At 43.4% G+C, this 274,511-nt stretch overlaps 3 protein-coding genes across 4 annotated transcripts; 2 read left to right on the top strand and 1 right to left on the bottom strand.

Annotated features, from left to right (window-relative positions):
* Window positions 1-35,901: 35,901 nt before the first annotated feature.
* On the top strand, window positions 35,902-169,075 carry IGF1R (insulin like growth factor 1 receptor). Of its 2 annotated transcripts, none has more exons than XM_065734037.1 (21): window positions 35,902-36,044; window positions 54,555-55,100; window positions 132,117-132,429; window positions 134,857-135,002; window positions 136,631-136,775; window positions 141,668-141,882; window positions 143,853-143,979; window positions 144,728-144,966; window positions 145,428-145,595; window positions 145,812-146,016; window positions 150,190-150,476; window positions 151,852-151,988; window positions 152,710-152,869; window positions 153,464-153,566; window positions 154,933-155,003; window positions 155,680-155,909; window positions 156,199-156,309; window positions 157,259-157,418; window positions 159,599-159,728; window positions 163,554-163,688; window positions 168,474-169,075. In XM_065734037.1, exons 1-21 carry the CDS (start codon window positions 35,951-35,953, stop codon window positions 168,838-168,840), a joined length of 4,089 nt encoding a protein of 1,362 aa, XP_065590109.1. In that variant the 5' UTR covers window positions 35,902-35,950; the 3' UTR covers window positions 168,841-169,075. The 2 variants fall into 2 exon arrangements, with proteins under 2 accessions (XP_065590109.1, XP_065590108.1); XM_065734036.1 differs by having other exon boundaries at window positions 35,903-36,044; window positions 153,461-153,566.
* Window positions 169,076-176,627: 7,552 nt separating this feature from the next.
* On the bottom strand, window positions 176,628-186,708 carry PGPEP1L (pyroglutamyl-peptidase I like). Its single transcript, XM_065734328.1, has 5 exons — window positions 186,649-186,708; window positions 184,192-184,244; window positions 178,779-178,895; window positions 178,036-178,265; window positions 176,628-177,113 (listed from the first exon to the last, which is right to left on the bottom strand). Exons 1-5 carry the CDS (start codon window positions 186,680-186,682, stop codon window positions 176,945-176,947), a joined length of 603 nt encoding a protein of 200 aa, XP_065590400.1. The 5' UTR covers window positions 186,683-186,708; the 3' UTR covers window positions 176,628-176,944.
* Window positions 186,709-190,143: 3,435 nt separating this feature from the next.
* FAM169A (family with sequence similarity 169 member A) lies at window positions 190,144-224,752 on the top strand. Its single transcript, XM_065734327.1, has 8 exons — window positions 190,144-190,184; window positions 200,516-200,649; window positions 203,450-203,549; window positions 209,340-209,425; window positions 211,044-211,218; window positions 216,479-216,661; window positions 219,269-219,397; window positions 224,007-224,752. The coding sequence occupies exons 1-8, from the start codon at window positions 190,151-190,153 to the stop codon at window positions 224,024-224,026; spliced, it is 861 nt and encodes a 286-aa protein (XP_065590399.1). The 5' UTR covers window positions 190,144-190,150; the 3' UTR covers window positions 224,027-224,752.
* Window positions 224,753-274,511: the final 49,759 nt, after the last annotated feature.

Raw genomic sequence — 274,511 nt, 5'->3', positions numbered from 1 at the left:
CAGGAATATTCCTCTGTACCAGGTAGGGAAAGAATGTGAACTACAGTGTTTTCCATCTCCACCTTTTGGCTTTCCTGGCTACCCTGCTTTTATGATAGTGATAATAAAGCAAACACTGATCATTTACAGCTTTAACAAATTTCAGGTAATTCCAAACCACTGGAGAAAGTGGGGCTCTCTGCATCCCTTTTGCTGGGCCCCATCAAGTTTGGAAACCCTGAAAAACTGGCTAAAATATCACCAGGGGAGGTGATGTTTCTCCATGGGCTTGAGGATCCTCTCTCTGCTTCCAGACCAGGAAAATTCTTTGGCACTTCATTGTGGCATCTCCACTGTCCTCCACTGCTTCAACAGGAGTCTCACAGTGTATAGTTTCTTCTGGGACAAATGCATAGGAAAAGCAATCTGAGACACGTTGCCCCTGTCATCTTTGCACCCCTTTGGATAAAACTTTGCAGATCCATAAACTGAAAGCAAGAGCTTATCTGCAGAGGCATTTTTGATCTTCACACATGCTGTAGCCCCTGAGAGCAAGCACTTTCCTTTTGTGACCTCTGGAGCAAGCATGAGCAGTAATCTGGTTCTATTTTCAAAAGGTCTGTGAGAACAGGAGCCTTATTTGACGTGATACAGAGGTACGTTTTTTAGGAAAAGCCTTACAAATATTTACTCCAAAGACCGAGAGCACGACGTTCTGGTTTTGTTGCCTCCACAGAGCTAAGTTTTCTTCTCCTCTGCTTCAGTCAGTGCAGTTTTCTGAGGAGCACTTGCAGAAGTGGTGTTCACCTCTAGATGGTGCGTTTTACTCAGAAGAACTTTACTCCTGGGCCTCTGTATAACTTCTGCTCCCTTGTCAGACAGGTTGCACTCTCCAACCAAACAAAACACGCGTTAGTATTTCCGTGTTTCCTTATTTTGAGGACCTGGCTGCAGTGTAATGAAAAAATGATAAAAACGTACAGCTCAGATGCTTCAGAAAAAAAACTCATAACAGTGTGTGGTTGGACATTCGAGGTGTCTACCCAGTAATTGCTAGTATTGCATGTCTTCTGTTTTCATTCCTGTGCTAACTTAAAACAGAATCTAGCTTTTTATTTCTAATACACTTCCTCTGCTTTTGCTCTTGAATGCAAGGAGAGAGGGAAGTCACTTAGGTTGTTCATATCACAAAACTAAAGCTGTTGCAGTAACTAACTGTGCCCACCTTCTTTTCTCTGGACAGCATAGGGTGGGGCAGAGCTATGAAAATCTGGGGAGAAAACACAAGTTTTAGCAAGGATGTAGCTCACTGGGAGCTGCAAGCTGCGTGGGCAGAGGATTTCCCATTGCTGTAGGGTGATTTCCAATGAGGCATGCTGCCCAAAAAGCTAAAGAGCACTCTAGATATTAATCAACTAATTAAGACCTAAGAACCTTCTTGTGAGGCAGATCGAGTGATCCCAACAGACTTGTCATGTCCCAGGCCCTTTTCAGGACATCACAAGTACTCCATAAACATAGTGCAATAGTTTGATGCAGAGAATAAGCAAAATGAATGTCAGACCTATGTCACGGGGGGTGATCTCTACAGTCTGAATATGTATCTTAGCAGACACAGCTCTTACAATGACAGTGGGAGGGAAGAGAAGAACTGAGCAGTGGCACGTGCACTAAGCAGGGAGTTCATGCTACACTTGTGTAGAATTTAGCTGAGCTGTACTCTAGACTTTGTAGAATTCCTCTATGGAAATTTCTCAGAAGAATAAGAATCCAGTCTATCATTGGAACTGCAATTCTATTTCTGTACCTCCATTTTGATAGTCTGTAGAGAAAATTGTGAGGAAGTATGTGTGAGAAGAATGAGCATCACAGCTTCTGTTATCCTTCTGCTTTAGTTCGCTAATGCTTTTCAGTACTCGGGAATGCAAATAAAAGATAGACCCTGGTTAACCAAATATCCAGTGTGTAGTTTGTGTCTTAAAATACAAAGTGGTTTCCTTCTAAACGTCAGCATTTCAGTGCACTGAAGGAACAGCATGAGATAATTTAACACCCAAGTTGTGGTCACTTTGGAAAAGAAGCGGGGAGGATTTGGAGAAGAAGTTTTGGGTCAGGGATAAGAGCTACTTGGGTCTGGTTGTTCTTTTATTTGTTGGTTATTTGTTAAGAAATTATAATGCTTGCCTTTGCTGCTCTTGGACATAGGAATGGTACAGTTAAAGTAACTGGGAATAGAAACTACCCCAATCTGCTTGCACTGCCCAGCTGAAATGTGCAGAAAGTAATGAAATAAAAAGAATGATGAAAAAGAAATTAGATAAAACAATCTGCTGGTCTTTCATAAGCTAAAAAGTTCTTCGTAACACTGGTTAAGAAATTACTCGTGCTGATTTCATTGGATCCAGGATTTTCTCCATGATTTCTAACTCAAAATTGCTGCTTTCAGAAGTTAAAAAAAAAAAAAGTCTTATATGGAAGCAATGTTTCTAGTGCATTATGAATAATATCCACTGCTTTTATTTTACACCTCAGCTTAGCTTGTAAATAACAGCTATTTCCACTAAAAGGCTATTATGAAGTTATCTTTGATGCGGAGGCTACAGTCACAGTTCCCAAGCATGAAAGAACACTTTAGTGTATAAACACCTACTTAAATATCCTGTTTTCTCCCAGAGCAGCCTGGAGAGGAATGAGGGCATGCCCTGCACGGCTTCACTGCAACATGCGACATTTCACGCTCTGCTTGCAGGTCCCTGACAAAGGCCCCTCACAGGAGCTAGGCTTTCATGTGGTTATCACAAGGTGTTGCTAGACGTTTTCATTTGGCTTTTTACAGGAGATTGCTACTCCTGCTCGTGGAAAGCAATGCTGAGTGGCCTGTGAAGGCTCTCAGTTCTTCTGGCCTCCAGTTCTCTTGGCCTCATGCTGCCTTGCCTCTTGTTGATACTTGGGTTGGACATTCACTCCTGGAGACGTATGGGACCACAGTAATCACTGGTAGTTCCCTCCAGGCCTTGAAAGCTGATACTCTTTGGTTCACTGAAAGGCCTCTGGGATATTTTAGATTCTGGAAAACACACCTGAGCAGATATTGATCACATTTTTTAACAACTGCAAAATTGGTTGTTTGCAAGAACTCCTACAGGATACTGGTGACAGCATCTGCACTTGAAGTTTGACCAGGCCTGAAGCATTCAGAGAAACCTCAGCAGTAATACTCTCTTCTCTTTGCCAGTCAACCAGGCGTCTGCACAGGCTGATGTGGGGAGAAAGAATAAATCTGCTCACAGATGTATTACCTCTGGTAGTATTTAAGCACAAGCTTAAAAAGCCCTGAAAAGTGTTCCTTTTGCAAATTCAGCATCTGAGCTACTCATGCTGCTCAAAGCTTTGAGAGTTAACACCAGAAATATCGTTGAGATGGACATTACGACAATCACTTCCAAAACACAAATAATTTGATAATCTATAATAGAGCCCCACAATTAAATTTCACTGTGCAGTTTTTATTGATCTCTGTGCTTATGATGTGTGTTTCACTCATTTCTTACGAGTCTGGCAGTTTCACTCACTGGCACTCATCAGATTTAGCTCTGGTCTGGTACTGGAAAGTCAGGTTTCCCCATGCAGCAGGCTGGATCTGCCATTTTGGATATCGTTACAGTTCAGTGCAAGAAACAAATATGAACTAAGAACTAATGTTCAGCCACATTAGAATGATGATTTCTCACTGTTCAGAGACAATTATTTTGTCTTTGCAGGTGTCAGTCTCAGTCCAACTGTTGTCTTTTGCCGCTCATTTTCTCCAGTATTGAGACTACTACAGAAAGCAAAGCTTCCACCCCACATCTGTCAGCACCTTGTAGCACTGAGGATAAGAAGTACAGAAATGGAAACCCAGAACTCAGCCCTGCTCACAGCTGAGGTGAGTGCACACAGAGCTAATGGCTCTGCAGAGAGCTCTGGTAATGGAAGAGTCACAAAGATATGATTTTGGGCTGTACATCTACATCTTTAGCCACGCCTCAAAGGTGACTTGTGCAAGGAATTTTTTCCTATATTTCCCTGTGCTGGGGCTTCTGACAGGATTTCCTTGCTAAACAGTGTCAAAATGAGGCAGACGTGGGGTGAAAGTCCTTGTAGAAGCATGTGAGATGTTGCCAGATGTTTTGCAGGTGATAGTGTTGTTGTTTGCAAGCAAAAAAAGAGGTGGTGTGTGGTGAAGGGCGTGATGCTGTGCTGGCTCAGATGAGCTAGAAAAACCAGGTCATTAGGGATGCCAGACTGCTTTGTGTTCAAGCAGAGCTGTGTGGCAGCATAGGGAAGGTTTTAATGTGAAGCTGCATGCACAGCTCCACAGCCTCACCTGGACTTTCTTCTTCTTAAAGATCCGGAAGCTTCATGCAAACCATCATTTTGCAAAGGAGTCAGGTGCTAGCTCAGAAGGATCCAGTGATCTGTTTTTTAGGCATTTCTGAACAGAAAGATAGAGCTGTGCAGGTGTACTCCTCAGCATCAAGGTCTTATCTTAACTGGACTTCTTCACTCTCCCCTGTTTTCATTTCCCATCAAGCAAGCACTGCGTTCCTGCAGCATTTTGGAGGGGTGGGCTGTTCCCCGCAGCTGTTAGCTGAAAGGGCTGTGCTTCAGTCCCCATGGAAACAATTTGGAGAGTTTTTGAGCTTGTGTAGCATTACTGTACTGTATTTCTCCTCCTTTTTCACTTCCATCAGGAGTTCTGCAAAGCTTTAATTCATTAATGTTTGAAAAGCACTTTGAGGTCCTCGAAGAAGGTGCCATAGAGAAGCAAAGTGTTATTACCTCGGATTAACTGTTTCTGTTTTGCCCTGGAGTCACTGCTGTGCTTGCTCACTGTGCCTGGTGAAAGCTAGAATGAGGAGTGAAGGCGTCTTGTCAGCAATGGCCTCCTGGAGAGATCTTCTGTGCTGCAGAAAGTCACCTTGACACAGGCTGGCAGGCTAATCAAAACTTCTGCGAGGGCAGGCAGGTGTGGTATGCGTTCTGGAAAGCTCGATGCTCTTATCTTCAGGAATAAAATGGAGGGAGACTGTAAAGGAAGAGAGCATCACAGGTAGAACACGGTGCTCTGATGCATACCATCACTGAAATCACAGACAGAGCAGATGAGAGCCTGTGGTACCTGCCACAAGAGTAACTGCTGCCACCATGGATGTGAGGGTCCTCCAGCCCTGAAGTCTCCAGCACAGAAGAACATGGCCTGTCCTTGAAGAGCACACAGTCTTTCATGCTCGGCACAGTTACAGCCTCTTCCATCTGTACTGATTTTCCTGTGAGGGCAGCCACCCTTGCACCACGAAGCCAACCAGTGAAGCTGACAGGTGTCAGCGTGGCTGTGTGTGCTCGGCTGTCTCCCCTGAGCAAGGCCTGTTTGAAGATACTGATGCTACTAGAATATTCAGCTACCTCAGGGATCTACATCCACCTGAGCCAGGGGCTTTCAGGATTCTGCTGCTGATGTCAGGGGTGTGCATGCAGAGCTCTGGAGCAGGCAGCACCCCGATGCTGTGGCCAAGTGTATCCCAAGTGTTTCTAATTCAGAAAATAACATGCTACAGCCTAAAGGTTTTCACATTTCTATTCCCTGCCCAGTGTCCTACCACCTTTCAGGTAACTGGTGGTCCCCAGACTCACCCGGATGCCTGCTAAAACACTTGTCCTTGGGGATCACTGCAGACCTCTGGGTGAACATACATCTGTGAGCTGAGCTTTGGTGTCCCCATCTCTCACTGCTCCACTGCTTCAGTGTGTGGGAGCCCTGTCGGGTGGTTCCCCTGCAAAATCCTCCCCAGCCCTCTGCCGCAGTGGCTTCCCGCGTTGTAAAGAGGAGACTGCAGCTGCTGGCGAGGTTTCCTGAAGAGCCTGCCAACAGACATTGTAGCTGGGCTGCATTTTTCCTTCCCTTCTTCAATTCTGCTTTGTGTGTGTGTGTGTGTGTGTGTGTGTGTGTGTGCGTGGGGTTGTTATTTTAATAATGCTATTCTTTTCCTTATAATTAATCGTGGCTATCTAGGAAGTTACAAACAATAAGGAATAGCTAAACTTTCACTGCCTGCCTCATTAGGGATACAGTGAGTGAGGAGCACATCTCCCCATCTCTGCTCTTATATTCAACAATTACAAGAGCCAGGTTTAAAGTGTTTATTTTAACATTCAAAAGAAATGGTGTCCCAGGCATGCTTTCACCAGTTTGGCACGATCAGCTGAAAATCACCATATGAAGAAATGAAAGGATCAATGTCTATCCAGGTCAGATTCTTGCCTGAAAGGCTGCCCAAGCCCCAGGGCAGGCAGAGACAGTGGGATGCAAGTCACTGCTCACTATCACAGCAGTCTGAGTGAGCCTGAGCCTAGTGGGTGCCCCACGGCATCCTCCCCCACTCCGTGGCACCCAGCCCCTGCTCTCTTACTGTGCCCTCTCTGCAGTATGCACCATGCTCTGCTCTCTGCCTCCCTGCTTCAGGCTCCCCTTTCCCCTTCTTCATGTTCCCCCACTGTGTGATTCATTCATGGTTCAGATATCAGCTCATCAAACACTCTGTACATTTCCTAGTGACTCACAAGGCTGACCGGCTCACTCAGACACTTGCTCCCTGCCAGATAGGCTCTCCATGTCACTCCCGATGGTCGCTGCTGTTTCTTTGCTGTTTCCTGCACAACAAACCTCAGGATGCTGCAGCAACCCAATGCAGAACTCTCTCTCACTGACCCTGTCACACGGGACAAGGATTGGTGGAGAGCCCTGACTGCAGCAGCTCTGCCTTTGGGACTGCACAGCACAGCTGAGATTTCTCCTCCGGCTTCTCCAGTTTGGCTACACACAAATTACTTTGTCATTGTGGTGAAACAAATAAGGCTTCATTATCATTACCATCCTGATGGGAGTAAACAAATTTATTTACACTTGAGCACTACTGAAGAATAAAGTCATAGAGAAAAGTTCATGGTAGGTGGCCTGTCTTTGTCGTTAGGGACGGCTTTTACAAAATCACTGCCCGGCTGGGCAGGACAGGCTGCTATTCAGGCAGGCCCGTGTTAATGGAAGTACGGTGCGTGCTTGTTAAAAGGAGGACTACAACACTTGTAATCATGGGTGGTCACATTTTTATTTAATGATACGTATCTTCCCTTTCTCTGGGGTTCATTCTTAACTCTTTGCCTCCCACTTGCCAGTCGTTATGCAATGACTAATTAAGGCCTGCATGGTAAAACCTGACACAACGTCTACAACCAGTTAAACCCACTTAACAAGTCATTTCTGTTTCTAAATAATCCTTTTGTTAACAGCCCAGAGACACCAAAAGCAAAAAGACCTCAAAGTAGAAAGGGCCCCACATGTGTAATCACTGGAGCTAGAATAATAATAAAAGGACAACTGCAAACACTCTTGTGGAGGAAAAGACTGCAAAACAGAACAGCTTCCTTTCTTTCAAGGCCTTGCTTTGGTCCCAGTGATAAATCTGTTGGGACAAGGATACTTCAAAGCCAGAAGATTAACCCTGCCCTCACTTGCTTGAGTCCCAAAGCTTGTGTCAATTGAGTTATCCCCGGGCAGGAGGCTCAGCCCTGTTGTTCTTATCTACAGAAGCAAAGAAAGCTGAAGCCAGCTATGATGGGGAAAAAAAATCTATTTATCTTTGACATGACCTTGCTGAATTCCTGAGTGTATCATGCTACCCCGAATGGCCTCCCACCACTTCCAAACTCCCCTGTGACTTCTCACGACTGATCAGTCTGGAGTACTCATGCTGGATCCTGGGGAATTTCAAGCTCAGATGCCATTTTTCCATCCTTCTGCATATTACAGAGCTGCACAGGAGGATACGTACACGTGTATGCCCACACACAAAGGCAGAACACTCCATCACTCACCTGGTGTGTTAATCAGCCTGTTGCAGGCTGTTACTTGTTTCTGTGGTCATGCATGGAAGTCTGTCCACCTGCTAGCTTTTCTCTCTCCCCACAGTACTTCTTGGACTTCACTTTTGACAGAGGAGCCGAGATGTGAAAACATGTTTTTCCAAGCTCTGGAAAACCCTCAGCTGGGTGGAAAGCTGATGCTCCCGTACAGTGTGTGAATTGTTGCCTGTCACTTACGGATCTTAATCATAAACATTATCCTGTATCATTTAAGAATATAACCCAAATTACAAGCAGTTTTGGAATGGGGAAAGATCTCTACTCCCTTCTTCCTATCCTGAGTGGACAGGGGGAGAAAAATGCTTAAGGCAAAGCTCTGCTCTCCTGCTCTGCTCTCAATCCATACTCCCTGAGCCCAGCAGGGGATGAGAACTCCTGCTCCAACATACCTATCTAAGGCCTGGGACAGCAGAGCAGTAAGAGCCCACTGCTAAAGGGAGAGCATGAGGAGCATCAGTTGACATGAGCATGTCCCCACCTGCCCAGTGCTCCCAGCACTCCCTGGCCCTACTTTAACCTCTGCTTGAAAGCATATTTACTGTTCCAGAGGAAACAGTCTGCTGGCTGCACAAGCTATGCTAAGAGGGTGAATGATGGACTTCTGGTACACTGAGGCCACCATGTACAGCAGGCTGGGCTAGAAAAGTCCAGGTCACATCTCCTCTTGCCCAAATCCACAGTGCTCAACAGATGTGGGCAGTGTGTCCAGGGCACCTCACCCCCCACTTCATCTGTATAAACCTGGGGCATGAAAACATGAGTATCAGGGGGAATGGTGGCATAAATAAGGAGAGCAGGTGAAGTGTCACTGGAGTAACACTTTTTTGTGTTTGAATTGACTGCCTGTGTTTTGGCCAACTGCTGCTGAGGCTGCAGGTGGCAAATGAGGTAGCGTTGCCTCTGAGGCAGAGAATACAGATAGAGTTATTAAATAAATATGCCAAGATAATGGGCAGTGCTAACCATGTGCATAACTAATACTTGCTGCTTAAAAAATTGTTAACCCCGCTGAGTGCTTGGCACAAAGCAGCAGCCAAACTGGGAGCCCTGCTGGTCTCCCTGGCAGGAGGCAAACCAAGATCCAGGGGGCCAGGGCTCCTGCTACCAGCCAACATCCCCTGAGCCTGGGAGCTCAACTAGAAGGCATGCTTCAGAAAAAAAAAGTGAGGAAAGTGAGTCTTATTTATTTATTTGTTTATTTTAAATGATGGAAACTATTTCTGAGTATAAAGGAGGGAGATATTCAGGTGAAGAAAATTCAAAGTGAGTTCTGAACCTCTCACCTTGCTGGCTCTTCTGCTCAGAGGCAGAAACAAACCCAGCCAGGGACCCAGGAACAGCTGAGGTCTCCCATGAGCCATGCAGTTACTGACAGCAGCTCTGGGGGTTTTCCTTCACCTTTGTTTCTTTCTTTTCTGCCATTTTCCCCATCAATTAGAGAAGGCAATGAGGAGTTGCCAGCAATGTGAGGGTTAATGAATGAAAGCTTGCACCTCACTGAAGCAAGGCAAAAACCTCTGAGTCTTCATGTTGTCACAAAGGTGTTGCTGAGCTTACAGTGCATGAAATATCCCAGAACTCCTGCAAACTGCGGGATTTACATTTGCAGGCTATAATTAAAATAAGAGTCTCCAGCACCCTCCCACACTGTGCAATACTTCCACAGATGAGAGCAGCCAAACACCTGTCCCGGGCTCCCATGGGTTTGCAGGTCCCTGCTCGCACCGGGCTCAGCTGCTGCCGGATCCAGCTGCCCTTTCCTGCAGCCCTCCTGCACAGCTGAGTCACAGCAGGCAGCCAGGCTGTGATTTTGGTGTGGGACATCAGTTCCACCCCAGAGCACTGTCCATGCGGTCAGGTTTACAAACAGGTGCTCACAGACAAGTGGATCCGATGCCTCTTCATGGTCACTGTGATGACTGGCTTGAACAGTGCTAGGGGCTCCAGGCACAGAAGTTTTGAGGGTTTCACTGGGGCCAGGCAACACGTGGATTGCAGAAGCCAGGTTCCCATTGCTGTGTGCTGCAGGGTCTCCCCCAGCGCCTTGTTGTGAAGCTGGTTACAAGCTGATGTCATGGGAGGCTTTGCCTGGACTGGCACAGGCAGGTTTCTCCACAGAGGCACTTCTCTCTGCCTCCTAGGCACTTTTTGGGGAGCCCTTCCAAAGCATCCTCCCCTCCCAGCCCCCACAGCTGAGTAGCACTTCCTTCTTCCTCGCACTCTTCAGGTCATGGTAGTGCTAATGCCATATCCAGAAGAGGTGACTGGCAGGAGAGGGCAGCACCTGGCTCACTGCAGGGAGGGGAGAGCCCCCACACCCCAGGTCCACCTTGGGAATACAACTTCAGAGCTTACCCAGGAAATGCCATGTGCCAAGTGGGATAAATAAGGGGGCTGTGGCTGTCAGGGAGGACCAGAGCCACCAGTTGAAATGCAGCAGCACCAGCAGGCGGTGGTGTGTGGACAGTGACAACTCTGATGAGTAGATTCATGCCATGGAAGACCCTCAGTTCCTTACCCATGCGTGCTCCATCTTTTGCATCCCCCAGCATCAGCCTGCACAAGCATCCTCCGCATCCTGGAGGAGCAGAGGTAACCAGTGGGACACACATCGGCTCCCGACAGCAGCCCAGGTCCATCTGTCCTGCTGTGACCCCGTCTAAGCTTTCCAAGTCATGTTTGTCTTAGTGTGCCCTGCCTGGATTTGGCCTGACGTCAAACACCCCAAACATGACTCGCAGCTACTGTTACTCGTTATCGCTGTAGCTGTTACTTTATTAGCCCTCAACAGTTGGTCCTCCGGTGTTACGCTCTGAAATGACTAATGCCGAATGCAGTGAAGAGCATCTGACATTGCTGTGTGTGAGTAGCTGCCGCAGGCTTAGCAGGCTGTATGACATGTCATGTGGGCAAGTGGATATACCCCCAGTAAGTCTGGTGTGCGTCCCATAATCCTGCTCCAAGGGCACCCGTTACGTCAGCTCCCTGCGGTGGCTGCAGGGCTCCCCAGGAACATGGCATGGGAGCTCTGGCAGTTGGGGAATTCTCCTTTTGCCTCCCAAAGCACAGGGCAGCAGCTGGTGCTGATAAGATGTGCACACAGCTGGTAGAGAGGGCTTTCCTCTTGCCACTACCAGAAGAGCAAAATTGTCCCTTAGTCATCTCGTGTGCTCCCTCTTGCTTTAACTCGCTCTCTTCTATCTTTATGGCACCCAAATTGAAACTGAGGTGTGGGTGACCCAACCAATGTCCTTGGAGCAGCTGCTGGCCTCTAGAGCAGCTCTGGCCCTAAAGAACTGCCAGGTCCCCTGCTCGGCCCTTGCAAGCACCCTTGCTCTGCAAAATCCTCCCCTCTCCAGGAACAATCCTGCTTGTTCTTGGATGCCTCTTTCTGCAATTGCATGAAACCCTCATGATCATCCTGCAGTGCACATGCCATTTGCTCCCCTGCATTTTTCCCCCAGTGGATATTTATTTGAAGGGTTTCATTAAATTATCTCACCAGCATCACTTGGTACACAACTACAAATTAATTCGGTTTGCATTTTGGCTGACATAATATTCATTACATTCCAGTCAAGTGCATGTGTTTTCTATTTGACAGTTGGTTCCATGATAAGATACGTGGTCCAAAGTACTACACTTAGGAATAGGAGTAATATTTACAGGCACTCCATGCAAATACTGCAATTACCTGATTAATTACAGCCCTTACATTTGGTTCTGTAGATCGCACTCTTATCCCTCCTTTCTCCCACTCTTTCCCTGTTGCCATATCTGTTTATAGTAGACGTGAATAGTTTTCAGATCTGCATAAATGAAGCAAACCTGTCTCTATAAAACCTAAGCACTACATGGTTGCACAGAACCGCCTCCTGTTCCCCATCACTGTGCTCACCCGTGGCAGTTTGGTGTGGCTGAAGTGCTCTGAGCAGCTCCAGCACTGTGCTTCTGCAGCTTCCACAGTCCAAGGGGATGGAAATCAGAGCCCAGATATGGCCCTTAAGAAGGATGGAAACGAAGGTCAAGAGGGACTTGGAAACGTGGTTAAGCATGCAGGAGTGCTGTAACTGTGGTTCTCCTTAACCACAGAAAATAAGCAAGCTGCAGTGGCACTGACAGACAGCTGCATGAGGGAACGTTACATTTCCACACCACTTTGCACCCTGGCATCAAAAAACGCCTTTAGAAGTTCCATGCCACCAAGCCCAAAAGCAGCTATTGAAATCAGCCACCTCTATGACACATATTACTAACCACGCTTTATGTTTCTGTGTCTAAGTGAAATTAGCAGGCAGGGTTCAGGCAGAAGCATTTGGCTTTATTATTGATGCTGTCTGTGGCCCCTCTGCTGACACCAGGGAAGTCAGCCCTGGCACAGCTGCCAGCTAGAGGAAATAGTTGGGAAGCAGAGGTGGAGGACTGGAAACTGCTCCGGGCTGGATGGTGATCCTGGACAAATGGGCTTTGCTAGGGAGTCTTATCCAAAACTGCTTCATCCTTCCTCTGCCATTTTGGCCTCCTCTTGCTCACCCTCTGCTGCTTGCAGCCTGCTGCAGGTGCTGTTCTCCCCTGCCACCTCTTCCCACAGCCTCTGCCGAGCAGGGCTTCCTGACCCCCTGCCAGGAGCTTTCCTGGGGGCTTCCCTTTGTGCTTAAGCACCCTGCGGTCAGGAACCCTGCAGCAGTGCAGTTTCGTTATCTGCATGCCAAATCCATCAATGAACCGATCTCCAAGGTGAAATAAAAACATGCATTGCAAATGAAATGCTCTATTGCTCTCCTTCGCCTCCCGCGATCACCGTTCACTGGAGATCTTCGCGCTTAGTGCGAAAGACAGCTCATCCCTACCAATTAACATCTCAAAGTGTTCCTCTCTCACCCTGCCACCATGACGCAGGGGCTGCCAGAGCCCAGACTGTTTCTTGCAACAATTCAATGCTTGAGAAATACTAGGGAGCTCCCTGTAATCCCACAGAATTGTCCTCAAAGTGCTTCCGTCCTCCTGCAGCTGATGCACTGGGCTCTGCAGAGGCTGGTTCAGGTCTTTTAAACTAGATTTAATTCTCAGAAAGCACCTTTCCAAATAGAGCGTGTCTGATTTTACAGGCACAATTTTGTTTTCTTGCGACAGCAAATAGCCTGGCCAAAGAAAACACTTTGCTGTATGCGTCACCTGTGAAAAGTCACTGAACATACCAGTGCTTCCAGTTCCTTGTTGGAATCCCACATTTTCTTTGTACAGCTCATAAACAGCTGGAGACAGATACTGGCCTTGCAAATCTGCAGTGCTTGTTGCAAAAGCCTAAAGTTCTCTTCAGTTTTTCTTGTGTCCTGCAAAATCTTTACACCATAGCTCACAAGCACAGTTTTCTGTACAGGCGTGGGGCAACCTGGGGCACCAGGTGACTTGCAGAGTTCCTCAGAAGGGACTGCGTGTTCCCGCATGCATTGACACCAGGGTCAAGTTTGAGAGTCCCCATTCTGGCATCAAGCCTGCAAAATCGGGGAAATCCCATTCCCTGTAAGCTGCCTTCCCTATCCTCAGGGGAGCCCTGACCTGCCTGTGGCTGCTGGTTGATAGCTGGAGAGGAGAGCAAGTGGCAGGATGGAGATATCAAAGCCCTGAAGTAGGGCAGAACCATCCATGTGACAAGGACCAGGGAGGCCATGGGTAATTCACTGCTGGACTGCTGCAAAACTCTCCCCTGCCTGGACATTGCTGTGTGCCTTTGGCAATGGAGGAGTAGGAAGTTCTTGACTTTTGTAAATGAATATGGCTACAACACCCTCACCTGCAGCAAACACCTACCTGACTCTTGAGCACCCATCACTTTCACATCTACATGTGCTGTATAAGAACAGGAATCTGGGATCTCCCACCAAAAGTTGCCTCTGTAGCACTCAAGGCTAGCACAGACTTGCCATAACTACAAAGATGTTGCTCGTGGTCCAAGACAGGAAGAGGTAGGTCTTGGTTGTTACTGGTATCTCTGGGAACACGAGCCTTGGAGAAATAATCACAGTTTTGGGAGCAGATAATGACAGAACGGTAAATTACGTAATGTCCTGTAAACTGAGCCCATTCGTAGCCCAATTACCCGTCCCAGAAGCACCATGCAATTGATTGCAGGATTATATAAAGGGCTTTTCATTAGTCAGAGAGCCACAAAGGAAGCTTTTTCTGAGTCTTCCTTGGGATTACTTAACCATCACTCTGGACAAGATCAGCAGAGCATCACTTGGATGGCTTGGAACAATGTCTACCGTCTCTTCTCGAGCATGTCCGTGCCCTTCAGCCTCCCTGTGAGATGGCTGCTGCAGCTCCTGCACTAAGTAGGGCTGCACAGAGCCAAGCCCCAAATGGGGCAGGTTCATCCTGCTCTGCTGGGGCCAGAAACTGATGCAGAGATGCTGGGGGCCAGAGCATGGTCAGTGCATGAATGAAAAATACAATGCCCTGCAAGCATACAGCAAGACAACTGCAGCTGCAGCAAACAGCAGATATCCTTCTCTCTCTCCATCATGTTGGGGATGTGTAGGCTTGTTATCTCTCCCCAGCCCATTGTATACAGCAAAGACAACAAGTGTGTGCCAGCAATACCATAACAGCAGCAGGGCCATCGTGCTGAAGGATGTGGCCAGGGAGGCAGGGCCCACCTGCGGCCCTTCCATGGCTCAGTTGCCTGGAGGAGTGCTTCTCCACAGCACAGCTGACAGCAGCACGTGTGCCACATGGCTTCATTCATCCGACTTGCTTGTGGTATTGCAGATTATCAAAGAGCAGGCAGGAGGAAGACTATGAAAGAACAAGTTCCTATTCACTTGTCAACAGTAACCTATTTCAGATGAAATAAGAAAAAAAGTCCTGAGGTTGGTTGTTCCTTGGCTTTCACTGCCACTCATTTCCAAAGCTCCCCTGTGACTGCTGGATGCAATGCTGGCCATTTCACAGTGCACCAAGTTGGTGTCTTCCCTCCCCTGGCAGGAATGACAATGCAAACAAAAATAGATAATGCATTTAAAAAATCTACAGTGGATCGTCATGGCAATAAATAATTGTAGCATGTTGCCATAGTAACTCTAGCTGTAATAAAGAGAGGCCTATCTGCAGTTTAGCTAAATTTAGTTGTTCCAAACTATTAAATTTTTTTCAAGAACTCTGGTAACTCTTTTTAAAAATGCTTAGAGTTGAAAAAAAAGTATCGAATATCATCTTCATTCATGATTTTTTTTCTGTCTCCGTATTCCAAATGTATTTAACCACTGGTGCTATCAGTGCCACACATCCTAAAAGCTGGTAAGCTGAGGAAGTCACCGAGGATTTTGCCATTTCTTGCATGGCCAAACTGTTCCACCTGGATGTTTGGGGTCTGACAATGTGAGGTTTCTGTTATACTGAGTACGATGGGAACTTGCCACAGCCCTCTAGAGCAAGGGCTTCCCACACAACAATCAAAACCGACCAACCTCCCTCACTTTCAAACCTGGGCTTCAAATTTCCAAGCTTCTATCATGCTACAACAAGAATGTGGAACAAGACTTCTGTGGCTCCATCCTGCACATGGTCTGGTGGCTGCAGACCTCCCTCATTCTGGTGGGACTGCTGCTGTCAGTCCCAGGGATGCCTCATCTGTATTTGGCTGAGGCAGTCAGGCTGAAGGATGCACTTTTCATAAATGGCAAAACAGTTTACAAAGCATTTTCATACAGCTAGTTGTTTTGCTGTCAGCTGGTGACATGTTGCTAATGGCACAAGGAATTACAGCTGCTGCAGGATGGGGTAGCAAGGCAATAGCCCTTGTCCAGAACAAAGCTCACTTTCCAAAAGACACTTTTTAGCCCCTACATCTCACAAGAAGCAAAAGCAAGTCAGTTCTTTGTGTGCAACTGTAGCTCACAAAAAGCGTGGGGCCAAATACCCAAACTCCACAGTGCTGCATGATTAAGGAAAAGCAGGACCATGCCTTCTTGCTTCAATACAAAACCAGAGAAAAGCGTTTTGAGTGCTCTTTAACACATCACTGCCTGTAATCATGGAAGTTTTCCTCTTTATGCACCCTGAAAATCTCTTGGAGTCAACAAGAGACCAAGAAACACAGCCACAAGCACCCGGTCGGAAAGCAGCCATGTGGTTACAGCACTGAGCAGAGCCCCAGAGCTCTGCTCAACACTTACCCTGAACTTTTGGTAGGACCTTGGGGAAAATCACCTGCAAATGTTCTTCTGCTGTAGTTTCCAAGCTGCAAAACAAGACTAATGCATTTACCTCTCACCCTCTGATCTGACTGGGCAGCTCGGCACAGCAAGGGGTCATGTTTTGCTGGTACATTTGCACAGCACCCAGCGTGTCGCAGCACAAAGCCCCTTTGAGACTCACACACCCTGACAAGACATCACCAACGGTAGCTCTCTGGTGCTGCTTTTCTTCACCTTGACAGCAGCACTGAGCTAGCTAGTTGGTTTCTGCTTCCCCACAGCCCCATGCTCAGGTGTAAAGGAGCATATTTCTAAGCGCTTCTTTGGAGCTTCCCAAACTGCAAAGTTTGGTGCTGGCTGCTGGGTTACGAGTCTCCTTCTGCAGCAGATGCTGCCCGCAGTGTGGGAAGATCCCTGGCAGCATCCTCAGCTGCAGCCTCAGCTGCAGCCTCAGCTGCACTCCTCCCGGCCTGGGCTCTGTGATTGCTCCTCCAACCGTGCTGATGTGTGCTGGAGACATCCAGCCCACCACCCACCACCCTCTCAGCCCTGGCAGGAGCTCATCAAGGCTGCCCTGCAAACGCTGAGTGGCTGCAGGGAGTGGTGAGGAGCAGTGCCTTTTACATAGGGCCATAGCCAGTTTTCAAAAGCAGAATACTTAGCAAGGACAGAAAGGCTCAGCCCCAGGCAGGGAAGGGAAATTTGTTACCTTGAGAGTCATTGGGCAATGCAAAGCCTGGCATTTCCCTCCTCCATCCTCAACCCAGCAGGAATCCCAGTGCCCTCATTCACATTTTGAACTACAAAGGAGAGAGCAGGGTCCTGCATTGCTCATGGTCTGCTGTACACTTTGGATACAGCATCTAAATTAGGTTTAAAAATAGACCACTTTTTTTTTTCGCTTGTTGTAAACAGAACTTATTATCTCATGGAAACATTTAACCTCAAATGGAACCTCATCTAATTTTTGCTGTGTTTATTACAGCCTGTGAAAAATGAATGAGTGCCACTGATATAACTCTATACGATTATTGAGCTGCAATGGGCCAGCTGGAAAAGATTCAGCTGTTTGGGTAAAGAAACAAAAGTTCTAACATGGTGCTGATCTTTGCTGGACAGCCCCAAGCTCTGGGGCAGGAAGTGCTGGGACTGTCCTTTCTCACTGTGCTGTGCTGGGTTTGCCTTGGTTGTGGCTGCCTGCAGGAAACACAAGAGCTGATGGCAAAAGCACACAGTAGTCTGAACTGCCACTAACTTACGTGCAAAAAAAGTGAATTAAGAAGAAACAGTGGTTTCACACTTTTTATTTTGTCATAATCTTAAGGTTTCTGTAACGCCACATGTTAGTATTCATAGCTCATATTTTGGTGTGTTTAAATAATAGATACAATTATTCACGTAAAACTGTGAAGGGAGTTTTTGCCTGGTTCTGAAGAAAGGTGTAATTTCAGCTTAATGTCATTCGAGCTTTGCTGTCACAAAATAATAGTTTAAGCCAATATCAGCAACCCTGCAAGCAGTTCCTGGAAAGGAGTGTGTTATTTAGGATGGCAAATCCCATGGGGTTGGCTCCTTCAGGGACAGCAGCAGATCCCAACTGCCCCCAACCTTACACAGGGCTTTGCCACCAGGGACCCTCGTTAATTCTTGTAGCGCACAATCAGAGTGGCTCCACTGTTTTATTTTTTCACACCCCTGGTAACCAGTGACCCAAGTGATGGTCACAAATGTCCAGAATTTGTTCTTTTAAAAACCTATTCTCCATCACTGAGACAGCTGGCACCTTTAAAAGCAAGTCATCTTCATGTTATTTCTTTCAAACTAAAACCGAATAACAATAATTCAAATAATAATAGTAATAGTAAAGTACAAGTTCAAGGCAACTCAAGATTATTAGTTTTACAAGTTGCTTTTCTGTGAAGAGCTACTCCTGGTTTATTCTTGTAGTGCTGAGATGGAAATCAAGCTCACTGCAGCACAGAGCTTAATAATGGCCATCTTCAGTCAATTCCCATTACGCTCAATGGAAAACGTGCCTTGTGAACAGTCCAGGTGTGGGACCGTTTGTTACAAAGGCTATGCAGAAGTCTCTTGGAAAATGTAATGTGTTTAATTCCACTTACTGGCTTTTCCCTTAAAAGTCCTAAATTGGAAAAACATGTTCATTCTAAAGAGGAAACAAAGAAAGCACTGAAACGTTTTGTGAGTCCAAAAACAGAGAGTTATCTGCATGGCTCTGTGGACAGTTGATGGGTTTATCATTTGTAAAGTGGTGTAACTCTAACAATTGATGTGAGGTCTAGATAATTTCTACATTACATCTGTGCTTCAAAATAATTTAATTTTAGAAGGAAAAAATAGTTGCTAAGGAACCAGTTACAAACTCCTGACTGGTTCTTTGTGAAGTGCGCAGACAAATATTTCTATTGAAGCTGTTAGAACTATTCCAAAGAATAAATTAAATACTGTAAATAGAAGAACAGTTTTACTGTTCTCTTCTCATCCTCATACTTCTACGTAAGCTACTTTGGGGGCAGGAATAAGTCTTTCTTAATTTCAGTAACGCAATAAAAAAGTTTTTAATTTAGGATGTGGGCAAGATTCTTAGTGTGGAAATAACTAAATAACAGCCCGCTTTTGGTTTTGTTTTTTGCTTTTCCCAACAATAAAATAAAATACATGAATAATCAAAAGAGCTACATGTGATGAAAACAGAGATAGCTCTCTGCAAGACATCCTCATTATTAGTTACATTATTTAATAATTGTACTACTTTTAGGACGCCAACATTTAATTTTTGAGTGGCTAAGCTAAACAGAGATTAATCTGTATTCTGCCATAAAACACTATCTAATATCTTGGGTTCTTTTTCATTTCCAATTCCGAAACAGCCAGAAATGAGAAATGGTTTGGTGCCTCGTGCTCATTTATTTACCAAAGCATATTGTTGCAGATGCTACGCAAGTGAAGTGGGATGGGAGCCCCACTCCTGTCTGGGATGCCTCTGTTGTACTCATAAGTACAACCAAATGGGATTCTTTGAATGTGCACCTTTGATAATGTGCCACAAAGACATCCAGCAAAACCCTCAAGGTGGTTCTGGTGCCAGTGATCCAGCCCCAGCCTCCTCTCTCCCACACTAAGCCCTTTGAAAAGTGCTCTCCTCAGCTCCCTGGTACAGCACAATTCTCCTTCTGGCATCCTGAATCTTCATTGCCATCGTCTCTGTCTAGCAGCATCACCGCAGCTTCGGGTGCTCCTGCAAAGCAGAGCTGGAGCAAAAAGCTCCCAGGGGTGTGTCTGTGTCACACCTCCACAGTTCTGAGCATCCCGAGCTTCAGGGTTGAAAGGCAGAGCTAGAATAAGAGGGTGTAGAGCTGGAGCTCAGAAAAATCTCTTTGTACCCCAAATAAATTCCATTCACACTGAAAGACAGACAGAGCTGCTCTTAGCAGGCACTGTGCTTCCCAGCCTGCTCAGACACTGCCAGCATTTGTCTTGATGTCAAAAAGTGTGAGTGCTTCGTCATAAAAATAGTGTGGGAAGTGATTCAGCCAGAGCGAAATACTAAAAGAGAGGATGATTTTCAAATTTCTATTTCTTTTCCATCTGCCTAATGCAGAAAACAGCAAGAAACAACCAAACCTGGTATCATCCTGAGAACTGGCTCCAGATGAAAGAAAAGATGCGTGTGTAAAAGCAGGCAGTCTCCACCTGATGGTATCTGCACAGAAGAGGTGGAGTGAAGAGTCAGCTATTGCTCCACAGCAAATGAAAAATGTTTACTGCTGATTCCCAGAAATGAATTTAGGAGGGTCCTTTGAAGCCTGAGTGTGGTTATTGGATGCTGAGTGAACCTGCTTGTGAGCTGTGGCTGTAAAGTTGTTTGTAACACCATGCTGGTCACCCAGCATGAGGGAAGGAGCCCAGGGGGAAGCTGGGCTGCCTGGGCTTCAAGTCCTGGGCTTGTCCCTTGCTTTGCAAAGCATCAAAGCACTTGCTGACTTGGGGTTAAGGAAGGTGGAGGCACTGAGGGAGACTTCTTGACTCATGATATTTTCCAGCCTGGCTTGTTTGTTTTCATTGTGAACATGAGACCTGTTTACCCTGATCAAAGATGGCAAAATAAACAACACCATGCAGACAGGGACTTGCAAAATTCCTAGTGAAGACATGACTGTGCCCAGACCTGCAGCTCCTGCTCTTCCCCTGATCCTCTTCTGCCATTGCACAGAGTTCCTGTCTCACAGGTAGTCCTGTTCTGTCCTGGATGCAAGGGAGACTCCATCCTCTTCCTGCTTCTCTCCAGAGTGGTAAAATGGAAACCAAATTTCCCTGCATTCACTGCACTATGATCTGCCCAGCTTATGAGGGCCATGGACAACCAGGATGGTCGGGAGATTGCCTCAGCACACAGTGGGGGGGTTCCTGCACTGCCCTGAAGCACAACTGCTTCTGGTCCAACAGGAACAGCACCGTGAGATTAAGATCTTCCATCTCCTCCAGCCTCCAGAGAGCTGAGCATGCACGAGAGCTATTGCAGACACCCAGAGCGTGCCCTAACAGCAGAACTAAAGCTGTGTAGTTATGCAAAATCCATCTGCAGTTTATGGGCATGATGCAATGGTCCAACCTCAAGCAGCTCTTGCACAGGCTGCGGAGAAGCTACAGCACTGAGGACCCAACCTCAAGCAATGTAAGGGGCCTCAAGCAGCCCTGCCACCTCCCAGGAACGTGACAAAAGGCAATGCACGTTTTTCCTGGAATTTCTTCCCTCCCTCGGTCCAATTGCAATTGTTCAAATGCAAAAGGCCCACCAAGTTGCTCGTGTCCATCCGGAGCAGGTTCCCCACCTGACGACAAGGGCAAGGACACGGAAGGCTGTGAACGAAATGCTTCTCGTGCAAAGAGGAGCTAGCCAGGGGATGCCCACCCGTGCCCTCTTCCCAGCACCGCGGAGGAGCTCCTCACAAACGCGCCCTCTCTTCCAGCGCACACCTCTCATTTCCCCCTCCCTCTGCATCCCAGCCTGGAAGAGGTGATCAGACAATAGCTCCGTGTGTCAAAGCGAAACAAAGCGAGCCAGGCGCAGCACGCCGGCAGCGGAGCGGGCTGGGATTGAGGAGCCCGAAAAAGCCGCTGTGCGGCGCGGGGAGGAACGCCCGAGCAGCGGGGCCGAGCCTGCCTGCCAGCATCGCCGTTTGGGATTTTTCCTCCCTTTGTTCTGGACGAAGCAGGGTTTGCTGCGAGGCTCCGGGTTTCGAGGGGTGAGATCCAGCCCGGTTCTTGCCGCGAACGCCGAGGAGGCCCCATATGTCATGGGCAAAGTATGCGGCCCTAAAAGCCCTAAAAGCCGGCGTGGAACGGGAGTGGGTGGGAGCGGGACCCTGAGGGAGCCCGGGGTCTCGGGGTGGGCTGGGCCCGCGGGGATGCGGGAGCCACGCGTGGGCCGCCCGCGAGAAATTCCTGCGGATCTGACATGTGCAGGGACCCCGCCGTTCCCACGCCGCGCACGCTCGCCGCGCACCTCCGCTCTCGACCTGCAGGAAGAAATTGATTTCTTCCGATGGAAACATCCCTAAAATGACAAAAGGTTTTCTCGTTTCGCCGCCCCCGTACCCGCGCGGCGTGGGGCCGAGCTCCGGCTGCGCGCACAGCCGCACACGCGCATCTCTGAGTCACAGCTCTGCAGCTCCCGCATATGGTCCGCACGCTCTGCAGCTCCTGACTCACTCACTCGGCGCTGAGCGAAGGGATCGTTTCAGCCCGAGCGAGAGAACGACGCGGATTTTACCATTGCTGCCTCCCAGGGACGAGGCTGCGCAGCCCGACCCAATCCCGCGGCGTGGGTCCGCTGCCGTCCCGCGCGAGTCCTCTTCTGCTTTTCAGCATCCTAAAACTGCCGTTCGGTGTGATCTTTGCCGTGGTCAAAAAAATTAGAGCCTAAGATGACTAAAAGTGAAAGAGATAAGAGGAATCCTTCTCCCAGGATGTTTGCTCGGTTCATTCGATAGCGCTTTGTGGATGGGGTGTTTGATTTCAGTGTTTCCACTCGGCGGTCACTTGGGTAGTTTCCTTTGGTTTCTCACATGGTTTTCTTTTCGTAATGATGCAAAGAAAGAAAGAGATAAACCTTTTGAAATGTGATGGCTGAAGTCACAAGAATTGGCAGCTGGACCCACTCATGTCAGGTCCTGGAAACCAAAGCTGACCAGCTAGGTCATGAAAGGAGAATTTAGTTTGGAATTGGTTAAACTGCAAACGGGCATTCTGTTAGATGAGCTCTCAGTCGGGTCTGTGGTGTCAAGTTTGCCTGACATTTAGTTTGCATTTTAATTTTTTCAGTTCTAAAATGATTAAAGCGCTTAAAATATGAGCAGCAATAGTCCAGCTCTCCTTACAGAGAAAAAAAAACTCCACACTGTCCATAGTGCATCATGTAGAACTGTCCACCAGCAGCCCCATACGAACACTGCTCTCAGCTGAGAGCTGGGTTCCCAGCTCTTTTCTCTGTGTACATTCTGAACTCAAAGGCTGGAAATGCTTCTCCTCCGTAACTGAGCAAAGAGACTTAAAAAAATAATAATGATGGAACCTGAGAATGTATTCAAATCGCTCTCTTTAACCCCTGTACTTTTTATTTAAAATGTAATATGAAATTCAAAGCCATTTAATTAATTAGAGATTGTAACACTTAAGCATGTACAGCAGAATTATCAAAAGGGATGCTACAGCCATTAAATAATCAAATAGCAATGCCATTAAGTAAGTAATTAGTATGTGCAATAAATGGCTAGACTGTGTTAATGAGATCTCTCATGTACCCTAAGTAGGGTCTGATCCTTCACTCCGCACAGGAAAAATCACCCAGTGCTCTTGGTTCTCTGCTGAGAAATGAGCAAGCTTCATTCCCTTTCTGAGGACATCTCCTGCACACACAGCATCCTCATCCAGCCTCCGTAGCAGCACCGTGCCCTCAGCAGCCCCTTACCTAGAAAATGCTCCCAGGAAGCCCTGGGAATGCTGGCTAAGGGGGAAATCTGGATCCTTTTCCTGTAGTATTCATGGGTGAAGCACTACCACAGTCCCTGGTAGTACAGCTGGGGGCAACGGTTTCTGCCTTCAAACTGTTGATGAGTAGTGAAGCATACAGCACCAGCAGCTTGCAGCCTGCTCACTGGTGGCTCCTCCACAGCTCTATGTAGGACCTGGGAAAGCAGGGCATTGATGTAAGCAAAGGTGATAAATCAGGTGAATAAAAGAATTATTATTTTACTTTAAGTAGAAAAGCACAAGTGTACTCTGATCAGAAACACAGCGGTGTTGAGAGAAGGGTGCTGCAAGCAGCACACAGGCTATAGGTCCTGAAAGCTCCTTGGACACGTTGCAGAGGGATGGTGTCACCTCAAGCTGCAGCAGCACCTCCCTGCACCCAACACAAGTGTAGGGCCCCAGAATCAGGAGAATTAAACGTGTTGGGTGTGACACAGGGCAGAAGAAATGTCCTGGTCAACATTGCCAAGCAGATCAAGAGCAGCTTTAAGCCCAGCTGCTTGGGATCCTCTGGAGGTGCCTCCTTGGACTATGCTTTCCACAGGAGCCACTCCACAGAGAGAGGACAGGCGATGACCTTTTTTTTGTCTGAAGAGCCTGAGCCCTTTCTTACTCAGGCACAGCTGCCCTGGCATCAGGCTGAACAGCAGATCCGCTCACCAGGAGAAAAGGCAGGAAATGAGACTCAAGAACATCCCAGCTCCTTTCTCAAATGATTTCCTATCTTGACTGCATATTGTCTGCCACTTCGGCTCTGCAGAAATTAGCCCAGGCTGTGCACATTCCTGGGAGTGGATACCACCAGACAATGTAGCACTAATTAGATAGTACCAAGGCAACTGTTTGCAAGTCTCTTCCAAATGCCTCCCTTGCGTTTGCACCCTCCTACTGCCAAGGCAATATTTAGTAGAAGTGTCCTAGGTATAATTCCCCGGTGGCTTATTTAAATGTCAGTCAGCCCAACAGAAGTACACTGTGAAAAGCAATGACAACAAAAGGGAATGAGCTTCTGCCTTTCTTGGGAAGCAGCACTTTCGATGGGAGAGAGTTTTGGCCAAATAGTGATCATGCAAAGGAGAACACGCCTTGCTTTCTAAGCTGGAAGGGGAATTTTCATAGGCACGATGAAACCATTCAGTGTGAATTCAGGTGCTTTACCAGCACAGGCAAAACCTTCCCCGTCAAAACAGTGAGCAGAACTTTGTCCAGAAGTTACTTTGGTTTTCCGTGGTCACCGGAAGACAAGCAGCATGAAAGGTCACTGATATTTCTCAGCTGATAACGCTCAGTCTGAGTCAGCCGCTGGAAGCCGCGCTGCAGGATATTGTCTCAAAGTGCTCTTGTAAAGTTAATAAAAAGTTTCCTGGAATGATTTACAAATCTGAATTACACAAAGGAGTACGATGAAGGGAAGTGGGATAAGTCAGGTCACACAAAGCACCGCGGAGCGTTTGTGAAAGCAATTTTCTAGCAGTCCTGAGTTAAGGATTCGGGTCCGTGTGTTTCTGGAACTTGGTACACTGATAAGCACGTATCTGACGTAGTACCCAGCACTGCAGCTGCTGGAACAAGTACTTTAGCTATCTTTAAACACATATACATGTGTAACAGCTTTATTAAATTGCACTTTCCACCAGTTGGGCTGTTGCTCCTTCGGAAGGGGAAGAGGCTTGGCTGGGACTGCATTCTCACCTTGAGAAGAGGTTGACCCTTCAAACGATCATTTGTGGAAGTCATGGACATGAGGAGTAGATAGCTGAGGGCTGGAAGCAAAGAGCATTTGTTGCAGTCTTCAAGGAACAAGAGAATAATGATCCCAACATCTGGCATTTGACTCTAGTGCAAATCCAGCTGCTCAGTTCTTACAGAAGGATGCCCAGGAAAAGGATCAGCTGCGTGACTTCCTGGGTCTGTGATATCCGTGCCAGCTGGCTACCTCTGCTTCTTTGCAGTGCACAGGGATCATGCAGGCCATGTGGAGGCGTGGGTGATGCAGAGGAAGCCCAGCGAGGGGGATGAGCAGGGGCCAGGGCCAGCCCCCACTCACCTGCAGGAGAGCTTTGGCTGCTACCAGTGAGATGCTATTGTTGATGAGGGAGCTTTCAATTTCCTCTGGCTGAGAAGGTCTCAGAAACCCTTGTTACAGATCCGAGTCTTTGGAAAACATGCACCAGACACTGGTCATACATCTGCAGAAGAGCTGTATGTACTTCCTTCCCTTTTCTTACCACTCAAATCCAAATAGTACTCAGATAATAGCTGTAAAATACTAACTTGTCTAACATGTTCTGTAAAGTACGTCCTGGGATGAAGCTAATTTCTTCAGTGTTACATACTGGTGATAAACAATAGGTTTTAAATTAAACAGGAGAAGGACTGTGAATGGGGTGATACAGCTGGATATTCTCCTTTTTGTTCAGAAGCAGGCTAGCTACCCTCGGACTGTTCAGGATCCTGGCACTACTGTAGAGAAACCCTCATCAGTATGCATGGAAGTTTTTTTCATGGGTTTGTGGTGACAAATTTATATAAGTTTATCTGGAAGATTTCTAAAACTAATAGCATTTGTCGGATGAATATTATACAATTAATGTCTAGCTGCAATACCAGCACTCTGCTATTAATTTTAACATAAGAATGGGAACATTAACATTATCTGAATTCTAATTACTGTGGGAAGAAGCAAAATACAAGCGATGGCAAAAATGCTGTTCTTTTCTGTTCCGTTCTGTCCTGTGCCCACCACCCAGGTGCTGGAACATGTTTGCCACAGGAGACCTGCAGCAGGGCACTGGAAACCCAAAATTAAAGAGAATTTCTGGGCAAGATGTCATCAGATCGGATATGTGATGACATTTGGTGCATCACAGACTTGATCTGTGTTAGCCTTGCATATGTGACAGTTTATTGCCAGGGAGCCTACTTTTCTGAAGGGGGAACGCATTGCACAAACACTGCCACTGTTGTTCTGCACTGCCACCACTCACACACCTTTCCCTGACAGCAAATGAGGGCTGAACTGCAGACACAGTTGCTCTGTCACCTTAGGAAGAAGAAAGAATCTGATAGAAACCGCTTTTCAGAACTACAGTCATGCCCTACAGAAGTGAGTAATTCAGGCAGAATTTGGCCCGGTTTTCCACGAGTGATCTCAGAAACCTTGTCCAGCAGTTCTTTTGTTTGGTTGCTGCTTCGGTCTCCATGAGCCCTTTTACAGACATCTGCACACGGAGTCTCAGAAGAGTTGGTAGGATGAAGAGTGCTACTCTCAGCCGCAAAGGGCTGTGTAGGAGACTGCCACACCATGCTGCCCAGCGTAAGGAAAGCACACAGCCAGTGGAGAGGAGAACTCTTTTACTAGGGACCAGAAGTGCTAGAAATTATCCTCTGGTGCGCCAGAATCCAGGAGCAGCAGCGCTGCTCATTATACAATATTAATAGTGTGATTTGGAGAGGCCACTGCTGCGTTTGGGCTCAGAAGTTATGCAGCACCATAAGCTACTAAACACATAAAAACATATTACCCTTTAAGATCTTGATTGTCTTCAGTTTATTATGCCTACTCAAGAGCGTTAGGTTTTACTAGGGACAATATTACAGTACATGTGATAAAACCACTGTGTTGCAGCTGCAGCAAGAGCTGCTGGTGCTGTGTCCTGCAGGGATAGGGGTGGGTGTGCTGGGGGCTTTGCAGTTGGGTACAGAGATTAAATAACTTACGGGGCCCAGGGCAGAAGGTGACAGTGCAGGTTCTTCGTGAGCAATGGCACCTTCTAGATAGCTGATACGCTTCTCCCTTCTTGTTGATCTTTAATGTTGCAAAGCTCATATTGCACCAGAAACCTGCTCCGAGGAGTCCACCTACAGAAGGCAATCATCTGGATTAAGAGCTATTTAAAAGATGCCACAATTATGGCATGGTGTTGGTTGATTTGTGAGTAAGCTGCTGCGAGTGGAGCAAAGGGAAAGCCACCACCTACAAGGAAGGGAAAGGAGGCAATAGCTTGGATGTCCCACACTCTCACTGGCTTCCTCCCTAGGGTGGATCTCCGGGATGGAATGACATGTGCCACCTCCCCAGGAGAACCCTGCAGGGTTGGGTGCTGGAAAGAGAAAACAGCATTCAGAGACACACACACAGGCAGGCTCAAAGCAGCTAGAAGCCTGGGAGAGGGTTTTCAAAGGCGGGTCTGGCAGCTAGTGCAGTGTGGTTGAATGATCCCAGCACTTTGACAGCTCAACTTGAGCAGGTAATGACGTGGCCCTGTCTCAGTTATTTCTGCCAGGATCTGGAAGGTGGGGGAGGTAGCCAAGCACCCTTGTATCTCACTCAGCAGATTCTCTCAAATTTACATAAATGAATCTATGCCAAACTCTTGTGAGAACAGCCTTTCCTGATAAGATCCTAGCTTACAGTGATGGACATTGCCTCCAAATCTGGTCTCACTGCATGCTGATAACACACTGGAATCCCATGCCTTAGCCCACACTGTCTGTAGATTACAACAGGATTTAAATTCACTCGGCCTTACTGTAACAAAAACTACAAAATGCATCCCTCTTGTATGAAGATACACTTATGTAAGACCTCATTCAAAAGTGTCTTATTTAGGAACACGCTTAAGCACATGCTCAGCTTCACTGACACATCCTAAAGAAGGAGGGTCTCAAAAATGCATCAGACAGCTTTCCTTCCCCTCTGAGGGATTTCAGAAGAACATTGTCTAGTGCAAGTGTGCTTTTTTTTCTATGCAAGATGACTTAGCAGAAAGAGCAGTTCTGCACACAAAATCACTTTTCAAGAGGATTCTTTCTTGCATTATTTACCTTATACAGTTTCTTCAATGATGTTTAAAAATCATTGCAGAACAAATAATTATGCCACGGAAAAAAAAAGGAAAAAGGAAAGAAAAGGAGACTAAATGAGTCCTTCCCTTAAACCCCCCAAAAAGAGGGTGATTTTGGACAGGCAGTCTTTAAAGAAGGGAAAGCGATAGTCCATGAGAATGTATCAGACACTCACACCGGGGCGAAGGCAGCTCTGCAAGCCTAGCAGGTATTTTTTTTCCCTGCAGCCTCTTGAAAAGACAGATTCCTTTCCGAGGGACAGCAGAGAAGCGTGTTAAGCTTTGGTTCATTCCCAGTATTCAGTGAAGAGAGTTTTTGGGAAAGATGCCCAGATACCATGGACCAAGTTCAGCTCCAGCGTAAGCAGACAGAATTCCCACTGAAATCAATGGGAGTTGCACCTGCTGACTTTGGAGCTGAATATGGCCCAATATGTGGATACTATAAAGGTTCTGTTTCCAAAGTTTCTTCTGGCTTGTTTTATGGGAATGCAGACCTGGCGCCAGGAGCGTCAGAAGACCAATAAATTCACTATGGGAACTTCCAGGCAAATGACAACTCTCTCTCACAGCACAAACCCAGGAGCCCACACGATGCTGAGGGACAAAATCTCAGTGTTCCCTCAGCTCATTGGCACGAATACCACTTTTGGTTTAGAAACACTCAGAGAGAAGAAAATGGAGAGAGTTATCAAGGAAAACGCTTTGATTGGTTTGTCGGGGTGTTTGAACAAATGTTAATTACCCAGGATAATTGTTAACCTGCAGGAGCAGTGGTCTGTGGTGGCTGGGGGAGGTATGTTGCATGTCTCCTGGCTATTTGGTGCCTGGTATCAGCATTTGCTGTGCTCCTTCTTCCCAGTTTGGGCTGAAATTTGGCTGTGGTGGTCTCCAGGGTATGGGAGTGCAGACAGAGCTTGGGGAGTCGGTCCAGAAAAACACAGTGGCTTGAATGGATCCACGTGGCACTGAATACAGAGGAGTTAACAAAAGCATTATGTGAAGGAGACAGTTTGTCTCTGCTGGGGCTGTGAGCTGCTGTTAACTGGGATTTAAACAACTGTGATTCAAAGTCCTTCTCTTGAGTGATTTCTCTGTTACAGAGCCATCCCGGTCACACACGTATTCTTTGCAGGCTGTTTGTAGGTGCAAAAAGAGAAAACTAAGACCGCAATAAAAGATGCAATCTTGGAGCTCTCACGTTAAAAAAGAAAGAAAGTAGATGTTTAATTCTTTTAAATTTCTCAGCGACAATGAAAAGCAGCACGAGATCCAGGTGCTGCACTCGGATTGGACCTGAAACGTTTGGTGTTACGTTTGATGCCGGTTATTTGTGGCGTGAATCCCTCTCAGGCCCACACGACACTGGAGCCTGCCATCACCCTGGCTCGGTAAGGACACCAGCTCTCCAAACAACGTGCTGGGAAGGACATCTCCTCCTCGCAGCGTGGGCAGTGTGCCCGCTCCGGGCGCTGATATGTGGTGCGAAGAACGAGGGCAGGGAGTGGGACAAAGGGGCAGGACAGCATGGCGCCGGGGACAGGCGGCCCCGTAAGGAAAGCTGAAGCTTCTGGTGTTTGGCACAGCTTGGAAGTGACTGCTTAGAAATTCCTTTCCCAAGCCCCTTGCGATTATAACATCCTTCTCTCTGTCTCCTCCGTCTTCAGAGCCATATTCCTTCTGCTGCCATTGAACCTCCACGGGGCATCCATTTCGCCGCATGCGGTGCTCACGCAGTAACATGCAGGGAGCGAGTTGGGGGAAGGCTGATGTCACAGCCTGCCCGGTTTGAAGGGCCTTTTAAAACCAGCCCTCAGAATGTGCTAATATTTACACATTCCCAAACCATCTGGAAATATGTTCCAACTCCTTTAAAGCGCTTTTAGTATTATTAAATGTACATTCAGCCTTTCAGAGATGAATATTATTTTACCCTAAAATCTAACGGTGGTTTAATCATCTCAGGGAAAAAAAAAAAAAAAAAAAAGGTAGGCAGAGCCCTGTCTTTCACCAGAGGACCGAATTCCTATTCCAACAGGACATCAGGATTTTGTTTCCCTTCAGCAACTTCTGGAAAGGCTCTCTGTGCTGAGGATCCAGTTTATTCGTTGTAAGGTTTTTCCATAATCTTCTTAAAGAAAAGACACAAGAGAACAAAAACATTTTTCTTTCTTGCAAGTGCAAGAGTTTCATTAGTCTTTAAGGATGCTTGCATGTAATCAAACTAATGGAAACTTGAAGGAATGAAAACTTAGGAGCGTATCTTGTAAACATTGTGCACATGTAATATTTGGGTCGTTTTATTCTGCATAAGAGTCTATTGAAGATTTGGTACCAGTGAAGAGTTACAGCCCACACAATCCACTACTGACTTTGTTTTGGGTTCCCTTCTACATTCTGCTGAACTAGAATGAAAGCTGCCCTTCCATCTGGAGTCAAATACAAGTACACAGAGAAACAAGTTCGTTCTGAAATCTATTTCAAAGAAATAACTGTATACCTGAGGTTAAAAATGAGCCGAACCCCAGCAGCACCCGCGGTCCTCACAATTCTCCTGCAGGTAGAAGGAATGAGCTTGAGCTCCCCTGGGCCAACCTGAGCCCATTTTTCTTCCTTCCCATCACAGGGACTGCAGAATCTGTCCCCCAGTGAATGAATGGGGCACCAGGTGGGATGCACAAGGCCTGTGGTGGGAGTCTGATCCTGCTCTCCAGTGGTGGCAGAGCTCTGCCCACTCCCTGCTGCTGCCACGCTCCCCTTGTGCTGGTAATGGGACTCACTTGGTGTGTCAGGAAGCACAGCAGAGGAGGCCACTGTGAGATGTTTGGTACCAAAGTGAGAGTCCTCTCACAAAGTGCTTTTGCAGCGCACCGGCAGCCTGTTAGAATGCTGTCAGAAAGGCACAAACATCAGCATAATTTATTGGTGGCTATTTTAGGCAGGTGCATGGGAACTCTAAATATATGGCATCCAGCACTCGCTGCAGTTGCTATGGATATGATATCCCAGGCCTGTAACTAGGGTTATAAATGCTGTTGTGTGCTTATTATTGTTGTTGTTATTAAAACGTGAATTTTAGAGTTATGCCTGCTTGGCTGCTGCCCCTAAATTGTCCACATAACGGCATACCTCCTTGTTTGAAGGAGGGAGGTGTGTGGGAAAGAAGTGATAAACAACGTCCTTTCTTCCCTTCGCTTTTTATTTGCTTCAGAAGGGACCAATTTAGGGCCACTGTTTGCAGTAGTATCAGGGCCAGGAGAATCAGAAATCTCTGCTGTGTGATCTGCCCGTATCCTGCCCTGTGCTGCAGATCTGGAGTAGCAAAAGGTGACGGAGGGGCTCTACAGACACCACAGGCACTGCAGCCACACTGTTCCTGTTCCAGCCTTGTCCCCATCCCTGTCCCTGTGCAGATGGGAAGCCACATTTTCTTGCAGATGGGAACCTGTGGAGATCACTGGTGCTTGATGCAACTCACAGCAGCACAAAAAGTGATGAATAAGGAAATAAACGGGCAACACGCATTTTGCATAGCATGGAAGGGTTTCTTATCAGACTCATGCAGTTTGCAGATGGAAGTTTGGCCAGGAAAAGGAACAACGCATACATCCACACGCAGGTGCATGGCACACGCTGGGCAGAACACAAGGAGACGTTCAACCCAAAACAGGGCCTGGAAAAGATTGGACAAACGGAGGGGTGAAAAAGGTAGGGGGTGCATGCTCCGAGCAGGAGGTGAAGGGCAGTGGTAGCAAAGTGCTTGGGTGTTACAGGTTGTGACAAGCCGGCATCTGGCAGGGAGGTCAGCCTGCCCCGAGAGCGGTGTGGAAGCCAAAATAAAGTCTAGCCAGGTCTATGCCGAGCGTGAGCACTGGGGCAGGGAAAATAGCGAGGCCTCCTTCTCCCCAGTGGTGGCCCCAGAAGGCAGCAGTGAGGCTGCTGTTAAAATATGGCTGAGGATATTTGCCTTGGGCAGATACATGTTTTGAGAGACCGGGGTCAGCGGCTGATTTAACCGCATCGTTTCATCCCCACTGCCGCACTTCCTGAATTTTCCACTTAAGTGGAGTTTTAACAGGACACAGGTATGCTGGTGGCATCCTGCACCGTGCCCCAGAGGGTGCAATGTGTGTGCAGTCAGCGTTCCTTTCTCTCCATCTGACCGTCTCAAGGACCATAAAACAGCAGCGGGAGAAGGAAGCATGAAGCTCAGCACAAGCAGAGGGGGAATGAGCGTGCAAGCTGCGGGACACGGGCAGGGCGAGCTGGGAGAAGGACACTTCTGCTGCTGAAAACTATAGCGTGGTTGAGCATGGTTTGCTCTCTGCATGAGCAAAAAGAGAACAGAGGTAGATTTTGCACAAGTCTAGATGCACAATGCATCAAGCCAACCCTTAAAACAGCAAGAGGCCACTGATGTGTGCAGCAGAGTGGCTGGAGGTGGGAAGGGGTGCCCAGTCTTGGGAGGATAGCACCAGCAATGCACGTAGAGGGATGTCATCCCAGCATAGGCTGCAAATGGTGACAACTGCAATGGGAAGCGCTCTCTTAACACACTCTTGATGTACGTGGATGGACTCACAGATACTGCGACCTATGGGGGGTTTGCACATCCACCACCTTGTGAAATCTGACGGCCAAAACATTTCCTTTTTGAACTGGGGATGTTTGTATCCAGACAGACCAATTCCCTTTAGATGGAATTCCAGTAAAGCATTTTAATCACTTCTCCATCCAAAGAGCAACCTAAGCTGCTCAATCTGCACATACAATCGGTGTTGTTCAGCCTGTGACAGGATGCCAGACGTGGATTCCTGGTAACCAAACACTTCTCACCATTCACACCACGCTCCTGTGAGCAGGTCTGTAGATAAAACAGGTGCGTGCGGTGTAGACAAGAAAATAGATTTCACTGTGACGCACCACTGTGCAGTAATATAAAATGATCTGCATTTTGCACAGGTTGCAGCAGAAGGCATAATGCAGCAGAAAGCACTGTGCAGCAGACGGTAACATGCAGCAAAGGATACCATGCAGCAGAAGGCACTGTGCAGCTGCAGTGGGACAGGTGCAGGTGTCCTGGCAGCATCCAACCACACCATTCACACAGAGGAGCTACATCACACTGACACTTCACTGCATGGCTGCAGAGCACTGCCAGCTCCTCCTGACCGACCCTGTGCTGATACCATTGCTTTGGCTTTTCTTTTTTTCCTTCTAAAATAATTTGGCAGGTTCCAGAAAGAAGCTCTGTTCCAACAACTATAGGATGGTGTTTTTGAGAGACCGTAAGCACAACTTGCTGCTCTCTGCACAGCAACCAGTGCTTGTCCATGGCTTGCCCTGTTCGTCAGAGCCATGAAAGAACGGCTCTTTGACAGGAATAGAAGTTCTTTATGACAGCAGAGTGATGAATGATGGACACTCCGTTCCCACTTCAGCTCTGCCTTAACACAACAACACATTAATCTGTAAGTTACGCATTACGATGTGTGTGCATCAGTGCCATAATGCACAAAGAAGGGACACTTGTTCTGTCCACGTCCAGTGCCAGCACTGGGCACAGCTGTACACAGCAGCAGCGAAATTCACCATTCCCCATATCACGTCACTATCAGACTGCGTGCAGAGCTGGTCTCCCTCCCATTTAGAAGCCCCTCTAGGTGCTGGAAGGCCGCAGTGAGATCTCCCCAGAGCTTTCTCCTCCCCGTGCTGTGCAGCCCAGCTCTCAGCCCGTCCCCATAGGAGAGTTGCTCCAGCCTCCAAGCATCCTCACAGCCCCCTCTGCACCCACTCCAGCAGCTCCACGTCTCTCGTGCTGGGGGTGCAGGCCTGGATGCAGTCCTCCAAGAAGGTGTCGAAGCTGAAGGAGAGACTGCAGGAACACTTGTGTTAATGATGTCAGATGTGTGTGCCTGCACCCGCAGCCCTGCAGCCCTCGGTCCACGCTCCCACCATGTGCCCGACAATAACTGTGGTGTGAAAATGGAACCTGAGTGCTTCTCCTTAACTCGGCCTCTTTATTTTATTTTATTTTATTTTATTTTATTTTATTTTATTTTATTTTATTTTATTTTATTTTATCTTATCTTATCTTATCTTATCTTATCTTATCTTATCTTAATTTATCATCATATTTTATTTTATTTTATTTTTTATTTTACTTTATTGTAATTTAATTTTTTATTTCCTTTTACTTTATCATATATTTTATTTTATTTTATTTTATCTTATCTTATTTTAATTTATCATCATATTTTATTTTATTTTTTATTTTACTTTATTGTAATTTAATTTTTTATTTCATTTTACTTTTTATTTTATTTCATTTTACTTTTCATTTTATTTCATTTTATTTCATTTTATTTCATTTTACATTTTATTTTATTTTATTTTATTTTATTTTATTTTATTTTATTTTATTTTATTTTATTTTATTTTATTTTATTTTATTTTATTTTATTTTATTTTATTTATTTTATTTTATTACCATTTCACTTCCAGGAATTTCGCGCCGTTATTTATTGCATTTGGCGTACACTGTACGTTCACGGCTCCGCGTCGCCCTCTCTCCCGTTTCATTCATGCCTTTCCCCGCCCGCCCGCCCTGGCGCTCTCCCGCCCCGCCCCTCCCGGCCCCGCCCCTCCCGCTCCGCTCCGCTCCGCTCTCCGCCTTTTGCCTCGCGCCCGCTCGCGCTTCGCCGCCGCCGCCGCCGCCGCCTGGGCGAGGGGAGCGGGAAGGGGAGGGGGGGGGGGGCGTGCTGCGAGCGCGCGCACTGCGAGGCGAGGGCGCGCGCGCGCGCGGAGGCAGCAGGCAGCGGCAGGGCGGGCGCGAGCCCCGTCCCCGCGCGGCCGCAGAGGAAGAAGCGGAGCGTCGGGCGGTTGTTTACCGGCGCGGGGCGGCGGAGCGGGAGGATACCGGAGGATAGCGGAGGGGACCGCGGCTGCGAGCGGAGCGTTAAGCGCGAGGAGCGGCGGCGCGCTCCACCTCCACCCCCCCCACCCCCGAGGAACGCGGACCCTCCGAGCGCTGCGGGGCTGTGACCTTCAGCGCCCCGCGCCCCTCCCGGCGCTCCCCTCCCCCCGCTCGGCGCCGCGCGCACCCCGAGAGGAGGGGGGGAAAAAGAGCGAGAGCGAAAGGAGGCGAAGGATTTACAGAGCGGCTCCGGGAGGCTCCGCGCTGCCGTCCGGCCCCCCCCCCGCCCCCGCCATGGCTCGGCGGCTCGGAGGGATGCGCGGGGCCGGGCCGCGGGGGGAGCCGGCGGGGTGCTGAGCTGCCCCGCGTCCCCTTCGTTTGTTTTTTCTTTTTTAAATTCTCCATTTTCATCTTTTTTCGTTACTATTATTTTTTAAATTATTATTATTATTTTGAGAGAAGGCGGCGGCGGCGCCGAGAAGGATCCGTTCCCCGTCCCCGCGGCGCTGCGGTGCGGCCGCGCCTCTCGGAGGGCGGAGGGGGACCCGGCGGGGCAGCCCCGTCCCCGCGCGCAGGGCCGGGCGCGCCGCTGTTGTTGTTTTGTAATCAGATTGTCTGGGCCGCCCCCCCCCCCCCCGCCTCCCCCGCAGCCCTCCCAGTTGTGTGTGTGTGTGTGTGTGTGCGGTACTGGAAAATGGAGGCTGAGGATGCCGAGCGCCGGCCCCGCTCACGGCCCGCGGGCTCCGGGCAGCGGCGCTGAGCGGACGCGGCCGCTCCGCCCTTCGTGCACCGGGAGATCCGCGCTCCGCTCCGGAGCGGCTCCCGCTGCTGCTCGGCGCTCCCTCCGCACCTCCGTCGTTATTATCCGCAGGGGAGAGCCGTGCGGCCGCAGCCGTCCGGGACTTGCTGGTGGCTTTTGGATTCCCCCCCCTCCTTTTTTTTTTTTTTTTTTTTTTTTTTTCCGGAAAAGGGGATTTTTTCCAGCTAAAAAAAGAGGAATGAAGTCTGGCGCCGGAGGAGGGTCCCTCGCCGTCTCCTGGGGGTTGCTGCTCGCCTTCGCCGCGCTGTGTCTGTGGCCGACAAATGGGGAAAGTGAGTACGGCGCGGGGAGGGGGCGGCGGGGCCGGGGGACCCCGGGGTGCGCGGGGACACCGCGAGGGACCGCGAGGCGATGGCGACGTGCGGGTTCCCCGGGCCGTGCTCCGCAGCCGCCGCCCGCCTTTGTGTCCCGCACCTGGCGGCGTGCGGGGCAGCGCGGCCGGGGCCGGGCGGGAGCGCTCCCCGCCTCGGAGGAGCTCGAGCTTCGTCGGTGCTGAGCCGGCCGTGCGCGGTAACCTGGCGCGGAGAGCCGAGCGTTCCCGGGGAAGGGGCTGGCTGCGCTCGGGATGAGCGTGCCGCGGGTGGGCAGCGCTCGTGCGGAGCCGTGTGACGGCCGGAAGGGCCGCGTAGTAAAAGAGGGATGTCTTTTTTTTTTCTGTAGCGAGCGGCTTCCTCCGTGTGTGTAAACGTGGGGATGCCGCCGGCTGCTTGCTGGGCAGCCCGGGCCGTGTTTGGGTGCCGGCCCCACCCGCGGGGCCGTCGTAGCGCGGAGCTCCTCGTGCCGGGCTGCTCGCCCTCGCTTTCCGGAGGAGCTGTGCGGGGAGCACGACCATTTTACGGAGCGCTCCATCCCTTCTCCCCGCCCGCAGAGCCGCGGTTGTTTCCCGTGCTTTGGTGCTTCGGCTTAATCCGCTGGATGTGTTTTTCAAACGCGGGCCCCGCTTTGGGAAAGCCGCGCGCTGTCGTAGGAGGGGAAGGGGGAGATCCGTGATCCCCCGTTTGAAATGCAGTGGGCGAACTTTGGGGAGCTGTGGAGCTTCTGCGGTAGCGGCGGTTTGAGGTTGAAGGGGAAGGTCTTGGATGCGCTGCCGACGAGGCTGAAACAACCCCGGTGTTTGAGCAAGATGCGCGTAGACGGAGTGTGTAACGCGCGTTGAGTAACGCTGCGTTTCATTAGGCAGCGAGTGCCAATTAACTCCTTGCAAATGAGGCCCAGGTCGGGCCGGTGCGGGCTGGGAGCTGCAGTCCTGCTGCCCGGAGCCGTTCCCAGCGGCAAGGTTAATCCGCAGGCTTGGAAACAAAACCCCCGTGCCCTTCTTCGGGGAAGGGCTTAAACAGGATCAGCCCTCGTGGGGAAAACAGAGAACGAGGAGATGCGCTGTGCCCTGAGGTGTACTACCTTAAAGTCAAAGCGTTCACCCAGCTCCTGCAATAAAACCAGGCACAGGCGGTTGGCATACTGGCTTCCAGTCCTCACAAGCGTTTGTCGTTGCCATTTAACTAAAACGACCCATTTAAGAACCTCCCCAATGAAATATCTCCTCCCGATCTCGGTGTTTACGCGCAGGGAGATCTGTTGAACTCGTCCTGGCCGGGCGCTGCCTCTGATCGATCGCCTTTCTAGTTTGCACTTTGATGGCTTTTGTTTTCACCAGTTATTGCCGAAACAATTTTGCTGTTAGGGGGAAAAATGATCTCCAGAGCAGATGTTTTGCATCTTTTCACGTTCTTCTCTCCCTGCAATAGTGGAAGGAAGATTAATCTGAATTTTTATTTGTTTTTCATATATACTGTGTCGTAGCTAAAAGGCACTTCCATTTTCGGTCAAACAAGCACAGCATTCCTAAATAGGAATACAAAGGAGTTGCAACAGGAGGGGGGAAGCCCATCCTTTTAATGCCAGATTACATAAAGTCTGTTCATGGGTGGGTGACAGGAAACTCACAGAGATGCAGGTAGCCTCAGTGGCACATGTCTAGTTGGAGAAGAGATGCTACGAGTTTTCTGAGGCTCTCTTAGAGCAGCGTGGAAATAGCAAGGCCCGTGGTGAGGACGAAGCACCTTTGGTGCATAGGGCTGCGTTGCTCGGGGCTCTTTCACCTGAGGATTGCCTCCTGAAACCCTCCTGCCCCCGCAGTGCCAGCTTTATACACACCTGACTTCACATCCACATGGCTAGTGGATGCTGGCTGGAGCTGGGAAGCTCCCAGAACTGAGGCTGCAAGCAGAGGATGCTGGTGCTGGAGGAGGGGTGCAGATGGGTGTGGAGCAGTGGGGGTGGAAAGCTGCCGGGCAGCAGCGGTCACCGCGGCTGTGGGAGAGTGCTGGGCTCAGGTTGAGTGCTCCTTACTGGGACTGGAGCAAAGGCCTGTGAGTCAGAAACCAGGGGGGTTAGGAAATGACTTGGCCAACGTTGAGCAAAACACATCGAGAATGTGAGAAAGCAGAGGAGCGGGTGTGGAAGGATGGTGGCTGTGAGAAGTTTCAAGGCTGAGCTGGTGGTTGAGAGCAATGCTCTCAAGTTGTGCTTGGCTCTCGGTGTGTTGGTGGGAGCGGTGTGGGGAGCAGGACAGCTCGGGATGGCAGGATCCGTTCGTTGGAATTTATCAGCGTGCGTTACCTCGGGAAAAGTCATTTCCAGTCATGTTGAATTTCCTGCTCGTCTGGCGTTTGTGAGGAGGGCTGTGGAGGAGGTGCTTGTGCTGTGGGCTGCAGCACACACGTGGGGCGGTTCTGTGCTGCTGAACCTGCACAGGGATGTGTGTGTACAGGGGCTGATCTCAGCTGCTGCTGGCTTTGTGATCCTGCGCAGCGAGCAGCTCGCTGCCTCCTCGCCATCTGTGATGGTTGTGAAGTTCATAACTTACAAAGCGTGCTGTTAGGTTATTATTATTATTTTTAAATTGACTGTAGCGAAGGGAATGAATTTTATCGGTGTTGTTTTCCCTCTTTTAAAAGGTGATAACTGGGAAGCAGTGATAGCTTCCATCAAGTGTTCCTTAAACTTCAGGTTATGGTCTCGCATCAGTTCTTACGTGAATCTAGTGTGGAGCTTTCCTGCTCTTGGGGTTAGCAGCAGTTCTGTGCACACACGTGTTTGTGCACGCAGGGTGGTGAGCTGCAGGTTGCTCTTGATGACTGCTGTACATGCTAGGAAGCGTCGGAAGGCTGAGGCACGAGTGATGATCTCTGCAGTCTCACAGCTTAAGTTTCTGCAGATTGGTACCTTTAGTTTATTTCAGATCCTTCTGACATATACATGACTTTAAGGTCTTTGGGCTTAGATGGAAGTGGAGCGTGCCACGTTGGAGAGCTCTGCCTTTGGAGAGACTTCGGGAGCGCAATGATGTGTTTGAAAGGCAGAAATACTGTTTTAGTATTTGGGTATATTTGACGTGTGTAATTTTTCTATCACTGTAAATTGTATAGACAGCTTCTTTGTGTAGGATAGTTGGATTAGTTTTTATGATTTATGAAAGCTGCTTTAAGAAGAATGGCTTCAAAGTGTTGGTACTGCACAAGAGCAGGACTCGGCAAACAGCAGTCGCTGGAGACACGCTGTGGTTGTTGGCCAGCCTGGTTCTTCCTCGTAGCCAAGTCATGACAGGTACAGTCTGGGCTGGTTTCTGTAGTACTATATTTGTCTTTGTTGTGTCCAGAACTGTCTGAGACCACGTTTGAGGACAGCTGAGTGATGAGCAGCATACCACGCTCTCACATCTCTGTGCTCGCACTCAGAGCAGCGCGGTCCCCCAGACCCGAACTGTCCTTTACTCAGGAGTTGTTTTGCTGCAGGGACTTGCAGACAGTTTGGTTTATTCATTAATGAAGCAGATGCATTCCTGCAGGGACGGTGCTGGCATGGCAGTGGGTTGTGAAGGTTTAACTGTAGTTTATCAGGGAAAGCTTTCCTCTCTAACCTCTGCAAGCTCCAAATAGGAGCGGTTCCTTCAGGATTTCTTTCACGACACCGTTTACTTCTTCACTGTTGGCATAGGGGAGCGTTGCTGCTGATTTTTAAAATAAAGTTGCTTGCAGTTTGCTGAAAAGCAAATGTGAGATGCAGTATTATTACTGCAGTTTGCAGTTCAGTTTACAGCTGGCTTGCGAGGTGCACGTATGTGAAGTAGGTTCTGCTGGCTGGCTAGGTGCAGTGGCACGAGGAGCTGCCTGTGCTGCCAGCAAAGCGTGTGCTAGCACGGTGGCCGTGTGAGCGGTCAGGAGAGCGTTATCTGCGGGCTGTTATTGGGGCCATTACGCTGTAAAGATAGCGCTGTTGACTTGGCAGTGTGAGCAGAGCTCTGATGGAAGCACTTTCTCCCACAGGTGGGCTCCTGCTGCTGCTATCCCATCCCCACGGACACAGCAGTGTGTGAGCACGACGTGGGAATAGCCACAGCCCTGCAGCTCTTGTCTGGGACAGACTTTATGCGGTGCTGTTTTGGAGTTGGGTTGTTGTGGTGTTTTTTTTGGTGGTCACTAATTAGCACATTCCTCATTTAGCTGGTTGCTTAGGCAGTTGTGTTTCAGTAGCAGAGGGTGGGATTGGAGGAAGGTGAATTATTTTCCAAGTTCAGGATGCACAAAATGAATCCTCACCTGCCATCGGAGTGCCTGGATCTCGGGTACCACACCTGATGCTGACTTCAAAAGCATGGTCTATGCAGATTGTTTTCCAAATTGTGGTGCTACAAGGGTACTCAGCAGGTTGAAATAGACAGCTTGATGGGAAGAGGGAGCATGTGTAAATTAGGGCTGGGATAATACTCTTTCTGAAGTGTCTTTCGTGTGTTACAGGTGGAATGCAGCTGGGTGGGGTGCTCGGGTAAGGAGTACACCTTGGGTAGCGGTGCTCAGGGTGTGTTTAGTGACAGTTTCTTGTGAGATGTGGGGAGTATTTATGGGACAGAGCCTCTGTGAATGCCACAGGTTGCTTTGGAGTGTGACAGTCAGTCTGAGAAGGCTGCCAGGTACAGACACACAGGGAAGCTTGGTGAGAGCTGCACTGCTGCATGTGGGGAAGGTTCTTGGTGGGGGAAGAGGGTCCCAGATGTCTTAGATATGAAAATATCTTCTCCAGACAGAAAGAGACACAGTGCTGGTGTGCTGATTTGGTGGAGGAGCAGCTCGGTGTTTTCATTTTACTTCTGTAAGCTGCTTGAGGAGCTTGCTGCTTTCTGTGTGATGGAGTGGCCATCAAAAAACAGGCAGGCTTTTCTGGAAGGGGACCATCTGACAGAGACTAATGGGCATCTCCAGCCTTACACAGGTACGGTGTTTGGACTGCTGCCTGGTGACAGCTGCTCCTGGAAGCAAACTTCTCTGGGAATTGGCTCAGGCTGCAGTAGGGCTTTATTCCTGGATCTCACTGGAGTGGTTTCCTTGTTATTTGCTGGTCGTAGGGGAATGCTTGGGCTGTAGCATTAGAGATAGGGTCTTGTTGGAAGTAGTTTTTTTGTGCTGTCTGTCCCCTCTGTTCCTTCCCACTGCAGGAACTGTTGTTTTGTAGTTTGTGTGTGCAGGTTGGTGAGGTGTAATTTGATTATTACTGCTGTATTCATACTTTGTGTACAGCACTGGGGATTCAGTGTGCTCTCCAAAACACATACAGAGGTACAGGTTGTTATTGCCAGGCTGCCTCGGGTGGCTTTGCCTGCCTTTTATCCGAGGAGCAGTGTCTGGGGATGCTCACATGGCACAAACAACGTGTGCAGGGGCTGCAAAGTGCTGGGATGGACGAGGCTGTGCCTGGCTGTGTGCTGGGCTCTGTGCTGCTCCCAGGTGCCCTGCATCCAGCAGCAGTTGAGGGCATCTTCCTGGGTACTGCGGCTGAAACTTAGGCATGGATATATGTCTTATTTGTCCCTCACAAATGCTGTCCCCTGGGAAGTGCACACAGAATGCATTCTCAGGTGTGCTGTGGGATGTGCGTCACTTGCTGTTCATACATGTGTTTGTGTTCCTTTGGGGACTAAGGGCAGATGTGTTACAAAGATCCTGGAGGAGGATGCCCAAAGTCTGCAGGTCTGTGGGCACTGCTCCTCCTCCACCTGTGGTACGGAGGTCTTGTTTCACAGGTTGTGGTGGTGTTCCCATGAAGCTCTGCCAGCGGAGGCTGTCCGTGCAAGTGTGACTGCACACGCTGGCAGGGATGGGCTGGAAGAAGAGTGCTGCAGTTGTTTGGAGCTTGAGCCTTGGCTTGTTTGGCACTGTGGCTCTGCAGCCTGGGAGTGACAGAAGGTTTTGCTTTTTGTTTCATTTCTGGTGCACACTAATAAAATGCTGGGATTTCTGTCTGATTGGAGTAGGCTGGCTCTGTGCTCAAAGTCTCACTGATACTGTGCCTTAACAAAAGCTACGTTCTATGCATTTAATACATGAATTAGGTTGGGGGGCACCTTCTGTGAATTCAGGTTTCTGTGCTCAGATGGGCTGCAGTTCAGAAAAGTGGCAAAGCTTCACCAGTGAGGAGTGGGAGATCCTGCACGTCGAAACGAGGAGAGAAATGCAGCTCAGTGCAGCGTGTGCTCAGGCAGTGGTTCTGGGCTTCAGCAGAAACACATGTGAGATGGACATCTGTCCTTGCATGGTTTCTGTCTGGTGTATCTCTCCTGGTTGTTCATGGTTTAAACAAACACGTTGCCTTTGTTGTAAGGCTGTGCTGCCAAGTGCCCACAGCCCGGCAGCATTTGGGTTCTGTTGTTCCCCAGCAGCTCCAAGGACCAACAGCATCACAATTCAACGCATTCGGAGAAGATTACAAAAGGAATTTGGGGTGGATCTCAATCAGCACTTCAAAAGCCATTGCTTTGGAGCAGCTCCCCTGTAACGCAGCCCAGCACCCATGGAAAAACGCCGTCATCTTAACAGATGCAGTGTTATTTTGGAGATTCCACTGTATAAATACACGGACTGTGGTTGAATTGCGATGGCAACAGATGCAATCTCTGCTCTCAATTCTTTCATCTCTAATATTTAAAAATAACCCACGAGGTTAAAGACGCCAGGGCTGAGGATAGGCTTTCTGTGAGCTGTCCGGGCTGTACCTCCTGGGCCGGGCTGTGTTTTGGGTCTCACTGTGCCCTGTGTTCTCTAGCTGGATTTCTTTTACTGCCAGCTGTTACACACCTTGATCTATAAACATGGCCCTTATGGGCAGTGCATCCCTTTGTTTTCTTTTTCTCCTGCCAACAAAGAGCATTTGTCATTTTGATAGATTCGTGTAAATAAGTGGCAAAGATGTTTGTTCACATCCTCAGTTCTCACAGTTTGAAGAGGCAGAATAGCAGATTATGAATTTTCCGGTACATTGCTTCTCATTTGGGTTCCTTTTCTATTTGGATGGAAAACAGAATTGTCATTAAAACGTGGAAGGTAAATTCTGAGTTTTAATTAAGAGTCATTGAGGTGGACGGGCGTGATTTAAAAAAAAGAAATAATCAACAGGAGAAGTGATTTCTCCTCCTTGCGAAACGAAGAGCTCACTCGCTGTCACTGGCTGTGGGTCCCTTTGTCCCTGATGGGACGAGGTGTGGGCACGAGGAGCTGGCATTGCTGGAATGCTGCTCTCACTCCCAGCCAAGGGTCCAGGCTTCTTCTGTGCAAATTATATGCTTACTATTTTTATTTTATTCAAATTACAGTAGGCATTTACCCTAATATATGCTGTTATAATTTCACGTTTGATTTGCAGTGAAGTTTATTTTTAGAAGGATGAGTTTAAGTGGTTTATACGAAGTGATTTTCTATTTTTGTAAATGAAATAATCAGGCCTTATTGACTTTTAATTTCAAGCAAATGGCTTTTTCTTGGCTTGGTGGTTATGTAAGCAGAAAGAAACACTGTGATTTGGAAGTATTCTCTCAAGGGGAAGAGCAGGAGGGTGGATGTCCCTCGCAGTGGGGCCGAGGTGATGTGTAATTTAGGCATCTGTAGGAATGGAATGGAGTAGAATGAGTTTTATGTGACTTGATGGCTTATTTTTTCCCGGTGAAGCTCAGAAAACCCAATAGCTGCTGAGTTGAAGTGCTGGTGGGGGGAGCAGCGTGGTGCTTTGTGCAGCAGGCTGTATACAACGTGGGGTGGGCTGGAAGCAGCCAGGGCAGGTGTGTGTCTGTGTGCTGGAGCACTGCTGTGCGTGCTCAGAGATGGGTGAGCTGCATGGTGAGTCATTACGGGCTTGGTACAATCACAATTGATCTCCATTTCCTGCTGGTTCCAAAATTACTGCAGCGTGAAAGCTGAGAGTGACCGATGGCTCCTGGGGGAGTTGGAGGGTGGAATGTGGAAGTGGCTGTGTGCAGTAACTCGATGCTGCCCGGGGTGCTGCATGGAGATGTCCCTGTGAGGACAGGTGTGGGGGGGGGGTGGCAGCTTGGGGTGAGCATCACCTGGTGGGGACAGGGCTCGGGGACAGGGCTCCAGGCACACGTTGGTCTGCACAGTGACTGAGGGTGGGGTGTGCAGGCAGCAGTGCTGTGATGGAGAACGTCTGACGGTCACTTTTTGTGGTCGCCTGCTGCCAAACCCGTGACCCTTGTCACTGTGCGGCCTCCTCCTCCTCTTGCAGTGAAATGGGATTAATGCTGTTTTGAGGTAGTAATTAGTACGTTGTGGCAGTGCGGGCAGGTAAGAATTTTCATTCATTTTCTGTTAGCAAAGTATTTTTTGTTGCTAGCATAACTTACTAGTTCGTGGACTGCCTGCGTTGCATATGCAAGAGCAGGTTGTGCTGAAAGGGCATTTCTGGGAGAACCTGAAGGGAGGATTTATACTGTCCTCAGTTGGGTTTGCAACCGAGCTGTGAAGAAGCCTTGAAGTGATTCACAGAGGGGGGAAACATAGTTCAGTTACTGGAGGAGCAGGAGGTGTGAGGTGGGGTTGTCCCTTTTCTGTTTATTGCTTCCTTCACAGAATTGCATTTTTATAGACTTTTTCTGAAGTGGTAATCGGGAAGGAAAACTAGCAATCTGTGTTCGTGTTGTGGCCATTGGGTGCCTTTTAAACTGTTGAAGCTTGCCATTGATGAACACTCGGATATACTGTGCTAAAACTGACCTAGGAGGAAAAACACACTTTTTCTTGGAAAGCTTGTACAAGCTTTTTCCAATGTTGCCATACCTAGGGTTGCAGAAGGCTGAGAAGGAGGGAAAAGACATGGTTGTTCTTGCCATCTGAGGGCAGCTGGCTGTTCAAATATATAAACAAAACAGGGAAAAAAGTTCTCCCGGGTTTCTGACAAGCTAGGTGTGTGGTTTTCAGTCAGAGCAGCTAATGCAGTTGGTCTGGTTTTTGCAAGTAAACAACCAGAGGAATAAGTTACTCAGAGAGGATGTAAAGAACTTTCCTCCGGAAAGAATTTTGCAAACTCTGAACTGTATGGTTGCAATTTGATGAAGCATGGAAGGGGCAGTGGTTGGTGGAGGAGTCGGACTGCTTCTCCAGGGCACAGTGGGCTGGGAAGGATCAGCCCCATACAGCAGAGCTCTCTCTATTGAGTCCTGGGAGCTGCAGGAGGGCTGGGGTAGTGCAGGGCGTTGCAGCTGCTGGACCTGCCTTCAGCTTGGTTAAATTTCAGGAGGTAGTGCAGGATGTGTACAGCATCTGGACTTGCTTATTTACTGGTTCACCAAAGTACTGTCTGAAGATCAGACCTCTTCCTTTTCCCTTGGCCTTCCTCTCATTCCCCATTTCGTGGTCTGCATTTTCTATATTTGCAATAGGTCTCATGTTGATTCTTTATTAAAGACTTAAAAGCAGCCATAGATAAGGGATGTCTGCGTTTCCTCTCGCTCTTGCTCAGTGCTGTAGAGTAGATCTTGCAAGGCATTCGTTCAGAGCTTTCATGGGAGTTTTCTAAACATGCTTTGCTTTTGATGCAGTGAAGGAAGGACGATAACTTGCAGGGGCTGATAGCACGGCTGGGAGTTGACCTGTGTACAGACAGCACTTCTTGCTATGATCTCTAAGTTTTCTTGCTTTACTGACCAGTTCAGTTGCTCTTGTGCTCAGCTAGCACAGACGTGTTCTCTGCTGTTTCTCTTGGATAATTTTGGTACCAGTCAGTGGAAATGGGCCAAAAGGGCACCGAGTGTGAAACCCTGCCCCATTTGTCTTTCCCCACCTTGACTCCCTTTGAAGAATGTGAATTACTTTGAGAAAGTGTCTGCAGCTCCCACTGGGTCAAATAGAGGTTGAGATAAAACCACTTACCTGTGTGTGTGGTAGTATCGATTGTCCTTGGGAAATAATTCCTTGGCAGGGGGTTATCAAGTCTGACGTTTTCCACTTCACTAGTAAGTTTCTTGGTGAGCACACAGCCAGGAGCAGGACCCCAGACCTGCTAGTTGTAGGTTCCTTCTTCACTTTTTCCTCTCAATGGGCTATGCAGCCTGGCCTAGGGAGCCTGCTTTGGCAAAGGGGTTGGCCTAGATGATATCTCTAGAGGTCCCTTCCAACCCCTACGATTCTGTGATTATTCCTTTCAGATCAGATGTCATTCATCATGCTGGTCAGTGTGGTTGGAGCCTGCTGTACCTGCTGGCTGTCAGGAGTAAATCTCCTTGATGCAATATTGCAGTAGGACTCGCTCCTGTCTCTCTTACCCAGCATGGGTGGGCACGTGTTCACACCGAAGCCAAGGTCACTTGTGCATCTGTTCTTCTTAACACTTGGCTTTGATCTGTTCTGTTTTCAACTTGTTGATGCAGGGTCTGTTCTGTGCCCTGCATAGGTGTTACTTCATCTGCCTTTTTCCTTTCCTGTATGGGTTGTCTTATTTAGGATTTTCCGGATTAATTTGACTAGGAATATTAAACTATGACTTTTGTTTGGAAGTGAGGTGGTTCAGCCTTTGGCAGCATGGCTGCCAGGGGACTCTGCTTCAGCACAGAGGAGTTCTGTTCTGATTCATCTGTGCTGTCTTCTAGTTTCCTCTTCGTTTTAGCTTCGCTTTGTGTATCGGAATTGAGGCGATTTTGTGGAAGAGTGTCATTGTTTTGGACTACCTTGGTCAGAGCTACTCTGCTGTTCTGTTCTTTCAGCTGGTTGGCTTTATCTCCTTCGCTTTGTGACGATCACGAATCACTAGAATTGTGATTTGTACGTTGCTCGTGATGCTTATGGGCAGTGTTTAAAAACCTTTTATCGGGTTGGAAATGGGCAGCATATAAATACAAAGTCAGAAGCATCCAGAAAAGTGAGTTCACTTGGGAGCTCCTACTGCTGCAGCTCCGTGGGTTTGTATTACTCTCAGATTCGGTTCTGGAGCAACAGTTTGCTGTTGATAAGCTCTAGAGTCGTCACTTTGTCTCTGGTGCCAACCTGCACGTTTTACCGTGTGTTTGGAAAGGAAGGTTCTTTTTTCAGTCTAGTTAGCTCATGACTGGAAAGCCCCACAGTGCCTGCATGTATGTAATTTAATACTTGTAAGGCCCTTTTTTGGGGGTGCAAGTTGGTCATGTTTTAACTGCCTTGAAAAAACAGGTTCCAGCACGACCTGTGTGATTTCAGCTGTGTTGCTGCCATGTGAAGAGAGGGATGGGAAGGCTCCCTTCTCTCTGAAATCAAGTTTGTAGCACCGTCTTTTTCTCACGTGCAATTAGATGCTTTTACAAAAACTCTGTTCTGGTGGAGGTTTTGGTTTGGTTCGTTAAACACTGCGGAAGGTCAGAGCACATAGGATTTCTGTTTCATCAGAGAAACTAGGAGGGATGATAGTAGGGTCATGTATTACATGTTGTCGTGAATAGTGATGTCAGGGTTGCCATTTTGCTATGTAGCTGAGAACAGCTTCTAACTCTATTATTTGCTGACCATGAGGGATGGGTGCAGTTATATACTATGGCATGGTAATGTTTTGGCAAATTGCTTCTAATGAAATCTAAATGATCCAGCCTTGTTGTCTGGCCAGTTTTTGGAAAAGGGAAAGTGCTAAAATACACGGAGAAGCCAGTTCCCTCTGTGAGTGTGGGATGGCAGTGCAGGAGAGTCTCCTTAAGCACGAGCTGTGGAGCCCAGCCACGTGATGACTTCTGGTTCTGTAAGAGTTGGCTGCTTATCCCTGCATCCCAAGTGCGTGCATCCCATAGGCTCCCATCAGTCAGCTGCTGACTCACTTGGATGTGTAGACAACTGTTCTGAAAGTAAATAAAGAAAATTGTGCAGTTATTTTTTTTTTAAAGGTGGGGAAGAGCAGTCCCCAGGAGAGACGATTTCTGCTAATCCATTGTCATTGCAGATTGTGCAACATAAATTCAGTGTTATAAACAGCTTGTAATTTTAGTCTTGCATTTCTGTGTGAGCAGGAATTAGAAGCTACTGGCATAGAGTTTAAACATTATTACCACAGTTTAAAAAAGAAAACTGTTTTATGCTCGTAGTTATTGATCCGAATGTGGCACCAGCTTACTTCTCTATTGCATATTTAGTATAGAGTAGGATGTTTTTCTTTTGTGGTGCTGTCAGAGGCAGTTCAGGATCAGTCCTGTGGAGTTCAGGATTTGGTGCTGCCCTGGGCTGCCTGATAGTCAGGGGGTCAGGCATTACCATGCAGCACAGCCACTTGGATGTTACTGGCTCTGCTGTATGTCTTCCATTTTTGCCCTGTGTACCCATGAGGACAAACAGCAGTCCATGCCAACTGAGCTGCTCACGTCGTGCTATTTCAGTAGCAGGAGCTCACAGATGTGGCTTCAGAGGAACCCCTGAGGGATGTGCTGGGTCAGTGCAGCCGGAGCGAGAGGATTAATTTGGGGATGACTTTGTCATGAGGATGCTTTCATGTGAGCTCGGCTAAATCTAGAGCTACTTGCTCTGGTGAGCCATGTGGAGAAGGCATCAATCAATATTATTATAGGGATTCAGTTCGTTCTGTTGGCTCCATTTTTGCTAAGCTGCTGTTCCTGTTGACATTCAAAGTAAAATGTTGGCATGGAGAAAGCGGGTGAGATGAGGGACAGAAATGTAATTTATTCTGAAAATGTATTTGTATGCACTTAATGGGAAGTCAGAGGAAGTTCGTGGAAAGCAGTGATGCCAGAGGTACCTTCAGCCGGCGACAGCTCAAATGGCAAGCACGGAAAGGCAGAGCTGCTCTCAGCTTGTGATGTGGGTTGTAGCCCTGTGTGTTATTTCTGTGAATGTTTTGTTCTGGTCAGCTTGGAAACACAGTGGCCCTTGGGTTGGGAATATATAGTTAGTAGAGTGGTAAAGGAGAAAATTGAAATAGAATGTGTGTGTTTTTCTAGGGACTGTGGGAGAGAACAAGAACAAAATACAGAATCCAGTCCTTTTTTTTTTTTTATGTTATTGGGCCAAATCTCACGTGTGCCTTTTGATATCACTTCTTCCTTCCAAATGTAGGAGAGAGGAAACGTATAGGATGAGGAGTGGCACAGGGTAAACTGATGATAACCAATGGTATTTCCCAGAAACGACAGGTTATATTGCAATATAATCATCAGTCCCTTGAGTGTTCAGAATTTGGTTGTGATCTAGCTTTGCCCTCCAAAGCTTGACTTCTAAATAGATGAACAAAAAGCTGGGCTGAGATGTGTAAGCAAGAACACTCAAGAGTTGCGTTCACATGGGAACAGTTAGTTTTTGTTCTGGTTTGAGTTTCCCTTTCATGTTTTGCAGGCTAGAGATGGCAGTGTTGTATGAGCATTAGAAATAGAGTTTCAGTTTCAACTGTGGCCTGAAATGGTTGATGATTCCTGGGTTGGAGGGTGCATTTTGTGTCCCCCTTAGTGTAGAGAGAACCTGGTAAATCTCAGGTGGTTTGAGCAGCAAACTGAGTGAGGATGCACCCTAGGTGAATGGCTTGGAAGGCAGCTCCAAGGCTGTGATAGAGGTTTAGTTCCTTGTTACTGTTTCTGGCATCCCAGGAGGTAATAGAGGAGCTGGCTTCCCTAGGAAGAGCACAAGTGATTGATGTGACACATACAGGATAGGTGAGCTTAGAGAGTACAGAAACTTTGTGGGAGGTTGTGTAAGTACATTAAAGGCACTAAAATATATATTTCATTCACAATGTCACTACGAAGGCAAGAACCAAGAGTGTGGTGGGTGGTGGAAGACTGTTTTAATGTAAAGTGTCGTAAGAAATCGCTCCAACCACTGATTTCTGTGAACTCCGCATTTAATTTCTACTTTACATAGTATGCAATTAAAGAATCCTTAGATTTCTGCAGTAACACTTCTCCCTGCATCTGCAGATGGTGCAGCTATGCTGAATCCTTTCTGCGTGGGCTCGAAGGGGTTTGTGGCTGCCGATGAGTTCCTCCTGGGGCCATGGCTTCAGTACTGGGCTCTGTGGAGATGGCCAAGTACAGTCAGTTTGCTTTGTCAGGGCTGCATGGCAATGCTGATGGCTTTATTAAAGCAAGAATAGTGGGTATCGATAAGAACAAGGATGAAGATCAAGTTTTACCGTTCCTTGTTGGTAATCTGTATGGGCATAATGCTTTCAGACTGTTTCTTTTCTTTTTCCACTGATCCCTTGCTTCCCTTCTGAACAATTACAGTTGTGCAGAAGAGAGGCTCCCTTTCAATCTGCTGAAGGGCCTTATTGTGCCATGGTACCTTTTTGGTAACCTGACTCCAGTCGGTTTTGAGTAACCTGGAGGCTCAGGTGCTGTCATCAGCTGTACTTCTTTAACCCTCAAGTGCCCGCAAGATCTTTTTTAAGCTTTTTATTTCTTCTTTTTGTGTAAGGTGCCAGACAGCCCCTCTATTGAGTTAATGCAATATATAGTAAACATGTCAATATGCAGAGCATCATGCATTATGCAGATCTAAATCCATCCGGTACAATAAGCGCCTTCTTTGTTGTTGTGAAAGAGACTATGACACTGGAGATGTTTGCCTTGAAAAGGACACTGTATGGCGTGGAGCTGGGATGAGCACCGCTGCACTGCAGCTATGTTCAGTAGCTGCTTTGGACTTCTTTTAATTAAATAAAGACCTGCCATAGATTAAAAAACACATGATGGAAAGGAGGCGGCTCTGCAGGGAGTGAACGCCAACGCTGTTCAAAAGATGTGCTGCTCTCCCAGCAGGCCTCAGCTCAGGGCTGGCATTGCTGGACAGTGTGCCTGAGCCTCTCCTTACAGGGTATGGAGAGGACAGCAGTACCTGCCCTGCTCCTGGGGCAGGGCTGGAGTGCAGCACTACTGCACAGAGGCATTTGTGTCTGCATAAAGGATGTATTGCTGCTTGTTATTTAAATAAGTGTTTCTTTCAAGAAGTAGTTTCCCACCTAGAATCAGATTTAGTTTAGAGTAAATCTGAGATAAGGTATGTAGCTTAAGGAAAGGGTGGAAATTGTATAAACAGTGGAATGAAAACAGTGTAAATCTGACTTGGTAGTTATCCTGGGTGTTGGTAATCCACCCAAGACCCAGAGCTGTTAGGGCATGATGAATAAGATGCTGCCTTATTACCATTCTGTTAGTGGGCAAAGTAAATGCATAATAGTGAATTTCCAGTTCAGAACAGGGCACAAAGCAGGAGGTAAGCTGTTCTAGTCATATGTAAAAAGGGTGTCGGCTGCGATATCAAAAACTCTTACATGGAAAATGAGTATTCTGAAGGGCATTTGATGTGCTGTTCAGCCCGACAGGCCGGAGTGTATTGCAAGTCCACGTACACTCCTTGTAAAACAGGATCCAAAGAAAACACAGCGCTGCCAAATGGGAATTGTGGTACACTTTGAGCTCTGATTAATTTGTTATGAAAAAAATCCTTTTCAGGGCAATGAGAAAAACGTGAGAAAAGATGATGCATTGTGGTATAATTGACTTTTGAGAACAATGTGAACTTTAAACGAACTGGAAAAAAAAAAAAGTCTGCTTTGATTGGAACTGTTTCTCCCGAATATTCATATGGACCGAGGTGCTTGTCCTGCCTTGCTGTGAGCTCTCTGCAGTTCCCATTATATACATCAAGGGCTGGAAGATGTAACTTCCTAGATAAACTAATAGGTTCTTAAATGAGGAATGTCAGTGGCACGCTCATCTGTAAGCAGCTCCTAGGCTGGAGCCCACTGCACACTTTCCTCCTCTCTGTTCAGGGGATGATGTTTCATCGTTGAGGAGAGTGCGTACTTTTTCCACAAAGTTCTGGGAATCTCACTGATTTATAAAAGCATTAAATATCTAAAATTAAGTGACTTTCAAGCTGAGACAAACATGAAGCTAAAAGCAATATGCCTTGTAAAGCCTAGCTGCAGGACCAGTGCAGGAACAGACGTATAATGCTTTAGTTAATGGTTGCTGCCATTTCTCTTACAAATTGTTCTTTAGGGTATTGTAACTCAGCTGTTTTTAAACCCATCACTCTGGAACCTTGCCTACAAAATGTCAGCACAAGTGCAAATTTTACTCCTTTAACAAAATAAAGGGCTTGGAGCAGCTAAGCTTTCTAAAATTTTATGGCAGTAAAATAAATGTTGCTGCTTTGGCTTTGCCGTAACAAGAACCATACTGCTCACCTTGTCCTGCCAGAATGTGGAGGCAGAAACCAAAGCAGTTAAACTGGAGAACCGGTGTACTGTAACTTGCCTTTGTTGCACAGGGGAAGCCTGCTGCCCTGGGCAGAGGGCACTGCCTCCACGTGATTGCATTGGTGGGATCGGAGTGGTAGGGGTTGGGAGGGGTTTCTGTAGATCATCTGATGTAACCCCATTTGTTTGAAAAGATGACTTCTTCTGAAGAATATTTTGGTCTCGGTATGGCTTGTAGAGCAGCTTTACCTGGGTTGGGGCTGTCTCTGCAGGATCGGGAGTGGAGAAGCCTGTGTTTGCGACCAGTCCATCTGTTACCAGGGCTGTGGTCTTGGATCTCTTGTATGTTCCCTCTTTCCCATCTGGCTTTGAAAGCTGAGCAGTGTCGACCCATTCACCTTGCTGTTTTCCCTTCCTTGAAGTCAGAGCCTTGACACTTAGCTCCAGGCAGCAGTATGCAGTTCTTCTGTGGTCAGTATTCACTAAAATGGGGATTTCTTCCCTCACTGCTCCTGCCAGGTGTTCTGCTTGGTACGTTAGGTTTTGTTTGTTGGTTTGTATTTCTGTATTTCCAAGCTATCTTGGTGGTGGCTACTCACAGTGCAGCAGTTCCCATTAAAACAGACCATACTTTCAGCTCAGGTCTTTTCAGAAGGAAGATTTGGTGACAGCTTGCACAGAAACAGCTGTTTGTCAGCAGAGATCCTGCCCTGTTGTATTTCTTCTTTGTTTTAACATCCCTCTAACAAGAAAGCAGTGCTCTTACTTTGCCTGTAACGTATGTTATCTGCTGTAATGATTTGGTGTATCAGCTATCTTTTAATTCCTTGTTGGGTGTTATTAATTTGTTGTCAGATTTTAGAGTTGCTATGGTTTTAGCGTGTTTGTGTTCTGGATCCTTTGTTAGCTTAAGTTATTAGCTTTAGATAAGTCTTGTACTGCAGAAGGGCTGCTTTGGGTTGTCAGAGTGGTTTCTGAATCTCTGGACCATTTGTCGGGGTTAGAATTAAAATTTTTGGCTCCAGTGTTTGTGTTTAGGCTTATTCCTTGTCTGAGGAACTGATGTTAAAACAATTAAGCCTAGCATGTGTAAGAGGAGAACCTTTCCACAAAATTAAATTGCTTGGGGTTTATTTAAGTTTTGGGTTTCCCAAATAAATTGGCATTTGACTTTGTTTGCTTAAAAGCAACTAATTATCTATTCTGGGGAATCTTTATTTCCACGTTTTCTGTGGAAGACAAAGTCAGAGGGAGTCCAAGAACAACAGCTCTGTGCACACCATCGTGCTTTGTCTTACTTCAAAGTGTATTTTGTCTAATTATTACATTATTATTGCTTTTCTTCCAGTGCCTTCAAAATTCTTGTTGTGGTACATGTATTAGATGGAAGGATCTAATGCATAGACTTATTAGGGAAAAATCCTTTTGGCCATTGTTTTCTAGAGTGCGTTGAGTTCAGTCTCATGTTTTCAAGGGAAATTCCTCACTGTGATGCTGTGTGTTCTTGTAAATAAACTTATCCTGTTTCTTAGAGCTCCAGGAATTTTTTTGTGTCGATGCCAGAAATCAATGAAACTGGGTTCACTGGGGCAGTGGAGTTACAGGCCTGGGTGCTTTCCTTTCCTCCCAGCTGCGGTGCAGGGTGTGTGAGCTGCTTGCTGTGGTTCTGGTGGTGGTGCTGGTCTGTGGCCAGGGTAGCATTGAGAGTTCAGGCTCGTTTACCCTGTGACTCTGGAAGAAAGAGTGATTTGAGCAATTGTAGTTGTTTTTTTGTTTTTGTTTTTGAAAATGTTTGCCTTTATGTCCGTATGTCTTGAAGGCTGGGGAGGAAGGAGGAAGTAAATTCCATGTGTATTGAACAGTGGGTTGCTGTCTATCTTGCTTCTTTTGGAGTTGTGTGGCTGAAGCCACGTATATAGTGATTTTAACTTGTGACAGGGTGTGCAGATGCACTCAGTTTGCGTTCCTCAATCTAATGCAGCTCTTTTTCCACAGCAGTAATAAAACAAGGTTTCTTTGCTGAAGGACGTGGCTCATAGCCCTGTGCTGCTGCTGGTAGTGCTCGTAGTGATGGGTTAAATGATGTAAATATTCAGTGTAGGTGTAAACCAAACACTTGTTTCCTGTTTTGCAGCTTAATGATTATTATGTTTAAAAACAAAACAAGGAAAACCCCCCAGCAAGTGTATGGCCATGGGAATAGCCTGTGTGCATTATACCTTTAAAAGTCTTAAAAATGCTTTCTTGCTAACTTTCCATTCTTTCTTCTGCCATTTCAGTTTGTGGGCCAAACGTTGACATTCGCAATGATATCCATGAGCTGAAACGTCTGGAGAACTGTACAGTGGTTGAGGGTTTCCTTCAGATTCTGCTCATCTCTAAAGCAGAGGATTACCGCAACTTCCGCTTCCCGAAGCTGACTGTCATTACTGACTACTTGCTGCTGTTCCGTGTGGCGGGCTTGGAAAGCCTCAGCGATCTCTTCCCCAACCTCACAGTCATTCGTGGGAGGAACCTCTTCTACAACTATGCCTTGGTTATCTTTGAAATGACAAATCTTAAAGAAATTGGGCTTCACAACTTGAGAAACATAACCCGCGGGGCCATACGGATTGAGAAGAACTCTGACCTGTGTTACCTCTCCACGGTGGACTGGTCTCTCATCCTAGATGCCGTCTCTAATAACTACATTGTTGGAAATAAACCTCCAAAGGAGTGTGGGGACTTGTGTCCAGGAACCATGGAGGAGAAGCCGTTGTGCGAGAAGACCTCTATTAACAATGAGTACAACTACCGCTGCTGGACCACCAACCACTGCCAGAAAAGTAAGAATTGAATAGCTTGTGCTTTTTGTTATCTCCTTCTGAAGTAAAGGTTTAATTCTGTGGTTGTATTTTAAGCTCTTTTGCAACCTAAACTTGTATTCTGGTATGCAGTCCACATGACATGTTATCCAGTTACTAGACAGATACATTCCTACCAGCACGTAAGGGATCATCACACCCAATTAAACCAGCAACAGAGCAGAACCAGCAACAAAACAAACTCATGAACTTTCTGGGTTACTTCTTCATTAAGAAGTACCAAGCATCTACGTGTAGAATTAGAGCTATTGTAGTAAAGCTGGAGTCTGTGTCTGTTGATGACTTCGGCAGGAGATGTCGTTTAGGTACCATCTTCTTGCTGAAGTGACTTCACATGTGCCTGTATATGCCTGTCAATTCAACAGCTTCAGCACAACAATAACTTGATTTGATTTTGTTTTTTGCCTCCCCTAGTATGCACCTTGAGAAGTTTGTGATAATAAATTCTGTACATAAACTTTTTTTTTTTACTAAAATCATTTTTTTTTACAGTGCAGTTGGTGGTGTTAAAGAGTTGATGGCTATCATGACTCTCAGTGAAGTGATCCTTGCCTGTTTTCCTGTTACCTACCGTGATGGGGTTTTTGTTTTTCTGATAGCAATCAGTAGCAAAAGCACAAGCTGATCTCTTCTCACTTTTTAAAAATAGAGTAAACAAATACATAGTTTACTCAGATAACACGATTGCATGACAGGCTTTTTGAGTTCATCCTGTAACTTCAGGAAAGCTGAGCCCTGGAGTATCAGAGGGTCTTAATTACATGCAGTCGTCACTGGGAGGAACAGTTCCTAAATTCCATGTGCTGTCCTGAGTAAAGCTTCTGTAACACAGGGAGACACCGGAGTGTGGGGGAAACATGAACAGGGCTGCTCAGCCCACCTGTGTCTGGGGAAGGTGGGGTTTCTTTGTTTTTAAGTGGGTAAAGCCCTCATGTTCAGTTAGGACTGACATGAAGCACAATGTAGGGCCCTTTCAGTGAGCATATGGCAAAATATTTCCGATTGAAGTTGTCTATAGGGCTCTGATTTTTGTTAATAATTCATATAGGAGATGAAGTTTGTGTTGAGACAAGAAGGGCCCTCACATCTCACTGGTAGGCCTGTGACTTGTCTGAGGTGAGGGAAGTGAGCTGCCCCGCTTTGTTCCCATGTGCTGCTGCGAGTCGTTAGGCTTCAGCAGCCAAATTTATGTCCTCGTTACAAGAGTGCAACTCCATTCTCTGCTGAGACTGTCACAGGTGACTCCTTTGCATCCTCCTTTGCCCTTAGTGGTTTGAATGGATGTAACGAGAGTATGTTTAATGGAATACTCTTCCTGCTGTGTGCTGTAGCTGTTTGGAGTGGACTGAAACAGCGTGCAAGAAAAGCTTGTTGACTTCTAGGGGAATGTTAACATAATTTGGATCCCAAATGCATGTGAGAGGAGATCTGTTTAAATAAGATGAGATCATAGTTAAACTGTGATTACAGCACTTTTAAGGAAGTTATCTAAGTAATGTAGTTCTTTTCCTGTAGCTTCCTTTTGTGGGAGAAGGTGAAGAAGCAAGCAAGTATTGAAGAGGAGTCTTAAAAGGCTCATTCAGGGCATTACGCTGCAGAAACGGTGTAGGTCTAGGCTCCAAACTTCAGAGTATCTAAACATGCAGAGCGTAACAAAAACTACCAAGTTCTATTAAATAAATAGTGAAAAAATTGGACCCATTTAATCTCCTCGTCCTGATAAGGTGCGGTCTTTGGGAGGGAAAGGCTTTCCATTTGCCAGCTGTTGGTCTTAAAAAATAAAATAAAAGAAGCCAAAGCACGATCCAGAAGTCAGTCCCCTCACGAGGCCAACCAAGGGAGGTGTGAGTGCCCAGTTGTTCAGAAGGAAGCTTTCAGTCTGTAGTGCTGCACTGCGTGAACGTGTTGGCAATGAACTCCCGGTCTGGAGAGGACCCTGCTGTGTACAAAATTGCAAGGGCAAGAAAAAGAATAGAAGCAAGGACTTGAAGTGACTGGGTGCTGTTATCTGTGTTTTCCTACCAGCAGAGACGTGAGAGCTATGCTGTTTTCTGGGGATATTTTCTTGTGTAGTATTTAATTTAACCCTGACATTCTCCTTGTGCGTCACAGTAACGTTGAACAGAAAATGCTGTCTATCACTCAGGGTTCATTTATGCCTTTTTATTTTTCTTTGTTCTGGAGCTGTGGAGGAGTGTACATGAAATCTCTTTTGTCCTTGTGTAGGTTTTACGCTGAAAGATATCAAGTTGGTGGGTAAAACGTTGTGTGGGAACACTGAGTACTTTAAAGTAGCCTGCCTTCTTGTTTAGCACTGCCATTGAGTGGAAGTTGTTTTTTTTTCCTTCTCTTTCTTGCTCACAAACAAAGGAAAAATGCTGTGCTTCCTTCAGTGTAACTTGTGCAGGAACAATGTTGAGGGTGGAGGGAGGAGAGAGGGAAGGATATGGTGTGTTTGACTCACAATGATCCATTGACGTCTCTGTAATAGAACAAGCTGCAGAGCTGTAACTCTTCGGAATTCTTTTTTTAAGGTTCACCCTGAAGTGTCAGCAGTGTCTCTGCCCGCTGTGTTGCCCCGGTTTCTGTGCAGTATGTGTTCCTCTACCTCGGAGTGCCCCGGGGCAGCAGCCTTGTTTTGCTGGCTGCACTGGGTTTGGCATGCGGTGATCTCTGACCCGCACCTCGTTTGCTCTTGGTGTACCAGATGCTGTTTGTACTTCGTTCGTTTCTGTTGCACATCCACATAGAAACCTCTTTTGAGATAGAAGAGGACTGAAGTTGTTGGCGTGAATGGTTGGGCTTTGAGGCACAGGCAGAGATGGAAAAGGTAAAAACTGAGAGTTCAGGCGTGTAAATAAGAACCTTTTTTTTTCTTAGTGATTGTGACTGCTGGAAACAGTCAAGTAAGATACAAGCAGCTTTCCACAGCAATTGATGTGAGAACCAGAAAGACTGTTCCTGCTGTGCCCCTTGAATGAGCAGTCACTGGTGGCACGCTTGCTTGGCCTGCCCATTGACCTACTGTAAAGACAACTGCCATTGCATTCTATATTCTTCAGCTGATGGCTAAATTTGGAGGTTTGCTGCCTCAGTCACCGGGCCATTGCATAAACTAATTGTGAATTGCAGCCTTGGAAAACTTGCCTGGAAGTTTTGGATCCCTTGTGTCCCATAATGTGTTCAGTTTTGTGCACGAGTCCAGCTAATGCTTCCTGCAGAACTTCTGCCATGAGAAGCGAAGCAGGCAAGGTGTTAGTGGGAGAGCAATAGCAGAACCAGCAGCGATGAAGGTTGGTGGGATTTGGAGGGTTTTTAGGTTTTTGGGTCTCTGTATCTTAATTATTTATCTGCTCTGCATCCACCATCAGTGTCAGCTGTAAAAACCATGAAAGTGACTGAAGCGTATGAGAGACCTTTAGAATTAGATTTAAAAAAATAAATAGTAATATGGGTTTCAGTTGACTTTGTGGAGAGAATAAGGGCTGTGAGCATGTGTTTTAAGAGGTGAATTTTATATGAGAAGCAATAGCTTGTGTAGACTGCTCCAAAATACAACGGAAGAAAACTTCAGTCTTCCAAGTGTGTGAAACCAGAGACCACAGAAAAGGCATGTGAGGATTTAGAGGCTGATAAAGAAGCAGATGGCAACTGAGCACAAAATGTTTTCAATGAAAATGTATCCTTATTCCTCTCTGAATTGCTTTGACAGTGGCCTGAAAAGATGCGGTCTATGTGGGGAATGGTGAACAGGAGGGAAAGAATGACAGTGAGTGGGAAGCGTGGTCCATATGTATCTTCCACTGAAATGTTTAAACATATGGAGACAGTAACATGATGTATTCTCACAAATACTCGGAATCTGCTCCTGTTTGTTTACATGGAGCTCAGCAGATAATGCAGCTGAGTGGTATTGTTTGACATAGCTCCATTGACTCGTGCAGTGCTTACCAGCGCGCGCCATCTGGGGCTCTGCTCCCTGTTGATTCAGCAGAGTAGTGGCAAAAACCATGTGCTGGGATCTGTTTTCCCTTCCTCCTCCTTGGTTTTCCCTCTCTTTCTCTCTTCCCTGTCCTTTGGAAGGATTGGATGTATGTGAACTGTGCACGTGGGAGGAGAGGGGGCAAAAGGAAGCAGGGAGACGAGCTGGGAGCCAGAGGTGTGGGGTCACACTGCCTTTATTTTGTTTCCAATTACACACGTGCACTTCTGTTTGCTGCTTTACTCAAAGGTGTACTTCTGTGTTTCGTTTGCTTGTCAGAATCCTGAAATGTAGTAGAAATTCCCTATGTCAGCAGAAGACAGCATGCGTTTTGAGTTTTCTTTTCTAGCAAGCAGAAGTGACGTGATATAACATTAAGTGGAACTTGTGTGCGTAGCACTGATCCAGCTGCTTCTGCTGGCTTTGAGGAAAAAAAAAGGTTTGCTACAAACCTGGACGTATTTAGACAGAGACAAGTTGTTTGTCCGTGTGGTTGGTATGCAAACTGCGCTGCAAATAAACATCTGATGTGAGGAATAAACAGAAGGGTAAGCAAAAAAACTGGGAGAGACACAGTTGGTGTCACCAAGTTAGAAAAATCTGGAGCACGTTAACAATTTTTTGTTAGTGTTTTTGTGCTGAATGAAGCTTTTCCTGACTTTTGGTCCCCTCCTGAGCAGCCTGCTCTTCAGCCAAAGGTTTCCCAGAACTTTTATTATGGCTGTGAGAGCATATTTAATTAGGCAGCTGGAACGGCCGCAGAGCAGTGCAGGCCAATCTGCAGTTAATTACGGGAGCAGCAGTTTGTATTCTGAGAAAAGGGCTGGAATATAAATGTACGCTTGCTGTTTTCCTTTGTGCTGTAGCAAGGTTCTGTTACAAGTTGCCATAACCTGGGAGGAGCATCTCAAGTCCTGCAGCCAGCACTGGGCAGCAAAAACCAAGTGCTGATGTTTATTATTTATGATTTGTCTTGGCCTTCTAGCTTCCGCTGGCACAAATGTATGGCATTTTTTAGAGGACTTCCATTTTTGACTTTTGTTTTTCATTATTAAAGGCTTGATACGATGAATTATGAGCATTAATGAGACTATGCCAGTGTTGCTTTTTGGTTTTCTTTCTTTTTTTTTAATAGAGAACACTTCAGAATCGGTGCAAAAGTGGTAAATTACAAAGGCAAGAATAATCCCTTGAGTTGGCAAGGTAAAATGAACTTGTAGGATCCTGAACCTTGTGTTTTCTACTTGCACTTGCATACAGCATACCAAAGATGATATTTACCTCTACTGTGACTTGTTCCCTCTGTCAGTCCAAAGTGATAACGCTCCCTGAGGAGTGTGCAGCCACTTTGTAGGGACCATCCAGTAGAAGTCTTTTGGTATTGCTTTTGATAAAGAACGAGTGAGTCACGCACCGTGTCTTTGAGGCTTCAGGTCTTTGACGTGTGAAATTTTGGGTTCCTGAGAACAGCCTTTTTATTACTGCAATGGTATGGATTTAGTTGAACTGTCTGATGCTGAGCAACTGCTCCACTGCCAGAAAAACAACTGTTGAAGCGTAATTGGGGCTCACTTACGGCAAGTAGTCACAGATTTATGGTTTGCGTGTATGTTAATTCCTTAGCTGAGTTTCTGCTGGTATTCTGTGGTGATCTGTGAGGAAGAAGGCCAGTGGCATTTCTTACATGATACAGAAATGTCCTGATGTTGCCACACGTAATATGTGCAGTGTTTTAGCATGCAGTACTCGAAGAGAAGTCGTAGTGCGGCATCTGACTGCATTCAGGCTGCTGGGAGCAGGGCTGAGGGGCCGAGCTGGTGGGCCCTGGGTAGGAAGGGGATGTCTGCAGTTGCATTCAGGCTTTGCAAGGTGTTCCTTTTTATTCCAAAAGTTTTTTATTATTATTTATTACCCCCATTACACCCTCAGTAAGAGCATTTTTTTCTTTTGCTGCAGTGCCATTCTAGATCTATGAAGTTAAATACGTATCTCAACTTGAACCTCATCTTTGGTTACCCTGCACAGCATGGATTTCCTGGCACTGTTGATAGATGTTAGGCAAATGCTTGGTAACAGAATGGGCAGTTGTGTCGCTGATTACATGCAGTGTAAGACTTAAATTTTATGATGAATTTTCAAAACAACTGGGAATAGCTAGCAAAATGTCAGGGAAATGTCAGTTGTAAAACCAGAAGAAAGCTGTGTTTTTGCACATGTTGCAGGGACAAGGCAGGCTTGCTCTGGCTCAGCATTTTCTGCAGTTCTGTGTCTGTGCGTGTTACCTATGCATGCAGGCTGTTGGCGAAGTAGCAGTTGCTGGGGATTGCTCTTGTGACAGTGATGGCTTGTGTGGATGTCCAAGTGAAGGTGAGCTGAGCTGCATCCTTTTGGGTGGGGGCCCTGAAGAGCTCTGTCCCCCACCCAGCTCTGTCTGCATGGACTGCACAGAGCTGTATCTGCACTGATGGCTGATCTGCAGTGGAATTTGGCTGAAGGAGGTTTGGAGGTGCCCATGTGAGCAAAGTCAGTGAACTCACCAATCCACGTTTTGGTACATCTGAAGTCCAACCCAGGGTGAATTGTGCCCCGCAACGTTTTGATCAGTATATGCCATTTTTCTTTTTCCCCCTCCAAATGTGCATGAATGTAGGAACTAATTGTCCTTAAGTGATTTCATGAATTGTTTTCATGTGGCCAACAAGTTTCTCTGTGTGTAACAGTGATGAAGCAGCCTTTGTTTAGGCTTCCTTCCCACTAACGGTGCGATTTCCCTCTCAAGGCAGTTTATGGCTCTGTGAACTAACTTGTAGTAGGATGCTCAGATAATAATACGTTAATTCAGACTGTAGGATCACTTTTGTCATTTTTTTTACCTGCTCCTCTATCCCCTCTGCTTCCAGTGTGAGCTGTGCCTCAATCATTTGTTGAGTGTCTCTTCCTCTCCATTTCCAGTGAGGTTCTCAGTGTTGGCAATGGAACGTGTGCGTGCTGTCAGCTCAGCACTGAAGATGCTGTAGCCGGTGGCTTGTCCACAGTAACATGGTCAGGGCCTGAGGTGCCCACGATGTGCACGGGTGAAGCTAAAAGCCTGTGAGATCACGGTGTTCTCATCTTTTCTCATGGGCTCAATCTCCCTAGGCAGGATGAACCCATGGTTACCAGCCCACAACGTGGCTCTGTGCCCTGGCTAATCATTACAAGTGTTTGTGTGACCCTTGACGCCCTGAGTGAGAGTGAACTGGGCGTGTGAGGTGAGGATCCCTGGTCGGCATGCTGCTGCCGGGGCTTTGGCTGCTGATGTGTGTGGTCAGAGGGATGCAACTGCAGATTCTCCTGGTTCTCCTGTTTGCATCCTTCTGTGTGATGTGAGCAGTGTCCGTGCTTCTGGGTGATGATGGCTATGGTTCTGTGACGTGATGCCATTGGGGAAGCACGTTGGAAGTGTTGAGCACGCAGCGAAAGTCTTTTATATCCAAGCAGCCTTGGGAGGAGGAGATGTTTTTCCGTGTATAGAAACTAACCATATAGGATGGCGAGGGAAGGCTGCAAGGGGGTTGCCTGTCTCTTTAAGTGGGTTTATAATTGGCCAGGAATTTTTGTCAGCTTAGTCACTGCAGCATTCAGCGGATGAGGGAAAAAAACCACAGGCCCCAACCGTTACAGCCGTGGATAGGCTCTGTCATCCCAAAGGAATGCATGTGAACAAAACACTTTGTGCGGTGGTGCAACGGTTGGCCTAAACAGTATTGCATTCTTAGAGCGGGCTCTGAGTCACATGGAGCAGATGGATTGTTTCGCTGAAATGGAAGTTATGTATCACTGAGCACCGGACGGAGCTTGTAAGCGTGGTTCAAAGAGGTCATGATGTGGGTGTGGTGAAGGGGTGGAAAGGTAAAAGGAGGAAAAAAAAAAGAAAAAAAGAGAAGAAATGTCCTTGTTCTTAGGTAAAAATGTCTTCTGTGGTGTTATAGAGGCAGGAAGATGCTTTGTGCTGTTAATTACTGCGCTGGCACATGTCTGTAAAGACTCCTCCCTGGACAAGGGACAAGTATGGTGCTAGTTCCGAGGCCTTTGTGGTCCTCAAGATGTGCAGTACTGGGAAGCCTCATGTGGCATGAGCTCATCTGAAGAAGTTGCTGTTGGTGGCAGAGGGGAAAAAATGCCAGCCAACCGACTGCAAAAGCCTAGCACCAAACTGGAGCCCAGCCCTGCTGGCTCTGGTCGTGGTACTGCTGCTCTGCACCTGCCTGGCCATGCCCGTGCTCATCACAGTCCCCTCCTTTCCAGCCACCGTGGGTCAGTCAGTGAGAGGTGCCTGTCTCTTTGGGTGGCATTTCCCATCATTTGGTTTTATCTTTGCCTGTAAGAAATTAGCAGTAACCTCCCAGGAGCGTTGCTTGCCTCTATCCCTGAAGTGTGGAGAGGAGGAGCTGTGACTTCTGGCTCAACCAGTTCAGAGTGGTGAATGCTTTTCTGTTTTGTGGGGAATACTCTGAAGGAGCGCTTGTAGGGAAAGTGCATCACCTGAAGTGCTTAGGGGGGTTGGGGGGGAAGCAGTCTGTCTGTCAGAACCTGCTGCTCTGCACGAAGCACAGTGTGCAGACCTGAGGATGAGGTGACACACTGTCTGTGCCATCTTCTGCCATTGGAGAGCCTGAGGTGGAGTGGATGGTACAGATAACACCAGCGTGCAAAGCCTGAACTTCCTCACCGTGCTGCAGGTGATGTGCCCACATCTCTTCAACGGCAAATGGGAAGAGTGGTGGCAGAGGGACCATTGCATTGTCCAGGAGTCTGACTAGACAGCTCTGTAGCGTTTGAAGACTGGTTTGGGATGACATTGTTTTCAGGAGAATGCAAGTAACTGTCTTAAAGACAAAACTATCCCTATTTGTTCTATTCTACCCTGAGGAAGTTTCTTTGTATGGTAGAGATGTTGGGCCGTGGTGGTGATCTTCAGATGAGTGCAGTAGAGCTCAGAGTGTGAGGGCACTTACGGCATGGGAGCGCAGTGCTGTCCGTGTTCTGGTGCACATGCACTGGGTACAGCACCCACGTGTTTCCCAGCGAGATGAACGCACCACAGTGCGTGTAGTACTGAGAACTTCAAACTACAATTTCTTGCATTTCTCTTTAATAAAAGGTGGCTGGCTTGGGAGTGGGACATACTGAACGTGGAGCACACTGTCATTGCAGCGGTGAAGAGCACTGTGTGGATCTTCCAAGAGAAGAACTTGGTTTGCTTTAAGCATGCCAAATAAGCCAGATCTGTGCTATGCTTACTCAATGAAACTGCAGCAAGAAGTGAAGCTGTGTACTTTTCTGTATGTGCTGAGAGGTCTTCATCATCTGACCGGGATGGAGGAGTGCTGTGGGGACGAGCGTTGTCAGCAGGCAGTGGGCTTCTGTTTGCCCTGTTGTCTCTCGTTATTGTAGTATTCAGGGGAGATTGACACTGGTGTGCCCAGCTCTGTGTCTTGCCTCATTAGGCACAATGCCTTAAAGCAGTAGGGTTTTTTGTTTTGTTGCCCACCCCCCAAACCTTACTAGAAGAGGTGGAAATGAAGTGAGGCTCCTTTCTGTGTTCCAGGCAGCAGTGACCGTGGCAGTAACTTGCTGGGCTTCTTGCAGGCCGCGCTCCCGTGTTCTTTGGAAGGTCTGTGCCTGTCCTGTGCTCCCTGCAGCGTGCCCTGGGAGCTGGGAGCCTTCGTGCTGCTGGCTCGGCCCTTGTTGCCGCTTTCCGGAGCAGCACTGATGTGATCTGCCTGTCTGTTGCATTCTGCTGCTGCTTGGTAAACTAATGAGCAGAGGCGCTGCAGCTGCCAGCAGGAATTCCTTTCCAGCAGTTTTGTGAGAAAAGTCAGCAGGATTAGGGCTTGGTTAAAACTTGATGTTTCAGCAGATCTGCTATGCAAACCATTTGGATGAGGGAGAGAGCAACCAGAGTGGCAACCAACTTCGCTTGAGGCAGAAGAGAACTGTGGGAACAAGAAGGAGACGGTCTTGCTCTCAACCAACTGTAGTGCTGCTCAGATGTGAGCAGCTTGGTGTGCTTGAATATTTATGTGTATGATATGTACCTCTTTTCTGGAATAACTCTCTGAGCTGCCCCTCTGTCCTTGCTTAGAGGCAGCAATTATTTCAAAAGCCTTTCTGAGTGGCTGCTCTGATGTTTTGCTGTCAGAGGTGCCAGATCATGCACCAAATCTATCTCGCTGCTCTGCAGCACCTCCTTAGGTATCTATCTAGGGAGGGAGCACTGGGGCACCTCCCAAGTGTTTAAAAATAGAAATAAACATCTCGTGCTCTTTCTTTCTTCTTTGATTAAATTTGTAGGGTTTGTGTTGGGCTTGTTTTGGTTTGTGTGGGTAAATGGGTGTGTCTCGTGCATGATAAAAGTAATTGCAGGAACGTTAGAGTCAGAGGACTGTGTTCATGCATTAGTTTAGAAGCACAAGGTCTTTGATCGTTCTGCTTTCTGGGTCAGTTTGCTGGGTTCTGCTTTTCTAACCGCTGAGATTGTACGTGTTTGTTTTGGTTCCCAGCGGCGGGTGAAATGTGGTTGGAGGGGGGAGGTCATCTGTGGCCGTGGCATGTGGGGGTCTGGAGGGGGACCTTGGTCTGTGCCCCTGGAAAAGCCAACACAGGAGGTGGATCTCATCTCCCTCCTGGTAGAAAGACAAGCAGCAAACAGCAGCTTTCTAGGATGTAGGAATTACAAGTCTAGCAGTAACCGACAGAGGAAGAGTCACAGCTGTGATTATGGTAGCATACTTCTTAAGTAAAATTAGATGTGGGAATTGAACTTGTTTTTAATTTTCTTGTTGTCTCAAGTGCTTTTTTTGCTACTTGTTTTTTTCATTCTTGTGAGACAGGTGTGGTTTTACCTTCCTTAATGTACTGCACTAATGAATGCTTGAACTACAGTATGTAGTTGTGGAGGACGAGCTTGTCAGAAATAACAACAACACAGTTTGGTTTGTGCTGCTGTGGGAGCTGATGGGGCACCCAGAGGCAAGCAGTGAACCAGTTAAGCAGGGACCGGGCACTGGTTTAGCAAGCCAGTCCGAAGGCAGGGCATGGATGGAAGTTAGTGGTTGCAAACTTGTTTCTCCAACTGTGCGACTCCTGGGCCAAGCTGCCTTAATCACAGAATCATTAACTCTGTGAGGGAATCGTTTCTCCAAGTGATTTCCAGTTAAATCATTATCAGGGTTCAAAGTGATTTTTTTTTTGTCTGTAGCATTCCTGTCTCCAGGTGACCAAAGTATTCCCGAGGGTTGGGTCTGCATGCATGTCCTCTGGAGGACCTCTGTTGACATCTTAGTCTGTTTTCTCACTAATTGTGTAGAAAGAGGTGAAAAAATGGTAGTCATATAGAAAAATACTCATGAGTCACTGGGCCAGATGGTCTGTTTTATAACGTGCATTATAGAAGGCTGTTTAATTTGTCTTCAGTGCTGGGTTTTGTGAATTGGAGCCGTGGAAACTCTCCAAAGCCAAGTGATGGTTCAGAACCCTTGAGCCTTATAGTGTTGGATGAGTTCTAGGGGAGTTTCTTTGACAGACTTGCTGCTGCTGGTCAGACCAGAACGAATGCTAACCCCTCAGCAATGACGTCCACGGCCTTTGCAGATACTGATAGAACATGAGGAGTGCAGGTGGTCGGGGAAAGTTTGCTTCTGGACTGCTGCTTGTTTGGGCTGTGCTTTGCGTGGCTGAAGTGAAACAGGAGTGTTTCAGTGTTTTTCAGCATGATATCCTGACTTATTTGAAATCTTTTTTTTTTTCTGCTATTTTTAAAGAAATGTTCTGGTCTACAGCTTTTGGAGCTGACAGCTCCAATGTAAGGTGTCTGAAACCAGCAGTTGTATTGGAAAATCTAGGCCAGAGGATTTTTCCAACTGTAAATATTGACTCATGGTGTGAAAAACAACCAAACTTTTTTTGGTTCATTAACGTGATTTACTTGAAGGCAAGACAATGCATTTGACGTGGCTTTTTATGCCCAGGCTTTGACGCAGTTGATACATCTGCTGGATTCTGAGTTGATTGGTTTAGTTCGGCCAACTGAAGGGGACCTTTTTAATCTATAACAGTAATTCCCAGCTTGTCCAATTAGCCTTGATTTATTGGTGTCATCTTGGGTACAAACGGGCACCTTAAAAACAAACCTGTGTTCCCATTGTCTCAGCTGGAGTTGTGCTGGGCCCACTGCCTGGCTGAAGTCTGGAAGGCACGGAGGTCCCACTCAGCTCCTGCGGGGGCCATGGGGTGGGTGCACGCCTGCATTCAGTGCTTCAGGTTGGTGCAGACCCTGTTGTGTTGTCAGCTCCTCTCTCATCTTGTGGGTTTGAGGTCCTGTGTGGGTCATGGGGGAAGTACTTGGGGTTGTGGAGTCTCCCCAGCCCTGTGTTCCCCAGGGCTTGTTGTTGTCAGTCCTCATTTTACCCCCCACACCCATGAGCCTCTTTTGTTAATCTGTGAGTTTTGGGAATGCCTGAAGAGTGTTTATTGCTTTTATTGTTTGAGTGGGAAAATGGCCATGGAGCTGTGATTGTTCTATGGCAGGAGAAAGGCTATGTGGAACCCCAGGCTTTTTTTCTTTTTTAACCCCAACAAGGAGTGTGGAAAAGTAACCAGCAATTTAATTCTAAGTGAAAAATCTCTTGCTGGTTATAGCCTAGGGACGTGTTTTACTTGATTCCAAAAATCAACCAATAAATAAATTTAATTACTCTCTAACATGTCTCGTTAGAGTATAGATCAGTCAGTGCTGCAAAGGCGTTCGGGAGGGTTGAGAGAGGACTGCAGGCTTCGCTGGGCTGGGAGCTAACAGCTGGGTGGCCGTGCACACCACTGCCCTGGCACTGCTGGTTGCAGCTGCAGCGTGCCGTGGGGAGAACTCGAAACCCGTTCTGCTGAGTCTCATTGGGAAAGCTGGGATCTGTAGTATGGTTAGGTCATGGTTGGACTCGATGGGCTTTAAGGTCTTTTCCAACCTGAGTGATTCTGTGATCTGGGAAAGGGGAAACGAATGCTGCCGTGTATCTAGAACAAAAGTGCCTAATTCTGGAGCTTCTGACAGAAACTGCTTCTGTTTTTCTTTGAAGAGTGGTTCGGTTTTATCTTTCTATATCTTTCCAAAGCTCAATTTTTAGATTGTTGGTATCATAAAAATGTCAACAAATGTAAGTGATGAATGCCTTGCTGTTTTTGTTGCTCTGATGGCTTTCTGTAACACAAGGCCCGTCCTTCCAGCACATTTGACATGTATTAAATGTTTCAGAATGATGCTAAGCAGTGTTCCCTGAGCATCCTCCTGCATCTTCCCTGTGGGTAAAGAGCAAAAATATTAAGTAACCTTTTCTGTTCCCAGCAGCTTAAAAACAAATGCTTGTAGACGTTTTGTGTGTGTTCATTTACGTGCTTAACACTGCTGGTAGTGATTTGAAATGTGTCATCTTCTTTGCTGTTTCATGTTTTCTGTATTCAGAAATCTACTTCGCTCCAGCTTTAAAATTGTGGTGAATATTTCTGATAATGTAAATAAGGGAATGTATTGCTGTTGTTCTACTTAAGATAATCCCGAGGCTGCTTTTTTTTTTTTCCTTTTGTTCTCATAAGTTTTTAATTCTATCATACCTTCTAGGTGAGTGCAATCACAGATAGTTTCACGTATCTGAAGTTTGCAAGACTCTTAGCTGTGTTTTGGTTGATGCATGGCATGTGTCTGCTCTGCATACTGCTCTGTGCATGGACAGCTATTCTGAATGCTCTCGCACTTTCAGGTGGGCTCGCTATCTCTTTCTGTCCCATGCTTGCTTTACAGAAAGGTAGCTTGTAAGTTGCAGTGTCCCAGCTGTCCTATGAGGAGCATGGTGTTATTTAACACGAGTGTTGTGCGCCTTTTTGTGTTTGTGACTGGTTGCTGGTGCCTTTTAAGTGTCAGCATGAAGAACTGATGAGCATCTTGCTTGGATGCTTTGATGTTAAATGCATTTCTGTTATTTTGCAGCCCTGTATTTTTCCATTGCACTGCTATAGTGGTGTTAAAGTTGTGTAGCTTCTTGTTTCTGGAAGATCAATCTGCTTGGGTGAGCATGCTAGAGGTTTTTGAAAGCACGTGTAAAGCCTATTAAATGAAAGAGGCTGAGATTCATTGCTTCAGTACGAAAATCCATCAGGGCAACTTATGTATTTTTCTTCCAGTTTGCTATGTAGGGACCTGGAAGCATTGTAGAGGAAGAAGGAAGCATACACAAGATGAAATACCTGCTTGTCCTGTTCTTGCTGGTGTTTGTTGCTTTAATTCTGTTTTCTTCCACATATCTACTCACATTACCTAGGCAACAGCAGAATGCATGGACTTAGGAGTCAGGGGAGGAAAGTACTTACTCTTAGATAATAATTCGATTTCTAAGTCCATATTGCTTGGTTATTTTGTGAGGAAGTAAAGAACATGAGCTATCATGTGCTCTGGAAAGCCTGATCATTGCTTCAGATGTGTCTCCGAGGTTAATGGTGCAGTGCAGCATGTAGAACGAAATGCTGTATCAATCAAACTCTAGCTCTCCTTAGAAGTTGGAAGTGATGGAGACCTCTTACTGTATAATGCATGATCCAGTTATATTAGCAAGTGATTTGTTTCACTTAATGTGTCTGTATTAAAACCGCACAGATTGCAGACCCTTTGCTTGTCCCCAGGCTTCATGCAGTTATGCATGCCAAGTTGCAGGCAGTGGGAATCTACAGTGGTAGGGGCGAGGTGAGAGGGAGGGTGACATCAATTATCTGCTGTCACATTGGTGCAGGTACCTCTGTGGGAGCGTGAACTGCTGTTGTGGTATTTGCTGAGCAGCCTTCAGGGTGTGTATGTCCTGACAGCAGGGCTTCCTACTGCGTGCTGGAATAGACATTGAGAAGTGACACCCCCTGCTTCAACTGAAAAAAAAAAAAAAAGCCCAAACAAACACATGCACTTTTACTGTGTGGTTTATAGCTGAAATGTCTCTATTTTTACGTTACACTAACAATTGTACAAAAGCTGTTTGTCTCCCATTCTAGCATCTTTATTCAACCAGATTCATTTACAAAGGATCAGCGTTTATTTGGCCAAGGAAGACAGGTCAATTTTGTATGATAAAACATTTCTGCAGTGGGTGGTGTGTAGGAAGGAGAGCAGCGGGGTCTGTTTGCCCTGAGCATCCCAGCAGTGCTGCTGCTCCTGACCTGCCAGCAGTCTCTGTGCCCCAGGCACTGCAGGAGAAACAGGGAACACCAAATGTGGCTTGAATAATCGCATCTAGCCATCATTTGGGAGCGTGGTGCGAATAAGGGTTTATTGCATGCTCATTTTTCATTTTAAAGAAGAAAAACAGTGCTGATCTGTGTTGTGTTGTTGGGGTGCCCCGGTCTCCTGGTATCCAGGAGCATCTTTTCTGAGGCAGTTCTCTGAGACAATTAAGAGTTAGAAGAGTTTTTCCTGTGAGGAAGCAAGGCTGTAGCAAGAACAAGTCTTAATGTGAGGAGGATTTTTGTTTGTTCTGGGTAGCGAGTACAGAGATTGGAGCATGGTGGTGAGAGAGAGAATTTCTGAGAGTGAAGCTTATGGAGGATCTTTCTATAGGATCCTTTCTCAGAAAATAGGATGCACCGCTGACCAGGCTGGGAGAGCTCTGAAGGGAATGTGCTGGTTTCTGCTGAGTACCCTCATTCTCTCTCATTTTCTAGTCATAGCAGACCTACCATTTTATATTTTTATATATATTATTTATTTTTATTTCTTAAAATATACCAACTTAGATTACTGTGTAGTGGTTACTTGCATTGGTGTAAGATGAAATGCTTGGCATAGCATCAGCTGTGGTTGGTGTTTTTAGAAGCAGAGCTTCCAGAAGTTTTGAAGTGCAATACTGAATTATATTTGTTTGGTTGGTGTTGGAGGAAGATGCCCATCATCAATCTGCAGCACAGCTGTACAGCGTTTCTTTTTCTGTTCTTTCCCCTCACAGCAGTAAGGCTGGTTTAAGTGCCTCCTTGCCCTGTACCAACCCCTGTGCTGGTACAATTGTTTATGGACTCAAGCAGTAAGTGGGAGCAGAGAACTCCATCTGGTTTAAAAATAACTTGGTCTTAAAAACTAAACTGTATTTTTAACCTGGATCATGTTTCTTGCTTCAGAACGCAGTGCAGCCCTGGGAGTGCTCACGGTGACGCAGTGTGGAGGTGCTGCAGTGCCCTCGGGGCAGTGGGGGCTGCTCCAGAAAGATTCTGCCTTATCCACCAGGGGTAAGGGGCTAGGAAGTGAGTGTGGAAACCTAGCTCCTGCTGCTTCCTCAGCCTGCAGCAGAAGGATGTGCTTTGTGGATGTTTGGAGCCTTTGCATCTCTTCTGCTCCCTAGAAAAGGTGCTTGGGGTCATCCTTGAGCCCCAGCAGTGTTACAGCAACAGCTCATGTCTGTCACTTTTTGCAGGTAATAGTTGGCATCTTTCTGAGGTCAAAATCTCATTTTCAACTCTAAAAGAAGGAAGGATCCCAAGTACCATGTACCCAAAGAAGGAAATGAGTGTGCAGTAGCTAGTAAGTCAGAGGGCTCAGCCTTCTCATCGGTTGGATCATCAGTTCAGGCATCACTTCAGCACAGCTTCTGTCAGAGTTCGGTTTTCCACTGTGAGGAGTTGGCTAATTTTGCTTTTCTTGCACTTCACAAAATTACCTTAGTGTAATGAAGGTCCTAGGAGCGGCATACCTCGATCCCTAACACAGCAGATCCACGTGTGCTGTCAGGTGGCTGTTCAGACCTGGGCTGTGATCTGTGCAGCCCTCACAGAAACGACACTAGTTGTTTTCCAGGCTGCCACCATTGGGTCTGGGACAGCTCTATGAGCAGGGGCTGCTGGGGCTGGGGGCCATGCCATTGGGGAAGCTTGCCTGGCAGGGCTCAGCCTGGATCTCTGCTGTGTATGGGTGGAGCCCACACATGGGGACTGGATTTAGAGTGAATCATGAGAAGGCTGAATATTACAAAAGGCTTATCTGCATCACTAGCCAGTCTAGGGTGCTCCAGGTGACTTGTGAAAGGCAGCTTCTTGGTGCCAATGCCTGGGTATCATCTGGTTCCTTGGGGCTTTTTACATAATTATCTTGTTTTGGGATGTCTAATTTTTTCATCTGAGTGAAGAAATAATCTCAGTTCTCTTGTTACAGTCATAAAGCCTTGGCTGCAGCATGGTGTTAGGAGCATGTGTTGAAGTAATCACTTGCAGGAAGTGCTGGTTACCTTCTAGCCCGGGAAGTACACGTCTCTGATTTTTCCAAGATACCCTGTTTTTATGTTTCCTTTTGTTTCTTTAGTAAGAATAAATTGCAGTTCTTGAAAGTTTGGATATATATAAAGGTTCTAGCTATCGATCATGTTTCGTGTGCGTGCTGAATGCTGGGCATGTTCAAATGTTGGATAGAAACTTCAGTGGCAGTAGGGGAGGGGAGGGGAAGACTGTTTGTTTGATGATCAGTGCACCCTGGAGAAGAAGTTTATTACGTTAGCATTAGGATAAATAACATCCATCCTTAGTGTAGCTTGACTTGTCTAATTTGTATTTTCAATGAGTGAAATGAATGAATGAATATTTCAGTTTCTGCTTGAGTTTGACCCTTATAGGTTTATAACAGGGGCGGACAAGGATAGATATTTCTGTATTCTTTTTTCATCAGAGCAGGGGTTTTTTTTACAATTGATACGTAGCTCTTTGGTACAAACAACAAACAAGATTCCTTCTTAATCATTCTGATCCTACTGTGGTGGATTTAATGTTTTATTTGTGAACTGCTTAAATTCCATTTTTTCTCAGACAAATACTGGGTATCTCTGCCATCCTGCTTGCTCACGTTCCTCATTTGTCTGTAGCAGACTCTGTGTGCCCACAGTGGAAGATCCTTTCTGAGTTGTCCTCGTTGGTTTCACGATTGGGCTTGCAAACCTGTCTCAGAACTTTAGGGTTGATGTTGTGATGTGGGAGCTGCTGAGCTGTAGTATCAGGGCCATCTATGCATTGCTGTTTTCCAGAGTGTGTTACTAAATACTACAGATATGAGACTGCCCTGCCGTGAACGTTTCAAGTTAGGTGAGCAGTGCTCGGTCTCTGATCCGTTGATGAGATCTCAGCCACAAGCTGTTTGCTGACCCAATTCAGTGATGATGTTTCTGGTGGCTAGGTGAGATGGCACCCCAGTTTGGGGCTCACTTCACAGCTTTGGCACTTCTCTCATGGGGCCGGTGCACACTGCGAGCAGCTGTGAGAGGCTTTGGAATGAGGAGCGTGCCTCCCACTTGGCTCCCAAAGGTCACTGCTCTGCTGGAGGAGCTGCTGCCGGGGTGCACGGCCATTGGAGAGTCGGTCTGTGTTTTGGGGAGAAACCAGCAGGACAGCTCTGCCCACTGCTGTGCCAGATTCGAGAAGCTGGCGAGTCCCTTTAGCCCTGCTCCGTGTTATTGCTTAGGCTGGGATTGGTGGGGGTGCAGGTTGTTGTTTTGTTTTTTTACTTAGGTGAAGTTTATGGATCTTCTTGTTGGAGTTTGCTGTGTTACCAGGGAGTAGTGTGCTGTGGGGCCATCTCTACTCCTAAGAGGCAAAATGCAGTTTAATTCTGCGTTCCTCTTGCTGGACTGAGCTTGTGTACTTCAGTTCATATGGGGTTTCTCTCACACTAATTATTGGGTCTGAGAAATGATTATAGTAACTAGAAAAATAGAAATTCTGGAAGCTGTTGTGCCCCATTTGTTTGGGAATGTGGTGTCAATTTGTCTTAGAAATAAGTGCCACTTTTTCCTGTGCTTGCAGGGATGTGGGGGCAGTGAGATGGCTCCTGCTGGGTGCAGCATTTAGATCTGTGGGCTGGATTAGAGTTATGTGCTGCCATTTATAGGATTGTATTTACTTGGTTGTCATAAAGACACTGCATTGTTCAGCTGCCTTCTTTTATTCCATGTTTGTGTTAAAAAGAGAACAGATAATAAATACCACCTCCACTTCTCCTTTTGGCCATGTCTTGTCTCTTGGGTCAGCACCAGCTTGCCCTGTGGGTGAAATGGGACCAGCACTGACCTTCTCACTTTATGAGAAGCCCAGGACTTGAGCATCATCAGCATTGCAGATGCAGGCCCAGTACCATGATAAATACTGCTTTTACACTGCACTCTGTACTGCAGGTGAGCCTCTGTCTGCACTGTGCTCTATGCCTTCTCCTGCCTGAGTTCATGGGGCAACCCACGTGCCAGTTAAACTCATCAGCTGATGTGTTTTTATGAAGGATTGAGCTGGACTGCCATCCTGGTCATCCATTTACAGATACGAGAGTAGTTTTTCACTTAACGCCGTGAATTATTGATCACCGTGAGCTCCTTTTCCGTCTCAGACCCTGCTGCTCTCATCAGATGCCAACTGGAGATGTCCCTGCCATGCAGCATCGCTGGGATCGAGGTGGGGAGGGGAAGGGCCCCATCGGTCAGCACGAGGCTGGAGCTGCAGTGCAGCTGTGAGGAGCCCTGCAGGACATGCAGATAGCTCAGCACTGATAACACCGTGTTGTGTAAACACCTCTGTGGCCTCCAGCAGTAACTTGGGTCATCGTGACATCCTTACCTTGAAGGCAGTGCGGCTGTGTGGGCTCTCCCTGTCCCTTGGGTTCTGGGCTTTGGGGAGATGTGGGTCGTAGTGAGACAGTTTCCTAAAGCATCCAGTGTTTCCTGTGTGCTCTTACTGATAACAAAGGAACAGGAAAAGAAGTGTTATGACATCGGAGTCACGTACTTGGGAATGTTGCAGTTTACCTAAACAGCAGGATTTAGAGACGGGGAATGCTCGATCTTTGGGTGGATGACAGGCTTGAGCTGAGTGCTGAGAACCATTTGTCTCTGACCCGAGTGTGTTTCCCTTTTCCTTGTTTACTAAAGCGAGTGCTTTGCTTTCTCGCACGACTCCCGTGCCTGCAGCCATCAGTGCAGCAGTTGTGCTTCTGGGGCTGTTGTTTGCACCAGGCTCCAGTCCTGCTGCTTAGCACATGGCACGCTCCTGCGGCGCCTCGTTCTGTTACTGACAGCGCTGCTGGATTCTGTTACCGAGGTGCTGTAGGAATACCCCTTAATGCTGCTGCTCTGATTCTGCATTGAAAGCAAGAATGTTCGTGGAATGCTGGTCCTGTTCTTTAGGCCTTGCATTCCTTAGTAAATAACAGTATTTGACTGTAAAGTGCCATTTGGGGTTTGGGTATGCAGGAGAGGCCCAAATGCATCAGTTAGCTGCTGCTGTTCTGGGCCTCCGTGCGTTGGGAGGGGCTGTGTGAGGTGGGGCTTCAGTGCTTTGTTGTGGCAGGTGCCCTGGGAGTCCTGCAGGGAGGAAGCCCACCGCTGTCACCCCTCTTTTCCTGTCCTTTAAAACTGTCCCTCAGGAGTTCTGTGTGCCACAAATTCCCTTTTCTCATGTGCTGGCGTTGCCTAAATGACCCTTATCTGTAGGGATGTGAGTTCAGTGACTGGTGAGGAGGGTCTGGGTGGTCTCTCTTTGTGTTTTGCCACACTGGCTATTTTAAGGGTGAATTCTGTTGGTCATATATGCAAATTACCTCAGTTCTTGCTGCCTTTCTGGCTGCTTGCATTCTGCTTCAGAAGCTCAGTAGTGACTTCTAGGTAAGAATTCTGGTAGAAAAAAGAGAAGAAAAATGAGCTGGGCCTCTGGGGCATGTGCTTTTTTTGGTGGTTGAAAACAGGAGCAATAAGCATCTCTGCCATAACCATTAACGTAAATCCGAGCAGATTCAGTATCCTGTGGTCGTGGTGCTGACAAAAATTGTATGAGTCAGAGCCGAGAACACAGTGAGATGGTGCTGGCGTGGCTCAGACCATTGCTTCTGATCTCTGGGTTCATCACCTTCCCTTTCATCACGTGGAATTCCAAAGGCACAATTACTTCGTTTTGGACCCTGCCTTTGTTTCTTTTTTCTTTTTTCTCATCTTTTTCCTTGATCAGTGTAATAAAAGAAGTACAAGGTGTGTGAAGGGGTGCTGGTTTGGCTTCCTGCCCACCAGCAAAGAGCTGAGTGCATCCCAGCACACAGGAAAGGAGAGAACGCAGCAGTGCTTTCTTGTCTGAAAGTGCCACCGCTGAAGGCTCCGGTTACGACCAACTCCAGGGAGAGCAGAGCTCTGCCTGCAACTGTTTTTCTCCATGAATCCGAAGAGTTAGGAACAATCAGCCCCGCGTCACAGTGGCATGCTTGGAATCTCTCCAAGGCTCATGCTTACGTAGAAGCCCTCTTCAGTAGTTTTCCATGTCAGAAGGATCCTTCTGATTCCTGCGACTTGTTGGCCTCACACTGACAACAAGAGCTGCCTGTGCCTGGAGGCGGTGGGGCAGGCAGTTAGCGGGGAGCCACGGCTTGTACCCTGCAGCCCCATTTTTAACCCATGGTGACCAGAAGAGCTTATTGTGTGCACAGTGCTACTGGTGCCTTTGCTGGCTACATGCTGCAGCTCCGGGCCCTCGTTAGCACGTGTTGCTGGGCTGTCTTGTCGCAGTAAAACCTCCTTGAGCCAGCGCAGGCATTGCAGTACATGGCTGTGTGTATAAACCTGCATGTAACTGAGCAAAATGTTGCTGGTTCTTGCAGGGACCTCACTGGTATCATTTTTCTCTATCTTAATGAAGCATTAAAGTTAGTTTACATAGTGATAAATATAATAATTATTGTAGCTATGGCTGTGTGCCCAAGATGCCTAGAAAGCTGAACGTGAAATCTTTCTAATGGCGTCGTAATGGTCTTCTGTAAGTGCTACAGATTTCCCAGTGTTACATATAATAAATGGTGTGCCTTATTCTCCAGTGGACTCGTACAACTCAGCAGCGTGCACACAGAAAAAACTGTATCTTCCTTGCTTTGAGAAGGTAATTATTTCTTGTGATGGCTTTCTCTGGTTAGGCAGTGCTAGGCATTAGGAGTGCCCTACAACACAAGCTGAGCTGGCTCTTATTGCACTGGGCTGCATGGGGAACAAATCTGTGCGTGTGGAACAGGAAGATAAGGTGATAAACACATGCTGGGCTTTGCAGAGTATGTTGCATGCCTTCCACTCCACTAATTGATTTCAGTGCATTATTTTCTGTTTTGTAAATAATGGATTTCACAAGAATACACACAGGCTTGCCACAGGATAACTTCCTTCCTTTCTCCCTCTTAAATCTCTCAAAGGAAGCAGTCTGTAGCCCACGTGAGACTCTTGTTTGTGGGTTCTGCTTCACTTGGCAAACTGTGGCTCTTTTCACTTCGGGTTCCATTGCTGGCAAGGGTCAAACATTTAACTACAGAAATCAGCAGGAGGCCATTGGACTGAGATACATCAGGCAAGAGAAAAGCTGTTTGTGTTTTTTCTTTGCTTATTCTGGCAGATTTGAATTAAAATGATGTGGAAGAGTGTTATGCTCTTGAATTTCTAATATTAAAACTCCTTCCTTTCTCATGCTTAAAATTCGATGCCAAGAGTATCTGCACAGGAATAACTTGCTGTGAATGAGCAGTGAACTTTTCATAGTATGGAGTGCTGGGAGTCCTGTGTGGTTCCTCCTTTTCTTACGCTCAAGGGTTACAGATTTCCAGTAGCTCTCCATGTTATGATGAGCAGGTTTTGTTTCTGTTAGCATCTGACCAGAACAGAATACTGCATCCGTAGCAGCCAAGCACTAAAAACAGTGTGGTGTTTTTAAATCAAATTTTAAGACACGTATGTAGAATTCTGTGAAAAGTGAAAGAGGAACAGATAATAAGATGAGAACATATAAAGATCTTCAGTGATTTCTGCAGCTGTTATTACTTCATTACTTTGTCCAATCTATTGATCTTTGCTAGATAAAAAAAAACAACACAGTATCTCAGAAGCACTTGGAATGCTGTTTGGGTGACGACTTGGTGCAACTCAGGGACTTATTTTTCCTGTAGTTTTGTTGCTTTGTCAGAGGAGGCAGCAAAAATATGAGATGACAGGAAAACGTGGCTATGAATAAATATAGCCGTTTTCTTTAGAAACCCAGCATGAGAGACAGACCACAGACACTGGGTCTCCAGCTACTTACTGCATCTTTGGGACTGCTTGAGCAGATAAAACGATGCAAACGTACAATGAGTGGTGCTTGGAAGGCTGCAGCTAGAAGAGGAGCCTTGGCTGTGACCGGCTGGTGCCCAGTGCAGTGATGTGCTGTGGACAGCTGGCTGGGAGCTGTGCTGCATGGTGTTTCTCAGAGCATGCACTGACTGCAGCCCCAGGCCCTAAGGCTGCAGTAGCTTGCAGGAAGCCTCTGCAGTCTGTTGGTTCCAGCTCAGGACTGGAGGCTGCTGCATAGGATTGTAGAACGGTTTCAGGTGGAAAAGACCTTCAAGGTCATTGAGTCCAGCCATCAAATCGCTCCAGAGCAGCCTATACCTGGGTTTATGAGATCACTGCAGGTCACTGTCACCAGCCAGGAGCAGCGTTCGAGGAACAAAAGTGCCCGCGGGGCTGGAGGTGACTCACATGAAAGCGGATGAAGAGCTAAATCTGTCCATAGTTTGTTGCAGAAGAATAGATAGCGTATAACCATATGAACTGTGCAAATAAGAAAGAGGGAGTTGCTTCCAAAAATCATCAGACAGCCCGAGCTCCAATTGAGTCTAGACAAGGTGCTTCCTGTGACCTCAAGTCAGTCACTTAATCTGAGTAATCTTACTTGGTAGCTTGCTTTCCTGTTTAAGTTAGGAGGGTGATAGTGTTAGCCACTGCTGTGTCTCAGGTGTGTAAGGATTAGCAGGTTAAATTTAGCTAAGACGTGTCAGGCGCAAGTAGGAGATAAGTGTAATAAAAATGCTGCTGTTACTGAAATGCAGTTGAGAAGTAATCTCCTTGATAACACTTGCCAAGCACAGGCTGCAGAGAGCTGGATGTGTCTAAGTTTTAACTGTCTGAGGCAAAACTCTTATGTAGCAAGTCGTTAAACTGTGCTCGGTATGATTCTTACTGCCATGTTGTCTTGTTAGCAAACCAGTCAGCTGCTTATCAAGTGAAGCTGGAGGCCTCCTGCAACATGGGAACCCAGAGATTATGTTGCAGGGGTCACATAGGTGTGTTGGTGGGTGAGTTGGAGGGAGCTCAGGGTGTTTCTGCTCTGCAGAGGTTCTCCTGGGGCTGTGCACTGGCTTGAGTTACCTGTGTGCTGCTCCTGGACACAGATTCTGTTTCTCTGCAGTCACTGTAGAAGTGAGGGTTAACCACCAATGAATGTAATTTAGCTACTCCCTCACCTGACTCCCTTTTTTTGGGCCCACCCCAAAAAAAAGAGAGTTTTTTGGGGTGGGCAGGAGGCGGTGCAGCAGGGCAGGGAGCTTTGGTCCTCTTTGCCTTAACTGCCTGGCATTGGGAAGCCAACCAGGCAATGATATGGGCACGGTCGGGGCCAGCACTGGAAACTTGAGGAGAGCCAGAGTCGCTTCAGTAAATGCAGTTAGCTGCTGTCCATCTCCATCCCGTGCCTGGTGGGGCTTTGCTGCTTCCCAGCTGTTTCCTACTGCTCCTCTGCCAGCCACCTCCTCTCAAGAGCTGGTGGGATAGTTGGAGTGCAGGCTTGGTCCAGGCACAGCTCCTGCAGCCCTCGCTCAGCTCTGCAGCACTGTGCCATCCATCACCTGCACCTTCCACGTCCTTGGCATCCTGCATCTCTGGTTCACTTGTAAATACAGCAGGGCTTGTCTGGAGGAGGAGAGACGCGGGAGGAATGCGTTCAGCGGATTGCTCTGATTTCCTGTGGAGGCAGCGAGGGACAAGAATGTCATGGTCATGTTTAAACTGATGTGAAATAGGGCCTCTGCGTGCAGCCCGAGGAAGTGTGTCCTTATTAAATGAATGGGAGATGAAACAGCTGCTTGTCCCGGAGGGTGGGAACTTCCAGAAAACTGAAAACATCAGCTGAGGTTCCTTGCCTTCTTCGCAGCATAGGGGCACTGCAGAACAAGCGAAGGTCCTCTGTGCCCATTTGTCAGTGCCCTGTCAGGAGAGGGCTTTGTGGAGCTCAGGCTGTAATGTGAGTGGGGACTTCTGTTTGCAGATGGGTACTTGCAGGGGAAGCGCGCCACAGAATGCAACAGACTTTTGAAAAATGAGAGATGATCTACATTTCCTAGAAATCATTTTGGAGAATGGAAGCAGTTTTCAGTGCATTCATGATTGGTGAATGGGTTTCTCAAACTGGTACGGGTATACCCACGCGTTCAGGAGTTGTTCTGATTGTAACCTAAGAGCCCAGAAATGATTTTAAGTGGAGGAAGCGGTCCAACCTCGTGCTGTTGTTCACTGAATGCAGTCACTGTGCACACAGCATCGCTCTGTGTGCTGGGAACTGCAGGTTCTGCTGAGAAGGGAGCAGTCGTAGAGGTGGTATTCATCTGAGTCATAATTCTCTCAAGTTATTATTGGTGTGTGTGTGTGTGCTGTGGCCTTGTGCTTTCTCTCCCCTCGCGTGCACTGCAGCGCTGAGTTTCTGCACTTTTACACTTGTGCTGGCTGCTCAGCGGGAGTGGGAGAACTTGTGAAGTTCAGTTCTCACTTTCAAATCTCTCTGTAGTTGATACAGGGAAATAAAGCATTGCTGAGTGGCACGGGATGGTCAGCAGTGCTCAGGGCGTGCTGCGAGATGAGAAACAAGCGTGTAAGCAACTTCAGCTCTGTCCTTCTGGGGGTCTTGTTCTTGGAGCACCCTTCAGCTGTAAAAGTCTTCTTATTAAATGAAGGAGTAATTAAAAAAATAAAACCACAGTGCCCTTAAGTGTTGACTGTATAAGGGGAAAACACCGACGTTACCAGGACTTACTGCAAGAAGAGGTTTTGAGCTGAAATGGCTGCACTCATTTTTATAGATTAATAGGCTGGAATATTTTAATAGGAACAGAATAGCTCGAATTGGCAGGTGGCTGTGTGAATTGATTTCTGTCCCTGCGTACCGTTTTGTGAGCAGGGTTTGGGAACGTGGAACAAGTGATGGATGCTGTGCCTGGCAGCAGATCTGCCCACACCTTATTTGTCTTTGGGGATTGCTGCTGGGAGCCAGGCGTGCGAGGGCGGCCCTGGGGCGGGCGCAGGCACTCCTGGCCGAGCCTTATCTGCATGTGGCCCAGCTTGTGTTTCATCGAGGATTCTCAGTCAGATGATTTTTCTGAAAGCTGTTGGTGTCAGTTTGGGGATAATGAAGGGGGAAGAGGATTTGGGATTAAAATTACTCGCTGCCTGCTACGTGCTATAGATAGCTGTGAAATAGCGCAGTTTGTTCGGGGACAGCTTTGCTACCTGGAAATAGAAAATAATCCTGGAGTGAAGCTGCACTGTGTGTTTTGTGTCGGAAAGGATCCACATCTGTGTGGGGAGGAGGCAGCTGCTCCCTGCTGTGCCCACTGTGCTGGGTGCAGGGCTCTGTCTGCACCTTCAGCACTGCGTATCAGAAAAGAAACGGCCGTTGTTGGTGGATTGCTGGCGGTGAGGGGATGCTCAGGGGTGGTTTTATTCTGCAAAAGTGCTGTTTGCTTTTTCTCGTGTTTCTGATAAATGCCTGAGTTCAAACCAGAATGTTTTATTTTAATATTTCACTATAAAAATAAATTCACTTAGCTTTCTTTGAGTCAGTTGGCCAGAACCTAAGCCTTGAGCTGGCACTGGGCTGTAAACCTCATAAAGCACTGCTATTGTAACAGGGTCACTGTCCGTTTGCTTTTAGTCCTGTTTACTTAGAAAGTAAGAGAAGGAACAAGGCGGCGGAATTGCATACCCTGATCTGAACAAGAACGTTTTCTATTTGAATCAGAAAAGGTTTCTGCCCTCATCCCTGGAGGGATCAGCCCCAGCCCAGCAGCGCTCCCAGTGCTTTTGCAGCTGATGAGTGAAACACAGAAATTCATCTTCTTGGGGTGAGCATGGGGAGCCGCTTAATTTTACTAAAAAACATGGGAAAAGAAAGTGATTTGGGAGAAAGAGAAGAACAGAAACAAACTCCACATGCAGAATGCATTTTAATTTCATTTTGGTTTTGGAAAAGGAGGTGAATAATTACAAACAGTATTTATCACAACACTGCCATTCAGTACTGTGATAGCTTATAATAAGGAACGTTGCATGTCTTCTTTGTTCTTAAATGATAATGTATGAACGTGAGGTAAGAGGGAAAAAACAACCCTGAACCTAGAATGTGATTAACTCAGTGCTTGGGAATTCTCTTCGGAATAGCCCCTTGCTTTTGAAAAAGAAAACCTGGAACCTGAGGCATCACAGGTCTCTGCTGCATGCAGAAACCCATACACCTGCACAGTGAAGTGACTCAAATTTGGTCCCAGGCAAAGCTTGACATCCCAGTCTGGTGCCATAGGCAGACGTGATCCCTCTGCCACAGCCACCAACCTGCGGCCCAGGTGTGTTGTGCTGCCCTGCTGACCCCAGCTCACCTCGAATAGGAGGTGGGGAAAGCTGCACCAGCCACGATTTCAGGTTCTGTGTACTGAGTTCAAGACTCACTTCTAAAGTCCGCATAGAAGAAGTAGTACTAATTTACATTGCAGCCGTATGTTTTCCATTCACTTCTGAAGTCAGCGTAGTCTTTAAAACATCCAAGATGCTGCTACCAGAATTTTAATGTGTTGCTAGGAGTTAAGGTCAAAGGGTAAATTGTAGTTGCTATATGAACAGCCTGTAGCAGGGCTTGTGAGAAGTTAATGCATGAGATGAATATAAACCTTTTGCATTTATCTTCTTGCCTTTTTATTTTTTTATATTTTTCTCCCTGGGCATGCAGAAGATTTGCACCTCCTTCTGCCAAAAAGGTTTGTGCTGGGATGCATGGAGTGGAGGAGGTGCTGCTATGATCTTAGAGGTCCGTAGGCATCTCTGACCTTACAGGTGTCATGTGAGTGCTTTGTGGTGCAGCTGTTGGTGACACATGGAAGTGTACCTGGTGGCTTTTGTCACCTCAGCGTTGTGATTTGTCACCGTGCTGGAGGCGAGCAGCAGTTCCACGTGGCTCCTGCTGTGCAATACCTGGCTGAGGCGTTCATGTTTGCCTTAAGGCAGTAGCACTGAAATACATGCAGTGAAAAATACTCACGTTAAAGTGCTCTCTCTCTGCTTGTTGGGAATATCCAGTGTCTCTCGTTACTGAAAGATACGGGAATAGCTGTTCACCCAGTGCCTTTCTAGCTCCTGGGGTTTTGGGATTCTTTTATAACCTTGGAAGGTTCCCTGATCGTTTGTGATCGGAGCTTTCTCCTCAGTGTTGTGAAAGTGGCCCCATCTCTGGCAGTGGGATTGCTGCTGTTTGCATACTGCTGACCTGCTCAGAATATGAGGTACTCACAGGCAATGGTTTCGTTTACAGATGGAGTACATTATGATCAAGTGTGAACATGGAGGAAAGGCAGACACTTAGCTACATCCTTAACGTGACTGGCTGCAGGAAATAATTAAAAATCATAACTCTTTTCCCTTTGAATCAGAGTTATATAATAGGCTCTTTCATATTAGCAGTCACTTTGTATTGCCAAGTCTTCATTGTTCCTGTGTTGAAAGTAATTGTTTTATGGACTGTTTTGTTTTCATTATGCGATTAGAAGTCACAAAATAAAAAATCCTAAGTGTTGCCATTTTTAAAACTGAAGTTTTTTATCACCACCTGCAACACCAGAACTTCCCGGGCTCGGTTTCGGTGGCAGCAGTGTGGCACAGAGAGCCGTGCCCATCTTACAGGAGAGGAGCGTAACGCGCAGTGCCTGGCTGCACAGTGCTGTGCTGGGCAGGGATGGGGATGCACTGCTCTGGGCACTTGGTTTGGGATTGCTTCTGTTTTTCTCCTCTGTGAAGGAGGGGCGTGAGGAAGTGCTGTGTTTTTGTGTTTGTGGGGAGCTGCTGACTTGGGTTTAGTTTCATCTGAACGTTTAACTTTGGAGAAATCTGGAGACTTGATGTGTGAGGCTTTGATTTGCAGAACTGAAAGCCCTTGGTTGCTGGATTTCTTGAGTTTCAGTTACTGAGCATGAGATTTCATTTTGCACAGCCCACCTTTGCATGAGCTTGTCAGTGATCTAATATATCCTCTCTTGGAGCTCACTGGTGGTACAGAAGCAACCAACATTGTCCTTCATCTAAAGCCACTCGTGTGCCATGTCTGTGTGTTGGGTGAGGACTGGGTGTGCTTTCCCTGCCTGTTGCACTGCTCCCTGGTGCCTGCTTTGGGCACAGAAGCCCCTTGGAGAGCTGAGCTCTCTGCAGTGGCTTCTGGAAAGCTGAGCTGGAACACGTGGCTGTGCACTGTGCTGGCAGCAGCTGCTCAGAGCTCCTGTGGCACTGACTTCATTTCCTTTTCTATGTAAAATTTCATTCTGTATATAAAAATTCCCACATAACCTGTGCTTTTCTATTGCTTGGTGATGAGATCGTTCTCTCTCTCCCGGTACTCCATTCAGGTCTTCACTGTGGTAAGGGTGCAGTGAGAGTAGGAGGGCAGCGGGGATGAATCTGTCAGTTACATGAGTTCATTTTTCCTGGTAGTATTGCATTCATTTTGGGGGGAACTGAAACTGTGCTTTTATCATCCCAACATAACCCTGCAGCTGCAGGCAGCTGCACCACACATGGAGCTTGTCCTGATGGAGCTCAGCACTGTCACTGAGGTCAGATAACTCCAGCAGCTCCTCCCACCTTAAGCATACAGATCCAGGCAAACCAGGGCTGCCTCTTTCTGGGCAAAGACTTCTCAACCCTTTTGTTCCTAAAGGGATGCTTGGTACAATCCTGAAGCTTCAGGACATCCCATTACCTTTTCCATTGTGTTACTGGAGATACTTCAGCAACCCTTTCATAGCACACACAGATCTGTGCTGTGCCAGGGGTTTCCCAGGTGTAGCTGTAAAGGTTTTCCTGCTTCTGAAGCTGGGGAGAGTGGTGTACAAGCTGAGATCTGCTCCATGCAATGATGTGAAGAGGGATGAAAAAGGCTTAGAGATGCAGGGTGTTCCCTCTGGTCCTGGTGCGACTCTCTGAATTTGCAAGGTGTGATTTAGGAAAGATATTGGGGGGGAAATAAATAGCATCAGTAAATGTGGCAGCATCGATTCTGTCATTTGAAGGGAAGTACTGCTCCATTCAAAATCAGAGAGATGCTCGAGGAATGCAGAAATAAGTACTGGAAATAAAGCTACATATGGTGAGATAGACTTAGTGTGAGGATGCCCACTTGTTTCGTTTTCGATTCAGGATTGTTAAGCTACTGCATTGCTGATAACAGGCAACATTGTGTTGCTGAAACGTGGCTTGGGAGCCAGGCACCTGACCCAGAGGGCATCCTGCTGCAACCTGGCAGCGCCGTGTTGTCTCGCTAGAGCAGAATTACAGTTTGTGTGTGCACATCCTCCTCCTGTAGCTCCTGAGAAGGGGCGGTGCTGCGGGCCCTGCTCTGTACTGTGAGCTGAGTGTAGGTGTGAGCAGTGGCATTTGTCAGCAGTTCTTAGAATCCTTTTGAGAGTGGGGTTGGGATGGGTTTGCACTCGTACACATGGCAGTAACGTGCTTCTGCTGCATTTGCATTTGTTAGGTGGGTTTTAATGCTTAAAAGTGCTGGAAAGCAGGTTTCATTGACTTCCCAGAACTGTTACAGGTGGAGGTATGTCAGATTTAGGCATTCACTGAAAAATGTATGTGCCCTATACTCAGCATAGCATCAAATGCTCACCTGCACTGAGGAACAAGCACAGAGTGAAGGAGCAGCAGAGCTTGGTGAGCTGGTTTTCCTGAGTCCAATCAATGATTAAAGAAACACTTGGAGATCTGTTTTTGTACTTTGGTCCGGCGTAGTGTGGGGGGTGGGAGGGAGGGAGGGATGAGACAAAGTCTGCGGGAGCTGCCCCTCGCTTTGCTTGCTTCAGCAGCACGAGGTATGCGGTGCTGTTGCACTGCACTTCCACTTTCCCCTTCCTTAAAAGTGCTCATCTGAGGAGGATTCAGAAATGTAGTATGTGGAAACACCTCCACGGCTGCAGCCTAAATTCCTTAGAAAGTAATGTGCTCCTGGCTGAGATTCTGATGCCTGGGAGAGAGGTTCCCGTGCTGTGTTTGTGTGACTTTCACCGTTGTTGAGGCCCCAGGGAGATGTGCGGGTGCTGCTTCCCGATGCCGCGCGGTGTCTGCTCGGTGCCGCCTGGCTCCCGCTGGGCAGGATCCGCGCTCCCGCAGCCCGGCGCCGAGGTGCTGCTTCCCCTCGCGGAGGTGGAGGGTGTTCCTGTGCCACAGCTGTGTTTTCCAGCGCATGTATGCAGATCAGCCTGCGTTTATGCATGATTTTGTTTTTAATCTAGGGTGTGGTTAGAGCGAGGCTGCCTGTTCCTGTACTCCCAGTCGTGAAAACAAACAGCAGCGACAGAAGCGGGGAAGCGGACGAAATGCTGAGGAGATGGAGCGAGTGCTTTATGAGCAGCGATGGGGGCCCTGCCTCTGCTGCGAGCCGCTCCAGGCAGCGTGTCGGCATGAGGCACCTCGAGGGGGAAGGCGAGGGTGGCCTGTTTCTGCCCTTTGTATGTGTGTGGGAAGAGGAATGACACGCCGTTTGGCTTTCCATCCGGCTCCACAAACCCGTACCTCCCCGCACTTGCACTGAGGATGCTTGTTTACTGTGGGAGCAGAGATTTTGTCACCGCTCGCATCCCCGCGCGAGGTTTCTCCTGGCTCCGGTTAATGAGGAGCTGGCTGTGCCTGGAAGGAGGGAGGGAGGCAGTGCTGCTGTGCCCTCTTGTTTTTCTCTGAGCAGGAAGAAAAGCTGAGGAGCCTGTCCTCCTCCTCTGAGTCAGCTGCGGTTACGGTTTGCTGAGTAGGCGTGAGTGTTTTGAAGGGAAAAGCGGCTTCCAATTAAGGCAGCTCAACACTGCGCCCAAATGAGTTTGGGGAAGCTTCCCCTCCCTCCCTCTCTCCCTCACACACACTCTTGTTAGAGCTGACAGATTGGGGGAAAACTGGTTTATGATGATCATAAAAACTATTGTATGCATCGGGCAATTCTCCAGCCGAATGGGAAAACAGGTTTCGAGCCCTGGTGAGCTTTTCCACATTGATGGCAGTTAGCACAGCAAGCTGAGGCTCCGGGCAGGAGGGAGCAGAGCAGGTGGTACAGCTGTGGTGTCACCTCCTGTCTGAGGGGACACGCGGGTCCTGCTAGCATCACCAGTAGGAGTCCAGGAGCGTGGAAAAGTGATCTGGGAGCTGGCAGGTGAATGCATGAAGTAGCTCTTCAGCTGTACTAGAGAGTGATAGAGAGAAAGCCAATTCCTGTGGCCTTGTTTGGCCTCTCATTGTCGCATGCAGGAAAATCATTTACTTGAGAATGTCCATCCAAAGAACCTGATACGTGAATGTTTGTCTTGAACAAATGCTTCAAGAGTGCATGACGCTTGAAAGTAGTCAGTAGTTTGTTGATAGCGGTTGGGTGCTACGGGAGAGTGAGAACTGACCTCACTTGGCACTGGTTCTTTCCATAGGCAAACAAGCACAGGCTCTGTAAGGCGTCCTGCTTCTCTGTTCCAGTTTCAGCTGTGGAAAGTACGGGGACGTTTCACTGAGGTTTTTGAACTGAGCCACGCACGGGTGTTTCCACATCACGTTGCTGGTGCCCACAGTCACATTAATCAATATAAGGTCAGAATGCTGATGGTTGGTGATGAGGAGTGGACTGGTAGGAGAGTGAGAAGATGGGAGGTAGTGGAGCAGCTCTGCCCTTGCAGCTGCTCGCTGGGTGCCCTGCTGCTGGGCTGGGTGGGGGCACTCAGTCACCAGTGGGCGCTGGCTTGAGCTGCACATAAACTCAGCGCACTGTTCTGCAGAGGAGCCTGGCTCCTAATCATATGCCTTCTGATGCTGCTGTTTGCTGTCGGTACTGCTGGAAAAGTTAGTGCCTTGTTTCTGTCCTTAGTTGCCATATCTCTGCTAGCAGAAACGGTCTGTTCTTATTTTTGAGGGAGATGGGAACTGCTTTCTTCTGCTATTCTTTTTGTATCTTATCCTTTTTCCTGCCAGAACGAGCAGAATGTGATTTGTAGTGGTCACTTTTGGGTCTCCTGTTCTGTGTAATGGTATAGTTTAGGTGCATGGAAGGGAGGACATGTTCTGCCGAGCTGATCGTGCATGTTTTCTCCCTGCTTGTTGTGATGCTGCACAAGGTGCAGGTGATGCACACAGGAGTTCACAATTATGGTTCTGGTCCGAGAATCTTCTTTCTAATGCTAATGTAATGAAAACTATTTGAGAAATCTGAATGGAAACTGTGCCTACAGACGACTGGTGCTGCACTGCTCATCAAGAAATCCTCTCCTACAAAGCTCCTGGCTCCCACCATCTCTGGAGCTGGGGATCTGCCCTGGTGATCACACCTGTGGGGGACAGCAGCTCCAGATGGCTTTCAACACATGCCCGTGGGACTTCTTCCAGCAAATACACTTCAGACTTACACAAGCAATTGTTGAAATATTTTATACAGAGTTATTCTGGGAAGAGATGCCAGCTGTGGTTTGTTTGATAACGCCGTGCTTGATTTTCAGAGGGCATGCCTGCAGGGAAACGCTGTCTTCAGGGCCGTGTAATGGCAGGACTGGAACCTGAGAAGTGATGTGGGTGGGGTAGGGGCACATTTCCTTTATTTTCTGAGTATCTTTTTAATGAGATGGTGCTGATTAAGATATAAGCTTGGACTGAGCATTAATATGTTAACTGCTTCATTTTGGTAGATAGGCACATCTGGGTGGGTCAGATGTGGCAACGATTGCTTGGGAGTTTGGAAACTTGGTTTTCTCCTGAAATGCCTGAGAGCTGATGGCTTGCTGCTGAGGATCTTGCATCATCTCGTAGCCTTCTGTGGGCTTATGAACAGGCAGGATCGTGTGAAATACCACTGAATTATCCATTCCTTTAATCTGTCTGTAGGTTCCAACTCGTGTTTATTCAAGGCCTTTTTTTTTTTTCCCTTTCTCTCTGGTCTGGAGAGAAAATAGCTTCAGTGATAAGACGTCGCTGGGATGTGGGGTCAGTTCTGCAATGCACATGGGTTATTTTTCCTCTAGTGTGAATAAGATCCTTCCTTTCTTCTTAGTGTAGAATGTACAAATGAGAGCAGGGCAGGCCTTCTTTTCCTGCCTGTGAGCAGCTCTCAGTTGTGTGCTGTTGGCCGTGGGCCCCTTCGGATGTTGAAGAGAATGGAAGAGAATTATTTGTCATCTTTTGCATTGTCCAGTTATTCTAACTTGGGAATAAGGATCAGCTTTCTTATGTACGTTACTTTTCTTGGGAAGTTGGCTGTAAAATAAGTCCTTTATTAAATCGCTTTGTAAGAAGTGGATTTGAACTTCCTGATTTATTGTTTAGCTGGAGAATTGGTCACTGTTAAGCAGGAATTGAGATTTGTTTAGCAGGAGAATCAGAAATGGGGAATTCATGCTGATGGTGACAGTTGCAATCAGTTAATTCATTGTCTGATAATGAAACAAGCCCTTGGTCAGGCCTTGGCCCCTTTACCGGATATTATTGGTTACTCAATTTTTGGTCAAACACCCAAGTTTTTGACAAAGCTTATTTCAAAAAAAGACATATTTGTGGGGGAAGGGTACTTAGCACTCCTCATTCTTGCACTGCCACATCTGTGCAAACACTGAGCATGGCAGGTGGGCTCTTCACCCTCTTCCCTTTATCTTTCTTGCTCCTAAGTGTATTCTCCAGTTCAGTTTTTCCTTTTTTTTTTTTTTTTTTTTAACATTTTGGAAGTTGCTTTTGTGGGTGCAAACACCACTGCCCGGATTTATTCACACTGATATTGTTATGGCGTGCTTGAGTCTTATTCTGCCTAATTAAAATGTAGCAGAGGAAATCTGAGCTGCACATAGCATGAAAACAACTGTGGGAACCAATAGATCGAGCTATACATGCACATTAGCTGGGAAAAACTTCTCATTTAAGCAGGCGGAATCGGAGGTGCCGATTTCTTCCTGCAGTCCCACCCTGTTTGGTTCTCCTGCCCCGTGTGCCTTTCTGTGCACGCTCCATCCATAGGGTCTCCGCAGCACGCTGCCCACGGGGAGGACAAAGGCGGCCTTTGAGCAGGGCTGGCAGCAGCAGCGTGCAGCCCGGCCTGCGGAATCCTCCGGCGCTCGCGGTAAACAAGGCTGCCACCATCCCCAGCTCCAGTGTGAGCAGCAGGCGTCAGAGGGGAGAGAGAAGCGGCAGTGGCCAGCGGGTCCTGAGCCCAAGGGCAGGCCGGGCTGGTGCTTCTGGCTGTCAGTGAGGTGCTGGGGCCGCTGCAGCTGGAGCTCCTCTGCAGCCATTTGGGAGTGAGGCACCAGAAGGGGAGGAGGCGATTTCCTCTCCGAACCTACTGGGGCCGGGTTTCATTCACACCTCACCACCCTAGGGTGACTGATGCTGTATTTTAATGTCCTATGTTTTAAGAACAAAATGCATTCTCTGTAGTTCACTGTGTGATTTACTTCCCTTCCACCTTCCTGCATCCCTTCTCCTGCCCCCAGACGCCTGCCCCACACACTACAAAGGACGATGCTCCTGGTTGTGCTTGCTTACAACACAGAGACAAGTGGTGCAGCGGTCTGGGACACAGGAAGGGCTAGGCAAGGGGACTGCAGCACTTAGCTCCCCTCCATCCTCCTACCAGCTACTCTAGGTAGCCCATTATTTTGGGCACTTCAGACCCCTTTGTTGTAACTGCATTGAAGCGGGTGACAATGGCACCCTTGCTTCCTATTCACAGCAAAATGAAGAGACAGGCCATTGTCTTGAGCATAATTGAGCCTCTGTCAAAACAGGAACAGAAAGAGATGGACAACTCAGTTAAAGCTTCTTGTTTGAGCTGTGACAGTGGAGGCTGTTTAGGACTCAAAACCTAATTACCAACAGCAAGTTTCCTAAAGCTGGTGTTATATCCCCTTTTAATTTGACATGCAAGCTGAACTTTTTTGTGTGGACGTGCTTAATGTTATTTACAAGTAGTGATGCTGCTGATGGCAGCTCATAAACCACCTACCTCCCAAATTCAGTTTAAAAACCAAATAAAACCCAATCTAGGTCCATGAGAGATCACAGGTTCTGAAATCAAAGATGTCTTCTCAGTTAAGCTAGCTAAGCCAGTGATCTCGTAGAATTCTTGAGAATGAATCTGGTCAAGCACGTGCTGCCTCGTTGCAGTTCTGCACTCTTCCCTTGCCTAGCAAAGCTACAGCATTAGTAATCGTTTTTCCTGTCCAAGTCTTAAAACATAGTCACTTCTACATTTTTACTACATAAAGCACTTTTTGTTTGCTTGTTTTTAAGTAACTGCTCTCACGAGAACTGCCGTGATACAGAGACAAACCGAAAAAGCTCACCTGTAGGTTTGTTTGCCTAGCCTAGGTGGCAGTCTTTGTAAGTCATGTCCCCTGTGGTGTTGGTTTGTTGGCCATAGGACAGTGACGGTGTTGGTGGCAGATACTGGTAAGGTGGTGGTGCTGATGCACATCCTGAACAGCCCCATGCTCTGTTCTGATGATCATTGAGGCGAAGCATACTGCTCGCTGCTGTGAAAACAACAACAAAAAAATACCGGTATTGCTATTTCCAAACAAAGTTGCTGTTTTGATCATCTGAGGACTTGCCTTGATTTCATGCAGTTAAATCTGTGCTGAGTGCACGATAACTTCCTAGGTGAGTGTAATACATGTAGTCTGGGCAGGTTTTCCAGCAGGGAAGATGTCAGTGACAGTGGGATCTCAAAGCTGACTTGTGACTTCTGAAGAATGCTTTAAAAAGGCTTCTTTGGCCGGATATGGGAAACTGATGAAAAGGTTTGGAAGTATGGTGAGGGAAACTAATTTCCTGTTTTTTATGTGCTCCTTTGAGAACTGTATCTAAGGCGAATGAATTGTTGGTGCAGGGGGAGCAGATTCATCTTGCTTTTTTTCTGATTGAGAAGTATTTCAGAGTTGTGAGGATGGTGGGCGTTTTACCACGTGGAAATGAGTGCTGAGCAGCTCCCAGTGCTGGTGGCTGCTGTTGTGAAGCTGGGCAGGTAGGCTGCTCCTTGGAGCAAAATCTGGGCAGATACTTCTGACTTCTTCCAGAATGAGCAGCTGTATGTTTTGAAGATACAGAATGAAGTAATCTCATTCCCAAAGACCCAATTCCCTTTTGGAACTGTGAACTTTCGTGACTCATGCCCACTAAAGCAAACCCATGGCTCTTGGGAACGAGTAAGCTGAGAGGACTTGGGAGGTTTGTGGGCCGTGAAACAGTGGCAATGGGGAACTGGAATGTGACTTCAAGTTACTACAAAAATGTTCAGCAGGTTACATTGGTTATTTTTGATGACTAACATTGTGCAAATAATGGAACATTGCGCAGAAATCAGTTTTCATATGAGGAATTAAGTACTTGGGGCATAATGTAGGCACAGGAGTTGATAAGCTTGCAGCTTGGACAGGCAGCAAGCTCTTGGGCAATAGGATTGGACGAAGGCACATCTTCTCCAACCCATCTTGCATGTGTTTGAAGATGCTCGACTGATATACTACTTTAAATACTTCATGGTGTTGCTGGCTTATCTGTGTGAGTAGAGGAGATGGGTATTCTTGATGCTTGAACTTGAGATCTCCTTGTGTGGACCTAGCTTGGAAAAAAACAACGAAAATGCACTTTGGGAGGTGGATGTTCTGTGAGTTTTCCTCAGCAATACCACTACTTGTAAATTCTTGCCTTGCTATTTTTAATATTTGGAAATGTGCAAAGCTTGTCACTGTGCCAGTTTTATGAAACTCTTGAAGAAAGTGTAGGAAAGACCTCATCTTGCACCACATAAGTGAGCTCTTCCTGCCAAGGTTAAGTAAGCGGACGCAGAACTGCGCTGATTGCAGGTGGATGCACTTACCAGTGCAGAGCTGGAGAGAATTAGCTCCAGGCAGGGCTCTGTGGTTGCCCTCCAGTTCAGAGCCCTCTGCTAATAACACTCCTTTCTGCTTCTCTGAACTCAGCCTCATTGCACGTTAGGGACTACAATTTGAGAAGTGGGGAGGGTTGTGTTGGTTGCCTGGCAGTTTCAGACATGTTCTTTGGGGGTTTTGTAAGCTATTTAGAGAAACTGAGCTGAAACAAAACAGGAAAATACCTCTTAGTTTTTCTCATATTAATATTTTATTAGACAAACCCATAGCAATTGCTATATATTTCAGTTATGTGGAAAATGTGTACTAAATTTTGTGGTTATCTTTTCTTGACATTAAATTCATTTGTTGCCCATGGTAGTCTAAAAGGATGCTCAAAGGAGATGGGGGAAATCCCAGATTTCCTAATCTTTCTTTATGATCTAGTGTGAGCAAATCCTCTATTCTGCGCTTGCTAGGTGATTTCCATTCGAGGAACTTAAACATAACAGAAGATTGGAAATGAGCCTGTGGGGTGGGTTCGCAGCTCCGTCCGTGTCCGAGGGAGCCAGGGCTGGCTGTGAGCCGAGCCGTGTGTCCATCCATGCAACTCTGATCTCACTGCATGTTAAAAATGTGTACCAACTGCTGGCATGCATGCAGTTGTCAGTTCACCCATTTAGGAGGTAGTTACTCTTTGGTTCATCTTGCCTGCGTTTTATTTTAAAACACTGCTGTGATCTTTGTGTATTTTTTCCCCCTGCAGTATACACACTTACTGCAGTGCTTCCAGCCCAGCTTGGTTTTTTGACCATAAAGAACATTTTATTTGCATCTCCGCTCATCTCACCAACTTGCTGTATCACAAGAACCTTCCGCATGACACCTGTTTGCCCTCGCTGATGTAAGTTTGGAGCAGAAGTTTTGCCTCTGTAATTCAGCAGCATGTTTTTGAAAGTAAATTAGAATACCAAAACAAAACATGTCCCTTCTGTGTTTCTTCGTGTTAGAAGCTGTGCCTTGGAGGTAATTACAAACGTAGCTGTTCTTCTTCATGGGCTTTCTACACGGCTGTATTTTTTAGCCGGCGTTGCCTTTGTGGGTGCAACTGGTCGAACAGAACCGAAATACAAGTGAGAACTGGTTGGTGTCGTACTTAGGGGTTCCTTGTAGACAGACAGGCAGCTATCTCTATCTATAGATATATGTAGCTTGTATTACACCAGCTAATCTAGAGAGCTTTGGGAGATGACCATGGAAATACTTTAATGTTTTTATGAGTGCTCATAAGTACAATGCGGACCAGGTTGCAATTGCTGGTATGGTTCTGCTCATAAGTTCATAAGGTTGGAAAGGACCTATAAGATCATCTAGTCCAACCATCCTCCTATCATCCTCCTATGCTGTCTGTTTTTCTTGTTGTTTTGCTTGTTAGACTGCTGCAACTGTCTCGGTGCCTCCATGTTCTCCATAGAAAAAAAGGACTGAGCTTAGGCATGGGTCAGAATTGTAATTGCTCACCACTGGGAGTGACCTGTTTGGGTAAAACTGGGCCTGCCCATGATAACCTTGCAGTTTGTCCTTCTCAAATTGTTGTAGCTGGGTACTGGGGATTTGAGGTCTCATGGCCAGGGGTGAGGTGCTTATCATGATTTGAGCACCCTGACTCCACGGGAAGACTAAACTCCATGGAGTGGACTCCTGGAAAAGGCGATGCAGAGCGCTCCAGCAGCCTTGGATGGTACTGTTTGCATAGTTGTTCAGTACTGTTTAGGTTTTTGCTCCTGTAGCATGGTCTTGAAGCAGTCCTGTTTAAAAACAAATGAATTTTGTTTTCACCAATAGTTTATGGCAGTCTTGTCTCCCTTGTCTCCTTCCTCCCCAGTCCAAACACACAGATGACGTCTAACAGCTTTGCCTGTCTGTGTGTTTGTCAGTGGCCTGGTTGTTTGCATGCAAGGTATCTTCACGTTTCAACTCTCCAGATGCAGGCTGGGTGACAGGATCCTAGATATTTGCTTCTCAGTGCAGAAACAGAGGTCAGAAGATACAAAACTGAATATTATATGCTGAGCCCTTGATGATGCTGCTGTTCATAATTGGGAACCAAGCAACATGCGTGTGGAAGTTCTCTGGCTTTCTCCTAACGTATGAGAGTACTGAATGTACTGTATCAAATTATTACATGCTGTTTTCCTTCCATTGCCATCTGTTATCTCTCTTCTGGTCCTTATCTTTAACTCCGCAAATCCTTTTAGAATTTACTTGAAAATACCAAAGGGGAGAAGGTGGCTCTTAGGTAATGTTTTTATTCATGCAGTGCTTGTTTTTAAGTGCACCGCCCTCTTTATTTTATGCTCATATCTTTCTGTGTATTTTGGGTGCAAGAGCAGTGTGATCTAACTTTCTGGCTCTGTTAATATTGCGTACCTAAGATCAAAATACTGGAAAGAATAAGTTCCACGAGCTTGTCTCTTCCTCAAAATCAAAAATAGGTAATATTGAATGTGCCAGCCTTTTCCATCCGATAATGTCTAATATAAAAGCAGTCTGTTTCCATGGCCATAGGAATTTTTCATTCCCAATCTTTAACTTTATTAGAAACACTGGGAGTGAAGCACCTGCTACCCGTGGTACTCAAGAACACCCGTGTGGCTGCTGTCACCACCTGGTTCTGCTCAGCTGAGATAATGCCCTGTGCTTGTTGTTGCTGTAGGGACTTAATTCAAACTCTGAAGGGCTCCGTAAGTTTCCAGGATTGTCTCCATGTGTTATACTAATGCTCAATTCATGCTGAAATATTTTTGCAGTAAAGTCCTGTGATGCAGTGAATAGGGAGGAGTAAGAGGAATGCGTGCAGTGAGGTGCTAGCAGAGTTCATGGTGTTTGGGATGAGAGCAAGATGAGTTCATGTTAAGAGCACTCAGGTCCTTCAGTTGTGTGCTTTGATTTGTTTTTAGGATGAGAAGCGATCATGTTGAAATGCTGCACATTCTTAGGGCTGCAGAGCAGCTCACTGATGTTAAGAAGTTTCAGAACAGGGTTTCAGAAGGATGTGAGGATGGGAAAGTGCATTCCCCCTTGTTTTCATAAATCAGTATCCTTTGTTTTTCTTGCAGCTCTCAAAATGAAGGCAATCGAATGATAGCTGAATATGATACGGTTGTTTGGTTTATATGAATTTTGCTTTGAGTTGAGTTCTGGCAGCTTTGCTGAGTGGGAAGCCGATATGTTTGGCCTCTGTGCCGGCTGTGTGGGCTGTCATTAGGAGGTGTTTTGTAGAAGTTGCTGTATCTTACCTTCTTGCTCTGTTGTAAAGCTTCAGCAGGCAGTCTCCTCTCCCCAACTGGCACTTTATTTGCTGGGTTGAAATGATTTTGAATCCCTGAGGCTGCCAAGCTGGTTCTGCAGCAGGCTGGGAGCTTCTGTGCTGTGTTTCTGGTTTAGTACCCCAGCTGTTGTATTAGTGAGGTACCTGCCTCTCAGGAAGAGCACCTCATTGTCTAATTATGAAACACTACCTTGCATTGCAAAACAGTGTTTCCACATTTGGATAAACCAAAGCACATGCTCATCAGCCCTTTTAGGGTAAACATTTTGTATTGCTATTGGAAGGCTCTGATCAAGCTGGACTACAGTTAGTGAAGAAAAATGCAGTGGTCTAAGAGAATGTCAGGACTATGAAAGCAGAATAAAGCTGCCCCATCAGCTGTGCTTGATGGAGAACAGAGAGAAACTCTGACATGGCGTGTTAACTGCTCGTCCTGCGAGATCACGGGGACGTAGCAGGATAACAAATTAGCTCTGAAGTAGTTAAACTAAAAGGGGAGTTGAAAGAAGGGAAATGCCCTCATTTTCTGGCAGTCCTCTTGTGCATGGGAGCTAAGGACACGCTTCATGGTGACCATTCTGCCGGTCATGCAGGTACCTGAGTGCTTGTTGCTGCTGAGGGGCTGCACTGTGCTTACAGAGCAAAAATGTACTTGCGTTCTCCGGAAAAACAATGGAGCCTTCCTTCCAAATTACCTTCATGTGCAGAGGAATTTTAACTTGCGTGGCCATTAAATTCTCTTTAGGCAAACATTCATTGTGGAGGCCTTCAAAACATCAAGGCAGAAACGAATTGAAAAGCAGCTAGCAGATAAGCATTGCAAATTTACAGATACTTATCTGAACCTTTTTGATTTAGAAATTGGGTTTGGGAATCTTAGGGAGCCTGTTCTCACGATATGAGTCCTGGTAAAGCCCAGATTTGTTCAGCCTTTCATTTAAAGGACCGAAGCCCTGTCCTGGAAGGAGGTGGTCTAAGATGTGCCTTGCATCTGAGAATTCTTAGGGATTTTGAGATTTCGTGTTTGAAATGGGATGTTTTGTTAAATAAATATTTCTCTTACTCTGCTTGTGATTTTCATAGATGTATCTTAAAGTATAAGATGTAAAAAAAAAAAAAAAAAAAAAAAAGGCAAGAAGAAAAAGCTGCAGGATCAGTTATAAACGCAGAGATCTGCTTAGTTATTAGAACTGATTTTTTGAGGTTTTCTTTGTCAACTGTTTCAAGTGTAGTCAGTCTTATTCCGAAGCACTTTCACAAAGTATATCAGGAATAGATCAAAATATTTCTCTCCATGCATACCTATACCTTTATTCAGTTGATAGCTGGAGCCCCTAAGGTAAAAAGCATTTATACTCTGCGTGTTTTCCCAGTGGTAAGGCAGTGCTGGCAGTGAAGCCCTCCACTTCAAGTGGCATTTGGAAATTGCGTGGCTCGTAAATGAGGACATCACTTGTGAAATAACCTTCTTTAATTTGGAGTCATTTGGATTAAAAGAAGAAGGCCCCCAGTAGATCCTAGTATCATATGCTGAGGGTCTCCTGTTCCCAGCACCAACCCTGCTCCTCTGGGCTTAGCAATTCACAGAGCCCATGTGGGACTCCTTATGGCAGAGGCTGCTGGAAGCAGCTCTTGTGGAGCAGTGTCGAACTAAAACCAGTAATCTGCACAGTCTGTTGAGAAACCTTGTTTATATCTTAACTTTTTCACACGCAGTAGTGTATACCTGGTGTTGCTGTGTCAGTATGTCTTTGTAGGCACTAACTTTAACCAAAGTTACCATGAAAAAAGGAAAATGTATGGAATCATTGTAACCCCAAAACATGCTCTTACATAGGTGGATTGTGGAAACATGTTAGCACTCAGCAGATGGGTGGTGTTTTAAATCTCTACAAATTATCAGTAATGAGCCTGAAGTTAAAAATAGACATTTATGTGTAGAGAGCCGGGGGGAAATACTTCTGACCAAAAAAAAGGTGCTTTAATGGAGTATTTCATTAATCTTTGATGCCGCAGTCAGGTTTGGTTGGGTGACTTAGTGTGACCATGAGCTGTACTGCAGGATCTGTGGAGCCCGGAGGGGTGCCGGGGTGCCTGTGCTGCCGAGAGAATACTCTGTAATGTCTCCACGCGTGTTTTCACAAGCGGGACTGGGAAGGGTCAGTCATGAGTGGTTTTGCTCCATGACTTTTCCTGTTTTATACCTTAATCTATCGAAAAGCCAGGCAGTGTCTCCCTGTGTCGAAATGGCCTGCACGCTGGAGCCAGCCGCAGCGTGAAGGTGGGCAGCCGTGCCTGCCATGGCCGCTGGCAGTCAGGGAGCACCACCACCGCCCCTTTGATGTTGGCGGGGCGGGTTGTTTTCTAATTCCTGACACGAAGGAGGAAGGTGAATCAGCGAGCGAATTACAGCTCTCGAGTTTCTCAACTCAGACAGGCGATTATTTCAAAACACCTCCAAGGCGGAGGAGATCTCGATGTTGTTTTCTCTCCGTACCCACGCGGAGCCCTTCCCGGCCATGACACAGCCCGGGGCTGCGCAGACCCCGTAGGCCCCGCAGCCCTGACCGAGCCCTCAGGGGCACAGCTCCGTGTGAGGTCGGCAGGGTGCTCGCTAACGAGGGCTTGTTTGTTTGTTTGTTTGTTTGTAGGAACCCCGTTGGCTCCGCCGCCTCGGGCGGAGGTGTGAGGGAAGCTGAGGGGAGCGGTGCCCACCGAGCTCCCCGTGCCCTGAAGGCGGCCTTTGTGTGCCCCCCCCCTCCCCCCCCCGCCCCAGCCTGACACAATGTCGCTATTGTGCGCCTGGGAAAGGTGACGGCATCCTATTGCGATTATTTAGGAAAGAAAATATTTGATGTTTCTGTGGAAGGTGGGCGGGGAAGCTGAGTTCACCTCTCTTGTTGTTTTGAAGTGCTCTTTCTTCCTTTTGTTCTTCCCGGTACACCGCAGTTTGAGCCGCGGGGTGGACATGCCTTCGATGCCTTCATCCATGCTACGGTGAAAGTCCTGCTGTTAAAACACACACACCGGTTCTGCACATCTTCATTTGCAGTCGTAAATACACTCATCTCTGCTTCTAGGGGTTTGGTTCGAGCCCTTCCTACGTTTTGCCTCCTAAGCTTTGCAGCAGTGTTTGGAAGTGTTGGTCTCACTCTCTTCCCTGCAGCCTTGAGAAGGAAGGTGCTTGGGAGGGCCCAGGAGGAGGCAGTCCTGGCCAAGGGCTGATGGGTTTGGGAACTTCAGTGTCTGCTGCCATTGAGCTGTCTGTAAGACTGTCCTGTGATCCCTTGCCTTGCATGTTCTTTCCTTCAGCATGCAGTGGAGGAGTTCTACTGCAGCGTTGCTCCTCCAGTCTGTCTCCTGGAGTCATGCTTTGGAGACTTGTGCTGAAATGAGTGTGAAGGCAAACTTCATCAGGGTACCTGAATTTGTAATTCTTTGAAAGCTTGCATCAAATCAGGGGATGAATCGTTGCCCTTTGCTAAAAGAGCTGAGAAGTGCCATCTTAGTGGAAAATGTGTGATTCTTTCCAGCACCGTTGCAAGGAATGCTCAGCTGCCATGTTGGATCTTGTTGGGGTTGCTCTTGATGAGGTGTTACGTGAGAACAAGTGCTCTCGTGGCTAGTGAAAACTCTGTTTTGTACAAAAGGATTTGTAGAGCATTTCAGAAAATACGTGATAACAGAAGAGTTTGTTTTAGGTCCTCCTTAGCGACAGCAGCCTGCTGAGCTGAAGTTAAAAGCTTGCTGAGCCAGGGGTTCGTGTGCATGACCTGTTCCCATGTGATAATAGCAGCGTGTCTGGTCTGCTGCAGATCAGGTGGCCTCAGCTGTACCTGTGTCATCCTCCGTGCAAGTGGGGCTTACCCTGTTAACCCTACTGACATGCTGGTGAGAACAGATTCTGCTTTTTTGAGTGTTTTCACACGTTAGCAAGGCAGCTTTGATTGCTGAGATCATGGTTGCCAGAAAACACCCACTATGAAATACGGTATTCTAAGGCACACAAGGTAAGCAAAACAAAATCTCACTTTGCTATTTGCTTAATTTCACTAGGCCTTTTTCTCTTCCTTGTTATCGTCTGGAAGTTGAAGCTAGAGCAGTTCTGCAGCATTTCTACTTCATTTGCACATAAAAGCAGTTTCTTTATGTTTAAGGGGGTGCAGTCTGAATTACTGTCTGGTGAGATGTGCTGGAGTAGGAAGCAATATGTATTAAAACTGAAACTATTAGGGCACGGTTTTAAATGTAGTTCTGAGGTTTTGAGGATAGTTATAAAAGTATTGAATGTCTTGAAATACTTGCACTTTAAAAATCCAGTAGTGGTATCATAATGTGTAAGAGGGCAATTAGACTGGCGATGTGGTGTGTGAATTTAGGTATAGCTCACGTTAGACTGGCTTGAGTTGCTGCTGTCTCAAGGTAGTACTATCTTCTATGCAGAAGAGGCACTCTGCAGGCTTTCCTTCCCAGTACGTGTGCAGGTAGCAGTGCAGCCTGCCTGGAAGTTGTGCTCACACGGTGTGATGCTCTCTGTGGTATTCACAGGTAGCCAAGCTACAGGGTTTGTGGAATAACCATCCTTTGGGGTTCTGCTCTTTCCATAAGACATGGTCTATGCGAGATATTCTACAAAAGCGTGGTGCTGGGAGAAGTGTGCAGAAAATCTATTATGTAAATATGGGAACTAGCTTCCCAAGCAACACGGTATTTGCTTAATTGATTTTATGTAAATCGTTCATAAAGATATTTTTGAATTGCAGATACTCGGGTACGATTTGACAGATGAATAGGTGAGACGTGCCATGTGAGAGACAAGCTACTGTCCATGCTGTGTCTGTAATGTTAGTTCACGCTGAGCTCGAGTTCGTATTCTTGTACTGGAAACCGATCTGTCTGGTTGGTGTGCATTTCTGTGCACATGAATAATTCATCCATGGGTGTTTGTGTTTATGCGTGCAAACACATCCTCGTGCCTGCCTGTGTGCTAAGTGGAAAGCCTACACTTCAGTGGGCGTACAAGAGGCAGAGCAGCCCACTTCTCAGTTTATTTTTCCAAGGCCCTGTTGTGGAGCAGACAGATTTTCCTACAGTTTTATATGCTATAAGATAGTATTTTTCAAGGTGGGGAAAATACTGAGCGACTGTCATTCTGTGCTTTCCTAAAATCGCTCGAGAAATGAGTTCCTCAGTGCTGGGTTTCAGACGTGGGAGCAGAAGGGCAGTGCAGTGGGTCCAGCCCTGCGGGGCTGTGCAGTGCAGCTCTGTGCTCCTCAGGGCTGGGGCAGCATCCTGCTGCTCACTGCTCTCATCGCTCGTGGTGCCGGCGCACCGCTTGTGTGCGTGTTGTTTTGTATACATGCATAATTATGTGTGTGAACAGGTGTTGTTAGCACGGTCTCTGTTGTTGTGTCGCATATGGTTTCCATTTTCCAGTCTTCAGATCTTTCTGCAACAAATCTTTTTGGAGTTTTGCTTTAACTCTTGCTGCGTTGTCGCACAGCTCTCGCTCCTGTCTGGCCTCCTAGTGCTGTCATCGTCTCCCATCTTAGAAAGCACTCTGAGAGCAGTGGGGCTCTCTGTTCCTGCTGTGCCCTGTGTCCAGGAGCCCTGAGGAGCAAGGTGGCCCTGGCCCGAGCTGTGCTGTGCTGTGCTGTTAGTGTGTGCTGCCGAGCTGCTCCCAGCCTGCCTGCGGATCTGTGGGAGGTCTGGAGGTCCCGAAAGGGGAAGCTGAAATGCAAGCACCCAGCTGAATAATAAAATGATGTCACTGCTGGCCAATCAGGAGGGGTGATGTCACATGCCTGGCAGCCCCCATGTCCGCAGAACAAGAGGAGCAGCCCCTGCTCTCCTGTTGTCCCTTTGTCACCACCAGGAACTGCTCGGGACTGAGCCTTTTGAAGTGTATTATTTGAGAGTTAAATGCACATGGAACACGATTCATCAGTCCCTCAGTTCCTGGGATTGAGAAGTTTCCCAAGGCTGCCGAACTGTGTGGGAGCTTTTACAGCTCGTTAATGAAGCACACGAAGAGCAGGCAAACGGATCTGATCGTACTGTTCTTACAGTACTTGTTGTTCAGCCCTGTGTGCTGAGTAAGGTCCGTGTTGGTATGTGGCTCTTACTTCTAATGTGTATGATAAACCGTTTTTGTTTGCTTAGACTTTGGTACATAGCACAAAACTCACTTTTCATTATTTCTGTGGTTAGCAAATCCCATGGATGGGCTCTGCATTTGCATCCATTATTCTGTTTCCTCCTACCCAATTAGGAGAAGATGAGTCGAACGCCTTGGTGGCTCAAGCTGTTGGAAGCTGGAAGAGCTGTTTATTTTTTAAGTGAAACTGAGCTGCTTTTCAAGCTGGAAAGCTGAGGCACCCTTTCTGACACTCAAAACAATGACTGTATGTACAGTTGGAGGCAGATTAAAAAGAAAAGGATGAAGTATTATGTTGTTTGAGGGTATTATTGGCACCAGTCAGACAAGGAAGATGTGAGCAAGCACATCTGGAACAAAAATTCTATCTTAGAGGACAGACAGGGTCCTGCTGTGGCATCCTCTTATTGTTTTTTCTAGTAACACATCCCCACCCTCTAAAGAAGCTGTTTCCACATTGTTTCCCTGGCTGGGGCAGGTGGGTGTCACGCTGTTAGGGTTGTGAAGCTTGGGAAGGCAGCTCTGGGGCAATGCCTACTGTGTTCTAGCTTCGTGCTTCTGGATTAGAAATTTTCATTGAGGCCAGAAACGGTGAAGAGAAGGGATGGAGGAGAGCTTTGTTTGTGCCTGGGAGAAGTAATGTCAGATGACAGCAGTGGTCCCATGTTTTCAGCAGTAGGACATTTGCTCCAGTCCAGCTACTGGAACTTTTCACATATTTGAGCCACACTGGATTTCACGCGACACATACAGGAGATGTTTGATCAGCTTTAAAGGGCTGGGATTCCTAATGGTTAGAATGGTAGTCAAGCAAGACTCAGGAAGCAGCTAGGACAAAAGGTTTCATTAAGAGCCTGCACTAGATTGCTTCCATGAGGGGTGAGAGGTAGGAGGAGGCGAGTTGTCTTCGGAAGTGAGGAAACTGCAGAATGAAAGGCTGCGAGCGGCTGCTTCCCCCTGACCTCTGGCAGCCAGATCATAAATTGGATTTGCTGCAGGCAGGAAGCTGAGCAGCAGAGCAGCCCGGGTGTGCTCTGGTGCTCGTGGAAGCCGCTCCCATCACGACCCAAATTAAGGGTTTTTGTTTTCATAGTACAATATAGAAGTGATTTAATGTTTTGTAATTGCTTTCTGGGGGGAAGAAAAACATAAATGTATGCATTTATATGAGCCTCTGAAAGATGTAGCTACTGTCATTTGTCTCTGAATAGTCCAAGTATTTTTTAAATGTATGCAGCACCTTCAGATTGCTGGATTGTTAAGAAAATGCACTAGATCTATACATTAAATGGTATTTTGGACTTTGTTCTTATCCAGTGCCAGATGTGTGGGGAACTTGTGCATCTTTGGACCAAGAGGAGAGATTTCATATATGAGGAAAACAATGAAAGTAGCAGTACTCATTGAAAGCTGTCTTGGTGGCTTAGCAGCACTGATGCTGAGGGTAAAAAGTATGCTGTATTTTACAGCCAAAAACGTGTTTCAGAATAGCTTTAAAACACCTGAAGAGACCACAAACATGCCAGGCTGCAGCTGGCAGACAGCAGCTGCTGTGTGTGAGTGTGTGCAGCCACAGAGCCTGTGTATCCCATTCTTAGGGAGGTGAAATGAGCCCAAGGGCTGGGCTGGGCAGGGTGCTGTTGGCTGTGTTCTTTGTGCTCTTGGCAGCTCTGGGTGCTCAAGGGCTTCAGTGATGCAGGTGAAGCCCAGTGAGGTCTGAGTCCCATCTGAGCAGAGAAGCTGCACCTTTCTGTACTGCACAGCTGCTCTTTGTAGGACGTTGAAAAATAGCAACTACGTTTGCTATTTGTTTTTTTTTTAAATCTTAATTTATAGAGCATCTCTTATACGTAGTTTCCTAGAGGAGTACTTTTTAGTTGAAAGCAAAACCAGTATAGCACAAGTATTTCCATTTATAGCTTATCTAATTCTGGGAAAGTCTGATATAGCTGAATTGAAAACTGAAGACTAGACACAACCATCTTTTTTTTTTTTTTTTTTTTTCCACTTGAGTGCTACTTCAAGTTATTCCTGATGAGCTACAGTGGCAAATTTTACCTTGTAGTGGAAGTTGGAGATGTTAGTGGGGATGTTTTTTTTGCCAACACAGACTGCAGATAGGGCTGTTTGGGAAAGTGGGATACAGAACTCACTGGTGAGTGCCCCAAGTGCAAGCAGTTACTGCATGTGGCTCCCTGCTCCTTTCTTGTTTTTTTTTTTTTCTTGTAGGCACTTGTAGCCAGCAGTTGTTCTGGTGATTTGTGGAATATAGAAATAATCATCTTACTTAGGAAGTGGCATATCTGTAAAGTAGAACTGAGGAAATGGAACACAGCTTGTACAAAAATAGTGGGGTCCTGTATTAGTTCTTGTGTTAGCAAGTAGTAGAAGTTGGCATTGAGAGAAGGGCCATGTACAGATGCTAGGTTGGATTTATCAGGAGTTTGTGAGTTGTGCTGGCTGGCTGGGTGGCCTGCTGATCCCTTAATAAATGCAGCCACCTGTGGAGGTCTCTCACTGTGGCTCTGAGGTTTGAGGATGCAGTGGTTACTCAGCTGGTGGGCAGGAGGACTTCTTGCTGATGGTTTGGGTGTCCTTGCTGCTTCAGCTGGTACGGTGTGTGTTGAGCATTCCCTTCCGTGCTCTGGTAGAAGAACAGCTGGTGAGATTTCTCCTTTTAGAACATGGGCTGCTGTTGTTGCTGTGGCCAGATGTAGGAGCTGGGCGTCTGGCTGGAGGCAGCAGGAAACAGTGGCTGAGGTTGGTGCGAGAGGTTAAATCACGTAGCCTCTCTTCTCATCAGTGTTCTAGGTTATTGCATGAGCTTTAATTTGACAGGCCAGTAATTTGACCAAAGCTGTATTCTGAGGTTGGACTTGACTTTTGAGTAAGCTGATATTAAGTTTAAATTGATAGACAGAGTTACCAAAATGGCTTGGATGTTTGTGCTTTTTGCTGTTTCCTTCCTCTTTCCTACTTCTGTTCCTGGCAGATGTGGGGACAGTCCTGTGGGGATGAGTGGCACAGCTGACCCATCCCCAGCCCATGGTGAGCTGGCCAGGCACTGCAGGATGGCTCAGCTGCCTTCTCCGCTGTGCTCTGTGATGTTCTGGTTGCCTTGGGTTGTGCAGAGAGCGAAGCAGGATAGGGCATGCTTTTTATACAGTCCAGGGCTCGTATCTGAAGTTGATGTTGGTTTGCAAGACCCTGAGCATGCTTTGTGGTGTTGGTGCTGCCTGACACTGCTCTTGGATCCTTTTTAACTTTAAAAAATCATATGTTTATCTATATATTTACTGCAGCTTTTCGTGAGGTGCTGGTGGTGGGTTCCCTGTCTCCCTACCTCACCACCATACATACCTTCCCCCTACTCCTGTTTTTTCCTTCTTCAGTTTTAATTCTTTGGGTGCTGTGCAAACAGATTAATCAGAGCATCTTCTTCAAAGCAGGTGACCAGCAGGCAGGTTGTTTCAGAACTGTGTGCTTTTCTGTAGCTGCATCTCACAGCTGGTGGTGCTCTCTGAGCTGCTGGCATGTGAAGGGATGATGACTGCTCTCATCTGGTTCCTGTTTCTGATGTCCGTGTAGTGGAGCCTTGTGTGTTTTTTTTTAACAAATAATGGCTGTTAGAGTTCCCTCAAATTTCACACGTGTTCCTTAGCTTAAAACCTTTAGATGAAGCAGCAAGCTGTTGAGAAATGTGAGTTATTAGTGGGAATGCAAAATGGCAATGCCAATGAGTGAGAAGCAGGGATGAAATGTCACTGAGGAGAAAATGCAGGATCTAAAGGTAGCAAAACAATTTTTGAAGGAAACATTATTTCAAAGGCTGAGGTTTTCTGAAAACAATTTTGTGCCAAAAGCTTAACCTGTTTTTCATAAACATGGTTGCTGTTTGGAGCCAAAACAAACAATTAACGTCCTTAAGTGAACCTAAGTGAAGAATCATAGCTGCCCTCGCACAAGCACTGAAGCTGTGAGCACAGCCAGGTGTGGTTCTGGGGGGAGCTCAGCAGTGGGGCTGGGAGTGCAGGGCTTTGTGGCCACTGCTTCCTCCACGCTGCTGTTCCTGGAGCTGCATAAGGCAGGTGCTTTAGCAGTGAGATCTCAAGTGATGCATGCGCTAAACTAGACACCAAGGTGGCTCTCACTTGGCACAGGCACTCCAGCAATGAGAATCTGTGGGATGGATTTGTGCAAATGGGAGACTCTCAGGGGTCTGTGGGGGTCTTGGGCAAGTTGTTCTGTCATTGTGCTTTGATCTTTTCCCGAAAGCAGAGGGCTTTCAATTATGAGCAAAATCCCTCTCTCACGGACAATTACTGTGGGTTTCTGAGGGTTGCTCTGGTTGTGTTGTTTGACTTAACTGCGTGCTAGAGAGACAAGCAGTGAAGGTTATGCTCTAGAAAGCTGTAAGTGTACAGTTTTCTTGCATGTTCTTCAGTCACAAACATAGACAGGTGAAGATTACTAACAGCCCCAAAATGAAAAGGTTTCAAGTTAGCTTTAAATTTTTCTATGTTAACAAAGGATGGTAGTATTTTTTTTTCCTTTTTTTTTTTTCCCCCTTCTGCGTCTTCGAGGGAAGTGTCAAACAGTTATTTATGAGCTGTTGCAGATATTGGACTTCTGCATGACATCCTCACCTCGTAAATGCCTTGTTGGAAGAATAGCTGGCACTTGTGTTTTCCAATCCTCCAGCTCCTACAGCTGGACACTGCTTATCTGACTTTGCTGAGGGCAGCCTAGAGGTTCTTGCTGGGTGAATTTGGGGAGAATTCTCTTGTAAGTGAAATATTTGTCCTTAAATGTTAACCAAAAAGGAAATGAATCAAGGAAATGTTAGTGATACTCCTTAAGGAACGTCAATAACAATGTCAGTGTTGATTCTTTAAAAAAAGCCCCACCAAAAACCAGCACAGCACGAGATCATCTCTGTCTGTCGAATACCACCATGTTGTTCTCTTAGCAGATGCAGTGTTCCCCCCACCAATGAGTTCCTGTACAGTGAATGCACCTGCTGGTTTTTGGTGCAGCACTACTTTGGTATTGTAGAAATAGGGCTTTTCCTCAGCAATTGGGACCTAAAGCATAAATTCAACGTGAAGCTCTGCAGAAAACGGAGCGAGGAGCCACTCTGAAAAGGATTTATCAGCAGCAAATGCACTGACCTCTGAGTACAGGGTCGTGCTGCAGCCCCAGACTTTCTGATCCTGCAGATCCTTGCGTCAAACATAGAGTGAACTTTTGTGCCTTCAGCATCTTTCTATCCTCTGATGTTTTTACTCTGTTTGTACGCATGCAAGGGTGACAGCTCCACAGCCTTGCCAGGCGAGGAGGCATCTTGCTGTATGGGCTGGTTTGGTATTTTTACATCAGAAAATAGGTGTGGTCCCTGTAATGAGTTGCCCCTGTTTTAGTTCTGTTAGTTGTTTCTGTGCAAAATGGGAACTGGCTTTATTTGTTGGTGGTTGGTTCAGCACAGAGAATGTCGAGCTGGAACAGCCAGAGTAAGAAAGTCTCCTCCCCTGATTTCCTTCCCCGATTCTTGGCATTTAGTGTAGTATAAGGGACTGCATCAACAAGCGGCACTTTTTCCTTGCTTATTTTTGCGTCCTGTACCCACTGTAAACAAGCAGCTGTGTTTTTCCATAGGTTCCCCTTGCTGATGGTCCGGGTGAGTTGTTGCATTGGGCACCATTTGCTGGGAGTTGGTGCAGGGGCTCTGGGTGCTGACGATGTTTGGCTGCAGTTCTGCTCTGAGCTGAACCAAAACGGACCCGGGGCAGCCGCCCTTGTGTGGAGGTGGGCCCGTCCTGTTCAGCTGCAAGTTTCTGTTGAAGTTCAAATGCTGAATTTTTTCATTACGAAGAGCTTGCCCCTCTTCCTGTGACTTCAGCTAGTGTGGGAGCGCTGCTGACAAGGCGGGCTCTATATGTATGTAGTGAAGGCATTTGCAGTGTCGGATTCCTCTGCCTGGTAGGTGGATGTAGGCTTTTTCTTACTGAAATTGAACCCGATTTTGTTCGTGTTCCAGTTGCAATAGCCAAATGACAGAAACCTTCTTAATAGCTTCAGCAGGAAGGAATCAGATGGCAGCGTTAGCGAGAGCAGTGATTTAATAAGTACTTAACCCTACAGGAGAATAAACCTTGATTAATGCAGATGAATTTGAAATATTTAGAGGCACTTGAAGCTTTTAACTAGCTGTTGTGCGAGTGAATGACTGGCAGCTAGGGCAAGATCACAAAGTATCATGTGCCTCCTGATCCTGTTGCCTGCAGCCAACAGATGCCCTGGTTGCAGAGGCAGAGCCCTTGTGGGGGGCACACTGCTCTCGGGCAGAGCACGGGAAAATTCCTGACATATTTGACAGCTTCTTTGGAAAGCAGCTTTGTGTGTTTGTTATTACTTGGTTTGGGAAGTAGAAGTTGGGCTCCGAGGCGTACGGAACCAGATGTCGTGCCTGATGCTGGACTTTGCAGTTATAGCTGTGGTAAATTGGGATCATTATTTTATTTTTCAAAAGTAAGGAGGGGCTTCTCGCTCTGTTTTGGGGTTTTGGCACATGTTACCAAAATATTTGCAGTGCAGTAACATGTATTCTTTCATCTTGAAAGTGGGAAATAAAAGTATATTTGTTCCTATATGTAAATGCTCTATACCCACAAAGAAAAACAACAAAAAAAAGCTCTGCTTTGTAAATCCAATCTGCTTCGCTCCTCAGCGTGTCTGTGAACTGCAGCTGAGGGAGGCACATGCTCTTGCAGGTTATCTGAGCACCAAATGAAGGGGGATCTCAGCTCACCCTCAATGCTTGCAGGGCGAGGTGAGGTTTATTAAGGCAAGTACCCCGTGCAGCAGTTCAGTGACCTTCTTAGGAAATGCCGTTCGTGCCAGAGCACGTAACCTTCCTCCCGGCCCCTTCCCCAGCATAGGAGGGGCTGCAGGATACAAAGGAGCCTGGGAAAGGGAACGCAAATTCTTTGGTACAAAGGAAGCTCAGAGTCCCATGGCGTAGACATAGGTCTCTCTGTCTTCCCCCTTAAAAATGTTTTTCTTTGCCCTGTAATCAGTGAATTTTTTCCTTATTAATTTTACTTTGGGTGGAGGGAAAAGGGAAAGACCTATTGTTCGGCTGGAAGTCGCTGCCGGGGGCACAATTGGGCTATTGTTGGGCTGTAATTCTAGTCTGGGCTCCAGGGAGGTGGAGAGGAAGAAGAGGAATATGAAGAAAAACAAGTATTAAACAAGTATTCACTATGTGATCTGTTCCTGTTGTTTACCTGAAGAGGGACAGCCGGAGGTTTCATCTTTTTTTTCCTTTCCTTTTTTTCCTGATGAAATGCAGCATTACTACAAACGGTGCTGCTGCTCCTTTGTGAGCATCTCAGCAAAGGGAACGAAGGGAACTTCTTTTCCTGCAGCCGAGGATGTGCTGTTAGTTATTTTTCTAAAGCCAAAATCAGAACTGTCAGCTGAAGGCAGAAACAGGGCTCAGTAAGTGCTGCTGTGTCTGGAGACAAAGATCCCTGTTCTCTGGACCCTCTTCATTTAATTCAGAACAATAATAGTTTTCTTTAATGTCTGATAAAGATAAGTACTTATTACCATAGTGTTTTAACAGAGCTATAATTAAGATTGTTCTTGTCACGTTTTTTTTGTATCCAAATTTCTTTGGGCCATCTTAATGGTTAAAAAAAAATCACTTTGTATTTACACTTGGCAAAAAGAGGTTTGGGGACTGCAGAAGTTCGATAGAGTGGTTGGCCATGCAGGTCTTTTAGATGACAGTGAAAATAAAACGAGGAACAGGAGTACAAGGGTCCCGTGGATCAGCTCAAGTGCTGCTCAGGCTGTGTCCAGGAGCAGAAACACACATGGCTTTACGAGCTGCTTGGAAGCCCTCCTCCTGCCTGGCGGTTTGAAACACCCCAAGTGGCTTTGGGATCTCATGGCAGGCTGCTGGCACCATCAGTCTGGTAGATACGCTTCTGCTTTGCAAGAGAGGGCCTCTTGTGAGCTTGAATAGTCTCTTTCATTCCTTTGATTAAAATTAGAAACGTTCACTTTTCATGTGTTTGTTTCTTTATGATGCAGTATCGATCTTGAATGCTGACTACTTCTGAATGCTGAAGCTCACAAAATCAGCGTGCCCCACTGCAGATTTCAGCGCTCAGTTTTCATTTCAGTGGGTTTTGTTCTCCACGTCAGAGGTGCAGCCCCGCTGGGTGTGGAGGTGCCCCCTCGTGCTGCAGGTGGGGAGGATGTCCCTCCGCAGTGCTTTTAATCTCTGCCACCGTTTGTGATTTCAGGTGTGGTAAGACTCGTTCTGTGTTTGCAGAGTCTTTGTGTTTCAACTGAATAATCTTGTTTTAAATTAGCAATTCCCAGAGGAAACTATCCAGTGTAGTGAAGTGCTCTGTCAACAGCGTGTGTACCTGGAGCAGCAGAAGGGGACGGATCCGTTGTCACTACCCAGAGCTGGTGCTGCAGATTCCCGTGAACAGGGCTTTCTGTTCACCACCTCTGCCTTGTACAGATGGACCTGTTTGTTTTTGATTAAACATTAATCAAAAATCAATTTATGACTCCACGTAAGTGGTGTTAGATAATTCTTCTTTTATCCACGGTAAATGAAAACATTGTTCAAACGTGAACAAACAGCATTTGTGGCTTGGTTCGAGTTTGAAAGTAGATTGGGAGAGAAGATCTTAATTAAAATAGCAGATTTCATTACAGAATGTGTTATTTCATGAGAACAGTTAGAGCGGAGCAGGTTAAAAAAAAAAAAGGTAGTAAACATCTAGATGTTTTGCAAAAGGCAAGAAAGTAAGACAGCAGAGATCTTTCAGTAGATTAAATCATCTTGTTTATTGAGTAGGGAGGGAGGAGATTCCTGAGAAGGTAAAGTGCAGCCTTGAAGATGATGGAAAATTTGGACAGCCCGCAGGATTTTGGGGTCTGAATGCTCCGATTCACTTGAAGGGTGAACTGAACATCCACCCTGAGAGCTCCAGCACACAAACAAATTCATTTTAAGTACAGATGCTGGCATGGAGGCAGATGAGGAGGTCTTGTTGTTGGTGTGCTGTCGATATGTCGGTGTGTTCATGGATTTCTGAAGCGGTCAGACAGCTTGCTGTACAGGTGCATGAAAGCTAAGCAGAGGCCATTTAAAGTGTTCTGAAAGTACACATTCTGGGGGTTACTATGCCAGGAAGGCTCCTCTAGGAGAGCAGCTAGGATTTCTTGTTTTCTGTATCTACACTTATTTTTCCCCCCAGTGCAAAAATATACATGGTTCTCCATGTGAAAACTAGTAATAAGTTACTTGTTCCACTTGTTAATGGGTTCTTGGTGTAATCCTTTCCACAGGATAGAAGGATAAGACCAGAATCCACCCAGCCTACCTAATTTGTAACAAATGCCTGTTGTAATTTTACCAGGGGGGGATGCTGATGTGCCACTAGTTATGTGTATGGTTAAAAATTAGCTGCTGTGGAAAGCAGTGTGTTCTGTGACCCCACTGTAAGCACACCTGCTGGTTGTGTGAAGTGCTGAAATTAAATACTGTTCCCCGCATTAATCAAGCACTGTTTGCCTTTAAACGGTAATAAAGGCAGCTGGTTTATAAGTATATTGATCAACATAAATATATTAGTTTTATTTGAAATGAGCCGTGCAACAGCTTTAAGGACATGTTAACACATTGCCCTGCAGCTTCCTCGTGGCCCTCTGGGAGCTGTAGTTGATGCTGGTGTAGTGATAGGAATTTGCATAACTTGAAGATAGAGCTTATGGCAAGGGAGCTGCTGTCTTCTCAGTAGTTCTTGTCATCCTCTCTGTGCTGTATCCAGATTTATTTCATTCGTCTGAGGTGAAGGCATCAGAGTCTGTATTCACTGCGTTGTCTGTGCACGTGTGATACAATGTGACTGGGAGAAACTTCTTGGCCGGCTCTGACTTGTTCTGTTTGTTACTTTTGTTTGCACCCGGAGTGCAGGGAAGAGGATGCTGGAGCTTAATTCAATCCTCTGTTATCGGGCTCAGTGCCGCTACTTTTGCTGCCAAGAAAGCCCACAGCTGATGTGTAGGCAGGAGCAGCGTGGGAGTTTCAGAATACACAGCATCTTCTAATTGATGCTGGATCTGCGAAGTGCAGCTTGTGTAACAGGCGCTACCTGATCTCTCGTCCCCTCCAAGAGGCATGCTGCTGATCCTATGGAGGTGTTCCTTGGTTCTGGAGAGAGCTGCTTGGCTCATCAGAGATGTCTTGCTGCTGATTTGCTTGCAGGCTTCCAAATGGAAAGGCATTTTCAATCAATTCAGAATGCTTTCTTGCCCACACAAAAGGTTATTCTTCTAATTTTAAGGGTATTTAGGAAAAGAAGGAAGCGTACAGATGAGAGAGGGTACAACAGTGTTCAGTATGTGCTAGGCAATGGCAGCTCACACCAAGTCAGGTACTGTCTCTTGCTGCTTTTCTTGAAGCTGTGTGGATGTGTGAAGAACTACTTGGCAGGTATTGGGTGATGTGCTGCTCTGCAGGTGGTTTGTCCTGTGCTGTAGCGTTTGCTTTCCCATTCAGCCAGGCCAAGGCTTTCTTGGTTTCATTTGGAGTTTCCTGATGTGTGGGATGCAGCGCTGGTAGCGGTGTCCGTATGCAGCTGCATGAGGATGAAGGGCCGAGTTCCTCTGCAGCACTCGAGGAAGAAATGGAGGCCAACATTTTGTTCTGTGTGTGTCATCCTTGACTTGACAAAGAAAAAAAGACAAGCTGCTCTGTGGTTGTGCAGCAACATAAAGCAAGGCAACATATTTCCTGTCGATCTGATTCGTAGAATATTCCTTACGCTCCGAGCTCGTGCTGTTGGGATGCTTTTTCTTCATGTTTCCTACAACACAAATCACTTTTAAAATATGATCTGGAGTCCGTTGTGTCTAGAATACCCCAAATGTTTTCAATGCTGCAGCACAAACACGCCCAACTCTGTGCCTCCCAAAATAGGCACCTGGAGGGAAGCGCGGGGGCCGGCGCGGAGCTGGGCCTCACGCTGCCACGCTGTCTCCCCACACAGCCTGCATTCCTCTCCTGAAAGCCACCTTTCAGGCCCATGAAGTTGCATTGTGTAAACATCTTCAGCAATAATTTATTCTCTTGCAAGAGGCCAGACTAATCCTCCCATCCCAGTTGGAGCTGCCTTAGAGGTATGGCTGAGCCGTGCGTTTTGTGTCCTCAACAGGCGTGACATCACGTGGGCAGCAGCAGAACGTGGTCAGATGGCATTTGAAACCATCGTACCAATCCTCCCCCGAGGGGCAGCTGCGCTGGGAATGTTGGCCCCTCATGCGTATGTTGTCAGGATCAGTACTGAGTCTTGGTTTGGGTGATGTTTCAGCATGAGCAGAAAACTCTGCTAATTTTGGCTGTAAAAGAAAGGGGCAGAACAATCCGTAAACAATCCACCTGCATAGAAAATAAGTGACATAATTTCCTTTAACTCAAAGTACTTGCGAATATTGTTTTAAACAACTTTATTAAGTCCTTCAGGAAGAACACGACCGATTTTATTTTTCCCCTTCCTGGTCTTAACTTTTACCTTATGGATTTTAGTGCAACCTCAAAAGCTCCCTGTTGTTTTTATGGCCTGCAGTACGCTTGCCTGAGAAGGGACAGGGAATCTTTGGGGTTTACCTCTGTCTGCAGCCCTGGAGCTTGTTTACTACTTTCTGCTTGGAATAACAGGGCCGGTCCCAGGGATCCTCCCTGTGGAGCAGGATTGGCTTCTGCTGAAATACCTCTGCAGGGCTGGGCTGGTGGGGTGCTGCCCCAGGGCTTGGGGTGCTGCCCAGAGGCCGTGGGGATGCTGCAGAAACCTCGGGAGCATGAGTTCAGCCCACATCTGCTGTCAGAGGGAAGCGAACAGTGAGCCCCTTCTCAGGAGTAAGGTGTGTTTAAGCCTATATTTGGATGCTGCACCTCTTCTAAATTTGGTTTTCTCCTCATTAATAAAGGAGCTGTTTTAATTGCCCTCTAGGGAGAAAACACGGGGCTGCTGTAGGGTGGGTTATTTTGGTGTTATTTTTTTTTTCCCTCTACCTTTTAGAAAAGGCCAACGTCTGTTTCGTCCAGGGGAGGAGAGGGGAGGGTAAGAGGAGGAGTGGGAGAGCTGGCTGTGCCCTTCTGAGCTCCTTTGTGTGGCTGTGAGCACTGGGCAGCCCCCTGATCCCCATTTCCCCAGGGAGAGCTTCATGAGCTGTCACAGCCCTTCATTGGGCTCCAGAAGGACTGTGTCACCATGGCTGTGCAGGGCTGACAGGAGCAGTTTCTTGTTTCCCCCCTCTGCTTCCCTGGGCAAAACTGAGCTTGGTTTTCCTCTTGCAGGCGCTGAAGGGTGCAAGGCACTGCTGGAGCTGAGCTGCTTCCCCAGCTGCCTCCATGCAAGTCCTGATGGGGATAGAGCTTCAGAGGAGATGCTGAGCAGGAGCACTAGGAGAGATATAGGAAAAAGTAAATACAAAAATAAAAATACAAGTTCTTGGAGGTATTGCAGTAAAAGCATTAAGGACTTTGGGCACTAAGCTTAAAAATCCAGACACCCTGAGGAAATGCAGCAGAATTGAATTAGTTGCAGGAATTAATTCATTTTTGGTAACTCCTGCTATTAATCATTAAAATGATCTGAGGTGGAAGTTATAATAGTTACTTTTTTTTTGATGTGTGCATTTCAGTGTACTCTCCCCTCCAGTAATTTGACCTAGTTTAGCAGTGTTTTAATTCTGCACTCATTTTGAGCACATTCTTCTTGCTAGCTTTGTCACATCTTCCTAAATACCGTCTACTCCGTTTCAGGTTCAAATAGGATAAGCATTATCTCCTGACTAAAGAAAAGCGGTGCTGAAAACAAGTACTAGCTGCATCCTTCATCAGAGCAGATGCATCTGATCTGAAAAAAAAAAAGCTTGTTTGCCCCCAAATCTCCTTGTTTTCCCTTTTTCTGCCAGCATCTGCAGGCCTGATAAAGGATGTTCCTCATGTGAACTCCTTGCTTGTATCCTTAGACCATGCAAGTCGCACAAGTCTAGTTTCCTTTCTGCTTTCTGTGCTGAAGCAGTTTGCTTTTTTTCTCCTTTCTTACACTCCTTTTGTAGTGGAAAAAAACCTTCACACCAAGGATTTGCCTGTCAAAAAAAATGTTTTTAATTCTGTGAAACTTCTTGGCAATTTCTGCTGGAATTATTTGTTCTATACAAATTTGGTGGTATTGAGTAAATGACGCACGTGCTCCAGGGGAAGCAGAATGTTCTGGAGGCAGTGTGTATGGGGGAACCTTGCTGTGTTGAGATAGCACTGGTTTCTAAAGCAGATGTAGTTGACTAATTTTTCTGAATTCAATGCAAATTGGTACTTGGGTGGGGGGGCAGCTTAGCAGTGGCTTTTGTGTTTTGCTGGGAGGAGTGACATGTGCTGCTTTGAGTGGTGCTCGCAATGTGCAGTTGCTCCTTCCATTTATCAGTGAGCTGAGCCAGCAGGTCTCAGACAGAAGCTGAACAATGACGTGAGTGTTTATCCCTTTAGCTCTGATATTTCTTGCCGCTGTCCTCTTCAGTACGGTGGGTCTTGCAAGGAATTAGGTCTGTAGGAAGATAGGATTGGTATGGCTAGGGTAGCAGTTAATGTGTAGTGAATTTTGCAGGCTCTGTTAACTGTGAGGTTAATCTAGCGACTTTATGTGTTTCTCAAAACTCTGTTGAGTGAAAATTACAGATATGTCATTTCTACTTACAGAAGGAAAAAATGGCTTTCAGGTACTGTGCGGTGTGCATGTGAAGGACCACGTCTTTGTGCCTGTGATGGAGGGAGCCCATTTGTGCTTGTCTTTGATCCTGTTCCTGGCTTCCCAAGCCACCAGTAATGTTCTTTAGGAAATCACCTCTTCTCCTCTCTCACTCCCCCACGCTTTGCAAAGGCAGACAAAGCATTTCTACCTCGAATGATCATCCTAATGGTTGTGTTTTCAAAAGCAATTTACTGCTTAAAAAGCCCAAGCTTTCTGCCTTGTGAGAATGTGTTTTTACCAGTTCAATAAGATTTTCATTTGGACTTGTCCAGAATATATGAAATTGAGAAAAATGAAACACCGAGTGACGTCCTTTTCATTGCAATTCATCTGTCTCATGCCTTGTGTGCAGCACGGTTTTCATGGCATACCAAAAAGGAAGATGTGGGTTGCTGAAGAGCTTTTAAATATAAGTGTATGCTATTAGCTGCTATCCTTTCTGTAATAGTTCTCTCCTCAGACTGTACAGCAGAAGGCTGCACGATGAAAACTGAACTCAGCACTGGTGAGTCTCGTGCAGCGGTGGCTGCTGGGCTTCCAGGTCCAGTCAGATCTTTCTGTGAAGGATCCAGGCTGCAGCCTGCATCTCCAGGGCTGCATCAGAAAGGGATCAGGTCGTATCAGTCCTCCGTGTTCACATTTCTCCTTGATGAGACAACCTAAGTTGCAAGTTCTGGACTGTCTTCTTCCTTGGTCCCCCAAGCAGGGGCTGTGTGCCTGATGGCTCAAGCAGACCAGGGCTGTTTGATTCTCTGCTCAGGTATTTCAAGAGCTGGACAGAAGCTGTGGTCCATCAGTCACAACGTCAGCTTTGGAACCATTGACATGAAATATTTTTCATCGTGTTTAAAATAAGATTGCATCTGAAGTTCTCTGGATTTGCTGAGTGGTTCTCCACCTTCATTGGATGTCTTATCAGCAGAGGAAGAGTGAGGGCTGGGAGCTGATGGATGGAGGTGGCCTTTGCAGCAAATGGAGCCTGGCTGGGAGGAGAGGGCGGTAGTGCAGGACTGATAAGTAGCACTTAGTGTAAGAAGCTTTAAGGAAAAAAAAAGGAACAGAGAGTGGCTGTAGATTGCAGAAATTCGGTACATCTCACTTGTGGCTCTACTGAAATCTGTTGCAGCTCTTCTTTTTATATCCTTTTGTCCTTTGAAATGCCTTGCTGTTTGGGGTTGGGCTCATATTTATTTATTCCTTCCTCTCGGCAGCTGCAGTGCTCAGACTGGTGGGTCGGGATGCTAACAATGCGCTGCCTACTGCCAAGAAGGGAGGTGTTGGAGTTCATTTTCACTTTCTTATTCTGAACACAGAAAAACAAATAACCTCCCCGTGGTCCCTCTGAGTCCCGCGGTGTCAGTGTGTATGCTGGTACACGGGTTGGCTTCTTGCTGCTGGGGAGGTACGTACAAGTGTGTGTTCTGCAGCACACAGCAGTCTTACAGAAATCCAGAATAGCCAAATTAAAAACACCCAGGAGCATTAGGCTGTACAGCAATTGTTTAGCTGATTATACACCTGATGCTTTTCCTTTTTTTTTTTTTTACTGTGTGTGTATTTCTACCCACATTTCTTCAGACTGCTATGATCATTATTAGTATTTTTCACACTTTAAGTACTTCAGACAGTAGTGCAGTGAAGATGAATTTGAGGATCGCACAGTGATCCTACAGCTGCAGTCCCAATGGTGCAGAACCAAGCTGTGCTCCCACTCTGTGCTGCTTCTAGGGGCTGCATCCTGCCATCAGGAGCTGTGCATGAGGGAAACAAATGGGATCACGGCCTTCCTGACCGAAGCATGTGGGTTGCGCGGTGGGGTTGTAAAGGCAACAGTTTAACCCTAGGGGAAGTGTTTATTGAAGAGGAATCTGAGAAACTCGTCACCGTAAACGTTAGGCTTTTTCTATTGTATTACCTGAAACAGATAGCAAAAATAATGGGGTTTGTTTTGGTCCACTCAGTCTCTTAATAAGCCTCTCATTATGATTCAGAGCACTACACAGAAATCCACTCTGCCATGTATTAAACGATCCCGAATGTTTCTTTTGTGGTGAAACCTCACTGCCTCGTTACGCAGAGCGCGGTGTGCGTCTCTGTTGAATTCAACACGTCCTCCTGAAGGAGCCCTCCCGAGGCAGCGAGGGTCTGCGGGGAGCTGGCCCACTGCTCCGTGTGGTTCGTGGTGGTTCCTTCCTTCCTCCTGAAACGCCAGTGTAAGGAGTCAGAGGGCTAAAGGGAAAAGAAATCCACTGCTACTGGTTCAGAGCTATCACATAACCTCCAGTGTGGGATTTTTATCTCTTTGTGGTAAGAGAGGCAGAGAAAAGGCACTTGAAAGCCTACGACGGCGTAGCCTGTAGTAGCTTCACAAATTGATTCAGATGTTCCATTCAGAACAGAGATTTGATACGGGGTAATGAAATCCAAAGGCTTAAAATAATCTCCTATTGATTTTTATGGAGAGAAATCTATAGCTGCAGAATCAAATGGAGGCGACGGTAAGAGCTGCCTCTCCATTTCGCTTTGTTTAGTGCACGTGTGCTTTTAGAAGCCCACGTTTCTTCCGTGCCTTGAACGGCTGCCTCTGCTTCCCTTTCATTTTACTGAGGCCTGAAGCCGAGAAGCACGTGCTGAGATGTTGGCAGCATAAAACCACACAGTCCTGCTTGTTTAATGCGCTTGGGCGCATGTGCGGAGTTCTGAACGGATGGTTTCTCTGAAGATGCTTCTCCAGGTCGCAGCGGGGGGAGCGCGTGATGCAGCTCCGGCCTCATAAACAAACGTCACGTGGCCGCGGAGCCGCGCGGGCATGGGGAGAGCCAGAGCATTATCCTTATTGGATTTCCCTTCTGAGCTGCTGCTGATTGGGATGTTTTGGAATGTGTGGTGAATGAAACGACACAGAGCTTTTTTTTTTCTTTTCCTTTTTTTTTTTTTTTTCTTCTCTTTTGCCTTTTCCTTTTCAGCTTCTGGATTTTGATCGCACAAAGAGTTACTGAACCTATACGAAAACTTCTCTAAACACACCTGCTTGCAAGCTGCATTTCTTTATGGACAAAAATACGTTAATGTGAGTGAGCATTGTACACTTAATGCTGGGTAAGGGAATATGAAGGTGCAGGCGGAACACTGAACGTGTGAGAGATTTTCAAGTGTTTTGCCCAGTACAGCTTTTTTTTTTTCCATGCAACTGGCAGGGATTTCTATTAAAAATGGATTCTTGGGCTTGCTGGTGCATTGTTCCTGACCTGTGCTGTACGCTGTGGATGGGAGATGGTTCCTTGGAGCAGCCTGCCAGCCCTTCACTGAGAATGATTAGAAGCACTTAGCTCTTGATGTAATTATAGCTCAATTTCTCATGTGTTGGGTCTTTTGATTTACAATGCGTACATTATAAATGATTAGGATTCTTCCCATAAAACAATATATGCTGCAGTACCTTGCTAAGATCATAATTTAGACCATGAGATCAAGCATCCCACTGTATTCTTCTTAGTTACACTCTTCAGATAGCAGATCTCAGCAATCCTTTAGATTGTTGGATGTGTGTCAACATTGCTAATTTATCATGCTAACCCTGATCTAAACCAGCAGAAACTTGATGAGCTGTGTGAACTTTGTGGCTTCTGGTTATTGATAGGGTTGCCAGTAGGCTGTATTGACATTTGGGAGGTACCAGACCCGTGGTAATACTTCATTAGGGGTTTGCAGAGAATAACTGATGAGATGGCACTTTTTGGAGTCCGAGGTAGGGAGGAGACTTGAGAAGTGAGTTAAGAGCTAGACAAAGAGGCTGCGGCGTGCACAGGCTTAGGAAAGGTAATTCAGGCCAACAGGGGAGCAGGGTAGAAGCTGATGGTGAGGGCAGGAAGGGTAAGGGAAGCTGTCCTCACCAGTGCAAAGCTGAGGAGTACGAGCAGAGCTGTGCTGCAAGAGGAAATCCAAGGGAGGGAGAAGCTGGCCACGGGGTGGACTTGTAGAATTTCTTTTAAGTTTAGTTTGGAAGATTTCAAGCGGTACTTTATTTGGTCTCCAGAGACATTACAGTTATTTGTACTGAGCCTATTCTTCTTTTCTTCTCCATTGCACTGAGAACCACAAAATGATCTTTGAATGATCTTTTCTCAGAGGTACTTAATGGTCAGGGACATGTTGACTTGGTCGTGTCATTCTCTTTCTTAAGACTTTCTTTCTCCATGATCCCCACGTGGGCTGATTTCTTTATTTTGTTTTTGAAAACACATCTGACTTCTACATTATCTTTTCTGTTGCCTACTAACAGCTGGACAGGTAAATGTTTGAGCCCCGGATCATCTGAATTGCCTTGTTCAATCCTGTGCCTAAGTCTGTAATTCAGGGCTTGGTAGAGAGAGGGGCTTATATCTATCAAGACAGTCAGTTTCTTCTGTGTCTACATCTTCTGCTGTAACCTGGAGTAATTCATCATCATCTACTGCATCTATTTTCCTTCGCCTTAGAACGGATATAAAAATGAGCAGTTGATAAGATTTCGTCCTTTGTAAAACATCTTGAGAACTGCTGATTCAGAAGCTCTGTGTAAACGTTAAGTCTACATTTTTCTGTTATTAAGCATTCATGAAGTTTAATTAGTAGAAACCGAGACCAAGAAGCTGATGGGAGCAGGAAACCTGGAAAAGGGAAGCAGGAGGTTTGTCAGGTCTGTTCAGAGATCCTCCTGTAGCAGCTAATGCTCCAGTTCCAGTGCAGCCTCCAGTGGACAGTGCCTCCCCAGGGCTGATCTCTGAGAAACTGCTTTACTTTCCGTCACCGGTTGAGCCAGCCATGGTGCGTACATAAATTCATCAAACGAGTCTGAGAAATAGCTAAGCTGGAATGAGTATTAAGGTTAGTAGCTAGCCCAGCCCCTTTGCTTCTTCCTCATGTCATTTCTAATTCATAAAACCGAACTATAAACAGGCCTTGAGCTTCCTGCAAAAATCTGTTGCTTTGTAATTTGCAATTTAAATGATGTTTCTCTTCACTTGACTGCAGGCGAAATCAACTATTTTGTTCCCATCCAACTTAGTGCTTCTAGTTTGGTGGGGGGAGCATCCTGGAAGAAGGATTTTCTTTCTTGTTCCTTTAACCATCAGCAAGCAGGATCCGTCATAATTTGGTAGCTCCCTTTTGTTGTTTTTCATCGAAGGCTCAGTCCTGCTCGGTCTGCTCAATGGGATTTGTGTGTTTTTTGACCAGTGTGATTTTCCATCAATGCATTCAGTCTGGTGTTTGCATAACGATAGTAAACTTTATTATAAACACGTATGCAAGCTTACTATCTCATAACTGCAGAGGAGGCATGGCCTCCTGTTTTGGAATAGAGACAGATCCTTTTGTTTCTTCATTTTTCAGTTGAACGCATTGGAAGAGAAATGTCATTTCTTATGTTAGAGTTGGAAAGTGTTTCTCAAACTGAATGTTTTCTGGTGGCAGCTTTGCCCCATCCCAGCATGGCTGGCCAGGGCCTGTCACCGAGCTCCTTTTATAGTCACGAGTATCTGGAACAGAGGTGACTGATAACTCTTTTGTCACAACATTTCTTGGTGTCAACACTAAATGTTGCTGGGGATGTTCATAGATTGATAACTCCGGAATAGCCAGAAACACTTTGGTTTTGGTCTGCTTTGTAAATACACGAGTGGCAAGCTTCCTTGCCTGCGCTGTTGGCAGGTTCGGAACATCGGGGGAAGGAGAATGTTGTACTTTTCAGTAGTGAAAAGACAGCATAGCATATGGCATTGGAAAGTAGAAAGAACAACAGTGCTTTCACCCATTTAACCTCTGTAGCCAAATATATCTACAGTTACTGGCTCAAGGAGACTAATGACTGGAAGAAAATGTTGTTCCTACTGCAGCTTCTCTGAGAATTCAGCTTAGAATTCATTAAGTTTGCCATTCTTCTGTAGGTGTCCTACAAACCTAATACTTGTCAGGACGAATGAAGTTGCCTGAAGTCTTCACGGTCTGTCTCAAGTCTGCATGAGATTACAAATAGTTACGTGGCTGAATGGCATAGTTTGTGTTTTGGGAAAGGAAAAATGGTGCTGCTGCTCCCATACCCCTTGCCAGGTAAGTGCAGTGCTGGGATGGAAGGGCAGGAGGGGAGAGCAGTGTTGCCTGCCTGTGCCGAGCCCTGGCCCTCCTTAGGATGACTTCAGCCCGGCACTTGGTTTCGGGTTGTTTTAATTGTTTGCAAAACACGTGTAAGGATTCTCCTCGTGCTGGTACTTGTTTTGAGCACACAGAAAATGCAAACAAACCAGACACCGAGCTCTGTGTGTGTTTATGGTGATGTTTCTTTACAAGTTTCTGTGTCTGGAAGCGCGGCACGTTACGTTGCTCTCCTCAGCTATTAAAACAGCACTTGTTTGAACTTAACCAAAATACGTCTTTGTTGACCTATGCCTTTTTTTTTTTGTTTTTGAAATCCAGTTTTGCTTTGTACAGAGATGTAGGTGTTTTGCTCTCTCTCAGATAGGGCAATTTTGAAGGGCAAATGTATTTTGCTTGAAGAAAGCTTCGTCCAGTTAGTTTTGACATACTTGGCCATGCTGGGCACTGCTGTCCCAGTGACGCTTTCGGTTAGTAGGAATGAAGGATTAATCTGTTCAAGTACAGTTCTGATCTTAGCACATTTTGGTGTGAAATGTGGAGATCCCCAATTAAATTCGACTCGTGGTCCTCGTGGGTCCCTTCCAACTCCGAGTGATCTGTGATCCCACAATTTGTACGAACAGCTGTTTTTGTAGATATGCATAAGATCTGCAGATTAGAGACTGTTTCTGTGCCCTGCAGGTGCCTGGCATGTGTTATGGGTCGGTGGATTCTGAGGTGCTCAGCGTGGTGAAGGCTCACCCTTCTGTCCAGGATTTCTGAACCACTGAAGTGGTTTTGATTAAAAGATGATGCATGGTTCTGCGATCCATGGGCAGGTCTTATGACGTCTGTATGAATTACATTCATATGGATTGCAGACATAACACACTCCTCATTGTAGGAACCTGTTTTTTTTTATTGTACTGCCTGATCCAGTTCCTTCTCTGCTGCTTCCCTAGGTTTTGCAGTATGTGAGCATTGCTGAGCATACTGTGGTCTCTGGATGGTTTTGGATCAGGTTCTGGCTTTTGTTTCCTCCCAGCTGTGAGAGGGCAGTGAGCAGTCTGTTGGACTGGGGTTTAGTTGGTGCTTGAGGTGTCCATAGCGTTCATTGAGGGAACTGCTCGGCCGAGCACCGTAGTGGTCAGACCAGTGTGCATTGCATGGGCTGGGCCTGGGTCCACGCTGCTACAGATGGGGTATTGGTAGCACTGATGCATGATCCAGTGCCAGTTAGGCATGTAATTGCACAGAAATGGCCTCTAATACCAGTTTCAAGAAGAGCTGCCAAAACCACAGAGCTGAAGGCCTCTCCCTCTGAGTTCGACCAATACTGGAATGAAACAGCCCCCAGTTTGTTCCTCCGGGACACAGGCCTGCCTTGTTAGGAAATCGGTGAAGTTTGGGAACCCACAATACCTCACATAGCTCTGTGTACAGTAACAGAGAGTGGAAATAGGGCCATAGGCATGAGCAACCAGACGAGTTATAAATATAGACTACTCTCTCAATTCCAGTTTCGTTAGTCATGGGAGGACAGTGAGAGTTTTATAAACTTATAAGGAATATACAAACAGTTCTGAATTTAAAATAACTCTGTATAATTTTTTTAGTGTGTGAAAAGAATATTCTTTTTTGAGACCATCCATGTAAGTATCTGCTATACGCAGTGTGTAGGGATCTGTGTATTTATATGTTCATGTGAATGTGACTTGAGAGTACAAAAAAAGGTACAAGAGTGAAAAGTGTAGCTCAGATGTGCCAAGCTGAAGCTGAAGTGCTTCCTACTTTTTGCCAGTATCAAAACATGAATCCTGCTTTTTTTTTCCTTCTTTCCCTTCCTCCCCCCAAATTAGTATTGTCCTGCTCCTCCAACTTCAGAGCAGCAGGGCAGCATCTTAGAGATGGCTCTGTAGCCCAGCATCCCTGTTAGATACTGCAATACAGCTCACCTTGGCTGTCCTTTGTATAAATAAATAAACAGAACTGTCTGCTATTCCCTAATCTGATCGCAAATCCTTACTACAGGAAGGGATTTAGAAAATCAGAGGCAATGTCATTTTTTTTTCTGGTCATACCAGTAGGAATTCCTCAAAAGCATGTGTTGTTAAGTAAGCACAGACAGTTGTACATCCAGGAATTAGCTGTACTCACCTACGTGGGCTGCAGTGGTTTGTGTTCCCCCTGTAGTGAGTGTATCGTGTGCTTGCAGTTTCCAGGTTTTTAGAGATAGCAAAGTGAGTGCAGCCTGGATGAGGCAGTGCCATTGTCCCCTCAGGTTACATGAAAACATTCAGGAAACCCATGTACTGTTCCATCTGAGTCACTGTTTTTTCTGTTTTGAATGCTTTCGAACTCACAGTACTGTGATGTATGAGGAGACAGTGATTTTAGTGCAGATTTCAAGTCAGTTGTGCTCTGTCTGCTGTCTGTGTTGCCTGTAAGTCGAAGTGCACTGCAGGACTCAGTGCTATGAACTCTGGCACACTGTGTGTTCTGTCTGTGTTTATATGAGAGATTTGGAATGGAGATTATTCATGATTATTAAAAACCAAGAGAAGTGCTTACTTTTTGTTTGTTGAGGATCTCAAGAACACAACCCTCATTTACTGTCAGATTTGCTTACACACTCTTGTATTTCAAGAAGTTGTCTAGGCAATATTTTGCCCATCATTTTGAAGCTAATTGCCTTTAGTATTGTTTAAAGTGGTGTGATCTTGGTAGAATGACTTCACTTCCAGAGGAGATGTCTTAAGTGATGCTGTACTCCAAGCCTTAATAATCCCTAATTTAAAAGAACTGCACTTGGGTTTCTGAACTGTCAGTGTTCTTGTATCTTCTTTTGTGCTTGTAATTGTCCCTTTCTCAGGTTTTGGGATATATAGATCTTTCTCCTGTTTCTCACTGGGCTGTCTCACTAGCAGGTGAGCAGCTTGAAATGAGGTGCCCTGCAGCAGCCCCCAAGCACTCCCAGTGTCCTCTTTGGATTTTTTTTTCTTCTGCATTTTAATCATCTTTTGTTTCCAAATGAAGCTGGTTTCAGCATTGGTTGTTAACACAGGTATCCCAGTAGGAGATGAGCAAAAACCTTCTAAGCATTGTGTCCTGCTGTGTATGATATGCACATGATATGTATGAGTTTTACTGGGATTTTTGTTTGTTTTTTCTTGCAATAGGAGGGTAATTAGCCTTAGAGTGGAGCAGTGTCAGTGTGCACCTTCAGAACTGGCATTATCTTTTGTTGCATTAAGACTGCTGATGGACAGTACATAAATGCAGAAGGCATTCTTGAAACAAAGCAAGAGTTGAATCCCTTGGAAATGTTCACTGTTAAACATCAGCATTAAGAGAACTACAAAATTCAGACCAGTGTGATAATGTTATCAAACTGTCTTCTTCCTCTAGAATAAATGTGGAGTGCGAATAGTATTCTTTCTCCAGATGGGATTTTGCCAGAGGACAGCTGACCAAGGCTCCTTGCTTGCAGTATATTAATTAAATCATGTAAAGTTTATTGGCCTTACACTTGCAGAATTTGGAAGATAGGCAGATTAGGTCTTTAAGCAATAGTATGGGGAAAAAAAAAACAAAACAAAACACAAAAACAACCCAACACTGCAATTTTTGGTTGTGAAAGCAATGAAAGGAAAAGGAGCGTGGTTGAGAGTTGCTCCAGGGCAGCCCCTTCATATTTCCCTCTGAACTGGGGAAGAACTCAGGGTGCAGTGCTGCTGCTGTTCTCCACACCGTGCTTTCGTCCCCACTGCTGTTACAGTTATTGTTCCCGTCTGCATTCCCTCAGTGGGAAATTCACTCTTTGCAGAGGAAATTTCACTTCTTTGTACAGTATGGTGCTAATCATAAACTTTCCCCGACCAACTTGCTTCCCTGACATCTAAGATAAGTAAAAGCAGCCTGCTAGATGCTGTGTGCATGCCTGAGCTGTGTTTGTTTGTGTACTGAATTCATACTGGCGTGGAAAGGACAAAATGGACTTGTTTTTTTCCTCTTTCTCTCAAGTGCCAGCTGCAGCGATGCCAGTCTGAGTTGTGCTGGGCAACATAAGCTGTTTTGAAAGAGAATGCAGTTGGTGCAGCCCGTTCTCATCAATAAGTCGTGTTTATTTGCACCTTCCTGGTTGCTGTATTACGCACATCGGAGCAAATGGAGGAATGTGCAATGTATTGGTTCCTGTTGACTGTGGTTTAAGGCACTTGTTTTCTTCACTTGGCTTTCTGTTTGCTTTCATTACTGTGAGATGTGAGTAGCTGTGGGAGCATTTAGCAGGGCTGATTGCTTCATCTGCAGAAAACCTGAAAGGTTGGTTGGTTTTGCAGTGCCAAGTAGTGTCCCTGCATCCTGTAGTCACTCTAAATAAAAGAAATTGAGCACGCATCATTATTTATCACAGCTTGGGAAGTGTTGGGGCAGTCTTGAGGGTACTTCTAGGGGGAGGCACTGAGTGATAAGTGGTGGAAAGAAGTGGGGTGGGGCACTCAGAGTCCACTGTACCCAACTGCAATACATTGTTGTTGGCTCGATTTCCTAATGGACGGTTGTATTCTTTTCAGCTGGGAATGAAAGCAGCAGATACCTTGTGTCTTGCGGCGGCTGCAAAGCATGACACAAAGCTGTTTTTTCAGGAGTGTGTTTTCCTGATCCCTGTGCTGGCATGGCATGCCCCATTCCAAGGGAGGGAGAGTACTGATTTTGATGAAAACATATCCCAAAATTGGCACTAACCACAACAGCATGTTCTAGAAGAATATTCATTTCACTGAACAACAAACGTCCTCTGCTTCGTGCCTCACCTCATCTGTTGGTCTGTGAGCATCTCCAGGTGCTGAGTTGTTGGTGGGCTCATTTCAGGTCGGGCATGTCCTCTGAGCCATAGTTTGGAGTGCTTCATTGCACCATGCCTTTTGGTGAGGGGTCATCTCGCGTGGCATCTGTGACAAAGTGAAAAAAACAGGGGCAGGAGATCAAAAAGCTTTGTGTGGAAGTCAAGCAGATGTAGCTGAACATCAGCTGGATTTGTACAGTGGGAAGGAAATAATTCACAGAACAACTATGGAATAATTTCAAGATCCCTGGAAAGGTCTGCCAGATAAAAACAGGCTGGTAGAGAGTAGGATGTAAACATGGGAACATATGGCTTCAGTGAAGTGCTCTCCAGTCAGATGTAGCTTGCAGGCCAGGCTTAACGCCCTGGTCTCGATTCTTTGTAGAAGTTTGTATAGACCTAGCCAAATAGTTCAGTGCTGGGAATGACTCTGTGTGTACTGGAATTGTACAGAGAAAGGTGTTGATCACTTCAAATTCGTACTATCAACATTGTGTTAAAGAGATCTTTTAATGAGAGCAGGTTGGTAATTTCAAAATGTGCCATGTTTTTATGTCCTAGCTGCAGGAAGGTAAGGAGGTTCTTTGATATGGTAGTTTTCATCTTTTATTTTTAGGATATTTGCCAAAAATGAGGTACCAGTTTTAGAGAGCAGGAGGGAACAGAGGGGGAAAAATACACCATTGTCAATGTGTTAGTAGTACTTGTTTCTACAGCAATAGGAAGATTTTCTGCACGTCATATAACTAAGTGGCTTCTTCAGTTCTTTGGAGATGACTTTACCCATATTTCTGTAATCAGAACATGTTACTGCGTGTGTATAATACGTGTATTTCCTTACTGCAGCCTTTATTCTGTAGCTGTTTAATTCCAGCCCTGGCCGTGAATCACTGGAGTTGGATTTTCTGAGTAATATCACCAGTCTCTCCATTCTTGCCATATACTGGGCAAAAGGAATCAGGTCTTGTGTAGGCTGTATGAGCATTTGGAGTCAGCTGTTTGAAAGGCTGGACCAAAGTTCAGACCATTAAAATGCAATATTTAAAAAAAACCTGTCATGTAGAAGGATTAACATTCCAAAAATGACCATTTTTTTCTGTCTTTGTGGATAAATTTAGACAGCTAATTTTTTCAGTAGTTGGCTGGGAGGACATCCTCCCTCCCTCCTCTCCTTTCTTCTCAAAGCTGGGTTTTTCCCTTGTCTTTCAGAAATAATACTTTACATGAAAGGTGCATTAAGAAAGGAGGAGAAAAAAGTTAAAGAAGGAAGGACTGAATATTGTCTCACAAGGAGAGAAAGAATCTTAAAAAAAGAAAAAAGAAAAATGGTATCCCACACTTGGCAGCATCGTGCTCGCCCGCGTGCGACTGGCCAGGTGCCAGCCTTGGCAGGGCCGGCCGCCACGGCTTGCCAGGAGTCTTCCTCTCCTGGCCGTGCTCCCCTCCCTAAGACTGACGGCTTGTTCACCTGATGCTTCTGTTCCTGTGCTGCTGAAGTCCTGGCATCTTGGAGCTGATAAGAGTGCTTTGTCTGTCCAAACTGTACAATAGTGTGATGCCAACGTGGCGTCATTTCAGGGAGCTTTTGCTCTGTGTCGCTCCAGATAACACTGAGATAACAAATGGCAGAAAACCTTATTGCCACCTCCTTAGTGTTAAGCTGTCCCAGAATTAACTGCTGTCAATACAAAGGGATGATTTGCTTCTTGCCTTATACGTTTTTGAGGATTTCCCAACCTGGCCTTAAGTTTGCAATTTCAGTTCAGCATCTCAGGGATTTTAACTGAGAGCGATGATCCTGAGCTGGGTTCTCTCGGAATTCTTCTTTTTAAGATTTGCATTTATTTTTCCAGCATCCCCTTTCTGTGTGACAGGTCTGCATCTGGGCTGCTCAGTGAGCAGCTATCTGGAAGCGATATATTTTGCATTTTTGAGTAATCCTATCTTAACAGCATTTGGAAAATCTCTTGAATTGTGTTGACAAGGAAGACTTTTCACATGAAGAAATCAGAGGGAAGGTGAAGCACAGAAGGTCAAAGAAACTGCTGCTGTTATTTTTGCTCTAGTAAATATGATTTGTGGCTTCTGGTATTCTTGTCATGTCATTCTTTGAAGAGCTGCTGATTATTCAGTACTTTCACTCCCTAAAAGTAAATAATTAGTCTCTCTGGTCTAGTCGAGCCACCGTCACCTCTTCAGTGAGATCATGAAGCTGTATTAAGGGTCTGCTTTTCCCTACGTCTTGTTTTGGCTTCCTCCTTCCGTGGCTGCACTCCAAGGTCTCTGAAATTTTCCATTATCTTGCTAGCTCCATGTGACGACAATTAGGTATTTCTTGCCCTTGTGGTTGTCAGCAAGGATTTGTTCTTTTTTTTTTTTTTTGTATACAGTCATCAGCCTTCATGATTCAAGGCACTTTTGTACCTAGTGGATAAATTCGGTCCCAAAGCATCAGCCCACCATTTGCTTATGTGTGATGTTCTTGCAGACTCGAGTCAACAAGTCAAGTGTAATTCAGTGTTTTTGGCAAACCTTCATTTTAAATGTTTTGCTACAGTCCTAGAAGCCCAAGTAGCACCATGTTGAGGGTGGGAGCGGGGGTACCCGAGGCTGGTGTTAGGTGGTCAGGCTCTCCTGCAGGGCGCTCAGGGCCCTGGCATTTGAGGCAGATAGCACTTCTTGTTGTTCGTTCTGTATCCTTTACGCGCAGAAGTTCTTGTCCTGCCTCTTCAAAGGAACAGGATGCCCGTATTGTCTGCAGGCTGAGAGCTTTGCCAACGTTAGCAACAAGTGAAAAACAGGGCTGAGAGAAAAAGGACGTTGCTGAGCTTGTAAAAAATTATCTGCACAACGTTTTCAGGAGCTCTTGTACAAATGACTGCCATTAGAGCTATTGCTGTGGTATAGAAATCCAGTTCACTTATTACCTTGTTCGTGTGAACTCGGGTATCCTCCTTTGCTTTGCTGTGTATTCCTGCAGACAGCAGACTGCAGATCTATGGAGAGATGCAGGGAATCCTATTTATATACCAGCCTGTTCCTGAATTTCACCAAGGCAGTATGGAAGTCTTTCCCAGGAATGAAATCATCTCGCTCTTTCTCTGCTACGTTCACATGAGCACTTAGTGCGGCAGCCTTTGTTTTTAGCAGGTGTCTGTCCAGATGGAAGCATGCAGTGCTGCTTCAGTAGATCTAGAACTTTGTGGATGCACAGGGGTATGTGCTGCTTCTTAGTAGGGCTTTGAACTGGGAACGTAGCTACCACACTAACTGAGGTTCTGACAGCCACTCAGAACAGCAGTCCATCTGCTAGCAAGGCACACTTCTTTTTCCCTTAATTCCTTAGTAGTTGCCAGTGTGGTAGTGCTGTGTGTGTGCCTGCCTTACTGGGGTGGTGTACAGGCAACACTCCACTCCTTTTGCACTGGTGCAAGTGACCATCTGTAAGAGACTTTACACCAATATGCTTTTTTCCTTGTTGGTGTGTAATATTGGTGGGTTTTTGCCAGTGGGGAGGAAGTTGCAGCGCAGAATTTCTTCTGTGGAATTGTGGACGGTTTCTTAAAACGTGGTGCTCCCCTGCAGGCTGGGCTCTGGTGCCCACGTTGCTTCCATGTTCATTTTTGGACGTTCATCTTCTGTGCTGGTCATATGCTTTTTGCTCAAATAGCCCAATTTAAGTGTCTCGTGGTGCTTTGCTTGGATCACACTGGAGTTGTACTACTGAAATTCTGTTTTACGCTGTTATTATTGGTACTGTTTTTTAGCTAAGTTAGAAAGTGGAAAACAGTCACTTAATGCAAACCAGATTTCCTATCTGTGTTTGTTTACAGAGCCTCTGGCACACAGCTCGCATGGCTAAAGGGCCGTACAAAGCTGCAATCAAAATGTTGTTGTTACATAAATATAATGCTGCCACTTCTTTTGATGTAACAATAGTGAGATTGTCTGGTGACGGTTCTGCTCGTTGTTCATTTCCTCCAAGCTGAAATGCTTTCATGGAAAACGAATGTCTCGATACATTTGCACCCCTTTCTTAATTTTTTTTTTGTTGTACTTTACATATTTTGTCCTCTAAATCTGGAATTTGGGGATAAGGCAGAATTCTGTTATGCTATTCAGGGGGAAATAGCAGTGCCTGTGATTGCACAGTATTTGATGTTTACCATCTGTACTTTATTAAACCTCATTCTGCACACATAAGCAACATTGGGATGCTACGTTGGGGTTGACCTAACCATGTGTGCTGTAGTATAGCAGTGCTTTATTGTACAAGTGTAATTAAGTTGTTTATAGGAAGCTTGTTTTCTTGCCAGTAAAGACCAATTTGAAGTACAAATGAGAAAGGCAAGAAATGCTTAGAAAGACAATAACTCAGTACTCAAAACAAAAAAAAAAAAACAACAAAAAAAAACCCCATAATTCTAGGGCTTTGGGATGAGATTGTTTCCAGTATCCTGATGCTGTCTTCCTTTCAAATCTGCATTATTTCGTTGACTCATGTTACAAATTTCATCTGCAAAAAAGGATATTTTCAGGTAACTGAAACAGGAAAAAACCAGTGAGTTTTATCAGTTTTAAAGGAACTGGTTCTTTTGCAGAGCTGCTCTAGAGCCCAGGCAATGAAAACACAGATTTGTGCAGATGGGGGTTTTTCTTGAATACCATCTCCCTTATTTCACAGCTCCCACTCACATCCCTTGCCTTCTCTCTTGCAGTGTGCCCCAGCTCATGTGGCAAGAGAGCCTGCACAGACCAGAACGAGTGCTGCCATCCTGAGTGCCTGGGGAGCTGCACAGCACCCGACAACAACACTGCTTGCGTGGCCTGCCGCAACTACTACTACGAGGGGGTCTGCATGCCCACCTGCCCTCCCAACACCTACAAGTTCGAGGGTTGGCGCTGCGTGACCAAGGAGTTCTGCTCCAAAGTCCCTGCCACTGAAACAAGTGAATACGAGAGGTTTGTGATCCACAACGATGAGTGCATGGCAGAGTGCCCCTCTGGATTCATACGGAATGGGAGCCAAAGGTAACGAAGCTTTCGGAGAGTCCGTCGCAGTGAGCATGTTTATTCTCACCTCCCTGCTCTGTGGCAGCCTTGTGATGCTAGTTGCATTTGGTGGAAGGTGTGATTTGGAATTTCGTGACTTCCCAGTAAACGCTTGCTCAGACATCATTTAGAGGTCTAATTATGGGCTGTGCACAGTTGGTTCGTGCTGATCGTTCTGAATGACTTCAGGAGGTCAGAACAGTGCAAAACCAGGTCTTCAACAAAAGAAAGTGAGAGCCAGAAAAGAGGAGGCTGAAGATTGGCAGATCACTATTGTCACACACAGCTAACTGTGGGAGCTATCTTGTTTCACACATTTGCTTTATTTATACCTGCTTTTTAGACATGTGTTCTTCAGTAACTTAATTACCTTTTTTCCCCCCATTGTTTCCAGAAGATAGCGATGATGTTTTAGAAGAGAAAATCATGAAGTTCATTACAAAAATGATGCAGATAATACTATACAGAATAAATTTCTGCAAGGATGTAACTTACCTCCACTTATTTCATTCTAACAATTGGAGTGATGTGTACTTAGCACTTTCTTATTTTACCTGGGGTTAAGCAAACATCTGCAGTTCCCTGCTGACCCAGACCCTTGATAAGTAAGGGAAGGTGCTTCAGTGCTACACCAAAAAGATTACAGCCCTTACAAGCTGCTGTAAGATAGAGGTTTTTGGAGAGGTGGTTGAGATGATACCTTCACCAGCTGTGTGTCTGTGCATAGCATTCATCCGTTCACTCAAGCAGCAAGGCAGTCCCTTTTTCACATTTAGTTGTAAGCAGCTCAACGCTGTGTTTGCTGGAAGCCCAATATTCACCAGAGAAATCTTCCACTTATCTACCTGAGGTTGTAGTCCCAGCTGTTTGAGCTGCTTACACTGAAGTACATGACTGTCCTATCTTATCTCAGTGTAGTGCTCAGCTGCAGAGATTGAAAGGAGCTGTAACCCAAGGCCAGTGAATGTTTTCTTCCCCAGAGGTGGTGTTAACAAATAGTTGCAAATGGAAAGCATTTCCCGCATTCTTTGTACATTTAGTTGAATGCCTCTTGCTTGTGTATGTAGCTTTTAGTGGTTTGTGGCATGTTATAGTGCAGGATTTTGAAATAGGACCTTACAAGTAAGAAAAGGAGGCTTCCTTCTTTATACTGTTAGCGCATGAAAAATGATTGCTATCAATTTACGTGTGTCTTTAAGTCTTAGAAGAAAGTGGACTCAGTTTCTTTTAAAGAGAATAAATAGGAGGTCTGTGCTGATCACTTTTGGCATCAGATGCTTTTGTCTTTGGAACTCCTTTCCTTTTCTTCCCTGTTTTTCCCCTCTAAAGCAATAATTCAGGGCAAGTAATGATGAAATTCAATTTATTTCTAGTGTTTTCATTAGTGAGATCAAAAACAAGTTTGAATCAGGAAAGACCAGAAGGAGTGATCAGAGGGCATGTTTTCTCCACATTCCTTTAATGGCATAGCCTTTATGAAGGTGCTGTAGCCAAAGGCTAAGGCTAGCCTGTGTTCTTGCTACTTGAGTTTGGCCTGTTAAAATGCTTATGGATGTCTTTGAGTATGAGAGGCAGGACACGTCAGGTTGACAGTCAGGTTTCTCTGAGTTAGGCTATGCCTGTCTTCACATTTTATGGTCACAGGTGGACCTATTCTTGTGTAATCCGTTTTGGATCTGTTTATGCTTCTTGTCTGCTTCTCCCAGTCCTCGTTGCAATGAGTTACACAAATTAGTTCTGTCTTGTGCGAAGGTGCATCTTTTTGTTTGTTTGAACTTGCTATTTTAATACCTCTGACGCTCTAAGAAATAGTGATTAATTCACTGCTCGCTTGCTCTGTGTCACTCAGGGCTGTATGCACCCACAGCTGTCTTTCCCAGGTTAAAACACTAGCGCTGGTCTTGAAATGTTGTTTTAAGGGCATGGAGAAAGAAAACTTCATAGAATCTTGTACTTGCCCATCTCCAGTTCCTAGCTGGTCTATTTTTGGAGGTTGACTCTGAATTAGCACAAAACTTCAATAGCACTTGATGTTTGTGTAGGTTAGAAGGGTCGTCTTTGTGGTTGTAATTAAGTTGGAGTAAATTAAAATGGTGCTGTTTTTTACCTGAAATGCCTTCTGCTCAGGATAACAGAGCCTTTAAGAAACTGGCAAACAGTAGGTAGGAGTCCAATTGATTATTTCTATGTTGCTGTAGACAGGAGGTGTGATGTGCCACCCTCTCTGGTGTCCTACAAGCATATTATGTTTACCTATAAGTTGTCTGCACAAGTGTGGTAACTTTCATTGTAGGTTGATGTATTTCCCTAAGCTTTATATGAAAACATCTTTCCAAATGAAATTCAAAGCAGTCTGTAGAATCTGAGCTGTGTATCACTGCTGATGTTCTGTCTCTTTCCAAACAGTATGTTCTGCAGTCCTTGTGAGGGGCCCTGCCCCAAAATCTGTGAGGATGGGAAAACGAAGACCATCGACTCTGTCACATCAGCACAAATGTTGCAGGGATGCACGATTCTCAAGGGGAATTTGCTGATCAACATCCGTCGTGGAAGTAAGTGACTGCCCTGCCTTTATGAACCTCTGATAAGACTGCTTTTAATATTCTTCTTTTGTCAGCATAATAACAGGAACATAAAAAAAACTCAGTGACCTGTTTATTTTCTAGTTCCATAGCAGTGCTCCTGTTTGGGCCACTTGTAGCAGCACCATTCTCCAGTGGTAGAATGGAATAGGTAGTCAGCTACTAACCATGAAGCAGGGAAAGCTGGTATTTTCTTTAGATTTATTCAGCTGGGCAAGGAACCAGGACTAGGCAAGGAGATGAGAAATAGTCCCAAAGGAGTAATAGAGCCTCAACAAAGTGAGAAAGTGGGAAGTCCTTGCATCTGGGTAGGTAAGTAAGAGTTCTCCACAAGTAGGGTGTGGCACTGTAAGGCAGGGAATGGCCTTGGTTTGTTAGGCAAGATGTGTTGTCTTGCTAAAACTTGCAGTCCTTAGCTCTAAAAGCTCATACAAAGCCCAGCACTGTGCCTTTGAATGGTCATCCTTAGTGAGCTGGCCTTCTTTGTTTCATGTCTTGAACAAGCTCTGGATTAAATTTGCCAGAGATGTGATTCATCAGTCAGGGAAGTTCTGACAGTTGGTGAGCTTTTAAAGTAACACACGGTAAAAATTGCTGTTAGTTTTTGTTGGAAATCTGTCTCTGTATGGAAGGTCCTTTTTGCTTTCATGAATATGGTTGAAACCTTCTCATATATATTTGATTCCCTTCATTCTGCTGCTTCTAAAAATTATGGGGTTTAGAAACAGCAGTATGTGCGTGACTTCACTCATGGTTCTGCTGTTGCTAGTAGATTCTACATCAGGAGAGATGTTCAGGATACCTGGAGCAAGTGTGTGTGAAGAGGGGATGTTGTTGCTTATCTGTTATCTAAGTTTGCTGAAGAGCATGACGCCAGGCAAGGACTGCAATCCTTGAGCCTGGTGAAGGGTGGGATGTTGCAGACCTTGGCAAGGACAGTACGTGTCCTAGGGAGATGGCAGTCCTGAAGAGTGGAGCTAATTCTGAAGAGGTTTAAATAATTTAGTGTGGAAAATCACTTCTAGTGTGCTCTATGAAACATGCTCCATGGCACGAGGACATCCTTATCATTTTGTCTTCGTTGTTTCATAGATTTCCAAGTTTGTTGGGCAGAGCTTTCTAAGTCACCGAAATTGGTGTTTTATGCCCCATTGGAGACCAGTAGCACACTTTTCTACCTCTTCACATTTGTCTTCAGTCTCATTCTCCATTTTCCAGTTGTGGTTTCTGCCTGAGCCTTGTTCTGGACCTGAGGAACAATTCCATTCCCATGGATGTGTGCATTTACACAAGGGTCTTTTCAGCTTGGCCAGAATGCTGGCTCAGGTTTTGGTGCTGTCTTCAGAGTGCAGTGTCTGGGGAAGAAACGTGTATAACAATACAGAAAAGCATGAGTGTCTTTCCAGTGTTGCTCTGTCTTTTGTCCTTTGTCCATCTGTCTGCAGTTAGCTGCCACTTCAGGAGGAATACTGTTGTCTGTCATTTTCAAAAGGAACAAATGCAAACATTTTCTTCTACTAAACTGGCACTGAGTAAAGTCGGATATTGAAAAAAGCTATGGATTTTAGAATAATAAAACTATTTTTTTCTTGATGTAGATAACATCGCGTCAGAACTGGAGAATTTCATGGGTCTGATTGAGACAGTTACAGGATACGTGAAGATTCGCCATTCCCATGCATTGGTTTCCCTGTCTTTCTTGAAGAACCTGCGGTATATTCTGGGAGAGGAGCAGGTGGATGGGTAAGTGCTTACACATTTGTAGGTGCAATTTAACTTTTAATAGAAAGCCACAGAGACCAAGTCTCCTAATGAACATTAACGTACTGCTTATACAGTGATCTCTTCTGCTAATAAACTTCACTAATGAGGGGGTTGCAACTGGAAGAGACTCAACTAGTATGAAACAGTTTGCAAGTGATTGTGTGCAGTTCTGTAAAATGCTAGCATTAAATTAATTGTCAAGCAGAAAGTAGCTTGGTCAGGAAGATGAAAGTCGATCCCCCTGAAATGGTTGCTGTGGGTTATTCTGTTTCTGTAATGCGTATAAAATATGTGATACTTCAGCTGCTTTGCAGACACAGTTGGATACAGCTCCTGTTTCTCCATGATGGTATAGGTAGCAGAAACAAGTTTTTAACCTCCACAGAACTTGCAGCACTCAGGTGTGTTGATGTTCATTCAGGAAGCTGCGTTCCTCCTTCTCTTCCTGAATTTAGTTTCAGTTCAAGTTTAACCCAATATCCTGTGGGAAAAGTAAGTCTCTGTCAGTAATGAGAGAATTATTAAACAAGGAGTTTTGGGTCATTGTGTAGGAAAAGGTAGTGGGAAGGTCATGGGAAAGATTTCTTATGTCTGGTTTATCTGCCCCAGCAGGATAAAGTTACAGCATGAGAGATTCTTCACAACCTCCCTGCTTCTCTCAGGCTAGTCTTTGGTCAGCCTTAAATTCTTCAAATTCCATCATCTGACAGAGCAAGTTAAAGGGCAGCTCTTCATCTGGCACTTGAAAAACACAGGTTTTTTTTTCTTCAGTGAGAACGTTGGCTCTACAGAAAGGCTTGTTTCTAATTGTAAATCCTAGATGCCTGTCACTTTGCTGAGCCACTTACCATGTGCTGTGTTCTAACAGATACTCCAGTTTTCTGTCTTTTTTCCTGCCCCTCTTCTCCCTCTCTCTTGCACTCTATAAATTTGAGTTCAGTTTTGAGGTTAAAGTAACATATATGTTGCTGTTACCTTCTATGTCAATAAACAGATATCAGCTGATATGAGAAATGGCAGGTCTTAAGATGTTATTCCCAAGTGGAAAAGTAAATGGTGCAGCTTTGAAGAGGAACATGGGGCTGAGGGAAGTCGAGTTACCTGAGCTAAGACTTGCCTATGCTAGGAAACGTCCCCAGTTGCATGCTGGTATCTGGGGCACTTTGCCTGGAAAATACCTAGCGTAATTTAGGCATTACCACAAGCTAAATAACATTTCCAAAAATATTTAGATGAAAGTAGACACCTAGCAAGGAAGAAGTGATCTTGAACTGGGACTTTGGCAGAGCTGTGAACATCAGGGAGTGGGTTAGTACTGGAGGGAAGTACCGTTGTACTTGAACAGTAGTTTATGGCAGTGCTGCCTTGAGGGGTGAGAGGGAGGTTAAACGAAGCACCACAACAACTTCAGTTGTTTAAGGATATTCTTCACTTCTTTTGAACGCCATGAGAGTAAGGAATGCATTCCCACTACAAAAAAATGCCCCTTATGTGTAGGGAAACTGAAATGAAGATGTGCAGGAAAGGTCTCTGTGTTCCCTGCAGGATTTTCATTTGTAGTCTGATGCCTGCTCTGCCTGACCATTCCATCCTGTCCTCTGCTGAGTGCTGTGTGCTCATCTCTGCTCTGTGAGTGAGTGGCACATGGGCAGCACTTCTCCAAGTGTTGGGTACCTGGAACATGAAGGAGCAAGTGAGGAGATGATGGCCAGGGCACAACTGCTCCCTGCCATGTTATTGTGTGTGTGTTTGGTTCTGTTACCACCAGGTTCTCATCAGTGATCAGGGCCACACAGGTGTAGAATGTGTGCTGAGTTAATAGACAGCTTCTTAGCTGATGTTTTGTACGTGTAAAGCAGTAAGCATTTTCCTTTTTGTTTTCATATTGCTTGATGTCCCAGCTGGCCTAATGGGCTTTCTTTTTCTCTACACTGTAGCACTGAGATGAACAGCTTCTCTGTGTGTCTGACAGGTCAATTGTCTCATTCCAGGCTCGTCAGGCTCTGTCTGCTACTAGCCTGGTCTCCTGTAGCCATTGCAGCCAGCTATTCACATTCCTTTGCCAATTCTTGTTCTCTTTTTGGTGCAAGTCAATTGCCTTTGCAGATCGTGTGTTAACCTCCTTTTAGGAGCAAACTTAGCTGGTCATTACTCTGTTCCCAGAGCTTTTGGTGTCATATATGCTGAGAAGGGGGATAGAAGGTGATTGAAAGCTTGTTATATAGAGCAATTTCTTTAGCAGTATCTCCTCTTGCTGTGGAGATGTTCTGCATCGCTGCCTTATGCTGTGTGTTTGTGGACAGGTGCAGCATTGCGTGCAGATACAGTGTGAAGCAGGTTTCTAATGTATGCAGTCAATAATTCAGTAGCTGTGGGTGCTCCACAGTTGGGATATACATCACCTTGTGGGAATGCTTTCCTGCGGGTGTTCATGGGTTATGCAGGTTGCCTTGAGGCTCTTTATGGCACAGCCTGGGACCAGATGTGCCTCCTACTTCTGTTCAGAGGTTCAGCCTGTCCTTCAAGTCATGCTCTCCAGTCGTTTACACTGATATGCTCTCAAGGGTTTGAGTGGCAGGGCTTTGTTTTCCCACACTGAATCTTCCATTCCTTCCCTGCTATCTTCCTTGACATCCCTATTTTTTTCCACAGCTGTTGGAGCCAGTGTCTGATATAATCATTATTTACAACCCAAGCCATAAGTGCCCTCCCATTGCCTGCTGCTCCACTTTCTAAGCCATGCAGCATTGCATCTCTCCTGTGCCTGGGTCTAGATTTAGCATTCCAGGTCTGTTTTCCTTGGTGCTTTGCATGGTGCCAGAATAACTTCCACTGATTTATACTCGCAGTGTATGTAGGCACCCTTAGGACTTACTTGCTTTGCCTCGGACTGCTGCTCAAACTTGTGTGGATGCCTTTAAAAGTACCGTCCATAGAAATCCTGGTCGGTGTGCAGCTGTATAAAGCACCCTTGTGTACTTGATTTGCCCCATTTTTCTGACTCCTGAAATACAAGAATTATTTCTCATGCTTTAATACAAGAATTCTCTCTTGTGTCTGAAGCATAATTGCCACAGTTGTAAGCAGAAGATGGGCTGGGCTGTTATTAAATATTTAAGATGGTTTCTGTAGCCATAGAGCCACACCTGTTTATTGCTTTAAATCTGGGTCCAGCTTTTTGGGTCTTTGCTGAAAAGCTTAGTTGCCATTGCTTAATCACATAGCTAATTACAGTGAAGTGTCATCTTCTGACCTGTGCACAGGGAGCTGCTGGGATTTTAGTCATCTGTAACAAATAAACACACTTTTTGGTAGTAGCTGAATCCCACATGCAGTGTAGCATCGCTGTTCTCCCCTGGCAAGAAGCATTTAACATGCATGCATGAACTCCCTTTTCAACTGTTAGTCACCAGGGCACATTCTTCTCAGCATCTTACTGCAGTGGTACCAGGTGTATTGCTTTTATTAGTAATCAGGCCCTGGATATTTAGGAGACATTTGGAAATAGGATAAAGCACGTCTCTTTCACATTGTTCTGAAAATACTCTGAGCATTTTGGCATCGTAGGAGAAACAGCAGCTGTGTTCTGTGCAGGTTGCAAACAGAATGCAGTTCTCACTTCAGGTTGGATGAGGGAGGAATGAATGCTAAATTTTAGTTGAAACAGTGGAAAGAAAACCATAAATGAGTCTCTGGTGTGCCAGCTTCTTATGAGCAGCGTGATGTGTCTGCCACGTTGCCCTAGCTAACTCTGACTGCTGTTGAAAGGATGCATAGGATTTGCAGTTTTAACTGTGCTGATGGGAGCTTACTGAGCTAAAATGGCATCACAGGTTGCAGGGATTTCCTGTGCTAATAGTCAGTTGTACATTGATGTACTCAAGTTGGTAGGACTTCTTAGAGAATAATATCATAAATGCTGACGTAATAGGTTCTTTTCATTTAAGTCCATCAGCTACACAAACCTTTAACTAATTTCCTAATTGTGCTTTCCTGACTCTGCCTTCCCAAAATGTGTTTTTGCAGGTGTTGTCTTACTGCTGGTGTGCAGCCTGTTATCCTGCTCTTGCTGCACCTGTTTTTTTCAGCACAATTGAGTGGCACCAGGAACAACTTCTTACTGCGGGATAGGATTTACACAAACAACTTTGCATTTAATGTCTGTGGAAATAAAGGATGCTCATGCTTTTCCCCTGCTGTGCTTTGGGAGTGGGCTCAGCACGTGCTGCTGCTGCCTGTGTTATTAGCTGTGCACTTTGAAGTGTGGGTCCTGTGCTGTGCAGTCCATGCTACTCTTCCCTGTCAGTTTTGATGTATAGGCACAACTGTACTTGGCACAGCACAGGAAGCCTCTACTGGGCCAAAAGGTAAACTAAGACACAGAGGCAAGGAAGCTTCACTATGCAAACTCTTACAGTTGCTTTTGTAAACATAAGCAAGACAGCTGTGTTCACCTTTTTATTTATCATCAGAACTGCAGCTTGCTTTTCTTCCCATAAGGTATACAAGGTCATCGCTTCCATTTGCCACTAAAAGGAAAATCTACTGTAGAGACCTGCTGTCCAGAGGACACGAATTTATATTCCTTCCTGCAGCTTGCATATTTTTCTACAATTAAAACAGATGTTGGAGTGGGCTTTGCACAATGTGGTGTCAGCCTTGGGGTCCTGTGTTAGTCATTCCTCTGCCCTCTGACCAAAGTCAGAAAAACGTGCTCTGTGGGAGAGAAGAGAATCATTCACTCTGCTAAATACCCGTTTAAAATAATGAGAGGAAGCGCAGTATTTTAAAGTCTGCTTATATTAAGGCATTCTTGATGGGAATTGGCAATGAATTAGAACTGATATTTTCCTTCAAAAATTTTCTTCTAGGAATTATTCTTTTTATGTGCTCGATAACCACAATCTGCAGCAGCTGTGGGACTGGAACCATCATAACTTGACGATCAAGGAGGGGAAAATGTACTTTGCATTTAATCCTAAACTGTGTGTTTCTGAGATCTACCGTATGGAGGAAGTTTCTGGAACCAAAGGGCGACAGAGCAAAGGAGATATAAATCCAAGGAACAATGGGGAGAGAGCCTCTTGTAAGTTACAACATGAAAACAAAACAAAAAGCCATTCACCACATGGCTGTGTTGTTGACTATTACAACATATAGAAGTTAGAAACTACACTAGGCTTTCAGTCATTCTGCTTGATTGTTTTGTGTAAATGTAGCTGAAAGTATGTTTGTATTAGTGGAAAATTGTGGTTACATAGTCACTACATCATCTATAAAAACTGATAAAGGCATCTGCTTTCAGAAAACTTTGTGACAGCAGCATCCTATAACAATAGGAACAGAGTCAATAAAACCTTGGGCTTTGGTATGGCCAATGAAGAGCAGTTGCTCTGTTTCATTTGCAAATTTATGTAATTATTGATATTTTTCTCTCTCAGATGTATGTACTCTTCTTGTTATTAAGGAAGCTGCTGACATAACAATTTCAGAGACACTAAAATAAACCATTTGTGTTACTTCTGAGCTTCTTTTCAGCTCCTGCCAAATATTGCATCTTGTTACTAGAAGTGCTTGTTACACACTCATTTTTTTTTGGTGCTGTATTTTTCAGATTGCTTTTGATTTGCAGACTTACTTTTAGTGTTCTGCGGTGTGCTTAAACTTCAGTGTCTGCATTTAATTTTGGATTCTGCCATGGTCAAAGTTATTGGGAAGTCCTCTGTAGGCTTTGGTGGAGTTCACATAAAGTCTCCAGGTGTAACCAACACATTTACAAGCAATCTCTCTTGTAGGAATTAAGAAGACAGAATGCTTACAGTTTTGACCTCATACTCACTCTTTGAACTGACAGTGCATTTTTCTTTGGTCTGTTTGTGATGCTCTTGGAGCTGAGTAAATTAAAACGTATCTTGTGTAAGTCAAATCCCCTTGTTCAGGATGGTATTCACAAAACTAGGGCACGTACTCTGCTGAATGTCTCTTTAGGCATGATGCATAAATGCAGATGGCATAGATCCTTGTTGTAAGCACACTCCATTCTTTGCACATTCAATAGAGCAAAGGCTTGCAGTCCTGGAGGAGTTACAGACACACAGCCAGTCCTTACTACCACTGAGGCAAGTGCCAGCCACTGCCTGTTTAAAAAAAAAACATTACAGAAAGCTTTCTGACTCTGAGAAGGGGAAAAGAATCAACAAAAGCTGAACTGCCTTTGAAAAGATAGCACCAACAGTGCCAGTGTACATGAGGGTGAAACCCCCTTTATTTTTGGAGACTTGTATGAAGCATTACAAACTGTCGCGCAGTTGACACTTAGAACACAATTTCTTCATCCAAGCACTGAGTTTTTAAAATGCTATTTTGTTTTGGATTGGAAAACTCAGTGACTTGGTAGTGGGAAGCCATTCATTTCAAAGCTGCCAGCTTCCATCCAGCTCAGTTCAGAAGAGTAGCTGGAAGCTGCTGCCATCAAATGGTTGTGCAGTATATGATCCGAGTTTTGGAGGTTTTGGTCCAGCCTGTAATGAGTAGGAATATAAACTTTATCCTTTCTGTCTTGTCTATTCTCCAGAAAAACAAATTGCAATTATCCAGTCTGAAATTGTCTCAGAAAGTGAGAAGATAGAGGCCACTTACATCTCTGTCTGTGCATTACAATTGGATGATGAATTTAGTGCTACTAAACCAGTCCTGTGAATAAACAGGACTTCGATTTCTCATTCAGGGAGAGGCTGAAGTAGTTTTCAAGAGCTTTCTGATGGTGCATTAAAAGGAAATGTGCTTCAAAAAAAACCCCAAAGAATAAATAGCTCCAGTGTATACTGAAATGATTGCCAAGGCCAGGCCAACACTTACCCCTAAGCATTCAAATATAGCAGGGTGAAATACTGAGATATAAGGAGACAAAGACTGCCTGCATTCTGTGGTATCATAAGCACTGCTGGAAAGACTAATTAGCAAAATCTGGTACATAAGAAAAAGCAGTGACTATTAAGCAAAGCCATCAGGCAGTGCAGTGATAACTCTGCCCTGTGATGTCTTCCTGTGTTGCAGGTGAGAGCCACATTCTGCGTTTTGTTTCCAACACAACGCTGAAGAATCGGATTAAGCTGACGTGGGAACGATATCGCCCTCCGGATTACAGAGATCTCATTAGCTTCACTGTTTACTACAAAGAAGCGTGAGTAGATACCTTCAGAGGCTAATGGAGACAGTCAAGGGATAGTAGGCAGTTTTATTCTGACTGTCATTTCACTGAGACAAGTTAGTCAGCAGAAGTCCTTCAGGTAGCTTCTACTTCACAGTTTACATATTTCATTCAGTTTACGTAATTCGTCCTCACATCCTGCTTTCATTTGATTTCTATTCTTGGTTGAGTAAAAGCCTCCTTTAAAATGAGGATTATCTTGACTGAAGACTATAAATGGATTTTAAATCCATTGGATAGTTTCAAATTTGAGAAAATGAGTTGGATGGCTTGAGGTATTCTCAGGGCACTAATTTTGAGCTCACTAGGTCATACTGTTTCTGCTGAGATCCCTAATCATAGTACTAGGAGGACGTCATGTTTCAGGAGTTTAACCTATCACCTCGACTTGTCTTAATATTTGAAATGATGTAGATTACTCAACCTCAGTTATTTTCTGCATTAGTATTTCTTGAAGCAGGAAGCAGTTACTGGAGGGAGCATAATTTCTTCAGAGGTCTAGCCACCTTTGTCTATCTTTGTAAGATCTCAGATTTAAAGTAGAGAGAAAATACAAATTAGTATATTAATAACTCTGCAAGCAGTTTGGGGGGTTTAAAGGGAGGTTCAGAATGGTGTTAGGTGAAAAGCTAAGATGAGAACATTGAGTACTTGGATAAATGTATGACAGTTTTTTGGAGGAAATAAATATCTTGCTGAATTTTTCCTTTCAATGTTTCAGGCCATTCAAAAATGTGACAGAGTACGATGGACAAGATGCATGTGGCTCCAATAGCTGGAATATGGTTGATGTTGACCTGCCACCGAATAAGGAGAATGACCCTGGAATTTTACTGCAGGGATTGAAACCTTGGACTCAGTATGCCATTTATGTCAAGGCTGTTACCCTCACCATGATGGAAAACCATCACATCCATGGAGCAAAAAGTGAAATTGTGTATATACGAACCAATGCTGCAGGTAAGATCCTCTTCACTTGGTGAAGAGCTGATAACGCTGTCGGTGTGCTTATTATCTTACTGTGCAAGTTCTGTTAGTACAAAATGGAACTTAGGTGAAGATACGTGTAATGATTGAAAATGTCAGTAATTACGAGAACAACATTAAAATTTGAATGAAGGTTCTGTTGTTGTTCAGATATTTTTTCATTAGGGATTGCATGACCATTTGGAGTTAGGCTGCCAGGCTGCATCCCACTGTCAAAGGCAAAAGTAAGTGCAGTTTTGATTGAGGATGTATATGGTTACAGATGGACCCTACATAACCATTATTAGTAAGAATTATTAATTCCATAAGGAGGAATCATCTCCGATGGTGGTTTTTTCAGTCACTATAGAAGTTAATTTACTTCAGAAGTTTGCATCCAAACATACTGTAGAATGTTCTGGGTTTAAAATACCTTCATTTTTTTTCCCTTCCAGTGCCATCCATTCCCTTGGATGTTATTTCAGCATCCAACTCCTCTTCCCAGTTGATTGTGAAATGGAATCCTCCCTCTCTTCCCAATGGCAACCTCTCATATTACATTGTGCGATGGCAGCAGCAACCTCAGGACAGTTACCTTTACAGACACAATTACTGCTCCAAAGGTAGGCAAACTGAATGTAGTTGTTCTGTAATGCTTGTAGCTCTTACCTGCCACGGTAATTATTTCCAAGGGTTGAAGCTTGTGCCATGCTTCACACAGTACTTCTGTGAATATCTTCACAGAGAAAGGGATGTGTAAATGTGGATTGTTACCATGTTTATAATACAGACAGAAGAGCAATAAGCCTCCTGGTTTTTGTTTGTTTTCTTTTTTTAAGATAAAGTCCCAATTCGAAGATATGCTGATGGGACCATTGATACAGAAGAAGCTACTGAACCCACGAAGCCAGAGGGCTGTGGAGGAGAAAAAGGACCTTGTTGTGCTTGTCCCAAGACAGAGGCAGAAAAGCAAGCTGAGAAGGAGGAAGCAGAGTATCGGAAAGTCTTTGAGAACTTCCTTCACAACTCCATCTTTGTCCCCAGGTAATGCATTTTTTTCTAGAAACATTTCCTTGAGCTCAGGTTCCTGATTGAGAAAGCATGTGTAGGTAATACCTGGAGCATGTTAACGTTGTCACTCAGTATGTATGAGGCAATCTGCAGTCTTTTAACTTTGCATTTTCTCTTAGTTGCTAATTTTCACCCCTCTGTCTCAAATTTAGCTAATAGTTAGAGTTCTTACCTATATTGTTCGAAGACTTCAGTGATAGTTTATTTTCTGAGTCAAAAGTCACTTGAGTAGCTCTTTGTCTCTAAGAGTTTCAAAGATGAACAACACATGGCAGATGAAGGATTTCAAATGTAATCTTTCTCTAAATAGCCATTTAAGTGCTTATGTTCCAGTCTGAAGATTTGTTTCCCTTTGAAATTTGTAGACATGTTCACCTTGCGGAATTGAAACTGGTTTTGCTTTCTCATTGCTCTTATTATGGTGGGCATATTGGTTTCCTGGGTCTGTGCTGTAGAGAAATATTTAATACACCCACATTTCTATTTCTGTTATAAGCACAACTGCTTACACATCACACGGAATGGTAATTGATTCAACATCATAGAGTAGATACTGAATTAATTGCTGATTTTGACCCTTGAATTTTGAATTTATCTTTTATGTAAGCTGGACTTCAGGTAATTGGACCCTGGAGCCTGGCACACACTGTATAGCTGTTTAACATGTTACAGTTTCTATAAGGAGTCAGTTTTCAATCATGCATGCTATCCATTGCCACTGTTGACAGGTTAAGTTTATGTTCGAGCTCTGTATTTGAGAACTCTGAAGTGTGGCTCTGTTGCTTATTGAAACTGGGTTATATTACTTTTCAGGGTGGCTTTTTTTTTTTTTTTGTTTTTTTTGAGTCTTTATTCAAGGCATTTTTGGATTGACCTGTTTGGTTCAGGAACAGTATATGCAGTTCTTCTTAGCTTTGTCCAAAAAATGAGGAAATAAATACTGTCTCTCTTTGGAGGTGCTAAGTATTGTATCTGAGCTGTGGCTGATTCATGTTTAGTGCTTGTGGTTGGATTTATGCAGTGTTTCCCTACTGACAATAAGAACCAGCTGCAAAGGTGAGGTAGCAGCCACTGTGACTGCCCAGGTCCTCCTGTGCAATGTGAGGTGGTACAAATGTGAGCTTAGTTTGGATTTTTTGAAATATGAAGGAGTTTTGAAAGCATTTTAAAATTATAAACCACCTGAAAATCTATCATAGCAGCTTTTACAAAAGGTTCTTTTTATTTCAGCAATGTCTGCTCATTTAGCATGTGTTGTTTTTCTCACAGGCTTTCTTGTGTTTCCCCAAACAAAAGGAAAATATCAGATCTTTGACCTCAGACAGTAACAAATAAGCTGATCAGTTCACAGAGTTTCCTGAAAGCTCTGACTGTTTCCCCTTTTGCTTAACTTATTGCCATAAGGGTGTGTTTTGTAACAGCAAAGGTAGATAAGGTATAACGTTCAGAAATAGCTGCATAGCTAAGCAACTTTAGATGTTATGTTAGGGAAATTAGAGATCGAGCTTGTAAAATATCTCTATGGGACAAATCTAAGCAGCTTGTTACCTGCTGATGTTCGTGGTTTTTTTCTTTCCAAAGGGGGAAGTTATTGAATGTGTTATTGTAAGCCTCAGTAGTGGCATTTGTTTCCAGTGTTGTACCTATCTCCAGGATATTAAGAAAGAAATGTGGCATGTAGTACTGCATGAAAATATTCAGCTGTGTGGTTTTAAAGTTGCTTGAAATCTGTAGATCTATTACTGTGTGTAATTCTTGGATGATGGTGTTATTGTAGTCATGAGGTAGATTTCAAACGTTAGGACTCTGGTTAGTCTTGAACAGACGCTCATGACCACAGGAGGAAAAGTTATTCATGAAGTTCCTTAGTTCTGTAATAAGCAGGATGAGATGCATGCTGTTTATAATAGAGGGTATCTCAGAAGTTACTACAGAATTGACAGAGTATAAGAACAGTTAGCTTTCATTTCAGATGGCTTTTTTTTTTTTTACCAATGTCAGTTTAATTTCATTGTTACACTGTCCTATTTGTCTTCCTTCCTTTAACAGAGTAGATGAATTTTCATGTTTTTATCTCTAGCCTTTTCCTTGTTTTCCTGGATACTTGCTTTTTTGCCTTTATCTGCGCCTTTCACCACAGCAGGAAACTGCTTGATAGCAAAGCCGTAGTGTCCAGTCTCTTGATATTTTAATCACGTTTGCCTCATTTTCCTGTAGGTCTTTTTCTCTCTGTGACATGATTGTAGTTTTCACCAACAAGTTCTGTTGCTTTCTCTTTGCTTTTCTCCAAGGAACAGGCAGAACTGTACTTTTTTTTCAGATGCCTCCAAAGAATGAACCGTGTTGCATCCCGTAAAGCTGGTGGCTTAAGGTGTGCTTTCTAGGCTCACACTTTAATATGTGCTTCTGTGGTTGATTAGAAACAAGCGTTGTATTTTCATTACTTTTATCACAAATTTTGTACTACTGTCCATCAGTTCAGTGAGGGTCATTCCACGTGCTTTTAGCACTTGAAAAGTTGTTTCCTTCCATTGAACTAAAACAGTCAATGAGTACTCTTCCAAAGCAAGTCAAATAGGATTGGTAACTTCCACAAATATCACTGTAGAGAGGAGAAGCAAATGCTTACATCTCCTTTGAGATGCTCACACATCCCACTGACAAGAAATGAAATTGGCTTGTATGTTTCTTAAAACAATTTGTTGGTAACTGAAGCTTCTTTCTTGTCTTTGTTAATTTCTGTGCTGTGGTTTACATGGCATCTGAGGGTGTCAAAATGACTCCTCAAGACATAGTAAAAGGATTTGGAAAATTTCGTAGGCAACTAAAAAAAACATCATCCACTCTGCCAGATTTCAAAATCAAGTCGGGCTCCTTTGGCTCACTCTGCAACATGCTGAATGCTCTGACATTTCGTCAGAGTGTGAATTAATTTCTCCTGTTGCATCAGCTTATTCCCTTTGTGTGCTCGGGGAAGACATTACGCACCTGATCTGCAGCTTATTCTGGCAGGAACGTGGTAGACTTCACCTTTGTTACTGAGATCCATTGCACTGACCAGGTGCTACGTGGTGGCAGGTGGGGCAGGGTTCAGGCCAATTAATTGCCTGAATTAATACATTGCTTTCCAGGTGTGAGCAGTGCTGGTGAGTGGCACTCACCTCCTTCAGTGAGGAGGACAGTGGGAGGTGGAGAAGCCCTCTTGCCTACGTGGTTAGTGCTGATGGGCAAAACAGACACAGACTTGACACAAGATCAAGTAATGTGTCTTCTCTTAAGCAATCGTGTGATGGTTAGCTCACGCCAGCAAAATATTTATAGGGTGTTTTTATATGGATGTTTGTACTGCCACTGAAGCCTGGCCATTATAGCTGTTCCTTAGACTTGAGAAAGTAGTGGTGTTGCTGTATATCCTCATGTTTTTAATTCAGTGCACAAATCTCACAGAGATGCAAAGTGAAGTTTCTCGTCAACTCTGCTATACACAGAAGTAGTGCTGTGTTTTCTCATCTAGGAAGATTGTTCCTTTGCAGAGGTTCTGTTCAAGTAAGACAGTCAGAGATGCCAAGTGACCACGCAGCAGTGGTTGTTGACACTTAGGCCTTTCAGTGGCTGTCCAGGATTTCTTTTCTCAGTCCAATGCACTCAAAGTTCTGCACTTCCATTGCAGCTGAGAAGAACAACAAGTTAAGCCCATTGAGAGTTAGCTTTGCTACTTGAGCAGACTTCAGAACAGTTTTTTCCCTAACCTTTTAAACCTTTACCCTCTGATTTTTGTTTCAAGCTTCAACGTTCTTGTCATTAGATACAAATGCAGTTTGCTTTTTAAATAACAGAGAAACCATATTTGCTATTCAATTTATTGTGCCAGCAGCAGGGTGGTCAGAAGTTTGCACATGTATCTTGTGGCTCACTTTGAGCTTCAGAATGTAGATTGTTTTCTGACCATAAGAAAGCAACAGGATGTGCGGATGTGCTGCAGGTTCAGCTAAGGAGAGAGCTGTTTTCTTGCCTTGCAGTATTCTTTGTGTATCTTTTCTTCCTAAAAGCACTTACCTGTTTTACTGTGTTTTCTTCACCAGTTTTCCTGAGCCTAGAGGAAAAGTGCATTTTCTCTAAAGAGACCTCTCTGTATTTGCTCCACAGACCTGATCGGAAGCGGAGGGATGTGTTCCGAATCGCAAATGCCACTTTGGCCACTCGAAACAGGAACACAACTGGGACAGATCACTTCACCAATGTTTCTGACACAGAGGAGAGTGAGGTGGAATACCCATTCTTTGAGACCAAAGTGGATGGCAAGGAGAGAACTGTGATCTCCCATCTGCAGCCTTTTACTCTTTACCGCATTGATATTCACAGCTGCAACCATGAAGCTGACACGCTTGGTTGCAGTGCTTCCAACTTTGTCTTTGCAAGAACCATGCCTTCAGGTATGCTCTCATAAGCACAAAGGTTTTGTTTTGTTCCTTCTTTCTGGGAGGATTTGAATCTCAGGGGGAGCAGATCCTTGAAAACAGACACAGAAGTGTCGGGAGCATAAAATAAAAATTGAATGCTAGAAGATAAATTGGAACTATTTGAAAGTTCGTTGCAGTGGTTTAATTGTCGTCTGGTCCCTCCTGTGTACTGAGTCATCTACACTGAGCCTGTCCTCTGATCTGGAGAAGGGCAGCCCTGCCTCTAGTACCTAGATGTTTGTGAGAGAAATGTTTCCCCAGCTTTGTAGATGAGAGCTGCAGACACGATGGATTAAAAGGTTTTATTCTTCAGTTCCCTGCATGCTGAATAGAGACAAGGGAGCGTTTCTCTGCTGGTGTTCAGTTTTGCTGTATTCATGCTGAACTGTTTACAGATGTTAGTTCTGCTGGTGGAAATGCTTGCCAAATGTTTCTTCTGTCACAGAATGACCAAGCATTTGTCCAACCTGGAAACAGAAGGAGTACTGAGATGCCTGGTGTCCAATCATGGGCATCTAGAATACTTCAAATAAGAAACACTGAATGCTGTGCTCATGTTTGGGAATTATACGCATTGTACTTCTTCTGAGAAGAATAGAGATGATTTTAGTGTAAGCTCATATGCATCCAGCAAAGAACTTCTGACTCCAGCAGATGTCTGGGAATATTTGATGCAGAGTGGTAGTAATGTTGCTTTGTTTCTCTCATAATCTGGGTTCAGCTGTATCAGTAAAAAGTTATTGCTTACTTCAAGGAAATAAGGAGGTCTGTGAGATCAGGGAAAGGGACATAAGTGTTCCCAGATTTTTAGTATATGGCTTTGAGAATTAAAAGCTAAATTATTTTATTTATTTGTAACCTTTGATTGAAACTGTCTTCATACTCCTGTTAGGATTTGAATAAAAGTCATGAAGTGGCCAAGAATGAAAGTGACTGGGGATAAATACAACTGCTCAATTGCTGATGAGACTCTGCTTTAAACTGAGTAGTTTCCTAAGTTTACCTATAGAGAAGGGACGTCAGTGGGGCAGTCTGTGCTGCCTTTATAGCAGGTTGTTGTTTGCAGCCATTTGGTGGAACTAGCTGTGTCTGCATGGCTTTGGTGTTAGTGAAAGGTTTGGAATGAAGAAGCAGATGCTGATAAAATGCAGATCACGCAGTGCTTATCTATCCAACCAGATCCTGGCCAATGCATTTTATTCTCTGGATCGTCAGATAGTGCTCATTTCAATGCTTTGTGACCTAAAGGATAGTATGCACTTTTATTGTTTTTCCCCCACCATCAACTGTTGCCTAAGTTCCTGTTTTAGCGATAGGTATTCTCACATCACTTGTAAATATTTTACAGAGGGAGCAGATAACATTCCAGGAACAGTGGCATGGGAAGCAAAAGAAGAAAATACTGTCTACCTGAAGTGGTTGGAGCCTACAAATCCAAATGGGCTGATACTAATGTATGAAATCAAGTACGGGCAGCATGGAGAGGTGAGGGACACTTCTCTGTTAATTTTTACTTTAATTTTACTCTAATTTATGCTTTTACTTTGTCACATCATCCTGGCTAACCAAGGTATCATTTCTCAGCCTGCGTTTTCAGTCTCAGAGGATCCAGGTTTAAGTACAACTGTAGAATATTTTCCCCACTTTGACTTTCATGGCACAAAAGACATAGTGCTACGTGAGGAGCCTCTGTGACTAAAAGCTAACATCAAAACACTTGTGTTTGCTGAGACTCACATGGCATGTGGTGCCACAGACAGTGACTTAGCACCAGTCTGCCATCCACATTAATCTTTGGAGTTCCTTACTAGCCTTGTTGCCCACAGTGGTAACCTGCAGTTTGTAAATGAGAGTCTGAAAGGGCTTCAAAATTATGACCTTTATTACACTTCAAAAAAGAACTCAAAATGGTGTTAAGTTTTGAGGGGGGACGTAATGTTTAGGTATATTCCATCTTTAAAAGTCAATAGTTTGTTAGTTTGATTTTAATCATTTACAATGCAGGCTGTAGTAAATAGCTTGGAGATCTGGTTTTATTTTGTCAGTTTTTGGATTCCACATCTCTTTAAGCTGTTTGAATTAAAACTAATCAGACAGGGCATTTAGTTATACTGGTGAGCATAATTATGCTGCAGCCATACCCTCTTCTCAAGAGTGAAGAATGTGAAGATCTCAACGTGAACTGCAAATTGCTTTTTTCTTTCAGGAGAAGCGAGAATGTGTTTCCAGACAGGAATACAAGAAGCTTGGAGGGGCAAAGCTGACTCATCTGAACCCCGGAAACTATTCTGCTAGAGTTCAGGCCACGTCGTTGGCTGGAAATGGATCGTGGACTGAGCCAGTCTCTTTCTATGTGCAACCCAAATGTAAGACCAGGATTGCAAGACTGTGTCAAACGGGGGACTTGCCTTTTTGAAAATTCCTGAAGTTTACACATGTTGCTCTGAATATTCTTACCTGTTGATGTGTTTTGGGAATTCCTCTCTGTCCCGTTTACTGTCAGTTGTTTGCAAGCAACAGGTGTATTGGAGGTGTGCTCCTTTTTATTTTGCTAATTGTGGGAATCTGGTGGACTTGAGGTAGAGAGCAGTGTGGATACCTTCTGAAGTAGGAGCAATTGCAAGGTGAACAAAAGGTGGTGGAAAAGAAAAGTTCATATACAAGTGAACAACTGTGTATTGTTCGCTGAGGAATGTAAGTCTTCAAGCATAACATGTGAAACCAAACTCCAGACAGGCTCTGTTCTGTACAAAATTAATGCTTTTCACTGTCTGTTCTCTTGTTCCACTCATCTGCAGTCAGGGAGTGTTTCTGAGTACATTTTTCCACATCAGACAAGAAAATGAGTACTTTGATTTCTCCCGTGTATGGAAATACACTGAGTGGGTTTTGAATGTTTCTTTGTTAATGGAGATTTTATAGAAACCTTAATACAATTGTTTTCTTGTTGTTTGCAGCAGCAAACTATGACAACTTCCTTCATTTGATAATTGCGCTCCCCATTGCTTTCCTGCTCATCACTGGGGGTTTGCTGATAATGCTCTATGTCTTTAACAAAAAGAGGTGAGTTATACTTGTGGTTAAAGCTAAACTGCAAGAGGGGAATGCTTATTTTCAAATCTGTGTCTGTGGAGCAGGTTAGAAAATAAAAAGGGAAATTGCTTTCATACTATTTGAGAAGCAGAAGTAGATTCTGCCTCGTTTGGTGTGTAGAAGGACATGGTTTAGAGTTACCAGCCAGTATCTGCCTGCTGCTTGGGATGGGAAGGGGCTTTTTGTTACAGTGTTGTGTTTGAAAGGGAATAAGGAGGATTGTCATGAGCATACCCACTGGGACAGTGATGGCAGATGCTGCACCTTTATAATCAGAAGCTTTGAAATGCAGGTTGCTCCATGGAGTTACTTCAAGTCAGGTTAATTTGATTTCTTGAAATGCTGGAAGTTTGTTTTTTTTTTTAATTCTTTCCATACACTTAAAAAATATGGATATGCTGTACAGGGCATTCCATGAATTTGTTTTCCTTAGTATTGTATTTTTTATTGAAATACATAATGAGAACTTAGCAGAAGTCAGTGCAAATGTTCAGTCTTGCAACTTTTTAAGTATGGAGCTTTTTTGTTACACATACTCTTAAATTATGATCATTGAGTATCCCATTATTTCCAGCTCTCATTCCTTTTTGTGCACAACGTAATCTCAGTTATCCTCAAGCACTGCAGAATGGGCTTTGCCTCTAGTGAAGTGAAGTTACCTGCCTGTCCTCATCTGAGTGGTTGGACTAGATGACCTTGTAGGTCCTTTCCAACCTTATGAACCTATGAGTGGAGTAACTACTACCTCGTCCTTCTTGAAGCTGCTGTTCTGGCACACAAAAATGTTTTCTTTGGTTTTCTGAAGTCTGATTAATAATCGTATTTGTACAGCTTGCCCCCTGCAAGAACTCTTACAACTCTGAATAAATGCCTTATTCTGAAAATCGCACCACTAAAATAAAATAATAGAAGCAATTTATAAAGTAGATGAATGGAATCCCAAATAAAAACAACCTTATTCTTTGCTAGATTGCTTCTGTCTCACAGTAAAAAGCAGTTGATGTTAAAGCCACGAGTCTCCTGGGGGTATCAGTGCACAAATGCCTTTCTTAAAGGAAGTCTGCCTGGCAGCTGAAAGTGCCATGTGTTTACACTTCTCTGTACCACATCAGCACCAGAGAGGAGTGCAGGTTTCCTGGGAAAAATGTTCTGAGCTGTTTTCCCATTGATTTTGTGAAGTAGAATAAGAACTTGGTTTGTCCTCATTCCCTGAGAAGCTCTCCACGTACAGTCAATATTTTGTGGCTGAGCAAACAGTGGAAAAGCTGTAGAAGAAGCAGTGTGCAATTTACTTGAGTTTAAAGATGAAAAAAAAGAAAAAAATATATTTCAACAGGAACAGTGACAGATTGGGCAACGGAGTTCTTTATGCGTCCGTGAACCCTGAGTACTTCAGTGCTTCGGATGGTGAGTGTGGGCTCAGCCCCTGGGTGCTCATTCCTGTCTGCTCTGCTCATGTCTGACTTGGGTGTCCAGTGCCAACCAAAAAGCAAGAATTAAAACTGATGTCAGGGTGATGTTACTGTTCATTAGGATTGTTTCGTTTCAATTTCTTGTTTGTATAATTCTGGACCTTGGAAAGCCTGAATTTATTTCACCTGACGCAAAACAAAATGAAGTTCCTTAAAACCATCCGGGAAACAAGCAAACAAAAAGCTGTGTGTTTGTTTGTTTGTGTGCTTGCTTGTTTGCTTGTTGAGCTTTCTGTGTGTGTGTATTACTCTCTTGCACTTCGCTGTTGCAGAGGGGTTTGCTGCTCATGCTGTAGATACACCCCTTGGCAGTTCCTGTGCTGGCTGTTTGGGGCAGCAGCACGAGTTGGATGGACCCTGGTTGTGTGCTTGGCCTTCCTTATTTTTATCCCATTCTGTGAGTCCCTTCACATCTGTCTGCACATGGATTTGTGTGCAAGGATCTGCATGTCTCTGTATGGGAAAGACTGCGGAATGTTTGTGTACATCGTGCCAGGTCTCAGCGTAATGTCCAGCGCTGCTGACAGTAACTGTTCAAACAGTGACTATCATGAGGTGATCCCACCACTCCGGAGAACAGAACGTTGATGGTGTGTTCTCTTTCTGCTTAGTGTATGTTCCAGATGAATGGGAGGTGCCCCGCGAGAAGATCACCATGTGCCGGGAGCTTGGGCAGGGCTCTTTTGGGATGGTGTATGAGGGGATAGCCAAGGGAGTGGTGAAGGATGAGCCGGAGACACGGGTGGCCATCAAAACAGTCAATGAGTCCGCAAGCATGCGTGAGAGGATAGAGTTCTTAAACGAGGCCTCGGTGATGAAGGAGTTCAATTGTCACCATGTGGTAAGTCACAAACGTGTAACGAGGCAGACTGATATGGCCGTGGTGCTTTAACAGGACAGGAGGGTGCTGGGGGCACGTCCTCACTGACTGGAGGGGTGCTTGTATTTTAGCTTCTACTCGGCAGCGTTAGAAAATTGCTCTTCAGCAGGAGTCAGAGAGAAAACAAGTCTGCTTCCTGACATTGCCTGCCAGTCCATGGGTGTCTGGGGCTACCTGTCATGGTGAATACATATTTACTGCAGTTCAGTTAGTGGGACCTGTAGCTGAGCATTTGATTCTCCTCTTCCAGGTTCGTTTGCTAGGTGTGGTTTCTCAGGGCCAGCCTACCCTAGTTATCATGGAGCTGATGACACGTGGGGACCTCAAAAGTTACCTGAGATCATTGAGGCCAGACACGGAGGTGAGTCATGACTTGGTGGATGGGGTTTTTTTATTTCTATGCTCAAAATCATCTTGAGCAAAAAGGCATCCTGTTGGGAGCAGCAGGCAATTAACCTTTCTTGCCCTTGTCCTTAAGCTGTAAGAATGAAACATGCTGCTCTGTGATCTGCAACACCTTTTTATATGGGGTAGTAACTGCAAATAGCCCAGTGTGCTGTATGGAATAGGCCCCATCTCGTGGTAACAAGTCCTGTTTTCCAGATTTGAATTACATCTCTTGTCTAACCTAATTCTTGTCAAGATGTTGAAGAGGTTGGCTTCTTGAAGCATACACATTAAGATAACTGTTTGTTGTTCTATATCCTGCCTATTGCCTCTGTTGGAAAGTAATTAAATATGAAGCCTGTCTATTTAAAACATCAGTGTGCTTTACCATGTAGGACATTGGTCTCAGAGCAAAAATTGCCCCTTACGATGTAGGGTCTGAAAGATGACACCGAACATTGAAAACCTAGTAGACTCTGTAGGGAATGGGCCCAGCAGTTGACTTTTGCCATTGGTTGAATGATCTAGAAATTTCTGATGCAAGTAATTTTCAGGAACACAGTATGAGCACGTGGTATGTGCAACAGAGAATGTATAGGGTGTAAATGGAGAACACTGAACGTGTCAAATTGCTGAAGCGATTGGATATAGAAAATATCCATGCTCAGAAAACTGTTCAAGCTCCTTAGGCACGAGAAACAACATTGTTATACTAAAAAGACTTTCTTGCTTGTATTTCCTAAAATAGAAAGGCCCGTGGCCTACTACAAAAGAGCTGTTTGGGATTTCTGTTTGTAAACCAGCTTGTTTTGTGTATATAATAAGCATATAATAAAAAAGTATGTTGCTGTGTGGTGTAGAAAATAGGTTGTTGTTTTTTTTACTTTTCCCCTTACATGTTTTATCTTTTTAATCCTGCTCAGAGTAATCCTGGCCAAGCACCTCCAACTCTGAAGAAGATGATTCAAATGGCAGGAGAGATTGCTGATGGGATGGCATACCTCAACGCCAACAAATTTGTTCACAGAGATCTTGCTGCGAGAAACTGCATGGTGGCAGAAGATTTCACAGTGAAAATTGGAGGTGTGCTTTTTGATGTTTACAGGAATGAAACACATCATCCTGAAGAATCAACATCTTAGAGGGCATTTCAGTTTTTTTCAATCAGTTTTTAAAATCTTTTTAAACTTAGCTCCAGCTTCTGCAGAGTGAAATATGTTTCATGTGAAGGATGGCTGTGATTTAAGATGTGTGAGCAGTCAACGTTGATTTGAAACTCTTGGAATACCTCTCGTTGCTGTTGTTCCATTGAGGAAATAGTGCAGCATGTGGGCTTAGAGGGAGCGGGTGAGGCAGTGCTTTGAGGTGCAGATGCTGCAGACATCTGGGTGGATGGCATGGCTACCACTGGTGTGTCGTTTGCTTTTCTGTTGATGAGCAAAAATAGTTCCATCTCCTCCTGTCTCTTGATTCAAGAAAAACAACTTTAGGATCATTTTAAATCATATCTGAATTAGAAGTGGAATGTAAGGCTTGATATCAGCTGGATGCTTTCCAGTGTGAACTGGAGTGCTGCTTTCCAGACAACAGAACGGCTTTTCCTCTGCTCTGCTGTTAGAACACCACTTATTTTCCCCCTTCACCATTCCTCCAAAACAGTGTCAGATGAGTTTTTTCAGACTTCTCTCCGGAGAGTGATTTTGAGCTTTTGGCTGTTTTTAAGTTGTGCATATTAAAATAGCTTGTATGGTAACAGCCTTCTGCTCTAGGAAACTAATTCTTTCTCTTTGAGCTTAACTCAGCTATTTTGATAATTTGTGTAAGTAATCCTGTCATTTGGGAGAAAGAAAATATGATTTCATTTTGAGTCAGTTAATTAGGAAATGAGATCTTTGGGGGATTATGTACATTTTCTGCAGGTTTGAGGAAGTCAGCCTTAAATCCTTTCCATTCCAGCATTTCTACCTCAGCATGTTTTACAGTTCTGTGAAGTGATGGTGGTGTGCTTTCCTCCCTTTAACACGGTACATGGTTACCCAAAAAGCATTACTGCACTGCTCTTCTCCATGTGCCTGTACTGAAAATCCCTTCATGTGGAAACGGTGCAGGAACGTCTTGGCTGGAACACACCAAATCAGACTGCTCAGATCTCGGAGGAGCAGCTTGCTGTTGTGCTGTCTGATGCTCCTTGCATACCTGTTACTTACTTGCATTATTTCTTAAAAGAATTTTCCTTTCTACTGGGGGTGAGGCAAGCCTGGTGTGTGGGGGTGATGGAATAGCTGCACAGATGGGGCTGTTAGTCAGGATCACTGGGGAATCAGTGGCTCTAGCAGGTAAGGAATGAGAAGGGTCAGTGGTCGCTCATTCAAGCCATAGACTTGTAATAATGACTGTGAGAAGTGCTTAAGCTGGAGGACTTCTTTTTCACTCCGCGTTTCCAAGACGACAAGTGATAAATTGAATTTTGTCCAAGCCCTTCTGTGTCAGCAGATAGCATTTTATTTAGTAACCAGTTGGATCCCACGTGGTTTACTACATTTTTCTTTGTGTCTGAAAGTGAGGATGCTTACCTGAGTAGTCTCGTGCAAGGCCCCAAGCATTCTGTGTGCATCGAGCTGATGGTATGGGAAAGACAGGAGGGAGTGAGAGAGTGCCAGTCAGACGTAGTTAGGCCAAGCCTTGCAAATGCTTACGTACTTACAGCTTTGGGCATGACACGTGTAACTGGGAGTGCAGCTTTACTAGTGGCCTGTATTAGTCATAAATGAATAGCCTAATCCTCTGTGGAATTTGAGGTAGAATATTACGTAGGAACTGAAAAATCGCTTCAGAGAGAGAAGCACTTCCCTCAAAATGTGAGATGCTTTAATTGAAGGCAGTAGGATAAGTAATAAGAGTTCTTTGTGTTCATTAAAAAGAAAAAAAACAACACACCAATTTATTGAGCTGATTAATGAACGATGGGAACTTCAAAAGATTGAACTTACTGCAAGGTTTGAATGGAAACCGTGGAACTTTTCTTAATAATGTATTTAATTCAGAGTTGATCTGGATCCAGCTCTGACTGCTGATGTCCGTGGTAAAAATTCCTGTTGGTTTTGCTGGGAGAGAAGCCAGCCAGCCCTGGGCAGGCAGGTAAAGGCTGCAGAGCAAAGCTCCGTGCTGACAGGTGGAAGGTTCTTTGTACCAGACTGTGGTGTGTAGTGAAGTAAAATATCCATTGTTTCATCTTGCAAACTAACAAAACTTGTGCCTTCTAGATTTTGGCATGACCAGAGATATCTACGAGACAGATTATTATCGGAAAGGAGGGAAAGGTTTGCTGCCTGTCCGCTGGATGTCCCCGGAGTCACTGAAGGATGGAGTCTTCACAACGCACTCCGATGTCTGGTAACAAAAAAGGGGCTTTTGTTAAAACAGTTTTAACCCTCTTCTTTCTGGTCTCTGCTCTTGTTTTCCTAGATTTAATTAAGTATCCTGCTCCTTCTGTCCTCTCAAAGGTAGCTCTCATTATCCGCTCTGAAGCTTTTTACTTTCTCTTGTTTCTGTTGCAAAAATCGAGGACTCATGAGGTTATTCTGCTCTCAGAGGCAGCGCCTTAAATGGATTTCCAAAGCTGGCTTATTTCCTGCTGTGAGTTGTAAAATCACTTGTGCAGTGAAGAACATTACCTTCACCTGGAAGAGCAAGTTGTCATTTTTCAAATTGCCCTCCTTCAAGAAAAGCATTATAAGTTGCCAAGAATATGGAAAGGTTCATAGTACTGACCTGCTTTTCTATCAAAACCTTCTGTGTAAATAGCTCTGCTTTCCTGCAGATGGCTTGTGTACACTACTGTTTTTTTTCTTTGGAGTTCTCCCCCGTGCATATTCTCGTCCATTTGGGGCTTTGTTTGCTTGCTTTATATACCACAAGGTGCAGAAATAGGTTTTTCTTTAAAAGCACATTGCTTAGTTGCTATATCTATGAAGTTATTAATAGAGGCATTCAGGAAATTTCAAAATAAACTTCTTAGTAGAAATAATACTCTGGAACATTCCTCTCTCCCTCTCACCCCCCCAGTGCTTCTTTCTGCTTTTGTGGAAAGGCAGAGAGGCCTTGGCAAAAGATGAATGTGTACTGGCAGAATCTCGGCCTCTACTCAGACTTTTATGGTTTCTCTGCCTCCTTAACAAGATGTTTTTACTGCTGATTTGTTACAGAATTGGCAGCTGATTGCCTCCAAATGCCTAAAAGTCAGTAGAAATGGTATTTCAGTAGTAAACTGCGTTTTCTTTAAACAGCTTGAGGATTTTGGAGTCAGTGGGCTGCAATCCACGGCATCGACTTTGAGAAGCAAGTGAAAAAGCCAAGCATCAGAATGTTACTTTGGTTTTTTTTTTCTTGCATATGGCTAACAACTTACGTATCCAGTAACCTCAAACTTGGAAGTCAGTGACAATATTCGCTTTGAGTTGAGGGGAAGCCCTCAGCAGCCATCCACCTAACGGAGCCACGCTTCTGGCAGTCCCTCTGTAGTAAAGCAATTCTGGGACTTGTAATGGCTTCACAAAGCAGACTGATCTGAAATACATTGCTAGAAAAATCCCCAGACTTAAAGTGAATTCAGCCTAGAGTGGGGAGCTGGCAGACCTGCCCCTTCTAACCACCAAACAGGAACTCCCAATTCCAGCCCTGATCTTCAGCCTGTGTTTCATGTCTATAGCAGGTTGGCTGTTCAGCTTTGTTGATGTATCGCTGTTGCTCGTGCAGGTTTTCCTTTTCACCTGCAGCTCTTTTAAGTGGCAATATTGTCTAAACTGAACTCTGATTCCTAACACACATGCACAAAAACAACAGATGAGATGCTAAGTACTAAATTTGTGCTTCAATTGTTGCAGGAAGTGTGTGTGTTCTCCTAGAGTTAACAAAACACGGTGTTCAGTGTCCAAAGCAAGACTGATCAAACTGTATTGCATTTTATTAATGGGACATGGAATATGTTGTCGCCAGCCTGCAGACGTCCCATGCAGGAAAGCAGCTCACTTGACAGTAGTGCTGGAAACACAGAGTAGAAGAGTCAAACCTGACAGATTCACAGCTGTGGGTGTAGAGGGAGGAAAACATCAACTGCTGGACCACAGGTCCACCGATCTCATCAGTACTTCAGTTTCTCCTTGGCATGGTTTATGACTGTTGGAGTGATTTTTTTCTTTCCTAAAATTCAGCTCACGTGGGGATGCTGCCTTGAGGAGCAGAGCAGCTCCACATCAAGAGCTTGCAGTTTGTTTAAAACGAGTAGCGTTTGCATTTGCCACATATCCATGGATAGAGTTTGTCTTCGTTTTGAATTCAGATTAAAAAAAAAAATTCTCACTGTGACATCTGGTTCCGTGTTCTTAGAGATCAGTTTTAGAAGCCCAAATGTCAAAAAGACACAACTGCAAGTGGTCAGAGTGCAAGATTTATAAGCTGTAAGGTGAAATGGCAAGCGGCACAAGAGTGTCTGGAGGCTTTTAAGGGTGGAGCTTTATTTTGGCAATTCGTTCTTTTATTGCTCTCCAGGCTGAAGAATGAGGTAATTAGACAGGAGTGTTGCTGTTGTAGTTGGAGAGAACACTTGTTGTGTAGGGGAACATTTTAAAATGAATGCAATACTGTTCAGGATGAGGCTGTGCTTCTATAAATAAGTCTTCAGCATCTTGCGTTCTTCCAGAGATGGTGGTTGCCTTGAAGGAGCAGTGTTAAGTGTATTTGTGATGATAACTTGTTCTCATCATTCCTGCAGCAATCAGAGCAGCTTCAAAGCCACCAAGGTATTGAACTGACCCTGAGAGGCAAACGATGGCAGGGCTGTGTGGCTTCTGCCTTCAGCTGCAGCCGCTCCAGTTCCAGTGAGTAACTGGAAGATAAAAACCACTGTGCCATAACCAGCTGATAATGCAGGACCCCTGGTTACACAGCAGAGTCCTGTTGAAGCTGCACTTCTGTCTCTAAACTTGACTCAGCATTTTAGGCACAGAAGGCGAGACAGCAGTTAGATTTTTTCATTGCACAGCAGCTCTAAAAGTAGATGAGTGTTTAATGCAGGGCAGACAATTTGAGCTGTCTGCTCAATAAACTAATTTTAAATTGAGGTATTTTTAGAAAGTGTCGATATTTACATCTGAACCGTCCAATTATGTAATTCTGTTTATCTTTATTCACCAGTGATCAGTTTGTACTGTTAGACCAACTTCTTGTTTTTCTCTTCTGCTGTCCTTGGTAGTTAGTTGGGAGGAGCCAGGATGTCTCGGGATGGTGGTTTGAGTGCACGTTGCAGGAGGGGCTGGCATTCTCATTGGGACTTAGCTGTACTGCTGAAGCAGCAACCTGCAGGGTCTGTGTTCAATGCCTGAATCCTTACTTTGCAATCTTAATTAGAGCAGAGAGACAAATGGGAAGTACTGGCTCAGTGTGTTGTGCCTGAGGAATGGAGGTTGGTTGGTTTGCTTCTAATGGGGAGACAGGTGTGGTGGGGTGGATATGCTTACTGTTCAGCTCTCTGCTGGCTGGAGTGGTAGGGAGAAATGGGAGCTTTCAAATGAGATTTGTGTGACTCAGGGACTTCTGACAAAAAGCAGCTTGCACTGGAAAGAGCTTAGAGTTCTGCTTCACTGTCATCTCTGCTGTCAGCAGTGCCCAAGAGATGTTACATGAAGACATTGGGTTTTGTTTTTTTTTTTTTAATGCACAGTTGTTTTTCCCTGGCTGCCTCTGTCATTTTGGGGCTAGTTGGGCCCTCTTTAAAAAATCCACCTCTGCAACTCCTCAGCCTGCAGAGGAGCTTGGTAGGAACAGTGTTCTTTTTTCTTCTTCCCTTTCCTGCATCTTTCCACTGTTCTTCCCACCTCTCAGGGCACCTTGAATCTGAACTCAGAGCTGTGGGAGGGGGAAGTGAGGTTTGCATGCATTGTCCAAACAAGAGCCTGGCTTAGTTGTCCTCTGCATTGGGAGGCTTCTGGTCAGGGAGCTCGTGGTGGCCTTTCTTACTGATGGACCTTTGCAGAGCCACTGTGAGCAGTCAGTGTTGGACCACTGAATTATTGTAATCAGCTTTCACCTGAAGGTCACAGTGTGACAATTAAAGAGATTTTTTTGTGAAGGAAATCTCCAGAAATCTACCTGCTCAGCATCATCTACAAAAAACATCCTTGTAAGGATTGCTTGTCTCTCTAAAGTTCTTTTGTTTTCCAGGTCTTTTGGTGTTGTACTTTGGGAGATCGCAACGTTAGCGGAGCAGCCTTACCAAGGCATGACCAATGAGCAAGTGCTCCGCTTTGTGATGGAAGGAGGCCTGCTGGAGAAGCCAGACAACTGCCCTGATATGCTGTAAGTGTCCTCAGTGCACAGCTTGCTCTCTTCATGATCCCTTCTGTGTCTGCTTCTGCCCTTCTGGGGGAGGTTATTAAGATGTGGCAGCAGTGCCGGATGCTGCTTGAACAGTCTCTGTCACTATTCTGTTTTGCAGTAATGAGAGCTACCTTCAAACACCATTGCTTGTGGGCAGAATCTCACATTGGGCTCTTCAGTAAGGAAGCAAAACCCAATCTTTGTGTTCCTAACTGAATTTACATTTATAGCAGCTCATAAGTGTCATTTGCTGCAGCAGAAAACGTTGTACCTTTATCTTGTCTCTTCTGCTTCAAGTAAGTCTGTTGTGGATTAGGAGGAGAAAGAGCTCAGCTACACTGTGCTTAAACTCTGTGGAATGCAGGTTTTCGGTTCGGCGTACGGATAAATGAATCCTTCATTCCCATGTCTGAAGCAGCTTTAGATCTGCCATGTTAGTCGCTGCTCATTGCATTTAGGTAAAAAAAGTGTGCCCAGCTAACAGTTTCCTTCTCTGTGAGCACAGAAGGAGGCGTGCAGAACAGCCTTTGTCCACCCTAGAACCAGCACAGAGCCTTATGGCCGAGCAGCATGCAGCGCAGCAGGCTTCGGTTTTTAGCTTTACATTGCTGAAATACTTCTGCTGGCTTTGGTGCACAGCAGTTTCAGTTGTTCAGACTTTATTACTTTGATATACTTCCCAAACTGGCTTTTGGGAAGGAAATACTGCGTCTTGCAGTTATTGAAATTTGTTGGAGGCCCGCAGAAGGGATACAATCACTTAAGGGCCTCAGCTGCTTGAGATTCTTAGGAAAAGAGCTTTTTTGGCTGGCCCGCTGGCTCTGGTTTCAGATGACAGGCAGCGTTGTTTTGTTGTTTGAGGGGGGTGGGTGTATGTGCGAGGGGAGGTGTAGTGCCATGTGATTCCTCAGTTTCACATTCTTTCCTTTCCACGATGCTGTGGAGAATTTCTGGCAGGAGGATCGGCCGGAGATGGTTTAACACGGTCAGTGCTGTGTGCTGGAGGCAGGGACGGGGGGAGAGGGGCTCCGGGTAAGGCTGCTGTGCTCCCCGAGCCAGCAGGGAACAGCGAGCTGTGCTGTTGTTAACCTGGGGCACGTGTGGTATGGGCAGGGGGAAGGGAAGCTCTCACTGCTGCAGCCCACCCGCTGCCGTCCTCCCTCCTTAAACTCATCCTGTGCTCGCTTTAGCTCCCTTTCAGCTTATTTTGTCTTCACGATGGGACAGACTCTCAAGCCTGCTGAAATTCAACGAGGCTGCTAAGAGAGCAGCAGTGGGGAGCTCCAGAAATCATCATTCCCTTTGCTGCACATATTGAACATCCAAAGAGCCTGTCTTCCCTGACTGTAGTGCCTGGGGCTTTTTGCACTCTTTCCATGCTTGCCCCAGTGTTCGTCCCATTGGCCAACTTCTTCCACAAGAACCTTCTGAAACCTTTCTTTATTTGTGCAGGTTGCTGAAAGGTTCTGTTAAAAGACAAAGTTCTTGCCATGTCTGTGCCACTGAAAGAAGCTTTTTGAGATAGCACATGTCTCCATGCCGGGCACTGCCTGATCTGTGGTACTTAATGTGACCTCACAGTGTTAACTCAAGATGCTCAGAAAGCAGAGCCTGCCTGCTGCAGGAAACTCAGTGTACTCCTGGTGTGCAGCATGGTGCACAGCAAGGCAGGAGCAGAGCGGGGAGCACGCCTCGTGGCAGGAGGCACTGCAAGGGACTTCTCAGTTCAGTTGCTTTGACGTGTGGACAACTGCGGTGTCATAATGGGAGGAAAACAAATTCACCTTCCTGAAGAAAGGGGGAAATATACCAATGCACAGACATGTCCAGAACAGGTGGAGTAGGTGTACTGCTGAGGGGAAGCGTGGATGGGAACAGAGAGAAGAATCTTTCTGCAACTGACACCGAACCGCCTATTTTTAACCTTGCAATGATGAGTGTTGACACAGCTGTGCACGCAGCACAGCAGTTCTGGTGAGGGCCTCATGTTGCCCCCTGCGTGAGTGCTACGTGGTGCAAGCAGTCCTGGCCGTGCCTGTAGTGCTTGTTAGTGGCTGTGCTTTGCCAACCCCTGCTAGCAGAGAGCCATCAGCTTTCCCAGCAGATCAGAGACCAAGGACACTTGAAGAACTGGGGAGGCTCTGTTCTGCAGCATGGATGTATCAGTTGCTCGTGCAAAGGTGGATTTTATGGCACGGTTGTCTTTGTGGGTCAGAGAAGTGGTAGATCAGTGTGAAGGGGCTGAGCACAAAGAGGACGGTATTTCTGCAGGCTTTCCACTCTTGCACAGGGTGAAACAAGACTCAGTTCTGTTTATGCTACACCCTCTTGGCATAGTTTGCATGATTTTACAGACAGAACCATGCAGTAAGACAGATGGTTCAATAAGACGGTGCCAGGAGAAGCTTTGCTGTTTTTCTCCTCTTCCTGTGTAATAAGTAAAGTTTTTATGTACTAGCATTGTTAGGCAGCCTTTGTCAGGTGATGGCTGCGTGGCAAGAAGATTACAGCTGAAGCTCTCAGACAGTGCGTTCCCATGGGGCTTTTAAAAGTTGTGTAGGCTGGAATTCCACTCTGCTTTTGAAGTAAGAATTGCTTCCCCCACACGTAGATGACTAGACTGTTAACGTAGTACTGATTTTCCCTTTGTTCCTGGCGCTCACTTGGTTTGAGGGTCCAGAAGTCCAGAGGTAACAGCAGCATGCAGCAGCAGCGGGGCAGCAGAGCTCCCTGCTCCTCTCCATCAAATCACATCTGATGCAACGTGCAGGTGCACACTGGGATGGAATGCAGCTTCTGTAGTAACTTTCCATTTTTGTTTCTCTGATGTCTCAGTGCAAGGGGTGTAACTCCATTTCTGCAGTGTTCTTTGAGCCACAGATGTGTGGTGGCACTGGTTATTCCCTGATCCCATGCTGATGCCTCCAGCTTCCCCGGGCTCGCTCACCACCCGTCAGAAACACACTTGATAAAAGTGCTCGGGCTGGATTAGCAGCCTGTAAAGTCTTCCATTGTCTGCTGGAAAGTTTTTTTTTTTTTTTTTAAGATAATGTAAACAAGGTCTTAGAGCCCACAGAGTTAAAAAGAAAAGAAATATCCTTTTATGGGAACTCTGTAGGGTTTTTAAATCTGGAGTGGATTAAAAGAAACATCACATGTCCTTGTTTGTGCTGATGTCACATGCATTACTCCACTGCTTGTGGTATCTCCTTAGCATTGCCCTTAGGCCTCAGGGCGAAGTGCCAGTGAATATCCAGTGTTCTTGGCTCCAGCTGAGGCTGCTATTCAGGGACGCAGCAGTCAGCTGGAAAGGAAACAGCAATGAAGTAACAGAAATGGATTTTATATATTTATGTCTCAAGCTTTCCTCCTCGGCTGTGGGTGAGGGTGTAATGCAGTTTTATAGTTTGGCTTCACTTTCGCTATGGAAGTCTCTTCAAGACTCAAAACCAAGCACAAGCTGAGCAGTGTTTATGTCTACGTGCCCGCTGCCGTACGGCACTGAGGACCGGGGCACTCTCCCAGCACAGCCGGTTTTGCCAGCTCCTTTTGGGTGTCACAAGGCCGTGCTCAGGTGGTTGGCTTCTGTTCACGCTCACTTATGCCAGGCAAGCTCACACAGCAATGTTTGTGACTTCAAATGTACTTCAATTGAGATCACTTTTGTTTTGGCTGAAGTGCTCTCAGCAGTGTTTGCATCCCAAACACGGCAGCCTTCCCACTTTGTGCTGGGTCTGGTCGGCTGGGAGCTGTGGGGGCAGGGACTGCTTTGCTTTGGTTCTTTTTCAGGCCAGAGCTGTGTTACCTGAATGCGTGTTATCTGAACTGGAAGGTCTTCCTTGATTCCTAGATTCATTCTTTTTCCATCACAGAAAGGAATAGTTCTGGGCACCCAACGCACGGCGTGCTTCTCTGAGTGCTGTGTACACAGAGGATGGGCCCAAGGAATCAGTGCTCCTTTTTGTATTTCAGTCCTCACGTTTGCTAAAAGCAGACATCTCTGTTCTGCCCTCTTGGTGTTGTGTCTGAAGCTCAGGGCAAACTCAGGGATATCCAGTTCTGCTGTGTCGTGAATATGCTGGTTTTGTTACGTATGTATTACTGCTTCGTTCTGTGCTTCTGTTTGCCAGCAAAGATCTGTTGGTGGATGTGCTTGAACAGATGATCTCACGCTCCTCAGAGCGTTATGCTTCCCTGGATGGAAAAGAAATCAACGTCATTTTAAAATATAAGATTTGAGATTTGCAAATGTCCCTGGGATGTTGCACTTTTAACGTCGTTTTTTTCTCTCGAGGAGAAAAGGGGCACTTTTTTCTTCCTATTCTACATACATATATTTTTCAAGTCTCTGTTGTAAGTAAGAACTGTTGTATTTGAAAAGATGCTCTGAGAGGTGCTGTCAAGTTTCTGTACGTTGGGTAAGTATAGGATGTTTTGGAGGGAAACCACGGAAGTACCACATGGGAATAAACGTACAGAATACTGCTGGATGTCAGCTGTGTGCGGGACTGCTCCATCAGCAGGCGTGTGTGGAAGGGGCTTGACAAGGTTTAGATGGGAGCTGTAGAAGTCGCTGGGTGCTTGGAAGGCAGGTCAGCGTGTGCCACGGGGAGGTCAGCCTGTGAGAATCCTGTCCCTTCATCTCCCATCGTTGTAAAGTGACTTTCTGAAGTGCTCGGTCCGATTTGGTCACGGCTGGTTGCACTCCAGGCAGGGCTTGTGCAACACCTCGGTCAATGGTTTTGCTGTGTGTTTCCTGTGCAGGTTTGAACTGATGCGCATGTGCTGGCAGTACAACCCGAAGATGAGGCCCTCCTTCCTGGAAATCATCAGCAGCATTAAGGACGAGCTGGATCCGGCGTTCAAAGAGGTCTCCTTCTTCTACAGCGAAGAGAACAAGCCTCCGGACACGGAGGAGCTTGACCTGGAGACTGAGAACATGGAGAGCATTCCTTTGGACCCCTCCTCTACCCTCCAACCCACTGACAAGCACTCAGGACACAAAGCTGAGAACGGCCCGGGCGTGGTGGTCCTTCGGGCCAGCTTCGAGGAGAGGCAGCCCTACGCACACATGAACGGGGGACGCAAGAACGAGAGGGCCTTACCGCTGCCCCAGTCGTCGGCCTGCTGATCCTGGAGCCAGAGTCTCACAGGAACAAAGCACGGAGAAACGCGTCTGTTGGGGGAAGAAAGAAAATGACAATATCTTCAAAAGCCCTACTGTACCTCAGTGGATTTTCAGAACTGCCATAGCTGCACTTGGGAGAACCCTCTTTTTTTTCAGTAAACAAGTGATGGGGTTTTTTTTCTTTTTTTCAATATGCAAGCAGATGTTCCTTTCAGTAAAGGACTCCATTCATGGGGCACACGGTTGGCCTTTTAAAACTCTAATGTTAACACTTAATAGCAACAGAAAACTTGAGATTCGATGTCTCTCTCTCTCTCTGTCTCTCTCTCTCCCCTCTCTCTTTCTGTCTGTCTTTGCTTCATAATGGGAAACATATCTGCGTGCAAGTTGGACCGTACGGCACTTTTATCAGATCAAAGATATCGCAGGCCGGGTGGCTCCTGCTCCCTGCAAGGCCCTGCCTGACACTGTAGGTCTTTATTTAAAAAAAAAAAAAAAAGGAAAAAAAAATGGGAAAAAAAAGGAAAAAAAAAAGAAAAAAAAACCCACAAAAAAAACAAAAAAAAAACCAACAAAAAAATGAAGAGACTGGATTTGTAATGTTGCTCTTTAAACTTTTTAGAAACGTGTAAAAGAATAAAAAGGGCCATCACTCGTCCAACGCCGTTACCATTTTCAGCGCTGCCAAATTTTGCCAAAAAAAGAATGAACTCTTCTTTGTTTTTTTTTCTTTTTTGTTTTGGTTTTTTTGTAGGCGTGGAAGGAGCGCAGCAGTCAGCTGCTCTGCTTCAGAGAGATCCTGACCAATACACTCTGTTCAATCGTACACTGGTATTTAAACACAAAAAGTCAAATTGTCGAGGTTCTTTCTTTGCTTTTTTTTTTTTTTTTCAAAACTGGATAAAATGTGATAATTTTTCCTTTCTTGTGATGGAGAAGATAAAAGGGATGGAGTAAGGAGGCAGCCCTCCCTCCGCCCCGCGCCCATCCCCATGAATCCTGGACAGAAGTGGCAGTGGTGAGCTAACGAACACGCGCATTTGGTACAGAAACGTCACACCAAAAACGAGATGTGAGAAACGTGAAACTGCAGCAGAGCTGTCCGCGGCTGCAGCCTGCCTTCCCCACGGGGCTGCGGGGAACGGCTCCGCAGAACAAAGATCGGAGAAGACAAAAAGAAGCAGTAACCGGATTCGAGTGTATAATGCTTTGTTGACCTTTTCTCTTTATTATTAAGACTTCTCGAAGGGTCTTGCAGTTCTATGTTAGACCATGGATCATTTGCATACACATTGTCTTTTGTGTCACTTTTATAACTTTTTTACGGTTCAGATACTCATCTATATGTCTGTACAGAAAAAAGCTGCTATTTTTTTTGTTCTTTATCTTTGTGGATTTAATCTATGAAAACCTTCAGGTCTGCCCTCCTCCCCTCCCCTCCCACTTCAACAAATTTTCTTATGCTTTGTACTATAGTGTGTAACTCTTACTTCTTCCTTCCCAGTAACTGATACCTTTCATATGATTTGCCATGAACTGTTTAATGCCTTTTTATAAATACATTTCCTCCTCTTTGTTTTTTTTTCCCATTAGTTGTTTTAGGACATCTTGGCTGTGTGGGTCACAGGGCTTTTGAGGAGGACATGGAGAAAGAAGGGACGCCCCACACCGAGCGCTCCAGCAGGGGTGTGGTGTTTTTCAGACCCAGTTTTCCTTCCTTCCCACGAACCTCTGCCCAGACAGCATGCGAGTCTGTTACAGTGCAAGGCATGATACAAACTCAGGTCAGAAAAAAAAGGTTAAACTATTTAGTACGTTCTTGTTCAGTGTTTATATTCATTGTTGTACAAGGGTCCTGCCCCCTCCTTCCCTCCCTGCTTGTTTTGGTTGTGGCACACACGCACCCACCCGTCCCCACGCAGACACACACGTGCACACATGCTTTTTTTGTTTGTTGGGTACAACAGCAGACACCAGGCTTTTGGGTCACCCATTTTTAAGCCGACTCTTTGAACCCTTCTGCCCCTTGAAGAAGGGCTGCATGAATTGTGGCTGGCGGCTCCGGGCACTTCTCAGCTCCAGCCCCAGCTCTTGGCCTTCCCAGTGAGGAAGCCCTCCTGGGGGACGTGGTGGGCTGCGTTTTGCACCCCAGGAAAACAATTAAAAACCCCAAAACAACAGCATGCCATTTCCATGGGGTAGCGTGGAAAGCATGTAGCTGGGGCCCGTGGCTCAGCTAGCAAACAGTTAAGTGTTGGCAGCTATGGAAACCTGTACAAGTCCAAGCCTGTTGCTTAAATCATAGACCAAACCTCAGAACAAAAGAAAAGGAGTGAGCTTGTTTGTTCAGTTGCAGAAGCCTTGGTGAGAAGGGAAGGAGGGGGCCATCGAAAGCCTACAACCAAGGAGTCATTGCAGTTGCTCATCTTAGTTACAGCATCTAAGCCTTTGTTTAGCACTGATCCAACCAACTGATGGCAGTGAAGAGGTGGTTCTGGGATGGAAATGTTTAAAACCTTTGAGTAAGAACAAAGAATTAAGGTATTCTGATTGCTAGTTTTGACTGGAGATTTTTAAAAGTTTGTAGTGCTTTTTGCTTGTGTAGTTTAGGTCCCATTATCTTCTCTTGCCTCTGTCCCATAGTTATTTTTCCCTTTTAAAAACGAAAAAGACAAAAAAGTTAATTAAGAAGGTATTCTATGTAGGATTTTTTATTTATTTTTGTGATATCAGTTTAAATCACTGTAGAGATGCCCCATATTAAATTTAAATACTGAGATAAGGGTTTTTGAGTATGACAGGGGGACAGTTTTTGATTTTTTTCAAACATTTATCTACCTCACTCTTATTTTTTTATATGTGTGTATATATAAAAAAAAATACATCTCACATTTCTCAGCAGCCAATAAATGCCGTTGATACTGGTAACCTCTCACTCCATAAACCACATGCTCTAGGTTCTGGAGGGGAACAGTCACTGCTCATCGCAAAGGGTCACTTCAGAGTTATTTGCCTCAGTTCTGAGGGGTTTTGCCTTCCCAGTTCCAGTTTGTTATCGTGAGGAAAAGCTGAGAGTTGCCCGACTTAAGGTGACCATTCTTTGAGGAGACACGAAGGCTTTTTGATGGGCCTGGAGGCCGCCCTCGGGTCAGCCCTGCGTGTTGAGCTGGGTGGATGTCTGCCTGACCCGATACGAGAACTTTCAGTCGTGAGTATCGATCAAATTTGCTTCAGAAATGAATTGTTTACAATATCTGAAGGTCCAGAAGAACGGCTAGAATAAAAGAAGAGTGGTCTGTTTGGCCTTAAGTCATTCCTGGCAAATTTTCCTCGGACGCCACAAGCACCAAAAAGACATCTGGCCGAGGCAGCGCCCATTCAGCTCACGTGGCACAGCGTGGCTTTCTTTGACCAAAACAATGACAAACCTGTTGCGGGCTGCCTGACGGTAATACCACGTCGAGTTTACAGCTTTGGATCTTTGCTGCTTCTGTTCGATGAGAGCACTGATTTTTTATTTTTATTTTGCTTTTTTTGTTTTGTTTCCGTTTTCAAAACTAACCTAGAATTGATTTTTTTTTTAACGTGCCAGTAAAAAGTCAGTTCCCTTTTCATCCCCCGTTGATACGCTTCATAACTGTGGATTCTGATGGACCAGCCATCACATTTTAACTGCCCTCTGACAGCGTGTAACTGGTTTACAAGCACACAGGACTAACGCAGGCTTGCCATCAACATGATGTATAATGTTTCTCTTTTTCCAGCTCAGGCAGCTGTTGGTGCAGGTGTTGGTTGTGGTATCTGAATCACGCGGTGCTCGGCTGCTTGGAGCTGCACTCGGCCTCGTGAACAGACAGCACTGTGCTGGAGTGCTGCAGGGCTTGTCTTTGGAGGGATCATTTCTCTCAAACCCCGAAAAAGCAACAGATTGAACGATGCTGCTGTGTCGTTTCTGTCGTTCCATTTCTTGGAAGCTTCCAGTGACCTTTAGGTGCAGTGACTGTTCCCCTCACTTGCACATATTGATTACCACAACTGGAGATCCTCAGATCTTTCAGCTGGCTAGGAGGGTTTTGTTAAAACTGTCCAAGTTAATGGTTTTCTTATGATTTGATGTAGATGGCTTAAAAATGCATTAGGAAGAAACACTAATGACGTAGCACCCATCGTGATAGACATTTCAAAAAGCACTTCAATAGAAAACAGTCATGGGACTAAAAGTACGCGTGTGTAATGACAGTCAGCTCTCCTGGACCAAACCACCTTCATGATACCATTGTGTTCTGTGTTTGCAATTCAGGCTTAATTACTTTTTTGTTCTGTTTGTTTCCATAGCGTTTTTTGTTGTGTTTTGTGCATTTTGAATAGCTTTATTCACATGGGCTTTTCGTGCAGACTTCCCTTGGACAGTAAATCAAGTTGTTTATGCATGTGAACAACTGAGAATTAATGTTGGCTTGATAGAGTCATAGTATGGTTTGTAATGTTGTTCTTTCCTGAGACCACTGGCTTGTCTGGTATGGTAAATCTATTCAGAACTTCAGCTGTGTTTGAATAAAGTTCAAGTAGTCCAATTTGCTTATAAATGAAAAACAAAAGCCCACCCAACCCCAAAACCCAGCGCTTCGACAAACACTGCCGAGCTGTTTAGATGCAGCAGAACCAATTGGCATCGCTGTGGGGGCAGGCTTTGATTTCAGCACTCGGGCCATTGTTCTCACCTGACTCACGTTTAAAAGCTTCTCAGTGGCACAGAAGGTGGTTTGGTTTTGAAGGAGGGTGGCTCCTTTGTAAATGCAGAAGTGTCAGCTGCTTGGTACTAGAAGCGCTTTTGAGGGAGCGATGACCTAGACGCAGAAGCCAAGCGTGATTGGAAGCTGGAGGCCAGCCTGTGCTCACCAGGTCTTTCTCAGCGTGATGCCTCTGCTCTTTACAGCTGGTTCTGAGTGATGTATGATTCTGGAGATGTTCGCACTGATGCTCCTGTTGGTCTTTAAAAACAAGTGAAGCCCAGTTTGCCCAGGCCTGGTCACCAGATGGAGCCGCTGTCGGGTGCTCCGGGAGCTGCCGAGGTTGTTCCGTACAATCCGAGTCTGAGCGGGCACCACTCCTGCTGTGTGACTCCATAAATATATATCTATATAGACATAGATATCCGCCTCTGTGTATCTATAATATAGATATATATATTTATATTTAAACCCTGTTCATTCCACTAGTACAAGTAACACTTGTTTCCTGTTGTTCTTATTTTGTTTGTCAACAGTGTATTTAATCACTGGGCTAAACAACAGTGGAGGAAGGTGCAAGGGGTCCACTCCTTACTAACCAGTGATAAAAGCCAGATATTGCAACTTAACCCAAGAGTCATTGTGCAGACGAGAATTGAAGAATGGTGTGTAGAAAAAAAACAGCAGTGGCCAGAGGTGCTGAAGATACAGAACTGTAAATAGGCAGGAGGATGTCAGAGGTTGCCTCTGCTCAGAAAGATGGTTGCTCAGAGGCAGGAAGCAGTCTCTGTTACGGAGTGCAGGTTAATTCGAGCTGGGAAACGTTTATACGGAGACGTCTGAAAAGAAAGGATATGGAAATGGGTATTTACGAAGACACAGGGCTTGGCAGAAGTTTGAAGTTGTTTCCTGAGCTTGGTGTGTGGGACAGCAGCAGAGCTCAGGTGTCACCATTCTGATCACTGGTACTTGTAAATAAACCTGACTTTCCAGCTGAAGTGGTAAATTCATAACAGGAGTTTAATGGTTGTTGCATCAGTCTATATGAGTCAGTGTCAGCGTACAGTTGGCCTGCTCTGCTAGTACTAGATTATCACTAGGTCGTGTGCGTGTGTGTGCATGTCCATCTTTTTTCGTACACGTTCTGTTGATTAGTGATCCATTAGCATTTTCAATAGGGCTTTAAGTCCAGTAGATTACGGGTAGTCAGTTGACGAAGATCTGGTTTACAAGAACTAATTAAATGTTTCATTGCATTTTGTAAGTACATAGAATAATTTTGTAAAATATTTGTAGTTTATTAATGCCTAAAATATAATTTAAGGGCACTTTTCTGTCTGTGTGTGCGTGCGTATGAGATCAGTTTTCTTTGATGGTACCAGTTTACTAGCTAGCTTTACAATATGCCAAAAAGGATCGCTAACTTGTCCAGTTCACAGCTCCCTCTCCCACTACCTGCCCAAGCTTTGTGTCCCAGTATATAGCGAATGAATGAAGAAGTTGGGGAAACGTTCTGTATCTTCAGTATCCTGGTCTTCCAGAGCCCTCTGGTTGGGGTGGGATCATCTTAACTGGTCATTTCACTTTGCTGTCTAGTGCAGTTCACTTAATGGATTACTAGAACCTCACTGGTTGGGAAAACAGAATGGGTTTTGCTGCTACACGGTCTCACTTGTGCTGTTCAGTACCTGTTTTATGGGTGCCAGGTGGTTTGAAGGAAATGACTGCATAAGAGAAAGAGGGAAGGCAGTTTTTGTAATGACTGTTGAAGAACTATTCGCTTGTTTCTTATCACTTTAAAAGTTTGTATGCAGCCTCTAAAGATGCTGAGTACCATTTGAAGCTTTGTGGAAAGAAGCAAAGCAGGGTCCCTATTTATTCTTATTTAAGCATACTGAAGATCCCTGTTTCCCCCTGAAGTTTGAGTTACTGCATTTCTGAAGTGTTACGGTGATTTAGATGCTATTTAAAGATCAGCTCTTCTGTTTTCTAAACCAGTGAGGTTTGAGATGAAAGGATTGGCCAGAGTTTGTCTACCTCTGGGACAAAAACAAAACTAGAAAGTGCTAAGGAATGGATGCAGTTGCAAATACGACATTTTCTGAGTTTTCTTGTTTAAATTTTTTTAAGAGAAAATTAAACAATAACATGGCCAATTTATTACATAAAAAAGACTTGCTGTGTATAAATTATTCCTAAAGAAATTCCTGTGTTTATATTAAAATGAATCAGTAGATAAAAAAAAATTCAAAATGTTTTTGTATATTCTGTTGTAAGAATTTATTCCTGTTATTGCGATATACTCGGGATTCTTTACATTATGAAAAGAAGAAACTTTGTCTATTTTGAATGGCTGAAGCTAAGGCTCCTTTAGTTTCTCTTACTCTGCTTTTTTCTAGTAGTTTCAGTACTACCTGATTTAAGTTAAATAAAAGAATTCTGTATGCATTTGTCTGTTTCTGAATTCGTCGTTCTTTATTGCAAAGCAATCAGAAGGCTCAGGACTGTTTTCCTCCTGCCCTTTTGGCTGCATATAGTTGAGCAACACCGAAAAAAAAGCTTCGTAGAGGTCAGTACCACCATTGTGTTGTGTTGAAATCTAAAGTATTTTAATCCAGGGATGCTAACCTTTGGACCGTTTGTCAGTGGGACGTGATTCGTTGGAATAAGGGAAGCATTTTTATTTATTTATTTGAAGGAAATCCTTTCACATTTGCTGTTGCTGCAGTGCATGCATGAGGCATCCAGCCATCCAGCACGCAGTTACGGGTTTTCTGCAAAGGCTGTTAGAAAAATGGTGTCAAGAAAACCAGCATTATCTTGGCATTTCCAATTTCTTTAACTCTTGCCATCAAAATCTCGACTAAGGCACAGTGGTGGCCCAGAGCTTGTTCAGGTGACTGTGCCGTTAGGTTATCCTTGTCTCTTGTCCTTTCTACTGATGCAGCACTAGAGGAATGAGCTTTGCTTCCCTTGGAAAAATCCTTATGGATTAATCCCTTATGGATGTAAGAATGGATCTGAGTTCAGCAAATCTGGAGTAACATCTTTTGACTTCGTTTTATTTTTTAATTAAACATTTCACAGCCTGTGTTTAAAAGATTTTAGGAAATCTGTAACCATCTTTAAGTCCAGTTTCTTAAATCTGAAGCAATCTTAGTGATACAAACTGTCAATCACTTTTTTGTTGTTTGGTTTTTTTTCCCCTCAAGATTTTTATAGCAGAGGTGGAAACAGTTGCTTGGTTTTTGCAAGATTTCCCTGAAAATAACTTGGAATAAAAGATCCTTAAGGGCTTTAAATAATCATTAGATTTGCTACTTTTAAGAGATAAGAAATTCCATTTTAAGAAACCTCCTTTTTCCTTACGTTCCACCTTACTCTCTCTGTTCCCCACACTGTTTTAACATTTCTAAGATAATCCTCTGTAATGCTTTTCCTAGAGAGCCTGCTGTTACCAGCTTCGATAGTGGAGGCACGTGGATGAAAGCTGCTCTTCCATTGCCGTAGTACAGAGAAGTGTAGTAAGTGTAATCACAGATATACCTGAAATACAATGAAGAGAACGGAAACAGAAACCTGAATTCAGGAACAGTAAACATTGTTAAAATTAAATATTCATTAAGTAGCCAAACCAGATCTGGTTTGTACTAAAAGCATATTTGCTTACTGAGTAGAGGAAGTGCTGAAATAAAACTAGTCTGAGAAACGATTATTCCATATCTGTTGTTCGTTTCTCAGATGTTCACCCAGAAGCAACTTAAAAAATAAATAAATCATAAGACATATATTCTTTTCAAGGTTTCTGTAAGCTGAGTCAGATCAGAAAGATAATGCAGCCCCTGGAACTACAGCCATACCATTACAGCACGTCAGTAAAGTTTGTTTCTGTAGATCATACAGGCTCACTGCTCTTTTTTGTTGTTGTTTATCACCTTAACCTTTCAGCTTGCAGATCCGTATCCTTAAAGCACAAGACAGGATCAGCTTTAAAAAAAAAAAACAAACACTTTGTTTTGTTTTGCTTTCAACTGAAGAAATCTTGAATCATACAGTGAGATCACAGATACTGTTCTGAAGGTACCTGTAATTGCTCTGTTCTTCAGTGTATGTATTTACATTTTATATCCCTCCCAGTTGGGAAAAGTAGATGAAAATCTCCTACTAGTCAGTATTGCTCTTAGGCTCCAATCCCACAGGTTTACTGGGGTTGCTGATCACAGCGTGCTGTGTTGAAACTTGTTTCTTTGGCAATCCATGGAAAACTAACTACTGACTGTTGTTTTTCATGAAGGCTTCTCTACACAGAATTTAAATTTATCCTCATTTTATACTTGTGATACCCAAAGTCTTTACTTCAAAGTGATTTTAGTTAGAGGAGAAGTCATTGCAGAGATTCTTCCAGGCTAAATGAGCTGATTGAATTCCTTCTGCTTTTACTTTTGAGACCTCGATATGCAGTGTTTACCTTCCCGCATCTCTGGAAAAGATGATATCAATTCCTTCCACTGAAATATTTTTCCAGATAGTCTTCATGTTAATTGCAGATTCAATCTTTTCCGGACCATCTAGCATGCAGCAGCCACCTTCTGGGTGAAAACCACAAGCATCCATCTCTTCATAGCCTTTGTTCTTCCCACACTGCTCAAGGATGATGATTGCTTTGGCAGATGAAGCCAGCCCAACGTGAACACTAAGCTGTGTTTTCCCACCAGAGTGAATAACAGGAAATTAAAAATGAGACCTGTTTTTGAAAAACATGCAGTGCAGCAGTGCCAAGCATTTTGTGAAATACTGTCTTCAAGGTGGGAAGCCTCGCTGCAGCTCATGCCTCAAGATAATTTTGATAAGGGATTATAAAGGAGAACAAAATTGGTGGGTTTTGTTTCTTGTTGTTATCATGTCTAGTCAACTCCAGACTTCAGAGCTGCATTTATTTTTCTTAGTTTTTTTTCCTGCAGTTTATGGTAGATGGATTTTTCTTTGTTCTGCATGCAGTTATGCTGTTTAAATGGCACAGGATTAAAGTGGCGTGCTATGAATGAGTGCTCTGGAGTTGCTTGGAACCTTCATCACTATTTTAACAGTCACTATCCAGAGTTGCCTGATACACATTGTGCAATAATCTTTTGGAGATCTTTTTAAAGATCTACTGAAAATAGTATTATTCAGAAATGAAGGGGAAAATTACCCAACTTTATAACTACTTACTATTGGATGAAGAGTTGTCCATATCCTGAAGATTTGTTCCTTTGCCTTTTGATAAGCCACTGGTAATTGCATGATACGAAGATCTATGTTTTTTCCAAGGCCTCTCTTGGACAGCTCCTATGGATACATAAAACAACAACCCAACAAAACTGATGGATCTGTAAGAGCACTGGATTTCACAGGGTGATATAGAAATCAGGCTGATTCAGCTGAGAAGATACAGAAGAGCAATGTAGCACTGCTTGGCCCTATTCTTCCTTGGTCTACAGTGAGACCCAGTTGTCTCATGACAGCTCTCCATTTTTAATGAAGGAAACTCAACTGTGCTAAAGAATTTCCTAAAGTACCATCCATGGTGAGCAGTGGTTATATTTTCCAAAGGGATGCTCAGCCTCCAGTGTGTGGTTTGTGTAATCTTGATATGGACTGGCCCATGGGGGACCATGAAATACAGGATTTCTCAGAAAGGATCCACATCTAGTAGGCTTTGAGATAGGTAAGCTGTTCCTCTGGAAGACTTAGTAGATAAACCTGTGCTTCTGGAGAGACCCAAATGAGAATTTGCATTAGATGGCACTTGGGTAACATTCCACCTGCTGTCTTGAGCTTGTTTCTCTGCTGAAAGTGGCTATCAGCCTAAGAAGAAGCATGTTGAGATAGGAATTACTTTCTTTTTGGTCTAGAATGTTTCCCTGTTGAAAGAAGGAAGTGTTATTTATTGGGATGTTACTTCTTTGTCATTTAGTTGAAGTTCTGCATAGGGCCTTTTCCCAAAGGAAACAAAAATTATGCACAGGATTGAGGTAAAAGAAAACAAAAGGAAAGAAAAGCATCCTTTAAAACAGCAGGTTGGCTAGATGTTTGGGGGATGGTCTCGATAAGAGTCGGGGATGAGCATCGTGTGGTAATGCCTTGTAATTATTTTGCCAGTGGAACAGGGCTAACGAAGAAGCCAGAGCCTTTACATACAATGTTAAGCACTGCAGTGGCAGGATACAGAAAGAACACAACTGAGACAGAAAGTTTTGTGCCAGTAAAGCAAAATGATGGTTGAAAATCCCTGTTGCATCTTGGTAGACCACTACAAAGGGAGTGTACGACTTTTGAGTTTCTATGGAGGATGTGGGCAAGAAGTCACCAGCAACAGTATTCCATAGACCGAGAGACTTGTAACTTTCTCGGTGTCATTGTTTCCTTAAGCTTTCCTCTCTTACTAAGAATATTTGTGCGGATGGGGCTGAGTTAACTGGGAAATTTGCCCTTCAACACTGGCTTCCTATATAAACTGTTCCAATTTTCTTGTCAGCGGAAACATTGATTAGCTGTGCTCAATAAACTATTTGACACAAGCAAGGAAACAATGCCTGCAGGGAAGTAAACACATTTAGAGAACACTGCCAGCCTTTCTTTCCTCTGGGCGCTGACAGTCTTTGAGAGGCCATTGCATCATCTTGCTTAAGAATGCAGTACTGTGTCTTAGCTCCAAAAAAGAAAACCCCAACTGGTTCACAATTAGCATTTTATTTTCTAAAGCATTTTTAATTGTAACATTTAATTAGATTCTTCCTTTTTTTTTTTTAATGTAAGACTTAAAGTACTTGACTATCCCCAGCTTTAGTTTAGAACCAGGAGACCCAAGGTAAGGTAGGCTATTCTTATTTTGTGCTGTCTGGATTGATGTTCTTCTGTCACATTCTGTCATAGGAGAAAGGCAGAAAAATACTTCTTGTGTAGGACGCAATCAGAAGCTGGCCAGTGGCCCAGGGTTGAGAATTTGTGTCAAAGAATGATAGCTGGTTCTGTCCTAAGGAATTGTAGCACGTTGTCAATAATGTGCATTATTTTGTCGTTTAGGAATCCTAACCGTGGACTTATACCCTGTTAGACCAGATGTTGTACAAACAGAACAAAAGAAGGTTGCTGCTTGTCTTAGCCCTTAACAAAACGATTTTTACATTTAATGTGAGAATCTGAAGATTCAGAAGGAATGCTGAATGTCGCATTGGTGAATGAATGCAGTAGACGAGTACCTGTTTGCGGTAGTTGAAACAGCAAAGGACAGAAGCTTTGGGGAACTTATTTTTTTTTTTTGGTGGGGGGGAGAAGTGGTTTCAGAGAATTGTTGGAAAGTTTTTCTAAAAGGAGGATAGAATGCAGTATTATCAGGTGGCACAACCTGTAGTTGTTGGTGAGTTGTGGACATAACCGTAGTTCATTGGAGCTCTGGCTCGTGCCCATTCATAGCCCTCTCCAAGGAGAAGTGATTTGCACAGGGTGGCTGAGGTCAGAAGCAATGGTTGTGTGTTACACCGGGTGTGACAAACAACCAAAACTTCTAGAAAACTCCAGAAAGTTTCACAGATCTTTTCTGAGTTTTCATTTTGGGTTGTCAGGAAGTTGGGGGGTGGGGAAGTAGGTTGCATGTGTTGATTTTGTGATTCTCATTCAGACAGAGGTTGATGCAGAAACAAAAAAAAAGTTCATTTGTTTGCTTTTTCCTTTTAATCCTGCAGATCTTTCTTTAAAATTTAAGGATGTAAGAAAGTTCCAGAACACAAATGAAGGAACCAAATAGCAATGTCTTAGTTTCACAGATAATGAAACTAAAGCAGAGAGGGAGAGAGACAGAGAGATTAAATGACAAATTTCCAAAGACCACATGGTCAGCGGCAGAATGAAAAACCGCGATGAGAGATCTGATCCTCATCTCCTGATATCAAACATAGTTCCCAGAAGCAGTTAGAAATGTGACCTGTTCTTTGCACTAACAATTTAATTGCTATGAATGCTGTCACTCAAGTTACATTTGTGCCCTATTAACTGGGGAATTTGACCTTGATGGTAGGTTGCCCTGATGGGTTATTTAGCTGCCAAGTGCCAGACATAGGTTTCTGGAGGAAATAGAGAAATGGAGTTGGATCAGGGGGCATTCGGTGAGACCACTGACCTGTGATATAGAATAAATGATTCAGGAGGTCTGAGATTCTGAGTCCTATGTGGTGCTGGAGAACAACACATCGTCATGACTCTGTGTGATCTGTCTGCAAAAGGGGAGTTAACTCTTAGTGTTTTCCCCTAGAGAGAATGCTCTGCACTTCAAGAGTTAAGAGTTGCTGGTGGAGCTTTCATGCTTTGGCAGGAGGGTATTTCAGGTGAGTGCAGTTGTGAGGACCATGAAAAACTTAGTGAGAGGTTTCCAAAAGGGAACTGAGTACTGCTCGCAAAAGTGGGGGCATTGCTCTTCAGCAAGGCCCCATTCCAAAGCATAGAGGGTAAGGCTATGCTTTGGGAATTATAACCTGAAACTCCCAATACATGCACTTGCACAGGAACTGATACATTTTTAATGTGAGGAGCTTCCTGGGAAGTGCCATCTCTGGAGATAAGTGTCAGTGTTGCAGCACTGCAGCATCACTGAGCCTTTCGATAAGTGCAGTTCCGTTTGAGGCAGTAATTAGGATAGCTCTGGGTAATGCCATGCAACCATTGAGCCTGAGTAAGCATGTTTAGTGTGTAGCTCTGGTGTGGCTGCACAGTACTTCTGTGTGTTTGAGTGCACGCTTGCTCGATTCTCAGGAAGGAGACTCAGCAGGAGGGCTTTATGTCACTTCAGTGATCCATGCAGTAACTCCAAGCCAAGTTAGGATTACTTTCAGATGTAAATTCTACGTTTTGCTATCTTTCATATGTGTGCATATGCTTCCTAAAGACCACCGGACCGCTCATGTGAACAAGGCTAATGGAGGGATGCCATGAGATTGCTATTTAGTATCAGAAAGCCTATCGAAATTCCAAGTACTTCCAGATTTGTAACAAATTTCCCTGAATTGTCTGGATTAATCATGTTTGCCAGGAAACAGGAAAGCAAAGCAGCATGACCAGTATGAAGAAAAATTAATTCCACACAGAGGGTGTCACATCAGAGGGAAATGGATTTGTTCTCCACGCACAAGAACTGACATCTGTTTCATTATGGACTGCTGTAGCCCATGTTATATAACTTCCTGGCATAGCAAGTGCGTGGCATTGTTACAGAAAACTCATCAGTGTGTTTTGGTGTTGGGCTGTTTTGCCTGCAGATAAATAGCATGGTTTATTTTCATTGAGAGGTGGGTGATACTGCATCCAATATTAGAACCAATAGGAATCAGGAAATAATGGACAAGAATATTGTCAACTGAGAAATATTTGTGGTTCAGATCACATCTCAAGTTGGAGCTGAGATAATTTATGGGTCTTCTGTGATGACTGGGGTGTGGAAAGGGAAAACACAAGTTCTTTTTTTCTTCTTGTTAGCCTACAGGGATTACATCCCTCATGAGTTAGGGTAGATTTTAGATTTACTCTTCCAAACACCAGCTTGCACTTGCCATTCCTCCTCGTGCAAAGTTAGAAGCTTTGGTCTTTGGAAATATTTACTAGCTCCTTGGTTTATTTTTATCATCTTGTCTTGTCTACACTTCATTTTCATGACAGATCCTCAGTAGCTGTCAACTAAAATTGTAATACAGTTATAGTTCTGTAGGGTCATAATCTTTCTATTACTGCTAGCATTTTCTTACAGCTGTCTTTTTTATTCCATTGTCCAGATCAAAATGTCCTCAGTTTCTTTTACATGTCTCACTTTCCATTTTACCATTTTAGCGTTGTCTTGCATACACTACAGCAACATTCTAGTTAGCTTTTACTACCTTGATGGTTTTCCAGCTCGTTTCAGATTTCATTGCTAACCTTGAGATTGATTCTAAAAGTCCGTCTCACAATATCTCTGTTCACAAACAGTGAAAGTAGTGGAACCCAAGGAATGGCCATTATCTGTGCTGGGAGATCCAGGGCCAAAGATTGAACCATAGATGTCATTTGTACATACACTCAGCAAATCTCTGTAGTTGTTCCTACTGTTTAAATTTGTATCTTAGGACCTTTCACGTTTCAGATTGAGGTCCAGTATTAAAGTATCAAAGCAGTGATTTATCACATTGTAGCATACAATGTCTTACCTGCTAGGGTAGCGTATTGGTTTGGAACACTTGGAATAGGCATGCTTTCATTTTGTGTTCCTGAAGTAGACATTAATAACTTCATAGGCTACATTTGTATAAGAAGGAAATCACCTCACACAGGTATGATAAAATGAATCATGGTCTGTTTACAGGAGGCAGAGAGAACCTGTGGCATATGTACTAGCTACAGACAAGGAAAAATTATACTTTTAACTCCTTTAAAAAGTGTTGCGAAAAAACTCTTGCGAATGATGTTCACTTCTTCATTATTCTCTTCCCTCTGTGCCTGTTCCAAGAGGCACAATTCTGTTTAGTAATAACTGTTTTGGAAGGAATGGAAAGCCTAGGAACAGATTATATTTGGATATCCACAAAATAAAACACCTCCCTCCCTTATCTTTCATGCTTACCTTCACTGCTTCCCAGCTAGAATTAACCAGGTATTGTCTAAAGGGACCAAAACCTGAAAAGGAAAGAAGGTGCTTTTAACTTATCCTTGCACTGCAAGTTTAGATTAGCTTACAACAGGTATTCAACCACATATTTGTACTTAAATATTTTTGGTTATGGAGGTTGCATTTTTTTATGTAGTATTTAGCCTTTATAACATCTAAGGGAATAGCATTTAATTATTTTTCCTATGTGCTGACATAAGAGCTAACCCTACAGTCTTTATGAAGTACACTTAACTGAAGCTGCTAAATGTTCTGGAGCCTAAAGAACCGTTTGTGTAAGTGATGACCTTGGGAAAATATCATCGGCCACAGAAATAATACTATTAAATTAACTGGTGTTAAACACTCCCAGGTCACCCTCATTGTCCCATTCTTACTGCCGAGAGCTCAGGAAGATGAAAGTACACGTCTGAAAGGGTAAAATTTTATTCCATTTAATTTTATGATTTGCTTTTTGTAAGATATTTTTGTATTTGATAAAAAGACAAAAATCATTTTGATTTAGGTGGACATTTTGTCATTTAAAAGTTTGATAGGAAAACTCCCACTGGCAATTACTGTTCTCAGCCCAGTGTGTTGGCAAGTGATAGACACTGGGTGGCAGGAAAGCTGGTTTGTGAAATGGTTTTAATGCCTTATGCTTTAAATATGTAAAAAATCCCCAAATGGACAAATAAATACCGAGAACATATGGTTACTTATGTTAACTTAATGAAAGTTACTTGTACATGGGAATAACTAAGCCTAAATGCAAGTTTATAACAGCATTAATAATTAATGGTATATTTTAAGCATTTTTTTATATCTATTTAATAACTGCTCAATCTTTTCTCTGTAATATGATGAAAAGCCTGGTGGTAGTTGTATTGTTACAGCGATTTCCCTGGGACAGGGGAAGCAGCACGCAATTCACACTGATAGTAAAGAAGAACATCTCCCTGATTAGACTTACAGAGTGAAATTAGGGAGACACTCATCCCATTTTGAAGCTGTAGTTGTTGTGCATGTTTGAGTACCTGTGTGTGTGTGTGTGTGTGTGTAGCTAAAATAAAGCTATTGAATAATTTGGAATTAAATACATGCATCTCAGCCATGGCTGTAAGAATCCACTGCTTGGAATAAAAATGTTCTATGTGAAGAATTAAATGTAGGAGAGTTTTACAGTACTGAAATTCCTGAAACAACTTCAAAAGCTAACTGGTTGAATATTATTAGGCACTGTATAATAAACTGGGCTCACTGCCAGCAGGTTTATATTATGAGCAGGTGAGAATGTGACAGAGGCATGCTGTGATAATCTCTGTAATAGCTTAAAGATGCACCTGTGTCTCTAATGGGACACACTAGACTAAAAGCATTTAAACAAGTGTATTTCTGTACCTAAATGGCAATGTAAGGGGAGGAAAAAACCTAACAAGGTGCTAAGAAGTGTGCCCATCAAGGATATGTGCTATAAATATCATAGGAGAGAACCAGGTTGTCAGCCTTTTAAGAGGTTAGCAAATATCTCTTGCCCTCTCCTGCACTCCCATTCATTTCAACTGCAGGTTTTTGAAGCGAGCCAAACTAGTTCTGCTCATCTTGGAGCTATTAAAAAAGAAAAAATGTTTAATTGAAAACAGCAAGATGCAAATCTCTTTGATGTAGCTTCAACCTCATTCCTATGTCCTCAGTTGACCTACAGTGGAAAATTATCCAGCAACTCACATGTCAAGATATGTGTAATGATTGCCTTTAGATGAGCCAGTGGTGGTGAGAGGAATAGCAAGTAGCAGCGTTCCTTAGGAACTTTAACCTTTGAAAGCTCAGAAGGCTCCAGCTGGTGGCTCTGCCGCTGAAATTCAGCAGGAGCTGCAGCCAGCAAGAAAAAGAACTAATTCTGTCCCTTATGCTGTACTTTCACACATGTTCTTTTGGTATATTTAAGGTTAATGGTCTAGTTTAGCAGTGATGAGGCAGCATCTACTGTTTAAATTTCTCTTACCTTGCCTTGAAACTGAGACCCTGAAACTTGCCACGTGTTGTTCTAATTCTGGACACTGACTACGTGACATTGTGATGCAACCTGGTTTTGCAGCTTCAGAGCTCCTTTTGGGTAAGCTTTATCTAATACTAGCCTGCACTGCCTTGAGCTACGTGGTTTGGATCAGAGAGAATGTCAACAAAGATTAAAACATGGAGAGAATGAACAACAAACCAAGCTGGATGGCAGTAGAGAGGGCATGCTGCAGTTTGTTTCCACCGATATGTATCTGATTTTCTTAAGAAGGCACAGCACTAAGTTATTTTCCATTTGGAATTGTAAGTATGACTGTTTTCTACTGTTTTTCCCTCCAGTTTATGACAGATCAAGCATGTATGCATACCATCTATAGCTAGGAGAAGAAGAAAATAAGAAAATAAAAATCTTACCAGTTACAACCACAACGTTGGAATTGGAGTCCATGCTCCAGAAGGTGAAATCTCGTTGTCTTTCAGTCTCAACCAGCAGCATTGGAACTCATGCATCTGTGGCAAACTTCCACATTTGGGGCAGCTATTTTTGGATTCAGATCATTCTGAAGCTTGCAGGTTTTCTATTGGCTGAAGAACATGTTTTCATACAGCTGAGATGGGTTGGGATCCACATTAGAGGGGTTTGTTCCACATAACTTTCAAAACAAATTGTTACATCTCCGTGTTAAAGGCAGGTGACCTCGAATGGGGCATGCAGACGTATTTTGGGAAGAACAGAAAAGGTTTCAAGAAACTTCTTGCAAAATGTCCTGCAATAAAATATCCAGCAACATTTTGCATCAGAGGCCTGTTTATATACAAGTAAGCAAAACTTATCGGATCGCTTTTTAGCATATGTCTGTGGATGTTATATTTTTATTACAGTTGTAATTCACTTTAATCATAAAGAGCTACTCAGCTTAAAACACTTATCTGTCCATTTCCACTCTATTTGGTGTTAGGCTTTCTCTTACTATCAATAAATACACAGGGGTAAGTTTCCTGTTCTTAGCTAATTTACTCATCTTCAGATTTATCTTACATCATTTATTAAACTCTCCAAGCTCCTTACACTTTAAAAATAAACATTAACAGGAAAATATGTATTTGCTAAAGCAAAATATTTACTTGGTACGATTGAATGGACAACACATTACAAAATTGCAGTCCAAATTAAAAAGTCAAAGGGAATCTTGAGGCAGGGTTTTAACTTGTCAAAACCAGGGAGTTTAATAGCTGGTCTGTCTTCATTAAACTGAAGTGCAAGAACCAATAGGGGGCCTGAAATCAAAACATATGCATATTGTCACTGCCCAAAACAAAAGCGTATGAAAGTCCTCAAGGGAATTAGAACTATGTGGGCAGAGGGTTTTGCTGAGTCTTGTTTTGAGTAGGAAGTATGTGCATGTGTGTGAGAGAGAGAGGAGAAATAGGCTAAGAATAGAAAGTTGCTATATATTCTCAAGAGAGATGGTAATTATGAGATCATAAGAGAGAAAATCCCTGAAGAGCTCTCTTGGATTGGCTGGTGGCCGAGCAAGGTTTGGAGCTACGAGCTGTTTCTGTCCTTTGAACCCTCCTAAACTGAGAGAGTAATTTGTGGATCCTTTTAAATAAAGAGACGCTGATTCCACCACCCATGTCTCTCCCTGACTAATAAAACTTGCAGAACTAATATTTTCTAGCCACTAGGGCTGAAGGAGCAGCTAATAAATCAAACATGGAAAACTCTGCAGCTTTAACTAAGGCAAAATTAGCCACTGCCATCAGTGAATTGCATTTACAATTTCACTGTCTTTCTTTTTCCTAGGTCAATCAAGATTCTCATCTATTGTTTTTTCAGTGTAACCACTTACTTAGTAAAACTTTGCCTGTGATGCTGAACGGGATGATGACATATGGGTCAGTTCAAAGTTATTTCAGGTTCATGCTTGAAAAGTTATCAATAAATTAAATAAATGAATAAATAAAATAGCAAAACAAAAAACGAAAAACCAAAAACCCAAAACCTTTTTTGGAAGGCCTAATGAACAACACACGTGCAAGGAAGAAAGCAAAATTTAAGACTTACTTTGCTTTAATCAGTTTTCTGAATGAGAAATTAAGAACGTGTTTGTTTGGGATGTTATAGCAGCCTTACAGATCAATATGCTTCAATGCTACGAAATTGTGGGTGATTTATTTTCTGTCCTTGCATAGTACAGTGACATCTGCGTGCTCTGAAACAAATGAAGTCAAAGCTACTCCTGAAATTTCTGAGAAAGTCTGACTGTAGCTTTAACATGAGCATTTGCACATGTTTGTGTGTTTGTAACATATGGGTATTTGAGGTGTGTGCACAATTTTTTTTCTTCATCCACTATTAAGAACACCAGCCCTGAGCATTTGAAAACAAATCACAGACACAGCTGACTCACCTCAATACTGGTTGTATTTTTTTCCTGCTAGATACAAATACAATCGGAATGACATTCATCTCAAAGTAAAGAAGAAATGGAAGCAACTCAACTGTGAAAACCCTGGTTATCATTCTGAATGTTTTACTGTGCAGTTGTTTGTTTTAAAAATGTTATTGTTCACTAAATGCATTTTCACTACAGTGCAGAAGTACCAAAACACTGCTTTAATAGATTTTTGCTGCTGATGGGAACAAGAAACGAATACGGCCCTTCATTTAGAAACAACTCTTCCATTTTTCTCTCTTTTATTACTTAACTTACAGGTTATTTATGTCTTTTTATTGGCAAGAAGTGACCAATGTGTTAAACTGCTAAATGTTTAATAGATAACCAACTTTTATTTCAGCCATCCAGCATTTAATGAGAAGAGGGAGAAATCAAGTGGTTATGGTATTTGGCACCAAACTGTAACAGAACTTTAAAGAGAAATTTCAAGATCCAACACCTTATTTCTTTTCCATTCTAATAAAAATAAATGATCCTTGGGAAGTCCAAAAATGGTCTTTGGGTAGATGGAATATGTCACAAAAACAGGACAGGTAAACGTTGTGATGTAAGGCTTGCTGTTCCCTATGGGGCAGTGCCCATGAGGAACAAACAAACTCAGTAGAAATGGAAAATGGAAAAATGTTAGAGCAATTCCACTCACATTTTTTCGGACAGTGTTGCTTTACTTACAGATTGCAGCACACCTAGCGCTGAGCACCAACAGAAACATTGAGATTGTATCTAACTTTAACGGAGCCAGGCTGTTAGGTGGCTGCTACTGTTTCAGTTGTGGTGTTCTTGTCATGTTAGCAAAATTTTGCTCCTGTGCATAAACATTTTTTTTAATTATTATTTTAAAATTGTCTACTATAGTTAAACACAGAAAGGACCTCGGCTGGGGAGCGTGTCACTTTGCATCAGCCGGTCTCTTTTGTTCAGCATCATCCACTGAGCACAAAGAGACTCAGCACTCAGGATCACACAGTTAACATAATTATTTAGCAGACAGTATGCAAAATATAAGTAGGGCCAGCAGATTCCCAGGCTAAATAGTAATACGTTTACCACTCCTGGTTAAAAACACAGCTGACCAATCTCAGCTGGCCAGGACGTTTTTTCAATGAGATGGTGAAACCTTTGGGCTGAGAGTGATGTATGTGACATTCAGGGGCTGCTGGAAGGTGCAAAGCTTCGGGTGATCCCAAGAACGCACTGAAATCCAAAGACTGCGAGCGACAGTGCGGAGATTGCCCCACCGAGGAGGCAAAAACCGCTTTGTGTTACAGAGGAAAGACAATACAGACCTACTTCTGTTTGTATTTATAAATACGCGTAGGGATGCAAAGGTACGCGGGTACTTTTGCTGCGAGCACGGCATTATCTCCACGCACTTCCCGCCCTCGGTCCCTTTGTTTCCCCGCCCCGCTGCCCAGGTCCGCCCGCAGCGCTGGGAGCCCGCCCCGGAGGAAGTGATGGAGGCCGAGGGAGGAGGAACAGCGGCTGCTGGTAAGAGGGGAGGGAGCGCTCCCGCCCGCTGGGGCCGCGCAGCCCGCGGTCTCACCTCCTCACAGCTGCTGCCGTCCCGCCCGCCCCCTCGCGCCGCTCCGCTCCTGTGGCAGCAGCCGCCCCGCTCGCTTCGCCTGCGTCGTGCTGCTGCGAAATGGCGGGCTCCCCGCGCACCCCCCCCCCCCGCCCCCCTTCCTTCAGGCCGTTCCAGGAAAACTTTGTTCCGTCGCCTGAGGTCATGGCGGGACGCGCCCCGGCGCTTCGCGGCCGTGCCGGAGCACCGCTGAGGTGAGGAGCAGCCTCAGGCGGCCCCGCTGGGGATCCCGGTGCTCTCGGCACAGCGGCTCCGAGGCCGAATTGCGGGCTGCGTTAAGTGGGTTCATCTTCTGAAACGCATTTTGAGTTGCTCCCGTTTACCTGAAGCACCCACTTCGTCCCCTTCAGTAAAGTAACGATGCTGTTCATTAGTTGCTCTAACTGCTCGTGGCTGAACGCGCTGTGGTCGGATTGCTGTTTTTTCCTCTCCTGTCGGCCACTCGTGAAAGTTAAACATTGATAATAGTTGTTTTTACCTTTTTATTTTAATATTATTACGGGTTTTTTTTTGTCCTTTTTTATTTTAATATTCTTAATTCTACCCCTATTTTTAAATAAAATATCTCTAGATGAGCAGGGCTTGGTTTTTTACATCCCAGCAAATGTACTGTTGGATTCTGTGGGTGCATCTACTTTTTTTTTCTCCCGATTTCTTCATTGCTTCTCAAATTGAGCGTTTTAAAAAGAGTTATCCTTCTTTTCCCTTCCTATCTTGGAGCAGATGTTAGTGTTTGTAGCCATCATCTGAATTTCGGCTTAGTTATTCAATTAATTGCATACCCATATGTAATGAGTATTGAGCGTGCACCGCTCTTCAAGAAAGTACTGCATTCAGCTGTTACCTTTTCTTGTGCAAATGGTACATTTCAGGTTATGTGTAAGAGTACAAGTGATCAAACAACACAAGAGAGAATCTCTCCTGTTTAAATTTCAGGGGGGAAGATGTGCTGCCGTTGTGCTGATGGGTGTTTTGTAAGAACCCACGTGAACAGGTTGCTGCGTATTTTCTGTGTAATAGTTGGGCACCAGGAGTTTCCCAAGCATTTCTATTGGTGCACACTAGTCAGTCCTTACAAACTGTGTTTGCAGAGTCTCAGGTCACCCGTACACAAAGTAAACTGTGTCCTGCTCACTTACTGAGAGGTCTGTGGATGCTTAAAAATGTTGTTTGTAACCTTTGAAACTGCTGCCTGGTGGCTGGTCTTTATAGTATTACCAACAACAGATGGCAAATGGCTCTGCTGATGTAGTTCTTGCTGGTGTTTCATTCCTGTGAAGTTCCACAGTCTCAAAGTCTCAGAAAATGCCTCCATATTTTTTCTGCATAATGATTTCAAGCCAAACTAAATAAAAACATCTTATCAAATTCAAATTCCCATGGTGTCATGTGACATTTTTGTAATGATTGCCTTGCAGCAGTTTCAGATAAGTACGTTTGGTAGCAATTTAAGGCCTGTGTCCTTTAAGTAATGCTTATTAGCACGCAACAGATGCCATTTAGAAACATTATGCCTTTTAATAGGCTCTGCTTTTAGACCACGTTTTCTCATTCCAGGCAGGCTGTGGATCAGGCAAGCTTGGAGGTATGCTGTCATTTATGCAAAGCCTAAGTCAATTTTCTGCTCTGAAGTCAAGCCATGTGTTTTTCCTTGTTTCTTCCATTCTGGTCATAGCTGTCTGGTGCTTTTTTCCCCCTAGTCGTATCTTTGGCTGATTGTCAAGCTATTACAATCAAAACCTTTTGCATTTTTAACCACCATCAGTGGTTTCATTTGTCCTTACAGAAGAGTCTGTGTAAACTGAATTTAAACAATTTCAGCTTTACTATCGAGAGCACAGCAAGTGTGGAGTTAGCTCTCTATTGCCAGCCTGTCCTTCCTTCTCCGCTTCTGTCTCTTCCCAAAATGAAATAAAGGAAAAAGCAGAGCCATGCTGATTTTGGAGCACTTTCAAAGGCATGTAAAATAGCTGACACAATGGCACAGAGAAACAAGAAAGATGTTTACGTATTTTCCCTACTACATGCAGCTGTTTAGTAAAGCAAGAAGTTCTGAAGGAGACTAAGAGGCTTGTGATAGCTAGTGTAGGTGACATATTAATTTGCAGCTGCATAATAAGTTTACTAAAGTGTAAATTACTATGGTAGAGAGGGTGGGGTTTTTTTTCTTTTTATTCTGCATAAATTAATTTCTTAATTTTGAGATTAATCTGGCTGTACAAACTGGTCCTTGTAAGTAACTTGGGGGAAGGCTGCTGAGCTATCATAGGTAGACTTGGGTGCTCTAATGGTGGGAGCAGCAGATTTTTCAGATGTAAACGATTTGCAACTCAATCTATGGAGGATCTGAGAGTGAAAATTTGTTTGGTTGTCTCATATTTTCATTGCTGCATCATTTGTTTGGAGAACGTTGTCCTTCCTGATGGCAGATCATGGCTTTCAGGTATCCTACGTATGCCACACGTAGTGGCATAGTTTGTATACAGTGAAGGTGAAGGCTGTGAGCAGGCCCTGTGGCATTGTGTTCCCCACATGTGCTTTGAGTGATGGTCCTAAGAGGGAAATGTCATTAACATGTTACTTAAACTTCAGTCCTGGTGCTGGTTTGTGTGGTTGGTGGTGTTCAGTAATAATTTTAAATGCTCTTTGGTCCTAAATTGCAGCTGTCCTATCTGTCTGGCTTCACACCATGGGCTGAAATCATCTTCATGTTAGTTTGTTTTCCAAACTGACTTGTTATTTCCTACCATTTCACTATTCCTTGTTTATCACTATGAGAGGTATTATCTTCCTCTTTTCCCATATATATGGGATGACTTCTAGCTAATTTGTGTCCTCCTCTGCGCCTTCCATCTTTGTAAAGTACTGAATTAATGCTGTCACATTTAAACTGGTAATTCCTAAAAGCTGTTCTGCTGTTTGCTGCATCTTTTCTGTTATTTTCCTTCAATTCAGCCCCTTTGAATAATGAACGTACTTCAGAGATACATTTCAGTGTCATTTGCAGTCTCCCATTCTTTGTGTAGATTTTTGAGAGTCTGAGGTCAGGCCTAGAAGTATGAATTTCTGCTGGCCTAGCTATTCTGGCTGTGGGTATGATGAAGTGAGACGTATCAGTGACAGAGCTGTACCGAAAGAAGCCCCTGATGTGGATGCAGTTGTTTAGAAAATCTTCATTTTTGTTGTAATCAAGTTGGCAAATGTAGAGATTTTTTTTTAGATATCCAAGGAAACCCTTGCTGCTGTTATCTCCCCTGCCTTCAACAGTTGCAGTGTCCTTGACAAAATCCCTGTGTGAACTGGAACCTTAAAGGCTTTATTCATTACAGTCCTGAATGTCACCTCATGACTGTACCTTCTCTGGGTTATTCTGCAAGCTATACCTCTTTTTAGCATTGATGCTCTGTGAAAAAGAGAGTTATGTGTGCAGTGGTATGAATTCCAGATATGTCATAGTTACAGCTGGTAGCACTTCCATGGTTTCGCAGCACGCCGCAGTATTTATTTATAAAGTCTGTTTCTGGGCCATAGTATCTCAGCTTTTTTCAATTACATTAGGTTAGAGCTTTGTGCCAAACATGCCAGGCCATGTGTGCATTTTGTGTGTAAAATGACAGGAATAGCCTGTTCACGTAGGTGTATTTTAATTTATCTGTACTATGAACTGGATGTGATTTCAGTTTCTTTAAATGTAGCACTGCTAAAAATCTTTCTGAAGGAAAATGCATATGGATGAAACCTGTTAGAGGTATGGGAGTGCTGCAGGCTAGGATTGGTCAATGCCGTTTTGTGATCCCTTCAGCGTACACTTGCGTTCCTTGATTTGAAAGCATATTAAATAACGTGAATTCATCCAGGTAGATTTCCAAAATAGAGAAATAATTACACCAATTATTTAATTCATTTGCCTGTTTCTTTTTTTCCCTCCATATCATAAATTGCAGATTACTGTGACAAATGAGATGTGGCATATGGACCTCCATCACATCACAAGCTTCTGATGGCCTCCAAAGCTCCTTGAGAAAAATGGAAATCGAAGCTGGTGGACATTTTTCTGAGTTAGGGTTGTCTATTCTCTGCTTGTGCTCATGTACATTCTGCTAAATTTATGTGGATATTTCAGGCTTTTTTCTTCCCTTTTCCTAAATTAGTAGTAAAAATGTATTAGTGTGAATGGGATAGCTGATGTGACAGCGTCCTGCAGTTGTAATGCTTGATGTTTGATCTGCACTGTGTTAGAGTGACAGGATTTGCAATAATGATAAGTATAGCTACAGTTGAACTCATATTTAAACTTTGGTTTCTTAACTGAGAATGCAATTAGGATTATTTTCCTACATATCTGCCTTCATTTCTGCGTTTCACAGCAGAAAATCATCTGCAGTCAGGAATTTATATTTATTTTATCTCTTTTCACCGTTTGGATTGTGATAGAATAGTGATTAATACCTAAGTGGCGTTTTTGAATCAGACATAGAAACATTCTGGTGCCAGTGCAGGTTTCCTCGTCCTTTACGTTCTGAGTGTGATTACTGTTTTAGTAATGGTGAAAAGTAGAGCAGTGGGGAAGAGCACTGTTTTCATTAATGATGTACAGCATGTGGTTAAGGGCTGCCTTGCCAGGTTGGCCAGATATCACACCACAGCATTTGCCCATTAGCTGAATTGCCACCACACATCGTTATGGTACTGCAGTTTCACTTACACTAGAACTTGGGTTTTTGACATGAACTTGCTCAATTAAAATTAGGATGTGAGAGTCAGGTTCTGCATGTACTCCTGGGAACAAGCCAAAGACCTCTTCCTTCCTTTGGAAGGTTAAACAAATATGGCTGTCTAATGATAACCACATGCACAGAACTGCTCAAGCTCATTGGAGGGAGTGGAGGAGCTGGTGTTAAGCACTGCTGTTTACCAGAGCTCCTGCTCCTGGGAGAGACTAATGGGAAGTACTTCTGTTACACGATCACAGTTTAAAAGAGCAAAAACTGTTGTCTTCTGGCCCTAGACACCATCGTGGTTTTGTTGTGTAGTGGTGTGGTTGCAGTCCACGGGAGAACAGAGAATGATTTATGCTGCATGATTTCTCTGTCTTTTTATGTTGTGACTTCAGAGAGACTGATAAGAAAAATGTCACAGCCTTTTGAAGTGGCAGATAAGACATACACTTAACAGATAAGAACTGAGATGAAGATGAAGTCATTTGTTGGGGGCCACAAAAACACACCTGTGATAGGAATAAATCGTAGGGGCTCTGGCTTCAGTTCCCTCATTTAATTACAGAACCATTATCTTCTAAGAATTGATGTGATATACAGTCTTTTTGTGTTGGTGTACATATGTTTGTCACATATTGCAAAGTGTTTTTTGATTAAAGAAAAAAGTGGAAAATGTTTCTTGGACACCAAAAAGCCATGATACTGTCAAAAACATTTAAAATCTGCTGAAGAGGTTTTTTTTCTGTTTGTTTGTTTGTTCTTTTTTTTTAATTGTGAAATATATTGGCATGCCAGTAAAGCCAGAAAATAAATAAAACCAGTGCTGCTATTGCAAGGATTACAAATGGCAAAATTGAATAAAATATAGTGAGACTAAAAGTTAGAAATGTTAAATTGCTTTTTTTTTTTTCTAACTTTTTGGCATCATTAAGAACCACATTTTTCATTCTTTTACATGTAAATTCAGTGCACATTTGCAGAAATACGTACACATGGGTGCACAGCACAGACATTGTGTGGTGACTGAGGGCTGTTCTGTAAACATACGTTGCTTAATGGGTGCATGTCGTATCGTCCTCTGTGTTTGTGGAACATGAAAAAGTAGTTGTAGGATAAATGATTAATCCACTTTCAGACGTGACACTTGTTTCATGCTTCATCCACAGTGAGGTTGATGTATTTTGCTTTACAAATCTGTCTGCATTTTAAATGCTCTTCCGAATTTCTAAAATGCTCTCTTCAACTCTTCCTTGGAAATATCAGCTCATTTTAATTCGCCTTTGTTGACCCAGTGGTGACTCTAGTCTGAAATCTCAGCATCAGGAGCGTGTTGGCTGGGGGATCCAGTAAGGGTAAGCTACATATGAACACAGGAAAAGGGAAATTTTTAACTACTAAAGCAAATGTGTATTGTTTCATGACTGATGCATTGGGTTCGTAATCAAAAGGACTGAGTGTATTGGCAGTACATACTAGTATAAAATTTACATGAGTATTTAAGGTATCTTTACAAGAAGATGGAATTGATTGTCCCAAACTGTACCTGATTTGTTGACAGAACGGTGAGGCTAATAAGGAGGGTACTGAAATGACTGGTCTAGTCAAAAAGAGCCTGAGGAACATGATAGGGTTTTTGGCTGCTGGAGCATCACGTTTCTGTAAGCCTACGGTTATCTGTATTCTAGTTAAGTTATTTCTATTACGATATAGGGTTTAGTTGCAGGGGATGTGGAAGAATTGTCAAGAAGGATCAGTCAAACCATTTCATTTACCTTTGGGCATTCTTGCACTCTGCAGTTTCACTTGTGGAATTTCACATACAAGTGTGTGCACCATGTGTTTTCTGTTGTATTGAGAGTAAATTCTTTTGCCCGTGGAAAAATATTTCCTGCTTACTTTAACTGATCAGATGACAGTCTTGTTGAATCTGTAATGATGAGGGTCTGTCTCTAGTCTACAGAAATAATTTCCTAGTTCAAGATGGAATATTGCCTTCTGTTTTGTGATTCCAGTCCTTATTTATCTATCCAGAGCAGGACTTAAGAATGTTAATCAAATCTATCTGGATTCCCACATATTGATTTTTTAAAATATTTTTTTTATCCTAGTTGAGGAGAACTTCATCTGACTTTTACCCTACAAAAATATATTTGTCCACTTCATGGAACACCGATAAAATTCAGCTCTCTGGTCTGGAGAAAATCAAAGGTGGATTAAAAATACCCCTGAGTTTAGTGATCGGGACTGAAGGGATCTTGGTTTACATGGGTTAGTCATTCTCTGATGTTACAGGCTGAGGTACACATGGTGTACTGTAAGGATGACTGAGTGTGAGCAGTGCCTGCTTGCTGCTCTAGCTGTTTATGGCTGCAGCTTTTCACGTCAGATATCAGACTCTTAGTGCAAATTGAAGGCATGTTACCAGTATGAGAGGAAATGCAGTTACATGAATGAGTTGAGAATATGGCCCAGACTACCCTGGGAACGAAAGAGAGCAGAATTAGCATCTTAATTTTTGCTTTAAAATCTGTTTTTTATGCTCAAAATCAGATTGTGGCCATCCAGTTTTCTATTTTAATCAATTTATTTATCGCTAGGTAATTTTTTTTCAGTGGAGCTGCATCCACCCCTTCCTTCGTGACCCTGAATGCTGGAGCCCCACAAGTCAAAGTCTGGTACCTGTCACCTGTAAACCCCTCATCATCATGCTGGTGTAGGAGCAGCCTGTATGATGTGTTGACCCAAGACTGGCAGCCACTACATCGTGAATACCTGGAATCCCTCTAATGCAGTAGGCCTCTGTTCTAAATTTACTCTGCTTTTGGTTTATGGCCCTTCCTCTGTGGCTGCAGCAAGAGGCCCCTTCTTTATGACTCACCCTCCCACCCCCCTCCGCTCCTTGCTCTGATGGTAACCCTTTGTGCACATGGCTTGGGTGGAAAATGTGCTCGCTAGGTGTCAGGCTGATTGGCTGCAACAGTGTGCTCCTTTGTTGTCGCTATGTAAGATCCAATTCAAATGAAATCCTGTAATTCAAATTAAGTAAAAAGGCTGTCCTTGGGACCTTGCAATTTTCCTATCCCAAGATGCTTGTAAGGGCCTCAGACTGAAGCACTCACAGTAGAATAGTGCTGCTTTCCTTCAAAGTGGAGTTACATTATTTTGTTATTGATTTTGGAATCTTTATAATGTCCTGCTAGCCAGCAATAATTATTGCTGTATTCAAATGCCTAATAATAACAGTTAGACTACATCAGGCTTTTTGGTTTTGGTGCTGTAGACAGAAGAGGAAATATAATTTTCTCATTTTGTACTGGGGAAAACTGGGAAACACAGTTGATGTTTGGTTGAATTTGCTTACTCTGTTATCCTTCTCCTGCCTATGGCAGCCATACAGTATTAGTGGTAAGTGCATGCGTGTGCAGATACTGGGGGAATGTTCACAAAATCCACCCTTAGCACAGCTGACTTCTTGAGGACACTCCAGGGCACCAGAAGTTAGATTCCTGCAGCATGTTGTCCTGAAGGTTCCCTCCCCCCACCCCCCCATCCTCCTTTGATTTCCCCTTTGTTGGAATGTGTGCTCCTAACTTACTTCAGTATTTTCAGCGTATTACATGGGGAAGCCAAGTTAAATGGAAATCTAAAAGCAGTTTTTAGAGAAAAAATTACTTCTGTGGAAGGCTGTATTAATGAAATGTTTCAAAGTGTTCTCAAATACCTCATTATTTAATTTGTGCTGTTATTTCGTTCTTTTAATGGTTTGCCATTCCTGTGGAATACATGCATAATAGGTACCAGAGAGTTCCTGTAAACCTGAAGGTGGTGATTATTTTGTTGAGGAAGAAGCATTAATGCACTTAGTAAGTTGTTTTGGCTTAATAATGGGAGAGTAATGCCTTGGTGAGCAGCATCTTATGAACAGTATTTATCAGCATAATCAGTATTTTTCTTTGTTCTAAACTTAAATCTTATCTGCTGTTCTTTAGTAATAATAATCTTTGATTTCTTCCTTCCTCCATATAGCTTGTTGTTGTTAGACAGTTTGCAGGGGATGCCTGCAGCAGAAGAAAACTGCAACTGCTAAGCACTGGCTGGGATCCTATACTGGGTCTCAACGTGCAGTGTTGCAGTGCTTCTTTCTCTCATTTTGTTGCACAACAGTGGCTTCTGTTCAGCATTATGTCTACAGAGCTTTGCTGTCAAGGCTCAGGTTGTAAGCACAAGGGCAGGAAAAGAGTGCTTGAAGTATTTTAAGCGGTGCTGGGCGGTGGTGTATCAGTTGTAGTTTTTTAACTTCTGGTAAGGAATCAGATCTTAATCACTGTGGAAGGGAGGATGGTGGGACTGTGGATATGTGGTTTGACTTGGTGCTGCAAATCCCATGCTCTTTTTTCTATGGAAAGTTCTTGCTTTCTATATCATACTTCAATCATCCATAGTTTCTGAGTCTCGGTATAGGCAGTTCTTACAGTGGCCCTCAAGAGGCTGTTCACTGTCTCAGGCATTTACTTTGCACTTACTATTAGCACTGTTGTTTCACATTAAACTTGGGTCATTGAAATTCCCATGTGAAGGGAAACCATGATTAAAAATGCAGGATTTAGAATTAATACTCTAACTAGAGCATTTTGAGGGTATTCATCCTTAGTTTGGGCCTTCAAGAGCTGCAGGTGTGGCTTGTTGATTGAAAGCCCCTTAAATTCCTGTGATGAAGACTTGCAGAATACTATTTTGTCTGCTAAAAACTCATTGATTCTAATGTTCTTTTTCTTCAACTGGTGATGAACCACCAATCAGTCTGATTTGTATCAGAAAGAAGATGCTTGGTTTCTCAGGATCACTGATTTGGAATTTGCATTTAGGTGGCAGGTATCAGATATATGTAATCTTTGTTTGCATGCCATTAACAAACACCTTGGATGAATATTCTGTATCATCAAGTCATGGAAAGAAAATTGTGTTGCGTAAAAGTTGGTGTTCCTTATTTTTGGAATGCTTCTATGTAAAATATTTTAATTTTTGAACATTATTTAATTGTTTTAAACTACCCAATTGAAATGAGTCAAAAAAGAGGAGAACTAACAGCAGATCATGGTCTGACCCAGAAGGGGGCAGCCTTCAAAAAAGCAGTTGGAATTCTGTTCTGTTGTGTTTTTGGACAGCACTAATAATCAGTGTGTTTTGAAGGTTGTTTGTTTTACAGCTTTTAAGCAATTGATTAAAAGCAATTAATTAATACCCATAGAAATTTAAGACTCTGTTTGTTGAATTCAGAGGAAGCCAATGTGATTTGATGTTGTTGTGGTACTACTTTGTAAGATTTCATGACAAGGGTTAGATAACAAATAGATAGGATTTTACTCGTCTTCTTGTTTAAGACTAGGATTATGCAGAAGGCCCTAAAGGGAATGTTAAGAGCCCATTCACACTAAGCAGACGCTAGGAAAACTGTGGTTTTAAAATTTGTATTTATTACTGTGCTTTAAAAGTAAGAATATTGTCTGTTTTAACTGCAGGTTGTCAGTATTTGGTAGATGCATTAGCAGGAGATCCAGAGGTTCTGCAAGCAGATGCTGAAACATACTATGAAAAACTGCTGAAGCAGTCGTCATCTGCTCCTGACATTTTTTGCATCCCTGGAGGAGAAAAGGTAATAAGCTGTTGTTTTTCATCCTACAAGTCAGATACTTGCAAACTAGTTTGTTGGTTCTGTTCATAGTCTTTTTGTGAACAGGGGCAAACTGGTGTGGCCAGATTACAGGTTTCTTAAAATCATAAATTCTGCATTATTTCAAGTAGTTTACATGCTTCAGATTAGAGAGAAGCTTAACTAGAAGTCTAAAACCCACTAAGTGTGGGTGAAGGTTTGAAGTACTTAGCTGAACTTTACACACTGACCTTCCTCCTTAGAGGACTGGATCAAAAGTGAGCTTGATAGTGGTTTATAATTTCACTCTGTTCTGTGTTCCACTTTTGTTGTGCAGTTTACACAGGTATTGCTGTACTATTTTTTTTTCTCATCCTTCCTAATTGTAGCATCAGTGATGTTGCATGTGGATTCTCCCAGATCAGATCAGATCAGATGGGACTAATGGATAAACGCTGTAGGTGTTAGTGATATGAGTTATGTTCAATTCCTGAGCCACCTGAGGAATGAACTGGGGATGAGAGAATCAGCCTGTTAAATATTCTGACTTTAAGTCAGCACATGAAACCTTACTGGTTAAAACCAATCCATACTTATTTAAGCCTTCAATTCTGGTCATTTTCTAGATGATACTGACTACCTGTTATTGTACTATCGAATCAGCAAATGGGTTAGTTGAAGTGAATGTTTGGAATGTGATGATTGTTCCCCAATTTCGGAAAATAACATGTAGTAGTTTCCAGAAAAATACTATTTCAGGTGGCTGGCTCCCATCTTTGAGCATCGAAGGTAACTAGCTTTATGCATTCTTTGAATGCCCTCTAGTGGCCCGTGTAGGGTTAAATACAAACAAACCTAACATGCACAGATTCCCCCAGTTAGGGCTTCTCTGTCCATTGCTCAGCCTTTCATGCCTGGTTGTACTTCCAGAAGCTTATTTTCTGTTTCACTGGAACATCAGAGGCTGAGATAAAATCCCAAGCAGTGCTGTATATATTTTTGCAAGAATTAAACACAGTGAAATCAGTTAAAGGAGGACTTCTGGCTTTTGATTCAGAACTGTCTTGATTCTGTGGCTTGTCATCAGACCTTAAATATATCACATGACAGATTTGAGTCTCATAGCAACACATTTCTCCTTGCTTTCATTTAATTCAGGTCTAATCTAACCTGCAGTCAGACAGCTAGTCAAGGACATAAATAGTGGTAATGTTCACACTATATTGTTTTTTTCCTTATACTCTATTACAAATACTTCAATGAATGTTGATGTTTTGTAATTAAAAATAAATTAAACATAATATGTTAAACTCTGATTTCCAGAGATTGAGCAATTGTTATATGCCTATAACCTTAAGGATAAGGCTCTTGATGTTTAAATAACTGGCTGTAGTTACCAGCTTTTTATTTATTTAGTTAGTTTTCCTTTTCTGTGTGCATCTGAATTAAAGCAGGTTTGAGTGGCAGGACCAACCATGTGTAATTAGTGTCCATCAGCCCACTTGCTTAGGTCACAGAACTTCGTTTTGGTATGTCATGATCTTTGGGCAACCATTCAGTGCACAAAGAGCAAGAGTTATTGCAAGTCAGGATGGAAGAGCATTGTCAGAGCTCAAAAAGAGAAAGCTATACTTGGCTCATCCTGATGTTATTAGCACCTATGAAAAGTGCATGTAACATTATAATACACAACAGCAGTTATAGCAGTATTGGATGTAGTACTGGCCTTTTCATCCCAGTAAAACTCTCAGGTGCCATTGTGATACCCATGCTGTTGTATCTGTAGCATGCAAAGAAAGGCTCTGTCAGAACACAGAGACTGCAGGAAGCTCATGAATACGGATTTCAGGGAGTTCTCAGTTTTTTTCCCAGAGTGCAGTGTTTGCACAGATGATCCCAGGGTTCTGTTGCCGACAAGCTAGTGAACACTGGTTTCATCTTAACGTTATCTTGAGTAATCCATATTCATTCTACTCCTTCCATGCACCAAGTAATATTAAATGTATCACATGACTGATTTGAGTTTCATAGCAAACTGACAAATGGGTGCAATTAGAGAGAGAGGCACACCCACACATACACAATGGACCAGATTTTTGAAAGTACAGTACATACTGTGCTAAATTATGCACGCTTTTTGCCTGTACCTAAACTTCCAAGAGAGCATTTACAATATTCATATGGAAATTGTCATCTCTATGCATATAGAGCTGTTTGAGCACAGTCATTCTGTGTTTGTGTCGCATCGTTTAAAAGTTGAGCCTAAGAATGAGAGGTTGAAAGCTGCGTTTTGATTTGAGCTTTCCCTGCAGTGTAACCACCTTGTGCCAATTTATCTCCCCTCCCTGTGCCTCACAGATAAACTGCCCAGGCGCTGCCCTAATGCTTTGATACTCCCTACACCCCGAGGCTTAGTTCATTGTTTGCGAAACACCGCAAGTGCTCAGCTGGACTGTGCTGTGAGAAGTGCAAGTTGTATTTGTTTTCAGTTGATACAAATGTGTCTGGTCTTTTGTAACACCATTTGTCCGCATGTAACAGTGTTCAAAGCCCTGTTATGTAGGAGTTGGTGTAAGTCAATATTTTTTTCACCGACTTTGATAAGTAATTCCTTTTAAATTGCTTGCTGATAATGTAAGACTATTACATATGTATTTCTGTTTTAAAGTTGAGGACTGAGAGGGTGTTGTGCTAAGCATATTCGGTGCACGTGAGTAAAACATACTGTAAGTACATCTAACACATGAAGTACTTCTTGCCAGTTTTGCAGTACAAACAGCTACAGGGCTTGTTTGTTTTTTAGGTTAAACTTGAAGATTCCTGTGTGTGTTTTGTTCCCCTCTACCGAAATAGTCCTACTTGCAAAATGTTGCTGTTAACTGATCCACAGGATAAAGAGACAGGTTAGAATTGGTAAAAAAAAATCTTGAAATTTGAGTAGTTGTACTTTCTTTTGCTTTTAAGATGGACTACTGGTTTACATGCTTAAATATTTGGGAATTTGTTTTGAATAGGAGGTGGATACCCTTTACCTTCCAGGGGTTTGTTTTGGTGGGCTGCTAAGCAGAAGGGAGGATTGACACTGAGGACTTTCAAATTCAATGCATTGCTCTGCTGAAAGTTGAAAAAGGGCCTTGGATAAATCTCTTTATTTTGTCTGTATCTGTTAAATGGGATAGAAGTTTTCTAATTTAGGATGATGTGAAATTTAATGTATTATAGTTTGGATAGAATTCTGAAATGCTTAAGCGAGAATAATCTGTATGGACTCCTATATTCATAGAATGGTTGGGTTGGAAGGAACCTTCAAGATCATCTAGTTACAGCCCTCCTGTCATGGGTAGGGCTGCCTCCCAATGAACTAGGCTGCCCAAAGCCCCATACTGAAACTGATCACCTCCAGGAATGATGCATCTGCTGCTTCTGTGGGCAACCCGTTTTAGTGCCTCACCATCCTCATGGTACTTTCTTACTAATGTCTAATCTCCTTTATTTTAAAATCATTTCCCTTCTCCTGTCACTGCACTCCCTGTTGAAGAATCTCCATCTTTTCTTTAGGCCCCCTTTAAAAACCAGAAGGCCAAAATTGTATCAGGTCTTACAGATTCTTATTCATACTGATTTTCTTTTGTGGTATCATCTTCAGTCCTGTGTTTATTTGCCTTCTGAGTACTTGTGTTTGAAGGGTACATTTGAGGTGAAACTGTGCTCAGGAATTAGTTATATCAGTTATTTGTTATTTGTTGAGTTAAATCAGTTATTTGGCAGTTCTATCAAGTTTTCCTTTAAACTCCACCAGCTTTGCATTGCTTACTACTGGTAATGCTGGTGTTTTCCTATTCTAGCCAAATGTCAGCCTCACAGGGATGCACTACTGAGCATATGCTTCCAGATGCTTCTGTCTCATGAGTCACTGCTTAGAATATCAACAGGTTCTTAAGAAATGAACAATAACTGTTATCTGAGCTTTTGCTTACTTCAGTCAGGGTTGCTGTATCTTCAAGCACAGAATGGTTTCTTCCTACTTGCTCTCTTAGGCAAGTTTCTTTGACAGTGGGATTTGCAAAAATGGAAATGTAGAAGTAACAAACTTTGATGACAGTCATTAGCAAGAAACTTGATTCTGAGTTGCATGGTACAAAAAATAACAAGTTGTGACCCAACTAGATTAAACAACAGTTTTGGAGCTGTTGTGAAGTGAGAGTTTACACAGTTTTTGCAGCAACTACAACAAAGATGTGAACCTATGCTCTATCCCATTGTGTCACTTAGACAAGGGAATCCAGGTGTTACCAAGCCTTGATTCTCTAATCTCTTAAACTTTCAGCTCCCATATGTCACAGCAAAAAAACAATAACAAACAAAACAAAAAACAAATGACATTTGTCACTAAAAACATATATATATATATATATGTTTGTATGTATATATGTGTGTGTGTATATATATACATATATATATGTATATATATTTTTTTTTCTGAAAGGGGAGCCTATGAATTATGCCTGTAAGGCTTTTACAGCCTCTATTTTTAATAATACAACAGAGGAAAGGCTAATTAAAAAAAAAAAAAAAGGCTAAGTTTAAACTGTGTTCAGTTTTAATGAGCATCGGATAAATGAACCTGTACTCCTAGAGCAGGTACTGTTAGTATAACTACTTTTCAGTTCAAATGAAATAATCAGAAAATTTCTTCATAAGAAAAAACAAAAACAAAAAACAAAAACAGATTAAAATCACCTGTGGTTAGAGGTGAACTCTGCAAAGTTTTCCAGCTCATTTTACATGTGCTTTCAATTGGAGGTTCACTAATGGGCTGTGGTTCACATAGTTGAACGTGGGAGACCTTTCTAAGATAAAAGTGTAGTCAAAAGGCTTTATGGTTCCTCTAAAACTACAGAAAGAAGTACATTCCTGATGTTAATTTATATATTCCATTAATGTATTTCTGAAAAGAGATAGGCACTGGTGTGACAAAGGAGAGAAGTGCCTACACCAGAGGCCAAACTTGCACTGAGTGTAGCTGTGCATACCTACAGACTCATGTTCAAAGGAATATGGTTGAAAGCAGCATTTACCATGGACTGCAGAAGGGGGTATGTAATGACTACACGAAAATGAAGAACTGTTAAATAAATGCAAGTGAAAGCAATGCATTTAGCACAGATCTTCAATTGGATAATATTAATTAGATGTGTACACAGAAAAGAAGAAAAGATTTCCACAAATGGCAAGTCAGATCCATATTGGAGACTAATGGATTAGTATTGCATAGATAAAATGACAGACATAATGTTTATGAACTAATATCCTCTATAATGTAATTATTTCCAACAATTATTTCTACAGGTCTCAAAGTACTGTCTATCTAATCATTTGTTTAGAATTCTGTAATTTAGATTCATAACAAACACAGCATTTAACAACCTATCTACTGGTTTGACAGTGAAGAGCTTTATAATTTGATGACATTTAATTCTTGGGCATAGGTTAAAGAGAGATTGAGTCCGACACTGAGATTTACATCTGATCATCACCATCTCAGATAGGTTATCTGGAATTGGTATGTAATGTATCTGAGATGACCTGTGTATTTCTAAGAGAAAACAAGTGGCAGCTTTTGTAAAGGACTTGGTCTTGGTTGGGAGCATTTTTTATTTATTTGTGGTGGGCTGAGAATTCCGTTAGTGTATTTGTACAGATATCTTTATGAGAATGTAAATTGTGCTGCAAGGGCTTACAGAGCATAACGTGGGTGATTAACATCTGTATAACACTAAATAAACATATCCTATTGTGGCACTTTCTGTGCACTGCATATAATAATTTACAATAACTGCTGGATGCCATGGAACATTTATCACAAGACATTTGCAACAAATCATTGAGTAAAACTCGAATTGTAGAAGGAAATGTAATTGGTTGCAGGAATGTTATCTATCTTAGATACTTGAGCAGCTGCCATTACTGCAGCACCTTCATGCCTCTCAAGCTTTAATGTATTTATTCTGCTAAGACTTTGAGAGAGAGACAGAGAGAGGGACATGCTCTTATTCCATTTTAAAGATAGGGAACTGGGGCAGACAGCTATTCAGCATATGTCAATGCTGTAGAATGCAGTTTAATGTAGTAGGTCTGAGCGTGCTCTATCATCATAGGTGACCTGAGCCTGGCTGCATGGAAATGCTTGTTGGGGTAATTCACCATTCTCCTTTCAAGGTGTAAATCTCATGCCAGCAAGCTCTGCGATCTGTAATGTGACATCATTCTGAATTATTATCAGAATTAAGGGGAAGATGGCTTCAGCAGAACTTTTAGATTCAATGTTAATTAAACTCAATTTACATCTATTACATAGAGTGTTTGCCTTTGATTTAGATTGGGGCAGAGGAATGGGTTTCAGCAATTTGAATGAAGGTGGCAGAACAGGAAGTTCCAAAGAGGATATAAAGCTTTACTCTGTGAAGTTCTGATGTGCACATTTCATTGGAGTAATTGCACACCAGTGTGGGAGCATTTGGCCAGTGTGTTTTTAACTAGAAGGCAAAAATATAATTCAGACCAGGGTTGGGAAGGAATCCACGTTTGCATAGCAAAAGAAAACATTTCTTAATCACAGCCACGTTGTGTTTAGTGCCTGATTGTTTGTTGCTGTTCAGTTACACTTTCCCAATCCTCGTAGTGGTATGGAATTGTGTTTTGCAGGCTAACAACTTCTTGCAGCACCGTGAATGTTTTTGTCTCACTGCAACTGATGACATTACTGAGGTTTAGCAAACTAATGCTTACATGGCAAGCTGCACAACCGAGTGCACATACACCCTGTTAGTTGTGAGCTTGAAGTGTTTTGGACTTTGCCGTTTCACTTAGTCCTGCAGGAGCAAGGTCATGTTAATCGTGAATCACATTGTGTAGGTGATGTGTGTAACTTGCTGATCAGTAATTAACTCGGTCTGTCATGGTCAGTTGAATGTAACCTAATGTCTTGGAAAGAAAAATAAGATGAGGAAACAAAAGTGAATGAACATGTGCTTTCACAAAGCTTGTTTGCATTTGAAATCGTATTTCTCAACTATAAAATGAAAATGAGAATATGGGCAAGCATAGATGGATTGAACTGTGGACCAGATGTTGACTTAAAAATGATAACAAAAAGCTAAGTACGTATGTTTGCATGAAATCTGGAGAAATGTTTTTCCTTTGAGAAAGGCATCCATATAGATAAGATGCTCAAGTAATGTGGCGTGACAGTTGCTATGTCAACTAGTGTTCCCCCTCCACACATTTAAATTATTGAATAGCACAGTAAATGCTCTATAAAAGCAACTCCATAGGATGTGATTATACATTTCCTTATTTCATCAAAGCTTTTTCAAACTTTTCTGGCCTTTAATGTGTGTGTTGGGCATCTCTGGACTTTGTGCTGCTCCAATTCAAGTCAGAGTTTCACCCATTATGTCCCCTTTGTCTGACCTGTGTCATAGATGTGTAATGCAGCAGTGGCTGCTTGCGTTTGAGAGCTGAGAAAGGGACTGAGGGAACAGATTTAATCCATCACAGAAAAAGTGTGAAACTCCCATGCAAGTTAGTGCATAATATTTAATGAATTTTGGATCTGGTGCTGTAAGCAGGCATCTGCCCTTGCGTGCAATACTTTCTTCATTGTTAAACCAGTATGCAAAGTGTAATGCTTTTTGGCACATGCATTAATAATTGATTTAAAATATAAGTTAGCTAAGCAGAATCTCAAGCCTGAAAGCCAGAGGGAGCTGGTAAATTCTGAATCAAAGAGGGAAACTAACCTTTGCACATCAGAGATATTTGTATAACCTGAGGCTAAAACAGGTGAATGATGAATCCTATTAAAGTCATTTCACTTCATTATGTGTAAATTTGTCTCTGGCTGGCAGATGGTTTTTAACTTTCTCATATTTGTCCTTATTTGGATAGCTTAGAGAACCAGAGGACAGTGCTCTCCCTTAGGGCTGGAGGAGGACTAACTCCATGCTGCTCTGTGCCTTGTACTTGCTTCGTTGTTTCATTTTGTATAAGAATTGTAGAGTTGTGTGCCACTTTGTCTCAAGACAATTAAGATACCAGGGTTCTTGAACTCTCCTGAAATTGTGACTTGCAAGTGTGTATCTGTCCTCTCAGCATGTGTCTGAACTTCTGTCCATGCAGAGATTTAAAGGTATGGATAAATACAAATTTAGCCGTGTGGAAAAGCTGCTTGATATGGTGGATATGAAAACTTTTGTACTTTCCTTGCATAGCTGCCATTATTGCCATTTATGCATGTGGACAGGAGGCAGAGGCTGACAGAAAATTCAGTAATGTAATCTTTAGCCAGACAGCTCTCTTTGTCCAAAACTTAATAGGCTGCTGAACAGATACTGTGCAGGAAATGCTTTATTCATATGGTGCACAGGTTGTCATACCAAAGTTGCTTCAATTTCTGAGGAATATTATCTTCAGGTGGTTTATCTTGGTGTCTGTTTTGTGTGCAGAACTGAAAATTGGATACCACGGGGTGTGGAGGGGAAATTGAAATATAATAATTGTTCTACTGTCTCACAGCAGATCAAACTAGAGTCAGCTAGAGGGAAAATTAGATCCGGGGCTGCGTGTGGAGTGGCTTAAAATCAGACTTGTATGTAATTGTAGTTCACATCTTCCTCTCTTTCTTTTCGTAGTTCTGGCACTTTATGTGAACCAGCGATGGTGGCCTGTTGAAGATGTTGTAAAAACAGCTGACCCTTCTAGAGATGGGTTGATTTCGGTGAGGATGATTTATAAACATTTGACTTTGCCCTGGACATTCCCAGTTGAAGCAAACATAAGTAATGGTCTTTGCTCTCCTATAGCTCATTCTTTATATAACCTGTGAGATCTGGGGGATGTGGCTCACCATTTACTTTATGTTTCCCACTGAAGAGAGACATGCACATTAGCCCTCTGTAAACAGTTTTCTGTATGCACTTTGTGATTCTGTGGGATTTATTTGCACTTGATTTTAGTTGACCCTCAATGCCAGCTAGAGGAGTAATCAAATAAATAAGAGTACTGCTAATGCAATATTTTTAACATTAGTGTTGTTTGACTGACAGTCTGATGGGAGCAGTACTACTTTTTGGAACGAAGTCTTATATAATTATTTATGAAATTGTTTTGCCTCTGATAATGCTTGTACTGTGTTCACTTCGTAAAGCGTATGTTATTTATAGATTTTATATATGCAATTCTTTTTACAAGGAAATGATCTTGTTATAATCTTAGAGCTACATTTTCATAATCTGAGGTTCATATAGCCTGTGATCTGTTTTCAACTAAGAGTGTGAGCCTTGTGTTACCATGAGGCTATTACTTCAGTTATATTTAATACCCAAATTTCTATGTCCAGCTTCTGTCTTTAATGATTCTGATCCTATGTCATCTTTCCTTAGTACCTTCTATACATAAAGGTTAAATATTCACAGAATTAATTAGTTCAGGTTGTTTTTTTTTTGTTGTTTGTTTGTTTTTGTTTTAGAGTTTTTTTGTTTTGTTTTGTTTTTGTTTTTTTGTGGGGAACTGAACTGGAGAGATTTTGAGATGCAAATCCTTGTAAGGTAGAACTTGGGGCAAAATCATAAACATACAGGTATTTCAGAATCTGCTGTGTTGAGAGAGAATGAAACAATACCTGAAAACAAAAAACTTGCCCCTTCTATCCCATAGCTGCGAGTTGAATTGTTATTATTTCTGGAAGCACTCATTTTCATTTTCAGTGTAATGTTGGCACCACGTTTGCCTTGATGACCAATATACTGTGCTTTGTATTCTTCCATCTGCCTGTCTTGGTTATCCAAAGAAGCGTGTTATAAAAGCTAATTGCTTCTGTTGTTAAGCCTAGATTATAAGCTTCTTGGGACAGACTCTGTGTTTATTCTTTTCTATATTGCCTTGTTCAGTGAGGTCCTGGCCCACTGAAGTTCTTTGATGGCATGGCAGGACATGTAGTAGTGAAGAGGTGATTGGGGATAGCTCATTGAACCCTGGCTTTATTTCCCTTTTGGATAGGATTAGATTACCTTGATCTTGTTTCCAAATCTGTGACTGGTTCTCTGTGACTCCACGCAAGAGACTTTTCCTGGTGCTTACAAATTCTTCTCTGTGACAACAGGAGATATGTCAAGCTTTATAACTTGTTTGTAACTTATTCTGTGCCCTCTGGATGGAGGGTGGAACACTGGGAAGAACTGTTTTTATTATTCAATATGAAACAATTCATGAGGCATCTTCCCTGTGTTCCCTGACCACTTTCCTCACAGCCTCTTTAATTTTGAAACTGTTCATGAAAGGCAAAACACAGTTTTCTGCTTCATTTTTCCTTGGTCTGTTTTTGTTTCTTTGCTAAGGTCCAGACATTTGGAGAAAGAATTGTCCTCTTTGTTCTAAACTACATTATTTTTGGAATGCCGGAAGGGAATTCAGCTAATGGTGTGTTCTTTCTACCTCACTCTGCCACTGAGTGTGCCAAGATACTTTGGAGAAATGGTGAAGCTGTTGCCTTTTACTCGGTGAAGATGAAAGGTAAGGTCATTTTAGAGGCATGTTCCCATTAGCTCCTGATAGCTAGAAATGTAATACTTTTGTTTATCTTCTAGTATAAATAATCCTGGCTCTCATTTGCATTTTTATATTGAATCTCTCTCAGAGTGAATCTGGGGAACAAACCTTCCCAGAATTTGGAAGCCATCCATATTAATGTCATTTTAACATTACAGTTCCAAACTCTATTCTCAGTTACAGTGAGTGATCTAAGGTCCTAGTGTATTCAAATAAAATATGCTTTGGTACAACCAACAAGAAGGTTGCATATCTATGAACAAAGAATGCAAGGATTGCTCACAGAATGGAGAACTGCATCTTGGAAAGAATGATCTGGAAGAAAGGAGCACAGTTCATTGTGGGAAGACAGTGTACCAGGCAAGAAGTGGTAGTGGGTGTGGAAGGAGCAGTGGTTAGGTTCTGTAGAGGAACATGTATATAACAGATCAGTCCTGGCATGGTTTATCCAGGCGTGGTGCTCCTGGTTTGAAGGATGATGAAGTTGGTATCTTTGGAGGTAGATGTATTGTTGGAGTCAGCAATCAGTAGCCATCTGTCAAAAAGGGGAGAATTAGAAATTGGTTGAGAGCTGTGCAGATGTCAGCTGCTTTAGCCTCCAGAGGACAGTATGAAGGCACCTTCTCTGATAGTGTCTCAAAGGGCAGCAGCCACAAGAGCTGTTCTGCTCTTCAGCTTGGGATATCTTGGGATATGTAAAATCCTTCTTCATACAGAGATACAGCTGTACATCAACCGTTATGATACAGTGCTACTGTTCTATCAATTAAAAAGTCATTTCTCAGCCTGTGATTAAGGAATCTTGCATATGTATCTGTGAATATGCTTATGAGCTGCTTCATAATTGGCAAACACTTCAGTTACCACAGTGCATTTTCCTTTAAGTCCGTACTTCTCAGCAAAGCTTTTGGAAAGAAACGTGTACGTTCCTTTTCTGTAATGATTAATGCATCAGTAAAATAAATTTGCACAGTAGTCTTTTGTGAGTGGAGTATTAACAAAGTTGAAAATGTTTGAGTAAATTAAGAGTTTTAAACCAGGTCCACATAAAACACAAGCTCTTCGAGTCCAGCTTTGTCAGCATTGTCTTGTGTTGCTTTTTTTCTCTGGGCAGCTATGTTTGTAAATTTTGGCCTGTGTCACAAAATACACAGTGTTTTGCCAAGGCCTTTTTGGGAAGCTTGAAACTGATTGCTTTTGCCCCTTTCTTCTATTTTCTGTATGCATTTGGAAAATAATTCTGCTTTCTGAAGTTCTGTGATTTCAATTTCACATCTGCCATGCTCTGGCTGATCCTATTCTCTCTGCTTTATTGAAGAGCTATGGATTTATTATTCTGGAAACAAGTTAAGTAAAGTATCTCCTCTTATAAATCATATTTCACAAAGTTGTTTTAGGTTTTTTTCTTTTTTAGCAAGTTCTACTTCCCTCTTCTTACTATTCTGCTTTGAACATTAATCAGGAGCAGCTTTATGGACTAGACATTACTTTGCACTCAACCTGTTACAGCCTCCTGTCCTGGAAATAAATTATTTTCTTCTGTACCCTCTAAATGATTCTGATTTCCTTTGTTCCCGTACTGTGCAGTTCCCTGACTGTTCTCTGTGTTTTATTTTCTCTAGTAGGTAACTGAGAGTCTCATGCTGATGTTGTGTTCAACTGTTTTTTTCATCCGTGGATTTTCCAATATCTAAAGTATGACAAAAAAAAAAACAATGCTTCAGTGGGGTCAAATAAGCCAGAACAAATCTGTGGAGCATAGTTATCTCAAACACGGATTTTCTGTGTGAATCATAGAAGTGGTGACCAAGGAGGAGGGAGTCTCTTTTATCTTTGCTACAGGTCTAGTGTGCCATTATGCAAGCTAAATTTTCAGTGGACATCATTGATTTCAGTTAACCAGCTTGACAATACTGTACAAAATGAACTGTGTGATTTTGGTTCAGTTCGACACATGCATCCATCTTTTGAACAACCCTAACTGGATCTCTTTTGGTAGTCTAGTTAAAAAGGGACAGATGGTTTTGAGCACTCACATTGCTCAGAGACGCAGTGACTTTAAGCAGTGTCTTGAGACAGTTTGGCAACTGCTGACACTGGTTGTCCTACACCTGTTGTGTAGATAAACAGAAGACTCATTCTTCAAGGCTATCAGATTTCGTGAACATTAGACACCTTTATTAAAACAAAATTTATTCATGACTACACAGATCATCACCCTAACCTCTCCGGTATGTGCCTATTCCTATCCAATGACAGGCATGCAGCATTTACCACTGGGTGTACTAAAGATTGATGAGACATACTAAGCCACTAATGAGGCTGATAAGACACTTTGTCACGTGCCAAGATAAATGTCTTCAATTTTATCTATGTCAGCGGCTTCCATATTAGACAGCTGATGAGTTAGACCTCACTGAATGTAGCTACTTAAAGGTACAACAGGAAATTCGTTTCCTGTCCTTGTGCCTTACTTTGCAAATGGCAGCCTGCAACACGTGAAATACTTTGCAGAAAGCCCTCATGCAGATATTTCAGTTTTGAGATTTGTTTTATATTTCTTGCAGGTATTTCTTTCAAATTTTTTTATTGGCGCCCTCTAAATCTGTGTGTAAACCTCTGAAATAATGTGTTTTTTTTTGTAGTGGTGTAGGATTAATGACTGTGGTTGTTGATACTTCATTTTGTGCAAAGTGACTGTTATTCCCTGAAAACCTTTTATTTTTATGTACTGTAGGTTATTAATTACAGAAAATGGATTTTTACTACCTTCACATTAATGTGCAACAGTCAGGAGAATGTAGAAGGCTGTGCAAATAAATCAGTGAGGAGGTTTGAGAGTGCTCTGAGCCAGCCAGGAGTGTCTTAGTCTGCTTAAGAATCGAGTGTAACAAAACCATTTTTTGGTATCGAGCTTTGGAAAATGGATGTGATGTGTGGCTGCTGATTGGTGTGAGGTCATTCACTGTCCATTCCCACTTCCCATCTCTCCATCCCAGTATCATGAGGGCCTACATACATAACTTTGCAATGTCTTCAGGTTACTCTTAGTTTATAATTTTCTGTAGGCAAGAACACAAAGACAGCCATGTCCCCTGTGAGAAGCCTTGAGCCAGTTTTTACATTGGGCCAGAAGAGACAGATCCTATTTTTGACTTATTTTTCAGTTAACAAAGCACACTGCCATGAAACTTGAGGGCTGTTCGTTGAAAGGCAGTATCAAACACTTAAACAGATATCATTTTTGAAGCATTTGGGTGTTAATAAATTCTCTTTCAGATTGTTTTGGGAAGTGGTTACGTGAGCTACAATCACAAAATGGGTATTCTCTAGAAATAAATCCCTAAAACAACTGTATTTCTCGTGAGTTGCATACTTTTTCTTGTATGCAAAAAAGTTACCAGAATTGAAACTAACTGGGCAGACAATTAGCTGGAATCTTGTTGAATAATTGTTTTTCTCTCCCATGTGTTTTCTAACAATAATGTTTTTAATGTGTGTTTCTGAGGTAGATTGAAGTTTCTGGCTGTAATAAAAATTAAATGACTACATACCAGTCAAGACATGAATTCATTTGATTTTATTGGAGGCACATACACATTCTCACATACAAATTCACACAATGGATTGACCCTTAGGTTCTATTCAGCAGAAATCATCCCCACCCTTTCCGTAGCCACTCAGGCTGCAGAGGGCCTGTCCAAACACGTGTGTGCCAAGTCAGCTTGTTCAGCAGGGAAGCAGTATGCTCAACCTTGTTGTTTTTTTCTGGTTTGTGGCTCTTTGGGAATGCTAATGACTGTCTGCTTTCCTGCCCTTATAATTTCTGTTTACAATTTTGCTGCCTCATAAGTTGGTCATTTGGCATTTGTGACCTAACCAAGCAGATCAAAGGCTTTCAAAGGGCAAACTGTATGAATACTTGCATCCCCATTGCCAGTGTCCATATTTTTCCTGTTTCTTCCCTCACCTCAGAATTTAGTATGTGTGTTTCAGCAATGAAATATACCTTTAAATAAAATGCATGAGACCCTAGTAGTCTCCTCTGGACCACTGTTAGCTTGTTATAATCCCTTTGCTATTGGATTGGAATTAGAATAAACATTTCATTCCAAAGGTTTCTGTTTATTTGTTTATTTTATTTCAAATGTCTGTAGGCTATAACTCTTCCAGGGAGAAGGTGAAGAATGGTTTCATGGTTTTTTTTTTTTTTTTTTGTATTCACAATGCCTTTAGATGCTACAAGTTTTTTGTCATCTTCTCAACATAATTAGGAGCACAGACATAAATCACTCAGCTCCTGGATTTGCTACCACGGCAGTCTCCTAAGGATTTATAGGAGACAGCCTATATGAGTTAATAACAAGCTTATAAAGTCACTTGCAACATGCAGGAATTCTTAAAGCTATTGACTTCATGAGAAGTTTGTCCCGTTTTTACGCTGTATGGTGCAATACTGCTGGAATACCACATCTCTGTTGGGCTCTCAGCTAACAATGGGACTGGGGATACACTCAATTTCTTGGCTCATGAAAAAAGAACAACTACCCATCATGTGTTACAAATATTGAAAGGTTATAAACACCACCACAAACCAACAATGTGCTTGAACATGTGTTTGAAGTTAAGCATGCACTTGGATTATGCAGGGGTGGACCAGGCCCGAACATGAATGGGGGTTGGTTATGAAGTTACATATTCTTGTTGTATGACTGAGAATGTGTGTGACGTGGGTTATTGCTAAAATGGAGAGCTACAGCCTTGACAAATCAGAGTCTAGAATTAAATGTATTCGTGTGTGCTTTGCTGAACTGGTATCCTGGAAACAGGATAATCAAAGTCAGGCTTCACAAATATCAGCGAAAGTTACTCGACGCAGTCTTAAAGAACAGAAGTAGACCTTAGTTTAATTTTGTTATGGGGTTGTGATAAAGAAAAGTGGATTATATTAAAAGTCTTGTACTGGAATTTAGGAAATGCCATTCTAACATTTATTTCTGTGAAATAGGTCTTAGAGAAGTGATGAAAGTGTCATGACTGGGGACACTGAAAACTGGACTGGATAGTATGCTAGTAGGTGATAAGAAAGAAAACCAAGGAGATCTTCATGCAATTTACCCAAGAAAATAAGAAGATGTCAAATATTATATCCAATGTAATATTAATGTAATATTAAAGCAATTTTGTTTTCAAATTAATGTATTTTTTTACTGTATCTTTTCAGGGAGTCTATGTGATGGTACTACCAGTCAGTGTTACTTGCTGCCAGTTTTGGACACCATATTTGTACAGAGAAAGTACAGAAGAAGTGGCCTGGGGATGAAAATGCTGCGTGATTTCTGTCAGTCTTTCAAAGCTGAGGATGCCTTAGGGATCAGCTGCCCTATTTCTGCTGCCATGTATCAAGGTAAATTGTTTGATGTGGAAACATTAAGTAAGGGTCATGTATAATGTATAAATTTCAGCATGGTCATGGTAGGATTTTCTTAACTGTGTGTTTAGTACACTTGTCTGAACTGAACTGTTTTTATCATCGTTAGTTTTCTAGAGATATCTGGAATTTCCGGAAGAAAGGTAGGACAATGTTTATGTAAAACAATGAGAATGTGTACTGCCTCTTCAACATTTCACATTCATCTCACTGTCTATGAGAAACAAAACTATACCAGTGCTCTAGATGATGACTTACCAGTCCTGTTTACACAATAGAGAACTGGAAGATGTCAAGCCTACACTATGCACATAGTGCTCCTGTAGATGCTGCATTTGTTAAAAAAAATAAAATTACATGCAACAAACCACACACCTGAGTTCTGCTCATGTATGCAGTCTTATCAATACATCACTGGCAATCTTTAAACATTTGTCACTTTTACAAGATTGATAAGAAGTTTTAGTTCTTCTCCATGTTCAGCTTGGATTTCTGTTTTTGCTAGTAAAATTTACAGGAAATATCTCTGAGAGCATTATTGGTAAACCTTTCTTCTTCAGAGAGATGTTTTTCTATAAAAGTTAGTCTCTGTATGGTATGGAGTCCTTGCTGTCATTTTTAGGAGGACTTTCCTGTTGATTTATGACTTTGCATCCATTTCCTTGTGCATGTCAACACAATTTTTACTGTATCTATGGCCAGAATGTGCCTCTGAATGCATGGAATATACACTAGGAGTTCTTAATGCACTGATATTTCTCAATTCAGAAAAGAATAATATTTCCAACGTTCTTTCTCTTTGCCCAGTAAAAACAATTTTTCCTATGGCAGGCATCAATGGTTCAGATATTATGGATCAGAAAGCTGTATTGTGTGTGTGTGTGTTAATGCTAGCAATATATTGTGAGACTGTGCTTTTCATCTCGGTTAAGTTCTGAGCTGATCATGAATAAATTTGACTTGTCTCATGTTCTAATGGTTTTTTTTTTGGGGGGGGAGGATCTCTATGAAAATACTAGTACTGTAAGTTAAATGTTGAATACATATTGCTTATGTTGGAGTTGCCTCTTTTCACTGGCATTACAATCTTGTACTTGAACTCAAGATTGCAACCTTTTACTCTAAAGTGATCCTCTAAATCAGTTTTTGTTAGCATGCTATATATAATTGTATAATAAGATACAGTATAATAGAAATAGATTTGAAAATGTGCTATGGAGGCCTGAAAGAAAGTAAAAAGCCATTTAGCAAGCATCTCTATTTTGATATGTTACTTTCAGTAGCTTGTATTGAAGTGATTGATTTAGCTTGGATATCTTTGGATAAAGTTAATGACAGTGTTCTGTTCATTGCTGTATGAAGAATGTGTATGTACTAGTTAGGGTTTTGACCTCCCATTGTTAAACTCAACTGAATGTTGAAGATAAAAGACCCACTTAAAAAAATGCTGCGGTGTGGTGGAGTACAGCAGTCGTATATTCCTGTTTACAGATTGTTATCTTATTAAAGATGGTAGAATTTCTTAGAATAATAGAATCACCAAGGTTGGAAAAAGCCTTGGAAAAGATCACCCAGTCCAACCATCCACCTATCACCAGTAACCATGTCCCTCAATACAGTGTCTGAATGTTCCTTGAACATCTCCAGGGTCAGTGGCTCCACCAGCTCCCAGGGCAGCCCATTCCAGCGCCTGACCCCTCTTTTGGAAGAGTAGTATTAAATTAATTTATTTAATTTAATCTGAGGGAATGCTGCTTATGGAAAGTGTAAAAATGCCCATTACATTTTCTCAAGTAGCTCAACTATTTTCTCAGCTATGTCCTGTAACATATTCTTCCTCTTAGCTCTGCAGACTTGCACACTTCCTAGGGAAACTGCTATATAAAACAAATTTCAGTTTAATAAGATAAGTACACCTAAAAATGATTGTATATTCAAATTATAATAATCTCTCAGTGTACAGGTAGTGGTAGGGATCTGTGGAAATACAGTTTCTAAAGACAGTCATTCATCTGACACATGTAACCATGTTATTCCTCTGTTCGTTCTCTGTAATTTCTGTTTTCCCAGTACGAAGAAATAAATAAACCACAACAGTGGAGTGTAGTAGTAGAATGGAAAGTGGTATTGATGCAGAAATAATCTGATATGAAATTTTTGTCTGTAAATAGAAAATAAAGAAGCATTCATGAATGTTAAAGCTGGAAGATACTGAGGCACCTTTCATTTCAGAGCGCTAAGGGCAAAAGAACACACGCTACTGTTAACTTAAAGCCTACTATGTTTCTGGAGAGAATTCTGTGATGCAGGCCCTGCAGAAGTCTTAGCAGAATTTCAGTGCTCACCAGGAAATAGTCTAAACTGAAGCAGATAGACAGAATTCAGCAGTTTTTGTCTGGGCCGTTCCATGTTGGGTTTTTTTTTCTAAAACCATCACCTGAAAGAAAAAGGAAGATGAGAAGAGAGAAGAAAAGGAACTAATGGAAGTAGGTCTCAGAGGATTATTCCAGGGTTGAATACACTCTCTTCCACTGTACTTTTCACTCATTCATGCTTTTTTACCTTTTGATTTTTCCTGTTTAGTTTGCCAGAAATTCTTGCAGACATATCCTGAGGAGCAGAAGCGACTCTGGGAGGTGGAAGCACCTGGAGATTGGAGCCAGCGAGTGAATATCTGGTTAAAAATTCAGATGGAGTCATCCCTTTCAGGAAGTAAGTTAAACAGTGTGAATGTGGCCGTGTTAGTTATATGAAAATATGAATTAAAATCAAAGGTTAGGTGATAAAGGGTAGTGTCTGTGTAGTTTGCTAATAGAGAAACTATTGAGTGTGCATTCCAGTTCACTGGTCTTTTCTCAGTAAGCAGGATATTTCTTAGAAATTATGAGCTAATGAAGTTGAACTACAAAGAATCTGAGAGGGACTGAGCAAAGCACAGTCATAGCATAAAGTGTCTGTAACTCTCATTATAGTGACTTAGAGCAGGTTAGAAATCAACCCCTCAAAAAACTCCTGTTGCACAGCACAATGTCTGGGTTGTGGAGAGGGGATTGTTTCTCTGAAATTACTATAGAGGATAAATTTATAAGGCCAGTGGGCAGTGTGCTTAATTACCTTCAATTTGTTGCCAGCACCATTCTTGGATGGAAACACAAACATTTTCATTATGGCTTTTGGAAGATTCAAAGTACTCTCCTGCAGGGTAAATCCCTCTTGCTGGGAGCATTTTCTGCCTACTTCATAAAAGACAGTAACAGAGTAGAAGCCCTTTTGACAGTTCATATGGGGATCTGGTTGATGCAATCTGTTCAGCTGGCCTGGGGATCCAGGCAGGCCCCTCTGCTGCCTGCACACAAACTGTGATCAGCATTAGATTCCAGACGAAGGGCACACATTGTCTACTGTAAGTGCAGAGCAAGGAGTGCTGCAGAGCAAATTGCTCCCACCCCTTCCCACATCTATCCTGCTTTGTCTGGCTTGGGGACCTTTAGCTGAAATGTTGTGTTTCATCTTGCCTGCATAACCCCACAGGAGAGTCAAGCCAGAATTTTGCCCTAGGCTGAGTTTCTCTGAAGCCATTATATTTATGTTCCTCTTGCTTGAAAACAACAAATCTGGTGTTCCTTTCTCCTTTAATCCATCTTGCTCAGTTCAGTTTGTTAATGGCAATTGAGAACTATGATCAGATCATCAAAAAGAAAGCAGATCCTAGAGGAGAGTGTGTAATTTCTTTTTTCATTCTTCTTTTTGCCATCTCCAACAAAACAATAGCAACAATAAACAAAGAGAAACAACTCAAAACACAGGTAAATATAATTCCACCAGAGTGGCTGTCAGTTAAAAATACATGTGTGGCCTGGGATCTGCCCTGGGGACAGAAACTATGTATTTCTATCTACAAAAAGAAGGAAAAGAGAAACTGTAAACCAGAAATGGCAGGATGGGAGGTGGGGGTAGTAGGAACAGGAGTGAGTCTGTCTGATAAATAGATTGTGAACTGTGGTGGGATGTTTGTAGTAAAATAGAGTAGAAGCCACTGAACTTAGTACTTAAATACATAATATAAGCCTGCTTTTTAAATTATATTCTCCACTCTGGTGCACAGCTCACCAGGCAGCACTTTTCTTTACTCTGAATGTGCTGAACAGTTTTTACTTCATCTGTCTTCAGTAGAAAATCAACCCTCAATAAAAAATAGTGTTTTAAAACAGTGTGTGATAGAGGTGCTATTTCTATTTACCTATGGAATCTGCTTGTGTGTTTGTAATGTGCAAATTATGCACCCAGGAAATTACCAATTGAGAGCACAGAATAGATAATACCTGGTAAAATTAGGGAAGGGTGTCCCTAGTTTTGCTTTGTCCTAAAGGCAGAGTTAGGCCTACGTAGCCCTGGTGAGGAAATAACAAGAATTTTTCCAGGGCTTTGTGCTGTCTGATAGCAGATAGTAGAAAAAGCAGAAATGTTTTCTGAGTGCAGGAGTCATGTGCTTTCCAGGAATCGTGCTGCTTGCCATACATGCAAGGAGAAATTTATGTTTCTGGAGCTGTGGTGTAGGGTCAAAAAAGAGGAGCATAATGTAGCATAGTATGGAAGCCACTGGAGTTGTGCACTTACCTGTTGTTGCATGTGGGCAGGTTCAGTTGAATATATAATATCACTTGGGAACATGGTGCTTCATTCCTACTTGTTCTGTTGTGCAGAAGGAAAAACACGATGTAAATCAACATTGTCAGCTCCAGTCTGGATCTATGGCAACAACCACAGAAATAGATCAGTCTTATTCTGCTGTGATTTCTTAGATTGCTGTCAATACTAGTGATGCTTTCCAATGCTTTGGAACAGAATTATTTAAAAGAAAGCTTTGCTTGTATTACGTTGTGTTTTTCCGAGTCTTGGGAATGAATAATGTTAAAAGCTGTTGTGAGAATTTTACAATCCTAGGTATTCCAAAAATGTTCTGTAACCTTGAGGTTAGAGTTTTTAGTTTTGCAAGGTTATGTGGCTGCATCTAGTGGCAATACAGATAAACTGCAGGACTATGATACTTCAGTTTGAATGTGCTTATACACAAAGTATGTATACATGAATCTATAATGGATGTATACATCCATGAATCTATCATGGATGTATACATGAATCTATAAAAATCAAACTCCCATAGCTGCAGTCATTCATATTGAGTTAATTCTAATAGTTTGAAAAAAGGAGAGGTTAACTTACAGCAAATACCCCCAGTAAAATGAACGTAGTGACATTTTTCTCCCAGGGCTGACTGGAGAAACAGAAATTGTTTAACATGATTGTATGATCCTAATTGCAGAATCTGCAAGGTAGTGACTTCAGCTGTTTTAAACTAGTTTAGGAATACACGTAAGTGTGAAGCTAATGCAAAAACAGAAACACTCCGAGCACTAATTTAATCAATTTCAAGTGGTTGCTTATAATCTTTTCTCTGAGTTGCTCAGAGTATCTGCATATTTGTGAAAGGGAAGAAGGTTATGGATTTTCTGGGTTTTATAAATGAAAGGATTGTTAATTCAGCAGAACTTTCATGCTAAGAAAGACCCAGGGTCATTTGTTTTCTAGTACAGTTGTTCACCGTAAGGAAAAAAAATAAGATTCTTGAGGTTTAAATGCTCCCTTGTAATGGAGCAGCTGCAGTCACTTGGTCTCAGTAGTCAACTTCCTACAGTTCAGCATTGTCTAGTCTTTCTTTCTCCCTTTCTCTTCCAGTAATAATCAAAATCAGATCTCCTTAGTGCCACTTGGCTGTTCTTTGCAAGTTGTGCCTTGTTATTAATCATTAAGATTCTTCCGAAACAGTGAAAAAATGGGCTTACAGACTCTCTCCAATTGTTCAATGTGATATTTTAAACTGTGAGGATGATGGAAGCTACCAAAAGACAGACAGAGGCAAAAACGTATTTTGAACAACTTACCAACTTATTCAAATATAAATTCCCACACAGAAACTGAGGAAGCATTCAGATTTACATCTACAAAATGCACCTCTGTGGTAGAGCTAGATGATTGGCTTGGGAACTCTTTCAAGTGTGGAGCTTTAAATATTTAAGTGCTAGTCAGGAAGCTGTTAGAGAACAGTGATAGCTGTTTCTTGATCAAACAGATTAAATTGTCTTTTGTGGTACTGTCGTCATTTGCCCTGGTTTGTTTAATTAACAAAAGCAAGGTAGGAGGGGTAGCATCCAAGCAGCTTTTTCTCATCAATTTTTTAAATGAAAATGTATGTGAAAATCTGCTAAGATTTTTTCACTTTGAACTCTTTCTGAGGCAGAACTGTTCTCATTTCTCCAGAGGGTGGATAGGTCTCTTTTGTGAAGAATGCTCAAACTAGTAAATACAGATAATCTGATGCAAACCAGGTGAAGAAAGCGCAGTGTTAAATTTCCCGTGTTCAGTTGCTTTGTCATTAGTGCCTTTTTCCCTTCATAGTGAATTAATGATTTATAAATATCAGAAATCATCACAAATAGTAGTGGGTTTTATTTTACTGCTGGCCCATTGATTTATATAGCTAATCAGTAGTAGTCTGTGGTAATATAAATAATATAGGTCATTTCTCACTAATGTGTTTGTTTTGATCATCTATCTGAGATAAACAAACCATAACCAAACTGGTATACAGCAGATCCTAAGGTTTCCATATGCAATGGCTTTCTGAACTGAACTTGTTTTTTTTCCTGTGCCTGTACAGTGGCTTGAGCATTACACCTTTAGAGTGAGGAAGCCAAGCTCCTTACAATCTGAAGTGCTTTATGCCACTACTGAGCTGCAGGACTGTTCTTAGCTTTCCTCAGGATAAAGGCTTAAGATAAGCCAACAAGTTCCAGTGGAGCCTCAGCCTAGTTCCAGGAATATATATCTGATACAACAATCACAGTGAAGCTTTTCACTTAATAAAGAAAAAGGAGTGAGGAATGGAAGCAAAACAAAGGGATCGTTTCCCCAGCACGTTTTGGTTGCTGCACCACAATTAAATCAATTTGTTTCCTTCAGACATGAATCTTCTGGGGAAATCATAGCAGTGCTGGCCCCTGTGGTGTACACTCTTGCATTATGTGTTGTAGTCATAGCTCTAGAGCCCACCCAGTCAGATAAAGGCTTCATATACTTCCAATTTTCTTTATGCTGACATTTCCAGAAACATAGGCAGAACTGTTTGATATAAACAATGCAGCAAAGTTTCTTGGCCTTGCTTGTTTATGGAGACCTTGATTGACATAGGCCTTTTATATTACAATCAAGTCAGTGCTTACGTTGTTTCTGTATAATCTGATGTTCTTGATTCTAATTTCAGGGCCTGGAATACATTCTTGATGTTGAGAAAGAGACAGGAGGTGCCACAGGAGGAAAAATAAAAATAAAAAATGGCATAGGAAGCAGCAAGGACTCTAAACTCAGAGTCCTGAACGACAGGACAAGGTGGAGGCAATAGTCAACAATGCAAAGGATCCAGAAGAGGAGCGAGCAGGTCCTTGGGACTTTTTTGGAGACAAGGCCATCAAATGCTTCAGAATTATACCGTAACTGTACTCTCAAAGCACAGCAAAATCACAGTCTAGTTTAAAAAAAAATGTAATTGAATGTTCATAATTTGTAACACCAGAGAGATTTTTCAGGTAAGATATAGCTTTTTTTGCAAGGCACATGTTCTCTGTCTTGTGTTTTGTTTTAATAAAGCTTTTCTTTACTGATTGTCTTTTCCTTTTTTTTTCTTACTAAGTGATTGAGCCTAGTTATTTCCCTGCTCAGGAAATATTTTAATGGATTGCATGAGATGACCAAAAGGAAATAATTGGAGGGCTTGTAGATACTGATGTAGAAGATATTTCTATGGAAACCACATCCTGCATTATGGAGGAGAGATACCACAACATACATTGGTATCAGAATGACAGCTGTAACCTTCCTTTCAAAGTGAACAATTGATGTTTCAATTGCTTTCATTTGAGCTTTTCTAGCAGAAAAATCTGCCATAAACCTTGTGGTGGACAGGGGATTATATAAACTTCATTAACACTGAAGAAGTTTGGTACACAGAAGAGGGTGAGCTATAGGCCTTAAATTGCCTTTAAGTTCTCTGTATGTCTTTAATATGTCTGTTATGCCTGTATTGCATACTCCTTGTATGTATCCCTGTCACTCTAGTTTTATTGAAGGACCTTAGGTTGTGATTCAGCATAGCATTTAATCATATATCCAGTTAACTCCAGTTGTTCAGTAAACCATGTTTCTGAGGCATATTGAAATCAAAAACTGTGTTTGGAAACTGCAACTTTTTGTCAAGAAAAGTAGAACACTGAAATGTGTGCCAGCCTTAATCATGTTCCTATGGTACTAACTTCATAATCAATTCATCTTCAGGTTGTTGATTTATCAAGTCAGAAAAATGAATGAGTAAATAAATGACCATGCGAGACAGGGGGATATAAACAAATGCACATCATCTTTAGCCAGTAAAGACCCAGAGTTGGGTGTCCTGAGGTCCTGTTTACCAGTGTCAGACTCATGGGCTACAGACTGCAGGAGAGTACAAGCTTGCACAATACTCTTTCAGAAATGTGGGCTTATGGAACAATTAGTCTGAATATTTGTTTATTTGTTTTGTTGCTATTTGTGCTTTAAGTTATCTGATTCATTTAAATGTAATATCTTCTCTGTCTTAAGAGGATGTAATAGAAAAAGTACAAAAATCTTTTTCTCCTAGTGAAAATTCTATTGAAAAGAAATCTTTGTTTATTCAAGGGTAGAATGGTCTCAAAGTACTGGGAAAGCTGGCAAAGTTTTGAATGAGGTTCCAGTAATTGGACTTAGATTTTCAAAATAGTAGATTTAAATTATTTGAGTGTACACTCTTTTAGTTGTGTCTTGTCATGATGGCATTTCTGTTTAGGAGATAAGAAGATAAATGTGCATGAGAGGGATGGCAGTGCCTGCTCTTATGGGCATAAACATGTCTGGTCTAGAAGTAAGATGTTAAATGTGAGTATTAGTGTTAGCAGTGATCTGGGTGAGTGGGTGTCAACTAAATAAAGATTTGAATAGCTCTCAAAAAAAAACACCACCAACAACAAACAAAACACAAAAAAAACACCACCAAAACTGAAAAGCCACATGGATTTTAAGGCTAGAAATTTCATTATGTTCATCAGTCTTGATGCTGTCTCATGCACGGTTGCTGTATCAAAAATGATTGGTTTTGCTTGAAACATAGCCCATGTTTTAGAAAAAATATTTTTGACAGTTCTGTTTTTCAGATGTTGGGCAATAGGAAATCCACCATACTCAGTAAGTTATTCTGAAGTTTAGTTCTGTTTACCAGTGCACTCAACTTTCTAGTCTGAATTCCTTTGGTTTAGGTCACCCATGGTGGATTTTTCTCTTCTGTTTAGTGCTGAGCTATGGCTCTGGTACTATCAGGATTCCTTCCGTAAGGGGGTGATAGATACCATCACAGAATCACAGAGTTGTAGGGGTTGGAAGGGACCTCTAGAGACCATCGAGTCCAACCCCCTGCCAAAGCAGTTCCCTGGACTCTGACAGTTGCAGGCTGGCAGTTCCCAACTGCTGAGACGTGTTTGTAAATCATTATGGCATTCTTAACGGTGAAAATGCACTGTAAAACTTACATGATACATGTAACAAGAGGTATTTGTTTCAATGTTTTGTCTTGAATGGGTACAATGGCTGCGGTGTATTGCTGAAATGTTGAGTTGATCGAGTGTCATCTTAATATTGCCACGAGATGGCACTGTTAGATAGCTTAACGTTGTTGATGTGCCTTTGGCGTTAGAGACAGTGCCCAAGATTTAAACACATCGCTGGTTGGATTGACTTCTCCAGAGAAAGGTTACTTGCTAAGAGAAAGGAGCATTAGGGTGCAGTAAAGCTTGTTTTGTGTTTGCTACTCAGTCTTATTGTATCTATGGAGATTGTCCAGAGGAGGCCTAGAGGTGGTGGTTTTCAAATAGTTGTGAAGCCAAGATGAAGTTATGGAGTAACACCAAATGCATATCGCACCCAGCTTGTGTCCATTCATCCTCATGTCTTATCAGGAAGCCTGTGTAGGGCTATGCCATGTCTTGGATTCTCAGCACTGGATGATTCTGTTTCTGTTGTTTCATAGATAATTTAGGCATCTAATATTCTGCTTTTGGCCCTTTCTAATATACTTTTGCTTCAGAGTACTACTGAGTACCTTTTTTGCTATATTTTTTTTTTGCATGTGGTAACACCTGCCACATAATATACTGCGAATGTTTGCAGTATTAGAAAAGTAAAGATGTTCTCTACTTGCCCTAAAGACTAAATTTCTTCCTTTCCTACTGTTTTCTGTGGCAATTCCAAAGAGCAGTAGAGCAAATTAAGAAAGAAGAAAATATAGTTTGATTTTATTACTTTGTTGTTAATTTTTGAATTGGAATCATTTAGGTTTGCTCAGATCACATTTTTGTGTCCCATAGATGAAGAAGGAAGGAGTGGGTGAGCAGAACAGTCTGAACTTCATTACCTAACTCTATCCTTTTTACCATTAGTATTTCAAGGATGTTGCAGAAAAAAACAAAATTAACATGTCCAAACAGAATTTCTGTTTTGTCAAACTTGTTGCTCAACTGCATAAACAAAGAATATATAGAGATACAGATATATATCCAGATATAGCTCGTTCTTTAGTACTAATGTAGGCCTTTCTTTATGTATTTCTTGCCACAGATAAGTATGCAATAAAATTTTAAGTACACAGAAGACAAAATTAGAAGTTTGTAATTAGCCTGCTTTTCAATTTGTTTCTTCTTGCTATCTGATTTGATGGTGAAGTCTCTGTTTAATCTTCTCCATTTGCCTTAGACTTTATCCCTGCTTTATTGAATTTCTGTGCCTTGAAGGATTTTATTTATTTATTTACTTTGGTGTTGTTGGTGTTTTTTTTTTAAGCAGTCTTTTTGGTTTTAATTTAAAATGGAGACTTCACTTTTGGAGATCAATAACCTCCATCTGGAAGGATTCTTTTCTCCTAGCTCCTTGACACTTGGATGAAGTTGAACTTTTTTAATTCTCAGGGAGGAGATCAGGGGTTGCATTCAACATCATGAATACATCTGGGGATGTCGGTATTCATTCAACAGTATCTGATTTGTAAATTAATAGCTCAGCCTCTCTGCACTTTGGCATATTAAAGGTCAGTGACCATGAGTGGAGAAACACTTTGGGAACTATTTGTTTGTGCTCTCTGGTAAACAGAGTGGCCTTGGCTTAATGGCTTTAGTTCCATTCTGCTTTTAGGAGATACAGATGTGAAACATACCTTCTATTCTCCTACCTAGAACCAGTAGTCTCCTCCAAGATTTCTGCAAGGAGGAGAGAAAAACAACTCTAAAAGGTTTAGTTCAAGTGATTAATTTTCCAACACGCTCCCTGCTTGTCATGATTCTTCTCTTCCAAGCATTGGATAACAATCTTAACTAAGATGCATTTTAGGTAAATGACATTTTCAAGTCGCACAGTATAAAAAAGCTGTCTGATTCTCCCATCCTCTCCAGATCTTGAGGCTGGCTCAATATTTTTTGTAAAGCTATTTCTCTGGTGCAGCATGCAGAGCCCATCTGCTGTAATGCAGACTGAAATGCTGCTTTTATCCTTGTTTGCGTAGATGGTTGGTGGGTAAATCAATCGGAGTAAGAGGTGTATTGTCCCTCTTTGCTCTATGTCACTAGCACAAATGTCGTTCTTTTCAATTGTCTCTTGGTAGAAGCCAAAGCCTTTGGCACAAGCCACCTCTGCTAGTTTGACCTCTTTTGTGCATTTGGAATGGAACACCTCTGAGAAGCACAGAACAAAACCAGCAAAATAGCAAGAGAAAAGGTCAAGAAGGGGTCTTGCTCCCTGTAGGTATCAGAAGTTTCTGCAAGATGATATTTAGCATGTCCTGCCTGAACAGTTAAGGCATCAAAGACATTAGAACTTCGATAGGTAATATCCTTGTGAGTTGTCAAATAGATCGCAAAGCATGTTGCTCTGCCATGCTGGGGGTGAGAGGGAGGAACCTTGTCTTTCTACTCACTGAGGTATCTGAGACTGAGAGCTTCAGAGAGCCTTTGGCTTCCAACAGATGGATGTACCATGCTGTGCTCTGTCCTTGCCTGGCTTTTGACTTACAGGCCTTAGCTTAGAGTGAAGTCCTAAGAGGAACGGGAAGGCTAGTTTCTACCAATAACAGAGCTGACACCAGATACAAGCAGTAGAAGTGCGTGATTTTTGCTTCTGTATTTTTATTTTTGCCTGGACACAGCCTTGCAGTGACATTCTCTCAGATCATCCAGTCTCTTTGATGTAGCATAATTACAAGGACAGAGGTGATTCCCTGTCCCCTGCCATTTCAGCGATGGGATCTGAAGGGGAGGTAAGACATACTGTGATAATTCACCTCTCAACTTAGCAAGGTCAGGACAAACATTCTTGCCTGTCTTAGCCAAGTGAAAAAGACACTGTTGTTAAAAATCCAGGAGGCAGGCAGTATTCTGCTGCTCAGAACCCAGAAGTGCAGGGTAATACAACCCTGACAGCTTTGATGCTAGATTATTCGGTATATTTGTAGCTGTGGATTGATGTAATTCTGATCTGAAAGAATCATCTTTGCCAAATCCATTGTTGAACCCCTGCCCAGGACAATAAGCTCATATGGTGATGACATGAGCTGAGCTGTGTTCTTTATTGTTGTTATAGATTTTACATGGTCTCCTGGTTTCATCTGCAATTCTTCATGCGCATGCACAGTTCTGCTTTTCTCTTTGTACCCTGCCCAGGATTAGTGTGGAGCTACAGACGAGTCTATTTTCCACTACAAAACCCTGCCAGTAACTGCAGTTGACTCAAAACAACTTACCCAGGATTCTCTTTCTTTAAAAGTAGATATGGACTGTTGATATTTGTGTGTAATGCATTAGAAGAAAAAACAACTGAACTCAGAATAGATTTCAGCTGATATAAAGGCACGTGGTACAATGCCATTTTGGCTAAAGTCTTTCCTGGAACTCATGAGGCGTGAGACTTTGTGCTGCTGCTTTCTGATGCTAACTTACCTTGTATAGCCATATCAGCATGCATCAGACCTAGCTTTCTAGCCACAGCCTCTGAGTACTTTGAACCTCACTGTGTTCTTGTGGTAAGTTATTCGTGGGAGCCATCATCCCACACTGCTCTGCCACTAAGGAGCAGTTGGAACCCAAGGATGCTCACATTAAACTTAGAAATGAACTAATAGTACTGCTTGTTGGGGAATACCATTTGAATTTGTGGCTTTGGGTGTTGAAGAGTGTGACCAAAAATTAGTCAGGATATACTGTAGGGTTTATTTAATTCCTTTAAAGCTTTCCAAGTCATTTGCAGAGGCACAGATGCACTTCAGTGAGATGATAGGTTAAGGAAGAGAATGTGAATATTGGCTTGGAGAATGGGATGGTAGTGAATTAGAGCTGTGGAAGTAAGTCCCTGCATCAAACTGTGGTTTCAACCTTGCCTAATTAGCATTGTTGTTTTTCTACTTAATGTAGCATAAGCTGTTCTAACCTGACCTATTGCTTCACAAGATAAAAGAAGTTAGCTAACCAGAATGGAGATCCCCTCTACTGACTGATCCAAATCTTTACTAAAACTATAATTTCTATAAACACAAATAGAACAACACATCTAAAAATTATCTATCTGGGGGTTTAAAGGGGGTGGTGGAAGTAGGAAAAAAAAAGTCTGTGTTGCTTTGAGGTTATTTTAAAAACTGAAGCTGAATAGGTCAATAGCCCTTAAGCTTTTTGGTCTTTAATTCACTTAACAGTATGGCAGAAATTGTTAATTATATTATTAAAAAAAGCTGTGAAGACTATATTAATGTAATGTGACCTTGGATCAGTCAGGATCACATTTTTGTTATGATTAAAAGATTCCTTGTCCTGAAACATTGATCTCATTTTCAGCTGAATGTGACAGTTGGAGAGGAGATGTTACTGAGTCTAGGCAGTAGATGGCAATATTGCATTTCATTCTGTAGTGTGCTCAGCTGTAAACGCTCACCTTATGAAGGGGCCATGAACTTTTCCCCTCAGTTTCCAAGAGCGGTTTTGCACTTACTGAGTATGAAAAATTCCTGAGGAAAAATAATTAAAAATTACATCCTGACTTCATATTTCTACAGTTACTCATGTCAGGTACTTGAGCACCCAAACTTCCCTTATCCTGTGTCAGCTCAGAGCACATGCATTGACACGTTAGGGACCATCAGCGTTGTTTGTCTTACAGCAGGGATTTATTGAGGCAAGATATGTCCCCTCTAAGTAGCATCACCCACTTGGTTCCTCTGATTTTTCTTGCTTTTTTGGTGATTTTTCCATCCCTGATTGCATCAACAGAAAGCTGTATCAACTGCTTTGGTTTGTATCTTGATAAGGGAAATTCAGAAAGAAACCTAGCTAGCATGTCCTCCTCTGTACTGTAGAATTTGGACAGACCTTATAGCAGGGTGTGGAGGGAGTAAGAGACTCTTTACAGACAGCTAGGAGTCAGAATGGTGTGTGCTGCAGGGTCGTATGCACATTGACTGTGCTGAGCCCTAATGTGCCATGCTGCAGTAGGCAGACAAGGATTTTAGAATGAAAGTGACATCTGGGGTCAACAATTTATGAAAATTAAATACACAGTGGCATCTCAAGGATCCCATGCATGTGAAGTGTGATGCCTTCATTGTCCTGTGGGCATATGCCATGCATCCACTCAGTTTTGTGAGGTAGCAAGGTAATTGCCTTAAAAATCCTTGCTGTTCAGGATGTTGCAGGATGCTAGCACACACGCTAGGTGATGGGAAGCAGAGGGGTGCACTGGCTGGTGTTAAAGCTTCAGTGCTGCTGACTTTTCTATAAATAACTGCTGTCTGCTGTAATTGGTCACATCACAGTCCATGGTGATCTTTTATATTATTGCTGGCTGCTGGAAAACTCCCGGAGGCGTAAAATAGATACCAGGAAGATCCTGCACCCAGCAGTGTGTTTCCCCAAGCAGCACAGCAGAGTAAAACAGAAATAGTGTTTACAGGGAGGTGATGAAGAATTTTCTGCAGCAGGAGGATGAAAAAAAAGATTGTACCTCTGAAATGATAGCAGCAGGCCACCTCTCATGCAGGATATTGCTGGGTCTTCTGGAAAGAAAAAATCTTCATAGGGTTTCTAGTGGTGCACTGAATGGGTATTATTATTTGCCTCTGAGTTACTTATGGGTATTTTTCAGCTCTCCATAAAATAACAGTGTCTTGCAAAAATTGAAAACTAGAGAAAAAGAATTAGGTGGTTGGTTTGTGTGAAATGTGTGTGGGTAGAATATGTGGTATTGTCTGTTCCGAAGGATTCTGACCAATTCACAGACCAAGAGTGCTGAATGCTACATTCCACCTCCCCTTAAATATGGTTAGCAATGGTGTGGAGCACAACATTTATGATGACACTTACGATGCCCAGCATCAGGAATCAGTGTTCTTTACTAAGGGCAAAATAGTGCTGGAGTTCAGGAGGGAATCTGAGTGGAGAGGGTTGAGTTGCCAAGGTTTGCTTGGTGTTGAGCATCTGGAAGCTTTACTGTTCTCAGAAGTGAGAGCTGTAAGTGAACTGCTGTAGAACTGTAGAAACTGTAGGTGACTGGGTTGTCTTCCCCCCGACCACCCCCCTTAATTTATCCTCTGTCTTAAGCTACCTTTGCCCCTTTTCAGCACACAGTGCAGCATCATACATGCGTTAGGGAGTGCATGCTTCACTGGTCTAATAAGAACTTTGCTCATGTTGACAAAGAATTCATAAGAAACTGAAATCTTTCCAGTACGACAGAGAAGCTGGCACAGTGAACAGGACTGTGGGACAACCTGTCAGCAGCATCCCAATTGACTTTTGCTGACTGATATCTCAAGATTGGGTGCTTTGGAGGGCAGTTAATGTACAAAAGGATTTCGGTGAGATTTTGGCTTCTGTACTGAATATTTGCTGTCAGTGGGAAGTCTTTGGTTCTACCAGTGTGATTCCTTGTGATTTGGAAGGAACACTGAAAGTGCACGTAGCTTTGGGTCAGGAACATATTCTCCTTCAAAATGTGCCAGGAAAGTGTGGCAGAAGTGGGGCAAAAAGTCCCCGGGGATGAGAACAGCAGGATGCTTTTTGTGGCCTCAGACAGCCCTGCCAAGTGGTTCCTGGGGCCTGATTTGACAGCAGGCTATATTGCTTGCTGTAAAAAGGCAGATAGTGTATGAAATCCATTGCTTTACTTATGAAGAAATCTAGGCTATTCCATCATGAGTTTGTTCATCCAGAAGATAATTAACTTGCTATGATTGTGAAGGATGTATATTAGTAGTAGGACATAATCTGCTTAATGCTGTGAATTATCCAAAGCAATGAAGAATCTATTGCTTATGCAGTAGAGCACTCCAATAACATTTGGCCAGTCTAAGACACCTTCAGCCTCAGTGTTGGTTTGTGGCAGTGCAGATGAATGCACAGAGTCATATTCAGACCACCTGAAGAAATGGTGAACTTTTTTTGTCTCCTGTCTTCTTCTAGCCAGGATTCATAGCTGTATAGTAAGTGCTCTCACTTGTTTGTTGTGCTTGTGAAGTTAAAAGTCAGCATTTATCTTAGGTGCCATTGTAAGGAGCCTGCATATGGCTCATATGTATAGGCTAGTCTTAAAATACTGCATCAATATTGTAATGACTGATGATTACCCCTCAGTGTAATGACAGTGATTGCCCCTCAGACAGTAGAAACAAAACAAAGCAAAAAACAAAAAACAAAACCAAACAACAGCAAACTAGAAACAAGCTGGGGGATAGTGGGCAACTGGTAGAATAAACTGGAGAAATGAGAGGAAGAATTTTAGTGATATCTGAAAATCTGAGGGAGAATTTCATATCTTTGCCTTCATTTGAAGATTGCATAGGTGGAAGTTCAGCACTGAGACAATAAAGATAGTCATCTGAGAGAAAGAAAGTTCTGAGAGTAAAATCCCAGCAAAGTCAGTGCTGCAGTCAAGGGAATGAGCACATCTGAAGTAGTTCCTGAGACCCAGCCGTTACCTGGAGTGACCAGTCTGTATTCAGTGAAGGCAATGAAGACAAATATTTATGCTCAGAGAAGGCTATGGTGTTCTACAAACTGGTGAGAGAGAATGCTTTTCTCTCTTTGAGGACTGTGCACCTGAAGAGAACTCCTCTGATCTTCTGATGTTTTTCATGCTGATTTGCACTACTCTGGCTCCCTGCATAAACATGATGGTAAGCTTGTGAGACACCTTCTGCATCTTTTTTTTTATTCAAGTAGTTCTTCAGATGACTAGTTCTCATTGTGAATAACTAATTTTGTGGGGGAAGGGAGCTTTAGCTCCTAGACTACTGATGCAGAGTTTGGTTTTTGTTTCACTGACTGTTATTATTGTTCTTGTCTTCAGGTACCAGGAGAAGAAATGAGCATCCTCCTCTGACACCAGTTTTCACCTTGACAGTAATTTGAGCAGAAACAGCTTTGCCTGCACATAAATAAATAAATAAATATTATATGAAAAGCTTCAGATGGAACTGCCATGTTCATTCTTGTTTCTAAGGCCCCCACAGGCCATGTCACATATGTGGGTTGTGAGGTCTATCGATTATGTGTCAGACCCTTAGGTGTCAGTAATCAATAGCACTAACCTGCAGAAAATGTGGCAGAGGTTTGCTAAACCAACTCCTCGCATTGTTCTCATTCTTGTATTTAAGTTTTCTGTGCCTCGCTAAAAATAGAAGAATGCATACTGACAAAGGCAGGGGAGACAAAAGCATCATTTGGCTACCAACTCATTTATTGTCCATATTCATCTGATTTTACATGGCTCTGGGTGAGATGGCAGGATGAGGAGGGGCAAGACAGGAAAGGGTATTTCCGATTGAATGGCTTCTGAGAAGTAGAAATGAAAGTGATTGAGTTGGGAGGACCTAAACATTTTGACCCTGACAGCTTATTAATATTTAACAAGGTGCCAGATTTTACTTTGACACTGGAAATTGTTGCGACTGCCTGTCTCCAGCAGGCTGAGTCTGCTTTTGCAGTCCACCATACCTAATGTACCTGCTTCCAGTCTTGAATAATATTATTCACGAATGCTTTCCCTTATTTGCTATTTCTGAGGATAAAGAAAGTAGTTTGGCAGATTAAACTGTTAATTTTTTTATTCAAACTTCATATATCCTTGTGTTCTCAGTGGGTCACTGAGCAGACTGGGGTTTTCTTGTGTTGATTGTGGTTTTTGAATCATTCCTTGAACAACTTTTAACAAAGCGTTTGATTCATTTTTCCTTCTTAGTTTGCAGGTTATTTGTGAGCTGTTCACTGTGACAGTTACGTCTTTTAAATGTAAGCAGCTCTGATGAGATAAATATAACAACTTGGAATTTGTATTTTTATTTGTAATAATGCAATACTCCAAGACTGTATATTATGCAATATAATAATGCAATACTCCAAGACTGTATATAGGGATCCTGTTGGTGGTGGGAGAAAAGTCTGTGCCATAAAGATAATGCAGCATCAGATGAGCAATACTCAATAGGGGAGATGAAGAGTGGGAGCAAGTAGTATCTTTATGTATTATTTAGGTGGTCTGCATCCCCATTCTTTTGGTGCCTTTCTCTGTCTCTGCATTATCTAGGTGGATTCACTTCTTAATGCAGAAGAGGAGATCTAAATGACTTTTCCAAGGTCACACAGTTTGTGGCAGGGTTGGATATTGAACTGTTTTATCAAATATGAGTCCAGTGTCTTGAGTATGTTAAAACCAGCAAAATCTTTCCAACATCTGTAGGCTTTCTGTACTTTCAATTAAATCAATGAAAAACTCAAACACCTTTATATAAAGAGCTAGTTCTGCATTGAACTGACTGAGAGGGTCTCTAGATTAGAAAGCTGTTGGGTGTGTAATTTACCAATCAAGACCAAGAATGAATTCTCAAAGCCATTTCAATGAATGTTCCACAGTATGGGTGCAAACTTTGAGATCCCTGTGTTTAAGTATTTAGGGTTTCAACTTTATTAACTTGTCTGTCTAGTTCAGTAATTTTTCCATTACATGTCAAGGCACCTCTGTCTTTTTGTTGGTTTGAAGAGTAGCCCAGAAAATCTTTAAAAATTTCAGATTATTTTTAGTGCTCCAGCTGTGCTGTAAAATCTGATTCTAATAATTCATCTGTTCCCTTTAATATAACTAGGCAAACATTTGGTGATTTGAGTTTACAGTGTGTATTTATGCCTTGCCATTGGGGGATCTGTTTCCATTTTGCGTTTAGAAAGTTTTAAAATGAAACCTGAAAATATTTTCACTGTCTTTACAATGTTTAGATTGCAAAGCACCCTGTTGCTGCCTTGAGCATTTTGCATTGTGTAAAATCAGTCATTTCAATGATAATCCACTTACAACTGTGCTCAATTATCCACTTGCACTGTGAGTTGCCAAGTATTTACCTAGTTGCAGAGAATAAAACCTATTTGGAGAAACTGTGTAAAAAGTGAATGCTAGGAGAGGTGAGGTTGGAGGGAAAAACTGCCAGGGAGGATGAATGCTTAAAGCCAGGAGTTGGATAGAAGATGGATATAAAAGAGAAACAGCAGATTCAGAAAAGACAGAGAACTTGAGAGAAAAAGCTCAAGAGGAAATGGGAAAGCAGTGTGGCTTAGTGGATGAGGTCTGGTCTAACAGATGGAGGAGAAGGAGATTTATGCCCAACTTTGCAAGTGAACTTCTGGGTGACTGTGGATTGTTTGTATCACCTCCATGTCCTCAGTTTCACCTTCTGTAGAGTGGGTCCTGTGGTACTTAGCCTCCTCTGAGATGTGTGGATGGGAAATGCTAGACAAGAGCTTCTGTAACACTGGTTATTCTGATTTATTGTTTTTCCTTTGCTAAGCTAGCATTTAGCCAATGGCACTCTGCCCTTTCACTCGTAGGAGAACTAAAAACCTAAAGAAAGAAAAACACACTGCTCCTCAGCTCTCTTTCGGGAAAGGCGGGAGGCTTTTAATTATTTAAGCATCTCCTTTTCATGTTGCTTCTGGTTTTTGAATCGTTATCATTATAGTTGTTAAGGCTATAGGCTCTACATAAATCATTTAAATAAATACTAAATAAGTCATATCATTAAGTAATACGCTGATATTATTTATGGCTGCAGGGAGAAGGTGGGAATTCTGTGGATATGATTGTGTTTAAAATGGAAAGAAGCCTTTATTAGGCTCATCATTTTAAACTCTGCCTTTTGGAGTTAAAGCATTAGCTGTTGAACTGTCCTGAGAGGTGGACGTCTCTGAAAGAATTAGCCACTAGCTGAGTGCCACTGATACAGTTATCCATGGGGCACACTGTGTATCCCATGGCATGGCCCCTGCTGAATGCAGGTCTGTCTCATGGACCTCTTGTTCCTCTCATTCTCGATTTGCTCTCAGAAAGAACCAAAAGTTTTGCATCTGGCAGCACTCAGCAGTGTGTTGTGTTGTGCTGTACTGGGCGGGCGCTAGCATTGTTGGGCTTTGTAACTGCTCAGGTCCTGCAGAGCTTTGCCTCTGAGGCATTCCTTTGTGGAAAAGGATGAAGGCCTAATATCTGCTGGGCTGCTCTGAATGTCTCTTCTCCTAGCTTTATCTCTGAAATCATTTATTGCTCAGTTAAAGCAGAACCAATCATTTCAAGCTGGAATATGTATAATTGCAATATGTATTTGTAATTAAAGATAGGATGGTATTGCTTCAAAATTTTTTTTTTTAAATGAAAACTCTAATTAACTTAGTTATGAAGATATTAGAGTTGGAGAGTATTGTACTCCACTTTTTCTGTTGCTCTGAATTTTTGTTTGTCTGATTATTTTTCTTTGGCTGAATTTTCCACACAATTTAAGTATTCAAAAGGAAAAAGTTGTCCCAGCCAGTCCTGCTTCCTAGGTATGGTTTGTTGTTGCCAAGTAGCTGGGAACAGATCAGTTCTATAATTTGTTGAAAATAAGCAAGACAATTAGAGAAGAATTATCAGTGGGTGATGAGAAAAAGTATGATTTTATTAATAATTATGTCTATAAGGAGGGTGGTGTTTTTATTGTAGTGTTGCTTATAAATGCTTATCTTTTTAAATCCAGATAAATTAAGTACACTATAGAGGCCTGCCCTGAACGTGGCTTTGCTGCTATGCTTGTGGCTCATGGTGGATGTCTTCATGCCACATCATAGAGTACGAACCTGTGTGAAACTACCTTGATACATGTGCCATCAGACAGCCACAGATCCAACCAGCATCCTCACCAGTCTGTTCAGTTGCACAGATAAATTGCATTTGTGTGTATTTTCAGTTGGTAGGAGATGATACCAGAGGAAAGAGCCAAGCCAGAGGAGAGACTTGGGAGTGCACGTTCTTCAGCCTCAAAAATCTCAGCTGCAGATGGGTCCAGTGCTGCCACCTACTTTTCCTGCACCTTGAGACAGATTTGGTGGGAGTCATGCTCCTTGAGATCACATAATGCTGAGTGTCCTGGATTAAGTGAGGAGCACAGGTACTGGTTCCTGAGCAGGTAGGTGATTCTATGTTCTGTAAGTCCCTTATCCCTAAACACACATCCAGCATTCCTTTTGGAGGTGTTGTGTTTCTTTTGTCCTGAATGCACTGCAGAGTTGAGGATACAATAGGTGGTGCTTTGTTGTCAGCACTTCACTGAACCCATAGATGTTAATCTTGTTTACAACTCATTTATTGTGCATGCCAATTTCACAGGATTCTTTTTTCGAATAGCATTTCAAATTCACCAGCTTGAATTTTGAGAATGACTATCTTTGCAGAATTTACCTTCCCCCATATAACTGAGGGTTATGATTTTCCACTGACAAGTTAGGGTGTTGAGGATATAGATATGGTTTCCTGGCCTTTGCCTGCCTCTGAACCAGCTAGGTGGACCTGGCTCCAGTGAGGTGGAAAAACTCTGAAGTTTCTTTTCCCTTGGGGCAGGATCCACCCAGCTCATTGCCAGTGAGAAATGCCACTAAGTCAGCATAACTAACATTTGGAAACTTGCTGCTGTCCTTACCTTTAGTGCAAATCCCCAGCTGGGACTTCAGCTTGCTGCACTTAAGGCAGAGGTTGAGTGCACTGAAGCACTTGGTGTGTTTAGCCAGCATACTTTGTGATCATCTCACCCAGTCCCACCAATCATGGACGTAGCTTCCTTCTGCTTGTTCTAAATTGGTTGTAATTTTCTTTTAAATAATTCTTAAGTGTGACTTTTTCAGTACAAGACTAGGAACTATGACTAATTATAAAATCATTACATGATTAAACTCAATTAACTTCAAATAACCCTTGAAATTTGCTTAATGTCAGCCCTTGGCCCTGTTTGAACCAATAAGTATTGCTCACCTTTTGTAATGGGTATGACAAGAGGTGATTGCAGAGCATGATTTTTCAGAGCTAGCTGAGCCAGAGAACAGCCTTACAGAGCAGGGTTAAACTGGTTCCAAACAGTTGAATGCTGCCACATCAAGTTGGGAACAGTGTCTTCTGCTCCTAGCTGGGATATTTTTCTCCCATATTTTTTTCTCAAGTAAGAAAGCTTTGTAAGTTCTCTTCAGCCTAACATTCAATCGTCCCAATCTGCTTTTTAAATGTTAATGAAGGTTAAACCTCACAAAACCACCAAGGCATGGGAAAGTAATGTCATCTCTCTTTAGGCATGGGATGCCAAAGCATAGATGAGAGAAGGGATAAAAATCAGAGCAGGAACAAAATCCTAAGAATTATATAATATTTTTTACTAAAGCTGGTTGTCTTGTAATGCTGAAAGTTTCTTATAGCCACACGAGAGGCAGGGCTTCCTTTCTCAATTATTGGGCACATCTGGTTGTTGCAGGCCTTCTCCATTTTTTATTTTTTCCCACGAAGCCATTTCTGGTTCCAGTCTGTCTTCCAGCTAGAGCCTGGCATCAAACCTGGCAAAAGTGTGCAGAAGAACCCCAGTGGCTTCATTTCTGTGTTCAGTTGCTGTGAGGACAGAAGGGGATGTCATTATTGCTACTGTTCATGGCAGTCTGCTCTGACTGAGAAACTGGAGTGGGCAGTAGCATTGTTTGCACTGGAGGAAGGCAGTAGATGATGGATAGAATGTTTCCAGTAAGTAATTAGATGGGCATGGTAACTAGACAGTCATAAAGATGCCTGATCATCTATTAAAGGATGTCCCATGTATGCTGTGCTGGCCATTAAATATTCTCAGTGTCTTACTGACTTATAGCTCTTCTCCATTAAAAATCTTACCTTTCTTGAGTCTTCCCTGAGACACTTCTTTGTTCTTTCTTTTTTGTCTGTTTATGATGAATGTGAACAGATCATCAGTGTTGACTAATTAACAGTCTATTTTTCCTTTGGATTGCTGGAGCTCATGTAGGTTTTTATAGACTGTTGAAGGGCAACATGTGAGGTCTCAGCCCATCTATTAAACAATGAAAGTAGTGAGAGAGAGGATGTAAACACTTGTCTCTAAACATGGGCATTTATATCCCCAGCTCACTGTTTGAGTCTGTTTTTGTGACTGAGTGTGCCCTAGGGTCATCACTGAACAGCTTATTCGACTGTGACTTCTGAATGATGAATGCCTTCACTTAAATTACAGATCACTATCCCATGACAAAAATCATCACTATTATTGACTTCGGCAGGGGCAGCAAGGGGTGACTGGACCATGGTGGAGGGCTTCACTTGTACAGCACTACGTTTTCCCTGATGGTAAATGGAAATTTGACAACAGTCTGTCCTGTAGGACATGGTGGGGAAGTTTGTCTCAACACTTGCCATTCTGTCACTTCAGACAGTTTTCCTGCTAGTCAGATTAAATAGGGTCAGAAGCTGAATACTTGGATATTTGACCTCTGAATGAATCTCACTAAAATAAAGACAAGAAATGTGTTCTGCAGTGCTTTCTCCAGTACTTGAGGAGGGATCTGAACATCAAAGGATGAGTAGTTCAGAAGGACAGAGACTCAGTTGTGTTGTTGAAATCAGAAGAGTGTATGAATTCCCCTCATCTCACTGGGGGGAAAAATCTCCCACAAGTCTAAAGCTGTTTCTATTGTGTTGCTGCACTTGCTATGACAAGTCCTCATACAAAAAAAAAAAAAAAAGTTTGAAGAAAAAAATAAGGATCCAAGATGTTAATGATGTGAACAGGCCATTGTGTTTGACTACTTGCACTGAAATCATGTCTTTACTGGAATTAGTTTGGGCAATGCCTGTCTCTCTGCTTGGATGTATTCATCTCTTTTGCATACTGGGAACAAAGTGAAAGTCCTCTTTTCCCCTCAGAAAGGAGCAAGTATAGCAGAAACAACAATCTTGAACATAAGGTTCAAGTTTGGGTTGTTCTGAAATATGTTGCAGCTAGAATAGAGCTGAGATAAATGTTTGGCAGCAGTTTCTTCCCAGCAGCCTGTGGACCTCCTGCATTGGTCAGTCAGGAGCCAGTTGCAACGGTAATAGCTCCCTGCTGTCCCTTGACAGATTGATTTTGACCCTTAACTTCCACTTCCACCTGCTAATTACTTGATCATGTTTTCTCCTAATGCCCTTTCCACCTGTCACTGGCCTGATTTTGTCATTCTCACGTTCTGCTGCTACTCTCTGCACCTTCGGGCTATTTGTTCTTAAAACCTTCTCCTCCTTTCTGCTTTCCTCCTCCTGCTACTCATCTCAGAGATCATCGTTAATACCCAAAATATTTAAGGCAGCTGGTCTCTAATGCTTACTTGTTGGTGGGGCAGGGGAGAGGGAGTGAAAATTGGGGTTTGACTTTTAATCTGTGCTTTGTTGGTGCTGGCGTGACCTTTAATCAGGTGCCTGGCTGTTGTTTGCTTGCTGATGGTTTTTACAGAGCAGTCCCTTGTAAATAGACACAGAAAGGGCAAGAGACTAACTGGAGATTGTGCATTGTACACCACTGTTTTCTTCTTGGGAGCCTATTAGAGGCAGTTTTCAGTTTATCTATCCATCTCTTTGTCAGTTTGCCTTGTATGTCCATCCACTTGTGCATTTATTTAGTGGTAATATTAACTACTGCATCATCCTCTTGGATTGTAACATTGTGCTCAGAATAAAGCCAGAGATGCAAAGTGTGCTGAACCCATTATAAAAAAATAAAAGGGCTTTCCTTGATTGCATTTAGCTCAATAAACACAGTTTGTCAGAGATGTCTTTATCTCCTTACATTTAAGCGATTAAATGTTGGTAAAAATAGCTTCAGAAATAAAACATGAAGAGAGCTTCTGGCAAAGCCCTGTCCAGTTTAATTCATACATTAAATATTTGCTAGTAGGGTCAAAAGCTGAATGCTTAGATATTTTGCCCTTTGAATGAACCTAGCTAAAATAAAGACAAGGAAATCAGTTCTGCAGAAGCTGTCTCCAGAATAGTAGGATCAATTTAAACATCAAAAGATGAACAGATCATACAGATGGACAGCCATATTATTCTGCACAATTAATACTCAGAGAGGTGTTTCCTGAATTCCAAATCTTCTGCTGGGAAGATAATATTAACATTTCAGAGTTTTAATTATGTAAAAGACAGTCCTTGATCCTTAGCTCCTGAAAAACAGAACAGTTGATTTTGCATTAATGAATGTAGAAAACATCCCCCATCCTGAATCTCTGCAATCTTTTTTTTTACAGTGAAATTAGCATTTATATTTCTAAAGGTAATTTTTAGACAGGACAATAAATAAATGATATGCTGGTAACCTCCTGGTGGATGAAGTGCTGCTCGCGTGGTGACAGTGCGAATTGGCCAATTGCAAAAGGGCCAGTGCTGCTGAGCAGGGCAGGGTCTGCCCCGACCCAAGGTCCACTGAGAGGATCTGGATCTCACCACTAGGTTCTGAATGGACTAGCACTGTTCTGGGAAGGTTTCTCCAAATAGGATCTTTCAGGTTCTGGGATTTGAGTTCTTCGAGGTGCTGGGAAGGGAGAGCAGCTGTCACCGGCTTGAGCTGAAATGTGCCATGTCTGCTGAGCCTGGCCATCTCAGCTAGGCTCCGAGTCACTCTTGTGAGTCAGGTCTCAGTGGCAGGTTTTTTTAGGGTTCATTATCTCTGGATATGTTTTATTTTAATAAGATCCTGAGCAAGCCCTCAGGTGTGAGGTGAATGTTTCTTGTAGTTCAGAAGCATCACTTTCATGTCAAGATGTTTTAATGCGTACTAAAACTTCACATCTAACTGTAACTTTCTTTAGGCACCTGAATAAGTGTCCTTATTTTTGTTAAGCGATTTCAAGAGCTCCCATGTTCTAAAATACCATACTACTGTCTTTTGAGTCACACAACTTAAACATCAGTCCTTTGAAATCGTAGCCATGATTATTTTCTCACTGTATTTCCAAAAGCAGGTCATTGTTTGTTTTTAATAGAGGACTGCATTACATGATGCAGATTACACTATACCATTTAGTTTTGGCTCATAAATGGTATTAAGAATGGATTAAAATAAGTAAAATAAATCCCAAGGTGCTGATGTTTGTCCACTGAATAAAAAGCAGATTTTGTCATTTACCTCCATTGGCTCTATCAGATAAATTCTGCATCATGATGAAAGTACACAGTATTTGCTTAATTTGGCTCATGTGATAGTCAGTGGAGTGACTTGACTTCAGAAGCAAAGCGTTGCCTTGCTGAACATAATTAACATTACAGCGTGGTAGTTCTGCATATGAAAATCCAGGCTATTGTAAATTGTGGTTTCCTTGCCAACCATATCTCAGCTCCTCCACTTCTGTAGTTGTCTCTGTGATGCTTTGTGCAGTATTAATACCACTCATCTAATACTGGAGCTGAGTGGATCTGCAAAATCTGGCTGTTATTCTTTCAGTTTGAAACTATTAATATGAATACAAAAATGAAATTTAAGATGTTGCATTTCCCAAGTAATTCTCTTCTGGAATCATTCTAGTAAACAGACTTGACTTTGAGAAAGTTTCAAAAAGCTTTTTTTGTTGTCAATTGTTTGTAGCTAATGAATTTACATTCATAAACATAAGCATTTTTGTCTGAGTTGGGATTAAAGAATTAGAACTGGCTGTTCAGCTAAACATATAGCTTGAATTTTGTGTTTTGAATAGTTCATACTCAGAGCAAACTGTTTGCCAGCTAATGACAAACCATGACTTACAACCCATGCTTAAGGTGTAAGCAGGACCTCGGCACTTCTTCTTGTTCAGAAGCTTGTTTGCATTGCTTGTTTCCATGTTGTTTTGTTCTGATATATAGATCAGAAGGATACAAATCTTGTTTCTTCTTAATCAAGGTTAATTTGTACATGGCAGTCCTCTGTGATCCAGCTTGTGTCCTTGTATGATCTCCAAGCATGCAAATGAAAGGCATACCAAGAATGGGTTGAATGTGGCAGTCTCCCTCCCTTATAGTAGCACAGTACTACGTCAGGAGTATAGTGCAATTGCATCTAAAAGCCTGAGGAAGGAGAGCAGGACCTGGCACCACCCAACCCTTGGTGGAAACTGTGGTGTTTTGTTTCCAAATCTCTGTACTTCTATACACAAAATGTAATCAGTCTAGAACCACAACAGCTATGATTTGGCCTTGGTTTCTTCATTGATTTCTGTCTCGATAAGTACCCTCTGAGTACCTGCCTTCGTGATCTCATTGGTATTTATAACTGGGCTAACTGCAGATTGCAAGATGTGATTTGATGCCTTGCCCTTAATGTCAGTAATAGGATGTTGTTCTGTTTTCCTTCTCTGTTCTTTTGGTTCCTTCACAAAGTTAGTAACATTGGGCTTTTGGCAAGCTTTTGAAGCCTCATTAGTTCCTGAACTGCAGTGCAGCACTTAGTCAGGTGGGTGCAAAGGAGAGGACTGCATCGTCATGTGAGCTCATGGACAGGGTGAGTTTGGAATACCCTAAGCCAGTCCTGCTGCTGAAGGTAAGGCATTGTTAAAGTACAGCCTAATTTTCTTACCTAGAGTGTGTATAAAGAGGGATTGGCATCAGGAACAGGCCATTAAGCAATTGAAACTCTAATAGAAAAACATAACCTTATCACAGATTTAAAAAAAAAAACCCTCAGAAAATAGCTCAAATATAAGGTTAATTGGAGCCAGAAATGTCAAACTAATGTAGCAATTTACCCTGGGAGACTGCCCTGGCCTTTGAGTATAGCAGTAGTACAGACTACTGAGTAGGATAGTGGAGAAATATAATAGGATTTTATGTAGTCCCCTGTCATATTAAACGGTCTTTGCAATTAATTTCTTGTTGCAATGTTATTTTCAATGACCTATTTTTTTTTGACCTTCTACAGTCTTTAAGCTACCAAAGTAGGGCGTAAGGGAATTCGTGTTTCTTAAAAAATAATAATAATAAATTTTTCACTTAAACAACTATCAATATACATATTGCAGAGCAGACTGATATTAACTAAGAGTGATTTAAAAATGCTGTTGACTTGTTCTAGAATAGCTTAAGTCTGAGCTGTACTGATCCATTCAGGAAGAAGTGCAGTCTTTGAATAGCTCACTCAGAAACAAGTGGGAGTTCTCCTGGACTGAGAGTTTGAGGATGCCTGCCCTGTTGTTGAAACATGATAGGTGGTCCTCTTTTTCCTTCTGGTTTCTCTCTCTTGTTCTGTTAGCTGGACGTCAGACTAAATCAGCTTTGTATTGTGACTTGGCCTGATTAATCAAAAACTACCAGACTTGAAATTAATGATAAATTCCAAAAGTTGTGGAGTAGCCAGGGGACCCTGGTAGAGTTCCACTAAATCCTTTCCATGTTAGCTGGCTAAAATACACATTCTCATTTTCAAGCAAACATTAATGAAGTGATTTGCTCCCCATATTTTTATACCGACGCTTCTGCAGTAAACAGTGGAATTTATGTTTCTCAGGAGGCCCTATGTTTCCTCACAACATCTCTCTGAAGGTGCAAGTGGGTGACATGGTCAAATCCCCCAATACCTAGATCACTCCAGGGCAATGTGGGACCTCCATCACAGAGGCAGGAAGTTGTCTGATAGAATAGTGCAGGTGGTCTGGGAGGGAATAGATACTTTCTACAAGTCCATTTCACTCCTGTTTTTCTATTATTTGCAAAGATGCAATGTGCTGCGTGGTGATAATATACCTCATGCTCACATCTGTGGTCAAGGAGATCAGTTAAAAGGAGAGAGAACAGAAGAGGCGACAAAACTTTCCAATCTTGAATAAGAACTCTTAACATAAGCCCAAGTGTTTTCCAAGCAAGCGTCCTTAACATTTTTCCCTGTGGTAGTAAGGATTTTTTGTTTTTTATTTTTTAAGTAGAGCTGGAACCAAATATCATTGAATCAAAGAGGTCTGCATTAATCAAAGCACATCAAAGAGATTCCTCATCAGTTGCCTGGAGCAACAGAATCTACAGTGTATCGTCTTTCTTACTTATGCTAAGCTGGAGGAATTCAGGGGAAAGAATTTTGTCTGTTGGCTCTCAAATGAACACAGAAATAGTATTTTTAATGCTTCTTTAATAGTTCAGTGGATTGATCTGTTTAGCCACTGCGATTTCTGAGTTCCAGGCTTAGCTTGCCCAGAAATGTTTTTCATAAGAAAATCAGTCAAATCAACCTTTAAGTGCATGGTGGATTTCCCCCCTTGACAAAGTTATGGACTTGCTTCCCACTCTCTTCCTAGAACATGAAAATGGTACCCTGCCCCCCTCATTGCCTCCCTACAGACAGATTGTATTGTTAACACATACAAAGAGGAAGCAGCTCAGCAAAACCAATAAACTGAATTCCCTGTTTAAGTAAAAAGCACTGCCCTCAGATCAGATTTTTGTGGTGTTCCCCAATACAGAAATTGGGGATGCTTTCATTTTCTGTCTATTCCTAGAAAACCAATTTGTTACCTAAAACTTGTGAATGCTCAGTGTAACCATATGATTGCTCAGGCATAGGAAGTCCTGAAGTTTACATCTCAGCTGGAACGATTCTTACACTTGCTTGAGCTAGAACGCCCAGCAGTAAAACCTCTTTGTCCATCCTGGGGAGTTTCTGGGCAGCACTGATAGACGCCCAGACATTCATGTTGATTGCCTCTGCCAAAAATTAAAATCCAGCAACACATGAGCGTAGCGATCAACCTGCACTAACACTGAGGTTGGAGCTGTTTTTATGGTTTTCTAGGTCACACCTCCTTCCTAATGAGTCCCAGAGCATTTGACAGAATGTGTACCCATGGGCTGATTCCCTTCCCCAGCTCAGGGATGGAACGTGTTGGCAATTCAGCTCATGCAACACTTCAGTCTGGTTGTTAAAACAGGAAGTGAAGAACAGGAGTTCTCCAAGTGAAACTGCAGGGGGAAATTTGGTGTGGTAGAATTTAATTATCCCAACTGGAAGAAGGCCAAGATCCAGGAGTTTATAATACCCTCTGCTCCTGCAAAAAAAAATGCCATAGGATCTTTAAGGATCACTAGTGATCATTGGGCTTCACATCACATCTCAGAGATAGCTATTAATCAGAAGTGTAGGTATCTAAGTGTTTCATAGCACAAATATATTTGGATGGCCACTGCCTGCAGCATTCAGGAAGGAATTAAACAGCAACGGAGGAGATATTAATCTTAATAAAAATGATCCCATTAAAATCAGCTGACGTGCAGTCGGTGAATAACAGATGAGATGTACATTGAAGGACCCATAAGGTGATATTTCGATATAATAAATCACCAGACATCTTTGGTGACCATCAGCGTCACATAGTTTGGAGGAAAGGAATAGAAAAGGTTAACAGTGTTCATTGTATAATAGGGTCAACTCCAGTGGAAAGCTGTATGATGAATTTACCCTGATTTCTGTAAAAGTGGAAGCTATGTGCAAATGAATTGGGAAATAAGTGGCAGTATTACATTGTGTTAATTAGCCTGGCATTGATGAACTCTGCAAAGACTGGGAACTTCCACAGCAGGAAAGAGAGCACATCACAGAGAATCCCTTTCGTCACGACTGACTTGTGCCATGGGACATCAATTAAAAACCAGACCAGGCCACTTTTAATCGCTTTAATGAAAAATTAGGGTTTTTTTTCTTTTTTTTTTTCCCTTTTAAATCTTTGTTAAACTGTCTACTTTTCTACAGTACATCTCATCATGAGGGTAGATGAGGTGCTAATTACTAGTCTTGGCTGCTTTTCTGAGCACAGGGTTTGTTATTCTGTACTGCACCTGCTGTCATAGGCTCTGATGTTTGGGATCAGTGAGCATTAATGTACTACCAACTGAATAGAAGGCCAATGATCCTGTATGTCGATTGTTAAAATGAAGAAATACTTGCAGTTCTCCCTGTTGGTACATCCCAGTACAGTGGTACTTACACCATAACAGTATTATCTCAGGGAATATGACTGCTACAGGATATTGCCACTTTAACCACCTGAACTGCCTTTTAGTTCCAGTTTCAACTCGGTGTCAAAAATATTACCCTGTTTAAGATTAATTTGTGACAAAATGTCATATTAATACAGCTATATTTCCCAGGGGATAAATATGGCCTTTTGAAGAGCAGCCATGGCAGAGTGCTATATAGGACTATAGAGAATTATCAACAGGCATTTTCTTTAGCAAATGTCATGCTACCAGAAGAATGGTGCAGTTTGCAGGTAACTGTAGTGTATGGACTGCTTTATATGAGAGCGAGGTTATGATATTTTCTTCCTATTAATCCATATCTCATCTCTAATTATATTAGCACCTCTCAATGACACCTGATTAAGAATCTGAGGAGGAAACTGTCAGTTACCTATAAATCCATCAGCACTGTATTATATTTATTTTTGGCACCTAACTATTTTGGGAGGGTGACATTTACCTTGAGGTTTGCACATCATTGGTGGAATTACTTCTGATTTACACCAAAAGGTGTGCAGAGATTGTTGAGCCCTGTGTAATGCTGAGGAGTTTGCTTCTAGGCAGCTAAGTCTAGCACCAGTTCTAAGCAACTGTAATTCCAGTGAAACCAATAACAACTGCACCTGCATGTGCTAGGGCTGACTTTGGAACAGTATATCAGGTATTCTCTTTGTACTGAAGTAGAATCAACTTTGTATTTCATTGCACCTTCGGTACCTGTGGTATGCCTTGGATATGTCTGAGCTATTGAAAACAAACTTCTTAACAGCCCTCAGATGTAAAGAAAGGGAAGATGAAAAAAAGTCCTAAAACAAATCTCTTGCCTCACAGCATTCCACCAGAATGACTCAGAAAGTGACAAGGGAACCGAACTGCAAATTAGACTCTAGTGTTTGCTGAAGACATTTGCCACCAGTAAAAATGAGTTATTGAAACAGTAAAGCTGAGGACTTCAGAGAAACTTTGATTGACAACAATAATTACAGCTATTCTTGTTCCTGTAAGAAATACAGCACAGGCTAGGCATAATAAATGTATGAAAATGATATTCTAAATCTGAGCAGAAGCAGATATAAGTCCAAACAGTCTGTGTCTTCTGTACAAATGTCTGTGCATTTTTATTCTTAAAAGCAGCAGTAGCTACCAGGCAGGTGTGTAAATGTGCACTGCAGTGATTAGCCAGCTAACCACTGAATGTTTTCTAAGTAAGCCTCTGTAAATACAGGATGTCTTGCATCAGTAGTGTTCAATTCAGTTAAAGAGCTGGGGTTCAGCACCCAAGTCAGGCTGTGTAGCAGCAAGGTCAGCCTGGGGGTTCTGCAAAGCAGATACATGGGACACTTCTCTTGACCTCTGCATCTGTCTCCAGAGGAGATGCGTAATGAACGTTTGAGCCACCTTCAGGCACTTCCAATGCAGTCACCTCTGTCTGAGGTGACTTTGGAATCTGAACTTCTGCAATATTCCTTACAGGCAAAGAGGGGATCGGGCTGAAGAGCATTGTCCTGTGTATCCACAAGCAGCTTTTAGCCTCAGGTGGGGAACCACTGCAAAAACCTAGAGCTAGAAGCTCTTCTTTGTGGCTAACCAGACCCCTCACACCTGACCTCTTCTCTAGACTGTGCCTTAGTACAGGTTGAATGCAAAAGGTTCGGGATTACTTCAGTCTCTGGTTCTCGCCAGTACCGTTTTGTCTCTTTAGCTTGACACCTGCCTCGTGTTTGATTCTCCTGCTGTTATCATGCTCGTTACCAAAAGACCCTGCATCCCTCCCAACCCTCTGACATAGTGAAAGCAGCCTTACAGCTGCACTTTGCAAGCAAGCAGCTCCAATTATTCCACCAGACGTGTATACTGTGAGATCACTTCTTCCCACTCTGATCTGAGATCTGGAGTCACTTAGTGACACCAGGCAAAGTGTGGAAGAAGGCAGCACTGTAGCTGTTTGTTTCAAGGCCACAACAGTGCACGAAAGTGACTGTAGCCTGTTCGTTGATTTTACTGAACTCAGTAGATCACGTTGCTGAGAATTATTCAGTAGGATTCACATTCACGAGAAATGGATAAGTATGAAGTTACTCAATCCACAAGTGCTGTGAAAGAGTTAAATTAAGAAGGGGGGGGGGTATTAAGAAAAAAAATCGGAAAAAAAATTCCTTAATGCTGAAGAAAGATTATGCTGGCTTACTTATCAGGTTCATGCTGAGCCCAGTCGTAATTGGAATGTACCCTTTGTAAAGTTTATTGGGTCCTGGGGCAGCTTGTTACTGAACCGGTCAATTAATCTATTTTTTTTAATGAGTTAGGGGATTTCCTTTTGTGGAAAATCACCAGGAAACCTGACCAAATGCCCACAGCTTGGGGAAAGCACGGCCTTAACATATAGAAAACCCTTCCTCCACAATTAGGGGAGGAAATAGACACCTCCCCTTACGGGCAGCACATTTGACCAATCCAGGGACAAAATAGATGGGATTTCACCATTGACTTAGAGGTTGTCCAGGGAAGATCACCATGAAACAAGATTACGTGAATGCAGCTTGGTGTTGAAGGAAATAAAACTGTTGAGTCTCCCTGCTGAGAGACAAATGATTTCCTTTTAAAAACCTGTTTGTTCCATGCTGTAACTCCCAATGTAGCAATAATTAATGATATCAGAAGGTTACGAAAGACGTTCTGTTATGCTTGCTCTGCTCTGGGCGTGAAATTGGATTAACATGAAGATAAACTTTGACTTTAAATCTGTTGAGGAAATCAGTAATTATGTCAAAATCCACAAATCTTTTTAAGTGTGTCAGGGTACTGCTCATCCATCAGCAAAACATTCTGCCTTGTCAGAATTCTGTTGAAATGTTAATTTTTTTAAATACTTGGATTTCTAATAACAGAATATTGTAAAGATGCTGCTTATTGAATAAAGGAAAACAATCTCACCTCTGGAAACATGGTTATTTCTGTTCCAGTGGCATCCCGCCAGTACCTTCTCATGAGGAAGAATCAATTTGCAAGGTATTGAATAAACCCTTGGGCTCTGCCTTGGAGAGGTGACCACCCATGAAACCAACTGACATGAAAACACCGCAAGGTATGACAGTGAATTAATAGCGTACCTTTGCTGCAAATGAGCACGTGGAAACACTGTTGGCTTTAGGGGCAAGCAGCAGGGCAGGTGTAAAGACTGAAATTAAGTTAGGCAAAAGATCACTGGGTAATTGGGAAGGGAAGGGACTCCTTATCTTCTCAAACATTTAACGAGTTCAGTGCTGGCCTTGATTCCACGGTAGCTAATTTTAATCTGGTTGTTATTATAAAAGTAAAGAGGTTGTGTGAATATGTGTGCAATGAAGTTTGCTCAGTTGTAGCATTGTTGCTACACTGTTGATTCACATGAGATGAAAACTCAGCAGGGTATGCCTGAATATGTTCCCATCATACCTTCCCATTGCAATTTAGCTATACCCTAAAGGGGACACATTAGCTTTGAGTGCCCATTTAATTCAGTAGCCTGGTAGTACAATTGTAGTAGTAGAAAAAGTCACCTTCAGTGATAGATTCCCTTTGCTGAGGGGGCATCATCAAAAGGCTGGCAAGTATCTTAGCAAAAGGTTTGTTTGCTTTTGTGTTGGCAAAAAGTGAAGGTATTTATAGCAACAAGTGTGTATCAAGTGAGAAGGGCAAGTTTTCCAGTTGCTGAATGTCAGGAAAGCCTAAGGTGAAGGCTAGCAGGTAAATTCAATGTTTTTCAATTTACCTGAGCGTATCTTGGAGCAGATGTGATACCACTATTCAAAAAATCTGGAATTTTGAGCTGTTACATAGAAAAGAACATTATAATAAGGAGATTTTTTTTTACAAATAATGACTATTTTTAACGTGTTCTCATAAATTAAAATATTTTAATGTATATGCTACTCATGTCCAGACTTCTCTTAACGGTGTGTTGAAAAAGAGCATTCAGCCACCAAACAGCAAATGTTTTCTCAGTACTTCAAAAATTTCTTATTCTGCTTTTTGAAAATGGTAATAAAATCTTGAGTATCTCTCTTCTAGATAAGCTGCCATCTTAATAAAACTGAGATGGAGGGTATGAAAGCAGGTAGTGGCCATGGAGGTATTTCCAGAATGGCTACAGAGACAGCTCCCATTCATCAGGGCTGTTCTTTGTATCTATCTGACCTGGCCTATTGGCAGAATGGGGCTATTGCATGTCTTGTCCTGTGGTTTTGAAGTCAGTGCTATTTCATGTGATCTTACTGGTAAGTTGGGGATTTCTGCCTTGTGCCCTCTGTAGATGTGTCTTAAGTGACTGGAAGGAAAATTAAGCCCAGGCTTAACCTCTGGTGATAATCACAAAACATTCCTTGCTGCTGTTGACTTTAGTGGGAGCTACAAAGTCTTTGTGTGGAGGAGGTAATTACATCTCTAATGTTTATAAATTATCCAAGCAGTTTTATATAAAAAGCTTTCTATGATGACCAGGTCAAATATAAAAAGATTGTCTCATTATTTTTCATTTTATTATGATCTATTTCTCTTTACCAATTTCTTTTTCATTTTTTTCCTGTGTCCCAAACTCTTTATCGTAGGCTGCTCGCATGGGCTTAGCCATAAAATCATCTCTCTGTGAAAGAAACATCCTATTTATTGTGTGTATTTTTTTATGATGACTTTGAATTTATTTAACAATGCTCTACTTCTTTCCTTTCACTACATTGTAACTGCTCCTTCCTGTGTCATTTGGAACTGGCCAAAGTTGGCAGATCTCAAATTTCTTTTTCCTCTTTGAATTGTGCAGATTCTTTCTCCTTCAGTGATAATGGGCATTGTGTTCCCTTAGAAATATTTTTGGGGGCCTATTATTTCTCAGCCACTTTAGTTGGCAAACTGAAGGCTTGGAAACAAATTAGCTTGGATGGCAGCCCAAGCTGTCAAAATGAGCCTTCCATTCATTACTGAATCATCCACCTCCTGCATTTAGATCTTCAGTCCCACTTTTCCAGTAAGCTTCTCAGTTGAGTTATTGGAATTCTTTTTTTCTGTCACTTTTGAACTCGCTACTCCAGTCTACTTCACTTTCGACCACACAGCAAAGCTACTTCCCCATTATCTGGAAGTAATGAACTAATAAATGCTGGTATAGAGGGCACAGCTGGGCATTATTTTTGGTAGAAGGCATTAAAATTATATTTTCTTCACATATCCTTTCTCTGTGAGTTACCGGATCACTGAAGCCTTGATCACTTTGTCAGGCAAGAAATTTCATGTAGGAAAAGCTGATTCCTACATTGGTATTGTTAAAATCATATTATTAGTCTTGCTCTGAAAAGTTCTGGGGATGAGGTAGGAAGATCTTGTATCCTTTACATATTTATGCCCCTTAATTCTCTTCCACTTCTTTCTTTTTTTGTATGTGTGTGTTTGTATATTTTGTATTTTTTCCCCATTCATGAACAAATGTATTTTTAAGAGGAATATATATTTTTTAATCTCAGAAATAGATTATAGCATCTTTTTCTCTCTTCTTACTTAGTATCAGTGGGGACGATGCTGGTTGTTGAAGGGATTTTGGAACAAAATGTTTTAGTTTCAGACAAGAATTTTTTTCCGTTGTTGTAGCCAAGGTTTTGGTGCCATTATTTCAAGCAATTTTTTAAAGAATTTTTTTTTTTTTTTAATTTTTAAAATTCTGATTGTTAGTTAGAAGGAAGGAAGAAGGGGCAGATTTCTTGGCCAAAACCCCTATTCTCAACATGTAGAGCATTACTATTATAAACTGGATATATTTCCACTGGAGATCCAGCTGTTGGGATGAGGTGTACAGGAAGGAACAAGCATTAATCCTTGCTAAGTTTTAGAAGATTAAGTTAGAAAGAACACATGTATACAACACAGAAAGGAGCTGTAGTCATTGCTGCTCCAGAATATGTCAAAGATTTCTTCAGGGGAAAGGTTACATCTTTCCTGCTTACTTCTTTCTAGAATTATGTATGCCCCTCTAGTCTGAATACCTAGCAGCACAGTTTAGGACTTGGACAATGAAAACTGTGGCCAAAGATTGCAAGGACTTTGTATATCTGCAGAAAGATGGAAAGAGCTGTTAGCTTGTGTAACAGTCTAAAGAAGGTACCTGTTCCCTTTGCTACTGTTATCTTCTTTTGCTCTTAGTCAGCCTCTTGCTGCTTTTGAACAGTGTTCTTTATTCGGACACTCTTGATATATAATAAAAGTAGATTATGAAGAAACGAATTTTTCAATTAGATGTAGCATATGCATCTTCACCAATACTACAGGAAGAAGTTCTAGTACATGTATTCAACCTTAAACTGGGTTGAAACAGTGAGGTTTTTCAAGAATGTGTAACTGGAAATGTTTTTAGCGTTGTTCTTCCAAGCACAGTAATACTATTTACCTTTTTATCATGCAAGAATATTGCTTCCCAAATTAAATATGCATTTATCATAAATACACTGTAGTGATTATTATAATTCGGAGACTAATGATTTCCTTTTTCTCTGGCTTTCCTGTGTAACAGTTGGTTCTGTTTTCACACTTATGGTGGTGAATTAACTCCCTGTAGATAATATAGTTTCCCTTGTGGCAGATGTCAAGACTCTTAATCAGAATTTAAATTGCCTCAATTACATTTACTTTAATTCACTTTGAAAGTGAAGAAAGTTAAATTGAATTAGGGCTACTTTAATTCTGAATACGGATGTCCACACAGGTAGTACTCAGTGTGTTTTAGTTAATCTGTTCTAAAAATTAATTCAGATTCTCTTTGCAAGTGCTCTCCAAAGTACAGATAACTGTGAATGATGAACATAAGGAACTGGGGGGATAGGTAGTTCTGGGTAGTATGAAAGAAGTGTTTGAGAACATTTAGGTGTAAATGATTTAGTCTACACAAAGATTCTTGATCTGAGCTTAAGATGCTGTGCTTGGCTAGGGTGTGCTGGTCAGAAAGTGAAAGAGAAGTAAAGCTAGGATGAATGCGGTTCCATAGCAAACAAGAAATGTATTTGGCCCCAGTGCACAAACTCTGAATCTTACTGTGATTTCTTAGAATGAAGTCTGTTCAGATAGAAACTGACTCATGTCTGGGACTGAAAAGCAGTCAGCTCTGTGACCTGCAGCTGTGATTAAGGTGGTTGAAAATAAATGCATGAAGAGAGATACGCTGAATGAAACAAAAAATGCATGTATCCCTTTGTCTGTTATCAGTGGTGGTCAGCAACAGAGCTTCTGTGGAGCACTGAACTATGGCACTAATTCACTGGTGCATTCCCCTGCTATAAGTTGACAGAAGCTTAGAATTTCCTGAGCCAGAAAAAGAAGCTTTGAGTGAATATTAGTTGTTTATCATGGATTTCTTTTCCATCTATTGCTGAGCGATTTACTAAAACTGAGCTGTTTACAATTTTCTTTGTGATTTGTATCGTATCTTTTACCTGTTTACCTCTTTAGATTTGCATAAAATGATAGGGTAAGTGGAAATAGTTTTAAACTAAAAGAGGAGATCTAGGTTAGATCTTAGAGGAAATTCTTTACTTGGAGGATGGTGAGGCACTGGCACAGGCTGCTCAGAGGACTTGTAGATGCCTCATCCCTGAAAGTGTTCAAAGCCAGGTTGAATGGGCCTTGGGCAGCCTTGGAGTTTGGAGGCAACCAGCCCATGGCATGGAGTTTGAATCTTTAAGGTCCCTTCCAACCCAAGCCTGTACAATTGTTTTGTAAAGCATATTTCTAAAGGTAGAAGTACAGAAGGTGCAGAGAAGGGTGGTAAGAATGAGTAGTGTTATTAAATGGCTTTCACTGGAGAGGTTAAATAAAATAGATCAGTTCAGCTTGGAAGAGAGACAAGTAGTACAGGTGTGTGTAAAGTCAGAAATGACATGGGAAAAGTGAATTGGAAATGACTATCCCCTTGTAACACAAGACTAAGGGGTCAATGAAGGGAATTTTGAGGTGGCTACTTTAGTACACAACATCTAGAAGTGCTTTTTCACAGAGTGAATAATTCAGTTGTGGAACTTATTGCTGACAGATATAGCTTCAAGAAGCAATTAGACAAATTCATGGAAAATGGGTCCAGCAGGGGCTATGAAACACGCTGATGCAGATGCAACCTCTGGCTCAGGAAATCCCTAAATGGCAGATTGCCAGAAGCTTGAAGTGGAAGAAGCATCACGGTAGGCCTGACATGCTTTTCTTTTTCTGAGTGACCACTCTGGGTTTGCCAGTGTGGGTTTCAAACCTAGATGGAAGATTGTGTCTCTTAGACTACTGTTTATCCTCCGGCATTGCTCCTGTTCCATGTCTTATTTCACTGAATTCCCTCTCTTTACAGAGCTGTATTATATTGTGTGGGTTTGATGTCTGACAATAGATGAATTATACAGTACAAAGAATAAAGTATCAGCCTGCTCTCATGTCAGTACAGCAGTGCAAAAAACACCATAATTAACCCTGTAGCAGACCACACAGGCTTTCCATCCTGTCCCTGCCCAAATGGCTGAATGGGAAGGATTAGCATATCAGCACTTCCAGAAAGTTACACAATCAAGAGCCTGGCAAAAAAAGGGAGGGGATTAATTCCAAAGTATCTACCAAGAGAATGACATACTTTTAAACCCCTTTCAGATTAACAGTGGTTGATGAGACTACAGCCAACCTGCTTTGCCACTTTATAAACAAAAATGCTGTACTTCTAGACTAGACTTTGCCCCTCATAATTTCCAGATGTAGAAACCCGTGGAATACATTAAATCATCTATACATGTTGAATTCAGCCAGAGAGATCAATCTGCTGGAATTATGTTCCTGAGCAGCAGAGAACACCCACTGCCCTGACACTAACTTCTTGGGCAACATCAAGCAAATTCTTGTCCCATTCAGCAAACTGATTTCTGAGGATGGACGTGCAGGGAGCTGCAGTAGCCCCACAGCTTTTGTCTGTCATTTCTTTCTCTTGGATTAGGGCTTTTTTTTTTTTTTTTAATAAAATAAAACAACTACATCCAGGATAAATAAAAGTGAAATGCATGCCATATACATGAATCTGTTCCTCAGGGAGGCAGTGGCCACCCCACTACATCTGTGCCTGTATGCACTGGCCTGCTTTTACCTCTGAATGCTATCAGCATCTGCCTCTTTGTCATCTAAATGCAATTGCTTTTTCATCTCAGCTCTATGGTTATTTCCATAGTGCTAAGGAAAAATGAAAAGCTTTTCTGCAACTGTGTAAGTGCCTGAGTCAATCAATAAATATTGGTTTAATTGAGTGTTTGGTGATACTCAGGTGGGCAGGATGTGAACTGGGCAGAAAAACAGAAACCTTGAGAGAGGCATGTCTTTTCCCCCAGGAGGTGGCTCAGGTTATGTTTTTTCCTGTGCCTTTAGCTTCTATAGTGGAAATAAAATCCTGCATTCTTTTAAAGAGCTGATCTATTAATTTAATAGGAGATGCTAGTGTGTATATGAGGCTGCTGCTGCAATCTTATTAATGACTTACTATTTTCCAGCTAATTTTCCTATTTTTCAGGTTATAAATAGTGATTGTGAGAGTCAGTGGGTGAGCAGCAGAACTATAGGAAGAGCCCTGACACATCAGCTTTGGGGAATGAGTGTGCTCTTTCTTTTCAGGCTTGTTGATTTGAAATATAATATTTAGCAATAACCAGGCAATCTTAATGTCTTACAGGACACTGGACTACATGAAAGCAATCTGTAATGCATTCTGACCAGTTCAAGTGAATTCACCTGCTGTATTGTTTATAGGAGTGAATATTTTCTGTCCTTAGATGAACCTGTCAGATTCCAAAGGGAGATAGTGAGAAAAGAGAGGGAGGAACAAGCTATCAGCTACAGGATTTCTGAGTGTATAAGAGAAAAGTAGCAGATTATGTGCAGTGCATGTAGAGAAGTGAAAGTGCCTGCTAGATTAATTATAAAGGCCTAAAAGATATTGTCTTTCTAGTCTTTGAAAAAAGTGCTTGGGTAAGGAGACATGAGAAAAGAGCTGGGTTCTCATGGGCACAGTGACACGCTCAAGGGAGGAGGCACAGATCACAGTGTGAGACAGGGGTGATTCACAGAAGGCTACCTACAAAAGAGTTACCAGGTCTGTCGCTCTTTACAATAGTTCAACATGTTAGCACACTTCAGTAATAATTATTATTTATTAAGAGCCTGTTTATCAACCAGTGCCTCAGGTGCCTCTTGTGATTGGAATATATAGCAGATTGGGTTGCTGCATGCCGTAAAAAGATTTTTCATCTGTTTCATTCAGAGCTACTATGTGACATCAGAGTCATTCAAAGGTTAGGTGAGAGGGAGTGCCTGGAAGCTGAGGTTGTGGGAGTAACGTGTACAAACAGTATATTCCTCCAAATGCTACCAGTTTACAGGTTATTCCTGTGCTTGTTAAGATGGAGTAGCATGAAAAGAGTTCAAAGCTTGGAAGCGTATCTTAATGCCTATCCATTAAATTCCTGAGACGTGAGAACCAACTTTTTAAACTCTACTTTTATGAACATCAAGTCTGTGACAGGTCAGCGTTTAGTCTATTATCTTATCAGCTAGTGGCTGCATATTCATTGGAGAGAGATGAGCTGTCCATTATATGTATTTTGTACTTTTATGATGAAAGATAATTTGTGTAAAAGCATCCAGAGCATAGGCATTTTGGGATGCTTTTAACATATCAAAAGAATCTGATCTGTATCTATCTTTTTCCTCTAGTCAAATTATTCACTAGGAATACTGATTCTTTTCTTTCCATTCTCTCTCCATACTGTGTTAAACACAACATTTTATTTTTTGCATAAGGGGAGCAGGACAGGAGGTAGAAGTAAAGACACAAATGAAAGAAATAGAAATAAGAGCCTCTCAGATTATTTTTTTAAATTGTATTTAAATTATTCTTGTGTTAAACGAAAACCAAGAATTTTCTTCGAGGTATACATTTTTCCCCTAATGTTCCCTTATACTTGTCAGACTGGGAAAATCTAAAGGAGCAAAATCTGGAAGATAAAAACTCTTCTTTGTTATTAGGATAATTTTGAGTGTATTAACCTCAGTACGTGTCTCCAGTTATCCTATAGAGGGAATGCTTCTCTAGTTTCCAGATGGGAAGCTTGGAGGCAACATTAAGTAGTCTGGGTTTTGAGGTTGCAAATCTCATTTTCCTGGAGATGTTGTGGTGAAGCCAGATATACCATAATACATTCATTTACTAGAAAAAATATTATTTGACTGGGAAGCTGTCTGCCACCTTTCCTTCTATTCCATATATGCAGTGGTCGTACACTGCACACTGCTGCCACTGCTGCTGTGGAGTTGTAGCGCACTGATCTACTCACTTTTGCAAGCATGTCAAACTCACAACTGCTTTCTGTTTGCAAAGCTTCCACTGTCTGCAATATATAAAAAAAAAGCACAAACAAACAAACAAAAAAACCACAACCTAAATTTCATAGACATATTTTGAAGGGAGCCATGGAAACCCAGGGCTCTGAACACCAGAGAATAAAACCACCAAAAATGCTTATTGTGTTTAATTTCATATGATTTACAGAGTGCATACAACATGTATAATATATTGTTAAGGAACAAACAAGTGACTTGCTCCCATCAACTATAAGGATGGCTGATACATGGATTTATGTTGCAAGGGAATTCATAGCTATGAGCTTGAAGTGTTTGATTGTGTTCAGGGTCTTTTCTTTGTGTTTTAAGAAAATGTTTCATGCTCCTGTAGCACCTTTCACTTCCAAGGGCTTGCTCCTGATCTATCAAGTTGAGGAGTAACTAGTTGATTTAGTTCAGAGATTTATGACAGTATAAATCCATGGTGAGATCAGTAACTGCCTCAAATAGCTGAGTTTCCCCAACAAACTTCAGCTGCAGTCAGGCAAACAAAATAGTTTTAGCAGAAGAAAGGAGAATAAGGAACCTCTTCATTTTTGGATCCTTCCCTCTCTATTTTTGTTTTCCCTTTCCCTCTGATATGTGTTGACAGTTACAGTGTTCTTCTTTAGTCTCATTTTCCCACTGTGTCACTTCTCTTGATTTCTGATTACCCCTTCTCCTCTTTCAGCATTTCCTGCTGTTTACCTTTGGAACTCAGTTTGCCTGTTTTTTCTTCTCCCTTCACAAACCTGGCTCCTCCTGGAGATAAATCTCACTGTCCCTGGAAGTTTTCAAGAAAAGGGTAGATCTGGCACTTCAGGACTTGGTTTAGTGGGCATGGTGGGGATGGGTCGACAGTTGGACTAAATGTTCTTAGTGGTCTTTTCCCATCCTTAATGATTCTAAGATCAGTCATGCTTCTGGGACTGCTGCCTAAACAGTGCCCACCCTTACTCTCCTCCAGCATGCACACTCCCTGGGGTCCATTACATGATTCTTCCTAAGCTCTTTTTAATTTCCTGTATCTCTTCTCTTGTTGAATTCAATCTCATAGGCCAAAGACTAACAGATTTGGGAATGCCTCTCCAGTTCTTACCTTCTTTCAGGGCGTCATCCATCCATCAGTGCAATTAAATTAACCTGTCATTCAGTACATGGTTCCTTTACATGCGAAAGTGCATGTCTGCTTTTTGCCTTCAGTAAATAATGCTGCATTTTTAATGAGCTTGTCCCTAAGTAACAGATTGTGCCGCCAAATGCTTTAACTTTTTCTCTTTTCGGATTTTTAAAATAAGTTTTTGCTGACTTTTTGCTGGTAATGGCTGGAGGGGATGGTTTTCTAAGTATGCGTGGCCAGCACCAGCTGAAGATTGCTTTTTTACTTTACTCCTGCTGAGTGTTCTGGTTCTTTTCTCTCTCATTTATTCAGAGGAAACTTGTTTTGAACTTCCCTTGCACAGTGTAATTGAATCCACTGTAGAAACTGAAGCTTGTAACATCTTTCTCTGGGCTTCTGGAACTTCCTGAGGGTGCTAATCTGCATTCAATGATTAACTTTGGAGTCTGAACACTTCTGTGAGAGGCTATCCAAGGAGTACAACAGGAAATATATTGTTATGGTCCATTTTAATTCAAGAGGTAAATGAAGGCACCATGAGTCATGGTAGTAGGTGTCAGCTTCAGGCTGAAATGCTCAGTTCCTTGGCTAAACAGTTTAAATGTCAGCACAGTGCAGAGCCTCTGCCTACTGCTTGTTCTGAACCAAAATCAGTATGTAGAGAAAATGTGATTTTTACTCTTTAGTTTCTAAAAGGCATTGTGAAATCTCAGGAGTTAGGTGGTGATTCCTGAATTAAACTTGGAATCTCTGGCTTGATTATGTTTGAATTCTAAGTTGTAGGACTAACATTCCAACTGATGCTGCTCAAAGTACTTCGATAGAGCCAGTTACATTTCATGGATGTCCCCCAAACTATACTTATGCTTTGTAAGAGTCCAGTCCTCCATTCATTACAAATATTTCTTCATAAGTGTTCTAGTATCAAAAGATATTTTATGATTTGATTTTATAATATGATGCATTTGGTTGAAATAAGAGAGGAAGAATTTTTCATAGGGATCATGCACAGTCACTGCTACATGGTACCACTTACAGCCCTAGTGTTATACCCTAAAGATGTAAGACCCAAGAAGAACAGCTTGTCATCTGAAGCCAGTGTGAGCACATGAAAAGCGTAGTGTTTGTTTTATTTTTCATGGTGACAATGGTTATTGGAACACTTCAACGTGAGGAAGAACTAAACTTACTCATAGAGTTATGCTGTGTGGATCAGGCCTGATATTCTGCTGTAGCTGATCAGAGAAGAGGTTTCTTGCATATACTACAAACTTGGAAATTGGAAGAAAATGATGAACAAATTGTCTCCTGAGAGGGCTGAGAATGGCTAGGATGAAAGGAAAGAGTGGAAAATGGTGAGAAAAAAAAGAAGTTGTGCAAGGTGCTGAATGTGAAAACAATAAGCTTTGATGTGATGAGCATTGGCTGAGAAGCAGGAGGATCTGAGGATGGCAGAGAAGGTAGATGACTGGATAAATGGACTGGAGGGGATGAGGGCAGAAGCCTGGAGGGGAGAAAGCTTCAGTGAGATGAGGCGTGAGATGACTAAGACTTGGCTGAAAGGCTGCAGCATTATAAATTGGGCAGGCAGATTTAATGGCAGCTTTGACGTCTGGGAGAAGAGGAAGGAAGAGCTAAAAATGCCCCTAAGAATATGACTCTGTGAGAAGGACATCGCCACTGGCAATGTAGAAAGAAAGTAGAAAACGCATTAATCCCCCAAAGGAGAATAGTTCAGAGGCTGAAATTCTGAGTGCACACAAGTGGATGGGGGAGCAGACACCAACTGCCCCATTACTTCCCCGTGGATCTTGTGCAGCGTGCAGGGTGGCACACAGCTCTTCCTTCAGTGCAAAGAAGGGGTCACACATCTGTCAGCACGGCAACCATAGAGGCTGCTAGAGAGGTAGAAAGTAGGTATTTTAAGGCTGAAGTGAATTACTCCTTACAGAGCAAAAGGGGATGTCAGAGAAATAGTGTGGCCTCTGTGATACCGATTTACTGCGCAGCAGACCTGAAGTATAGTATCTCTTCTGTTGCCCATATCTCATCCAGGATCTGCCTTGGAGCTCTTTCTGGCCTGACTAGTGCCTGGTCCCTGTAGGGCAGGCTGCTGCCTGTCAGGGCTGGAGGCAGCTTCATAGGAAGGCAGTGCCAAGCCATGGCCTTTTCTCTATTGTGTGATAGTGCTTCTGAAGACTGTGGTCCCCTGAGTCCCTCTTTTCTTTCTCTCTCCCCTCCCAGTTAAATCTGCTCCTAGTTTTAAAGCCCTAAATCTCTGGGATTTGGTTTGCTGAGAGCAATGGTCATGCCCGTGCTGCATCACGTGTTGCTGTGAGAGCCCCGTGAGTGTGCTCATAGGAACGATGTTCCCAGAGAGGCCACAGAAGTCTCTTCTCCCCTTTGGCACCATCTGAAATTTCTATCTTCTGGGTACACCACAGACCCTATGCTTTTCTTTGTGTTTTGAAGGATTTTGTGGCTCTTTTTAGGCCACACTCAATGCATAGTTTAGGACAGCAGCTGTGAGGGGGAAACTAGGGTTGACCTGATGTGAACTGAAACTTTGTGTGCTATAACTGAATGAACTGCAGCCTCCTCTACCCGAGTTCTTCCTCAGTACCACTGCATTGCTGTACTTTACATGGGCCTTTTGTTCCTCTGCTTCTTACAGAACACACTGCAGCACCTGAACCTTATCTTGCCCAACCTCTGCAGGGCTCTCCTTTCAGTGCAGGCTGATGCTGCAGCCATTGTCAGCCCAGGGTCTTTGAAACTCGGAAGTGGGATGCCCACAGTTCGTCAGTGCTTTTGAAAATCTTGGCCAGATGGCTTTATAAATGCAAGGAAATAAAATGATAAATGTCAATATGGTGAAAATGTGGCTGTTGGGGAATATTAAAAGGATGGCATTTCACAGGGAGTCTCTCTCTCCCTTTTTCTTTTCTAAGAACGTCCAATTTTTTCAACAAGCCTCTTTCAGATATGCAGACGTTGAAAGATTCTGGGTTAAATTTATCCCTTCCAGAACTCCTCAGACTTCAATAGAGTTGCACCAACACTTGTCCTGTCTTTTGTAGCTGATTAATTTATGTTCATTTTACTTCTCTGGTGCCAATGAAAGAATTTAATAGACCCCTATTGTTCCTAGCAGATACCCCCCCTCTGTGCGGGGAGGCATCCAGCTCTTCTGTGAGTTGGCATTGTTGTTCTTTCCCTTTTTGATTTCCTTCATGTAGCACAAAGAGATTACACTAGGGGAGCTAACAGTGTACTTGGCTCTCCAGGGAATTCAATACACGCCTGCAATTAACCTGCATTTAACTGGCCATTGGATGTTGCTATTCCTCTACAATAAACACAGATGGTAGGCAGTTTTGCCTGAGTATTTGTATACTGCAGGTTGGCACAGCTCAAGTCAAAATAAACACAATTTCCAGACGGCAATCCTTGCCTCTCCTTTTTGCTTTTTGACAGAGGAGGGTAATATCTGAACAGCATCCAAGAAAGCTTCTTTTTGGCCCCTAAAATAAATATTTCACCTAAAAACTGGAGTTGATTTCAGATCTCAGACCCATCAGACTGTCAGAAGGAGAGAAAAATTTTAATCAGGATTCAGCAGGAAAAGTGATTCAGTGGGAGGGAAAATACATTTTGAATTACACTTAATATCACAAGCTCTCATCTTGCTAGGGCTTTAAATGTTACACAGCTTTACTTCTGTCATGGGCTCCTTGAATTCTGAGGATTAAAATAAGTTCTTTGTAGGTTTGTGGACAAAAATGCATCTTTATGTGTTTCTTGGTCTGGAAAGCAAGGAAAATATGTTCCTACTGGAATAGCTTCTCTTATTTGGGGAGGGAAGGTCTTGGGCTGGAGTGAGCACCTCATTAGCTATTAATTATTTTCCTCATTCAAAAAAAGAAAAAACAAAACAAAACAAGACATTTCCACTGTTGCCAAAAATGGGCTGTCTGTGGGAAAAATCTGAGCTCTGGGAATATTTTAAAAATAATAAAATAAAAAAAGCACAGTTGTTAAGTTTAAAGAAATTGAGCTAAGCATATAAAAAATCTGCCACCAGGGTCAAACTGGATGCCATGTGTATTTTTTTTTTCATTAAAGGAGTGCAGATTTTGAGCCCGAGCTATTATTTCCGGTGACTTGAGGCCCTCCGGGGGCAGCAGTGAAATGGAAAAGAGCACGGCAGCCTGCTCTTGGAACTGATGCTCACTGAATCTGAAAGGTCATGTCATGTTTTCTGGCAATTGACTCAATGGGTTTGGATTCTACAACATAAGGTCGGGCCGTTTTCACTCAGCACATGTTTACTGGGGAATGTGCCTTCCAGTTGTTTTCACATTGACCTTATTACCCTGCCACACTGATGAGCCTGGCACAAAAACTACTTTTTGTATTGCTGTGTGTACCACACTCCCTCTTCGGCTCCCGCCTCCCTGTTGTTACTTTGGGCTGCAGATGGAGGATTTGGTGTATGCATTTCCCCCACTCCAAACCCTTGCTTTCTGTGCCCCTGTGACAGTATGCTTGGGCAGAAGCCCATTTACTGCACGCTTCTGAAGGACAAGAGGGTGCAATGGGACTGAGTGACGTTTGCTTCCCCGGTCTTGTGTGTGTGTGAAATAGGAAAGGATGTGAGATGGAGAGGATGCACAGGCTGCAGACTCGAGCAGAAGGGTTGGTGCAATAGCCTTGATCTGTGCTGCTGAAGTAGATGTGGCCATGAGGTAGGTATGTACTGGGAGGGCAGGGCCCAGCCCAGGGCTTGGACATGCTCTGTTCTGAGTGATGTTAAAAAGGGTTGGAGGCAGCAGATCCTCCTCCTTGTTGTAAATCTGCTCCTTCAGTGCAAAATATATTGGCCAAGCTTTTCAAGAATAAAATACTGCTGCTATTTCTGCAAGCGCATTGGCAGCTCTCCTTGCAGCCACAGAAGTTCTGATGCTGAGAACACAATATGCGTCTCTGCCACCTTTTCAGGCTTAAAAATGTGTTTTGGGCTTCTGTCAGTTCTAGGAGTTATAAATTAAAGACAAGGAGTTTATTATTACTTGGAACTTTCCCATGTTTTAAGTAGCTTGAGATAAAAAGGAGCTAAGACATTTGCAAGAACTCATAAACTGAGACAAGGAAACAAATCCACAGCTACTTTCTTCTATGAATGCATTGCTTAACCTTGCCCTGCCACCTATTTGTTGACCCTTGCTGCCCCAGTATGAAAAGAAATATTGCACTGCTTCGTCATTTTTTGAATATTGCTCTTTCATTAAGGTCAGAGGAGATGTGCAGCAAATCCACTCGTCAGAGAGCAAGGCACACTGTGATGTTACATGGGAGCATCAGGACCTCAGGAGATTAGACTTTTGGTTCTAGCTTGGACTTTGCTGTAAAAAAAATGGAAAAAACTTCACAGTCTGCTGAACTGTGTAAGAGCTAGGCATCTGTTATTGCCTTAGTACCAACAAGTTCTGAAATGGCTCAGGTGCAGGAGCCACAGAGAGGACTTTGGGCGTCCTTCTGTCAATTAAATGAGGGCCTGCCTTACAGGCTTCAAAGAGTGTCTGCTACACTCACCAGGATGAGGGCATTGTCAGCAGTGTTTGCCACCAACCAATCTGATTAAAAAAAGAAATAGAGAAAAAACATCACAGTAGTTGGTCAGTATTTTCTATCAGGAAAACTTTTGTCTATGAGTTGCACTTTAGGAGGAAACTTAAAAGGAGAACCATGAAGAGGGCTTTCTTGATGCCATGGGGGATGTGTTGTGGTTGGATTCCTTGCTTGGGTATCGCCTTCATCGCATCCTGGAATTTTTTCAGGATAAAAAGCTTCAGGCAGAGGTATTCATTGTACTCTGAAACAGGAGCTGTTACATACATGTCAGCCTGTTATGCTCTCCATAACTCTGGAACAGGAGCTGCTACACACATACCAGCCTGTTATTCTCTCTTAAGATTCATAGGCAGACCAAAGGGGGGATGTAGCTGAGAAGGGGGCTTATACATTAGCAGAGCTTTTCTTCTAGAGCGTGCTGGTCATGCTGTACAGACATAGCATCCTGTTCACTGCATAACCAGTGGGAATTGTAGAAAAGCCTGTCATGGCAGATTGACTTCAAAGTCTCATCCAGAACATGATGGTTTATGCAATTTCTAGAATCTTAATTTTTGCAGGGCATGCAAGCTTGTCTGACTTTACAAGTCTATCTTGGATAAACCACTGTCTGATCTAAATTCTGAAATGAAGCTTTCTTGACCAAAGTCATAGCTTTTGTATTTGGAAAGTGTACATGCGTACTGAAAAGCAGAAAATGTGCAAGTATAGCAGCTCTAGAAAATGTTTCTAAAAGTGTTTTTGTCAAAGTCTGGAAATTAACATTCATCTTAAACAGAGGATCAAGGTAAGGCTTGAGAGTTCACTTCACCCTGAAATAGAGAGCCAGTGATACCATGGCTCTGTGTGAAATTCTCTTATTTTACACTCATACTATTCAGACTACTTGTATTGATTCATACTGTTTGAGCATTTCTCCCAGTATTTCTGTAATGCTGCATACATACTTGGTCTGGAAGCCCTCTTAGTGGATCAGACTGCTGATTTCATGAGACCCTCACCCTTAAGGGCAGAGCTCCTGGGAAGAATAGTCAAGGCTGTGGTGGTTTGTCTTATAAGAGAGCATCCAGTTTAACAGTATGATACCTTTTTATAACTAAGATTGCAAATGCCCTATGGCTGGGTGTTGTGTTCTCACGTAAGGTGATGGCTATATATTAAGAGCCTGAGGCTTTGGCTAACATCTATAGGTGAGGCAATGAATCCCCAGGGTCTTATTCAAGGAAAGTTTTGCAGGTGTCATAATTAGCAGTTTCCTGTTGGAGCTCCACAAATAAGCCATAATCCTCAAGGCGCTAGTCTCCAAAGCCCCTTGCAGTTTTGTTTTCAGACCAAATAATATTCATCTGTAACAATTTTTTTTAATTGCCCAAGCTGCACATTTAACTGCCCTGGACACACTGGCTTAGAATTTGCCAAAAATCAGATGTGAACAGGGATTAATGGCTGCAGTTGCTCATACTATCTAGCCACCATGCCGAGTGCAACTTGCCCTTAAATGAGTCAGAGGTACACAATAGGTGAGTGAGAACTGAATGGAGGATTTCAGTTTCCTATGTTATCCTTCCTTGCCCTTCAAGGCCAATAAACGTGTCATAAAGGAAGGAAAAATGTGAAAAGTTTGGAAGCAAAACACAGCCCCTAATGGCCTCTACATATGCTGCAGCCACCTCCAAGTGAAAGTTGAGGTACCATATTTTTAGCACTTGGACAAAGAATGGCTCCCCCTCCCAAATGCAGCAGCAAACGGACTCCAGCACAAGTGTTTCTGGACTAACTAATGTTGGCAGAGGGCATGCAGGTGTGTGGGTATACATCTGCAGTGGGGGAAAGAGAAAGGGAGGAGTGTGTTAATTGCAGTGTGAGTACATGTCAGGCAGATACAGGAAAGTTTCTCCAATCCCATGATCAGCAGGGCATCTGAGGACTTTAATGTTTTTCACAGTACAATAAAACTACCAGTGCCAGCTGGAGTCTTAAGCCAAACTGTATGCCTTAGAGCTTATATGTTTCACATCACTGAAGGCTACATAATACTTTCAGCTGGCATTGCATTCCATTTGATATGTCTGGGGATGGAGATAGTTAGTTAAATAAGCACATTGGCTGATGTGTTAGCTCTAACAATGGTTTCTTCCTCCTCTCCCTAAATGCATTTTGGAAGTATTAGTTTGGGAAGAGGAATACAAAAGTTTTAGTCTCTGTTTTCTTGCTCTATTTCTTACTTTGTTTAGCCTCTAAGTGCTGACACGCTGTGATGATGTTGCTCTTCTTGGCAGGAATTTTTGGGAGACAAAAGGAAGGGTCTGGTCAGGTTTTTAAAACAATCAAAGATAAATCAGAGAAAAATGAAAGCTTCAAGGTTTGTTTATTCTTAAGGGGAGAATGTAGCCTCAGGTGGTCAGCCTCAGCTTACCACCACCCACACCCTGAAAGCAAGAGTAAATTGGAAGTCCTTTATTAAGCTAAAGAAAAGAGAAATGCTGTTGAATATAGTGAATCCCACTTGGATTTTCCAAATACTATGTTATTTTGCTTTGTAGTTCTTAGAGTTTTCTGTGCTTGCCTGCGTAGGTGCCTAGCTGCCTGATACCTTTCACTCAGATCACGGACAGCATTCTACCATACAAAAAGATTAGACAATCCTTAATCTTGTAACCTTATGTGTCACATACAGCAAAAAACAGGGCAGATGCACAGCAACAGATTCCAGCTCAGCTGGGCACCTGCAGGGCAAATGTAACACCTTGTGTTCATTTCCTCTTTACACACTTTGGGAAGCAGCAGTATGAATGCTTGGGTGGTGGTAAAGTTTTTCATATGAGGTTGAAGGATGAGTTTGGATTTGAGTACCTAGTTTCTTTCTTACAATGCGTGTTAATACAAGTAGGCAAGAGATCAGGTTCTGTTTTGTTTTTGGAGTGCCAAAACTGTGGAGTAACGTCTAGTTTGATTCAAGGACCATAAACCATAAGGAGGGCAGACTGTCATGGTTTACTTTGTATGTGGTAAGGCAGGAAGGATAACACATGTGAAGTGAAATGGTCTCTACTCTCCTGCTTACCTGGAGATTGAAAGGGATTTAACATAATGGGTTTCATCCTCCTGGATGGATCCTTTGCTTTCAGAAGTATTGATCTATTCCATCTTCTGCATTAGTAGGACTGTTGAACTATGTCCTTTCCTTCTCTTAAAGTTTTCATTCGAGAAATCTTGACAACATAATTTCCTGGCAAACCTATACAGATGACATAAAAGAAGCTGTCTAATGTGGCGTCATCTTGAACTTACTTCCTATTTCTTTCTTTCTTGACTCCAACCTGAAGTGGTGTTAAAATGTAAGTTGTGTCTAAGTTGTAAACTTCTCCTGACACACAGAAAACTTACAATATTTTTGCAAACTTGTGGCAAAGTGATAAAATGGTTTTCTTTTGTTGTCACTTTTTAATACAGTGATGTGTGATTGCATGCAACAAATTTTACTCTAAACCTATGTTATGCACGCTGCTCTGCAGCTTCTTGCTTCTTTTTTTCTATAGGAAATCACTTTTGTAAGCAAACACGATTTTTTACTATAGTATTGTGAAGTACTGAGACTATTTACATCATCTGTAGTTGATTATGTTAGAAGGCCAGTTCCTCACTGCTTCCTACATCATCAGTGGAGGATGCTGAACTCTTTCACAATATGGGTCCTTGGAGAAGCCCATCTCTTTCCATTGACCGTGTAATGAATATGGCTCCCAAGTGGCTAAATACTGCTGAATTTAAGTGGTGTCCATGTTTCCATTGTTTTCTGTTGTAGCTATCCCTTCCACGTCTGTCTGAAGAGAGTGAAACATTCCTGTAATTATGAAGATGATCCACAGAATTAGGGATTTCAGTGAGGAAAGAGCACCATGGGTTGTTTGAAGTTAAATTCTCGCAGTGGCATAGCACAGCAGTGTGCTTCTCACCATCTGCATTGCAGAGTGCTCTGTGTCAAACAATGAAGCCACCTTTGCACATGCAATCACAAGCTCTGTTGAGTTATAATATATGGCATGCTGCTGGATGATGATATTTAAGAAAAGTGTTAAGAATTATGTGTACAAGATGGGATCTTTCTTATTTCCTGGAGGCCTTTCACATCTTGACCTTGTTCCAGGTCAGTCAACCTGTGAAAACATCGGCTCCTGTCAGCAACTGCAACTCAGGGAGAGCAGCACATTCTCCATTTGCTGGAGGAGTTGAGAAAAATCATAGAGCACTGTATTTTTGCATTTACAAAGCAGCTGTCCTTGTACCTCCACTCTGATAGCAATGTAAACGTTTACTTAATCTTTTCCAAGTCCTTTGTGCAGGCACTGTGAGTGCCACACAGGTGTAAACTGGACTGTAAACTTTGGACTGTTGTAACTTCCTTGCCACAGGTTTTCAGCAGGAGTGTGTACCACCAAAGACCTTCTCATTCAAAGTAGATATTGAAGTGGTAAATTGCTTCATCCATCTTATAACTGAAAGCTACTGATACTGAAGGACAAAAGTGGGAGATGAGTTGACAGGGCAGTCCTTTATCACTGAAATGTGAACAAAGACCTCAGATTGTCACAGTTCACCCTTGATATCCATCTGGAATTGAGAATATCTTCTCCTTCAGACTTCAACAGCTTGTCACATCAGGCTATATTATGTCAAGTTGTGTCACTCTGGAACCCCATCAGGTGCTCTTTTTATTTTTACACTGAGTGATTTAAAGGGGATCAATCAATGAAATCAATGGCAATGAATATGGGGCAGAAAAAAGAAATGGTTTCCTACTCAGTGCAGGAACTTGCTGTCATAGGAGGTTACTGAAGCAAATGTTGAGGATGAATATCAACTCCTGAATGAGTTTAATGAGATTGCTGGGCTGCATTAAATAGAGCGTGACCAGCGGGTCAAGGGAGGTGATCCTTGCTCTCGTAAGGCCACATCTGGAATACAGTATCCAGTTCTGGGTGTCTCAGTTCAAGATAGACAGGGAACTTCCAGAGAGAGTCTAGGAGAGAGCCACAGGGATTATTATGGTCCTGGATTCTGTGCTTCTGTGATTCTGTGCTGATGCTTGGAGAAGGTGATGTGTACAGGAATATATCTTGTGTTCTACCTTTGCTTCTTGGTCATGTCTCTTTTCTTGATATATTTTCTGTATTGGACAGCATGGCATGTCTGTTTGTTAGGAATAAATATTCTTATTCTGAACCTTGAGGCATGGATTGCTCTAGGGGGCAGAACAAGCTTCATGTCTCCCAGAGCATGAAGCAGGGAAAAGGGGGTGGTGTGCTTGTTCAAAACTTGTGTGTTTTCTATTAGTAATAGATCTTTAATTCCACCGTTGCTCCCCAAATCTGTACCAAATATTCTATCTCTGTCCCTGCATTACTGAGATACTTTGTGTGACACAAAGTACCTCTTGATAATCAGTGTGCAATGTTCCTATTGCTACTACTGAGTGAATAATAAACCATTTTCCCTGAGCCCCATAATGAAAATGGCCTTATGAGTTCCTAAGTACTTGAAAAATACTGTGTTTAGGAATGGTTGACAATTTTGAGCTACACAGTACCTCCCTGTGTCTAGTTCCAAAGTTCATGAAACTATTGTGGCAGGCTGGAAGTTATCCTGCCATGACCTAGACACTATTTTGCTTCAGGCTCAGTATGCTCTTTGTTATTAAACTTATCATAGAAAGTCTTGAATAACCTGACTTGAGTCTCCCAATGATGAACAGTACTAGGTTATGCACCGTTTTGGTCATGAACTCTTGTCCATGAAAATAACCTGGGAGTGTCTTCTTTGAATGTGCATACATACAGAAGAAGACCCATAGTTTCTGCCTTCTGGAGATACAGGGAAAAGTACTTAAGTTTAGCAGAGAATTTTATCTGTTTTTTTGTATTAACTGAATTGTCTTCTAGGTACTAAAAAAGGGCTTTTATGAGGAAGGGGCAATAATTTATTATTTTAGAATATTTTTCTCCCTACATCTTAGCAGGTTGCATCTCCAAACCAGCTTTTACAGGCAGTGATTTCTGAATTGTTTCAGCAGGGTCTGCTAACCAAGCAAACATCTGCATTGTAGATATGCAAAGCACTAGGTAAACTGGGTTTGTTTTCTGAAGTTTAGTTTCAGACATCTGCAATTTATCTTGGTTCCATCACTTTGCATGCAAAACATTGTAAAAATGAGAAAGCTTACAACTGCTACAATGTGGGTTTGCTGCCAGTACATCCTTAGAATGTGGACTCAATGCTCTGTTTTTGTTTCTCTATTCATTTTTCTATGGGAGAATTCATTCCATAGCAAACAAAATACAACTGCATCCCACCCCCCAAATCCTAAATATTAAACGATGCCGAGTTTTCTGCTACTGAGGCGCAACCCCTGCCCATATGCTATTTGTTAAAACCCTTAAGCTAATGAGGCACTCATCCAAAATTCTGACCTTAGGCTGATAAATACAAAAAGTCATCCAAACCTGATCAAACTCATTTTAAACATTGAATTTTTGAACAATTAAAAAGATAAAGAGCTGGAGCTTGAAAATAAAGACATAGCCTAAGGTAATGTTCACAATTTAAAATGCATTTGAAAACACAAAGTTTTCATGGCAAAGACAATTTTTTTAGCTCTACAGCTAGCACTGAGAGTTAGTCTCACTGCTACTGATCTGAATAAGATGACTTGCATAGTGATGTCTCTTGAATAATTTTAAGAAACAACCCTGGACCAATAAAACACAGGGTTGTTTCCATTAATAACCTCCACTGATTAAACAAAAGAGATAAAAGATAAAGGGCTTCAGAAATTGAAGCCATTGTCAGTGGGCCATTCAGACTATCTTTTCTCTGTTTCTGAATCTTCCTTGGGATTATGAAATATTACAGTTTTCAGATTTACAGACAAAACATCAACAATGACTGAACATGCTGCCCGCAATTCTAATCAGCCGTGTGCCAGTGGTCTTACAAAAGGAATCAGACTTTTCTTTTCAAAGCTGACTTATTTTTCCAGTCTCATCTGCGTTTGGGAACAATCACAAATTCATGACTTAAGCTGCACTGTGAGCCACCTCATCTTGACTCTTCTCAATTCTTTTCAGTGCTAGCTGGATAATATTTGCATTGAGTTACAGCAACCACTTCATAACCCCTTTTCCACCTCTCTGTGCATGGAGGTATTTTAGTTTCCTCAAACATTCTTAAATCTCGACATGAGTGGAAAATGCATTGGCTATCTTATTTGTTCTAAATACTCCAATACTTTGCTAAAACACTTGACTATTATTGGATGGTCTATGAGGCACAAGTCTCTGAAATACTTTGTTCAACTGTCCTTTTTGGTTTGTTGCCTACTCACGAGTGCCATCTTCTTTGGGGCTCACCACTCTCAATTATCTCAGACCAGCTCTGAGCTGCATAGTTATTCCCTGCAAGCTGGCTTGTAGTTGTGTCTATTTTTTACAGTACCTTTACCTTTTGTCATGGCTTTGTGTTTCCACTGCATCGCTTCACTACCTGCCCAGCAATCCTTACTGCAACATCTATGCTATATATTCATTTCATGTCCAAAAAGGCTTGGGAAGTTTGTGCTGCTACATGACTATATTGGTGCAGATCTATTTCTGTAGTAATAGCAATAAAGCAATGTGTAGTCAGCAGAAAGCGTTTGCCAAGCAATGGTGTTGAGACTGTGTATGGGAACTGTCAAATCAAAGCCTGAACCACTGACTGGTCACCTGAGGTGAGCACCGAGTCAGCCATGGGGCCACAGGTGGAGGTGATATACCTGTGTGATTGGAAGGGGTGGAGCCTGGCTCCACCTCTCCCAGACGCCATTTAAGGGCTGACCACCACCAGGAAAGGTTCTCTTCTTGGAGATCCCTCCTATGTGGAGTTTACTGTGAGCCTTAGTCATCTTAAAGGTGAGCTATCTTCCTTTTTGTATTATTTGTGTACCATCTATATAGGCCTATTCAAATATACCATTATCTATACTATTTTTTGAGTATCATCTTTGAGATTACTCATGTCACAGAATGGTATTCATCATAAATAGAAACTATTTATTTATAATATTATCAATACCATCTTATTTTCCAGGAAAACAACATTTCTATCAAAACTTTTTATTCAAAACCACATCCCAAC

This window comes from Cyrtonyx montezumae, unplaced genomic scaffold (genome assembly GCF_038088225.1).
Source record: "Cyrtonyx montezumae isolate F1298 unplaced genomic scaffold, pur_monq_1.0 scaffold_17, whole genome shotgun sequence".
Lineage (NCBI taxonomy): Eukaryota > Metazoa > Chordata > Aves > Galliformes > Odontophoridae > Cyrtonyx > Cyrtonyx montezumae.
The sequence above is the reverse complement of the archived record's forward strand: the minus strand, read 5'-3'. Positions and strand labels throughout refer to the sequence as shown.

What these genes read in the sequence shown, in the direction of transcription:
- IGF1R (XM_065734036.1), top strand. Translation starts at nt 35,951, where the DNA reads ATGAAGTCTGGCGCCGGAGGAGGGTCCCTCGCCGTCTCCTGGGGGTTG. An exon ending in GATCAACATCCGTCGTGGAA is followed by an intron (nt 135,003 to 136,630) that starts GTAAGTGACTGC and finishes TTCTTGATGTAG; the next exon opens with ATAACATCGCGTCAGAACTG. An exon ending in CATTGAGGCCAGACACGGAG is followed by an intron (nt 156,310 to 157,258) that starts GTGAGTCATGAC and finishes AATCCTGCTCAG; the next exon opens with AGTAATCCTGGCCAAGCACC.
- PGPEP1L (XM_065734328.1), bottom strand. Translation starts at nt 186,682, where the DNA reads ATGGACTCCAATTCCAACGTTGTGGTTGTAACTG. An exon ending in CAACGTTGTGGTTGTAACTG is followed by an intron (nt 184,245 to 186,648) that starts GTAAGATTTTTA and finishes TTTCCTTTTCAG; the next exon opens with GTTTTGGTCCCTTTAGACAA. An exon ending in GGACAACTCTTCATCCAATA is followed by an intron (nt 178,266 to 178,778) that starts GTAAGTAGTTAT and finishes GGGAAAACACAG; the next exon opens with CTTAGTGTTCACGTTGGGCT.
- FAM169A (XM_065734327.1), top strand. Translation starts at nt 190,151, where the DNA reads ATGGAGGCCGAGGGAGGAGGAACAGCGGCTGCTG. An exon ending in GCATCCCTGGAGGAGAAAAG is followed by an intron (nt 200,650 to 203,449) that starts GTAATAAGCTGT and finishes TTTGTTTTTTAG; the next exon opens with GTTAAACTTGAAGATTCCTG. An exon ending in CTAGAGATGGGTTGATTTCG is followed by an intron (nt 209,426 to 211,043) that starts GTGAGGATGATT and finishes TTCTTTGCTAAG; the next exon opens with GTCCAGACATTTGGAGAAAG.